Source organism: Oenanthe melanoleuca, chromosome 8 (assembly GCF_029582105.1).
Source record: "Oenanthe melanoleuca isolate GR-GAL-2019-014 chromosome 8, OMel1.0, whole genome shotgun sequence".
NCBI classification, from domain to species: domain Eukaryota; kingdom Metazoa; phylum Chordata; class Aves; order Passeriformes; family Muscicapidae; genus Oenanthe; species Oenanthe melanoleuca.
Window position 1 is genome coordinate 15,852,013 of NC_079342.1, and position 288,358 is coordinate 16,140,370.

Consider the following 288,358-nt stretch of genomic DNA (forward strand, 5'->3'; position numbering starts at 1 on the left):
CGGCAGAGCGCTGCCCCCGAGCCGCGCTCCCCGTGCCCTTCCCGGGACGGCAGCCCCGGAGCGTTCCCGCGCTGCCGGCGGCTCGGGCGGGGAGCGCAGCGGGGGCCGACCGTGCCGGTGCCTCAGGGCGCGCCGCCAGACACCTGCCCCGCCGCTGCGCCCCGGCCCGCGCCGCCGCCGCGCTCCGCCGGCAGGGGGAGCTGCAGGGAGCGGGTCCCGCCGCAGCGCGGGGGGGAGGGGAAGGAAGCGGAAGGAGCCGCCGCCGCGCTGAGGGGAGCAGGCGCTGTGCGGAGCCGCCGCCTGGTGCGGGCGGCACGGAGGCAGCGAGCGGCGCGCGGGGCTGCGCGGCCCGGCCGCGCCGAGGAGCGGGCGCCAGGTGAGGGCCCGGCCCGGCCGCGGGGGAAGGGGCTGGGGGGGGCTGCGGGCGGTGCCGAGTTCGGAACCCGCGCGGGGAGGGGGAAGGAGGAGGAGGGAGCGAGCGGGGGAAGCCCCCACGTGACCAGCGCGTGCGGGGAGGAGGTGGCGGCTCGCGCGCCCCGTTCGAATCAGCTGGCCCGCGGTGGCGCCTCCTGCGCGTGCGCGGCGGCCCCGCCTCCCCCCGGCGTTACGTGTGCGCGCGCCCGGTGCGGCGGCTCGGGGGCACGTGCCCGGCTCCGCGGCCGCCATGTTGTGTCTGAGCCGCGCGCGGGCACTGTGCGCGCGCGCGGGCCTGGCCGCGGAAGGCGGGGGCAGGGGGCGGGCGGGGAAGGAAGGCGGGAAGTCTCGCGAGGTCGCGCGGCTCCCGCGGGAGCGGGCCGGGTGCGGGATGGCGGCGGCGCTGGGCGCGCTGGGTAATGGTACCGGGCCGGGGGCGGGACCGGGACCCGCCGCCCCTCCCGCCGGGGAACGGGCGCTCGGGAGCGGGCGGGGCGCGCGCCCCGGGGAGCGCCACTGGCTCCGCGCCGCCGCCTCCTCCCCCCGCCCCGGCCCTGCCCCGCCTCACCTCACATCACCCCGTGCCTGCCCCGCGTTCCCCCCCCCTTCCCGCCTCGGGCTCTCCCCGTCCCGCCGCTTCCCCCGCGCCGCTCCGCCCCCGTCCGCGCACCGGGGCCCGCCAGCCGCGGGTGCCCCGCAGCGCCCCTTGGGTTGTCCCCGCTGTGCCGCCCCCGCACCGGGTGTCCCCGAGTTCCCCGCGCTGCCCCGGCCGAGCGGCGCTCGTGGCCGCCGGCCCGTGCTCACTCCCGGAGCTCCCGGGGCTCCCTCAGCGCCCCGGCCGTGTCCCGCCGGCTCGGCCTGCCCGGCGCCCCTGGCCCGGGCTGCTGCCCCTGCTCTCAGCCGGGTTTCTGCTGTGCAGCCCGAGCGGCGCCTGCCCCGCCGGGACACGGGCGCTGATGGTTGAGATGCAGGGGTCCGAAAGAGCTGTCTAACATCCCGAGTCTGCTCTCCATGGAGGTTGTGACATCTGTCCCGTTAGATCACAAACTTGTAACATACAGTTCTGTTTTCTCTTGTATTTAGAAAAATTATTCCAGTCGTATCCAAGTGTCCCAGCTCAGCAATATTCCCTTTGTCTCCTAATCCCGATCTCTTTTAAGGAGAGCATATGGTTCATCTTCTTCCTTATGGTGTTTTCTGTTCTGTCCTTGTTATTATCCAGTAACGTGGGCAGTTTTTGTAGTCCTGGAGTATTTTATTAATCTGGTTCTAGGTTAACACATAACAGATAGTAAATTTTTATAATATAATATGTTCTTGAGGCTTTGGCATTCTAAATTTTATTTTGTAAATATGTTTCCAGTTATTAAAAAAACTACAGTAGTTCTCCCATGGTTGTACATATATTTACATGTTTTCCATGGATATTGTCATTATGCTGTGCTAATCACTACGTAGTGATTGTTTACTGAGGCTTTTAAGTGAAGCTCTATGTGTACCCTGTATTTTACATTAAATACTGACTTGTGCAACCTTTTAAGAACATGCTTTTCGGGTGTATTTCCAACCTGTGGTTAGATACTTGATTTCTGTCCTAGCTGCTCCAAGGACTGGTCAACTAGTAGGGACTGGCAGGTTTGGGATTAAGAAGATGTGATTCTTTACATAAGCAAGTGTAACTTTTAAGAAAAGAATTTGACAAGGTACTGTTGTTCTTTGTTTTGTATCTTTCAATCTTACTGTATTGTCTTGTGGATTAATAGTAGTAATATTTGCTTAATCAGAGGTGGGAAAAAGGTGTAAGGGGGAAAAAAAACGTGATGTGTGTTAAACATCAGAGGAGAAAAATGCATCTCTTTAAAGATTATGTGGGAAAATGTCCAAAAAAGTAACTATCAGGTGAAAAATGCCATTCTACTCAAGAAACTTCCCATTGCCTTAGAAGGGCTTAGCAGTTAAGTCAGTTTGACATGTGACTTCTAACAAGTTATTAAGAACCTAAACAACTTTGGTTTCAGGCTTTTTCCAGGACTGTCATGTTTATTCCATAAAAAAATTCTATGCCTTGAATTTCCAGGCTTGATTTTAAAGGCTTTTTGTGAAGGAGTGTTATGCAGTGCAACTGTGTGTGTCAGTAAGGAGCAGCAGTGAATGACCTTACATTGAAATACTGCTGATAATTTATGTTTCTGGTTGTTTAGTCTATCATAATTGTTGCAATTCTCAGTTGTACCAGTGTTAAGTGAAATGATTTTTCCTTTGCATTGCATACTCCAAGTGTATAATTACTAAGTGAGAGGCTGTATTTAAATAGCTTAGTTATTGAGGTATTTAGTCTTGGAGCTCAATCATATCTCTTGTCTCATCATTTTTCACACTTCTGAAGAAAGAGAAATAGCAAATAGGATTCTTTGGCTCCGTGTTATTATGGATTTAATGTGCAAAAATAACTAGATCTTTATTTCACAGAATTTGGGAATGTGTCCTAATAAGGGCTTTTGTTCCACAGCTGAACATCATGTGACTGCTCTGATGTTTATCAGTGTTTCTAACATACTTGTGTAGTGAGATTACATAGTGAGATATGCTGTCCTTAGTCTCATACAGAATGAAGGCTTTACACTTCCCAGTATTTCCCAGGAGACTTAAAGTTCTTGTGGGGTTTGGTTGGTTGGTTGGGATTTTTTTGGTCCATTTGTCTATATCTGGTTCTTCCAGATCATTTTAGGTACTTAGGTTGACTTCAGGTCAGTAATAGTTGTGTGATTAATACAAAGTGGAAAGACTTGTACTCTGCTCTTCTACCATGAGGGAAATTACTGTGTTTCTTAATGTTCCTGAAAGTATTGGGGAAGCTGGAACAGAAGTCTGCAGTTTGCCCTGCTTCCAGTTGTGCTTTTTTTTCTTGTTTCCTTTTTTTCCTTCTTTTAAATTGCCTTCACATTTCCAAACCCCTCTTTAACATCTCTAGGGCTAATCTATTGAGGTTTGCTTTGTTTTGATTTTTCCAAAGTATTTGCATTGTGTGGGAACTGATGATACAGGTCTGTCTGGTCATAAGGAACCAGATTTGCAAGAGAATTTATTAATCAAGTATTTGGCACTTGCATCCATATATATATATATATATATAGATTGCACTCAAAGTTCTAAAAGTGCAGTACTGTAAGACCTATTGTTCCTTTTCTCTCAGGTTGATTTAAGATTACTTGGATTATTCCAGACAGATATTTGTAGACCTTGTCCTTAAAAACCTTGAAGAAGAAAGATTCTGCTACTTCTGTAGGCGGGAGTGAAGTTACAGAAATTGAGAAACTTTCTCACTTCTGTAGTGAGGGTTTTTTTTGGTTGTTTTTTTTTTTTTTTTTTTTTTTTTTTTTTTTTTTTTTGTTTTTTGGTTTTTTTTTGTTTTTTTTTGTTTCCAAATTAAATGTTCTTTGCTGGAAGTCAAGCTGATGCTGATAAGAATTTTTTCCTGGTAAACTTTACTCTAGCACTTAAGGGTATATTGTTCCAGTTTTAAAAACACTGTAAATGTGGTTTGTGATTGAAAAAACTGCTGTGGTTGTAGAAGAGCCATCATGGTAGTTTCAGTTTTCTGAAATCCTTCCTTAAATGACACTTCAGAAATGTAGATCTGAACTTTAAATGGTGTGTTCTTATTGGACATTGTGTTTCAAACAAAAAGACCTTTAAAAAGATTACCTTATGGAGTGCAGCTTTGTAATCAAAATACTTGGGGTTGATAATTTATAAATTTGAATATTAGTAAACAGTTTGCATCTAATTGCTTTCCCTTACACAGACAGTTTGATTGTATCTTCCCTCCAAAAGCTTAGAGCTTAACTTACAGCAACTGTTCTTTAAAGTTTTGATGCTTATAGTGAATTCAGTTAAACACAGAAATACATAAAGCTCAGTGAGTCCAATCCTCTGCCCTTTGGAAGCAAAGTGGGATCATTCCCTCTGAGGCAGAGTTCCTTGTTATGTTGCTCGTTTTCAGCAGCTCCATCACCCACCCCATGGTTAAAGTTTTACCTGATATTGAATGTCAGTATTTTTGCTTTGTATACAGCTGACTGCTTTGTGTCTTGTTCCTTCAGAAAATAGTTTATTCTCCTTGTAGCAGTGTTTTAGGTTGCTATTAGCTGCTCTCCAGTTTTTCTGGTCTTTTGAACCTCATCACAGGATATAGGAATGACAAGAGAGACAGTTTGATTTTAAAGATGTTTTTAGTAGTTCAGATTTAAATACAGTATTTAAACACAAATATTTATTTTGATTGGGGCTGCACATTTACTGACAAAGTATCAGTAAGAAGTGTAAATATATATATATATATTTACATATATATATATATATATATATTAGTAGTAGAGAAGTGGGATTTTAATAGTCTCTCATCATGAGAAGTAGCTGATTTTTTTGCCTAGAAAGGGTGATTCTAACCTTGTTTAAAACACTTCTGTTAGAAAATCTGAAAGTCAGAGAGGAAAGGACTGTTCATGAGCGTTTACCTGTTGGTACATGAATTATAACATCCTGCTTTTTCTTGCTGTTTTAGTTTTATTAGTATATGTATATGTACATGAGAGCTGAATTTTGCAGAGCTAGTGGTGTGGGGTTTTTTGTGTGAATTGAAGTGTCTTTGAGGTATCTCTAGTTTAGGAAAGAAAAACAGGGAGATAGCTCCTCCAATCTGCAATTTGGGCTATGCAACTGGGTTACTGTGCCACACAGAAATGAATTAAAGAGGGAGAGTGACAGAGCCTCCCTTGTATGTTTGTGTTTAAACATACTCTGCCCGTGCAGTAGTGATGAAGTTAGGAATGTTATCTCCACAGCCAAGGAATCTACAAACACCAAAGATAGGTGTCAGAGAAGTTTTGCCATTCTGCTTAATTACTTATTAAATAAATGCTTTAAGAGCATTCCAGATTGAAGGCATGTGTGTGTCTTGTGCAGTTGTGTTTTTCTGAATTTATTCCTGTTTATTTTTTTCGTTTTGTGGCCGGGATGATAGATCAAAACCTGTTTGCTAATTGCCTGGACAGGACTAATCTGCGAGGGAATACAAACATTAGTGTGAAATAATCTTGGAAAACTGGATGAATGACCTGAACTGTATGGGATGCAGTTCAGTAAAGAGGAAAACAAAACCGTACCGTTGGGTAGAAATAATAAATTTAAATATGAGAAACACTTGGCTGGGTAACAGTTCTGTAAATAAGCAGGTGTATCACAAAATGAACACAGTGGAATTGTGGCAATTCTGTGAAAACCCAGGAGTCTCACTGGGATTTATGAACAGGATTGTTGTTGCCTGTGAGAGGGAAGTTCCTCTGCAGTACTCAGTGTCAGGCCTCAGATGATGCATTGTCTCTGTTCTTGTAACTCTGCTTCAAACAGATTTGGACCAGCTCAAAATATTAAGAGAAGAGTTGCAATAATGACCTATAAGGAAGGACTGAAAGAATTGTACTTGTTTAGTCTTTAACAGACATGGGGAGACATAATAGTAGCTTCAAATATGGTAAAGTTTGCAACAGAGAATAATGTAATAAACTGTTCTCGCTATGTGGGATAAGAAATAATAGTCCTAAAGAACACAAAAAGAGATTTTAATCTCAGGAAAAACTTTCCAGTTCCAGGAAAGATTATCTATTGAGAATAGATAATCACAGGGGTAGATATGTCTGAGGGAAGTAACGGGATATCTGTTGCTGAAAGTGCTCTAGAAAAGGTTAAATAACCTCCTTGTAGAGGTGACTGAGGTGTAGTTTTCTGTCCTTGGCATAGCATTAGATCTCTGGTCATTTTAAGATTTTTGTAATATTACTGGCCATGATATAAAAAAGTAAAACAACAAAACAACATGCTGGAGAAAAAAATTAGTGATGTAACAGTTGTAAGATTTAGTAAAAAAACCTCTATCAAATGTGTTCATTAAAGGGTTTTTATAAAGTATTTATTAAAATGTAATCTGTAATGCAGTATTGAAGATAACTTTGGTAGAGCCTTCATTGCAGGTTTAATATCTTTGACTTGCCTTTAGTTGATTTTAGTGATCCAAAAGAAAGAAACTGAGCTAGAGTCAAAGTCTTTCGGAAGACTTCATTCAAGAGAAGCAAAGCTCAGAAGATAAATTCTCATGAGCCAGGGAGTCAGGTACATTCCAGGCTCTGAAATAGACCACACCATGCAACTTCACCCATCTGTAAAACTGAGATTACAGTTAATATCTGAGGCATGTATGTTGAGGGTTAATCACCACTGATATAGTCTTAAGGCTCCTGAAGGGTTTGCTATGTCAAAATTTTGTTACTTAAATCACTTTATGTTCCATGTATTAGGAATAGCTTTCAGTCTTTCATGGCCATTGCTATGTAATAGCAGTATAAATAAGCTTGAACAGAAATGTATTCAGTCTATTACATATGTTAGTTTTTTGCAAAATTTCTCCATTGGGACCCTTTTGGGTAATTTAAAAATATTTGATTAAACTGGAGGAGCTAACCTTGACACAAATGAGTTTAAGCTTTTTAGAGTTAAAAGTACTGAACAATTTGATAAAACTTTTTGAATTAAATTCTGTTTAATGCCCTATTCTGCATTTTTTTCTATTCAAAATCAACTGCTTACATCCCATGTGACATTGTTCAAGCATTTCTGATTTTTGAAATTTGACGAAGCTGCCTCAGGGTTAATGGCAGGTGAGGGATAGGCTTTGTGTCACATATGTCTGTGCTCTGGAATTAGGGAAAGGGTTAAGGATAAGGTGAAACAAATGTCACATTCCCAATAATTTTTTTAAAGTGTAGAGGATTTACATTGAACTATGCTTTCAAGCTATTATAGCCTAATTGTAACTGGATTTTTAGTACATTTTTTCGTCTCACCAGTTACATGGATTAAACTTTATGTACTTTCACTGCATAGTCTGTCAGCATTATCTTTGTTGTAATTGATGGGAAATTGTGACTAAACCACTGAGAAACAAGGTGTTGGTAAGTGACAGGGCACTGGGTTTAGATCCTGGTGTAGTGTTTGCTGGTACAAACCTGGAAATCAATAAAGGGAGAATGCAGACACTTCACCCTATTAGACTGATGTCAGAAAAGGCATTTGTTCCCTTTCTCAAGAAAGCCTTCCAGGGATTTTCCATCTCTGTATCACTGCAGCACAGAGGCTTTTTTGTAGCTTATTATAAAGGGATCATGGTATCTCATGTAGTAAGGGCACAAAGGCTTAAGTCTTAGGCAGATGCAGGTATTCCCTAAGCCCCACCTGAAGAGCTGGAACTGAGATGCAATTGTCAGACAGACCTGCCTGGAAAAGGCTGCTTCAACCTGGAGTTTGGAGCAGCAGTTCCTGCAGAGTTGACTGGAGCAGTGTATAGGGGTGACTGACTCAGGATTTGGAGTAGCAAGCTGTTAACATTTCAACAGATGCCATGGTTTGTTTGCTTCGGGTTATTTTCCTGTTTTCCATGTAAAAAAAAATTGGCAACTTCAAAAATTGTATCTTATGAATCATTGTAAAATCAGAATATATTAGTACATGTTTTCTTTCCTGTCCATTACCTTCTTTTCATTTACTTGTGCTTTCTGTGTACATCTCTCTGAAAGTCAGAGTTTAACTAGCAGCAAGTTTTACTGGTTAGGGATAAGGAATTGTATTTCTTTTGTTAGTAACTAGTCTGTCTAATTGTAACTTGAAAAGATTTGACAATATTTCTGTGCCTTGTTATGCTGCCAGCACTGTTCTTTGGGGATTTCCTTAAAAGCTAGACTTCAGGAAAAAGACAGCTAACTAGATATTCTCAGATCTTCTCAATCCTCACTTGTCAACATTTCTGGTTTTGTTTGGTTCAGGTCTATTTATTTATTTAATCTTGGGAAAATAGGCAAAATGAGAAGACAGTATGGCTCATGTGGGGTTTTATATATATATATAATAAATATATATATATATATATATTTTTTTTTTTTTTTTTTTTAACTAGAGTTTTATTTTTAGAAGAATCGTGATGTTTATTGCGTCCATTTTCTGGAAATTCAGCTATGTTCTGTGCATTCTAAAAAAGGCAGAAAGAATGAAAAAATCTTTATTCACAGTATTATTGTAGAGGCTGCTGTAGTGCAATTACTTTTCATATGTGTGTGGATAGTTTTAAATCCATCTGTGAGAAAGTGGTTTCTAACAGAATAAAGTGTAGTTACGTAATTTCTCTTAAGTGAGGTCAGGTGAGAATTTTTCTGGATCATGGGAATTCAGTGATCCTTTGTTAAGAGGATTCCTGAAATACTTCAGATGAAAAAGGTTCTTCACATATCTGCTATCTGACAGCCAGTACTGAAAAGGACAATGAGAAACATTCACTCCTTGTATGATGTCCTAGTGCAAATAAAGCTTCCCACACCTCCCCCATCCCAAAGTGAAATCTGTCTTTTTCAGATTTCTTGACATGTATTTTGGAAGTCTGAATTGTTGGACCAAAGTGAATTTTGCAAATCCTTGAGAATCCTCTGTTCTCATAAATGGATTGCTCTTTGGAGTACAGTTTGCTGTCAGGACCATTCAGATTATACAAGTGTACAGGAACAGATTTGTTTCTGTTAAGGTCTTGATAGGAAGTCTTTTGTTGTTCTGACTGCACCTAAAAAAATCCCAAAAAAACCAAACCCACACCAACAATACAGGTAATAACTTTCTTCTTAATATTGATGAATTTCAGTTACACTCTCATGACCTGAAAATATCTGAAATTCACTGATTATATGAAGGGTTGTTTTTTCCTTCAGTCAGAATTCTGAATATAGAGAGATAATGTTTTGCCTCCCTTTTGGGTTCTGGAGATAAAGGCAGGCCAGCTACTGTCATTTTATCCAGTGTGACTCATGTCTCATTGATTTTCCACTTGAGAGGTAACTCTGCTGATCAGACCTTTGTGTCCTGCTTTTAGGATGTATCTCATCATTGAAATAGTTGCAGTTAGATCAGCTACCCTATTAAAAAACTTTTCAGATTGTTGTATGTCTGTGTTTACTTGTCCAAATTCCCTCAAAGAAACCATCCCAAAAGGTCAGGAGACTCTGTGAGGAATAGGAGACCTCTGGAGAAGCTTACTGTGTAATATTCTTGGTACCATTTTCAGTTTTGGTTCATGTGTCACTGCAGCTTTGTTACATGACTTGTACCAAATAATCATGTGGACGTTTCTTCTCATCCTGTCTGTTCTGTCAGCAGGTCTGATTTGCAGACGTAGCATGAGCTCCAATTTAAGTTCTGTTTGCTTCTCTTCCTTTAAATGTGCCCTTCCTTTGTGTGGGCTGTAGCATGGCTTCCCTGGTTGATTTACTCCTGCAACTGCCTTGAAATGAAAGTTTGCTTTTCTAATATTTAGAAGTCAGCTTCTGTTAAAGTGTGGACAACTGTTGCTTTTTTGAGTTTCGCTGACCATATTTTCTGTGATGAGATACCAAAATGAGCCCAGGGATTTGACTCAGTAACAAATAAGAAGACAGAAAGTTTGCAGGGTTTTTTTCCCTTCAGATACCTCTTTGTGCCACAGATTCTGTTAGTGAAGACTTGCATCAACTGGATTTCATTTACGTTTTCAGTAGAATTTTAACGGATTTATATTAAAGTAAACAGTTAACCAGAAAATAGAGTAAAAAATGATAGAGTAAAACCTCTGCTGTGTGGAAACAGATGTGAAGAAAGTTTCCCCAGCATTCACAATTCCAGAATAATACAGGTTATAGCTGGGCAATACAGATAGATGGAAACAATAACCTGCTGGAATTACTTCCTGTGTGTCAGTTAGAAAATATTTTTATCCTCAGCATGGAAGTTTAGAGTTCCCAAGATAAGAGGAGTACCTGTGCTACTTAGGCTTACAAAGCATAAGGCAGAGTCTGAGAGAAGGGCTTCACATTACAGCAAACCTGATCCAAGGACTGTCTGTCACCAAAATGCAAAGTCGTGGGCCCTGTTTTCCACTGGCACCTGTGCCCATTTCACCATTACAGTGAGCCTGTCTAGGAACCTAAACTAGAAGAAAAATGACTCTTTTGTGTTTTCCAAATCAGCTCACTGTGAGATTGGATTGAATACAAAGCAAATACATGGGGAAAATAGGAATGATGTGCCTGAGAGTTACAGGGGAGTGGTATTGCTGCTTTTTGTAGATTAAATCACTTAACAGTAAATGAAACCTCACCTGGGCAGTCTTGTTGCAAAATTAAAGAGAGAATGATTGAAGGCTCACCACCAGCCTGTGAATGCACCCTTGTTGATAAAGGAGTGGGAATGTCGATGGGTGTGGTTTTGTTTGCTGTGATAGGAAGGTGGAGGGAAAGCGATGTCTTGGACAAAACAATAAAGAAGGAAATGCTCTTTTGGGAAGTATCTAAATGGATGTAATTGAGCAGGGGTAGAGAGAGGACCATTGCAGTAGTTCAGATGCAAAATGATGAGATCCTTAACAGAGTTACCCATTTGGAGTGACAGTGAAAACCTTTGGATGTCAAGCCAGCTGCTGAAAGAGGGTTCAGTCTCTAAAAAAGCTGTTTGCTGTCTTTGTAACCTTCATTGTCAGTGGATGGGTGACCTTTAACATAGACCTTGCCAACGTATTTTTAATTATGACTCTGTTATCTCACACATGGATTTACATTTTTATTTCCATGGTGGCTGTTTAAATACACATACATTGCAGAGTTGCTCCTTTCTTATCACTTAGAGCCAATAAAAAAACGTTTTAATGTTTTCTTAAACTGAGCAAGGATAATCCAAACTGTGTGCATGCAGAACTCAGAGAGGAAGCAGTTCCCACCTTAGCTGGCATGTAATTGAAGAGGGGCATTTTAAGTCAGAATAAGCAGATGTTTGGAAGATGATAATTTCAGTTTTGATAAATACCGATAGTGATATTTTAATAAAATTACTTAAGTGATTGCAGAAAAAAAAACCCTCCTCTAGTGTAGTGGTGATACAAATCTGATGACTTTTTATTTCACCACTGTCTTGAGTCAGAAGAATCTCACAAAACTGAGCAAATGGGTATTAAAATAGAAACTCATTGTTAGGAATGTGAAGTAATGCATAAGAATAAAAGAACTTTATGCAAAAAAGCCCAACTCTGACTTAAATTCAGCTATTAGTGCTCAGGAAAGTCTTCTGATAGACGTTTCTGTAAAGCCATCAACTCAGTTTTCACTAGGTGTCAAAAAAAGTAAATAGAGTTGAGTATTAATAGAAAGGGGTCATGACATAAAATATTAACTACTCTGTGGTAAAAATCCATGGCATACATAGACCATGCTTTGAATATGATTATCCCACACTGATCTGTCTGGTAGATTTAGTATAGAAAAGGGCAATAAAAATAATCAAAATTTGAGATTGATTCTTTATGCAGAACACCAAGGAGGTAAACCAGATAAAGTAACCATTAATTCTAGGAATTTGCAGCAAAGATATGTCCTCAGAAACTGTAAAACTTAGTTTTTAAAGGGATGAGAGTTTTATGTAGGGAGTTTTTTTGCTACTGTTATCAAGGAAGGAATGTGTTTAATTGCTTATTGCCCTAGGAGAGATAATATATCACTGAGTTATGAGGGCTTTGTGTGTTCAAGATACAGCAAAGGCTGCCTAGGAGATATATTCTTACTGTATTTATTTTTCTTCTTTTATGGCTACAGCATTGTGCTGTGAGTAATGCAGTTGTTCACAGCTGAATAATTTCATTTTTTTTTTTCAGAAATTTTAGATGTTCTCCAAGATAACTGGCAAGTGGGGCTGGGTTTTTTTTTTCTATAACATTTTTTAAAAGGTTAAGCAGTTTTATGGATGGTATGTAAACTACATTTATCAGTTTAATCCTTACGTAAGATTTCATGTCAGCTCTTCAGAGGTACTAAGTAAGGAATAAGCACAGCACTTGTTTTGCTATAGTGCTGTTAAATTCCTTAGAATACTTTGTAAAAACTGAGAAAAACTCGCTTCTTAGAAAGAGCCAGTAAGGCTTTTTTAGGACATCACTGGGCAAACTGTAAGTGATTTATTATTTAAAAGAACCATATATAGAGTATTCTGCTTGATATCTTTACTCCATAAATGTAAATGTGCAAAAGCAAACCATTATGACTTCAAACTTTGTAACTGCTTTTATTGATTATTTTCAAATTCATACCCTAAAGATTCCAAACTCTTATCTATGGCATATTCAGAAAGCTACTGGTCATACTGGTTTTGGTCTTGTAAGACATAAACATTTGGAGTAATCATATTTCTCTGTAGCTGAATGTTTTGGAGGGATAGAGTAGGGAAGAAGTAAATTTTACATTGTGTTTGTGTAAGTCAGTATCTAAGCCCATAGTAAATAATGTAGCCGTTTAGTCTAAGCTTTATCTAATTTCTGCAAATGAGAAGTTTCTAAATGTGTTGTCATTTGATACAGTATGTGAGCAATCCTGGTGTGCAGGTCAGAGACAAAGCAGGAATTTAACTGCGAGTGCAGGTTTTTTACTGCTGTGATGGGTTGGCCATTTAGGGAAGTGCCTGAACCCTGGCAATCTGCTCATGTTTGCTCAGGATAGGTATGGAAACTACATAATTCACACTCTCTGACCCACCTTCTGGCAGCTTCTTCCTGCTTCCTGAATCTGTGATAAAATGTGCTGGAGGTAGATGGTATCTCTTTTTTTTCTTTTTTCTTGTGCTTCAATAAATTCTCTAGTGGTTGAACCTGGAACTTGAATAGCCTTTTAATGTTTCTTCAGTCCTTTAACCTGATGTTACAGGATAATTGCAAGGAATGGTAAAATGAGTGTCGCTTTTTTATTTATGGAAATAGATACTATCGAGAATTCTAGGTACCATAACCAGACATGTATTTTATATAAAAGGTTAAATGTTCTAATTGCTATTCTACTAAAATGTGGCCAGAGTTTGTCCTGAATTATTGAATTAATAACTGATGAAGTGTAAAATCAATAAAATACTACCATAGTCATGAATCCTGTTGTCTTGAGACAAAAGAGGAAAGTCAGATCTGTGTAAAATTACTTCAGTTTCAGAAAACTAGGTGCTGTTTAAAGCCTTGAAGTTTTGTGTATTTTATAGGGTAGATACAACTGCAAACACACCTCTTTGTTACTAGAGCTGAGTGTATGTATTTGCAACATCTGTAGTTGCAAAGGCATGCTTTACCACCATTAGTAATACCATGAGGCTTTTTTTTTTTCATCCTTGAGAACGTGTTCTTAGGCAGAGTCAGAAAAACTGAAGTAGAAGGGGGAACTCTGAGTAAAACACAAAACATTTATTCTGCTAATAAGAAAAGACAAAGCAAAACAGGGAAAAGCCAATTGAAGTCAGAATGGAGAAAGAGTTAAAATTAAGTTGCTGTGAGGATTGTATTGGTATCTAACCTCGCCTTGTCTTTTTTTGCCAGGTCTTTACCTACTTGAAAAAATAAAAATACAGAATTCTCTTTTTGCAAAAATGTAATGGGATAGCCTGAATGCTAAAAATTTATGGAAGCTCAAGGGAAAATAAGGAAAATTAATGGAAGAGAAATCCACTGAAGTTTAGAAAATAGATAGAAATCACATAATGACTTAGGAGGACTCTGAGCTAAAAATATTTGGAAGCTATAATGGTATTATACACAGCAGCTCTTGCCTAAACCATCTGCTTATCACGGCTGTTGGAGACAAAGTACTGACTGCAGAGACGTGTGGCTTTACTCTGTGAGAAAAGAGGCTTGAAGTTAATAATGTTGAGCATAATTGATTTGCATTTAAATTTAATGAGGAAGAAGTTTTGAAAGTGAATAGTCAATTAATATGCAAAGGGAATCAAGTGTCTCTGTGCATAGGTGACATGTGCTCATGTGCTTAGGCAGTAATAAGTGCATCCTTTTTGCTCTGTAAATGTAGCACAACATCTCAATATCAAGTGAGATCTTTACAAAGTCCTTGATAAAGTATTCAGCTGCTGGGACAGGGTAATAGAATCAGAATGAATTTTTCACTTCATAGGCAGTCTTTCATTTTATACTTGAACAGTGAGCATAGTTTTGAAAGTAAATTGTCTCATGTAGTTGCAAGAAATCATAAACTGAGTGTTGCAAACCAAAACCTCGAAGAAAAAAAAATTCAAAACAGAATATCTGGGTATTCCTTATGTCACAAAGTTGAATAAAAGAAGCCAAAAGAAAAAAGCATGTGTAGGGTAAACTGTAATTGTATTTCAGCAGTGTGTTGACAGGTTAATGGTAGGTTTAGAGTAACAGTGTAAAGTCTTAAAAATGCTTTGAAATGCATTTTAAATCTATCAAATACGTATATTTAGCACGTTAATAAGATACCTGGAGAAGAAACAGCTGATGCATAGTGTACTGTATGAAACATTGTGCTCTACCAGCTTAGTCTTTCAAGGGAGTAAATTTATGACTTTGAAAGATCAAAAAAGTGTGAATCAGACTGTTCTGAATTTACTATGCAAGGACTGTAGGAACTGCTAAACCTATGAGTAAGCCTGCATCTAGATGAAAAATGAAAGTGGAGCAAGCCTAAAGGTTATTTGTCAGTGGTCGCTGGAAGAGCAAAAACCTGTAGGAAAAGAACTAACAACTCCATTCTTACAGGACAATTGCATTGGCAGTTAATTAAATTTAATGCCAAAGTGTTCAAATGAAAAAAATGTTCATACTTAGAAAATAAGACTAACTAAAAGGCTGAAATTTTAAATGTAAATGTAGGCTAGACAGAACTTCTTTTGTCTTTCCACTTGGTACTGTAAGCATAGGCCAGACAGAACACAGAAAGTGGGAAATCAAAAGCAGCATATTGTTTATCAGTAACTGTGCTGGCGTACAAAGACCTTCTGAGCACAGCAAGAGAGGAGAGCAGAATGACAATCAAGTAAAACAGAATTACATGTGATGTGGTCATAGTTCCATTTGAATAATTTATTAAAACTAAAAAAGTAAATTAGGCTACCAATGTACTGTTAAATCAAGGAAATTGTGGTCAGCTGTCCTATCTGAAGGTAGTTGGATATGAACAGTAGCAGCTACAAAGAGATAATGTACTAGTTAAACTGGGAGCAGTCTTACAATAAAGTCAGTGTCTTTTTAAATAAAGGCCTCTATTACCAGTATATGTGCTGTGATGAAAAAGAAGGGGTATGTAATAGTGTTCATATTGCAGATTTTGTTTCCTGTGCCTGAAGACAGGACAGCAGCAAAACAGAAAGCAGCTGCTGACTGCCCCTTCAAGAGTTTTTAAAAACTGCAGTTCCTAATGCACTTAAAACACCTTCAGTACTTGCCAGTGGAAATTCCCAAGCCAAGTCGACTGAAATATGCATAACAGTCTTATACAGAAAACCTAAATACAGCCTGAACATATGGTGAGAACTTCAGGCTGTAGAGCTGTATTGAAACCTCTCTGCTTAGCAAGCTCAGTGTCAGTCACAAAGCAGAATTTGGAAAACGTCTAAGATCAAGCATTTTCAAGTGCTGCAGTTTGTCAGGATGCCCAAGCATTGGGAGAAAATTTCGGTCTGCCTTTCAAGTACTTCTGGGGAGAAAGGTTCTTTCTTGGTGTAGATGATGCTGACACCCAGCTCACAGATCAGGAATGTGCTCTGAACTGCTTTGAAAGCCTGCAGCAGCAAAGCTGTCACCTGTGGCTAAATATGGCTGTAGCAGTTGTGCTGTGTATTAGACCAAACTGCAGCATGAGGCAATGAAAATAAACAACTTCCTATACAGAAGGCAGAATGAGGGATGGGTCTTTTAACTGCAGATCACTATTTAGAGAACTGCCACAATATTGAGGTTCTAGCATAAAGTACAGTACTGAAACATGTCAACAGCTGTAGCACCTCAGACAGTTTCCTTGGAAAATAGATGTTTCTGTGGCTGTTCACCAGAGAAATGACTTGATGCAATATGATTTTAATAAGATGTCAAAGTCAGTTGTAGTAAAGCCACATGAATATTTAAAAGAGCTGGGGCTCTTAAAAATAACTGCCAGTCAAAAAGTGGCATAAGGCAAGTCATTTACAATTGGACACAATTATCTTAAGAGTTTTTTCCAGCCTAAATGATTCTGTGATTCTATGGTAGCAAGCTACTACTGTGGTTAAATTCAAGTTGAAAGCATACTTGGCTTATTTGCTTGTCCATTACTTTGCCAAGCCCCATGCATGTGAGAACTCGTCTGTGTGGTATTGGTGACTGGTGCTGTGATTATACACACAGGATCAGCTGGTGTGCCAAGGGATGCCTGTAATTCTGGGAGCATGAAAATGCCCTGGGTGAGAAGACACACACAGCCACAGCACAGCTGTGACAAACTGCTTTTTTTTTTTTTCTTCATGGATTTTGGGATAGTTGCACATGCTCTCCCTGCCCCCAGTCTGTGCAGAATATATTTTAAGCATTTGCAGTGCGATTTAGATCAACTGTTAAGTGTCCCTCTATTTGTTTACTGTTGTCACTAAGGAATATTTGAATCCTTAGGCCAACTTAGCAACTCCCCTAAATTTAGCTGAGAGTAAACATCTCAGAACCATGGAGAGCTTGCAGCTTTCACAAAAGTTGTTGCCCACTTTTTAAGAGGGGTTTGAGCTCAGTAGTTACCTGCTGTACATGGTTTGCAAGCAGTCTAGTCAATGCTTGTATGGGTTGGAATTTGCCTCACCATCCTTGAGGTTTGGAGATGGCCAGAGGAACATGAAATTTTTCAGAACATTGGAGGTGTGCGATGGGATTTGTGGCAGAATGGTGCCACATTTAGGACTAAAAAGACAGCCCATTGCTGGTCTGCTTATAGAATAATGTGTATGCCCTAGACAGGGGAAAAAGCGTAGATTGAGGCAAAAGCATTATCAGATGGAAGATAAGTGGTTAAAACAGTTCTCATGAGTGTAGATAGCTGGAAAAACAGCCTTCTCACTTTTTGTTTCTTTGGGAAGTGAGGGCATATTTTAAATATTGAGGAAAAATTTAGAACAAAAATATTTTAATTCTGAAACAACATTGAAAATGGTTTACAGGAACCGTTTCATGCCTCACATGTCCCTTTTCCAAACTCTGGGTTTGTATTTGCCTTAGTATAATGCAGGAGTACCTCAAAGCACAGCCCATGCAGAGCACCTGGTGTTGTGTGTGCGGTGCTGCTCTGAGTTTTACATCAGCCTTGTGAGGCTTATGGCACTGATGCTCTAATTTTGCATATAAAAAGCTGTATTAATTGTTACATTTAAATTCATGCCCTTGACTGAAAATCATCTGGGATAAAAATATGTTCTGGACAGTATTTCATACAATATGCACTTTACAGTGTACTTCATAAGGTAGCAGATCTGTAGTCACTGCTCCAAAAGTAAATCAGACAGAGTAGTAATTTCCAGTGTATTATTCTACTGTAATGAGCAAACTGGCTTATCGTGGGGCTTTTAAGAAAAAGTAAAGGAGAATTGATTTTTCTCCATCAAATTCCTTTTCATCTGTAAACTGCTAGCAGAATTATTAAGTACTTGATGAACTCTTAAAATTGCAGCCTATGGGAAAAAACAATGTCTTTCTATGCTAGATATTTTTTGTATATCATAATAATAACTTCTTCAGGGAATAAATAATAGTTTTCCTATTTATATAAAACTGTGTTCTGTGTTTAAAAGATTAAATACGATTGGAGTCTTCTCCTGGAGTAACAGTTTGATAAGTGGTTACTGTAATTAAGTAAGTGTAATTAATTTTATAATGAGTTTTTAAAGAACCTATGTGATTTAATGAATCTCAAAGATGTTTGTCACGTGTTTTGGTAATCCTGCACAGGAGATACTCTTTGGAAAACAGGACAGCTAATTAGCAATTGAATCATTTCACATGAAAAAGGTATATTATAATTTAGAATGGGGCTTTCACCTAGGATGATAAAGTGGGTTGGATAGGAGTGGTGATAAGGATATAGAGATGGCTGATAAGTGAGACTAAGCATAATTTTTTTAACTGGGGCATGGAAGTTATTTACGTAGTCTGGTTTTAATTTTCTTGATAAGTTAATTGTATGAGACAGTAGTGACTTTATTGACTAAATATTAGTAAAGTAGGTTCAGTAAGAGTGTTTACTGAAAGTTACTGTCTTTATTCAGCACAAATACAAATTGTATTAAATGATCATTTTTTGCATTTTTCTGTTAAGATGATATGCTAAAGATGAACACACCAGGTGGTGTGTTGAAGTGTGGAATGTGGTTTCATGTTCCGAAAGGCTGTGGTTACCACCTTAGAAAGTTCACATATTCTTCTTTTCTGTGACCATGTGATGCCATGCTTGTGCTGCAGCACTTTGTCCTTTAATATGACCCACAGGAAAACTTGATTCATCTGGACTCATCTGAAAGGAAAAGAAGAAAGATGGTATTTTCAATTCTGAGTTGTTTGTAGATTTATTTCAGAATATAGTTCCACAATAGTTGTGTTGGCAGAATTGTCCCAAGATATTTGAGACAGATAATTGGGAAGAGTGCTGTGTGATGTGTGTAGGTGAGTTGGGACTAGGTAAAATCATGGATTCTGCCTGTTCCTTCCAGTTATTCCCAGTTCCAGTTTTCCATTTTACAGTTGTGATCTGTCTTCTAGCAGTTCTTCAGGATTTCTAGTCTGTCTCTCTCTCTCCAGTCAGCATCTACTCATTCTTCCAGTGTAGCTGCTCTCCTTACCTGTGCATTCACATTTCCCTCAGCCTGCCTCCATCACAGCTCCACCAGGATTTCTGTGCTCAGGCAAACCCTTCTCTATGCCAATTCCCAATTTCTTACTCCAAAAGATGGAGGAAGAAAACCTTCTTGAAGAAACAGTCAGATGCATCTTAAGCAGCAAGAAGAGTTTAAAATAATTTCCATATTTGTGCACAGAAATGAGTAATTATTTTGACTGAGAATTCAGGAGAGAGACAGCAGGGTGGGAATATCAGTCTGAGACAGATGCTTCAATGTAAAATTTCAGCACAAACTCTAATTTGGCCAAGATACAAGAAACTGAAAGCAGTTTAAGTGTTTCAGGCTTTAAAGACAAGTAATTTGATATAGTGTTTGCTTTTCTAGAGTTCTGCTGTAAAGTCACACTTGTATAATCATATTTAGTTCTATGTGAAGTAATTTTTCAATCTTATCCTGGAATGTCTGGCTGGAAGAGGGGTGATGCCTGTATCACACTCATCCTCCCAGTAAGTTTCCTCATATAGGAAGCCCAGGAGAGTGAGAAATACCAGTGCTGTCAGCAGTTTTGATAGCACTGCTGAGTGCAAGGGTGCAAAGGAAGGGATGTACATTGCTGGTCATTGTCATACAACTTTCTGGTGTGACCTTTTTTCATAGCTTTAGAGAAAGAATAAGACTGTTTTAGGAGGAGGTTGAGCTTTTGTTTGTTTTCATACATCCTGTTATTTTAGTACCAATTCATTTTCCCTGCCCATTACATATTTTTTTCTTCCAGAAAGAAGTAGAAATAGCTTTCTACAGGAAGATTCTTTCTAAAGATTTTTTTACTCTGTGTAAGAATAGGTTTGTCTAGCCTAGTGAACCTATCTCTTTTAAAGAAGAAAAATAGCCTATTGAACCACCCACTCTGGTTCTTTGCAGTTTTAGTTTTGACTAAACATTTCCTTTGCTAGTTTACTAGCTTTTGATATCTGTTGTCAATTTTTAGATATTATTCTATTTTTTGTTTTACTTTCTTTATTTTATCTTACTGGCCTTTTATATATAAGATTAACATAAATAGTCCCATTCTGGCAGACTATATTTTGACCATATGTAATGTAATCTTACTCCATCAGCCAAAATCTCAGAATAACTCCAGTAACATGTATTAATTTTTATTGCCTTTAAGCTTTTGTTATAGCTTTAAGCTGCTTATTGTTACATATTATTTCAAGTAAGATTTTCATGATGTCTTTTGGTGGAGGTTATTTCTATAATTTGAAAGTACTGCTTATTTTGATGTAATGTAGAATCAGAAGAATAAAATGCTGGTTCCAGAAAACTGATTTGCTAATGTAGTTCTGTGAAACTCAGTATGTGTGGGAAGAGATGCTGGCATACTCTAGATGTGATAGACTGCTGAATATAATTTGTTAAATGAAATTCATCCCTAATTTAGTAATACTACTTTGTTAGGAAGTGATGCGAAGATAATCCAAAATCTTGATAATCTGGTGTCTGTGCAGATTCTTATCTTTTCAGAGGTGCTAATTTTTTTGTCTTGGGCGAATACTTCTGTAAGGGATTGGATTCTGTTTGCATAAATAGCTGCTGCTTTCAATTTTTAAAAATGTTCTGCTGTAAGTAGCATTCCATAGTTCTGCAGAGAATTTAAGAACTTCTATTTTATACCACAGAGATCCATCAGTTTTATTTATTACTTTGGGCAATTATATATGTGTGTCACATTTACTGTTGTAAATGGTAACTTTGTAATAGCAGATATTGTCTCTGAAGTAATTTGGGGATTTACTGATGTATGGTTCTAGAGAGTGTTCCTGCTATCAGATACCCACAAATGCCATATCTGAACACTAGGAAACATCTGAATCTTTATCACTGCAGTATTATCACTGAGCATGCTGATTGTTAGATGAGATTCAGAAGGACAAGAAGAGAACAGATTATTTCTCTTCAATATGAAAATGATTCATTCTACTCAAGATCAGATGAACATACTCTTCTGTTTCCTAGGGTTAAGTGTTGTGGAAGACTTTAAATATTGCCCATTTTCATCAAACAACTATTGGAGACTTCTCTTGAAAGTCTTTTCTCCCCCACCCCCAGTACACAATTATTTTTTGATTTGTTTAATGTTATATGTAATGTTAATTTATTCATCTTAAGTTCCATATATATAATTCCACCACAGTTACAGTAGAGGTGTCTGTTGCTTTGCTGGTTTCAGGTCTGGTATACACCCAGAATGTTCAGGTATTGTCTGCTTCTTTTCACTGTCTCTTTTCTAACTTAGGGCCACATGGAGCATACTTGTAGCTGCATCCATAATTCTGAATTCCTTTAAACAGTTGGGCTCTTACTTGACTCTCAGATAGACAGTACCAAAATAAACCAGGAAAAAAAATTGGTTATTCTGCCTATTTAGGAAGGGTTTTCCTCATTCTGCTGTCTTTACTGTTGGTTTTCATCTCTATGTTAATTTGTTTCCTTTGTTGCTAGAAGTTTTCATGGACACAGTTCAGCATTCAGTAACTTTACTAAATAGGCTTGTGGTTTAGTTAAATAAAAATTCTGTTATAATGTGAATATGGTGTGTATTGGTAGAGTCTGTCTAAAGCTGAGTAAGTTTAAGGGTTATTAAATGCAAAAATTCATAGTCAGAAATTCATCCTATGTTGTCATGAAATTCTTGATTGTGTGTAAGATGTACAGACAATTTCTGCAAGCAGTTGAACTTCAGTCTCACTCTGAAGGTTGTCTGTACTGATTAATGTGTGACCATTTCCCATATGGTTTCAGCAGCCACATTTCCTCACTGGCTTCTTACACAGATCCTTCCCCACAAGGGACAAATTCAGAGTCCCTTACTTATTTCAGGGTTCTGTCTGCATTATACTCTATTTAAGCTGCAACTTCTTCATTTTTAGTGGGCTCTGCAGACCACAGTGTAATGTTTCTTAGCTGATTATCACTCTTCAAATTTTAGTCTTTATTGCAGTTTTGCAGTATTCTTTCTTAAATCTTGATGTGGTTCCCTGAAAAAAGGCTTTTAAACCTAAAAGCTTATTTTGTTTCCATTGCACTCCTTATTCCATCTCATAAATAGCTTCTATAATGAGTGGTGTCCAAAACATTAAATTACTCAATTGAATTTCTCTGCCACAGAAGGTGATGTTGTTCTAAGTGAAAAATGTCATTGTGATTGGTCATGCAATGTAAAGGAATAGTAGTTAATTTTGAAGACAGTTTTTCCAGGGAAATTTCTGGGGAAAATTATATAATTGCTCACTTGTTAAGCCCTTGTGGATGTTGTTTTCTAGGTTTTAAGCCTAATTAAGGTGCTGTCATTTCACTGTATCCTGATTAAAGTTTCCTGGTTTTTTTAAATTGTTATTCCCTCCTCCATCCCTGCAAACTGCTACCAGACAAAAAATTCTGACTAAGTAAAATTTCTTTACCCACATTGGTTTCTTCTTTTTGAAATTTACCAATCTTTTTACTGTGTCTAAACTGCTTCAGCTGTCCCCAAAGGCAAATAGACACAGCAGGGGTTGTGTCTTTCCTACTGTGAATAAAACAGAGCTGTTTTGGACAGAAGAAAGTTGGGAGAGATGAGGTGCACAAATCTGACAAAATACTGACATTACTATTCCAGCCAATCCTGAAACATTTTATTCATATGTTCCTTACTTAGGACTAGTAAAGTAATTAAAAATTATGAGATTGGGCCACCTTCTGATTGGCTCACTGTTATCTTTTGTTTAAATGGTTTTTTTGTTTAAATATATTTTGTATTTTCACCAAAGTTACTGAGCTAGTATTTTTATTGGATATGTTATTCTTTTGGAAAAATTGGTCAAACTCTGTTGTACTTTTGTTGTCTCCAGATGCATCAGTTAAAGGGATCTTTAGGAAAGGCAACAATACAGATTAAGAGTAACCTGCCTTTTCAAGTGCTTGTCTTTGCCTTCTTGTTCTTCCATTTTTTGTTTGTCTTATTATGATAGATCTCTGCTGTTTATTAAATTGAGAAATCCCACTGAATAAATGAAACCTGATTTGATTTAGTTATCTACATAATAGAATTTATACTTTATGTAGCATCACTGTAGAAACATCTTCTATTACTGAATTTCACTGCAATTAGACATAATTAATCTCTTCTCCTTATGCAGCTCAGTTTGTATTTTGAGTTAGCAACTTAATGGTGAATTAATTTTCTTTTCTTACCAGTTTGAAATCCTAACTATATTGAAAGTAAAGAAAATTTCCAGTAACCAAAATAAAACCTGTGTAGAATGAAGGAGGAACCTGTCAGCTTGTGATTCAGATCAGGAAGTTTTGAATTGTCAAGATGAAAGGAAGGTGACTTGTATGAAGTAAACAGAATATAAAGAAAGCTTCAATAACCACTGTTCTTTAGTGAATTATGTTGCCTTCATAGTACTAGATGTTCTTAAATTAAATGTGATTGCTGATGTGTTTTTTCAGGTAGTAACTTGGTCATTGGCACAGATGCCCAAATTGGAGACGACTGAAAGCACTGTGTGACTTTTGGATCTATAGATGTATTTTATCTTTCAATATCTAAATATTTCACTCTGCTGCAAACCAGGTGCTATACATTGTTTTCCTTGGATGAAGAATAGGTTTAATGTGAGCTGTAGAAAGCATTTTAGTCCCAATGCATAGATGAAGGTTATTCAGGGATTTGGAGCCAATGTAAATTTAGAGATCTGCTCAGTTAATTAAACAGCAGAGTTTTTCACTGCATATCTAATTATAAAATCCGTTTGACAGTGCATTTTGTAATTCATTAGTCGTAGTAATAGCTTTCACTACTTGTTTTCTTGTGTCTCTTCAAGTACCCTCTGAAATTTGAGCACTTTAACATGACTCCTGCCTAAATTCATTTGCTTGCACATTTAGTGTATGATACAGGGAATCACTTAGAAACTACCAAGAAAGACATTTTACATTTGAAACCTAAATTAGCAAGTCACATACTTAATTACTTCATAGCATATTGATCTTTCAGTTGGACACTTTTAAAATTTTTTTTTTAAATTTTTTTTTTTTTTCTTTAAAAAGCTGTTACTCTTTATATGCCCTATTGCATTCTTCTTCATTTTCAGTGGTAATTTAAATGTTTTACTAATATATTTGTCTTTTTCTCAACAGTTTTCAAAATCTGATTAATGTGATGGCATAAACTAGTAAAGCATTTGGATTACATGATGGATATCAGCAATGGTTATTGATATTATTTGAGTGGTACAGTAAGAGTCTACTGTATGAAATGCCAGAAGTTTACATTTCTTCTAGTTTTGCAATGGTAAGTTCTTTTTACATTTGTACTAAGGAAATAATAACTTTTTATCTTGTCGTGTAAGGTGTATTTCTTTAGAAAGTGTTGTATCAGCAAATCAGTAAAGATTTCTCTCTTACTTACGATTTCTAAAGTCTGTTGAGTTCAGCAATAATTACTAACCAAAGTATGCATTTTAATTTGGTTTAGGTTATTTTATTGGTATTGATTTGAAATGTCACTTACTCACCCCAAATGTGTGCTAGCTTTAATTAGAACAACCTAGGGAAATGGAATATGTAAATAAACCCTGTTTTTCATGTTTGGGTTCAGCCCCAAATGACATCACTCTCCAGATGGTATTGAGCTTGTGTGCAAAGAGGGAGAATATGCAGGCAAGTTTATCCATGTGGAAAATAGGTGTAAAAACCATTATAGAAAACACATAGTGTTTTGCCCTCTTCAGTCAGCTGCTGGTTTGACCATTTGCTGCTTGACATATTATTTGTATTTTTTCTTAAGGCAGAGTGTGTTGGGGAGCTCACCCTTACTTAATTTTAAGTGGACAGAGTGAAAGTTAGCGCTGCAGCATCTCTTTGGATGCATTTCAGGAATACAAAGAGTGCACCTTTCCAGGCCTTCATCATAGGCAGCAGGAATAGCTAACAAGCAGGAGAGTTCTAGCAGCACAAAAAAATTGCAGTTTTGAGAACATTTGAAATTTTCACTTTCATATTGTCTTTTTCTTTTTTGCACAAAATGATGTGCTGTCATACACAGTTGTGTATAGAGCTATATACCTCATACACAAAATTATGTGCTTTCTTCTACAGTTTTGTCCAGAACTACACCAGGCAATACTGTTAGGATACATTGCTTTCCTTAAGAAATACAGCTTGCATTGTGAATTCCTAAACACATAATACAGTAGCTACTGGTAACTGTTAAACAGTATTGTATTGGATGAGAGTGTACTTGTCTTGTCCCATTTTCTTTTCTGTTCTAGGACCATCTGAGACTTAAATAGTAGATTTGAGAGAATTTATGAATTTATGTTCTTAATTTTTTCCACTTTTTGCTCATATTGAAAAACCTCTTGAAACAATTTTCTCCATTTGTTATTTTCAGAACTTCTAAGTAATGTGTGAAATGTTTGATTCCATATTTAAAATTTGTAGTCTTCACATCATATGACAGTTGAACTGGTTTGTATAACCTGGAATTTGGGTAGGTGAAAAAGAGAAGGTGTGCCATTATGCACAAATGTGAATCTATTCATTAGCAAGGATATTCTGACAGATCTGTGGTGATTTGGAGTTTGACACATTAAACTTCTAAAGATTAAATGAATAGGAGGGAAAGACTGAACTGAGTTCTCTTAAAAATTATTTTGAGATACTGGGCAGGTCAAGTACTCCTGCATTTCACCCTGAAATGTGAAATGCAGACACTCTGAAATGGGATGTTTTAAGGTTATCATTGAGTCCGGACTCACTTCAATCTGATGTGAGTTATGATTCGTCTCACCAGCTGAGAGGGAAGCAGCTTTCCAGTACCTTGGAGGAGACTCCTGATAGAGCCAGGCTTTTGTTGTCGTAAGTAATAGAGAAGTAGGAGAGGCCCCACCTGGATATACGAAAAAGTATTTTTCCCTTAAGGACTTGAACAGGTTGCCCAGAGAAGTTGTGAAATATCTGTACTCAGTGTTTTATGAGACCCAGATGGATAATGTTCCGTGTAGCTAAATCTGAATTTAGGCCTCAAGTTCATTTGCATGAGAGGTTGGATAGGATTGCCTCTCAAAGGCCTTTCCAGCTGGAATGATTTTATGATTCTGATTAAGAAATTTTATTTCATTTTTAGTAATAATAACTGTAATTATTTTTTTAGTGGTGTGTCTTATTTTTTTTAATTCCCTGCTAAATTAGAATTGCAGTTCTCTTTTGTTATTTATGAGAGATTTGTTTTTTCTTTAAGCAACAACCAAGTAAGCAAATGCAATTTTAATGGTTTACTTCTTAGTCTGTGAAGCCATGTAACTGGAAAATGTGGAATATTAAGAATGCAATTTCATATCTTTTACTTGAACAGACAAATTTTAATAATAATACCGATACATTATAACATACGTACAATACATAAAATAGTGTATTTTAGTAAGTAGAGCCTAACTGGGACATTCCAGCCTTACATAAGGCATAAATGTAAGCCACGTTCACACAAGTACTAAAGCCAGAACAACCACAAATACCAAGTCAGCTACTTTGTAGCTGAGATGGAAAAATTTAATGCACTGAAGAACTACCACGGAAGGAAGCAGTATGAATACATTGAATGGGCTTATTCAGTTTTACATTGGTATGTTTGTGACAATACATTATTCAGATTGGCTGTGTCTCTAGTTGTTTTTTAAATATTTTTTCCTGACTGTTTTGTTTGCTTTTTTTTTTTTTGAAGGTTTCCCAGTGAGTGGATCACAATGAACATACTTTAGGGACTTGCCATAGTATGGCTGCTTCTCGATCTACTCGTGTTACAAGATCTACAGTGGGTTTAAATGGTTTGGATGAAAATTTTTGTGGTAGAACATTAAGGAACCGTAGCATTGCTCATCCAGAGGAAGTCTCGCCCCATCCTCAAATCCGATCCAGGTCACCAAAGAAAAGGCCAGAGTCTGTGCAAACTCAGAAGGGCAGCAATGGTGGCAGAACTACTGATTTGAAACAGCAGAGTGCTCGGGAGTCATGGGTGAGCCCTAGAAAGAGAGGGCTGTCCACTTCAGAGAAAGATAATGGTGATAAGCAAACTGTGGAAAATAGTGAAAAAAAACAAGCAGAATCTGTTTCACCAGTGTTGAAAAGAATTAAACGCTGTCTACGTTCAGAGGCACCCAACAGTTCTGAAGAGGACTTGCCCACTAAGGCAGAGAAGGAGTCATTGGAGCATAAGAGCTTAGTGTCGGACAATGATGCAGCCTCCACAGGGACTAAGCGAGCTTGTCGATGTCTTATATTGGATGATTGTGAGAAAAGGGAAGTTAAAAAGGTGAATGTCTGTGCAGAAGGGTTTAATAATTCTGCAGTAGTTGAAGAGGTTGCAGGTTATCAGACTGTCAATGGAGTTGGTGAGAGAGACTCAAATTCTCTTAACTGTGATGACTGTCAGCTTGATGGGAACACTAAGCAAAACAATGCTGGTTCCCGTACGCCCAAGGACAAAACAGTAGCAGAAAATGGAAACTCATTTGCCCATTCTTCGTTGTTGCTTAATAGCAGCAAAGAGGACAATGTTGTAGACCATTATGTGCCTTGCACAAACTCTCAAGAACAGGTAAAGTTAGAGGACCACAAAACAATAAATGACTGCCTGCCTGAGGAGCAAGCTGATCAGGCATTTGAGCCAGCTGCAGGGTCCTTTTCTGAAATCCAGTCATCTTTGCTAAGGGATTCGGAGGAGGAGGTGGATGTTGTAGGAGATAGCAGTGCCTCTAAGGAACAGTGTGCTGAAAACACCAATAGCAACCTGAATACTCACCATGACAGTGCATCAATCTCAGGTGAACCTGAACCACATTCTTCAGTGCTGAATTGTGTTTCAGCTCAGATGACAAATATGTTGGAACTTCAAGAACACAGATACACATTGAGAACTTCACCACGAAGGGCTGCCCCTGCCAGAAGTAGCCCTACTAAAAATAACTCTCCTTGTAGAGAAAACGGACAGGTTGAGGAAAATAATCTTAGTCCTACTGAAAAAAATGTACCTGTAGGTATTAATAATATCAATGGATCTCCCAAAAAATCTGAAGAAATCAAACAGAATGAAAAAGAGAGAAATAGTAATACAGGGGATCATGGGAGTGATGGACTAAGAAAGCCACTTTCTGAGTCTAGACTTGTTGCTGGATATGTACCATCTGCCAAAGAAAGTACCAACATCCACACTGCAGAGGAGGATGAGGAAGAGCCTGATGTGTATTACTTTGAATCAGATCATGTGGCATTGAAACACAACAAAGAGTATGTGTAACTATGGTAACCATGAATTCTGCTTTTGTTTCTTACCAAAAATATATTATTATTATAAAAATTATGAAGTATTTAACATAATTCCACAAAAATTTAAGGGCTTTAAAATTTTCATACTCTTCAGTCCTTTTTTTTTTTCTTGTTTCTACCTCAAACAAAATTAAACTCCATTTAATATGCAGTATGGTACAGCAATGTGGTTTATACATTTCTAGCAATCAGGATTCTTGAGCCAGAACTTGGTTTTTTTGAGTTTCTTTGGGGTTTTGTTTCTTTAAAAATGCATCTGTTATTTATTTTCTCTTAAAAACTAGCTGGAAGGAAAACCAAAGGAATTACAAGCTTTAATTAGATTTCAGTAATTTATCTGCATATCCAATGGACACTGCAGATACAGCTTATACAATTACCATTCTGCTGTACATAAAAGTTAAAGTTAGATACTTATTTCAGAGGGTCATAGGAAAGAACTCAGCATTACTGTGTTCAGGAAGATGAATTCATCAAATGCAGCAACTTTCTCCAAAGTACATTATGTCTACTTTGCTATTTCTGTTAATTACATGTAAATATAGGATGATGATGATGATTCTCATTATTCTCTGAGTTGTTTTTATGTCTTTCATGTGAATGTTTGTAAGTGGAACCGTGGTAACTGTACCTTGTGGTAAACATGCAAGAGATTATTGAAACAAAAGGGCAATTCACTGAAGAAAGTTTACATGGAGAAAATTTTTCTTCAAGTAGTAGATCAGAATTTTTTATTTCACAGTCTTTGTAATGCTGTTTTGACTTCTATGTTCTGCTGTTTAGTAGGTGTTCTGTATGTTGTTGTGAGTTTTAAAGGCCAAGTGCAGATGATCTTCAGTTTCCTTCATATGAAGGGTTGAAGCACTGGTTCAGTGTAAATGCAGTAAATGTTCACAGCAGGGTTACTGTCAATATGGGGCACAGAGCACAGGTGATTGTTTAATCCAGTATGACTTGATTTTTGATATTAGAGTTGCATTGTTTATATAGTGAAATTTTGTTCAGTATTGGATATGAAGAAATGATTGTAATAAGAAAATTTTAAATTCTAGCATGGGTTACACAAACTATGATTTCAAAATAATGATCAAATATTTGCAGCTTCAGCTGTCAGTCCAAAGTGAGCACTTTTCCCATTAGATAGAAAGAAAATTACGAATGGGGAAAATGGGCAGTTGTCTTTTGACCCTCTGGATGATTTTGGATCTGTATGTAATATGACTTCATTTGATGTCAGTACACAGATTCATTAGTAATGTGGTGGGATGTAGGGGGTTGTATTTATTATACAATACTGTAAAAATAACAGTAGTTTTTTCTATTCTTAAACACAAATCTGAATTGTTCTTGGAAATTTCAGGTGTGTACCCCAGTGATAGCTTGTGGACATACACAGTTCCAAAGAAATGGGTAGTAGTTGTTCAGATTGGCAGCCTGTTTGTGAGACCTTGTTGGGAAGCATTTGAAATTGCAAGAAGGACTTGGTATCTTGCTACTAACTTGTTGCCTGCATGCAGAATTCCAAAAGAAGTGATAATTTTTTTTATTCTGTCTTATATTTCTGTTTTCCGAAAGGGAAGCATGCTACTGGGGGGAGGGAGTGTTAGTTGTACCTTTTCTTCATTTTAAAAAATGTTGATAGAACTGGAAAATTACAGGCCATCCCTTTTTGTCATTTACATTTATAAGAGAATAAGTCTGGTATACTGATGGTGCTGCATAGTAATAGGATCCTTCTAAAGAACTTAAATCAATGTTTTGACACATGAGTGCAGTTGTAATTTATCCAGAATTTCATACTTCAAGAGTAAATCAAGTGCAGTGCACTATATCCTCTATCCAGTTTTAAAAATAGCAAAATTCATTAGAGGATACTCTAATTCATGTGTAAGAGTTTTTGAACAATGTCTTAATTATACCCTTGTTTAATCTCATTTGGTACTTTCTAAATTGTTAGACTTAAAAACCAAAACACTGCCACTTTATCTGAAATGTATTTCCTGATTGTCCCGATGCAAAGAATTCCTAGGGTTCCCATGCTATTAATGTAAGGTTTGTAATTGTGGTAGTTCTGGCTAAGCCAAGTGTTCTGGTGTTCTGCATATCACATCTTCAGATGATACAGTTTTGTTTTTCTGTCCTTCATCACTTTGGGATTATTATGGGTGATTTTTTTTCTCTGGTTTATGTATCTGTTCTCTTTTAAAAGCCAGTTCAGAGAGACATTAGCATCTTGGCTAGGTTGAGGAAGCAGACTTCTCCATAAAGGCATTATAATTCTTTGGATGTTCCACAACAGAAAAAAAATACATTCCTTTGTGTCATGGAAGCAGTTTTACATGGCTGTAAATTTATATTATTTCTTGTTACATTACATAGCTTGGTGACATACACATTCATACAGTTGAATCTTCACTCTCCAAGATATTACTGTGACATTGATAAAATATGAATATACCAAAACCTTTAAGAGCTGTTCATAAGACTTGCTATAAGGATAAAAAACCTAAATGTAAATTGTCATGTTTCTGTATTAATTACTGTTGCTTTTTGAATCTTAACATGTTTAAATGATACTAATCAATATTTCTGGGAAAAAATAACTATCACAGATTATGAAATATTATTATTCAGAGAGAAGGCTGAAATGATAGATGTTCCCACAACTTCTTTATTAAAATAGATCTGTCCTACAAAGACAGAGATGAGATCTCTAAGCAGAAATTTTATCACAACACAGACATTTTTGTAGATACTGACAGACTGATGTGGGGGTTGTATAGTTGTAAAGTGTTGTTAATGTTTTGTGTTGCTACACACGTAATTGGAATTTTTTTTGTATTGTAACTGCTCTCAGAAAAGTATGGTTTCGTTTATATTTAGAATTTTGCTTCTGTGTTATAGCTCAGGAATGTTTGCATTTTCTCCTGAGACACTTTCATCAAAATTGAACTTCCTGATTTAAAACTTTTTACACTGCTGAATTTTGTATGCTGTACTTAGTATTTTGCATATGTCTTTCCCCACGCACTTCTCAGATCTCTTTGCTGTGTCTTTTTAAGCTGTAATTCTATCACATACTGCAGCAACTTACTTTAATTTTCTGTCTGGTGGAGCATTTTATTCTCAATACTTTCTGCCTTTGCCCAGATTCATTTAGTGCCCTTTTTTGATTTTGGTTTTTTTCTTCTTTTTCTTCCTCTCTATTTCCTTTGGAGATTTGCAATGTTTGGCTTGTATTTGCTTGCATGAAGGGACAATCCTTGTTTGACTCTTAGTCCTGGGTTCTAGATGAAAATGTGATTGAGGAATTGATGTTTCTCATGCGTAGAATGTTACAGAATTCATTTTTAGGACTCTGTAAACTGCAGTTGGCTTTACAGGAACCACTTAGACCTGGAGGCAGGATCACTGCCTTATGCATGAGCAATTTCCTACAGGCATTTAATTCAATATGTTCAATAGATAGGTATTTTAGATATCTTTATTACTTGATAATATTTAAAATTATAACAGCTGCACTGTCATTTAAAGTGGAGACAGATCAAATGAGGATTTTAATACATCTCTTACAACTCAGTCTTGTGGATTCTTAACTACAATGGGCTGCATTGTTGCAGAGATCTTGAAAACCATGCAGGGTTATGCAATGATCAGATTTACATATACTTAACAACTGATGATAATACTGTTTATGTCTTTGGATCCACCTTTAATATTATATGAATGTGAGAAAGAAAAGAAGCAGTTTTAGCATTCCTGTGGCATAGGTTTTATGTTTTATTCAATCACAAATGTTCTGCCTAAAGAATCATATCAAAGTAGGTTTGTATCAAAGTTCATTTTACTGCATTTGAATTGTTAGAATAGGACTTGGTGCACCTTGCTATACCAGTTGAGAACTGCCTTAAACTGCCTCTTCTTAAAGTGTAACTGTAAGGTCATCGTTCTAAATTTCTTATTTTCTAAATCTATCTGCACCATGTTTTTAGCTTAACTGGAAAAGATTAAAATATCCATGTCTGCCTTTGAATATATTGGCTAATGATAATCCATTTTATAAGTAAAGCCTGTATATTCAGCTATGTGTCTCTGAATTAAAGTTAAAATAATCACACAGTAGGGATTTATTTCAGTGTACAGATAAGTCTTTAATATTCCTTTGTAATGATACCAGGTAGCCATCAGTAGCTAATAATTCATTTTCATGAGATGTCAGTTTTAATCTGTGGGAAACTTTATTTCTGACTTTGTTTCATCTTAAGGAATAAAGGGAATTGGTGTAAATCAAGTTACTTTTCGTAGTAGCAGTTATGTGACACAAAGTTTTTGCAGGACTAAAGATTAAGGTTTGGTTAAGAATATTGTAATCATAGAATCATATTTTATAATTACATAAATTACTGAGTAATGGCTAGAGCTCTTACTTTGCAAGAGATATTGCCTTGGGCATGTGCTGCATCAGCTTTTTGCTCCCTAGGAATGGGCACGCTCTGGGAGCCATTAAATGTCAGGTACATTTGTCACATTCGTTTTTCTTCCTAGAACAGAGGCATCTTGCTGCCAACCCAGCATCTTCCCAGTGAACAGCACTAGCAAACACAGCTAAATAGTGCATCCTCACTTAAATAGTGCATCCTGTGGAAAGTAAAGCTTGAATTCTTTCAGGTTTGTGTCCTTTACCTCTTGGATTCCTTCCTGATTTGTCTGCTTTTCTTCTGCCTACATCTGTGTTCTCACTTTCTAGAGTCCTCTGTTGGCAGCAATCCACTGCTGGAAGAGTGTGAACTCTGCAGTGCAGAGATGTTTCCCTGTTGGCTGGCTTGATGTGGCACCTCTGGATGTGTGGGCTGATGGATTGATGGAGGAATGTGACAAGTAACAGCTGAATTCTGCTTGCCTGTCTCTTGTTGTGACAGTAGTTATGGTCTCACCTCCTTTCCAAGCTGCCATTTCTTGGAGAGTACACAAAAATTTCAAATTTCTTTGGTCAACATGGACCAGAAATCGTGGAGGGGAAAAATACACAAATATTAAAAAAAAAAAAAAAATCCAACCACAAGCAACAGGAAACCTATTATTCTAATACAAAAAAAGTAGAAAATGGTTTTTCTGTATGTTCATTTGGAAGTGCTTACCATTTCTAAGATGCTTATTAGTAAATTCATCTAAACTGGAAAACTAAAGATCAATAAATAACAAAAATGGTTTTGAGGTATAGGAAGTACCAGTTGGAAACAAATACCAAATGCCATAGGAATTATGGTCCTGATTTAAAAAAAAAAAAAAAAAAAAAGACCCAGAAAGCCAAGAAAAGATGGGGCAGTAATGTATTAACCCAGCTGTGTGGAGAGTAAGGCTCTGGCTGTGGTTTTGGCTGCTGACACAAGGACACTTAAAAGCAGAAGCAGTAAATTGTGGTTATACCAGTTATGTCAGTGTAAAGTTCTGTGGTGGAACAGGGAATAAATTAATGTTACTGTACTTTGTAGGGATCACTAAAATATTAGTAAGCAGAATGATGCCACCGAAAAGACAAGAACAAAGTGACTGCCATTTGCTTTGAGAATGGATTATCTTTATTTGTCAGTTGGAACTAACCCAACTTGAAATTGCTTTGTTGGTAATTTTAAGTTTTTATTCTGATCTTTCATGAAGTTTTGACAGCATCTCCAGCATGAACTGCAGAACTGACCAGTAGAATCTTTTAAAAAGAAATTGCATGAGCAGTACATATGTACAAGCTTCCTTCAGTCAGCAATGAGTCCTGATCACTACAGTTGTTCCTTTGTACAACAATACATGCATTTGAGAGTTAGAAAGGTCCCACTTGTTGGTTTCCTTTAAACTTTGCTCTTGGTAGGAGTAGCTAGCTGTTGTTTCATTTTTTGTTATTGCACATCTTTATTTTGCTTTGGATAGCTCAAAGCTGCTGTTTAGAGCAATCTTTGAAAGTTTTATGCTTCCTAAGCCAAGTTTTCTGCTTCCAGCTGTGTTTGTCCATGGTTTATTATAGTGAGTACTAATAAAAATATATTTTACTAATTTTCTTCCTTATTTCTAACTTTTCTTCCACTTCTTTAGCCAAAAAATATTGATGAATAATGCTTTGTATTGCTATTAGAGCATTCAGCCACTCATGATTGTAGATCATAGTCTTGTAATTTAGTTCTAATATTTAGGTATCCCTGTAACAGATACTTGAGGGGAATATGTTAATTTGTTCCTATAGCAAGAATATACAACTGAATAATTGAATGTATGTGTGTGTTGTTTGGGTGAAAACCTGCAGAAACTAATTTAGAGTGAGTTGAAGGAGTTCAATAATCAGTGTTGTCAGCTTTCTCTGCTTTTTTTATCAGAGGATTTCTGTGCAGTTGGGTCAGTTTCAAGGGAGCATGGGTGGCTCTTACTTTGTCTCTGCAATAAAGCTCCTTCTGAATGGTTGCTTTCCCAGCATCTTTCTAGAGAATAATATCCAAGTGGGCATGCTGGAGGAATCTCTGTGGTATTTGCCCTCAGTAAAGGAATTGAGACCATTGTCATTAGAGATGATGAGAGGGAAGGAGAAAAAGTTTGGGATGTGCTGTCAGTCTGCCAATTCAGGCCTGGAAAATAGAGGAATGACAGGGAACTATATCTTTTTCCCTACTGAATGTCACTGTCCTGCAGGCAAATGGCAAATGGTTTAGAGTGCTGTCATATGAAAAGGCTGTATTAAACTGTGTTAACTGGGAGAGGACTGATGGGTGCTGTTTTGTTGACTGTAACAAGTTCTGTGCTTGTTTAGAGGCACAGAGACCTAGTTGCTACTAACAATTCTGAAAAGTTGCTGGAAATGTGGGTATTTGGTAAGGGTGCTTTTGTACAACTAATATTAAATCCTACTGGGTGTGTTGGACAGCTCTTGACAAGAATGAAGCCTCTAGAAATATATGAGTTCTATTTCTGAGGAGTAGTTAAGAATTTAAGAAAGAAGGGGACATCTCAAGTTGATAACCAATAAAATACTATTCAAATGGTTGCAACACAAAATGTGAAGCTGTGAAAGTGGAAAAAAAGGTAAAATTTGAGTGGAAATGGTTATTTTGCATCCAGGTAAATTGCTGCAGTAGGATTTGCTTTTTTGCCTTAGAATTTATTAGGTTTTTTAAATGTCCTTTAAAAATGCTTTTTGGGTTAGTTCTGTTTTGTTTTAAATAGGTGTGAGGCTGACATTCAGAAATAGTGTTTTGTTTTCTGTTCCTGGCACAGTAGACTTGAAGAAGCCATTTAATGTGTACTTTAGTTGTTTAATGTATAACACAGAGATGTAGTTTAATTATTTACTTACCTTTGAAATACTTTTAAGATGTCTGAAGCATGAATATTAAATATGCTCAGTGAAAGTACAGTAAATGACAGTATGTGTAAAGAGGTTAAGCCAGAGTAGAAAACAGTTTAATAAAGAGTTGCAGAAAAAGCTGTAAATAGAATACCTTATTCATAGTGTCTAAGCATTAGGTAGGTAAAAGCCCACTATATGCTGCTTCCTCCAGGCAGAGGTGCTTTTACAGGCCCTGACAGGGGTTCATATATGTGTGCTCTTATTGATTATACCCTTAAACTCATCTCTTTCTGAAGGGAGATCAAAGAAGGCCCATTCTGCATCAGTCTCTTGTGCTTTCTCATTACTGTCCTGTGCTCTACACATCCAGCATTGAATCCCAATCCATTGAATTATTCCGATGTGCAACTAAGATTTTAAAAAAATCTTTTAATTGAATTCCAGCATTAAATTCCTATACATTGAATTATTCTGATGTGCAACTCAGATTTTAAAAAATCTCTAAGTTGCACATCAGAATAATTTGCAAGAAACTCTGCAGTGTCAAAATTAGTGTATCGTCATCACTGTATTGTGACACTGGCAAAGATTTCAGGCCATGCTTAGGAGCTGGGAGCATTTTCTGTTATTTCTGAACTCAAACAAACAAAGCCCAAACAAAAAAGCACACTTCTTTGAAATGATAGGGTTTTGTTTAATCTAATTCACAGGTTTCTCCAGGGACGCAGTCTCTTTAACTACAGCTCCTTGAGTGACTTGGAAATTCAAAGTGCAATTAATGTTTCCCTTTTCATCCATAATTTAGAGTCTTTACATGTTTAATATCCAGTATTTTCTCATCTTAGCATCCAATAAGAACTGCTAATATTTTTATTTTTTTTTAATTGCTGTTAATAGACCAAGATCCAGGGTAATAAATGACCTGGGTATGGGAGAGCAGGTTGTAATCTGTACTTTGCTGGAATGCCAGCAGATGGCAATGAAACAAAGACTTGCTCAAATTCTCCTGGTGACTAATAACTGGTTTTGTGTCAGAGCTCTTTGAAATACAAAATAACAAGGTTTTTATATATATTTATAATTTAGCTGTGTTTTATTATGAGACGTGTGTATACCTGCGTGTAAAACAGTTCTTACCTGCACAAGAACTAATGAGTACTTCTAAATTATGGTACACATTTTTAGTGTCAAAGCCCCTCAGAATGATGGTACTGTATAATTTAACATATTGTGAACTGTATAACTGGAGAAGTGCAGCTAGTTTTGGGAGTGGAAATTGATGACCACCAGCTGCACAGCATTTTAGAAGTCAAGAGGATAAATAACTTCTTAATTGGGCATAAAAGTGTGTATCGTTTTAAGGTGAGTGATGTAAGACAAGTGTAACTGCCAAAGTAATTTCAAGTGACTTTGGATATTGATTTTGAGTTGATTTTTTTTTATTGTTGTGGATATTATCAACAGCCACTTTATTTCTCCCACTGATTTGATTTAGGTACCTAAAGGTTAAAATCTTTGTTTTGTACTATCAGTTACTCACATCACTCATTCAACTAAGGCTTAAAGTGCAGGATGTTCTCTTCAAGGGAGAGGAAACCTGCAGAAACCATGCAGTGACTCTGTGACTGACAGACTCTTAGATTAAAAATGGAATTATTTTTAAAAATACTGAATGATGACCCCTTTTATAGGTCAGTGCCAAGTCATTTAGTATAAAAATCAAGAATTAACCTAAGAAAGATGCAGTTGTTAAGGCAGATTGATTCCATATTCATATCGTGTTTTCTAAAGCTTGCTGTTAGGTGCTGACACAGAGAAACTGAAATCTGTGATGTGACTGGGTACTCTGAATTGGAAATGTAAATGCTATTGGAATGGAGGGGAGAAGTATTCTGAAAGTAGATCTCAGCAAAGTGGATCAGAATGGACATAGGTCTCATTAAGGCAATAGCTAGGCTATTCTCAAGTTTTGTCACAGGCAAGAGAGGAGGCTGCTGTGTCCCTAATCACCATTAGAACAAGATTCATAGGAATTGTGCAAGAACTAATTGCTTATGGCATGACTTCCAGAAATCTGGCTCTGCTCTGTGATAATTACTTCATGGAGCAGTCCAGAAGAGTGCAGTGCTTATCACTGCAAAAGAAAAACTGAACCAGCAGGAATTCCTGCTGATCAGTGTCAATCTGTAAGAAGTAGCTTTCCTTTTTTAAATTTCGGTCCCTCAAACCCTATGTTAATCAAGGTTTTTTCAGCAGAGATTCTGAAGCTGCTTTTGTGCTGAATGATTCAAGTGTTTATCCAGAAGATTCATGGCAATTAGTATGATCTAAGAACTTGCAAGAGTATTTCAATACTGGGATTTTGGAAACAGAATTACATTCTCTGGAGTGAAAGTTTTCCTACAAAGAAAATTGCTTGGGTTTTGTATGTTTATATTAAATACTAACAAGTTAATATTTAGCACTAAGGAAAGTGTAGTTTAAGTCATTGGAAGGGACCTGTCTATGGGTTTACTCAAGAGTGTGTTTGGTTTTGGCAAAGGATGTGGGATAATTTTCTTTGGTACTTCCTGACAGATCTTTCAGAGAAAATGATGCAACTGTACCTGGATGATGTAGAGGTGGTTGCTATTTGAGTGCCTTGTTGAAGGATGGAGCTGGTTTTGCAGCAGATTAATGAGCTTCCTTCTCTTTTATTAGACTTTTTCAATTTTGGAGGATTTTAATACAACTGCAGGAGGTAGTTTGGATCAGAATTGTTCTTACTTACGAAGTATCTGGAAAGATAGGGAGTAGAATTGTTAGCCATTTTTTAAATAGTCCTGGAAATCATTCACATGACCTCTTGCATAATGCAGCAGGAGCATTATGGTAGCATTTGAGAGTGAGGCCAGAATAGACAGAGACTTCAAGAAAGGGTTCAGTGTATGTGTGTTATTATGTAACTTGCTGCTTTTTCAGAGAAATACTTGACTTTTTTACTGTCATATAGTGCCAGAGAGCCTGTACAAACCTGTGGAAAAAATAGTTGTTCAAAACTTGAAATAACATTTGCAGACATACAGCTCAGTAAAAGGTCCTGTAGAAGTTGAAAGGGATTGCAGTGGTTTGGCGAGAATGCAGTTCTGCAGTAAGTACCAGAATATGGAGTATGCAGACTAAGTATTTCAGGACTAGAATTTTCAATTTTTTTTCCAGGCAGTGAAAGCTCCCAAAATCCATTTTTGTGTATTTTGGTACTTCTGATACTCACTTGATAAAACAGCAGTCTTATTCTTGGGCTTCAGAATATATTAATTTGTAATAACTGAATATAGAAGTTAAAATAAATAGCTCCAAGTTAATCCATATCTTAGTAGAGGTATGAAAAGTGCTGGGAAACCTTTTAGTCTGAACAGTTGGTTCAAAAACCCCTTCTCTCCAATTTTAATGCTACTCTGTAGCCACAGATCAGTATCATGTGACATGTTTTTTGAATGTTCCTGACATTCTTGTGTTTTCCCTTAATTCCACGAAGACCACTTCAGTGAGGTCACATGAATGTTTTAATGAGGGAAATAACTGAAGTTGAATATTCTTGGGTTTGTGTTATTTTTCTCCAAATGTAAATTCATCTCTTTCCATTCAGACTAAATTATTTAAGGCTACCTCATTAAGACGATTTTTTTCTTCCCTTTACACGTGAGAATCATCATTAAATTATGACTTCAGTTCAATCTCCAAAATTTGGTTGCTTTTTATTTCTGTGTATTTACATGTTTTAAATGAAATTACTACTTTTTTTCAATTTCATTTAGAAAATCATTTGCTTAAATAGAATTTGAATAAATGAAGTAAAATGGCTCAAGAAGAAAATGTTAAATAGGTGCCTTTTTCCTAGATGAAAATTTCTACATGCTGCTAAGTCTCTGTTACTGTGGCTCTGTTAACACAAGTTTGGTCACCTGCTGATGGAAACAGGCTTTTTGTTGTCAAGAATAAATCCTCTCCCCAGGTATCTTTAAGCTCTTCTGTGTTGTTACAGCTGCATCCTGCCTGTTTGATTTACCTGGAGCTTCCAGGGCTCCAAGGTGCTGCCAGCCCCTGAGCTCACACTGTGTGTGTAGGGTCTGAGTAAAGCTCTTCATCCACAGGAGCCAGTGACTCCTGTAAGCCTGGAACAACATGAGCTGTGCTGTTATTTCAGGCCAGTTCTGATTTGCTGTCACCACTTTTGTCAGCTGTTGCTGGAGTTGGTTTTTCACCTGCTGAAGAATAGCCACATTAATTCTATCTAATACCTCGTTTTATGCAGAGTTATGTTGATTAGAAGAAACTGGAGTACTTTCCTAGTGAAAATATTCAGTACTGTTCAATATTAATGGCCTATTGCAAGCATTTTAGTTCTTGGTTCCACGTAAACCTGAATATGTGCAGGCAAAAATACATACTAATAAATTCATAACAGAATCTTGTCCTATTGTTTTTAAACAAGCTCAGTATTTTAGTTTCAAGCTTCAGAAAGTATAGCTGTATTTTCTGTTTGTGAATGCTATATTTGAGTGGAAAAAAAATTACTTTTTCTCATGGAGAGGCAGAGTCTAATGTCCAGGTAGAAATTCAAATATTTGAAAGTACAATGCCTGTATTTTGCCGTAAGACTGTTTATTTCCCTCCACTTAAAGTCTTACCCAATTATTAGTGGAATCAATTGAAAACCTTTAATTACATCAGTAATTACATCTGTATCTTTTCTGCACTACATATGGATTTCATTGTGTCAAGCTTGTGTTTGTTTTAGCAATAAGGGAACAGAAAGAAAATTTCTGTAGTAGTGAACAGCTCTTACCTGATTTTAGTATATGTATTTTGTGCTGAACTAAATTACAGTTGTAATATTCAATGTCAGAAAACATTGTCATGAACAAAGTTAATACATAATAATTTGCAACAACAGGGGCCATGGGTAGCTACAGGATTTCAGAAACTGAAGTGGGCAGCTGTAACTTTAAAGCTAATAAAAGGTATTAAATGCAGTTCACTCTTTTTTAAAGGCTGTGTTAAAATGTCATATGACTTCCTGAGTCTAAGTGAGCTTTATGAAAAGCAGTTTGGAAAGCACACATTACTGGTACAGGCATGACAGTCCCACAGCTGACTGTTACACACAAATTGGCTGTGTGTCTGGGGAGGCACGTTTGAGGGAGCACTGACATTTTCATTTGGATTCTGTATTCTTAGGGGAATCTGGTTTGAATTTGTTTTGCAAATTACTTATTCCTTGGTTTGTTGATACATTTCAAAAAGGATTCTCATACTCTGCTCTAAGTTGGGACTTCTACAAAATGCTGTGTTTCTAAACCATTCATGTCCAGTAATTGAATGGTTGAGTGAAATGTTAAAATTCCGTGGTAGCCACTTGTATTGGGGTAGAAGGAAGCTGATGTTCAAGAGAAGAGAAATTAGTTCATTTTGTTTGTAGTATTTTTAACTTTGTAAACAAAGCCTGTTGGTTACAGCTATTGAGAATATGAATATAAGTTGTCCCTGATAGCATATTGTTTCAGATACTGTAGAATTTACATTTAAAGGAAACTACTGGAGAGTTAAATATATTTTCCCTTATGGGTTTATATAAATTCATATAGTCAAAAATTTAATATATTTTTACTATAATCCAGTAAAAATGTTTATGAAATGGTTCAGATAAGCTATGAAATCTAGTAGGTTCTTGTAGATAACCATGGCTAGTGTTTAGTTGGGGGGTGTCACTTTTAAAGGCAAATGCAGTGAGATGTTTTCCTTTGTCTCTGTAGTTATCAGAGACTGTTACAGACGATTGCTGTACTCGAGGCTCAACGTACTCAAGCAGTTCAAGACCTTGAAAGTTTAGGCAGACACCAGAGAGAAGCACTGAAAGATCCTATTGGATTTGTGGAAAGACTCCAGAAGAAGGTATTTCTATGGACTTTTTCTAAGTCTCACTTGGAATTTTTTTTAATGACTAGTAATTTAGCGTCTATAGAAATTGAAGAATAGATAAATATATATATATACTTGCTTAAAAATTATGAGCTTAAAATCTTTTGATTGCTGAGCAAAAATAGTTCTTTGCTTTCTTACTAGATCTGTAAGACATAGGTCTTCAGTGATTTTATCAGATATGCTTCCTTTCCTTTTTTTTGGTATGCAGAAATGTAATTGTTAAATTTCTAATTATACTGTAGGTATTTTAAGACAACTTGAAGTCTACAGGTGACTGGAAGTATCAGATCAAAAAATTGTAATCTTTCTCATATGAGAAATTAAATGTTGTGCTTTGAGGGAATTTAGTAGGGTATGTTTAAAGAGCAGGAAATGTAGTCTGTATTCCAAACCCAAAGTGAACACTAGAAAACATACCTGAGTTACAGGTAACAGAATAGAATGTTGTCTGATAGAGGGGAATCCATTTCTATAAGGAAACATTCTCTTTTCAAGCTTTAAAAAACCCTGTAGTAACAGGAGTACTAAAAAAATGTTTTCAGCTTGAATCCTGTATCGCTACAGCATCTACCACTGGCAAACACGATTACCTTCTAGTGTGATAGCAACATGTTTTCAGTGAAGAATGAAGTTATGGTTCTGTTTTCCTAGGTTTGTAGACACCCAGGTCACATGTAAGCCCCTTGGTTTCAGTAGTTGTCTTCCCTCTAGAGGAAAGGAGAGGAGGAGTTTAATCGCATGCATGATGTAAGAGTGTTGCATTTGATAGTCATTTTAAGAGGAAGTACTAATGACAGTTTGAAGTATTCTGGTGTGTTTTTCTCCAAAAAGGACCAAAGGAATGATAGTCTTGCAGGTGACCTTTAAATAAAGAGGTGAGCTTTGCAACAGTTGTGTTCTAGGCAGAAGACAGCAAAATCAGTGTACAATAGGCATAGATTTCTCTGATCAGAGCAGTTGAGGTATCAGGTGATAACATTCTGAATCTTTTGGTTTCCTGGGTTAAAAAAGGTACACATCCTGAGCTAATGGTATGTTTAATAAAGGACAGCTAGAAACAGATTATTGAAGTGTCAAACATCTGATTTCAGCTGTGAAATGCACACTTTATAGTTTTATGCTCAATAAGCCATCATTGACCGTGCCGCTGCATATTTTATATGCACTGTTGTGTATAATTCTTGAAAGATCTCACCTTCTCTTTAAAAACACTGTGCTGCATGGCACTTCAGAAATTCTTGTTTTCCATTCTTCTGTCAAATAAAAAGCAGCATTGAGTTTTGGAGCATTTCAGTATTTGCAGGTTTTGGTTTGGATATAAAGTGATTGCATTAAATATTGCTTTTTACTTTTCATTCTTATTTTTTCAGGTTGATATGGGTCTTCCATTTCCTCAGAGGGTTGTTCAGCTCCCTGAGATTGCCTGGGACCAATACACCACTAGCCTTGGAAACTTTGAGAGAGAATTCAAAAACCGAAAACGTAACAGTAGGAGAGTGAAGCTGATTTTTGACAAAGGTAAAAGAGAGTGGACATATGTTACAGGAAAGAAATTACCAGTGTGGTAGTTCAATAATTCTTCCTTTGTGTTGGTTACAGTAGGTATCCCTGCAAGACCAAAAAGTCCTTTGGATCCCAAGAAGGATGGAGAGTCTATTTCGTACTCTGTATTGCCTTTAAGTGATGGTCCAGAAGGTTCCACAAACAGTCGTCCACAGGTAGTTGTTCAAAAAGAAAGAAAAAAAAAATTACAAAATAGTAATTTTTAATTTTTTTCCACTTTTAAGTATGCAGTGTGAGTATCTTTACTGTTACTTCAGATGTTCATGTTGATGATGACATACCATTCCTGTACTCAAATTCTGGAACTAAACTTCAGTTTAGGCAAATTTTCTTCTGAATTCGCATGCTTTGGTTTGGTTTTGGTTAAGTAGGAAGAGGGTTCAAATCAATTATCCCAGCTATATTTTTCTAAACACATATTCCATTTTATGTCCTGTATTTGAGCAGATGATAAGAGGGCGACTTTGTGATGAGACCAAACCTGAAACTTTTAACCAGCTGTGGACTGTAGAGGAACAGGTAATAGGAAACTCTTTAATCTTGTAGCTGTGGCAATGTAAGCGTAAAAGCAAAGCAAATTGTGTAATAATGTTTATAGCAATTTGGACATCAGAGTTGCATGTGTTTAGATATTTTTACAATTTATACCTGTACTAGGAAAAATGTATTTATTACTTTTTGCTGTTGATTTAGAAAAAGCTCGAGCAATTGCTTTTGAAGTATCCGCCAGAGGAGGTGGAGTCCCGTCGGTGGCAGAAGATAGCAGATGAACTGGGAAATAGAACAGCAAAGCAGGTAACATGTAAAAGCCTTTGAGAAGTAATCCCTTATCTTCACTCTTTTCTTTTTAATATCAGTAAAGAAAATGCAGTGTATTCTCAGAAATCACTTTATCTTAATGTAACAAGCGGGGCCTGCATTTCACCAGTAATGTGATTCTTACACTGGATCTCAAATACAGAATGTTAACTGTGCCCCAATGCCCATGGCAAAGTTTCCAAATGTAATTGTTCATTAGATCTTGACAGCGTGAATTTAATTCTGTACAGCTAGTGCAGTGACACCAACATTGCTCATACTGAGATGTACTCTAGGGCCAAATTTCCTGCACCTCAGCAGTTGACCTTTAAATAAGCAATGTAGAATGGGCAGACATGTAAATATCACAAGCAGAAGAAGGACACAGATGAGGAGACACCAAGTACTTCTGCATCTCCATAAAATGACAGAATTTCTCCATTTTGACCAGAAGTAAAAAATGCTAATGTTCTGTGTTCACAGTATTTTAAGTTATTTTATTTAATTTGTATGCTTTCAGATAAAAATATAGGTAAATACTTCAGTATTCTGGATTACCTAATTTCTGATCATATCTATGTTTCTTCACATCTGAAAAAATAGACATGCCTACTTACTTCATAAATGGAGACCTTTCTGTGTGCTAACTATGGATGATGTAACCGGCATTGTTAAGGATGAGTTTAGCTGCAGCAGGAAGCAAACTACTAAAGTTCTTTTTATCACAATTTTTACAATATCTTCTGCTTATGTTTAAAGAAGGGTAATTTTTTTTTCTGAAAGCTGTCAAAGCAACTGGAAATAGTACAAATGCAGCACTGCAAGATAAGTACCAGTTAGAATAGTTGTCACAAAGTAGAGCCCAGAGGATTTCTTTTCCTGATACTCTGAATCAATGTAGCAATCCTGGCAAAACTTTGGAGTGAAGACCAGTTACATTTCATTTGACGCTGAGTTGTTGCATGTTGGTTTTTTCTAGGTTGCCAGTAGAGTGCAGAAATATTTTATTAAACTGACTAAAGCTGGTATTCCAGTTCCAGGAAGAACACCAAACTTATATTTATATTCCAAAAAGGTGAGACAATATTGCAGAATCCTCTCTTTCTGTTTGCATTTATGTGCAAGTTGAGCCGGAATCATTAATACTTTTCACAGATTAATAAAGTTACTTTAGGAAGTAATCGTTTTCTTTTGCCAGTAGTACTGTGGAATGAATTGGATGTTAATTCTGATTTCACATTAAATATAGGGGACTGCTTTTGGGGACATGAAGTTTTCAGATTGCAGGCTGAACTGGCAGGGTAGAATGATGGTCTTGGGGTAATTCTTCCTCATTTGTAAGTTTACTATAACTGATCAGGAAGTGATAATGAAAACCCAGTTGGAGGAAGATAAGGAACCCTATAACATATTGTACAGTAATCTTCTAATTAATAAAACCATAGAAAATTATGTATAACTGAGCACGCATTAGCTGAAGCATAGGCTTAAGACCATCATCCCTTGAAATGTCCATTGATATACAGAGCTTTTCTGACTTTGGAATGGATGAGAAAATATATGGCCCCAAAAGATCTTAATTTACAAAAGCAAAGACTAAATTTCTATGCAGATCAGTCATGTGTTTTGATTTAAGTAATCTTTATGGTGCTCTTGGGTACTGTCCATAGACAGTAAAACAGGACAGTCTCAGGTTTCATGGGGGTTTTATTTGTTGGGTTTGGAGTTTTGCTTGTTTGCTCAGTATTTACAAAACTTCTTCAAAACCCCTTACAGTGGCATTTTGTGGAGTACCATTGCTGGTTTGAATCCAGGTGTCCATGATGTTTTCTGATCAATAATAAACTTCCCATTGATTCTACAAAAAGGCGAACTTACAGATTCCTTTGAAAGCTTGGAAACAAAAGTTGCTGTCCATGGGTTGATACAAATATCTACCACAGTTCCTGTGTAATGATTTTAAGTGTTACACACCTTTAGTTGTCTCCTTGTATTCTCTGAAGTTACTGCCAGTAATAAGGGCTTGTATTGGAGCCTTTCCAGTTTGCCATCCATCATGGTAATACCATTTTACTTTCCCCAGGGTTTTAATCTGCTATTGTGCAGTATAGACAGAGGTAGGGAGGGTGCAGACATGACTGCCTGCCACCTTGTCTATTGGATAAGTGCTTTCTGGCAGAAGAACCGAAAAAACAGCTGGAAACAGTGACACCTTAAATGTGGAGATTAATCTGCCAGAATTACAAATTGCTTACACAGTTGGGGCTAATTTCTGTAGCACAGTAATACTGTGTGGCTGATTTCAACAGGTATTAAAAATGAAAGTTATAATTGTTTGAGTTCTTTATGTCCCTCTACCACTTACAATTACCCTGGTGACACCTTTTGTTCTTTCCTGTTGATTTTGTTTGGAAAGACCATCATTACAAACTGTATGTAATGTTGTCAGGCAGGAGATCACTGTGGGAATACTTAATCAGTCAATGTGGGACATTTTAATTGTATTTTTCACTAACTTTAACAGTGATCACACCCTGGACAAACCCAGTATAATCAAGAGTGAAACATATTTTCTATAAAATTCTTAACAATCTCATATTGCAAGAGTAATGGTCCCATGATACAGATTTTTCTTAGGCTTCTATCTAGACCATATCCAATACTTCCATCAGTTTTTGCAGTGTGACTCACATCCTTATTGCCAGGTCATAAGAGTTGGGTCGTTCTGCCCTGGTTTGTATTAAGCAGCATCCCTGTGTTATATTTGTATCCTGTGTAAGAAGTGATGAAAAAGTGAAACAAATAGCATATGTGGAGAAATGGAGCTCTCAGCCTGCTAATAGAGCTGTCTACTTAGAGCACAGATTGACAGAACCATACCAGGTTAGTTACTCCAGGTCTCCAGTGGAGATAAAATGTGGCAGAAAGGAAATGCAAGGTCTGTTGGAAATTAGGGTCATACCTGTCCTAATTTTGATACTGAGTAACTGTAGTGTATCTGCTTTATTGCCAGTAATAGAAGTATGAAAACTGAATGTTAATACTTTAAGCACATACCTATGGGAAAATGAGAAACATAGATATATTTAATGTAAAGATTTGTGTCAAAAGGGATGCTTCACAAGAAAATACTTGAATTTCTCCATGGGGATTGTTCAGGATGCTTTTTTAAAATGCTTACTGGAGAGGTTAGAAGCGTGTTCAGTTTTTGAACATCTTGTTGCAGTTACTTTGTATATCTACTCATAGGACATGTGTCTCTTCTAACTAATGATACATGAAATTAAGCAGGATGCATCAATTTATTTTCCTGTATAACCATTACCTACTGCTGGTGAAAATAAAACTGGATCAGAGATTTAGGACTCTAGTATTCAGTTCTTCAATTATGGCTTATCATTTTCAATTTAATCCTTATATAATATCATTAGTGCACCTGCTTTTAAGCTTAATCTGGAGATATATTTCCCACAGGGAAAATGATCTTTAATTGTTTGCTTTTAAGTAGTGTTTTAGTTCATTCTTCACCAAAGGAAGAGAATTCAAATCCTCAGTTCAATTTGTAGGTCACAGCACTGTTATGCGTGGCAGTGCTGCTGTATAAGCATAGGCACAGTTTTCCTTTCCTGGCTCCAGATCTGGTATTGAATGCAGATCTGTTTTCTGTTAACAGAAAATGTGAATCACGGTGTCAGCTAGGCTGAAATGCCATCTATACATGAACATATTTTAGAGAGGTTTGAAATCTTAAGGGAAACCATAAAAGCACCAGAGCACAGGTAGCTGGTGTTCATAAGGCAGAAAGTGGAAAAATTCAACTCAATAGTTATAGTACATTAGTCTTAGAAGAAATTTTTTTTCCTTTTTGCACTGTAGTAGCTCTGCAGATCAGAGGTATCACCTTCCAGCTGTTACTACAGACTCCATCTCTTCCATTAAGACCGAACAGAGCTAATCTCAATTCCTCCTGGTACTTCTGTTGCACAGGTGCATTCCATCTAAATCATTTGTGTCATCTGTGCCTTTACTTTTTGAACTGTGCACAACTGTAAAATAATGCTACATCCCTCCTTAGAGATCAAGGGTTATACTATAATGTGACAGGTTTGTAACTGAAATAGGAACCTTTTGGGATAAAAGATCTTGATAAAAAAGGAGAGAGTACTAACTATTGCAAGTATTCCTTTTGCTTTAGCTGTATGAGCAGCTAGGCACGGTATAAAACAATCCTCTCTTTTATGAATGTTAGAAAAAACACTTCTCATGCTTAGGTTTTTGATTCACACTGTAGGGTTTTTTAAGTTGAGGAATGTAAGTTTTGACATTAAATGTCAAAGTGCTGGTCTGGGAAGTAGCTAAGTAAGGGGTTGAGTCAGTTTCATTTGCCCCAAATTCCTCCTTTTGATATTTAATATTCTGTCACCAGGGAATAAGTAATAGGGGCTGAGTGCCTTTAAGTAACCTCTTTTAAAACTGGCATGCATTCTACATCTTCAGACATTAAAGCTGATAGTTTCTAGATGTGCACTAATGGAGTAATTTATTTCATCTAATGTTTTTTAGGTTCCTTTTTCGTGCAGTGGCAATAAAAACCCTCAGAGTCATTCTTTCTAACTCTTAGAATCCTCTGTTTAGTGCAATGAATTTCTTTCTCTCTCCTGCACCAGGACAATAGTTCTAGACTTTTTTTTTTTTTTTCCTAAGGCACAAATATAAGAAGTCGATTAATGTCAAGCATGGACCTTTTGAGTCTTGGACCTATACAAAATTACTTCCTTGCTTAGTCTCATCACTGTTGCAAGTTTTATAATATTTTTGCTCTCTGGTCCTCAGTCTTCAGAATTGTAATAGCCTTACTTTCTTTTTTATTGTTGCTTTCAGTCTCACCTGTTTAAATGATTGGGGTTTTATGGTAAGGGCTATTTCCTGCTGCATTTTTACCAAAGTATTGCACTGTTTGTTGGATTCCACCTGTTAGGGGAGAAGAACTCCAGCAGTGGGAGGCCATGATACAGAGATATAAGTAATTGGAAACATCATAGATAATTCAGTGCAGAAGAATGAATTCCAGGCAAAGTTTTTTCAATGAGGATTATTTAAATAAAAGCCAAGGAATGTTTTTAAAAATATACCATTTTTTCACTGTAGTCATCAAGTAGACGGCAACATCCTTTAAATAAACATCTTTTCAAACCTTCAACTTTCATGACATCTCATGAACCTCCAGTTTATATGGATGAAGATGATGACAGATGCAGTTTTCACAGCCATATGGATACTGCAGCAGAAGAGGAAGTATCGGTATGTCATTTAAATCAGTCAGAGAATGTCTTGCTTGCTGTCACTTTAACCTTGTTTAGTGTTAAGAGGATTAGGCATCTTCACCATTAGATACCATCAAGTATTAAATCATGATAAGAGTTATGAGCTAGTGTGCTGGATATGAATTAAATAAATCATTAATATAGCAGCCTCCAACAGCAAAGAATTTAGACCAAATCAGAAAGGAAGTCTGTAAGTGAAACAATTTTGTCCTGAAATACCTCAAAGAAGTTTTAGCTGCATATTTTTAGTAAGTGATCTGGCATGAGAGAGGTTTGAAAATTATGTAGATGATATAGTTGGGATTCTGGTTTAAGATGTGTTTTAGAAAGGTTACATAGAGCCCTGGTAAAATTCAAATGCTATTGGCATCACTGTTTCTTTTTAATCTTTTACTGTCTGAATTAATTATGAATTTTGTAAAATCCACTTCAAAGTGTGAACTAACAGAGTGAATTGTCAATCAACAAGCATATTTATGTATTCTTAGAGGCAAATTCTAGTAGACATCCTAACCCAGTGAATTGCTACATCACAAGTGTACTACTTTCCTAATTTATCCCATGCAATAATACAACAAGAATTTAGACATATGTTCCCATTTCCATACAGAATCATAGAGGGACTATATCTTACTGCTTGGGAGCTGGGCAAATTTCGCAGCTGGTGTGAATCACTGTGGTTTTCCTGTTTTCCTTAGACTGAAGAACCTGACTAGTTCATTCTATGGTTTTTTTTGTGAGCCTAGTGACATCTTGTGTGTGAAAACCTTGTTGCATAACACAAGTATTTAGGCCACCCACTATAAGTCCATTCATTTTCCTTAGTGACTTTTTTACCTGCATTGCACAGACTTCCTTAATTATTACATTTACTTATCTGTTTCCCAGTCTTAAAAGCCATCTTTGCTCATGTTCTGTATTCTCTCTGTGATGGTCTTTCAGCTCATCCACAGACATTCCTGATAACTTTGCATATTCCAATAAGAATCTTAAAAGGCATGGAAAGCAAAATGCATGTTAGAAGAGATGCAGTGCAACTGATTTTGAGCTAATATGCTTTTGTTCTGTATTGTTTTTAAATATATATTTTCTAATTGTTCTGAACAATTTTCTGAGACCTTTTGGTTTTGCCCTGGTGCTCTAACTACAATTAATGTGGGCACCATAAATGAATTGGGAGTTATTTTTATTAGGACAGAAGTTGCAGTTTCACATTTTTGTAGTGATAATAGTGGTATGTGCCACACATGCACACAGAGACTTTTTTTTTAATTTGACATAATCTTTTCTTCCTTCACTAGAGTAACATTTCCAGATTGTTTTCAGTGAGGTAGAAGGACACAGGGCAGCTCAGTTACCAGAAAGATCCTCACAGTCAGTGCAAAATAATAAGCAATTTGGAAGCAAAAAGGAATTGTAAACTATATTCAAAATGAATGTACAGGATTCTGTTTCTAGTGTTAAAAGCCAGATCTTAGTGACAGTTGCTGTCTTGGAGAAAAATACTTTGTGTCATTTAGAAGAAAAGCAGTGTAGCAGGAAAATCAGGTTTTCTTTGATTTCTCAGTAGAATTATCACATGCTTTTCCTGTGTAAAGACAAAAAAAAATTGCCTGATTATTACCAGTCATAACTATTCCTGAAAAATTATATTTTGGTATAAACGAGCTATTTTCAAGTGAAGACCCACTATTCCTAACAGAGTTCATTTTACTTTTCAGTTACAATTTCTTAATTTTGTGGGTAGTCTGATTATTCTAGGACACAGCTATTTACTATTCCAGAATGAATTCTTCACACAGGGATAATAAAGCATACTTTATTCAGTAGACAGTTATTTTGTGAAAAGCAGTTTTTCTCAGAAAAACTTTTGAGATCTGCATGGAAGGTGAATCCCTGTTTTATATTAAAGAGAATGTAGCTTATCACTACACAACTGAATTGTGTCGTTTAACCATAACTTTTCTGCTAGTTTGCACTCTAGTCCTTTATGTAGGTTCATAATTGCAATTAAATAATTGATAAGGCCTTTGAGAAATGTGGTAAAGCCTCTTTCTCTCATTTTCTTTAATAAACGTACTAAATAATACAGAATCTTCAGTCATCACAGATTCATAAAAAGAAATGGAAATTACACATTCAGGTTACATTAGAAGAATTTTAATCACTATCTTATAGTTGTTTTCCCTACCTGAAGGTTCCTGTCAGTGTAGGATGTGAAAACTGCTCTACATCAGTAAAGACTTTTCATTTTTGAAAACAGGTGACATCTACCAACTGCAGCTGCTTCAATGAAATCATTACCTTGAAATGAGCATCTGAACTAGAATTAGAACTTCTGTCCTTTCATAACAGATCCTCAACCTTTGCTGAAGGAAACTGCATGAGAAAAAATACAACTTGCACTTCCTCTCTTTGAAAGAGAGAGAACCATTTGTTGTACCTCTCTGGCAAAGATGTTTGCACTACCCTGTAGGGAGACAAACTGCTTAATAATTTATGAAAAAATAGCAGTCTGTTTTTCTAAGCTGTTAAGAGACAGTAAAGGGATAAAGGGAGTTGGATAACTCTGAAAGTTCTACTCTTTCAGTCGTTGCATGGTGCTTCTCCTTGCATTTTATTCTTACCAGTAAGGATGAGAAGTTAATATTGGGTATGACTGTTATGGTTTTAAAACTATTTTTCCAGTAGGCTAGAATAATACTTTCATTTTCTTAAACACTATTAATCATACATAGTGATTTATGGAACAAATACATATCTTGCTAGTTACTGTATTGCTAGAATAAAAATATTTTTCTGGGTTTTTGTACCTTGAACAGGATGAAGAAAGTATTCCAGTAACATATCGGGACTTACCCGAATACAAAGAACTGTTAGAGTTTAAAAAATTGAAGAAACAGAAACTCCAGCAGATGCATGCAGAAAGTGGATTTGTGCAGCACCTGGGATTTAAGGTGAGTGCAAGAGATGTTCTGTTGCTCAGTGGAATGTAGAAGTTTTCCAAGAGAATGTGGTTTGAATTTCATGAAAAGATTTTGTTTAATATAGCAAGTTTGGTTCCTCAATTCTTGTTCATGGAGTCTGTTTTCCCTCATTTTCTTTAAGAAAAACAGCCCACATAATTCACTTTCTAGCTCAGCTTTCACTGAATGCTAATGTTAAATGCAAATTAATAAACTTTCTGTCCTTTCTTACCACATTATGAAAATACAGCTTGTGTTAGAGCCTTGTTAAGTCATGATAGAATTCCATTTGACACTACATTCTGTTTTGACAGTGATTCATTAATTATCATTTTCTAATTATAAATTTGGGCAAAAATAGGGACAGAGATTTTGGATAAGAGCAATAGGTTAATAATTTTTTTGTTTCGTAGCAACTTCACAAGCTTATCAAGTGATAACTGACAGAAGTTGAGGCAAGGACATAAAACAATTTTTTTGTAAAAATAAGAAGATAAACATTAAGTTAAAGTCATGTGCTGTCCCAGTAACAACCATTAATAGGAAACATGAAAGAAAGGGAAATCTTTTCTGGTTTGCAAGGTATTTTGTGTCTAACTGGTTACTGTTTGGAACAGGTGGGGTTTTTTTAGTGTTACGGAGATAGATTTATTTTCTAATATCCATTTACATAAGAATGCAAGGATAGTTCAAGGTTCAATTCAAATTGACTGTAAAAATAAGACAGCCTCGTCAGTTGATACTGACAGATTTAATTTATTAGACCACCAAGGTGCTTCTTATTTTTGTTTGGTTTTAATTGGCATGGCATGTTTGGTGTTTCGTTTTGTGGAGATTTTTTTAAATCAGCATTTTATTCCCCCCAAAATTTGAAATGTTAATTAGACAGACCAGACTTTAACAACTGCTTTTTCTACATAAAATTATTCTGAGAAGTAAATTGGCATTACACAGTGTCAAGCATTTAAATTTTGAAAGTTTCTTTGCATTTGAGTTTGATTGTATTATGCATTATAGTAAGCTGTGAAATCAGGTGATTATGGACTGTTTTCCCTCAGGAAATTCAGTCTGTGGGTTGGATAGACCTCACCTAATAAGCAACCATTGAGAGCAGTTTGGGTTCTGCACAGCCTTTGGCCTCATTTACTACACATTATTCAACCTGTGCTTTGAATATTGAATTATTGAAGCCCTTGTGGGATTTTTATGGCTTTCACTGCTATAATATCCGAGCAATTTGCAAAAATTTCTCAAATTCAGATAACTGGAGCCAGATTTCAGTTCTAGCATTATTCTGAACTTGATATTTTCAAAGAACAGCTCTTGGTATGCTTAGTCCCTCGTTATCAGCCCTCACACTTGGAAAGCCATTTGTGGACAGAGAGTGCAGCTGTGGCAGAGCTGTGTGTAAGGTGTTTGTAACCCTGAGTGCCTTAGTGGTGGCAGGAGCAGCTGCTGTGCCAGTGGCTTTCACAGATGCTGAGACAGAACTTCACGTTCTGATGGATAGAGGATGAGGTATGGGAGCACAAGCTTGTTTCCCTCATTTCATTTTCCTTTCCAGCCCTGTCTCTGCAGCACTTTTCATAATTTAGGTTTTTGAAAAGCTCTCCTTGCCTGCAAGTCCCATTTTCTTGATTTCTTTTTTTTTTTTCTTTAATCAAATATTTTTGCATTCCTGCCCCTCTTCTATACCACTTTGAATTTTTCATCTAGTCATGTTTTGTTTTCACTTTGTTTTCTCTTCATGCCACACTCTTGCACTTGGGATTAGTTACTATCTTCTTGTTCAGTTTTAGTTCCAGACCTCTCTTTCCTTCTCTGAACACGTATATTCCCCTTCCTTCCTGGCCATCGGGGTTGTAGTCCAGCCCACCCATGATGTGTTACTGCATTTCCTGAGTTGGAAAGGGCATCAGAGTGCCCTGTTGAGCCCTGTTCCACAGCCCCTCAACAAGCTCTGCTGATCTGCTCTTGTCTTACTGCTTCCTTCTGCCATGGAAAGGCTGGCATTCCGTGAGGCTGGGCTTGTGTGAAACATCACATCCTTGTGACACAGCACTCCTCAGAGCCACCTGAGGATAAGAGTGTCTGCAGGCAGGGCTGGGCTGCTTTTCTCCAGCAGAGTAATGCCAAGGTGGAGCATCTGGGGAGTGGGAAGCAAGCAAAAGCTTGATGGATCCTCAGGGCTCTGGAGGGCCTCTCCTAGAGAATGAGAACTTCTCTATCCACGAATACATTGTGGTCTGTGGTGAGGAGAATGCAGCTGTGTGGGCTGGCAGTAGCACAGGGACACACAGAGGTTTAACGTGGTGAGCTGGGGTGCACTGTCAGCAAGGGAGGTGCCTCCAGCTGCTGCTCTCAGTGCTCTTGCATCTGCTCCACAGTGCGATAACTGCGGGATTGAACCTATCCAGGGTGTTCGGTGGCACTGCCAAGACTGCCCTCAAGAAATGTCCTTGGATTTCTGTGATTCGTGTTCTGACTGGTGAGCAGCCTGTGCTTCTACTTGTTTGTCTTTAGATTGAACCTCTCTGCTGCCTAATTGCTGTGTAGGGTGGAAATCTTTGTTCCAGCACAGGACGCGTATCCTGTGTTGTGAAGTGGAAGATAATTTAGCATCTCTTTGTGGGAAATACATTTTGTAAGCAGATTCCGGACATGTAATTTTTTTTAACACAGTGGACAGAGAGGTTTGGTACAAATAGAGGGGGGAATTAGACTTTATGAATGAATTACTATACAATTTGATATGAATATGTTCATATGATCACTGTTTCTGAAAGTTAAAGAAAATATTTGACTTTTAAACTGTTATCTTTTTCTTTCCCTTGCAGTCTGCATGAAACAGAGATTCATAAGGAAGATCACCAGTTAGAACCTATTTACAGAGCAGAGACATTTTTAGACAGAGACTACTGCATGTCCCAGGGCACCAGTTACAATTATCTTGACCCAAACTACTTTCCAGCAAATAGATGACATGGGAAGCAGATCTACCATCTTGGGTTTACTATCCTCTTTGAAAAATAACAATGGCACCATTGTTAATTCTGTGCACATTTTGGAAAGACTCTGCTTTCCCTGAAATGTCACTCACAGCATGACAGCTTCCTGGGGGTACTTGTCAAACTACAGCTTTGAGCTGTCATGGTTCTAGATCACTGAACAGCAGCTGAACATTCCTAGTGTGCAGAAGGTTTCACTGGGAGATTTTCTTTCACCACGTTAGTCACTTTTAGGTGGTGAATCTAAACAAAAGAAACACATACAAAAGGGTGAGCCAGAAATGAGAGCACACATTAAAGACAGAGTAAATTCCAAAGGCTTTGAAGAACTTGGTTATAATGAGATCCAGAGGAGATGAAGTATTTCTATAAAAACAGTTTAGTAGCTTGCAGTTTTGTTGTGAAATAGTTTTCAGCACAGTAACTGACTTCTTTAGGCAAGGTTTTAACCAATGACAGTGTTTGCTTCTAGGCTGTACTCTAAAAATACTCACTGTCTCGGCGATGGTTGGCTGCGGGCCTTTATTAAATCGGAGCTGCTTAATCATGTTGACCTTCAATTTTTAAAATTTTTTTTAAAACCACAATGAACTTTATTTACCAACAGTGAAGCACTACAGGGGGCAACTGTGGCATTGCTTCCTTAACCAGCTCATGTTGTGTGAATGTTATAAAATTGTCACTCAGATATATTTTTTAAATGTAATGTTATATAAGATGATCATGTGATGTGTACAAAATATGGTGAAAAGTGCCAGTGCTAGTAACTGTGTAAAGTCTCTAATACTCAACATTTACTCCTTTAAAATAAAATACACAGCCTTCTGCCTCTGTATTTGGAGTTGTTAGTGCAACTCATCAAAGAAAACTGCCTAATATAAATCATATATATGGTAATAATTTTTCCTCTTTTGTAGTCTGCACAAGATCCATGAAAGATTGTATTTTTATTACTATTTAAACAGTGATTAAATTTAGCCTGAGCAGTGAGCAAGGGTTCACATGCATTCTTTTATACTGCTGGATTTTGTTGTGCATCATTTAAAACATTTTGTATGTTTCTTCTTATCTGTGTATACAGTATGTTCTTAAATAATGTTCAATTGTCAGGAGAACTGTGAGAAATAAACTATGTGGATACAGTCTGTTTATATATAGAATGCTTGCTGTGACTTCCTTTCTGTGTAGTTCTGACTCTTTAATCAAGATGGAAAGTGTTTCCAGGCGTTCGGATGGGTCCCGCAGCCCTGGCTGTGCCCCGGCAGCTCTGGCCCTGGCAGGATTAGCATTCCAGTTCTCTCCTTCCTCACTCACAGACTTCTTTGTCAGATCACAGAAAATCCAGATTTTAGTAGTCTTGGTACAGTGTATACCATTGTCTGAGAAGCTTTGTAATTATTGTGACATATTTTACTTAATATATTTTTTATTGAAATGTATAGCTTGTGATTCAGAAACACTTGATTATTTTATAACTGTAATAGAATTCCAGTTGCTTTGAAACTAGAATACTCAGAGCAATTAGCTAGAAAACAAACAAATTTGACTTTAAAAGATGGCAATAGGAAGGATAATTGGCTGGCTGCACCTAGAAACTTTAATTATAAATTGGTCAGTATTTTTGCAGTAACTTTAGGTGTAGCTATTTTTTGCTTCAGAAAAAAGAATTTAGGCATTTAATCTATTTAGAAAGTAATACAGTACAGTTACTAAAACACTGAGAAAGTATCATATGTAAACATATCTCATGTATCTCATATACTTAGATAAATTTAATAAACCTTAAAAAAAACACAACACAAAACTCACATGATGTATTTTAGTTTTGATTGGAAACGATACTGCTCTGAGAGGCTTTCTAAGACCATAAAAATATGCTTTCCACATCATTCATGGTCTTTATAAGAAATTAGAGTTGGTAAAGGTGTATTATCAGGAAGAGGATCTGTGGTAACATTAATTTTCTGTTTATATCCTGAAAAAATCATGGGAATAAAATAAGTAAATTAGAGAAAATACTCAGTCATCAATTTAGGATTGCTTGGAAAGAAGAAAATATCTTGGTACCCTTGGAACAAGGTTGGAAACCAAGGGATAATTTCAAGTCTGAATCACCCAAGAAAGAAGTGTCTTGGATAAGTCCTATTTTATTGAATATGTATAAATATTGTTTCCCTATGCATGCATATACAGCTGTTTCTCCTGCATACATTATGAATGTATGCAAATAGGTATTTAATGCACATACACCAAACCAAGCATGGGATTTTGTTTTTTCCACAGAAAAGACAGAAGCAGAAAAAAAAATTAAACTGAAAGTGTATGGTAAATAATTTCTGTAATTTGACTTTAAAAACCCCAACAAAATAGCAGCTGCTTGTTGCCTTTGTTCCCATCCTGCACAAGTATGAGACTCCTCACTTTATAACTTCTACTGTAATTTAAATATCATAGAAAATACTCCAGAAAACCCACCCAGATGAATTTGCAACTTGATGGTAACTGCAGAGTATTGTACTTTTGAAAAGAAGCACCTCCAGCAGCAGCTGCTGGTGCGTGTGGCCAGAGCTGCCCTCTGGAGCTGGTGTGGTACTGCAGGCACTGCTGCTGCTGCTCAATGGCACTGGCTGGAGCTGGACAAGCACTTCCTAGAGCACCAGAGGTAAAATGTAGGCTATAGAAGGACCCAGGAAAGAAGGAACATCCAGGATATGAAGGATAAGAACATACGTAAAACAGACCCTATAAAATAATTGAATTAGCATCTACAGGGCAAATGCTAAGGAAGAAAAGGAAACAGAAGAATCTGCCCTGATTGGAAAAAGGACATACTCTGTAAGCATGCTGATTTGAGCTATATTTTCAAGTCATGTACTGTGCTTTGAAAAGGATTAAACCCACATATACTGTAACAGAATCATTACTCCTCATTTTTGTACGTTTTATTTGTATTATGTCTTCATTACAAGAAAGGTAACTTTAAAAATGCAAATCTGCTGCATAAAGTACACTTTTGACAGTACAAGCAATCATGCAACCCACTTTCACTGTGAATTCATCCAGAAGTTCCAGTAAGAGGATGCAGTTACTTTACAGGAATGTCAAACAAGCTTTTATTTAGCTGTCAGTGTTACCAAAAAAACTCCACAATATTTTAGTTAACCTAACAGAAATACAATAGCACTTTTACAGACTTTTTTTTTGCAGATTACAGATAAATGGCTTACTAAAGGTGCAAGCAACATGAATCAAACAATCCCTGATATTTTCTTTTTTTTTTGGTTTCCCACCCCACCACACCCTCCCAAGTTTTGGCAATGCCAGTACAAGACAACAGATGATGATCTGACTTGCACGTGAAACACTTGAAAGATGACATGAGATGTTCTGGCTCATAACCAACTTCACATATGGACTTCAATAGCTATAGCACAACTGCTGTTAATAATGGATCATTACTGGATTGCATTTAACTATACAATACAATAGTCATTCTCAGCTCACAAAACTGGGAAGTCAGTTATAAAATCATAACATTCCTAGCAGAAGATAAGACTGTCTCAAAAATGGTGTCTGCTCCCCAATAATGGATTGACAGACTTCCACAACATTCAACTGTATCTTCAATTAATTCCTCTCCTTGCAACAGTGTTTTGGGGATGTGTGAAAAGTTTTTTTAACTTGCAGCTTGACTAATTCCACCTCTCTTAGAGCTGCATGTTACAGAGAACAGGTTTCAGTCACTAAAGCCCAAGAACAAGCTAAGTGACACCACAAAAATTAATACTGTTAATAAAAGGAAAAGAATAATGTGAAACTTGTATGCAATAACCCTAATGTCAGTCTGCTGGACAGTGACTGGGGTGGGTGGAGAGCTCCCTGCTGGCCAGGCACTGTCCCATTTCCCATGGAATGTGTGACCAGAGCTGCTGCTCACCTTGCTGCTTTTAACCTGTTAAGAGCAAACACCCAAGAAAACAAAATACAGTTCTTAGAGTGGGGTTAGCATACAGACCACTTTCTGCTGAGTGTACTGTCAGAATAAAGATTTCATCTAGAGTAACACGCCACATGCACAGATTCCAGATACCTCTCAAGGGGGCAGCACTGCTTTGACCAGCAAATCATGGCTGTGGGGTGCACGTGGGCGAGGCTGTGTACACACCTTACACACCATTACTGCATTTCTGCTGAAAAAGAAAATGCTGCCTCTTCCTTTTTCAGGAAAGAGTCAATTGTCTTGCAGATTTCCAGGAAAACATCCTCCTGTGTTCCTTCTGCATCAACCTGTGAAACAGGGAAAAAATCAGTTTTGATTAAGTTACAAAGAATTACCTCAGAATCTAAACACTGGCACAAAAAAGTGGTCTATTATAAAATGAAAGTTGTTCTGCTTCATGGTAGAAGCATTCTAATGTAGAGGAACAGCTTCAATAAACCAGATTGCTCATTTTGTTTCCACAGATTTCTTTAAGAAGGTCCTGCAGGCTCGATTGTAGCAAAGTACGTTAGTCAAGTGAGGGAGCTTAAACTCTTAAGTACTCACTCATGTTTTAAAATAAAGTTCCACCTTTGATACAGAACAGTTGCCAAGGGCTCTTTGCCCATCACTCCAACCTGTCAAGGTCCTTCTGAAGGGCTGCACAGCAGTCTGGGCTTTGGCCACCCCACAGTAACTTAGCAAATCAATGAATTCCAGTGCATTTATATTTGGAAAATTGGTGAACTGGTTCTGGTTTTATGACATCCTTTGCCCTTTTTATAAGGGCGTGGCTTTGTGCTATAAGAACTCAACTTTCATTGGAGCATTTTTTTTCTTTAACACCCCAAAGATTCAGTTTTCTGACCAAGCCATTTTTCATTACTATACTTCACAAAAACAAGACCAAAGTATTTTCCTGTGCTGAAGATGAGAGAGCTGCATTCCAGCAGAGAGAAATGGCACTTGCAGCCAGTAATACTGTGTTCCCTGGAAAATGTGAGGCAGAAGTGAGCTGTTCTGAGCAATGAGTTTCATGTCCATCCCATGCTGTGTCACCTGAGGAAGGAGAGCTGTGCTTTGCCCTCACAGCAGTGACAGAAGCAGCTTTCACACTGGCTGTATAGTCCACATAGATGCTTCTGCTGATTTTTCCTTTCCTCAAATGCCTGCTGAGAGCTTTGGTCTTTACACAAAAGCAAGATTCTTCTCTGCTTCTCCATACTTAAGTCTTTCATGCATGCATGAAGATTGCACAAGATTAAATGGACCCATAACAACTTCATGAAAGGATCTTTTTCTGAACTCCTGCATTTTCATGTCCAAGTTGCTGACTAGAAAACCAGACTATTGTAGCGTTTGAAGGGGATATCCCTGCCTATAATACTTTCTGCCATCTCTTCAGTCTGCAGGAGAATTAAAGGAGTTTCATATTCAAGTAAATGTATTTTTAAATAGGCCAAGAAATTCTGTTCAGATATGATGTTGTCTTACAGCCAGCTCCTGTACAGCTGACTGCAGCCCATGTGCCTCTAAGTCCCTTGGTGCTGAGTCTTGTGTGGGAGTCAGCAGCTGCTCCTTGCAGGGATCCAGCAGGGACTCAGGCACTCTCCAGAGCTTGGTTTGCACTCTGGGTGGCATCCACAGATGCTGCGAGGTTCGGTGCCCGTTGCATCCTGTCGGAAGTGCTGGCACATCTCACCAGCCTGTTCCACACCCAGAGCTGCAGCACAGGATACCAGCCTGGCCAGCCTTTGGGAGCTGTGCCTGCCTGGGCCCCGTGCCCTGGGGCCCACTGCAAGGGTTTGTGACAGTGAGCTGAGCCCCCTGGCGCCCTGACCAGCTCCCAGTTCTCTTTCTGCCCCCACTGCCCTTCACAGTGGTGTTTGCTGCTGCTGCTGCTTTTTGTAGAGCTGAGCAGAGCAGGCATGTGCTGATGCCTTAGAAAGGGCAGATCTCCACAAGGGCTGCACAGCTCAAAAGTGTTCAGAAGTGGGGGGTACTTACTAGTAGCAAAGAGAAAACAGGAATTAGGAACCATTCTGAACCAAATGTTCTCCTTCTCCAGTTAAAACAAAACCAGCAACTCCCATCTCAGCTGCTGTAAAACACCTTGTTTGGCCTGTCTCAACTGCCAAGACAACTATTTCCATATGGCTGTCCCACAGGAAATATACTGCATGCAGGATGAAGGCCACAGCCATTTCAAAGCTCTCATCTTAATATGTATTTTTATTATCTCTCTACTTCATAAATACTTCTCCACTGTCTGACTGATCTAATCTTATCAGCACAGCTGATTGCCACTGACTTTTTGGTGACCTCTTCAGAACTGGGACTGATACTCAGGTCTAGATCTAGGGAGTTGTGATGAAGAATTAGTTCTGTGAGCATGGAAACCACTGTGCTTTGTGATGGGCTGGAATGCTGACTTCCTAACAGTAGCAATAAAATATGGATGGGCCTGACCAATGACAGCCCCAGTGCTTCCCATGCAGGCCTCCTAAATAACAAAGGCCCAATTCATAAAACTAACTTAACATCGTGGCACAAAACTTAATGTGCCAATAATTCACATCTAGTACTACAGTAATTCAACTACAGTCTCAGTAGCTCCAGAGAAAAACTGTATATTTCTCTTCCTCAGATTGTAACACACCTCATAAATTAGGCTGTTTTTCAAGGCTATTTAAGGCTGGCTTCTCATAAAACAGTTTTCCACAGTTTTGAAATGCAGTTATGGCTTTTGGTAACTTCAAACACAGAGAAATTTAATGAGCTCATATGAAAAATTACTGGAGTAACCATCCCTATAGTACAATGTTGCTCATTTTGCCATTAAAATAAACCAATTAAGTTTTCTGTCAACAAATCTCCATTTGTTATAGGTTGTGAAATTTAGAACTCTAAACATATACTGCCACTGAGAAGAACCTGAATGTAGAGAGGATGGATGAGGACAGACTCTGGAAGGAACTCAGTAGTTTGAAGCTTCTTACTGAAGGTCAGTCAAGTTCACCTGTGTTATCACTAACATTTATGTATTTGTCATTAGGGTGTGTTAGAAAATCTCTCTGAGACTGCAGCACCTGGTTCTCACAGCAATGGATCAAGCTGCCTAAATCCATTGAAAACACACACTGCCCCGAGACCTATTCATATTAGCATGCATTTTCTGCTCTGTTTTATCTATGCTCTCCTGCTAATGTTTCTGATGTATCTTTCTACATCCGTTTCTCATCTAATGGGCTACAAAGCTCCAAGGGGGGATTAGAGAATCACTTGTTCCTTTGTTCCCACATCCTTATCTATCAGGGTTAATAGTCTCTGAGAACCTTTCAAAAGATGGAAATAAAGCACATAACTGCTCTCACTATTACCACTGATTACCCCTTCTGGAAAGGGGGAAGTCTCTCCTCCCCACACACACTTATAATGGGATCAGTAAGGGAAGGCTCACAAGTGGGAGACTGGGAGAGGGTGGATGGTCACATGTTCTTTCATAATGGTTTTGGAAAATGTGACTGCAAGAGATTTGAGAAAGAAATTGTAGAACAACACTGTGGCAAAAAATAATAACAAGAAAGGAAGTAAGCACAGAAAAACGAACTGCTGTTGGACTTTGTAGGCTAACCTTTCATAGCATGTGATCTGAAATAATCAGTTTTTGGACACCCTTAATCCTCTGCTCTGGCCTGCTTTGCTTATTTGTTATACTCATGCCCTTTTCCTCAGACTTCTAACAGGAAACCTGTATGAAAGGCATGTACCAGGTGTCTTATGTTAGCTAGGTAGCATCAGGGCTGTCTTGCTTGACTACCAAGGCATTGCTCTTCTCTTTTACTTACTACCCTCCTACATGCTGTCACTTCAAAAAAGCTTTAAAGGATGAGTCAGATATTAAAAACAATCTTTTTTTTTCTCCCTTTCTTCTCAGTTGAGAGAAGGCCATATATTCAAGGTGATTTACATTTAGCCATGTCAAAACAAGTAGGTGTCTACTAAATTTCAGATTCACTTTTCTGTCCAGCTGCCTTGGAGCTCACTGAGAAATAAGATTTAAAAGCAACAGTATCTATCTGCTTACTACTACTATAATGCATTTTGTTTCATCCTATTTAATGTCATTTATCTGAAGCACCTGATTCCCACAGAACCAGACAGCTTGCAGGCAGTGTTTTTGAGGCAATGCTTTCAGCCCTTGCATTTCCAGTACAAGATCTTTACTGAAAAACAGCCACTTGCTGTCCTTAGCAGCAGGTGGGTGTTGTGTAACTGACTACAAAAAAAAATTATGACATATTAAAGTAAATCCCCAAAACATGATTTAAAAAAAAAAAAAAAAAAAAAAAAAAGAAAAATTTCTAACTTATTAGTCACAACTACTTTACTTTCCAGAACAAAATTTAGAAACTTAATGGCTCAGCAGAAAAGTGAGGACACTGTTGCCTTTGCCCTTCAATCTTCAGTCAGTCTTCCCTTGCAATTATGTACACAGTTCTTCATCTCAGCAGGGTGCTGGAAGGATTGCTGTTGTTTATTCCTGTCAGGTTCACAGTTGTTTCATCTGCACCCACAGCCTTCACCCTCTGTCCATGCCTCAAGCCTCCACTGCTGAGCAGAAACACGAAGAGGGAATCTTGGCCAAAGGCAAATTTCCAACACAGCCCTGAGCTTTTGTCAGCTTCACCAGGTCACTGTTCTTGCTCAGAGGTCAACAGAATGGAAAAAATGTTCCAGTTCCACATATCATATTAGTTAGTCATGAATGCACCTATGCACAATAACTCAAGGATGGGGAAAGTCGAAACATCCTCGAGGATTAAAGTGGGAATGCTGTTACAACCATACACCTTTGTCTCTTCTGTGCAAGTAAAGCAAGGAGAGAATTCCCAAAGAGTGCAGAGGAAGCCAGGTCAGAGCTGAGTTTTTCTGTCTGCACTATGTTTGTCAGGCTCCATCCAACCATGCCTTAACTCCTGTTCCAATGCACAGAGTAAGAAAGCTCCTTTGACACGGTACTGTCACCACACCTTGATGTGGTGTGACAGATCAGTTCCTCCTATGCTGAGTGTGCAGCCAACATCTAATTCCCACACCAGACCTTTTGCTGGCCTTCTGCCCGGGACAGCATTTTACATTTGCATATTTAATCAGCCTGTTTCAGGACTGAAAACCTTTGGAGTGGATAGGACAAGTTAAATACATTCCACTGTTGTCATGTGCTGTTCCCAGTCTGTGGAGAATTTTGTCCAACCCTAAATACACTTAACTGGTGAAATTAAATTACACCAGTATGCCAACCCCATTTTCTTGTTACTCAAGTCTATTTTTGACTTTCTTTTGTGTGGCAAGGTGGAGCTGGCTGCTACAGTCAAGCCCCATGAAAACTGATCACTTATACAATTAATAAGTAGAATTTAGTGGTCCTTAGTCACACTCTGCAGTAAACTGGCTAGAAAAGGTTCATGGAAGTTAGCAGGATTTAGACTCTAATATTCCTCTAGAATCTCAACACCCACTCCTCTGCATGCTTAAGAAAGTGCATTGCTGCAATCCCAAGGGATATAAAGCTATCATGGGCCTCTCACTGAAGAGATGCTTCTGTTGAAAAACCAAACCTAGGCAGGAATCAAAGATTCTTTTAGACTCCTCTTCCTCTCATAAATAGCTTCTCTTCAGATGCTTTGGCCATTGCTCATCCAGGATCTCCAAATATCACCCTCAGGAAGACTTTGCTTCCCTGAGGCTATTGCATCCCACCAGCTTTGCCTAAGAAAAAGAGTACATTAGCCTCTGATCTGCAGTTACATGAAGGTCCATGGGTGATTTAAAATAAATCCACTAATATAGATGAGAATTTATTTTAAGGGGTCAAATCAATACTGGTAAATTAATTTTGGTGGCTTTGTCTGAAGTGGATAGGAAACACATACAGTTCTTTCAGGAAACAGAGTTATAGAGGCAGCAGCACCTCCATGGGTGCATTAACATCTTCAGCAAGCACTGGTCAGTGTTGAAGAGTGATGAACCCACTCAGGAATGAACAAATCCCAAACACTGAAAATATGTGATGTTTAAAATGGGAAAGAAAAATATTAGACTGCCTCTAGGTAAAGTCTCAGTCTTCCATGTGTGTCTGTGATATTACAAATGAAAAAACCCGAAGACTATTTTAGCCTAGCCTGCACAAAAAAAAAAAAAAAAAAATTCCAGTCAGAAGTTATATTTGATCAGAAGTTATTATTGTCAGTTTTTCTGCTTTCCACCTGAATTTACTTTCACCATTCAGAGAACACCCAGTGGCTGCTAATGTCAATGCTTGGCTGTGTGTAAAATCTGTTGCTATAAATAAGAAACTAACCTCATGTCCTGGGAATTGCAAACTTCTCCTTCACTCTCTGCTTTCTTCAACACACATAGCTTAAACATATTCACCACTAAGATAGTTTTAAAATGTATTTTCCACAATAATGTTTACAAAACTGATTTTACAGATCTTTCATCCTGGAACATGGATATTTGGTAAACACCATATTCACCAGAAGCAAGTTCAGACAATCTACAGGCATTGCAGGAAAAGTAGTGTAGGCACTGTTCAAGCAAAGCACAGGTATTTTCTAACATGCAAACATATAATGTCAGCTTCCCCAAAACCAACGGCACAAGTACAAATCACATATCCAGCTCTGACCCACAGATTTGGCAAGTTCCTTAAGGAGCTAATGAGCTATCAGCTTTCAAGAAAAGACTGCATGTTTTGCCATTACTTAGGGGATGGAACAGGAGCTTGCAGCAGAAGCATTAAGGAAGGGCAAGGAAAGACCATGTCAAGTGAAATGAGGCAGACCACGACTGCAAAATCCATGTTAAAGTGTTAAGTGTGATTTCACTCTCTTTGGGGCTGACACTTCCCTGATGCTTCAAAAAGAGAAGCACTGTGGTAGGCACAGCTCCCTGGAATAGGGTATTGAGACAGTGAGCTCTGTTTTCCTTGGCATTGTGCTGTATTGGTGTATTGTGTATTGCACTGAATTCTTAGGCACATCCTTGCAATTTTGGCAAGATAGCTTCTCAGAGAAAAGAAATAAACCACATAATCATTTGTAAGCCTAAAGATGGAAAATAAGTAGGGACTTTTTTCTGCTACTTAGACTTTGTCTTATGTGCACTTATTGCAGGGGTTAGGAAAGGCCACAAATCAGGGCTCTTCCTTTGAGTATCTTTTTTCTCAGCATTGTGTCATTTACCCTGTTCTCAGGTTAGCTGCACATTGAACAAATTAGCTGCACATTTCTCTTTTTGGAACTTTGCAAAGGAGAAAAGTTTGGGGCAGGTGATTTGTATGTGTGCTACAGCCTCTAGAAAGAATAGATCCCATAGTATTTCCAGAAACTATTACTGGATTCTTCCTCTTTTAGGACAAGACAGAGCAGTAGGACTAGATCCTTCTGTAATTGAACTGACAGTTTTCCATGACAAAGCAGAGAAATAAAGAAAAAAAAAACAAAACCAAAATCCTATGTAAATGAGTCTACAAATGTGCCAGCTAAGTGCACTGATGGAATTTTTCTTGCTTCTCTGTATTGATTACAGAATAAAAAGAATGCTTTAAATATCACATCCTGAAGCAGGTGTAAACTGAGGTAATCCATGGAAATTAATATAACTATGTTATTTATTCCAGGAAAAAGAACTTTCTTGTATGCAGCTCTGTTTTATTTCAGGATATACACTGTCAGTTTTGAAGATTTTACTAAGGGGTTTGGATTAACATAATCTTTCATCCTAATTTTGAAAGATCTTATAGAGTAATCAATCCTAATTCTTAAATAAAAAGTTTCCAGAATTTATGTTTAATAAGAGATTCTATATAGATGAGTAACTGATTCAGGATATGTGCTCTGACTAAGGATAATCCTGTGGTTTTTTTTAAGTTTCCACAAGTTGCAAGCAAATCAGGGAATTGTAAAATGAGAAAAACTGGAAAGTGTGGGATCAGTTCATAAATGGTGTCATGTCAGTGTTTTCCAAATACTGCTCTTATAATTGAAGTAAAAAACAATAATTTAATTTAAAAGGTCAAGTAATTTACCTTGCATAACTGTGTCTTCCTTTCATAGTATGCAGTCAGAGGGTTTGATGCCTGGTAGTAGCTTTCAATTCTTTCCTCAGTGGTTTCAGTGTCCTCAGAGTTCTGACTGCTCTGATTCCTCATCAGAAGGCGACTGCTCATGGTTTCTGCAGAGCAGTCCAGGCAGAGCACAAGCTTTGGTTCCCCAATCTAGAGACGAAGGAAAACAACAAACATTCAAACTACTGGCCCAGTAAAACAGATTTTGTTTGGATAACACCAAAACAGTCACCAAGGAATTTATTAGCCAATAGTGTTTGTCTATGGAGAAATTATGCTTATTAACAAACATTGTTCATTGTAGCAGCACTAAGGGGTGCCAGCATTGAGAAGCAAGGCTGTGATTGCCTGACACACAGAGAGATAAAGAGACAGGATCTGACAAATTCTGGCTGCTTGGACTGAAGAGCTTCAGTTCATTATTTGCTAGATGCAAACAGTGCAGGACTTATGGAACACTTGACTCAGATATTTGTTGCCCTTTTGTGTTCAGTGTGTGAAAAGGGAGTGGTAAACTATAGTTCAGTATTTCAAGATGAAGTAGCAGGAAATATCCACATAAAAGTGTACTTGAGATGGAAATGAGTAACAACAGACAGGCTCAGGGACACCATCAAATATTCACCAGAATACATCCTGTGAATTACTTTATGTCACACAGTATTTTATGTCCTTGTTTGCAGTGTACCCACATTATTCCTACCCATGCTGTAAAGGAAGGATGTGATACATTTCTCTGCATTTTCAAATTGCCAAGTAATTCCAAATTCTATGGGAAGCTGGTCATTTAATGCCGTTTGGCTAGTGCCAAACTAGTCATGAGGAAGAGTCTGTCCTTTTCTCTAATAAAAATAAATACAGATTTATTTATTTTTATTCTTAGGCTAGCAAAGATCATAAATAATCATCTCTCTCTACATTTGATCATAGGTATTGCAGTACTTTATGGGAAATAAGAAATAGCAAGAAAGAGAAGAGCAAAATGTTCTTTATAGTATTTCAGGAGAGAGCCAGAAGTTCTAAACACAAATCCTCATAATTCTTTCCCTGAAACACTGAAAAATATGTATGTAATTTAGCATAACTCTTGGAATGCACTGTTATGCACCCTGCTCAGGCACAGTACTCTCTGACACAAGATTTTGTTTGAGCTGGGCTGAGTCCAGAGTGGTAAATTCCACTGTCTCAAGCAAAATACAGGTGTTATGGGATCAGTGGGGAAAAAACGTTAATTTTTCCATGCAGTTATGTATTTAATCCTTCAATGACACTCTCAGTCTTTCTCTCATTCCTTCCCTTCCCAGCAGAGATCTGGAAAACACTTTTTAGGAAAAAATGAGCAGACTTGTAAAAAGATGACTGCTCATCACACTAGTGGCCATTACAAAATCATATTTTTACCATGGCTACAGCAAAGAAAGTCTAAATGGAAATTCAGACTGTATGGAAATTATCATTGTTATCTTTGTTGATAGCCCTTAAAGGAAGAAATATTCTAAAGGTAAATATTTCACGTCAGGCCTTCTGCACTTGACTGAGGACGTCTGGATTGTGTTGACCTTTCTACCACCCCTAATGACTTTCTAAGAGAAGCTGAAGCCAAGGGATTAGGTCAGACAGTTCAATGACAGGCTTTTATCTACCCATTTCTACCACACAGAAAACAGTAATGCTATTAGCTGTAGCAGCACTGGGTTTGAGGATTAAAAAAGCCAACAAGGCAGTTTTAATACTGCATGAGACATAGAGAATTAAAAATATATGTGGGCTTAATCAATGACTTAAACAAACGTCCTTTTTGTATAACTGGATTAGGATGGTGAGAAGTTATTTCCTCCCAGTTTTACATGAGGAATTCCATGGTCTGTTTTAAATTATAATAGAATAAATGGGAAATAATTCCTTTTATCAGTTATACTCATCACCTTACAGTGAGAATATGATGTAGACTACTGACTAATAGGATCACATAATACTATCCTGCTTGATATACCCAGCCTGATTTGCTCTTGAAAAAAAATTACATGGTTTTCTTAAAAGTTTCAGTATTGCTATATGGAATTCAAACCATTACAGAAATATCTTTCTTCCAGACTAAAATCCACAAAAGTTGAAAGTAATGCCCTTATCAGGTATTTCAGCAATTTTTGCTTTTTTGTTTTTTTAAAATTACTATTGTCCTGACAAAATTTAGCTTAAATAATACATACCAAACAAGTCTAATGTTCTGGATCTTTACTCTGTCTCACTGGGTACTTCCCACTTGGTGCTGAGGAATATATAATTTAATAATGTTTGTTCACCTTGTAAAAAGGCTGAGGAGGAAGCAGAGTTTTGTGCTTCTCTAGAATTATGGCTGGGGAAAAGTAAAATTGTATCATAGAAGGGAATTGGGTAAAATTGGCCAGAGAATAAACTGGTTCTACATAGCTCATTCTGTTTATGAGTAAAGCTCTGAAATATAAGCATTATTCTTGATGTCTTCTAAATAGAACAGGTCTTTATTAACAATTATAAAGCTTTTTAGATATCATGTAGATATGTAGCATTATTCATCTGTACTTTGCTGCCATTAATTAGTAAGGCCTAATGTGCACCCCTTTCATTCAATTATAATTTAAGAACTTCTCATCACTCTTTGGAAAGAACAGCAAAGCATTATCTCAAAAACAACTCATTTTAAAAAACTTCACAGTCTTACTGAGCAGCTCACAGCTGGCCTGTGAAAAGTGGATACAAGGCACAACAGGGGTTACAACACATTCAAAACAGTCACTTGAGGTCCTGTCTTTTACTCCAAATGCCAAATGCAGTCCAGGACTACAGGATCTTTTGCTGCTTTCAGGGAGCTTCAAGGAGCTCTGCTTCATGATTGAATGCATTAAAATTTATTTGCCTGGCAATACCTCAGTGCAGGACACTCCAATCTCTAAATCCTGATGAGTGTCCACAGGACATGAACGTCTGCCTGACAGAGAAACAGCACTGCTGAAATAGCTCCTCCTCAAACGTGAAATCAAAGAAATCTCCAGCATCTTTTTACAATCTACAGCATTTTATTAAAGGGACTAATAAGTAGACATTACTGTGAATGGCTTCTATAGCAAATCCCATTGCTCATTATTTTGTCTGGCTTCTGATGCCTAAATCTTTCTAGGCTTTTATGGTAATCAACTAAATAAAGCAGCTAAAGGCTCAGTGAGAAAACAGGGGTTTCATTAAAGTTTTATTACCTTATAAACTTGTTTAGGACATTTTTGGAGTATATTATGATGTAATAAATACTAACTATTATCCCTAATTCACCACTTCTTTTCTCCCAAACCCTGGCAGATTCATTCATAGGCTCAGACAGAGTATTTTCTACAGACTGAGAAATGTACGGCTGAGACTTCTCACTAGGTCTTAGCACATCCTGAGGAAATCGATAACTCTCGGAACTGCCACGCAGGCACTTGCAGAATGCTCTTTTTATGGCTGTGCCACCTGTTACTCATCACAAAAATTAAATCTGTGTTTGGCTGTTTCAAGTGGCAGCAAGCTTTAGCAGAGCTGGCTTACTGGTAATAAATATTAACTGTGGAGATACATACTTCTATGAACTTGCATCAGATAGTGCTTGATCAGATTTTTATGAGAAGTACAGCATTATCAACTAAAAGCCAAAAACTGGTTCTAAAATTATGTTTTCTACATTGTTCCTGGTTTACATTAAATTTAGGTAAAATCAGCCTTTACTTCTCCTTCTAGAGTACTCTATAGTCTGTGTAGGCAAGGGCAACAGCTAGATTTACTATACTGATGGGGTGCCAAAATTTCAGTGATCAGCAGCCCAGTTCTGCTGGATTGGCTTTTTACATGTCCCTGCTGCAATCAGCTGAAGAGAGGGACTGAAGCAGCACCAGAGTCACAGGAGTTACAATAGCATTACAATTGTATGGTCACCTTGCTCTCAAACTCTTCTGCGTCTTTCAGCTCTTGGGGATAGCCATCGATCAGGAATCCTTTTGTGTCCCCTAGCTTGGAAACCATGGCTTCCTTCAGTAGCTCTAGGACAATACCCTGTATATGAAAGAGAGGGAATTAGTTGGTTAATTAATAAGAAAGATTGATACCTTTGTTTGTTGCACTGACTTCAGTCCTACACCCTTGAAAACAGCCCTGTTTGACTATAAGTAGGTCCTGTGAATGCAGGTGTTTTTCTTGTCCTGCAGGTAGCAGGGCACCCTGCTTTTTATTCTCTCAGGACCAGCTGTGCCACACAAATCTAATGTTGCAATCCATCTAAGATTTCCCAAAGTACCCTCCAGTTAGCTCAGAATATTTCATCGTTTCAAATTGAATGTTAATACCTGTGAAATGCTGGAGTATTGCTGCAGCATTTTCCAATCTGATTGCATTTTGCTATGTCACTGGTATAATTATATTACATGGAAAGTGACCCCATCTGACCAAACACACTGAAGAGCAAAGCAATCAAAATCAAGCCTGAGCACAGCTTTTAGTTTTCCCTGAACAGCATTTCCCAGTATCCTTCATTAACAAACACATCCTCTGACCTAGCTGCAGTTGTTGAAGACCCATCAAGAGTTGGGACTGTGGACCTGCCATGTAAAAGTCAGGTCCAGCTGAGAACAACACCCTCTGCCTTCACAGTCTCCATTAAGCTGCAGTCCAGCTAGTCTGGGATGTCAGCCAGCTCTGCAGGGAACTGCTGCAGGTACTGTAATTTAAAATAGCTGCCAGGAGATCCAGCTCTGAATCTGAAATGTAATGCTATAAAAAGGACATAAAGTTTCTGTTTCCTGTACTTACACTTATATTTTGCAATGCATCTGTCTCACTGTATTTCATGTCTAATTTATTGCCTATGTGAAACATAAAGAAATACTGGCACTGAAAAGGGAAACAAGTGCCACGGATTTGGCAACGAGGAAATGTCTCCCTGAGGTTACAGATTAGTTTTACTGAAATGGGAATCATCAGCTCCAGTATCTATTTCCACTGTTTTAGACAATATACCTACCAATGCCTTTCTTTAACCATTAGAACCCCAAATAAAACCATCACTCACGCCAGGCACAGGTTCACCACATTCCACGATGTCTTTGATCAATTTACTTCTCTCTGATAATGATGATAACTCATTTTGGAGAAGGTCACTAGTGGACAGGTGAGTAAATCCATATTTCTTGGCTAACTGTTCACACTGGCTACCCTTGCCAGAGCCAGGCCCACCTATGTGAGGGAAAAAATAACTAGAACTAGAAAAGAACAAAAATCTTCCAATTCTCAAACTATAGGTCACCAAGAAAATGGGAGGAAATTGATTGGGAGACATGGACTGTTTTGCAATTTTTTTTGTAGAGACACTATCTACAGTAGAACAAGTCATATACCTCCCTTCCAATACAACGACAGTGCTGACTCAAAAATGTGTTGAAGGAGTCACAACAGTGTGAAATCTCTCATAGAGGAGAACCTGTTCCTAAAATGCCATTAGCATGTTAAGGGAAAGCATGAAGCAGCATGTGGAGAAGGGTATTTGACTTGTGCATGTCCAGTTTGACAGCTGCAGCAAATGGCAGTGGTGTTCCCTGCACCACTGTGAGGGAAATAATGAGAACCTGCAGCTGGCCCCGTCCTGCCCACAGGGAGAGAGCGGCCAGGAGGGGAAGGCACTAACCAGGGGATGCTGTGGGTGTCCTCCTGGCAGGAATGGCACCTCCAGCCTCTGCTGCCTTCCCCGGGGAGCGGCTCCAGCTGGAGCCCAGAGCTCTGCCTGTGCATGGCCCAGCTCCGCCATGGAGGCGGCTCCTTCTGCCCCGCTCCAAGGCCCATGGCGTGGAAAGCCAAAGGCCTCTCTCTTCAGGCTGCAGCTGAGGCATTGCAGCCACCCCTGCTGGCTGGACACAAGGACAGCCATGGAGCCTGCTGGGAGCCCATGGAGCCTGCTGGGAGCCCATGGAGCCTGCTGGGAGCCCCTGTCGCTGTCCCAGTGCGGTGAGCTCACACTGCTGGCCCTGAGGCGCCATGGCGGCCCCAGGCCGTGAGGGGAGGGAAAGCAAATTGCTGCTGTGAAATCGTGGAGAAAACCTCCCTGCCTGTAGCAGCAATTTTGCAGCTTTTGATGGATCTATTCAGAAGATCTACTGCAGCAGGAGTAATTACAGCCTTGGAGGGAGACTATGCTCTTTTCAGTAAAGTTTTTTCAGCAGGTGACCTGTGCTATTTATCAACTGTGGGGACTTGCAGGTAGGGCTACACAGCTCTGCATCGTGCAGTTAAGATGCTAGAAAATATGTGGATTTTCTGTTTACTTATCTTTCCACAAAATAAAATATAGAAATAACATGTTCACAGTAGAGCAAACGTAGCATCATCTCTACCTCGCTTGAACTTTCTTCTAACTTTCGCATTCAATGTAAGAAATAATTGCTCTGAGCATATAATTTTCAGAGAAATTACAGTACTGTAGCTGAGACTAAAAATTGGGTCATGAAGGAGTAGCATCAAAGGAAGGGTTTGTCTTCTGTGAGTTGCAGTCTTTTACTTCAGCTTCACACAGAGAATGACCAGCCTATGCTGAGAGAATTACACCTGGGCTACAATTTTTCTAGAACTGTATTTGTTGCAGGCTTATCTTCTGGCCAATGTGTGTTGCATGTTGTTTTTCTATTGCTATAATATTAAGAACATTATTGTTTTGTAAAAACACTAGCAGAAAGAAAACAAGGAAAAAATAGGAGTGGCTGTAAAGAAACAGATGTAGCAAGATTACAGGCAAATTGCTAGTAATGAATCCCTTAAATATCTGAGTGGTAATTAATTGTATTTCTGGCCTGTTTTGAGTTTTTTTTAGATCTATAAGTTTGTTTATACATTTTGTCTCCTGGCCTTGAATATGCTAACAGAGCAGTAATTTAATCCTATTTCTTTGGTGTATATATATACAGTATTTTAAAAACCCAACTATAAAGATTGTTTCTCTTCTCAATGCAGAGCCCAATTAGAAATTTCATAATTTCTCCTCACATACAAAATAAATAAAAAAAAATAAATTTCAGAAATAACAATACAAGGACATTTTTGGTTTTTATTAGGTAAATATTCAGAAAATTTGATGTGCTTCTAATACCTTTGTGTGTTAGAATTTTAAAAGAGAACACTGTCAGAATGGCACAATATGCAGGGTATACACCATAATGAGTGTGCCTCCAAACATTAATTAAAATGACCATTTTTTTATAGAAGAGTTCAAACAAAGCAGAGATTAATATACTGAGCTCTTTAAAGAGTAAAAAAAAAATATTTGAGTAAGCTGTGTCCTAAAAATGGAGGGGTTTTATGGCCACTGGTATTAATTTACATTCATCTGATGAGAAGCAAAGCATCCTAGTGCTTGACAGATGTGTACAACCCTCTTTATCAAGTCTTGTCCCTTGTAATGAATGAGACCACAGTTCTTGCTTGGCATGATCTGAGAAGAGACAGAATTCCCCAGGAAATTCAGCACTGAGGGCTGAGCACAACTTGGCCTTTACACTAGTATGACTTTATGTGTCTGAAATTAAAATATTATCTTGTTTCCCTCTGAAGTTCCCTAATGTGACTGAAATAGAGCTATTCAGGTGGGAAAGGATGTGAAAGTGCATTTTCTTACTAACTTGGTGTTTCCTTCTTGCTCAGAGTATGTTCTTAAAAGACTGCTACATAAGCAGCTTTAACAGCAAATTAATCTTGCAGCCATGAAGTTCACAATCAATTTGTAGTGTTACAAAATTGTACCTGTTCTTTTAGTGGATATTTTTCTTAAGTCTATTCATTTTTCTAAAGAAAAAAAATACTCTGAAGAAAGTTTATCTGGAATAGCATACAAAACATGACAAAGGCTAGCAAAAAGATTTTTTCAGTTTAGAGTTCACTGTGACTCGTTACGGTGTTTTTCATAGGGAAAATACTCAGGGCATTGGAAAAGGTAACCAAGTGTTCCCTAAGGCTCAATTGTTAGTAGAAAAATATATCCCCACTTTTGTTGTGAAGGCATAAGATTCATTATGATCACTGTCATTTTTTCTGTATGCTGTCATCTTGTGATCTTCCTACATATACTTTGAAATCATGGTTCATGATAACTTGTTATTCAGATTAATCATGTTGTCTTCTGATTTCTATATATAAAGTGAAGAGAAAAAGCTAAAGCCTAGGAAATAGCTAGAGGAATTATTATTGTGATGTGACCTGTAGGACAATACAGAACTACCAGCAGTTCTTCAACATTAGCATGCTTTTGTATTTTCCTAGTATTGTTCAGTGCAGTACACCTTGCTTTAAAGCTCATTTGGAAACTTAATAAAAATCCCAAAACTGCACCTGAAGAAATTAAGAACATTGTATTAATCAGTAAGGTTATTCTTGGAAACAGAACTCTTTGAGTGTCCCTTTGTGCTTTTTGATACAAACAGTAAGCAAGAATGTGGAACCAGAGTACTAACACAGAAATTAAATGCAGTTCTCTATATTGCTTTTCTGCAGACAAGGCCAGATTAAAAGGTCTCTGCAATCCCTTAGTGCAGTATTCCCTTCCATTATGTTGATTCATCAGCCTGTGAGAGGGGATCTTCTGGTAAATAACTTTCTGGCAGCACTGCTGACTTAGGTGGCTACTTTTCCCAATTTATTGACTGCAGAAATGCTTCACAGAAAGTCCTTCAAGGGGAGCAAAAGAGTGGTCTCAGTGAGTGGGGCAAACAGCACTTCTGGGTGCTCAACTGCAGCCAGCCTGATCAGTCCAAGGTCTCAGCTCTCCTCCCTTCTGCCCGAATCTTCCCCAGACATGGAAGGCTGAGGAGCCTGGGCATGCCACTCAAATGAACCACTCTGACCTAGAGCACATCACCAGCAGATGAGTTAATGATGACAGAGGGAGCTGGGACTGCTGCTGTGACTGAGCAGGGCCAGGAACAAGCAATATGAGCAGTGCATGGACCAGCTTTGCTGTCAGAAATACTGGTAGAGCAAATGTGTCATGCAGACAGACTGAGATGCCTCTATTTTAAATCTTACAAGTTTATCATATACTAAAATATCATGAGCATTTATATAAAATGCCAGCAGTAGGATTTACAAGACAGTCCTACCATTTATTTTAAAGTGTTTCAATTTCTAGACCTTGTTATCATAATGAATATCATCCCTGTATCAGGGAGAAATGCCTGCAGAGGAAACCTAGTTGCACTAGGGAGCCTCAGAAGTCTGAATTGAAACCAAAATAAGCCCAGTCAATCTATCCCTAAATTCAAGAAAAAATTTTGGAGGACTTGATCAGTTTGGCAATTTTATCAATGCTACTTGGATTATATAGTCAAGTAAAAATAAGCCTTAACTTCAGAATATGGCATTTGAAGGCTTCTCAATAGCACCTATTCTGTTATTCACAAATTATTTTAGTCTACATGAAACCATACAGGACTTGTACTATTATTAAACAACAACAGCAACAACAGTCCTCAACACTTTCTTTGTATTTCTTTTTTTTTTGAGAAATTATTTTCATTAGAAAAAATGTGTTGTACATGTTGGCAGAGTGATGCAATATCCTGGGACATCACTGAGTTTTCATCCTTCTTATAGAAAATGTGAAGTTTATTTCATGGGAAGTCAGAGAAATCAGCCTTCCACATCATGTACAGTTAGCTTAGACTGTCTGGAGGTTTAATTATCAGTACTGCTCATTCTATGCTTTTCTGATTGCAGAAGGAGCTGCAGTACAGGTATCATAGCATAATTTAGGTTGGAAGGGACCTCATCTGATCAAACCTTACACTCAAAGCAGGCCTAAATTCATGATAAATTCAATTAGGTTATGTCATTCAAGGTCTGACATACCTGGGACAAATAAAGAGTTTGAGTTTTGTGATATATATACTTATTGAATTTTGGTGTGTAAGAAGCTCCTGTGTGCAGCTGATAATGTCTACTTCTAGGTGTAAATGGTGAGAATACCTTCAGTGTCACCTAAAAAGCTGATCTTTCTTACTGAGTTTAAGCAATTACCAGCTTTAGATCAGCAAGAATATAACAAAGATTCTGTAGAGGAAAGTGGTTATATTAGCTAAGCTTTAAGCACCTCATTTACATGTCAGCAGGGAGTTTGTTCCTGATCCAAATTGCAGAAAGATTCCTGAAACCTCCTGATTTACTTTTAGCCTCAACCGAAGCCAAATGTTTTCTGAAGCTCCTGCAGAGGCCAGGGAGGGGTAATGCTCCCAGAAACTGTGTTGTGTATGACAGTTTTGTGGATGCAATATGGAATATTACAGTAGTTAAGAATTAGAAGATTGTTCATCATTCACTGTCATTAAAATTGATGACATAGGGATTTTTTTGTTTTTGTTTTTGTTTTTGCTTTTTTTTGTCTTTTAATGACTGGCAATAATTACTTAAGTTTTGAATATTTATTAGAGCATCACCCAATTTTATCTTTGTGCCTCTTTATATATTTTTTTTCTTTTGAATTTTATTTTACTGGCCAAATTCATCTTTGTTTTGCTTCTCTTATTATCCTGCTGTTATCTCCTATGTTTTTATTTGCTGGTACTTTTTTTCTGCTTTACAATATGGATAAAACATTGGCATTGTTGTTTAATTAATCCAACTTGACTGTTATTCCAATTAATTCCTACATTAGCTCTAATGGAAACTTTTGCTAATTAGATTATTTCTTTTTCTTTCCCTTTTTGGAAAATTTTCAAGGGTAATTAGCGGGGGAGGGAACTGCCTGTTTCTTTCCCTTTGTCATAAACAGTATCTCTGTTTGTCAGGTATGGCAGATGGTGCATTTATTTTGATTCATTTGTAAACTTCTTCAAATGTACATCTTTAAAATTCTAGCTTTAAAACACCTTTATAAGCATCTTATAATTTCCTCATGAAATAATACACACCTATGTAATGAATCAACATCCTTAAAGACATCTGAGCCCAGGACAGATTTTCCCATTCCAGTATCCTTCAGCAGCCTGCTCTAACCCAACTTCTCTGCTGTCCCTCTTGTCAAGGTATCATGGGCTCAACATCTCTAGCACTGCTCACTGCAACAGAGCACTTAACCACTGGCATTTGGGACTTTTTTCCTTCTCTCCATCCACAAGTTTTGTTCTGCTCCTGTGAGATTTCTTCATATTTTTCTTCCACTCCTGTACCAATCACAATGATCAGATTTCAGCTCTTGACTGACAGCTGAGATGGCTTCCTGCCTGCACAAATGTGTGCCTTTGGGGAGTGTGTGCAATGCTAAAAGCTGGAGTGTTTGTGGGTCAGCAGGTGATCCCTGCAGATTTACCTGCCTGAAAAGGACACAAGGCAGAAGAGCTTGTGGCCACTCCAACTCAGCTGCTGCAAGAAATCTGTCTCTGGGAAGTATCATTTACTTCCACTGCCTAAGTGGAATAAAGTCAAGATTTTGCAGACAAATGAGTAACCATGGGGGTCTCATGTTGCTCAAAAAACCCCAGCAACCTCCCTAAAAATCCTCTCACTCCTCTCATAAGACTTCAAGAAACTTTTTCAGGGGTGCAATGATGGGGGGTGGAGATGGAAGTATTTTGGGAAAAAGTATAAATCATTCTAGATAATTTTCTGAAAATTAACCCATGTTTGGACTTAGTAAAACTTCTCATGATAGCCTTTTTAACAAAGAAAATGGAGTTTTGATTAAGGCACAATTTATCTCTCCTCCCAGGAAACATTTACTAGAAAATATGAGCAGGAATAACTAGGAAAAGGGTGTGATTTCAATTTTAAGCTGCAAGATGACTACTAGATGTTCTATAAAACTTATAAGTTAAAATTTAAAATCACTCCTTATAAAATAAAAATATTCCCAGAGGCAAATGAAAAATATGTTTTGCCATGGACAATTTCAGAGGCAAAATGCCTTGAATGTGTTCTCTTCTTTTTTTTTTCCCTTACAGATCTGACTGTACAAACCCAAATATTTTTTTTCAATAAGATATGCAAGACAGAGAGAATTCAAATTTTTCACTGCAGTGAACAGCAGGAAGGTATACTTCAGTAAGCATAGATTACAGTTTGCTTAAAGATTGAAAATAAGGTGTTATGCACTCTTTCCTTAAGCAAAGCCTCCAGTGAACTCTTCAGTAACCTCATTTTACTTTTTCAAATACATAGCAATAGAATTGCAATAAATGGAGTCAACTTGTATTTGGCATAAGAGAGCGTGAGATAAAACTGCAACATGAGAACGCTCTTTTAATAGAATCTTTTATCTTGCAAGGAATTTCTTGGAATTATTGAGTCAAACAACTATGTTACACCAGGATCAGCTACAGCAGGTTGATCTGAACTCTGTCAAACTGGGGTTTGAACATCTCTAAGGAGATACTACAGTTTCTGGGCAACTTGTTCCAGTGTTTGACTACCCTCATAGTAAAAAAGTGATTTTGTTGTTTAGGTGAAATTTAATGCCTTTTAAATCGTCCCCATTTTCTCTCATCCTGTCACTGGGCACTGCTGGGAAGATTGAGGCTCCCTCATCTTCATTCCCTCCCATCAGGCAATTATTTATACTTAATGGTAAAATCCTCTGGAGTCTTCCCTTCTCCAGGCTGAATAGTTCTCTCAGCCTCTCCTCAAATGAAGGATGCTCCTATTCCTCAAACATTTTTGTGGTTCTGCACCACAGTCACTCCAGTAAATCATCATCTTTCTTGTACTAGGAGCCCAGACTGGACACAGTACTCCAGATGCTTCCACAGCAGTGCTGAACAGGGAGGAAGGATCATCTCCCTCAACCTGCAGGTATTGGAATGTTTTGGATGCTTCCTGAATTCTAAATGAAACTTCCATTCACTTATTATTAATTTTGGAAGTCCCTTTTTTTTTTTTTTTTTTTTTTTTTTTTTTCCCAGGAAAAACAATGCACAAATTGATTTAGTTTTATATAAAATCCCCCATGTTCTGGTATCTATCCTTAGGTCCTTGGAAATGTATGTTTCTGTTCTGGATTGTAAAGCAGTTCTAAAAACTGCTCAATACAAAAGCAATTATTCTTTCCAAGTAATTACTACCAAGCTTTAAGATCAATCTTCTGGTTATAATTTGTTTTAAAAGACTGCTCTAAGCTTATGCTAATTATATTACTCACATTCATGTGATAAAGGGCATTAACATGGTGCTTTTACTTTATGGTTTTCCAAAAGCAGTATGAAGTAAACCCTGAATCTACAAAGCTTCAGTCTAAGGATCATGCCTAATGAGCAGCCTGTTGGCTTTTGACACGATGCTGAACACGTGCAGAATTGAAACCTGTATTTAACAGAAGTTGCTTCACAAATAAGGAAGGGAAGAGATCTGATATTTTTCAGCCAAATCTTAAACCTCTGACTTATAATTCAATTTAGTAAAATTTTAATTAATGCTGGTGAGGCAGCTTTGGTGTGGGAAGTCACACAACTCAACTGTTACTGCAAAGGAACTAAGGTTATTTTGAACATGTTCACAATCAAATGAGCTGCCTGCTCTGGGCTTTACACAACTGTTGATAGTATGGTTAGACCCAAGTTAATTACATGTTATTAGATCTTAACTCCCTTTCAAAAGACTAAACCAACACTGTAGAATAAATATTCTCAGCCAATCTATTTTACTAAATAAATAAATCACATCATCAAAGCTAAATAACATGGGACTATTCAAATGTAGCAGTCAAATTAGGAATCCTACTTACCAATAACAAAAATGATGTTTGATTTCCTGAGATCTTCTGAAAAGTCTAAAATGAAAATAAAAATTCTTTAATGGCAAGAGCTACTAATGTTAATGTCAGCTACTTACCACACCAAATTGTGTAACACTTGTGCAATGGGATCTGATTTTACTAGATTTACTTTCTGCTATAAAAGATATATATACTTCTCCATTCCAAAAGGTGCTATTATCCCCAAGCCTATTAATCTCTCAGTTTTGTAGTTGTCATCACAGATATGACAAAGACATTTTACCTGAAAATAGATCTTGCAATGCACACCAGTTCTTTAAAAAAAGAAAGGGAAAAAGAGAGAAGCGGATTCATCTTGATGTAATAATGTGATGTAATGCCTCCTCAACTGCTGCAATTTTACTGAGCATATTATTACATTATAATTGATATAGAATCTTGTCCATCTCCCATTTAGATTTTATACTCTCTGAAATGTAGTTCTAAATTCCTCTGAGCCTCAAATTCAGTCAAATAATAACCATCTTAGCTGAAATCCAGGCAATACACCCACCAAAACTACGGTATGTATTAAGCTTTGCCTTTAACTGAAAGTGTATCTTTTGAAAAAGCAATTCCTTCTGGTCTGAGTCCCAGTCATTGCACTAATTATACCAGTACAGAAGGTGATCTTGCACCATGTGAGCCTGCTGAAATTTTATTATGTCTTTATGAATTTTTATTTTATCTATACAAGATACCTCATACAATTCTGGGGTTTATTTTGTGGTGTCTCAATCTCTTATAACAAAAAATCATTAGCCATGAAAAGTTTTGCTTTATCCTTTCATTCCTTTAGGCTCTTAGCACCTTGTCCTTTCTAAGGAGACATTAATAACTGCCAATTTCTGAAAACAGCTATGAGATTCAATGCTGATTAACAGTAGTATTTTCTAATAATTTTGGATCCACTGCCCAAAAGAGTATAGAAACATCTTTTACAAACTTTAATTTGCATTCAAAGAGAATTCACATGATATAAATCCCTTGAGGCATAAAATTCACAATATAAATACCCTGAATTCACTTTACTTTCTAAGTAACTATTTAAATAACAGGAAATCAAAGGTTCAAAATTAAATGACAATTGACACTGAAAAAGAAACTCACCTCCTGTGCTCTCATAACCAGAAAAACTTGACTGATCCTCCTCCTGTTAATTAAGCAATTGACAAATTGAAATGAATATTCTGCATAGTTTGCATTCCTTCTTATATCTGTTTATCTGTAGATCTTAATATATATCTCTCTGAGCTCTCAGTTTTAATCTATGTTGAGATACAGTTTACAGTGTCACAGAAATGCTGTTAGTGCTAGAACACAAGCACAGAGAACCCAAGATACCTTGAGATGATTCGCTACCTCACATAATGAGTGGAGTTCCCAGGGTTGGGAATGGGGACTGGTGGTGTTTAACATCTTTGTTGGTGACATGGACAGAGGGGCCAAGTGCACCTTCAGCAAGTTTGCCAATGCTGTGCTCGAGGGAAGGGATGCCCTCCAGAGGGACCTGGACATGCTTGAGAGGTGGGGCCGTGTGATCCTAACAAAGTTCAGAGCCAAGTACAAGGTACTGCTCCTGCATCAGAGCAATCCCAAGCACAGTACACGCAGGGTGCAGAATGGATCCCAGGCAATCCTGGGGAAAAGGACCTGGGACTGCTGGTGGATGAGAAGCTCCACGAGATCCATCAGTGTGCATTTGCAGCCCAGAAACCATCCCTGTCCGGGGCTGCATCAGAGGCAGCGTGGGCAGCGCTCAGGGACTGGATTCTGCCTCTCTGCCCTGCCCTTGTGAGACCCCACCCGGAGCTGCCCCCGGCTCTGGGGCCAGCACAGGGACAGGGACCTGCCAGAGTGAGACCAGAGTGAGGAGTCCACAGAGATGCTCAGAGGGCTGCAACACCTCTCCTAGGAACACAGAGAGTTGGGGCTGCTCAGCCTGGAGAGTCTCTGCAGAGACCTCACAGCAGCCACCCAGGACATGAAAGGGGCCTTCAAGAGAGCTGGAGAGGGGCTATTTCTGAGGACACAGAGAGACAAGGGGGAATGGCTTTAAACTGATAAGACAGTAGGTTTAAATTAGATCTTGGGAAGAAAGAGAGGCACTGGAACATGTTTCCCAGAGAAGTTACAGCTGATCCACCCCTGGAAGTGTTCAAGGCCAGGTTGGATGGGGTTTGAGCAACCTGGTCTAGTGGAACAAATCCCTGCCTGCTGGGGGTTTGGAGCAAAATGATCTTTAAGGTCCATTCCAACCCAGGTCATACTTTGCTATAAAACTGGTTTTGTGAGGAACTGCACAATTCCTATATGATATATAAGCAACTAATGTGCATCCTGAATTTCTTCCAAAGTAACTTTGGTATGCTCAGCTTTTAATAGTGAGAAAGCAATATTGGGGAAACTTTTAAAAGTGAACTATAAAGACAGTATTGGTCTTTGATCTCAAATAACTTAAATGGGTTTACCTTCTGAATGCAACACAAGCTACAAAATTATTATAAAGGCTGTTGAACTACGAGGAGGGACTACACCAGGGAAATGGGGCATGTGACATGTTTTTTCTCCTGAGATTTAGCCACTTAAAATTATTTTGTCACTTACTATATACTACAAATAATGAGAAATTACAAATTCTGGCCAGCAAGACTGCCAGAATGGGAATTCTTTATTGTCCTGATAAGTGAGAATTATATATATGTTAGACATAGTCTAGGTTATTAGCTCTCAATATCCTCACAAATGCTTTAGCCTGGCCTGTAAAATATCAATAATAGCATTGACAGTAACACATCCTCACGTGATAGTATTAATTACATCGTCAGTGCATAACATCAACATGAAGCATGTTCTGTGAGTCATTTCAGTAGCATATGGCTATCAAGCCATAGCTTGTGACAGCACAGCTCTCAGAAATAGCCACCTTTAAATGTGTAGAGCTGCAGGAGTAGATGGAGTGACACGAACTGCAAGGTGATTGGAATGGGTAAACTGCTGCCCACTGTAATTTGCAGAGTTCATGCTCTACCCTTGCAGGTTTCTCCTTGTGTTCCCATCATCACTGAAACTGAAGTACTCTTCATTAGGCCGAAGTACCATTACACTGGTTACACAAATTATTTTCATTTCTTGATTCCCAGTAATTCTCAGCCTATTACACTGCAGCAGAAGAACTGCTATCTTAAAAAAAAAGCTGTCATTTTCAAATAAGAGATTATTCTTTCCTACATTTCAAGTGACAATATTAACCCCACATCCTTTATTTTTGGATGTAATAATACTATAATTGATCTTGCAAAGGATATATTGCATACAAAAGGCTTCATTTTAGATGCTACTTCTTATAATGCCTTTGAAAGTTTACAGATCAAAGTCATTTTAGGCACTAAGTATAGAGTAAAATTTCTTTAAAAATCAGGATCAGAATTCCAAGCTTACAATCAAATTAAAGAACTGAAAGCAGCATTACTTCTTTCAAGTTTTGCTTTTGTTCTCCCCTATGATTGCAGACTGAAACTGTCTCCAAGATGCTTTTGTGCTGATCTGGGTGAGAAGCTAGATGTGGTGTTTGGTTTGAGGTCCTTTGAAAGGGTGACAATCTGTCACTCTGTTTAACGCAGTCCCCTCATGTTTGCAGTTGAAAATACCCATTCCTGATTCAGTCTTTCTAGCAAGTAGGTCTCTAAACTGTGAATGGCTTGACCTGTATCAGGCTGAAAACACTGCTCTGCCTCCTTACCAGAGTGCTTTGGAAAATAACTGTGGGATTTAGCAAGTGATCACATAAGGCAAAGTCCCTCCAGTTAGACAGCAAATGGTATTTGACACCACATTGCCATCAGCAATACAGTGATTTAACAGCAGTCTCTGTATTCTCAGTATAGCTGTTTCCATGTACTTGAAAGCAAAGTGAGGAAGATTACATCTTATAATGAGCTCCAAAGAAAGATGGGTAGTCTGTAATTTCAAATGCCTTTACAGTTAAGTTATATCTCCAAATATTATCTGGAAACATATCCACTAGTGGAGCATAGCTGTCTGTGTAACTACTTAAACAATATCAACAGTACATTAAAATAATTGCTAAATAGAGAAGTTTGCTACCAATAAAGAATCACTTATTTGACATTTGTCTTTAGAGTTGGAAAACACAGGCTTTTGACAGACATTTTACTTGTTGCTTATGTTGTAATTAGTAAATACCTGACTGGTAGCAGATACTTCATTGGTTAATGACTTTTCAGTTTCTGTCATTGCTAAGTTGAAAGTCCACAGAATCACAGAATTATTTGGGTTGGAAGATTATCTAGTTTCAACCCACCTAATTTCTGTAATAACAAACTATGACAGTAAGTCTCAGCAAATAATAATGGAATGATACAGAATTCTTCAGAAGTTTCAATTTTGCTGCTAATGAATCAGTAATTCTAAGGTATATCAATAAAATAGATTTAATTTTTTTATCTAATGAAGGGACATTTTCTGAATTAGGACTTGTGACAGCTGTTTTGAATGTCAGTTACCTGATGAAATGAGAAAGCTTTCCTGTTACCCATTAATAACCTCTGCTCCAGTCCTTATGTATTTTAGTTAGGGTTTTGTTTTTTGTTTTACATGAAAAAGAAAAGAGTTCTCCCTTGTCACCTCATTGTCGTTTGAATGCTTCTAGAAAAAAATGGTGAAAAGTGCCTGATACATTTTATTCAGATTTCTAGCAGATTTAAAAGAAGTTTCTCCTTCAGATTTACCAAAGATGATAAATAATCACAGATAAAGGAGGAAAGAGGCAGTAGAATGAGACTGAATTTAAAATACAGCATGACTGCTGCTTAAAATTATGCTCAGTTTTCAAGTTTGAATTTGAGAATGTAAATATTCCAAGGAATGTTTCAGACACAAATTATTTAAACAAATAAAAATTACATGTTCCTTTGCTGGCTTTATGCAAGGGCAGTGCTCCCTGGGAATGGATTTTATGAGCCATACCATTAAATTTGATTTATACTTCAAATCAATTTTAGAGCCTGAGCAGCTTTCTGCAAGCTGAGTGTTAAAGTATGCCTCTGGAAAGCAGAGGTGGATGTGTTCTGACCTGCTCTGCACCAGAAATAATAAATAAGCTAAGACACAGTAGGAATACCTTCACCCTTCATGGCTTTTTTTCCACTGAAAGACAGATTTTCTTATATACTTCATACTGCTCAGCAGAGTGGAGTTTTTTGTGTCAAAAAGGACTAATAGAAATTAAAATAAGAGTCCAGTGCTAATGTTTTTCTCTGTGATTTTTGTTTGTTCAGAGTGCATACAACTGCAAAAACAGTGTTCATAATAGCATCTAAAACTTCTGGCAGATGAGATTGCTGTGATTCCTGTTTAATTCTGGGTTTCTAGTGAAGACAAAATTCTGTGCTGCTATCTCTTGTGAGGGCAGGCTGAGAAGGAACCTAATCAATATCTATCAGTAGGAGTAAGGGAGGTGTCAGAGGATGGACCAGGCTCTGCTCAGTGGTGCTGGGCAATGGACAAGAGGCAGCAGGCAGAAGATGATGCACAGAAGTTCCACCTGAACAGAAGGAAGAACTTCACAGTGCAGGTGACCAAGCACTGCACAGATTGCCCAGAGAGGTTTCAGAGTCTCCCTCACTGGAGGTATTCAAGGGCCATGAGATACAATCCTGTGCCATGGGTTGTGGGATGACCCTCCTTGAGCAGGGAGGTTGGACCAGATGACCCAGTGTGGTCTGTCATCCCACCTTACCCATTCTGTGATTCCATGATTATTCTTTCAAAACAAAACATATTATCAGGTCTAAAAATAATATTTAAAAATATTATACGTATTAGTTAGAGAGTAACCCATTTTTAACATTCAAAAGCAGGATCAAATTAGCTTTTAAATTTGGTTGGGTTTTTTTTTTTCAGATTTTGCATTCAAGTTCTTTAAGAACATCAAGAAGAATATCTGTAGGTAGTTCAGAGAGGCAAAAGCCACAATCTGTGTGCTATAGTTTTGGGGGGGTTGTTTTTTATTAACTTCTGTACAAATTTATAATGACAAAAATACATATGAATACTAAGCATGAAAATGAAAGCAAAATCTATTTAGTTTCATACTGATTTCCAGACACTGGAAAAAATTCAAAGAAATTACCTCTTAAGGGCAACAAGGTATGCAACCAGAATACCCCTCCCAGGAGAGTAGCAGCAATTTGCATCATCACAGCACTTTAAGAGTGTTCTGGCAAACCAAACACCTCATTTGCAATTTAATATTAATTAGATTTAAGAAGCTGAACTAGAGGGGTCAGCATTATATGTAACTTGAAGAACTGGAGCTTGATTTTTAAATATATTTGTGTTTTAAAGATATTAGAGACATTCAATAACTATATTATCTATACATAGTTTCTATCTAACACTGATTTTAAAATAGTTCTATCACATATAGTATTCAGTCTGCATTTATAGAAAGCACCCAGTGCTTACAAAGTTCTTTCTAGAAGTAAGTTATCACTACTTTTCCTTTAGTAATCTTGTTTTTTTTTTCTGTAAATCACCATCACTCTTTAAATTTTTCTTCTCTATGTGGAGTATTTATGCTGTTTGGTACAAATTCCCCTGGGAACATTTTTTTAAATTTTTTTTCATCAAGCCACTGCAGCAGAGAAGTGAGCAGGAGACCTCTCTGTGTACTTGAACTGCAAACTTGGTGCTGCTCAGCTCCTATTTTAGACAGCTGCTGGCAATCCTAATGAATGGATCCCTCACATCAGGCACCTCAGAACTATGTGCAGAACCTCTCTGCCCTGAGAGCTGCCTTCTGAGAGGTGAAATTCAGTGGTTTGGGTTTTTTGCTGCAAATGGTTTGGTTTGGGGTTTTTTTAATGTATGTGCATTTCGTGGGTTTTTGGGAGTTTTTTAGACTTTAGATAAAAAAGGCTTTTCTCCAGGCCTGTCTCAACTCAGTTCTCAAAAAGAAAAAGATCTTGGCATGGAGAAGGACAAGAATAGAATGTTGCAAAAAACCCCCCAAATCCAGCATGTGACCTCAAATCCTGTGATTTGCTGCTGTTCAGATAAAAATTGATAGTTGTGCTCAAATTTTGCCTCTCAAAGACCTTCCCTGCTTAGTATCTGACAAGTATATCCAAGCTCTACTAAAACATCTATTTATCTATTGTTAGGCAGTTTTATAACTTTCAACTTCTGCAGTATTTATAAAGGACTTCTGTGTTAAGAAGGAATTGAACTGTCTGAAGAAACAGTTCACTGATTTGAGATGCACTGCTGTGAAAGAGTTCTAAAACTAGGCCACTTTTCACTCTTTATGGCTGGTATTTAAGCCCAAAATGACTAACATTGACTGCACAATCCTGGGATACATAAGGAGTAAAAATAAACCAAATAGGAAGCATATGGCTTTCTGAAAATACATAGGGGATTTTTTTTCTGTTTTCCAGTGTACCCGGAGAAGCCACTCTTCTGCTTCAATACAATACAAATAAGGGATTTTAAGAGCAGCTTTTTATCCCATAGAGTAAAACAGCATCTTTGCAATCACTGTAGTTTTATATCTGTACATAAAAATACATAGGATGTACTTGACAGTGATTAAGAAATATAAAAGTAATAAAAAGGCATTTCCTTCTGCAGTGTTTTAAAATATAGGAATTGTTACTACAAATGTTTTCAATAACTGGTTTTGTTAGCTGTCTTTAAGGATGCTGGACTATGGGGACAGAACCAATCCACAGCCCTGAGTAAGGCCTCTAAATCTAGGAGGAAGTGCAGGTTTAAAATACACCTTTACATTTCTTTATGAACCAGAATAGGAAAAGTTCTGCTGTGGATCCTATTTGCATCAACTGTGTGGGATACCTGATATTCCCCAAGAATTATGCAAGTTCTCTGGACTGTAAAGGTAGAACTCACACATTTTGCTTGAAGTTATATTTTGTTCATGAAGGCATAAGCCTCAGTTTGCCAGTGGAGGGGCAAGCTGGTGTGAAGAAAGAAGGTACAGTATCCTGGTGAGATACTGTAAATTGTAATACTTTTACTACAGACACTTCTATAAGCCACAGAGGAAGACTTCATAATTTACTGCAAAATTATTCAGTGAGGCATAGATGCAGCATCTCTTGAAGAATAATGTTGTCCTTGCTGTTTAAATCTCCAGTAACTCACTTAAGCTCATCATTATTTTAAGTGAATCCTTGTGTCCAGTACTGCCCACCAGAGCTACAGGCAGCAGCTCTGGGATCAAAATTAGGAAATAATTGGAATGCAAAGACTTCAACTGACCTTAGTCTTCCCTAATATATGTATTGCCAGAAATTAAGTTCAAATAACATCTGTGAAAGAAGAAGTAAACAACTGCTTCTGGTATTTCACAGAAAAAAGCACAGGTTGACTCTTGGGTTATTTTTTGCCTGTTTTGCCATGGTTTGCATGGGGGAAAATATAGCAGGAGACTTTGTCACACATGCCTTTATTACAGTGTACAATGGTGATTTTGGCAGAGAAAAAATTCTTTGGATTTACAAAATTATTTTGAAGCACCAAAATACACATGTATTGAGCTTATTCAGGAAACATTTTGTAAGGCAAACTGTAGTACTTTGTTTCTAGAACTGTTTTTTTTTTTAAGCATTTAATAGGATAGTTTCCATGGCAACGTGAACTGAACAGATTGTTCACTGACTTCAGTACATTTCTATTAAACATCTTTTCTCTGTAGTTAGGCCTGTCTTTCCAGCTCTTTCATGTCTTTGGATGCTTATTCATTTTGCCTTTTTGCAGATATCCTTAAACTAGATTAGACTCCACCTTTAACAAAAACAAGTGTTGAGAGAACAGTTTCACAACTGCTGAGTATCCTCTCCTTTTCTATCCCATATTCCTGTTTTAATCAGTTTCCCTTTATAACCAGAATCTGTAATTCAAATTGACCACCACTGTCTATCAGCAAAAGTGAAATGGACACTGCAGAAATGATCAGCATTAAAAGCTCAAATGGCTTCTGGATCCTCTTGGTCATTTTACGAAGACCTGTAATGTTTAATGCTCCACAGCATATATGAATAAAACTGCTGTTACACCAGAAGTTCCTTATGTTCTCAAGGAAAAAGAAAGCACATGATTAATATATGACATTCTAATCCGACTCCTTGAAGAATTAATTAACATTCATCTAATTTTGAAAGGTATCTTTAGAAGTCTGAATGAAAATTTCTTCTGTTACTGGAAGCGTGCAGTTTGCTCTCTGTAGTATTGTAATACTAACCCCAAAGTATTGTGCCCAAAGGGTTAAATAATTACTTGGACTGAATCTTCAGAGTAGGGAAAAGGGAGTCAAAACAAAGTGACAACTGATAAGAAACACAGTAAATGGAGGAAAATGGTCTTTGGTTTAATCCAGAGAGCTTTAGTAAAATGAGGCTTTCATTTTGCTCTTTCCCATCAGTTTTATTAATATTCGTGTTCTGCGTCTGCATTGAAAAGACTCTCAGGAACTTTTCATTATGTCTTTTAAATATTTAAGTTTCAAGCTATGCTAATCATTCAGGCTGGAAATATTGTTATAGTCTTGGTAGCAATTGGAGTCTGTTTTGCATCAGTTCACTAAAAGCTCTCCTCCTGCTCTTCTAAAGCCTGTATTCCTCTGTGCTTTGGACAGGAGATTACACCAAGCTGTAAAACTAATTGTAACTACATGGTAAAAACTTTTTAAAAAGGGCCTATTTCCTCTTGTTAGAATGAGTAAGTATCTCTCAGGGCTTTTTTCCTCCACTTGATTTTGGTTTTGCTTGTGAATTTTTCAAGTGAGCTGTGACATTTCTAATTATAAAATATTCTGAGCTTGCAGCAAAGATTGGGTTATTCCATTTTTTTATTGAGTTGATTGCTTGTCACTGCTAAACAGAAAACTTTTTTTTTTTTTTTTTTTTTTTTTTACATCTACCTTTCTTAGGTTTGGGGGTGGGGGCACAAAAAAAAAAAGAAGGGCAATCTCTTCTTTGCACATACTATTGCATTTGTCTAATTGCATCAGTAAATGCAGTATGACACTGCAAAGGTATGGAAAGCTCTCAATTATGAACTGGTAACTCCCTTAAAAGCACAAAATCCATGTTTCCATGTTTTGGTGTGAGGGTGATAAGGCACTGGACAGGTTGTCCAGAGAAATTGTGGGTGTCTCATCTCTGGAAGCATTCAAGGCCAAGTTGAACCAGTCTCTGAGCAACCTGATCTAGTAGAAGGTGTTCCTGCCCACGGCAGGGAAGTTGGAACTAAATGATATTTAACATCCCTTTTAACCCAAATGATTCTACGAAATCTGTGACCTCCTCTCCAAATACTAGAAGAGGCTAAATATATTTCTGAGAATTTTATTTGAAGTTGACCTGACTTTCACATTTCCCAAATTGTAAAGTTCTGTAAGCACTGGCACAGGAGTGTATCCATTCTACAGTTGCCTGACAGTGTGTTTTAACTTTTTCTTTAATTACTCTAAATATTCCTCAAGCTAGCTAGGGTTGTCTTGAAAGGCTTGTTTTCATGAGAAAATAATTGGATGCTCTTTTCTTCTGGAACTCTTTGATAGGATTCACTGATGCCAATTCTTCAGTACTCTCTTTTGGCCTGAATGCACTTGAAATAAGCCAAATAGTGGGTTTCTAATTAAAAATCCAATTGTTAAACATAAAAATTTTCTGATCTCTAGAAACAAGTGACAGTCTCTCTGACAAAGCTGAAAAATTGAATGGCAAGTATAAATTAACACAGTGAGCATTAAAAGCCTTTACCACACTTGAGAACATTCCAGCAGCAAAGAACAACCCTTGTTAAATCAGGCACTAGTCATGACAGCAAGTTCCGCAAATTGAGAATACTCTAAACCTGTGGCACTCAAAAATGCCTGGCCCAAAATATATTCCTGAAGTCCTAATATGATTTAAAATATCTGAAACTAATCCCATTGCTTTGGTTTTATGTTATCCAACCAATTCATGAGTAGTGCAATCATTATTCCAGAAAAGGCTCTAGAGATTGCTAAGACACGAAACCTTGGCTGGTTCTTCTACAAGGCATTCTCAATGAGAGGTACTATCTGCTTCATTTATTTGTTTATTTCTCTTTTTCAGAATAACATATTTCTAAGTGATTTCAAAACCTTATATTATTCCTTTTGTAATACAGGATCTCACAGATCTGAGACAAAACCAGAAAAATAGTTATTAATGATTTGGAGAAAAGACTGGGAATTTTTTCCTTTTTTTGAAAAAAAGTGACTTTGTGATTACAAGTGTTCTAGTTCTTGAAGTATGCATGCATAGCCAGTAAAAAACAATCAGCTTACTTTTAATTTAGTTACATGAATTTAATTGACTATTATTTACAAAATGTACAAAATTCAAAGCTCAAGCTTTCTCTGAGTTGTTTTTAATTCAATTGTCCCTGCATACTCTTCCAGGAAAGCCAGATCTTAATTTGCACTAGTGCTGCTTTGCACTCTTTCAGCAATAGGTATCAGGTGTTTCTGGAAGCACTTGGAACTCCTATGTGAGTGAAGGACTACATCAGTAGTTGGAACCACACCACTCGATCTCCTTGCTCCTGCCTACCAGTAAGAGACATTATTCTGGTAGAAGTAATGTACATCTGAAGAACTCAGATGCATTTTTGGCTTAGTTTACACTGGAGATTTTCCTGGCTCATTCCATGAATGAGAAAATGCAAAAAGTATCTGTGTAAGTCCATTTCAGCTGCACCAAGACACCTATTGTCAGCTGTGGCTTTGTCTTCTGTGTGACTCCCAACTTCTCTTGTTCAGTGCCTACCAAGATGCTCCCCTAAAATTCAGCCATTTTTAGCAGCTCAGCTGTGTAAGGTTGCTTGGAAACAAGCCTTCTTATCCCCCACATTCTCATGACAGATTTCCTATGCAATAACATCACTGCATGACACATTTGTATCCAGACACACATTCTTTTTCCACTTGAGATTCTCTGAGTAAAGCTTGTTGATGCTTCACACAATTCGTAAACAGCATGTGGTAAATCACTGGAGTATTAAATCACTGCCACGGTCGAAATGAGCTCAAGTTTTGAATGTGAGCAGTTCCTCACTCCTGAATTTAGTTATTGATCTTTTCTTCCTGAGAGTAATTTATCATTTTGTTTCTCAGACCAGGCAGCTAAGTGGTATTATGACTTCATGGTAATCTCCACTCCCTTTTTTGCTTCTATATATAATACCTGCTTCCATAATTTCAAATTAGTTGCAATTGCTTTCTCCTTTATATTTTCTTTATATTTGTACAAGGCATCTCATAACCTGTGTATACATTTATTAGTAATATGAATATTTATATTTTTTAAAATGTTGCAAAAAAGTATCAAGATACTAACTTGCAGTTGAAGTGAGTGGTGTCAGCCACTTCATATTTATATAGCTGTCCTTGACTGATAGGGTTTTTAGCACTGTTTTTAGCTTCATTTCTCCTTCTTTGTTTGTTAACAGTATTGCACTCTTGCCAGAACAGCAATGTGTTAGTTTAGCAAAATAATGAGAAAAGCTAACTGCCACATCTGGCAGAAGGAATATTTGCTGTTGACAGAGGTCCCATCATAGTCTTCTTCTTCAACCTCATGTGAGAATCACATGCATTCAAAACTGCAGTGCTTTTAGGACGGTGTAATGTATCATCAATGAATTCTATAGTTTTAAATTATTACAATATCAGTAAAATTTTCATGTTTCTGTTAATTTTATTTTATTTTGTAACTATAAATTAAACATTATGAATCAAGAATATAATTTCTTTAGTGTCCAAAAGAACCAATTAAAATGTCATTAAAATGCAACATTAAAACATCAAAATAGCCAAACATAAGATAAATATAGATTCTGCTTTATAAGCCTAGCCCCCTAAATAATAAAGTACAGTACAGACAAAGATAATGAGAATTTTAGAAGTTTCCTGGGCAGAGAATGTTTTAAGAAAGGTTTGTGAAAGAATGGGATTTAAAATGGGATGTGGAGACAGAGGCAAGCTGCCTCCTTGAAAAACAGCCAAGCTGAAATAACCAAGCCAAATAGAACAGTAAAGGGATCTAAAAATTAAAATAAATGAATGGAGCTAGAATGTTGCAGGTGAGGATAAAGTGTTGCATTGAATACTGTGATAGAAAACCAACGAATGATCCAATCATAATGAAAATTCAGTTTTGTTGGCCCTCATTTTGTCACTAGCTTTAAAATGTCACAAGAAAAGATATCTTTTCAATGAGAAAAGAGGTGAGAACATTTGCAACTGCATTTTTTTGAATGACAACAGAAACACAAATTAACATTCTGTGCCAAACTGCTTACAAATCTAGAGAGATGTTTGTGGTATTCATGAAGAAAATAAAAGCAGAGTCATGCAAAAGTGGAAGACAGGAAGCAAAACATACAAAACCAACACCCTTAAGTATGGTGGTGTGACAGACAGATGGCTTTAATTTATTTTTTTTTATTCTAAGTCTTTTAGACTAAGCATTCTTTTAATGCTTATCCACAGCACAGTAACAAGCACACAACCCTTATCCTTAGTGCAGCATCCAAGCCACAGGAACCTGCCACGTTTCAGTTTGTGCCCATTGCCTCTTGTCCAGTCACCAGGCACCAGAAAACGCCTGGATCCATTTTCTCTGCATCCTCCCTTCAGATTTCTGTACACTTTGATGAGATGCCCCTGTGCCTTCTCTTTTCCAGACTGAACACTCAGGTCCCTCAGCCGTTCCTTGTAAGAGAGATGGTCCAGTCCCTTAATTATCTTAATGGTCCTTTGCTGGACTCTTTTAAGTATCTACATATGATGTATTACTAAATCCAGAACTGAACATTATTCCAGATATGACCTTACAGGTGTAGATATGAAAATTATAGGGGAAAGGTTTTCACAATCTTTTTTGCCCCTCTCTCCGACATTCTTCCTACAGACAATGAAAACTCTTATCAAAATTTAGATTTTAGATGTGGATTGAACAGGATCAGTAGAAAGGCTGGTTTCAACATACTGTAAGACTTTGGTTTTTTTTTATTATTAAAAAAAATTTCACAGGGAGAATGTTTGATTTGGCTGTAGCTATATTTCACACTTTTTATAATTTCATACTGCTCTTTCGAAAACTTTTACTTCTTAAATATACAGCAGACTTACAGTGCATTTTAGAAATTCTATTTGTCACATTTGCTAACATTATTAAATTTAGGAAGGAAATTCAGCAGTGCACAGTAATGGAAGATACAGGCTCTTAATACTACACTAATATTCATTCTTTTTTCCTAGCCTGAAAGCAACATCTGTGTATCATGAATTTACTTATGTTATACTTAAGAATCCATTTGCCCTATCCTTAAAGTTCCATCACCTTGTTCAGACAATTTTATAGCACACTATGTTCATGAACTAGAGAGAAGCTATATAAACAGAAAATTACCTGGTCTTCAAAGTCAAATTCTGTATAAACAGCATCTCCAGAATCCATAATCAGACTGCAATCAAGTTCATGTGGTCCTAAAATAGGAAAGAAAATTAGAATTCAGAATTGGATTGAAAACTTTCACTTTATGTGGCAGAACACTATAATATTTCCAATTGTCTGTATCTCTGCAAAACCTCTGAAGCAAGGAATGATTCAGGTTTGCTAGTGCCCAGCTGAATGGTATTTCATTAGCAGAGCCTTCAAAGCATCCATAAAAGCTACTGCACATCTTAGTAAGGAAGGGCTGTGATAAATGGTGAATTGTTTTAGCTAGATTGCATATTTATTGGGCAGGGTGCTCTGCATGCCATGACTTGCAATTGTAAAATTGCCACACTCAAGGGAGAATATAAACCAGTTTAAGAAAGAGAAAGAAAATACTAATTTCTGATTAGCAGATAAGGATCCTTGATAGGTGTTGATAGGAGACCAAAGCAGCATGCTTCCAGCAGCAATTGTCTCCATTTCCATCCTATTCTACCCCTTCCCAAGGAGACTGTGTGGCTCTGCCCCTTTTCCTTGTCATCTTCCTGTGGCAGGACCAGGAAGAATGCACTCTTGCACTTGGGATGACAAAATTCAATTGCTGAGAAGCCTTGACCTGGCTAAGCTTTTACAGTTGAGCTTCAGGTGAAATGCTGAAGGTGCAGGACAACAGAAAAGGAGCTTGATATTTCAAGAAGTCATGTAGGGGAGGAGTCACTGCTAAACCACAATGGGAGGATAAACTACCAGTAATGTTTCTGTATAAACACAGGAAGGCTATAACATGGCCATCATATTCTGGCACTGTCACCCCATTCAGATTATCTCAATCCTGGGCAATAAAGAAGGAAATGGTCTCCTGGGTCCTCCAGATGGTACAGCCCTAAACCAAATTCTGCACATATTCTAAACACATTAAAATGTCAATAGGCATGAGACTATAGAAATAATTTTCACAGCATTAGTAAAATGAGAATAATAAAAATATTTAATAATTCACAGAAACCTAAAAATTATAACCAGCTGGCCACAGATGAGTCCAACCACTCACTTCATGTGGGGAGAAACAGGTAACACTAGGGGAAGTATAAGCTGTGTTTTTGGCTCCTCATGTCATTAGTGAAATAAGATCACTAATGAAGAAAACAACCCCCTCCTTCCTGGGTTACAGGTGTCTCTACCTGGTATGATGTTCCTGCAAGCACTGGCACTGAGGGTACATAGTTTTAAAGCTATTGCCGGCCCACAGTTTGTTTTCTCACCATTAGAGTTGTTTTTATGGGTGGCTTGCTGTAACAAGCACTATCAATAACAGATTTTGCAGTTCAATTTGTGCCAGATGCATTTATTTATTTGTTATCTGGGTTTGTTTGCTTTTGAAGTTTATATAGTAATAACTTATGTAGGTGGTGAAATAAATATCCCTGACAGAGAGAACAGAGGAGAGGAGCTGGATGTCATGATGACCAAACACTATAACTGCATGGTACAGATGTTAATTCCAGGGTGTCTTAGTTTGCAATCCTTATCACAATTACTGCCAAATTAATCTTCAATTTAACTTTCTGGACTACATAAGAGACACCAGGGACACCTGCATCTACCATCTGATGGTGCTTTTGTTTTGGTTCCTCACTCCCCTGCCCCCACCCTCAATGCTCATGTATAGCTTTTCAGATTGCTATTAAAAAATTATGGAAAGGAATTATATTCCTGGTACTGCAGTGTCACATGTACACACACAGCATGTTGTCTGGCATGTACACTTAATGGTCTTTTGAAAATACCTTTCTCTAAAAGATATATGCAAGGAAATAGATTTCCAAGTGCTGAGAGAATCTTAATTTTCTGATTTATTTTGCACAGCTGACATCTCACTCTTAACACCGTGTCATTGTTGATAATATAATTTAACTAAGCCTCAGTTGTCACTGGCACTGGCCTACTCTGACACATCAATCACTCCTAAAGGCACTTGTTGGCACTTTATTAAAGGCACTTGATTAACTGTCACTTAACTACCAAGAGCAGTACATATTCTTAGCTAGAAACATTAGTATGAAATATGGCGCTGCAAACTTAAATGTAAAGGTCAGGCTGAAAATGAATACTCATGCATAATGTATCCTAAGCGATAAAAGCCACAATGGTTATACAATTTTAATATGGTCAAGCATCTTAAAGCCTTTTTTCCTTGAGCTAGAATACCACTGTCCTTGGAAAAGCATGGCTTCTTCCTAGGGTATATTCAAGAAAAATTGAAAATCAGTCTTTTCTTTCATGGTTTAATGAAAAACAAACAAACCCCATAACCATCTATCAATGAACAATGCTCAGACTTCTTTACCCTTCTCAAACTGCCTAAAGACAAATCCATCAGAAATGAATTGAAGCAAATGGCTACTCCCAAAACAAGATAAAGTAATTAAGGGACATATCAGAGTACTTGCAATATCCCTGGTGCAGCATGAGTAGTTTGCTATACTCCAGCTCAGATTGTTTTTGGAGGGAGCATATTTTGCTAAGGTTGGACTAAATCTTCCCAAAACAGGTCTTGCAGGGGAGAACAAAGAGCTGATTAACTATGGCTTGTAGGCACGGCAGCAGAGGCACACCAGGGAGCTCCTTGGCAAGGTCCTGGCAGTCAGGAATCCTGCTGTAGGCAGATCTCCAGACAAGGCTCAACCAAAAGGAGAGCCTTGCAAAGTGGATAATTCAAAACTCAGGTTTTCTACATGCAAGTTTGAATCAGCACATTTTACATAAAATCTGTGGCATTGTTTATCTATCAAAGGTGAAATGCACAGTGTTGTCTTAAGGAAAAGGGGAGGACTGGTTAAAGAGTGTGGAAGCAGACATGCCCTGCTACTTTCAATGAGACTGCAGGCTGTTGTCATGTCTGACAACAAAACAGTTGACAAAAATAAGTTTTATTGCATTTTCTGAGCAAGTTGCATTGTTTTTCTTATGCTAAGTTAGTACCATGAGGACTAGGCTATAAAAACAATTCATACTTGTCTGTTAGGAGTCTGATTTGTCTTAATTCTTTCATAAAGATGTCCCATCAAATAATCTCTTGGCTCAAATAAGCTCTTGGCTAACTTGGAGCCTTCCCATGCTTATATGAACCTTTAGGAAGTGATCTGAGTAACTGTATCAATTGAAAAAGGGAAACTCAAGTTACAAATATCATTGAAGGAAGCCCATTAAAGTTCTACCGCCATGGAGAAATAACTTGCAAGCACCTCATCTTTAAACCTCAGGGTTTAAAATATGCTTTCTTGATTTATTGAATAAAGTTAAGACGAGGGAAACCTGGACACTTTCATGTGCCCTGTGTTTTCCTTAGAGAAAAAAAGATTTTATTAGGTGCAGTACTGCACAATTAAGAAATAAAGCAGTTGAAAGTGTTTATTCAATCCCCATTAACTAAATAAACAGGCCTCTGGGGAGGAACATTTTTTGAAATACAAAACAGCAGAGAGCTAGAATGTATTCCCTTTTTTTGCTATGCATCTTTCATAAAAATGTTTCTTGTGAGGAATCCACGAGGATCCAGTGACACAGCATGGAGTGACAAGGTTAATTAAAGGTGGCTGCAGTGGTACAAGGATGTGCCAACAAGTGCCACCCCTGCCAAGTCTGACAGTCAGGGACAGTGACACCCCTGCACCAGAGGGTGCACAGCTGTGCTCAGTCCTTCCTTCACCATGAGGCTGTATTTTATATTTTATGCTGTATTTTACATCATGTTTGTTGCTCCTAAGCTGAATTGCACAAGACTGATAATGGAAAGCTGTGAGAGTGTGGCTGTGTAATTTCTACCACAGAGATGCACCCCAAAGCCCAGGGCATCATGGCTGCAAAGTCTCTGGTCCTAAAAAACATTTCAGTATTTTAAGCCTGAGTTCATAGCACTTTCTCTGAAAATGTGTTCATCCTTAAGTTGTCACAAATGCAAATGTCAAGCACTGCTTTTTCACAGTTCACTAAATTCATTTATACAATGAAAATAAACTGTACTGATCTGTCTAAATTTATCTGCAGTTGACTTCACTTCCCATCACAAGGTAGCTATGACCCATCATACAAATTAATTAAGTCTGCTCCTTGGACCATTTGTGTTTAGCAAATCAGCTAATGAATTTCCAATCCTTGCTTAAATGCATTACTTATTTTGAATCCTGCTAGCAATTCTATTCAATATGGTTCATTGGCTCAAATATGCATATACTTATGTTTTAACAATGATAGTATTCACACAGTTCAACACTGTCATAAAAGCAATCTAGGCCTATCCTGTGTAACACACTGCTTCTCTTAACAACATGTTTAAACTCAATAAAATAAAAATGTCTTTTTATGTTATGGAACATGCTCTGAAGCACTGACTAATAACTCATTAATACATGTTGCATTTAAGCATTGGGGCAAGACAAATACTTAGAAGATAAATTTCAAGTGGAATATTACAAAAATAATTTGTTGAAGCACTGATTAGCATTAGAATGATTACATTTTAATTTTCCTCTCAGTAAGATGCTTCTAATACAAATTTTATTGCAGCCTTACATTGTTGAATTTCATGACAGGTTGTTGCTCTTGGCAACAGTCTTAATACATTGTAGAAGGTAACAATGAGAAAACTGTATTTTCATTTATAAACATTTCAGTTGTTTTCTTTCAGTACATCTTGCTACAAAGTTGATTACAACTGGATTTTAAAGGTATAAGATGAATTAGATTGATGTGGATGCATGAAAATATTAGAAATACTATGTTTATGTTAGCTACAAGGAACTACAGTTTATTGCAATATCACTAATAAGATTAAAAGTCAAAAAGTGAGATCATGACATGGAATTGCAACCTCTAGAAATTAAACACCTGACCTCATAGAACTCCTTCTTCAAATCTCATTATTATCAGTGCTCAGAGTAGGCACTAATTAGATGATTGTGGCATGGCATATGCTCATGGCTATCCAATTATTTTGGTGAGGGATTTATTAAATAGCTCAGACTTTCGAGGAACTGAATGGAACTCATCCAGAATCACAAACAATTTGTGCAAATTGCTTAGCTCTTGTCAAGCTGTTTGTCAGAGCTTGCACCTTTATGATACTTCTTTCCCTTTCTTCCTGTGCAGAATTTAAATCACTTAGGGAATCCAGAGGCAATTATCAACAGAATGTTGTACAGTGGGAATGCCATTTTAGGTTTGGGATCAACCTTTTGACTCTATGAATAAGGCTAAGCACAAAAGAAATAAGTGTGCCACTTAACAGAAAGAGACATCTTTATTCTTGTGTACATCTTATCTCAAGGGTGACCAATAGAATCCTGTGGGCCTTTTCAGCTGATGCACTTCTTACAGTTCTCAACCTGCTCCCCAGCCCCAACCCCCCTTGCATTCTCTGCCCTCCCCCTCCTCAATTTGGTACTTCATCTTTATCTCATCTAGAACATTATCAAAATTTTCTTTTTGTGGCCTTGTTCAGAAGATATTTAAGACACCATCCACCTACGTAACAATAATAGTTGATTTGGAAAACAACCAGGGATGCCATTGTAAAAGGAAGAAATTGTGAAGTTACCAGGGAAAATTTCTCTGCTGTCCTCAAGCAAAATATTTCTGACAGACGTTATAAATTTTCAGTGCTTTGATTTTTAGCTTCAATTCTTTTGCAGTCCTTTGTCTCTCAAAGGCTTTGCTTTGAAGATATTCAAGCTTCAGTAAGCAAAAATAATAAATAGACAAATAAATAAAATCCCCAAACACTTGACTTATAGTCACACATAATTTCAGAATTAGTACCAATTATTAGGGAGGAAGTATGATCATTAATCTCTCAGGACTGATTTTCTGGTGAACACCAAGGTATCACTGGAACAGAAACAGCTGACAACTGGAATTGAAAACTTATATGGTTTTTGTATTAATAGTATAGCTTAGTAGACTTGCCATAGTATTTTAAGGTTAACTTATAGTTAAGCCCGTTGTTAGATAGGCTATATGAAGTTTCCAAATATAAGGAATTTTTTTGTCCCTGATTGTGCAAATGTTTGAAGTTGGTCAACTTTGCTACAGTACCTACACCCAAACATATTTTCAGAATATGAAAAAGGCATCCCAATGTCAAACAACGTCTTTAAATCTTACATTAACTCACCTGCTGCAGTCTCTTTGTTTGCAAATAGTTTATTGTCAACTGCTGAACTGATGTCAGAGAACACTTCTTCTTCATCTCTGTCTGCATCAAACTAAATAAAAAAAATAAAAAGGAAAAGAAAAAGTTAGCAGACACTGCTTACTACTTGAACATCAACATGTACTGTGACTTCTCACCCCAAGCCTTCCTGATAGGGAACCTTTCAGTTTTAAATGTGTGCAGTCCATTGCTTTAGGTATAAATAATTTAAATTTTGACTTTGATTTTTTAAACCATTTTGGCTATTTTTAATAGCCTGTCAGAAACAGAAACTAGCATAAAATAGACTTGTTCTCAGAGAATGAAGTTTCAAAGCAGAAGGTAAAACTAGAAATGCACATCACTTCTTCAATCATTGGATGGTTGAAAAAAATGTCAGCATAGAGACCAGAAATGGGATTACTTTGCTGTCACTTCTCTTTGGTGACTAGCATAATTAACTTTCTAAAGTTGCAAGTGAAAAACTTTCAGAAACTTCCGAATAGTCTGAAACAAATTTTTGTGACGTGTACAAGTTCTTCAAGTACTTGAGTAAAATTCTCAGAAAAGAATAAGTAATTTTGAAAATCCCCTAATTATAGAAAAGAGAGCTTTCCTCTCTCAGTATCAGAAAGTGCTATGACTTAGTGATAAATAAATCAGGAAACAAAAGCGTCTTTAAATGGCAAATGATTAATTTCTTGTGATTTTAACCTTCTTTTTCATTTATTCTATCTTTTGCCTGACTCAGATACTGATTTTCCCAAGCTTTTTCTAGGCTCTGTCTGACAGGTTTCTTTTTATGGCCAAGTGATTGTGGCAGGAGGAAGTTCTGTTACAGTGACATGCTTGACAGTGGGTTTGTGATTTTCCTTATTGCATTTATCAAGCTTTATTTATTTAGATGAGCACATATTCAGATAGATGAGCCTACTATAAATATCAATACATGGAGTTTTCTGACTGGTTCTTGAAATGGAGTTTGATGGTTTGACCCTGAAGACCACTCAGAAGTTCATCCTGCAGCAGACACCACCTCTCCGGGCAGATTTATCTAATGTCAAGAAACTCTTCTGCCATTTAGTGTTTGTCATAACTCAGATAATTTTTAAAAATTTTCTAAAGCAGAAATTTGTTTGTGTTTACCTATTAGAGGGATTACACTTGTGTCAAAACTGAGGCTTGTGGAAGAACAGGTCTTAAACAAAGCTGTTAATATAACAGCTGTTAAAACTTTTGGGCAATTTGTTTTCGATACACAAAGAGCAGCTTTGGAATGTCCTTGTTGACAGAAAAGAGTGCTCCTGATGTATGCAAGGGAAGACATGTATCATCTTTGTGGGCATGTGTATGCATAAAACCCAGTAATTTGTAATCAGGTTGTGTCTGATCATTATTGTGTAGGTCAAACCACAGTTGGAGAGATGACAGACTTGCTTTCTCATTAGCAGCATTCCTCTGAATAATCCAGTTCACCGTGAAAAAACCAAAAGATCAATCTCAAAATGTTCTGAAGGTTCCAAGAATTTGAAACACCAACTTTCCTATTCAAAGAACACCAGCTGTGCTTCAGCATTCTGAAGAGTCTGGGCTTTGTAATGAAAGCTTATATTGTCACCCAAAGAAAACCAATTATTTGAAGCTTGCACATGGATTCACTTTCCCCTCACAAAATGAGAATTGTAATACCCTGAGGGACAGGAAGGCAAGGTAGCTTCCATAGAAAAATTTATTTTTAAAAGAAACTAACCTTGTGAATTCTGTACTTCACTAAAATGCTAAATATTTTAAAATGAAATCCTTTGATAATTAGTGGAGGCTTGAATAAAAGATAAACGGTACTCAAACAGCCCTAGCCACAGAGAACAAACAGCAGTAAAACTTGTATTTTTAGCAGAACCTGTCTAAATCCATAGGTTGCTTTCCTTACTGAAAACAAATCCCTACTTGCTTCAATACATAGCTCTTTGCAATTAAGTCATCTAGAGGTATTTTTATGGATGTCTCTGTTTAATTATAGTTGAGGCTTATGTTTTATAGAAGTGTAACTTTATTAAACATTAACTGTATTGTTGTCTGCATTTATATATGCTTTACCAGAGATGCAGGAAGAAGAAAAGTGTTTCTTCCCTATGTGGCCAAAGAGGTTTGAGGTCTGACCTTACTTTGTGGCATTTCCCTCCATGAGGCACTAATGGTGTTTTTGTTCTACGCTGTCTCTGTTTTGTTGGGACAGGAAAAGATTAGGGAGGACCTCAGTGGCCAAGAGCATCACATTTCTTTAAGAAACCAATCTAAATCTCTGACAGGTTTTACAAACTTCCTAGAGTACATTTGGGAGTTTTACTTGTTTTAAATTTTTTTTAAAGTAAGTGATGATTGGCTTAATGATGAATTTTCTGGAAAGTTTATCTCATTTTCATACAAACATTGCTGAATTGCAGAATTTGTCACTGGCATGGTATTATATAAAAATGATGAAAAATACTTTCTAGATCTTCTGCATTGTAAATAATCCTCCTAGGGAATGCAGGTGATTGTTTCTGCTCGCAGAGAGAAAATAATTATTGTTTCTATATAAGCATCCAACAAATCCCAGCCAACAGAAGTAGCTCCACAAAAAAATTGCCTGAGTTATTGAAAATTGCAAATCTCACTGGTCCATGGTGATAAATGGAGGTTTGGTAATACCATGTATTGAGTTAATGAAAAGCATGTAGAATTTTTTCCTCACATCAGGGGACAAGCTTGTCAGGGGACAAGCATCAAATAAGATGCAGTTAATGAGAATTTTGGGTGAAGGTGTCATTCAGCCTTGCACTGCCCTTTACAGACTCTTTCACTTCCAATGAAACTGCTGGTTTTTGCAGGTGGTTTTCTAAAACATTCCCAAAATAGGGGAAGATCACATTAGCCTTTCAAACTGCAGTACAGGAAAGCTAGAAAGAAATCTGATTGCAGCAGACTTGAAGGGAATTCTTGTTTGTGTAGCTTGAAATAAAGTTAGAAATGGACAAAGCATAAAAAACCCCAAGCAAACTTGTAGTAAAATCACATTTACAACAGTAGATGAAAATGCTGTCTATTTTAGGACATGATGAAAAGGACAAAGGAAAGAAAATAAGCCATGTCCAAATTAAACGTAACACATAACATAACATAACATAACATAACATAACATAACATAACATAACATAACATAACATAACATAACATAACATAACATAACATAACATAACATAACATAACATAACAACATTGTGGTGTTTGGCACAGGAGTGAAAGCTCCTGGACACTAGATGCAGTGCCAGTATCTACAGCTGATAAACTGGAGGGACTTCCAGAGAGGTTATGACAATGATCTTTTTCCTGTACCTTTCCATGGGAAAGAGAAATTTTAGAAGTTATTATATCCAGAAGACACAATTGTAGGATGCAAGGATGAAGAGCATGTTAGACACATTCAAAATGGAAGCAAACAGCAAAATTTATTCTGACATCACTGTATTTACTGCTTAATTTATCACAATTTGCAATGGATTCCCCATTATATGAAAAATTTTGATTATTCCCAAAAAGAAAAATATTCATAAAATTAAAATAGGATCTAATTCAGGGAAGTTGGCAGTATTGCTCTACATAGCTGTCACTTCCAGTTACATAATCCATTAACCAGATTCATGGAAGTGGAACACAATCACTGTTTAAGAAGTGGACAAATTACCCATATATTATCACCTGCAGTGAGGAACAATTTCTTCTTAAATTAAAATAAAAAGGTTTATCCACAGGAAACAGATACCACAGCTTTCCCATGCTTTTAAGAGACACCTAGTTTAGAAGCCAGATTTCACCACTGTTCCTTAAGTGTTGGTATTTTTGGTTGAGAAGTTGACAATCCTAGTAAAATAAGGAGATTGATAAGATTGAGCAAGTTATAATGATTTTCAGGTGGCAGCAGCTAGAAATGCGACGAGAACACACTATTATTACTCATACTGATTTAAGCAGGGATTTGCTCCTGAAGCATTGAAAACAGATAAGAACTGGTTTTATTTTACCCTTGGTAATACTGAAAGGTGAAGTGAGACACACCAGTGAGGTATAGGTGCTGCTTTACCATTTTTGGACACCACACAGAAATCCCTTCATTATTGATGTTCCATCCCTAGTTTGCTTCTCTTAATAATTAAAATTGTCTTGTGCAGTTACTTCTAGAGAAAGTAGAAAAATTGAAATAAAAATACCAGCAAATGGGAAAACAGCAAAGAAATATGTGAGGAAAAATTTATAAGGTAGTATAATAACCATTGGGATGGCAGGCAAGAAAAATTAATTGAAGACTTGTACAGGAAAACCAATAAGCAGAGGCATTGAAATGAAGCTGGAATGTGCAGACTGGGAGTTCAAGGCACTATTACACTACTATAATAGCATGTTATAATGTATTATATTATAAATAGTATAATATATAATACTATTATAACGTATTTTTATTGATACACTTAAACTAAACCAAAAAAACCATTCAAAACACCACAAAATGGTGGGATGAGGATATCAGGGAGAGATATTTCTCTCTAATCCATTCTCTATTTCAAATATTTTGATTCTTTTCCATCAAATACTCTGAAACCTCAGATTAATTTTTATCTTATATTTTACCACATACAGAAAAAACATCCTACAACTGAAATTACACTAGAGCTCACCAAAGATTTTTTTTAAGATTATGGAATTAGCAGAGGTCACAAATTGGTATCCGACAGAAGTTTAGAACAAAACTGAACAGGAGATATTAAAACCACTATTACTATCCTAAGGAATACTCTGAATTATCTAAAATAAGCCTCTTAACACCTTATTTTTTTTTTTACTACAGGAGTTCCAAAGAGGATTCATAAATAATTGCAGAGTCCTCATACGTCTCTCATTAGCTTCTCAAGTTCCACTTGTATCTGAGGATCTATTGCTGTGAGTGCTACTCGTAAATGAGCATGGGGAGAATTTTTTCTATTTTTGATTTCTATTCACAAACCTCTTTCTTTTCATTTGGCAGTACATAAACAATGAAATTACTACAAAACACAGGCTTGGGGTGTGATTTTCTCTTATTTCATGCTAAACTCAACTACTTAGTGCCATGGTACACAAGTGAGGAGATGTGCCAGTTTCCCTCCTTCACAGTAAAACTGCTAAGCCAGCTCCCATACTTGGAATATTGAACAGCAATTGCAACAGCAAGGAAATGGTAACTCTCACCTGAAGAAACAACAGTAGCAGAAGTAATAGCCTGTCTTTGTACATTTATGTGGAGTAATAGCTTTTGATAGGTAGACAGAGGGAGACCTTCTGTATTTATGCTGTGATCATTGGAGCAACACCCTGACTTACACCAGTTTTCGGCTGATAATAATGAGCGCCTCAGGCAGTGTGGTGCCAAGAGATGATGGGAAAGACACTGTGCAATTACAGCAGACAAACTGAAGCAGAGCTGGATTTGATTGGGGGTGAGGGAAGAAATCCATAATTTGGTGGCATGGTAACAGAAAATTGACTTGAGAGGATGAAGCAATTGCTTGTTTAATGGGGAAGCTGATGGTGTCACAGAGCGGATTTGGAACATATACATTTTTCATAACACTGAGATGCAAAGCCTTTCTGCCTATGCATATATTAAAAAGCACTATTTGGTTAATTTTTTTCCCCAATAAGGATATTCATCTGGAAGGTTGGTGACTATTATGTAGAAAGCAAATGTATTGCCCTTTTATTAACACAATCATTTTTGCATCATGTTCTCCATTCCTTAGAGGGATTCTGAGCTTCCTCTACCATATTTGTATCTCTGACTCTGTTAACCTGAAATCAATTTAACATAGTCAATAATAAACAATTCAAAATGTTTCAGCCATTTCTGTATACTACTATGACCGCCACCATAAATGTTCTATTCATCCTGGAAATCATCATCAAGAATCAGAACTAGACAGCATATGCATTATTTCACATAGCATTTAAAAGGACGTGATTTGCATGTGTTTGTTCTGGAACTTTTCAAGCTGTAAATACAGCCAGCATCTCTGCATATAAACTCTGTGTGCATATTCACTTTGCAAATCCTTGAAAACTTGCACCCTGACATGTATTACATCTGTTCAGCAGCTTCTGTAGCAAAGCCAACTATATTAATTATTTTTGAATATTAATTGAAACAAAATAAATGCTTTAGTATATGAGAATATAGAGATATTTCTACCTTGGAAGAACACTTTTCCTTATTGTAAAACATATACATTCCACTGTTGGAGTTATTTTTATTATGTATTTACTTTTTAAAGGAAATTGCTTTTAAAGAGGCAAATGGTATTACAAAGAAACAGAACAGTAGTGTGGAGCATCCAGACAGATCACTTCTGAAGAGCTTGAATGGAAAACTTAATTATGGTCTGAGTTAGGAGATGCTCCATGAATTAATTTTTACTGTGTTCCTGTAGAACTCAGGAAAACATTCAGCCTGAGGGAGAAATCATCTTACCCTCTACCTCCACTGGGTCTAGAATAAATTGGTTGATTTTCACTTTAATGCACCTAACCCCAAAGGAAGAGGAAAGACATTACTGATTACAGAGAGCCAGGTATGACTCGAAGCTGTCCAAATCCTCACACAGCTTTAACAACACTCTGTGCCTTAGCTTGCCTTTCCTATTTACCAGATCTCAGTGATGCTGCAACAATGAAGCATTAATGTAAAATTCAGTATTTTGAAATGTAGACAAAGGGCAGAGAGGTACAAACAAGTGGCATGAAGCTCAGTCAATAAAAGCTGCAATTGTCACTTTGCTTTATACAGCTCGGGGACATTAGAGAAAGATCTAGAATTACCCAGCTCTTCCCCACATGCCTTTGGTTTTTCTTTCCACAATAATAATGCTTGTCTTCCAGTAGTTTTTCTTCCACCTTTATCTATGAAGACTTCTATGGGGTTTGGATGTCCCCTTGTTTTTCAGGTTGAACTCTTTAATAATAAACCAGTTAAGGATCAACTTCTACAGCACGATTCCCTTATTTCTTCCAGTACCCCATGAGATGAGTACTGAAATATTCACATTTCTAGAGCACCCAGTTCAGTGAAACAGCTGTGATCACCAGTATCTTCAAATAAATGCTTTCCTCAATATCCTTTTTTTCTGCTAATATTGACTGCAACAGCACTTCTCAGTCAGCACGAGCCCTATAACTAAATGACATTAACCAGTATATGTGCAGAGAGACTTTTCCTGATTAAAAGTTTTAAAAAATATCTGTTTCCCCTTGCCTATAGAGCTCCTGTGTCATTCTTCCTTTTGTTTAAAACAAAACAAAATAATTTTATAGCATCAGCTCCCACAGCATGTACAAATCACAGGCACCCTGAATAAAAACACAGTGACATTGGCTTCCCCAAAAGGTTCAATGAGCAAAAACTGTAATTCAAATAAGAAACCAAAAAATTTAGAAAAACTTAGAAATAAAAGACATTTCTTCATATAAATACTATTTTCTTCTATTGACAGTTTGCAATCTATTTCAAAGAAAAACACTGATGCTACTGCCAAATATAGCCAAGTATTTCCCTTTCAAGATCAATAGTATTTCTCCTGCTGGCTTTTGTGGAAGAGATTTTGAATGCAAAATACTAAAATATTGTTGTCTGGTCTTTTACTATTAGATGACTTCATAAAAATTACTACAAAAAATAATTTTTCCCTATGTATCATCACAATTTTTTAAGGAAGAATGCTACCATCTGAAAGCTAACAAAAAAAGGCCTGAGTTAATTTCAGCTGCACATTTAACCAGTTATTCAAGCACGAGGACTAATGACTCAGCTGCAAGAACAAGCATAGGGTAAACCATAGGCTTAAACACTGGAGGATGTGGGTGTTTCATATGCAAAATCTGCATTTAATTCAAGAAATAATGTGACATTTTTAGTCATCCAAGACCTTAGCAGCACAAATAATTTCATCTGCAATAGTTGTAGCTCTTTAAAATGGAATTTCACACTGTAAGAACTGGAACGTTTGAAAATTTTTGGCTTTTCTATTTTTCTTGGAAAACAAAAATAAATTTTAATTCCCAGTTACACAGTTCCTGTGTATTTAACTAAATTCTGACCCAGGACAAGAAGCATTTCCACTGGTGGTCTCTAAATTAATAAACTTCATAAATTGTATTGGAATCCTTGATAATAATCCCTCCCTTGCTTATCTCCAGCTAAAAAATACTAATTTTTCATGAAATAAATTATTTATCTCTAAGAGTAGGACTCATATCAACAGGATAATATTCAGCAGATGTCAGTCTGAGCTCAGGATGGGCTCATAGAGCCAACTTCAAATTGTGCTGCTGCAGGAAGGATATGAGTTTGTTTCCTGCAGCAAGAAGTAAGCCACTGCTATTTTAATTTCTGTACCAGTAAGTTCTGTTTTGATATCTAAATTATTGGAGCATGTTGTTTCAGAGCAAAAAGGAGACTACTTGATTTATAAATGAAAGCTGGCAAGCTAAGAAGATACTGACAGAAACTATTGCTTTAGTCATCATGGAATATGACATTCTTACATCTAGCATGTATTTTTTGGAAACAAATGTAGGACAAAATCCCACATGATCATGTAGGCTGAAAGCATTTTTAAAATATCATACAACACGTGGATGAAGTGGAATTGATTGACATAATTTATTTAACTTTTTTCAAGCTTTTGACAATATTTCTTTCTAGAGGTATTAAATACAGTTTTAGGGAAGCCCTAACTAATATAATTAATTTATTTTAAAAAGCATGATAAATGTCCAAGAAATGTCTTGGCACAGAAAATGACCAATGGATTGATCAGAAACCTGGAAAGAACGAATCAGAAAAATCACCCTCACTATGAAAACTAAATCTGAGAAGGGATAGTGATGTGGAAAAGAAATGCATGTAATGTGACAATAACGTGTGTTGCAGGAGAAAGATGAAAAAAAGACCAAGAAAGATCAAAATGAAGCCTCTGTAAGCTTTCTTTATTAGAATTTCATAACTTTCCCTCTGGCTGTTTGTTTGTTTGAGCTTTACAGAATGCCTGAAACTCCAACACTTTGGGGTCTAATACCACAGTTAGTATTAATACATTGTTAAAGTATAAATAATTCATTGCAAAAGCAACCTAAGCAACCTATATTGAGTATTCATATAACATTATATATAAAAACTGCTATAACTGACTTTTCCTTCAATTTATGCAGTAAATTAGAGCTTTTGATATTCTAAACCAGAATCCACCACATTTACTGAATAGCAATTATTTTATAATTGGGGGTTTTCTCTGTATTAAAATAGTTTTGGCTACTGCTCTCCACCACCACAGCTCCTTCACCACTGCTCTGTGTTTCTGCTGGATGAGAACATTGTGCTGTTCCTCACACTGTGGTTGTTTGGCTGTTTTCAATGTCACCTGCTAAAAGAAATATCTGTGAAGCTTCCACTTTTCCATTTGCTGCCTAGTGCTAGCATGGGTATTTCTGACACTTTCAACCTTTGATTGCTTTGGCAGAACAAGCTCAATCTTGCAGCTGCATAGTGATATTTATTTCTGCTGGGATCCCAGCAAAACATGGGCAACAACTGCAAAATTAGATGCATTCAAAGTGTTTGTCTTTGTAATATAAATCAGCTAAAAGTACACAGAAGGTCTGCCTCTCTGTCAACCTTCCCCAGTGTTCTAGTAATGACTGGACTCAAACAGTGACTAGAAATAGTGGCTATTTAGAAATTTTAGCAACTGTATATGGTTTTTTATTTACCTTAAGATAACGAATTCTTGATTTAGTTTGCCTTTATTATTAAAATTTTACTAATATTAAAAATATTACTAAAACCATTCATGTGATCCAAAGTGAATGGCATAGGCTCTGGACCCTGGCACTTACAGACCTTGGAAAACAGGAACTTAGAATTTGATGTTAATACATTCAGCAAATGTAAGATGTCCTAGAAGCAATTTGCAGGGATAGAAAAAGTTTATTACTAAGTTTTTTGACATTTAGTTTTGATTACTTTGATATGTTAACTTCATTTATGGAGGCTTAAACATATCTTCCACTGCACTTCCTTTCTGTTTACAATTCTTATTAAATAGAACACATTAAAGAAATTGAAGGTTTGTTTACTTTTGTAGTGAAACTACTTAAAGTGAAAAAAAACCTGCCTGAATACATCCCAGCTTTTTTGCATGTGAAAGAGATTGGGGGAATTTTATGTATCTACTTTCCCACGTGATTTAAGCTGTATTGAGATAGAAAACTAAATATTTTGAATGTTCCTTTCTCTTTCTAAAACATTTTTGCTTTAATTTAGAATAAAATTATTTGGATAATCTGACAGTAAACATATGTTTTAACAAAAAAATTTAAATGGGGTCCCACTGAAACTCTCCTAATTAATAATAATTAGTATAATTCCAATTCTCTCCTTTTGATTTTCTAAATCTTACAAGCTCTTGTAACTCTTACAGAGTATTATATCAAAGGTAAATTATTTTTTTCACCCTAAGGGTCACCATCTTCTCCAATAGGCATGACAAATGCTATGCAGGAAGTATCAATACTCATTCCATCTAAAAGTGGACTTTTGATAATTTATAGAACCAACAACAAGATTTGCAGAGTTTTCAAGGCAGTTCAGATATGCTAGTTCTTAAAATTAGTTTTCTAAAACTTTAGTTCAAACAATGACTACATTTCATACAGCCATTACTGCTACAAAATTTCCTTTAGTTTCTACCATAGTATTCTAGTTCCCAGAAACTTTCAGAAGTCATTGTCCAAACTTCCAGAAAACTGTAATCTCTTATTTGATTCTATAAGTTTTGAGAGTAGTCTCTACTAAAAAAGAAGAAAAGTAATTTGGAGGCAGATCCTAATTACTTGTAAAGCTTACTCTCTATTAAAATTATGCCAAGATGGGGACTAAAGACAAGTACTTCATAAAACAAAAGATCTTGTAGTCCCTTCTACATTTAACAGAATAGGCCCTGCTCCTTTAAAATCCCTTCAGTGGGTCTTAGAGGTTGCTGGCCTCCTCCTCCCTCCTGGGAATCAGGAGTCTGCAGAGAGCCCATTAGCTGCTGGCTCTGCAAGCACTTGCTGTTGCACACCAGCCAATTTAGCTCAACACTCTTCTGCCTTGTGTAATGAGACCCTTGGTACTTCCCTGTACTTCATTTACAGTAGGTTCCCTACATACCCTGCCCTCCGACCACTACAACCTCTGGAAATACAGAAATAGTCACTGGAGAAGTCACTGAAGATCTCTAAGTGCTTATTTTCATCTGTACTCCAGAGAAGAAATTCTTACAAGCTTCTATTCCTGCTTAAGACTTTTTTATTTGTCCTTTTTCATCCTCAAGCCAAATCATGTCCTCAAAAAAGATTAGATTTAGGCCTTGTTTCATATGTCAAATATCCGTTATCTTCTAGTAAATCTTTTTCCAAGGCACTTTAAAAAAAAAAATCGGCAAAGGTCCCCATGCTTGTACAATTCATGGGAGAAAAGGGAATCCTGCAGTTTTGTTTGAACTTTTCTCAATGTAAATAGAGCAACTGTAACCTTTAACCCTAAAGAACAATTAATATTTACAAGGTATGTTATCAGATTGGGGTTATAACAAACTGTTGTGCAGCCTTAACAAGAAGCTATGAAATAAACTCTTTCTAAAGTTCCCACTAAGATGAGTGGTTGTTAAGCTCAGGGTTTCAGCAGAGGCATCTTTCCAAGAAACACTGATATGGTTTCTGTTGCCAAGTGCTGACCTAACCTATGAGAGAATACTCAAATTTGTTTAATTTATTCTCTATTACGTTCACCCTACTTAATTTAGTTATTTTTCTGAGGAGTGGTCTCCTGGCTGTAGTTCAAGGATATAATGAATAGTCCTTAAAACCAAACTCAATTCAGAATTCACATGGCTCCTGACCCTCTTTCTAAAGATCGAGACATATGAAGGAACATGAAGTGCATAAATGAAGAAAAATCTTCTTTTCACAGTACTGGAACTGAGCTCATTTTTGTCTTGCAACCCATTAACAGGGTCAGAGAAAAAAGCTAAAGTATCCACAAAACCTTTAAGAGCCTTTAAGCAGATTGGGGTGACATAGAGAGCCTGACAGAGAGAAGAGAGAACGTTCTTGCAAAAGAAACAGAAATTACCTGCCTTGGGGTTATGTGAATCTGTATTATGTAGAACGGGTATGGTGAAATTCTTGCAGTAAGATGCAAATACAAAGAGGTTTGCTGAATATTTTTTGCTGAATATGTCTTAGGGACCAATAAATTTAATAAGCAACTTGACTAAGAGCTGTATTGCCCCTAATTTAGGTTCTTTTTTAGTAAGGACTCTGCATTTACAGACAAGTCTGTTCTTTTCAGTAAAGCAGACCAAAAAAAGCCCAGAAGGTAGGACATGGTAGGAAACTAGGAATATATATTTTCAAATTGCCTAATTGGCATCTTGCAGTGGTAAGAGAGGGAGATGACCTTGGCATTATAAAAACTATAGTGTTAGCAAAATACAATGGATGGTACAATACAATAAAAGACAAGACCTGGCATGCTATACAGAGCAGAGAATTTTGAAGTACTGGTATTGAAAACATGAATGTGGAGCTTCAATATGACATTCTGCTTAAAGACTGGAGGAGAAATTCACTGGAGTACATAACGAAAAAATGTTAAGACTTGCCTAAAAACAATGTAGTTTTAGCAATTTTATTTTTAACAAAACAGATCAAGGGGTAGCATATGTATGAACAATCCTTGATATAAATAACTGGTTGTAGCAAGTTACAGTGAAAAGATGCCACATTTTGTGCATTAAATTCTTTACTTCTTTTACTGCGACTGGTATGACTGACTGTTGGCACAAAAAGAGATGAACAGTTGAGAATGGAGAGAACAGTTCTTCCTTCACAGAAAATGACAATAATTTTGACTTCAGTGTTATAATTGTGTCTTGTGAGGCTTCTTTTCCTGTTTCATTATTTAAGTAGATCACTGAATTGCAGAATGTGATATGGTGAGACAACAAAGTAAACAGATAGTTGTATTCACTGGCCATTAATAAAACAAACTGCAGTACTATGTAAGATAGAAAGATACAAATGTTTGCCCAAGAAGTAGGAAAGATGCTAACTGAGCCAAAGGATACAGTAGCATATGTGGTTATAGCAAAGACAAACCACACAGGATTCACAAGAGAGTCTCTGCCAGGAATTTTAGGTCATGTCTACATGGTAAAAAGTGATGCTGTGAAAAGATGTTCGTGCTAACACTAAATAATGTACCAAGTTATAAGAAACACAAAATAGCCATATTAGTGGTTATCTGATGTGTAAGTATCAGTGAATGTAAGGAGCAAGGATATATTACTTCAGTGAAGTGCTGAGTTGACACAATACTGATGTTTTCCTAATTACTCTTTAGCTTCATTAGGAAAAATAAAAAGTCCTCCATATAGATATCAGAAGTGCTCAAAAGGATACTCTGCAATGGGGAAAATGCCCAAGGGGAAAAGCTGTAGTTCTCTAGTACAGTATGTACCCTGAGTCACGCAATGGATGAGTAACTTTTGAGCTTTCTCAGTTCTCCACTAACACTGTAGCTGCATCCAACCCTGTTAAGCTTAAATAAGACTCCAGAATACTGGAGAAAAATGCCAGAAGCCCATAATGATAAGATCATCAGACTCTGCTGACAGTTTTGACACTTAAATGGCTTCCATGATTACAATACTTGAGCATTCACAAATCTCAATAAATGTATCTTTATGATGCGTTAAAAAATAAGGAAGTGGAACATTTTAGGTCTCTACTCTCTTTCATGGTACATCTACAGAAAACAAGGAACAGGAGCAAATGCTCAAATAATCCCAGAAAGGTACTAGATTGGATTTCTAGAGGCCAGTTCACTCAGTCTCATTTTGCCCTTTGAATCAAAGCTGAGAATAATATAGCAGAAAAAACATTCAGTTGCCACTTGCATAAAGAAATAGAAAAAGCTAACAACAGCTAATGATAACAACTAAGATGCTATAAGCAATGACAGCTTCAGAAAATAAAGATGTTAAACACTGGGACTGTAGAGCACAAGCTAACAGATGTAATAACATTTTAACAGGACCATGAGTGTGAGAGCTGAAAGACCATCTTGATTCTACTGAAGTAGCAACTTTCATGAGTTAATATACACATTTTCTCCACCAAATGACAGCAAAGTGGTTTTGCCATAAAATCAGGAAGTCACCGACTATGAACTTTTCATTGGTGGGAAGATCCACTGGTGGCAATTAGAGCTGGAAATCACTAATGGAACTTTGGGTAAGAAATTGGTTTTTTATTGTTTACAGCAATGCAGGGCGGAAATGCAGCTTTGGTTCTTCAGCTGGATGTTCACAAAATCAGCTGTGGTTCAGGATGGGAAAAATTGCTTATGGATGATAAATATTCTTGATTCAATACAAAAAGTTCTTCCCAGAGAAGAGATATTTTTCCAATCTAGTTTCTTAATATATCTCATCTAAATAAGAAAAATTAATCTCCTTTAAGCATCACTTTAACTACAAGAATGATATTACAAGCTGCTATTCACCCAAAGGACATAGCTTAATTACCTTAAGATGAACTGTTTAAAATAACTTGAAGAATATTTAGGACATGTTATTTTAAACATCTCCTACAGTTCATTCCTCTGCATGATAACTTGGCTTAATTACTTATCTCAGTTTTACTTTCAGATCTGTAAAAAAACAGTCTGTTAATTTTAAACATGTATCAGCTTTCACAGTGCCAGAAATGGATAAAATCTGGGATACTATGGCTGTCAAAACCAGCATTCCCTCTCTCTTTCTGGAGTTCCTAAATCAGATTGGCCCATGCACTCATCACTGACGAATTCTATAGCCAGGCTGGTCAAAATTTCTTTCTTTTTTCTCAAAGGTGTCAGCTTCATTCAAGCCACTGGGTGTACAAAAGGCAGGGAAGCTTTCAAAAACTGGTATTTATTTAAATTATCATACTTCCAAAGTTAGAAAAGAGCATAGTGTTGCACTGATACTATTCACCTCAGCAAAGAATTTCTACCCTCAAGATTTCTCTGCATGCTTCTATGTACACAGATGGCAAGTTTCCATCCTTGGTCATTCTCTGGCAGACATGGGTATTTCTGATATACTTGTTGACATAAAGCATAAAATGGGAGGCTGAAAATATTTTGAAGCTTGGAAGTGTTTATGGTGCACATGCTTCTATATATGCACAAATTACTCATGTATCGTTCCCAAATAAAATGTGCATATATTTACAAACAGTTTGTTTACACTCATTTCCAGATAAAATTCATTTATGGGCTTTCTTTGTATGTTCTTCAAAATCTCACAAAACAGTAACACTTAAATAGTGTTGAGATGCAGTGTAAAACCTAGTAGTGATTAGAACATGCATAAACTTTCTCTAGTTCAGCAGTTTTACAGAAACCAGTTCCAGGTTCTTGCTCATAGCCCAATTTTTCTGCAAAAGGGCTATCAAACATAGGAGAGACACAGAAAACCTTGATTTTCAGTAACAGCTTTCTATGACTGCAAAGCTCTGGTTACTTGTTTCAGGCTTCGACTTACTTTTCACAGAAAATGAAAATGTGATTGTCATTATTTACAATCCCACCTCTAATTTTCCCTCTACAGAAATTTAAAATTATTATATTCCTATATACATTCATGGAGCTTGATAAAATTTATGATACAGTAAAACAGAGAAAGACTCTTGAGTCTCAAACAAAACCTCTGGTCTCAAGGTTCCCACAAACAGCTGCTGACATTCCCTGTTTGATTTGAAAAGGTCCTAAAACACTGAACCTTTGCTCCAGATGCTCCAGACTATCTGGGTTCCTCTTTGCTTGTCCACTTGGTCATGCCCAAGAAGCCAGAAGCACTCTGATGATCCTATGTAGTAGTCAGGTTAAAAACACATTGAAAATATAAGTGAAAGACTATGCTTATGGCTGCTGTATTTTTAAAACTACTGAGAGGCATCTGAAAATATTTTGGTGGCATTGGGCCAATTAATAGGAAATCTCAGCCCAGTACCCTCTAGAAAACAAAGCAGAGTCAAATCTCCATCTCTGACCTGTGGGGAGAAGGGCCATGCTCAGATACCAATGAGGCTACATTTGAGAGAAACCGTCTGTATCACTTTGCAGCCGAGGATGCAAGATCCAGGCATCAGATGGCACATAAATGAGATTCTGAGCCTGCAGCAGGGAGGTGAGAGCACGCGGGGGAGGTGGTGGCTAACAGCCCCTATTCCTAGCATCACGTCAGGGAAGGAGGAGTGGGATTTTTAAAATTTTCTTCTTAACGATTGTTTAATGCAAAAACTGCGTGGATGCGGGCAAATATTGGCACTGAGAAAACAAAGGCATCTACTGGCCCTCTGCTCTGCCAAACCAGATGCATGTTCCTCCACTCAGGAGAAGATTCCCCGAGCTGGATTCTGGTTTGGGAGGCATGCCAGGCAGTGGCTGCCATTAGGACCTGGAAAGCAGAGTGAGAGCTCATATGAAGCCTTTCATAATAGTTTGCTATCAGTGAGACTTGAATAGACCTTGGGAGCTGCTTAAAGGACTGCAGAAGCCACATTTCTCCAGGGACAGGCCCAAAATTAAAGAAAGAATGAGTAAGTGCTAGTATTTTAGAATCAGCATTCAGCAGCAAACAAATAAAAAGCCTAAACCAACACCTCAACACCTCAAGTTGGGCAGCAAAGAAACTTTAGAAACAAAATGTAACTGATATTTTCAACAGCATTTTGGTAAGTCACAGCCTTTAGATAAAGTTCATGTCAATGAGCAAGTTCTATAGCAAAACTCTTTTTTTAACCAAAACAAGAGGAAAAAATTATATAACACAGTTCCATGGGGAATTTTTCTGTGACAGTTGACAGCCATTAGGCTTGTTTGATGCTTATGAGGGCAGACAGCTACTTCCTTCACCCGCAACTGTTTAACTTCTAAATTTGTGCTCAAAAACCATTTCCAGCTTCAGCTACTTTTTCTGGGTTTTCTTTACTTCTCTGACTAATCTGAATGTCATTTTAATGTTTTCATAAGCATGGTAAATTCCCTAAAAGGACAAGTGGAACAATGAAGATATCAGAGAAATCCGCATTTCATGGATGCCACAGGATGCTGTCTTGTTCTAGCTTTTTAAATAAGGACCAGAGTCTTCTTTTAATGCTCAGTATTTTTGTCTCACTACAGCCAGTCTTTTATTTTTTTCCCCTTAAATGCACATAGGCTTATTAATGCAACAAGGTTGACACTGCAGCTCTAAGATTATGTAAAACCACGGTCAGTAAGGCAGACTGGACCAAGTCTTGCCTCCAGTAAGAGAAACTTCTGCTACAACTATGAGCTCTCTAAACTTTTTTCTGTCTAGACCAAGGGATATGTTCTACAAAGTACAGCTGAGCTCTCTGAGAGCGGCTTTAATAACTGTTGACCAAAACTGGGTTTGAAACCAAATGATCTTCTCTCCAAGAACTATACCATTATCTATAGAGGATTACAGTCCACATAAACTGGAGATTTGGAAATCTGTGTCCAGAACTGAAGCTCTCTGCTAAACATTAGAGTACTTGAGGTCACTCATGTACCAACATGTTCTCCCTTTTATAACTTAATCTAAATAATATCTCCCCACCACCACCAGATAGTTTGTGTGCAGCTATTGTCTAGGTAAACAATACATAATGTTTCAATATTTGTTAGGAGTTCCTGAAACAGTAAATGTCAGCATATGCATCTATTTACATAATGCCTGTCCAACATTGTGTTATTATAGTCTTGATACCTCCTGAATTTAAATTTGAGTTAAGTCAGGTTCTGATTTGTTAGACTACTGACAGATTGCTAAAAGGAATTTTAAACACAGACTGTATGTTCATGAAAATATCACATATTTAATTCTGTTAATTATAATGAACTTAACATATCATTATTCCAAAGAGGGAGTTTTTCAGAAAGAACAGAATTGTATTTCCCTGTTTCTTAGATGTACCATGGGTGGGGGCCTCACTTATTTCCTTAAAAACAGAAACCAGGATTAGACTGTGAGAGCAGGTACACCATGACTGAGAACTTAAGGCATACAGAGCACCAAACAAGTACAACCTGTGTACTGTAGTAAATTATCACAGATCATGTGAAAAAAAGATGAAGGGAAAGACTTACACCTAAGGAACCTAACCAATAAGAGATGAAATGAAGACTGTGGCTTTTAATTCTATTAACCAAAGTATGTTAAAAGCAGTATGGAATAACTGTTGGAGCATGAAAATTAATCTTCTTTGGGAATTTAGATTTTTATTTCTTATTCATAAAGTCTCTAACAGTAGATTATAATTATATATATATATAAATAAAATAAAATGCTTATTAATCATTCTTAGTTACATTTATAAGTGAATTTTTCTTTTCTCTTTTGGTCTGTTAGTGATGAAGAACAAGATATTTATTAAGTAGATGTATAAAATATGAGTTGTGATTCTAAAATTATAACACTCCATAAGACAAAATGATCCTGCTTCTCTCCCCTGACTAGAATCATGTTGCTAGCTGGAAGTGCCTGAGATTTAAAGCTTTGAATAACAGTGACAAGGAGCAGGTAGGGATTTAAGAAAAATATGAATCTTTTTATTCCCTTCTAGTCAATGTTGACCTTGTCTGACCTTGCCTCAAGGATTCACTCCTCTGGGAATTAGGCTACTGTAATTCTATTTTATGCTGTTCTAGTTCTTATACTGCTCTCATCTGCATAGTGTCTTCCAGGTTCAGCATTATTAGCAGCAGGATGAACGCTATTTTATTTCTTTCTTCCTCCTTCTCTAGGAAAATAGCATGAATAAGTGCAATATTTTCTGTATATATTATTTCCTTTGTGGTGTAGTAGAGTAATTTAATCTTCATATGCCTTGTTGTCACTTCCATACCCATCATAAACATCTGCTTTCTTCAAGAAGAAAAGAGGATATCTTAGGTGAACATTGCAATTTAAATTCTCTTCAGGACTCTCAAGAAACAGAGTTAAAAAGTAGAAGAAAACTCCATAAGAACAAAATCTTCTGTTGTACAGGTCCCATCACAGAAATGAAATTCTATCCAGATGCCCACTTGCTTTATGCACAAAGGCACATATTTCATGAAGAGCTAAATATGCATCCCATTGGAGCGCTTGTGAAGGCTACAGGAGCATCACAAAATACACACTCCCTCAAAAATAAAGAAAAACTTGTAAGATTCCTAATCCCCTCATCCTTGAAAACAGAGTTAATCAAAATCCTAAATGGGAACACACTCCCTGGAGAAGCTAATGTAATCATTTCCTGGGATTTTCATTTTGAAATTCAGGAAGACGCTGAATTTTATCATTAAGGCTACTAATATAAATTGATGACTTGCAATTAAGGATGCTTTAACCTATCATGAGTCTGAAAAGCACACAGAATCAGTCACACTTGCTGTGAGGAGCACATATCAATGTGAACTACTTAGGGTATGAAAAGAAAAGAAACAGGACATCTGTGCTCTCATACCATATGTGGTACCAAGTTCTGTGTGTTATTACAACCAGACACAGTCTGTAACTTAGAACATGCCAATAATTCAACTGTTGTCAACTGCTCAATAAATTCATTGTCTTCATTAAACACTTAAGTAGCCATGCAATTAACCTAAAACAGAATTAGACTCATCCAGTGTGTCTTAAAGCAAAAGGTACAAGAAGCCAAGTACAGCCACAGCAATTAAGGTTTCAGAGATATACACTGAAGGACTTACTGTGATAATCAGCCCTTTTTCCTGGAAATATTTAACCAGTGGGACTGCATTCTGCTTGAAATTCATTAGTCTTCTTTGGGTGGCTTTCAGGTTATCATCAGGTCTCCCTTGCTGCTCTGCACGCTTCAGTAACCTTTCTTTCAGCCTTTGACAGGAACATGCCAGAAATACCACCAAATCTGGGGTACAGATCTGTGGAAACAGCAATTCAAAAAGTCTGATTAAGTTGATTATCCAGCAGTACAGAACTCAGCAATTCCATTATTATGTGAGGCTCAGATACGTTACATTTGCATAAGTTGGAACTTGACATAGTCTTTTTTTTTTTTTTTAATGGGAAGTTTCTAGGCTTAAGGAGGGGTTTGTTGATCTTATTTGGAGGTTAGTCAACTTGTTTCACCTGATATGTAAGGAAAAAGTTTAATGACAAAAATTTTACTTCACAGCAAAAACCTTCTCTAGGCTATGTTCATCATTTGCATTACCAGAAGGCTCCCCTACCTAAAATTTTTTTTAAAAAAGCAAAATATAGATGTCTCATACTCTTCAGGAAAATGGTTGGATGGTTTCCATCTGGAAACTCTTTAAGTAAGGTGGTATTTAAAATCCAGCAGCCACTATGAAGCTAACTGATGGTTAGGACCAGGTGAAAACAGACCTATTTCAAGAGCCACGGTTTCTTACAGCACTTTCTCTATTTCTCTAAATCTCTAAAGCTTCAGTGCACTTTTCAGGAGGTTGGGTGGGCAGCTTAAAGTGTTTTGATTCCCCTGTCCTTTTTGGTCTGTGTGGTGAGCACTGGTATGTGTCACATGCATCCCTGCACTGTGGTTCAGGAAGTAAAGCCTTATAGCAATGAGATAAAGAAAAATTTTTGAACTCTAGCTCTTTCCCCATTAAATCTTCTGTATAAGATGCTATCAAACATTTAAAGAGGAGATATCTCTGGTGCTTGATGTGGGGAAAGCAGTGATAGAGCCACTTTCTTAAGAATATGGGTAAATGTTCACAGGCAATCTTTGGAGGACACTACTACTTAGTACCTATGGTGAAAAAAACAGACGCCATAGAATCTCCACACATCTGCTAAATACTTCCAGGGATGGTGACTCAACTCTTTCCCTGTTCCAATGCTTGACAATCTTTTCCATAAAGCATTTTTTCCTAATATTCAATCTAAGCCTCCCCTGGTGCAATCTGAGACTGTTTCCTCACACCCTAAAATCACTCAGACACCTGAATTTGCAGGATTTTTAAAATGTGGCTACAAATGTATATTACCCTTATTCATAACATCTGATTCTTTTTTTCCTCCATCTGCTTGCTGCAAAGAAATCTACCTCTCCTTAAGTTTTCACTAGCTCAGTGCTGTCTTTTAAAACATATTAGAATTCTCTGTAAGAAGCATTTAAGATGAAAACAAACAGTTCAAGTTTTTATCGGATTACAGATTAGAAAGGATTTATTTGTTCTCACATACAAGCACAAAGTCACTTCTGCTATCTTTACTTGCCCAAACAAAAGAGTTCCTACTTTAATTTTAATATTAATAAAAACAGTGGCTTCCTATTCTAGAAATGACATAATCTAGTTACAATGCAAATGATGCTGGATGCTCAAGAATGCTAAACAGACATTTTTCTCATTATGTTTTCTATCTACAGAATAATTTTGTATTTGTTCAGTTTGATGCAACATAAATTTGAAAGTCAAATTTGAGCTATACACAAGTATCACTAAAGCATTTACATGTATTCTAACTACTACAGTGTAAATAATAACTGATTTATATTTTTATGTTAATTATATAGTTATAATATATTGTTATAGAGGACCCGAACAAACCAATTAAGCTTCTGAATACTCTCTCTGTCTCTACCCAAGGATGCTGAATTGCATAAAGCCAAACATATTTCTAGACTGAATAGTCAAAACTTCCCAAGTGGACAACCTGGAAAATTAATAACTAAGTTAAAAAAAAAAAAAAAAAAAATCCCATCTAAGCTGGGTTTCTGCCATTTGAGAGAATACAACATGAAGTATAGTCTGGCCTTTTTAACTGTCAGTCTGAGTAAAAAAGGGTTCTTAGGAAGTCAAAAGAAACCAATGCATAACTTGAGGTGGTGGTCATTAGCCTTTACAAACAATGTCACTGACAGAGTAGGATATGGATATGAGGAAGCAGAAAGTGGTGAAAAAGCAGAGCCGTATTCAAACAGTAAATGACAGCCTGAAAAGCAGCACTAGCAAGAAAGATGGTGGCCTCTTCATCATTACAGAAAATTAAATAGGATTTAAAAGAAAATCAAATTACTTTTTACACACATTGTAGATGATTGGATACATGAGCACACAAACTACAAAGATAATAGGTCTGGTAATTATTTATGAGTATCTATTAGATTTTGAAGCAATTAACCTTATAACCTGTTTTTTTAAAATAACTTCCAGTGGGAGAGAAGCTCTCTCCTACCTCTGTCACATGTACCTCAACATCAACAAAACCAGAGTAACTTTCCTTTCCCTTTTCAGACTATTGTAAACAGACAGAGTTATTCTATCTGTTCACAGGATTAATTAATTATGAAAGTTAATTTTATTACCACATAATAGCTTTAAGGCACATAATTATTCAAATGAAACACTATGAAAGTAAGTTTCTGTATTAGACTTTCATGCAATATGGACATTATTAAAAGTAGCTCGGTGAAATTAAGGTTGCTTCACTAATAATAGAAGAATAATGAGGAATTCGGGAATTCAAAAAGCAGATTATGACACAGATAGATTCTGAAAGAAAATGCTACAGATTTCAAAGCCTGTTAGTCATGGAACACTGATGAAAGGGAATGGCTGATGTACCTTGCAGCAGACTGAGCATAGAGACATCTGAAGTCCCTGTGTGGATAACCAGCCAATTGAAGCTTCCTAACATACATTACACAGGGAGTCAGAAATTACAACTGGCAGTCAGGGATCTAGTAAATTGGAGGACAAAAGGAGTTTATACAAATGAGTAGTTTTATTTAGTACTTCCATTTCTGTGTATCCTAATAATAGTGGCAGAAAGATGAAGAAATCTTCAGATGTTCCAAGCCATAGCTGGCCTCACTTTCAATGCTCAGCACTTCAGGATGGCACCTAGTCATGTGAAGTCACATCAGACCTCCTCAAGTGCAGGGCTGGAGTTTTGTGCACCACAAGACTTCACATACACATCAAATCTTAGAGAGTACCTGGAATAAACAGACCACTTATGAAATTATCTGCCCTGAAGGAAGAGGGTCTCCTTCTCTCTCACACAAATATGAGAGTACAGCTTACCACAACCAGTCTCAGTTCTCTAAAGAAACTGTGGCTGGGTAAGTGCAGCCCCACAGGAAGGGAAGGATCCTAAAGCCACCAGGATTCCATCACATGTGCAAGTTCTCATCTGCTTTTAATTCCCACAAACTGCACTGGCTGCAGAAGTCACTTACTCTTTAAGAAAATGGGAAAACACACCCACACACCCTGGGCACCCTGGGCTGAAATTCTTTCTTTTTTTTTCTAATTGTAAAATGCAGATAATAAGGTATGGCATGGACAATTCATTAACTAGGTTTAATTATCTCATTTTACTTTTGAAAACTGAAAGTTGTCTACAAAATCTGAGTACTGTTGTTGCTCTCAATTTTTTTACAACATCAATACAAAAGACACTACCAGAATCACAGGTACTAAGACTACCTTTTTTCTGACACTGTGGGTTTTCTAATCTGAAATATATATCACTCATAGAAATAAAATGTCTTTGAAAACAATGTTTTGAAATTCTTGGTTCAAGAAACCTAGTTTCAAATGAGGTATTGTCTGAAAGATTTTTTGAAGTGTAAAAAAAAAAAGTAATTCAAGCATATTTGAGGTAGGAATTCAAAACAGAACCTGTTCATGTCTCCATGAATTCATCTTTTACCTGCAGAATATGCATCTTTATCATCAGAAAGATGTTGAAAACCATATAAGAAACACAAGGTGTAACAAAAGGGTAACATCTCTCCTGTATGCATAGGCATACAGACGTAATAGCACTTAATATTATTATTTCTCCTACATGCATTTACAACCTTCAGGATACACCCTTGAAATGCTATTGATATTTCACTCCTGTTTTCATGAACCACTTTGCTTCCACTTACCTCAACTGTAACTGCTTGCAAGACATGCTTATAAATGCTTTTAGCTGTAATGTAACAGGGTAGTGTGAATATATGGACATCCAGAATTACTTCTCTAGAAATATATCTATTCTCCTATGTAAATATGAGTATAAATTGATTTTTTTTCTAACAAAGGACAAGGGTTTTTATGACTCACTTGAAAAGAAACCCTTGTTTCAAACTCACAACTAAGTGTTGTTGAGTTTTATATCTAGGGAATAAGTTTTGTTCTGAGACTCAGCTCGTAGAAAAGTTGTACAGAGCCAACACAGACAGAAGAGCTGAATTCCTTCATGCTGATTTCCCCCAGTACACACATCCTGTGCTCAAGGCAGAGGGTTTTATTCATGTCCAGCAATGCATGTGAGGTAGGACTGTGGGGCTCAGGGAAGGGAATTTGACTACTTACTTACTGGAACTCAGCTGAAGGGAGAATCTTTGCCTATGGGAACAGACAAGTTTCTGGTTATTCCTTTTAAATGAGATGAAGAGCATATGGCATCAACTCAGAATAAAACTGGTGGGTACATTCTCTCATTTTTTAGAATAATATTTACTAGTAAGTAAATCCTACTCTCTTTGGGTCTGAATCTTCTTCCTAAACTGAAACCAAGAGTAAATTGAGAATAATTCTATGCAAGTTGATGGTGTTATTGACATTAAGCAGTGTAAGTGGAAAGATGCTCTCTTTCTCTGGGGATATTTTCTACATCTCCTCTTGTTAGTGAGAATAGTGTGGTTGTTTGCTAGAAATTAGATGATTACACTCTCTCTCATTTTTCCTCATTAGGCAAAAGATGAAAATGCTCTGTTTCTTAATTTTTGGTATGTTCTACCAGATACCCCATGAGAAAACTGACAGCTCATGAACAATTGCCATTAATTTAACAGTGCATTTTATTTCTGTTGGTAAAGGTTACTAGCAAGCTGGTTTACATCCTCTGTATGTGTGCTCTCTCTTGTAATGACTTATTTGCTTTTTATAGTTCCATCTTTGCTGGGTTATTAGACTGTTTGCGTAGTTTTTTCTTGGTTTAGAAATGCAAAATTGTAAATCATGTTGTCAAAGAATGAATCCTGCTGATAGAGTCTTTTTCTGGTAGATTCCTTTGAACCATATTCATGCTGCCCAGAAAATAAGTTTCCAGCAAATTGTCTAGAGTATATAATTAGGCAGACATTGGGAACAAGAGATTCAGCTTTTCACCTGTGTTGGGCAGCTAACTAATAAAGCCCCTATCTGTTAACACTAATGCCAGTGATAGGAAGAAAGGACTGAGCACACCTCTGCTTCAGAACTGCTCAGCAGGCACCTCCATCCACTCTGAATTCACAACATCAGGTCCTGTGTGAGGACCAGCAAAGAATATTCCAAACAAAGAATCAGATAAAATTTATTATTTAAATTAAGATTTTACTCAAATACAGTTTGTCATCCAGGCCATATAAGACAATTTTTTTTATAATTTCTACAAAAACTGTTTTCTTCTTTTATCAAGAAATTAAATCAATTCATTAATGAACGTCCATTGATTCTAATACTTGTTCTACATTTATTTCACTATTAAAAAAATTAAAGTTGCTTATTTTTTTAAGCAAACTACATCTGTACTTACTCTATTGATACTAACAAAGAAGGATGACTGAATGAATGACTGAAAGTGGTGGAATAAAACAAACCAAAGCAGTAATTGAAATTAACTGTAAAATACAGTTAATTGTTTCTCCCGGGAAGGATAAAAATCATGTGAGAGATTACACAGAAAGTCAAATGGCAATTTCTTCACAAGCCATTGCATTTCAATACAGCAGTCAGAGGCATTTTATTACAGCATTGCAGGAGGAAGATATTTAACATGCTTCAGCATGCTGGGACTGCAGGTGACTCGCTGAATTTCAAGATTGATGGTAAATAAACCATTTTCTCCTTGGCATTTTCAAATGTGTCCTTGAAACTTAAACACCTTTCTGCTATTTGCACTCAGCAGACATCACGGATACTTAAGAAATTTGTGATTTAGGATAGCTCTATGCCTAGGCTCAAACTGAAAGTCTAAATACATCAGTATAAGTCTGCACTGCTATGCAGAAGTTCAAACTGAGCAAAATATAAAAATTATCATATATTTAAAAGGAATATATAAACTGGAATTCCTGCATCATTTTAAGACATTAAAATTCATGTTTTATTTTTTTTCCCTACAACTATGGTTGGAATTCCATAGCTATATTAAAAGTACCCCTATCAAAACTATTGGCAGTATTGACTCTGCTCTCTGGAAATAAGAAATGAGAGGGTCAAGACTTGGCAACAATCCCAGACTTCCAATAAGAGAAATGTACTTATTAAACTTAGTTTTCAAAGAGAAAAATACAAGACTTACTTCAACTTGGTTAAAAAGTTCAAAGAAATCTGAGATAAACTCAAAGAATACTGCAGTGCTCGTGGCTGAGTTCTTCCAGGCTGCAGGAAGGCTGCAGTGAGTAGCTGAGCATTAAGAAATGAAGCTGGTGTAAGTGACTAGAATGGCCAATGTGGAGCTGGCTGGTAAGCACTGCTGAAACTCTGAAAACTGAGGCCATCTTAAAAACTTCTTTGCTGCTCAAAAGATATAGATGACAGGAACAGTGTCAACACAAAAGAAGGGAAGAAAAGCTTAAATTCAAATATAAAATTCCTGTGATGTGTAAAATGTTTCCTAATGCACTTTTTCCAGATTGACATTACTGCATGGAAGCAGTGTTTATTACTTATGGTTTCTAGATCTGAGGAGAAAGAGAAATACTGTGTGTGCTGCAAATGATACATTGCTTTATTTTAGGCACTTTAGTCACTGAGATGCAACGTGTTTTAATACAATTCTGCCTAGCAACATGTTGAGAACTTACTGTCCACATGAGAGTCTAGCAACATAATAAGGAAGAAATCATCATCTTTTAGTTATACCTATGTATGGGAATGTTAGCATAAGTTGGTTTGCTTTGACTAGTTTACTAAAAATAACATTTTTTTCCCAGAGAAGAGTTCAGCTTCTGGCTTAGCCAAAGGGATAAAAATGTGCTGGTAGTACCAAGGGCAATTACAAGTGAAGTTTAACCAGCAGTTGTTATCATGATGTATTTCTATAATAGAATGTTATGCAGGACAGGTCCTGTCAGCTCCGACATAAATGTATCCATCTGATTTTTTCACAAGATTAAGAGATTATGAAAGCCCAGTGTCAAGTTTTAGTAACAGCTCTGTAGCTCTGTGAGATTGAAGCAATTAATTTAGCATAAATTATTTGTTATATTAAAGATGACTGCAAACACAGCACAGTTAGATTTTACATGTGCTTTCAAGGGAAACCAGGCACCTCAGTGATCCTTTTCCTTTCCCACTATTCCCCACAATTCATTTTTGGTATTACTACCTATATTCTTGGAGTTTGTGTAAACAATGGTAAAGAATTTGTATGTGTCACATAAATTCTTCTGCTGTTTTCAGGTACATAAGCATGCAATGGTCTCAAAGGGACCATCTGTAGGAATAAGTATCTGCTCATGGCAAAGCTAGTGATAGCAATAAGAATTAATTCTTATTCAATTCTTATTCTTATTGAACTTATCAACAGATCTCAGTGATCTACAGGGAATGTCTTTGTAAGAATATGGCACGTGTACAATTAGCAGTTCGTGGGATTTCACCATTTTCTTCAAAGGATGTTCCTTTGATTAGTAGATCTAATTAAAATTGTTTTACTATTTAATCAAAACTTCCTTTGCTGAAATTTCAACTAATTATTTCTCACTTTTTCTCTTTTGGCTAATGAGAACAATTCAACTTCTTCTACACAGTGCTAAAAAGAAAGCTGTAACATTTCTCAGCTGTGGAAAACCCCCTACTATCTCTAATTGCAGACCTAGACAAATTATCACAACAGTTAATGACTGAATTCTCCACAACTCAATTGCACTTCCTATTGAGGAATCTCTGAGTGCCTGGAAAATGTTCCCATGCTTAATGTAAATAACCTGCCATGTCATGGGTGACTGTGAGCCTCAACCTGTGGAGGATGATCAGTACTATGACTGCTGATAGTCCCTTTTCCTTAACACAAAACCTTCCTACCAAGTTGTGCAGCATCACAGAATTTAAAAGAAACAACATGTGTATTTTATTTCTTTAAAATATAAATCCAAGATAAAGCCCTGAATATACCTCACTGGAGATGTTGATATATGATTGAATATTGAAATATGTATAGCTTTTGTACATTTATTTTCATGACCTTCATATTACAGGTCAACTGCAAAGAAGGACGAAGATGGGGGAGTCTGAACAGACAGTCCGTGCTCCTAAAAAAGGCTTGGGATTCCTTCTTTCCTGTACTTTTTCAGAACAGGTAAGATTGAAAGGTGTCCCTATATGACATGCTCCTGGAGTTTTTTAGAGATTTAGTGATCTATCTTTCCAGCAGAACCAGGCCTTGAGGACTATGATTTACAAATCCCAATTGACTGAGAATGAATGAACTCCCTGTGACTATAATCAAGTGTTATTTAACTTATTTTCTCTAGTAGATAGAGAATCTGAGCCTAGGATAACTTAATTTCTGTCACTTCCTTCAGTTTCATATCTTCCATTCTTTCATCAAAAACAAGATCAGCACAAAATTATGACCCCAGCAAAAATGCGCTTAAGTCACACTTTTACACTGGAAAAAAGATGGCACAAGGAAATGATTGTTAAGTCTACATTTCTGGTGTTTGACTTCTAAAATAGTCAATCTTCCCTTTTGTTAATTATAAGGAGATAGAGCTGGCAGTCACTGCTATTTCCTGTAATAACTATTTTGTCTGCTTCCTTTAATTTCCTCAATTCAGTTTTCTAAATTCTGCCCAGAATAATACCTTATAAAGCACATTAATGAAATGCCTCATTAGCTGCTTTGTTTTGTTACTTCTGCATTGAAAATTCTACTTAGAATTCAAAGTACAGAAACAGCAGTAGACCAGCAACTATGAAAGACTTTGAAACATTCTTCATGAAGGCACTCTAAGAACTCAGCTCTGAAACTGCAACCTCTGTTATAACTGTTATGTTAGCAGCACTTGACCAGAAAATGACATCAGCTGCTTGTTTTTCCACTGAATTGAAGTATTTTTAGATTAGTTTAAAATACACACGTGAATACAACATGTCAATAGTACTCAGGAATACAGTTTTAGCTGAGTAAACCTTAGAATTGTAGTTTAGAATAACCAAAATGACCTTATTTTCTAAAAAAACCACATGCTTTCTGGTTTACAGACACTTGCAAAGTCTGGGTAGTTTCAACCTTTTTTAAATTCATCTTTTCAATGCCCTGTAATAAACTTGACACTAAAAGCACTGTGAAGACATGCATTGCTGTAAGTATGTTTCTCTTAATGGAGATTATGTTGAACCAATAGATATGGAAATATAATACTTTTCCACTTTCTAAAGAAAGTGGAATATTCTCTAAAGAAAATATTCAGTTAGATTTCATGTGTTTTTCTTCTTCATCTTGAGACGAATTTCATTAAGAGACAAGAAACTTGGATTCTTGTTATATTATCACATTGTCTTTTTACAAAATAGTCTGTCTTCAGACAACAGGACATAATATAACATAAATCTTTTGTCAACCTGTAATTATGTGCTTGCAAAGATTTAAAGAGGAAGGCTTTTTCTTGGAATCTGACCAATTATTTCAACAAGCTTAACTGTTGAAGAGATGTGTAAGTTATTTTAAAAATAAAAACAATTTCTTACTTGGTCCTCAAAGGAGATTGCCTGGGCCACATCTCTGGGAAATCCATCAATCACTATCCCCTCTTCATCAGGGATCTGCATTAATCTCTGCTTTATCTCAGTTATGGTTGTTTCCTTTCACAGAGAAAATAAGTTAGTTATTTAATATCATAAAGGAAGTTTTCTTGATGGTGCACATTATTACAAAATGTATAAACCTTGGAAGTAAATATGAACATAGGAAACACTGTACCTGAGGGGCCAGTTCTCCAGTAGTGATTATTTTGGCAATTAGGCTCCATTTTCTATTGCTGCTTGTGCTGTGGATTTTCTTCCTCAACAATTCACCAACTGATATGTAGTTAAATCCGTAACGTTCTGCTATTTTCAAACTCTGTGTTCCTTTACCACTTCCTGGGCCACCTAGTGTGAATCATAAGCAAAAACATTAAATTAACCTTTCATGAGAAGTACCCAATCACAGGTGAAATCTTTGCTATTGACACCAATTTTCCAAGCATTATTAGAGTAAATCTCACAGTTGCATGACCTGTTACCAACCATGTGTCTCACTGACTGGATCATAAACATAACAGTTTGTAAAATGAAATTTAAAGAAAGAATACAAAATCCACTTGTGAAACAAAAATAAGTACTCTTTGAGGTTGACCTCACTCTAAGGCCATTCCTGGAATGGAGTTTTTCTTGATCCACAGTACAGAAGCAGACAAATGAACTATTCCCTTCCTAAACTCTATGAATCCAGAGATAGAGCCAGATAGTCTGAAATGTCAGAAAGAATCATACTTGGTTAAAGAAGCCAATTAAATCAAAAAACTAGTCATGAAATGGAACTAATAAAATCTGCTCCTAAATATGCTTGCAAGAGCTTCTGAGGTTTCCTGATTTTAAAATACAAAAAAAAAAAATTATTAAATAATCATCTGAGATGTTTCCATAGTGATTTGATATAAGGACTTTTATTGAACCATGCAATACCAGCTCTTGGTATTGATGCTAGAAGCATCTGACAGAGAAGAAATTAGGTTCAGCTTGCTAGACAACTTGAAGAATAAAGAGACCCTTCAATATATACAGCACAGGCTGAATGGGCATCAAAATCACAGAAAACAGCTATGTTATGTAGCAGGAAAAGCTGCAGGGAAGGTGAGCTGGACAGCAGCAGCAAGAATGCATGTAAAACAATCAGACCATGTCTGAACTAAAAGGACATGTTATGATGTGATGAGCAGAGAATCTGGAATCCAGTATGTAAAACCAAGGAATTGTTTTTATAAAAATAAATATTTATGTATAAAAAAATGTATGGTACTGAAGAGTATAACACAGCAAACCCAAACCAAATGTTTTGATAATAATTCTCAATCCTAAGTAGCTATAGTTTGGGGAATTCTTTGTGAGAACACTGAATTTTATTTGAACAGAAAAAGATTTAAGATTTATTAGAAATATACATTTTCTATGAAGTTAAAAAATACAGCGATGCAGTTAAAGTAAATCTGAATACACTGAGCTTATTGTTAGTAATCATGTAACTCTTTTTATATTATCTGTATTGTTCCCATAAATAGCTTTTAAGCATTTTTATAATCAATACAGTTCTGGATGCAGGATAAGCTTTACAGTATTTGCACATGTATGCTAAGGGCACTCTGTGTGTAACCAGGCTCCAACCTGCAGCCCAGTATCATTGTCACTGAGCTTTCAGTGTCACCAGCAGTCACTTGGAGCTCTCTGTGCCCTGATGCTGTGATGCTGATGCTGCACCTGCCCTTTGGAACTCAGACCAGGAGCCATTTCAAGGGAGTGCACAGAGAAATGTGCCTACTGTTATCGAGTTCCCACACCCTGCCCACAGTTTAGTTATGCCCCTGGGAGGGGGGGGTGGGGGGGAAAGAAGGTTTTATCATTATCCAATTAGTAAGTAATGTTTCTACAAGCATTTATCTGTAACATCCAACTAGACAACACAACTACAGATGTTCATAAAACACACGGGAAAAAATGAAAGAAAAACTGTATCTTATACAGTAAGATCACAACTGAAAAATCTTTTTCTCTCATTCAGTTCACCTGGTGTTTCTGTCATAAAAAGACAAAAGTTGCTCTCTTCTTTGAGCAGACTGTGTAAGGTTCTACAGCTATTCTTCCATTTCAGTAATTCCAGGTGATCTAGATGGGCTTAGTTTTTTCAGCTTGGACTCTTTCTTTCATAGTCAGCTTAGCTATCTATCCTCTTTGTTAGAATAAATGTTCCCCTTCTGCAGGTACACAAGCATCTGATACAGTAGAAATCATCTTCTCCACTGAAGTGGCTATAAAGCACTTCTGCTCCAGTTCCCCCTGCTCCCTTTCATGCTCAGCCTTCCCCATGACAAATGCATTTCACCAAACCTTACAGACTTTGTTGCACCCAGCAACAATAAAAATGCATATAGGTAATGTGCAGAAAATTAGAAAAATTGGAAACAAGGAAAATAGCACTCATGTTTCAACACACAAAAGATACAAGAGATACAAAAGAGATACAGAAGGTGCCAGAAAACCAGAACTGATACTTGACAAAATGTCAGTCTGTAAAAGCACAAAATAGCTGAAAAACATCTGTTTGAAACAGATAGACTTCACATTCCTGTTAGGGAGAGCTTTGCTTTGCCAGTAAAGAGAAAACAAAAAAACCAAAAACCAAACAAAATGAAGTGTAGCTCAGCACTTCTGTTCTTTCAATCTGAATTACAATCAGAAAATAGCTAATAAAGTATTTGGTTTAACATCCATAAACTTCCCACACGTTTGTTTTTTATCAATCCAAACACATCCCAAACACATAATCCAAATCCATCCAATTTATTATCTGTTATCCAATGTATTATCTGTTTACAGTCTGAGGGGAAACTTTCAGGTAACAAAATAAGGGAAAAGTAATAGGACAAAATTACTTCCCACAGCAGATCATAATTTATTGAACTATGTATCCATTCCTGACTCTTTGATAAATCACACTGACAAACTGTTCACAAGAAAGGAAAATCGAATCACTTTTGGTTTTTTTTTTCTTTCTAGTTATTCTGAAATAGATTACTCAAGGAAAGTATGATTATTTTATATATTTCTAGAAGATGTCTAGACTAGGGAACACTTGTTGCATCTAAAATTATGTTTGCTAACAAGTTTCAAGTAAAGATTTTTGTGCCCAAAAAGTGTTATTAAAGCAGTTGTTTCAATCTAATTTTGTTCATTTTCTCAATTTTGCATATATTGCTCTAAATTCATAATAAATTCATCTAAGAATAAAATCTCTGAAAATACTTCTGACTTTAAAATCTAACTAGATTTAACAAATGAATAGGCAGCTGCCTTCTGACAGCAGTATAGTTGATCTAGCCCTTACACTTTGATCTCAAAAGAGAAGTGTATTCTTTTAGTATTAAGTTATATATTTAAGAAAGTGCAGCATAAAAACATACTCAACTAAGGTGCTAATGACACCAGATGATTAATATCTTAAGATTTCTAAATTCAAGCTTTACTAACGGTAGAAATCTGTTTCTTAAAAGTATATTAGGAAACACATTTTTAAACACAATCTCATTTACTAGTTTTATAACGCCTTAGAAACTTAATTTTTCCAGTGATTCAGATGTGTGCTCTCCTGGCTGGTTCCATCTGATTTTTCTAAAATCCAGTCATATATATACTCACTATGTAGCTCTATAGCTTTATCTTTCACCAGAGGTTTCTTCTGCAAACCCAGAAAAAGAACAAAGCCCTCACCTTTATAAGTGAGTTCTCTTTAGCCCTGGAGCTGCCTGGTTCATTATAAGGATGATAGATTTCATAAAGCAAAGAAGTTGTAAAAACCTTTATGGAAGCATTAAAAAGATCTTGAGCTAATGCATTAATAAAGAAAAGTTCACCAAATAAGAGAAGCAGAAGACAGGTCTTTAATTTCATTTCAGTCCCTAGCAGTGCCTGTGACCAGCACCACCTGAGCAAGGCAGTTATCACTAATTAGACAGAAATACATTACTTAACGGACTTTTTTTGTTGGCATTTTATGCAAACTGAAAATATGCAACACATTTTTTTGTGGGCAATATCTCTTGGAATGAACAGTATGCTTTTATTATTTTTTTCTCTTTTATTCTGTTACTCTATCCAACATGTACTTTCTCAATAGAAAGTTGAATTTGGGAGAAATTGTCTTGGTACTATACAAAAATGGACAATAGCTGCTAAGCTACAGATAATATTGTGTTTCTATCAGATCACACTGTAATAGATTCAGAGAAACTCAGTGGGAATATAAACCTGAAATAGCCTTTGTGGAATGTTTACAACGTTCCCCATATAAATAGGAGAAAAGAAAAGCTCTGTAAAATCCACAGTCTGTTCTCTGCATGCTGGTGTTCAAGGATTTCACTTCAAATATACCCGCACTCAGCTCCAGAGGTGAAAGCCAAGCTCTCTTTATCTCACTTAAATCAAACCTTCATTCATCACTCTACTGCAATTGAGCTACATAGATTTTGATGCATTAAGAGCCTTCTGTGGTCACTGAAAGGGAGCCAGTTACTCTCCTTTATGAAAAGAAAGAGTAGCTAATTAATTACGACGAAAGAAAGGTACGTGCTATTTCTCCATCTAATTGCAATCTTCACATTTCAGCAATACATAGAGAGATCTGCACGTTGAAATCTGCAATCCTGAAACAAAAGATTAAGAAAATTCAGATGCCTTGAGCATATCACAAATACTTTTAAAAATGCCTTGTCTTCTGTTTTCAATCTATTCTGATATCTTGTGTCTGAGAGCTGCTAGATGCAGAGACCAGAGGACATGCTGTTCTTAGAGTTTCCATTCTGTAGTACAGAGAAGACATTTCAGTTCCCTTTTATTATGCTACATATATTCTCTGTTATGGAAGCAGTATCTCTCTTTAATATGAATAAAGCTTTATAGACTAAAAAAAAAAAATAATTCTCTATCACCTGGCACCTGTGATGTAACTCTTTAAGCCATCCAGAGAATCAGATAACTAGGTCTGGTGGTAAAATTACTCAAGACAACTATCTAGATGATAAGGAAACTTATGCAAAGAACTTAAATTCAAGAACAGAAAAAATACTGATTTACGCTTAACCTGCAGCTTTATTTTTAAATAACTCATGCTTGTCTGAGGCTGGAAAGTATGAGCTACTTAGAAAAAACACTAAACAGCTCACAAGAGAGAACTTTGGGAAAGAGCACAGTTAACTAATGTGAACTGAGTGCTCACTCTCTGTGAAGTTGGAACAGGATTCATTTGCCAAATGAACCTGGGGATTAATTTACCAATGCAATGAACTAGTGATCGTGTATTCTCACTCCAACTGGACATACCTGTCATTTGACAAGGGTCTAAGTATAGAGCACAACAGTTCCCTCTCACCTATTTGAGCTGACTTACACAACATTTTAAAATACCCCTTTTAGTGACCACCAAAAGTTAGTTGATTCACATGGTGCTGCTGCCTTGAAACGGATGAACCCGGTTTAGATAAGATGAAATCAAACTGGCAGATGTGCTCATAAGCAAATCACGAGCTCTCCAGCTGCTAAGAGGAATCCAGTCTACAGAACACAAGTGCAGGTGCTCGCTGCAACCCCTAAAATTCTTACAGTTGGGATGCCATCCCCAGCAATAACAATTTCACACTCTTAATTGGCCTGCACCACTTGCTATGGCAGATGGAAAAATTGTATTTAAATTCATATAAGCATTCAGTGTATTTGCAGTACAAATCAAAAGGCAAAGCAGTAGAGATAAAATCTCGTCAAAATGACTGCCTTCATACCTATGACAAGGATAATTTTTGGTCGAGGTCTTGCAGGGTCAAACACATCGTACTCCTCAATTAGCTCAGCAGTTTCAGAAAGGTCAGTGTCACTTTCTATGGAAAACTGCTGGATGGGAGGCAGTCGGTCGTAGCGTCGGTACGGGAAGTTAGAGTTATCAGGCATCACTGTAAAACAGTAAGATAAACTGGGAATCATGGAAATAGGAAATTCAAAATTTATTCTGTACACAGATTTACATAAGTATAATACAGGAAGTTTAAATATCACATAATTTTACGTTGTGTTTGCTGTTGCTATATTAAATATTTTTGGCCTCTATTTAACAGATTTATTAAATCACAGCCACCCAGAGTCAGTTTTCTCTGGTGTTTCTTTATAAGCACATCAGGTTTTCTGTGAACATCTGCCCATAGCACCCAGAGTTCAGCAGGGGCCTCTAAGAAGAAAAGCTTTATATTGTGCAGATAACCTCTACTATTAAGCAGGACTCTTTTAGTGATACATGTTGTACACAGAGATAGAGACAGTATTCTTGCTGATTATTTTAATGAAATGTTGGATGGCAAGGAAAAATAACTATGGCAACTGAAGGATGAGCTAATTACTCTTTGTTAACATTACAAATAAAATAATTACAGGTATTGGTATGACATCTGCTTAGATTTTATAAGATGCACTTTTTTCTAGGAGTTTATAATTTACATTTTATTTAGTAAATAAGCATACAGCTCCAGTGTGAACTAGAAAAACCATATAGTGTAACTGCACTGAAGTTGGGGTGTATGTCATCCATAAGGACCAACTGAAAACACAAGCTAAGGTCACTGTGTCAGATCTGCCCCTATCTTTGCAAATGTTTTAGGTAGGATACAAGAAATCTCTCCACTGACGTGGTAAACATTTACACAGCAAACATCCATCATTTGGCTGGAAACTGATCACAATTTCCTCTCCTGCCTAGCATCCATTACGGCAGGAGAAAAACAAATGCCAAAAAGCAAAGAAACAGAATCTTGACTCCTTTGCCTACAGATAAACAGAATGAGGCACAGAAGTATGTATAAAACAATTCAGTAGTGGATATAAAACTACACACAGTTGAAGGAATAGAATAATTTTAAAATTTAATACATTACCATTCCTGAAAAAAGACCTTCGGGATTGTCCTCCATTGAGTGGAGGCAGGGTCTTCTTTTCTGGGCTGACAAAAGTGTCCCATTTCACTTTTTCTGGCCCTCCAAGCTCTTTTACTTTCTGCAAACAGCTTTCCAAATATTCAATTGGGTCATCGGGTTTGTAACACATTAATCCATTCAACAGACTCTGAAATGTAAGATCAAAAATATAGGCTATAATGGCAGATGCAAAGGAAAAACAGGCACCTTTACTTTGTCTTTTACTCTGCACAGGGAAACACCACATTACTCGGTTTTCAGACTCTCTTCTGCAAGCCAGTGCGTAAAAGCGAGGCCTGCAAAAAATCAAATTATTTTGGTTTGCCAATGTCATAAAAATTACTTGGAAAGGAGGCTTATGGCTATGTCTTTATGCCTGTTTGCATTGAAATAAAACCCAAAAATAGCAAAAAAAAAAAAATCCTCTACATTTTTCTTAAAACTGTCACTGGCAAGTATACACAGAACACTGTGCAAGCTAGAGAGCCCCAAAATTTACATATTCTTTGTAGTCTTTGACATCACTAAAATGTATCTTTTCCTTAAAGACCAGTGCACCCACAAGTATCTCATCCATATTCTTGTCAACACTTACACAAGCAATGAAAAGAGGATTTTTAAAAATCATGAGAAATACTCAAATATCATCTTGATCAGTATTGGGAAGAAAAAACCCCACAACCTCAAAATTCATAGGTGCTTCCTGATTTAATTGATCACAGATTCCAAGCCATTAGAAACCCTGTCTCTACAGTATTAATTCTTCACTCATCGTCCTCAGGAGCATTGTGGGGGATGTGAAAGAAAGACTGCCAGGCCCTCTTCTGACACATTTCCTGACAAAGTGATACATAAGTCATCATCTCACCTCTCCACGAGACTGCTGCATCCAACCCTCCCTTAACAATACACGTCTTTCAGGATGATTTCTGTTCTTACTGCTTTTCCTAATTTTTGTGTGAATAAACTTCAGGGTCATAGTTGGTATTAATAGTAAACATAAATAGCTCCAAGTCAAGATTCGATCAGTTACTATCTTCGATTTATACAGTTAATTGGTATTTACACACATTTGAGCTTATAAAATAGGATATAATTTCTATGCATTTGTGCCCTTACTATAGTTCTTAACTGATGACAGCAATTAACAGTGTATTTCTACAGAAGATATGCACCAATTTTTAAAAATCACTAGTCAAGCTTTGAGCCTCAACAGAGAACCAGTTTTGTCTGCATCTCGTTAAACCATTCACATTCTAGCCATGTAATTAAAACATTAGCATGCTCAGTGTCCTGCAATTTTCAAATGTATAGAAAAACGTCTAGCTTCAGCACAGACAAGGGAAAATACACATGTGTGTGTTATATACAGACGAGAGGATGCCTGATCCTGGGTGGAAAAAAATCCACATTGCACAGAGAAGTAATTATCGACCATTAGCAGGTAACTTGCAGGAAGCTAAACAAAATCCCACTAAACAGTTGCGGCTTTTTTCTTCCCCCCGACCGATGCAAGACGCCCCTCGGCCGCATTCCCGGGCGCTCCTTTGCCCTGCGGACAGGCAAGTTCGCTGCCCGCCGGCCGCGCAGGGCGGCGGGGCGCGGCCGGGGGGCTCCGCAGGTGGGCGCGGGCAGCGCTGCCCCGGCCCCGGCCCCGGCCCAGCGCCCGCCCGGCCGCGCTCCGCCGCGCCGCTCCCGCACGGCTCCGCCAGCCGCAGCCTCCGCCTGCTCCGTCCTTCCAGCCACCTTCAGCCCTGCCCGCCGCGGGGTCCCAGCGCGGAGCATCCCCGACGGGGCGGAAAACGCCTACCTCGAAAAGCTGCGGGATCTCCCTGCGGGCCAGATACTCCTTGGCCTCGCCGGCGCTCATTCCGCCAGGCGGGGCCGGGGGCGCCGGCGGGGCGGGTGGGCAGCCCGAGCCCCGCGCTCGGCTCGGCGCGGCGGTGCAATGCGGGAGCCTCGGCGAGGCTTCCGCGGCAGGAGGGAGGCAGGAGGGAGCAGCCGCCGCCTCCCGTGCCCGCTGCACGGAGGGAGCGAGAGAGAGCACGTTTTCCCCCGGCGGGGAGCGAGAGCGTGCGCAGGCTGCCGGGGAAAGTTTCGGGGGGTGCCCGCGGTGAGGCGCCGAGCGGAGGCGGAGAGGGGCCGTGCCTGGCGCCGGGCCGCGGGCAGGCTGCCCCGGCGGCGAGCGGAGCGGCGGCGGGCGGGCTGCGCGCCGGGACAGCGCTCGGGGCTGCGAGCCTCCCCTGCACCGCGGTCTCTGCCCTCGGCACGGGCTTGGGCGTCTTCGGGAGCGAGACGTCGCGTACACTTCGGGCTGGCAAAGAGCCACGAACTACGATCAGTCATGAGCATTTGTGATCGGCGAGTCACAGGAAGAGATCTGAAATGGTCTCTGGTCTTGCCTTCTGCTCAAGGCAAGGGCAGCTCTTGAGGTCAGACCAGGTTGCCCAGGGCTTTATTCAGTCTCTCCTTGCAAAACCTTCCAAGAGTGGTGACTGCAGAGCTTCTCTGGGCAACCCATGCTTGTCTGGCTTCGACGTGGAGAAGGGTTTTCTCCTATTCAGTTATCACCTCCCATGTCTCAATTTGCTCCTTGCCCACCATTGTGAAGAGCCCGGCTCCATTTTCATGATGGTCTTCTGTCAAGCTTTGGAGAGCCGCTATTACGTACCTTCTAAGCCTGCCACAAGGCTGAACAAGCCCAGCTCCCTCTCTTTATCTTCAGGAACATGTGCTTTCCATCCCTTACCGTCTTTGTGGCTGTCCACTCAACTCAGAATCACAGAATATATTGACTTGTAAGGGAATGGCCCATACAGGGATCAAACTCACTCCAATTTGTTAACATCTCTCTTTTACAGGGAAGCCCAAAATCGGGTGCATTATTCTAGATGTACTCTGGGAAATGTTAATTGGGGGGCAGGTTCTGTGATGCTCTGTGGCACACTGGAAATCAGAATAGAGTATTTAGGTTGCTGAAGTGTCCTATATCAAGTCTGATTTTCCAATTAGTTTTTAACTTCATTATCTTTTCTAACAGAATATCCTTGTGGTTGAACTGAGGCACACCCTAACACAAATAGGTTACATAACTGCAAGCTTATAAACAACACTGAACAACTGCTTTCTGTATGTACATCTCTATTTTTCACACATAGATGGGAAAATGGATAGGTCTTCTCAGGTATCTTTTAAGAAGCTTCTCCCCTTGTATATGATTTGTGGATCAATATCAGTTTGACAAGCTGTTTTTCCCATGTTTTGCTGTTTCTGTAGTTGAACTGCCCTTGTTTTCCTCAGCCCAGACTCAGCTTTCTATGTAAACACTTTTGTTTCTCACAGAGAAGCTCCCAGTCCTTGTTCATTCCACTAACTGCTAAATGCTGCCCAGAAGGCACTCCCATGATCTCCTAATGACAAATTGGACTGGTTGGTTTTCCAAGTCATCCAAATATTCCCAGCAGCTACCACATAAAGGATAGCAGCTAACGTCACTTCACTGCAACGGTCTGATGGATGGCCCATAGAATCACAGAATGGTTTGGGTTGGAAGGGGTCCTAAATCATCTAGTGCTGCCCCCCTCCATGGACAGGGATGCCACTCAAAAGATCAGGTTGCTCAGGGCCCCATCCAACCTGGCCTTGGGCACTTCCAGGGCTGGGGCACACACAGCTCTCTGGGCAAACCTTTCAGTGCAAAGCTGCTGGAAAACCACAGCTGAAGTGTCTCTGCAGTTTGGCTTAGGAGCCTTTCCAGCTCCAGTTTCTATGAATCCAGTGGTGTCTACTTAGAGAAGCTGCAGTCACTGAATTGACGCTTCCCATATGTTCAAGGAAGACTTCGGTCTTCACTGAAGAGTTAATCAGCACTCTGCCGTTTTTCTCATCCTCCCATAAAATCCAATAAATGTGGCTTTAACCCTACTTTCTTCTGTTAAAATTTTAATCCATCCAAATGTAAATTAATTGAAAAGCACAGTGCCTTAATTTTGATTGAGTAAACTGAGTAGGCTCCAATGTCCTAATAAAAAGGGATGAGACATAATTGCATTAAAAGGACCTTAAATGAAGGTTGACAAAAGGAAGATGGAATTAAATTAAATAGATATTTTCTTAAAATAAGGTCTTAGCTGAGGAGGGCTAATAGAAGATGCCATTCTATTTAGGAACACAGAGCTATGGTTATGGAATTTTGTGGGTGCATTTTTTTATATTTTTTCTTGATACAAAAAAGATTTCATCTGTATTATCATTGTCTTGGATAAATTCCATCTATAGACTTCTGGAGTATATATTTTTATGTACTCAACATTTATGGGTAAACTAGTATCTCATCCAATGTCCTAGTTTGGCAAGAGAAAAATACTTCCTTTCACATGCTTTCCATGGCATCTTCCTCAGGAATGAGAAACATGTTTGTGTAAAGTCCTGTTCTACTTGGTTTTTTTTTACTGTAGGCTTCCAGGCATTTTGCTCGGTTAGATAATGGTAAGAGAAAATAAAATAACAGAAATAACTGTCCTGCTATAAAATTATGCATTATTATGATGCACATCTTCATTATTGTTCAAAATGTTGTTTTGTTGCACAAAATCAAATTCTGTGTTGCAGAAATTACCACCTCAGAAAAAACGCAGCCATTTAGGAAATCTATCAGACTGAATGTGTGAAATGTATCTGGAAAGGATATTTTTGGATCTAATAATAATACAGTACCTCCTTCTAGAATCAATTTTTTATGTGTTTGCTGTCAGAAGAATCCCCTTATTGATGCAGGGTCGCAGGTGGAAGCTTCTCAAAGGCTCTGAAGAGCATTGGCAGTGAAGGATTAAGCAGAGATGAGCCAAAGGGGCACAAAAAGCTGGGTTATTTGGTGTGCAGGTAACATAAAGGGAGCTGTTCGCAGGTGAGCTCATTGCTGTGTGTCTGATCAAGAGTGCAGGTGGGAGTGAAGTGGTCTTACTGCCTTAGAAAATAACACAGGATGTAAAAATGCTCAAAGGAACAGGAATTCATTTCAGCTCCAGGGCACTGCCCATTCCTGAAGGTGCAGGCAGCTCTTTAGGGTGAGGCAGAAGGATCACTTTGGTTATTTCCTGTCTTTTCTGGAGGGCAAGAAGATACAATAGAATGAACAAAATTTTGCTATCAAAATGATAACATTTCTGAAAATTCATGTAGGAAACTTCTTATGGATCCTATACTGTTGGGCAGATTCCAATCTCATTCTTCTTGTTTCCTCCAGGAGCTACATGAAGCTGCACTAAGATGAAACAGTATTTTCAGGGATATGGTGTTCTGGGCCTTCTATTCTTCTTGGTAAACCAATTACACTACACCCATAGCCTTCAGTCAAACCTTAATTAGGTTCTGTGTTTTCAGAAATCACTTCAGAATATCCCAGTATTTTATAAATGTTTTTTTGTTTTTTGTTTTTTGTTTTTTTTTTGTCTAGTGCCTGTTCAAGCACTAGTGGCTGGATTTTTCACACAAGTTGCTGCTCTGCTAGAAAATTTTATTAAATTAGAACCAATGTCCTTGGATTGATGTGCTTATACAGGCTGATATGCAGACAGTTTGAATTCCTAGATTCTGTAGGTAAACCAATTATAAGCAGCCTTTTTAATAGAATGTGCTGAATTATGTGCTTCTGATCTGGAAATGCTACACGTTTCAATGTAAATTTGGAACTTGCTTGCAGCCCCATATTGCACTCAGTGTCGTGTAAATTAATCCAAGATTACTAAAATGATCTTTTCATTTTTTATAAGAAGTCTCTTTCCAAAGTCTTTTGCTACAGCAATAACTGGTTTTTTTTTTAAAACCCTGATATTTCCCCCACCTTTCTTTTCCACTCTGATAGACCTTTTTTTCTTTTCTACTGGTACCTTGACATGTTACTTAAGTGAATTAAATCACTAATTGAAAAGTAGTGAAAAATCAACCAAGAAAAATCTGATTTCTGGATCTAGATTTCAGTAAGTCCCAGAATTAACATGTTGTGTACATTTTGAGGACACCAAGATGAATAGAACATGGGAGGCAAGAAAGAAGATCATGCCATTTAAAAGTTCGAGGATGCATATTTCAATCTGCTGAGGAAAAAAACATTTGAGAGAGATGCTATGATCAAGTCCCTCTTTGTTGTGATACACTTAATAGCTGTACTTTTTATTTTCCAATTACAGTATAATCATTCTTGTGACCTTTCCCTGAACTCTCCAATTAGAGTTCTCACCACTTGAGTGGCATGTAGAGGCATCAAACAGGACACACTGTTCTGCTCTTCCAGCCTGCCTGTGACACCCTCACTGCCCTCATTCTGTTGTTTTCCCACTGAATTTGTGCCCTGTGGTGTTGCAACAGGGCTCACCCTGAGCTGGGGAGCTGGCAGATTCCCAGCAGCTCTGCTTTCCACTGTTTTGTCTCACAGGTTCCTCCACTGGAGCATCAACACCTGCACTTTATTCTTTGATGTATGACTTCCTACATTTGCTTGCATCCAGTTTACCAAGAAATCAGCATGCTCAGTACCAGTGAGCTGTCCCCTCTGGGACTTCGTTACCTGCCACTGGTACCTGTGATTTTCTTTGGTTTTGGTAATCACTGCAAACATTATACAGCACATGGTCAAAACACAGTTTCTGTAGGATCAAAACAGAAACTCACCTAGTATTTCCCATTCACTTCACTTTTGAGGCCAGTCAATTAGTCATTAAGTATATATACACATTAATTTTTATTCACTCCGGTTTCTTAAAAAAAATATCTTGCAGCAGTAAGTAAATGGCATCAGATCAGCACTTTTCTTCATCAACCAGAAGGAACCTTCTTGAGCAAGTATTTGTGCATAGATCCGAGATGATATTTTTTCAGAAACTAGCATGGACAGGCATTAATTAAATTTCATATAAGCTATATTCCAGTATGTTCCTACCAGTGTTTTTACACTAAGTTCCATGTTAGATGGCCAGGGCTATAACTGCCTATTCCACCACCCTTAGAAAGTACTGGTCTAGCATATTCCCAGAATGTAAATATTTCAAGAGTTCTTAGAGTCCCTTTCCAGTTTTTCCCTTTCCTGTCCTTTCCAGTTTTAGAACTCTGATAAAACTTATCCAAATATGCAGATTTACTCCGTTATTTTTAGTGACTACTATTTATAAAACTTACTTGACTCCAGTTTTAATGGAGAATGTTTCATTATCATGCTATGATATAATTACATCATCCTATCATTTATATACAGAACAGAAATATTTAGTGAAGTCTTTCAATTGCTTTTGACAAATCTATGCAATCATATTGCACAAATGTTGTAAGGATCATTTTCTTTCTTCAGAAAAACGTATCTTTTAGATGCTGTAGCACCCCTCTGACCATTGGGGTTTATATAATTTTTTTTCCCTTCTCATGTTTTTAACAGTTCTTAAATCTCACATGTATTTCTTGCAGCTTCAAGAATTTGCAATAGATGTTTTTCTTATTCTTACATATCTTTATTTTCAAGGCAACTTGCTGCTTTTTTTTCTGTCTTGCTAATATTTCTTAAATAATTCCCAATTATAATGCATATTTTTGTATTTAAGTTTTTATCCTTGATTTGGCTTATAATAAATAATTAGATACTATGAGGATATTGTACAGCATTTTGTAACTTACTAAATTCAAGGTTATTACCTCAGAAAATCTCTGAGAGATGAAAAGCAGGAGGTCCTATAGAGGTTTTCCTTGTCCCAGTGGTTCAGTATGGTGAAAACAGATTGAGTGCTTACACAGACCTTCTATCTGACCCACTGCAGCTTCTTGATGTTTTTGCTTTTATTTTATGTCAGTTAAATTGAATCTCCCCCTCTCCCCACAGTGTTACAGAAATTGCTCTTCAGGAGAATTATTTTATATTCCTCAATTACCATTTTTCAGTAACCAATTAATAAATACTCCAAATCAGTGGATACTGAAATTTCTAAAACTTGCAAATGCTGTGTGGTTTTTTTCCAAAAAAGTCCTAAGGATCCAACCACAGATTTTAAGGTTCTAATCTATGTATTGTCCCCTGTTAATAATTTCTGTTCATCTAGTTTATTCTTTATGAGCTAAGGGAATTTGTGTAGCGGTATGAAAAAAACACCAAAACAAATGACAAAAAACTACAGCAAAATTCAGTCAATAAAACAGGCTTGGACTGAATAATGACTTTGTGGGTGGTGGTGGTGGGAATAGAAAAGAATTCAAGCACAGCTATAGACCTCATCTTGGGAACACTATGGAGCTGAAAACTGTTAGAAAGTACAGATTCCTGTTACTTGGCATTTGGGTTTTATTTCAGTGGTTAAATAGACCAGTGTCTTACGACATTATTTCTATAACTTGTTATTCAGTCATACAGTGAAAATCTTCCCTACTTGAAAATCATCTTTCATAATGTACAGCTCTTGAAAAGATAAGCATCTTGACTACTTTTTAAAAAGAAAGCTAAATGAATTGCAAGTAATACCAACTTCCTGTATGAAGGGCTAAGAAAAGTCACATAATGATTTCAAGGATTGCTCACACTGAGAAAACTTCAACATTTTTTGATGCTTATAGCTTTACAGTGGCTCAAAAGACTGTGATGTCAAGTCAAAGGGAAAAAAGTATTTCATTTGTTACAATTTGTTCTTACCTAGGGTAAAGAAGGATTCCTGGATGTGCTATTTTCTTGTATGAAAGGCATCTATAAATACAGATATTTTTTTACTAATCAAAAATGGGGACCATTAATTTTGGTCAGGAACATGGTTGATACACATATGCCGAAAAAATAAAAGAAATCTTAAGAAAAAAAAGTATTGTTTTATGACACGGCAATTTTTTATAATTAGGATTCACAGTGGAAGAATGTTGGCATGTTCTGTTTTCAAAAGTGGCCATAGTGATAACTGTAGTATTCTGGTAAAAAGGTAGAGTTTTCTATTTTCATATTCAGTGTGTATCCAGTACTCAGCACAGAGCAGTAGCTGTCAAAATGTTGGTCAGCTACTGGTGTTTACTTCTCCTTGTTAGTTTTCCTAGAGCTAAAGCTCTCTTTGTAGTTTATATTCCATAATAAAGTGGGGAATGATTGTCCAAACCCTCTTTTCTAGACCCAGAAAGGCTGTAACTTTGGCAGGTATTGGATCAGAACTCTGAATTCTACTGTAAGGAACACATTTGGGGCAGGGGGGAGGATTTTAATTTTGCCTAAGTTATCTTTTAATGATCTAATGTTCTTGAACTCATCCCTTTAACTTCTTGTTCCTGCATTGCAAGAATAAAATGCAGTATGTAGAGACTAAAATATGCACATTATGTAATAATTAGATACAAATCAGAACATAGAATGTAGGCAAGATAAAGAAATTGCACCTGAAGATACAATGGGGTAAATTGAGAGACGTGAGGGAAACTGGAAAATGATTTAACCATAGAAATGTTTTAATGTTAATTTGAAATTCATCCTGTCTTTCTGCTGACGTACGAGAACATCTCCTGAATTTAGTCACCAACTTCAGTGAATGTCTTCTTGACAGTATAACAAATGAGAATTGGATCAAACACCTGTTTTCAATAGAACCTGACACCCTCCCAGATGGCTTATTAGCAAAGGTAACTGTTGATGGAACTATCACATGAGGGTTGAACTTGAACTCAGGTTCAACATGGCATGGGTTGAAAACTTTTGGCTAAATGGAAGAAAAAATTTTGCTTAATGTTTGATAGAACCTAACACCATGTAGTTTATAACATTGGAAATTACTTCAGCACTTGTTGAATCACCAAGACATTTCTTTTGTCATGCTACCATGCTATAAAATGGAATAGTTGTTGAACTGCAGAACTGCACAGGACCTTTGGCTCTGCCTTAATACCTTGCAAGAGACTAGGCAATTGTGCTCTGGAAAGCAAATCCCCCTTGGCTGGATGTTGGAGTCATGACACAAGGCAGGGGTCAGGAGAAGTTAATTAAAGATCGCTGTTTTCAGGAGAACTTACAAAGTTCTGCTCCTATGTGAACTCCTCATCAGCAGAGGCAGGTTACTATAAAATGATACAGCTGTACAAGTGAGAAACTCACACAATAACTGTGTTGTTATTATGAAAAATTCTTCAAGATTTAAAAAAGAAACCCTATTTTAACTCTTGTGTATTTGACAAAGTGGTCATTGGCTTCCAGCTGTGTTGGTATTATTTGGACAAGACTTGAATATTCAAAAAACCCTTAAATTACTCCTTTCTTTATAATATACAGCTAAATCACCTCTAAATCAGTTTTGGAAGTAGTTTTTTGAATTACCCTGCAGGGTAGCTGACATTTTTCTATATACATTGATTGAAAATTACTGATTACTGGCTTTCTAATGGAACTTTATCAGCCTCTGGGCTTGGGAAAAAGGGAAACATGACCTGCAGAGGTAGAATGTACAGTTTCCCTAGCTGACTCCTTTCATTGAAATATGAGCAATTTCTGGAGAAAATATCCTGGTTTTGCCTCTCAATATTACCAATACATACACAGACATACTTCCTTTCCAAAACAAATTTTTGATTTCTGAATATATGAGGCCCTCCTATGAGTGAGAAAACACATTTTGTCTCTAGCATTCACAGGCGATACATAGCATAATGAATGAAGATTAATTTATTTCACACAAGGATTTGAAAACAAATATGGCTATTTTAGACCATCATAACTAGATACAGAATTACAGAAGGAAATTGAAAAGATAGTTCATACTCTTCTGGTTCCTAGATGAGGATATAAAGGAGGCAAAATATCTTCAGTCTCCTATGTGACAAAAATCGATCCATGGAAAAGAATCTGTATTAAAAATGCTTCTTACAACATGGTAATATACAGCAATTTAAAAAAATTAAACTATTTTCCTAATCTTGTGGAAATATGTCGACAAACAAAATCAGATGAAAGAAAAAAGAATACCAATTAGCAACACCCCAAATTTTTGAATAATGTTTGAAGTATCCAGGTTCAAGACAAGGTGAAATTAACACTTACTGACTTGAGATCTTTCTGTAAGAGGTGCTGTACAGCCAAAAAGCATTAATTATTTTTACATTTAACAATGTCAAATGATTACCATCTGTATTCTAATGCTAAGTTATGTTCTCTTGACCTCATATAATAATTTTCATGCCATTACTCTGAAAATAATAGTCTTAGTTTGTTCTGTTTGTGAAACTTAGATCTGGAACCCTTACATTTCTGTACCTGGTAAAGAGATGTATTATTATTATTATTTGAGATATATATTTAATATGCACATGCAGCTAAAATGCAAGGGTTTTTTTAGCATTTAAATAATATTATAATGAAAGAAATTTTGTTTAATTGATTATTTTAAACTGATTGACTGATTGGTGTCTTTTCTCTATGTAAAAATCATTCACCTTGAATGAACCTTAACATGTAAAAGATCATTAACTGCAGTAAATGTAGCTTTTAAATTTTCATGTAATATAGATATTTAGCAGCAAAAACAAATAGTTCAGGTCACAGGACAGATACATAGAAATGACAGGCACATATTCATGTATTGGTAATTCGAATTATTACTAGGTCTTTTCCTTGATGTTCTCTTTCATTTAGAGAAATCTCATCAGGATACACTCCTTAGCACAAAGATAAAAGACAGGTAAAAATGAGGGGCATGAATTCATTATTCATGAGTTGCAAAACAATATAGAAAAGCTATCATAGATTTCACAACAATTCATTCTTGTACGGGCAGTTTTCAGTCTGCACAGTTTCCTCATTAACTTAGGCCACAAGATTTGGCTTTTAAGAAAGGAAGTATTTGGTGGGTTGACAAGTCACTGATTTACTTTCTTGCTGAATATGTTTGGTTTTTTCCAGACTTTCTGCTTAGTAATAGCTCATTTAATTTTTAAAGTAAAATTCCACCTTGCTCTGAGTGCCAGCACTGTCACAGTGCAAAGGCATTTTACTGACCTGCAGAGAGAGAAATTTCAAAAATACTTCATTTTTATAAATCATAGCAAAATCTGGCTGCCAAGCACTAGATTTCAATTTATGAAGTCATTCTGGCATTTGTGCTTGGGAAGAGTTTCAGTAAATGAGCTCACAGAAACAGATACTTTTAATTTCCAAGAGCATAGAGCTAGAACTTGTAGTTTGTTGACGGATACTCCATGCTTAGTTCTGCATGAGCACTTTCCACCTGATCCACAGCAGCTTTTGCACAATCCTGATAAATGAAGCTAAAGAGAGAGCAAAATGATCTCTCTGCTTTACACAATTTGAGTAGACTGGGAAATCACTATGGTTTGCTGACTGGCTGTCAATCAGCTGCTCTAAAAAGTACAAGTAAGGTTTTATCTAAAAATTTGTTGGGCTGCTTCAATCTATTCTTCCCCAAACTTCTAGATAAACATTAATAACAACAACAACAACATGTATTTACATTTTAAAGTATCAAGTTATTCCTTTAATTGAGAATATTTCTTTAAATTCCTTAATGGCTTATTTTTGGATTTGTCTTAAATTTTATTTCTCAAGTCACTCTTCCACAAATCAGGCTTAATGACATTTCAGTCCCTATCACACATTGATCTGCATAACCTTTCCTGGCAATACACTTTAATGCAGCTTTAGTCACCGTACAAATATTTAACCTTAATCAATGTTATTTTACTCGGCGTATGAGTAACCTTTTATAAAGTTGACTCAGGGCTCACTGTAGATCTTATTTCTAATCACATTTTCACAATATTAACTTTTTCCAGGTAAGGCTGATGCACATTCAGCCTTTTTTTTCCAAATGTTTTGTTTGTTTTCTCATATAGCTGATGAGTAGTCCTCAATGGAATACAAAACCCCTTGCTTGCAAATTAAGACAATTACTTGAAGAACAAAAGGCTATATTTAGATTGCTGGCTGAAGAGTAGTTGGAGTACACACAATAGTTTTAAGTATTGGTTTGGGAGCTAAAATGAGTCTATCAGCAACACTGCCCTTTATATGAGTTAATTTAGCTGGAAGAGCTGAGTCCAGCTCAATCCCTACAGGGAGGACTTTCCTGAGACACTCAGTTACTCAGTGTGTTTAGGACACAGGAGAGATTTGTCATAGAGATGTCAGAACTGGCAGTGGAATAAAAGTGATGACTTCTTAACCATTCTAAACCACACAATGTTCTATCAACTGCTTGAAGTCAAAGGCAAAACTGGTTCTAAACTTAGCTTTATTTAGGGCAATTTAATTAAGATTGTTATCTTATTCCTAATTAAGAAGCCCATGAATTTTCTATTTGAGAATGAACCCTTTTGAAATACTAATGAAAAAATACAATGGAGAGGGTAGTTTTAAATGATGTTTTAAACAGATAATACATTGGGGGTGGGTTATGGCTGTCTTTCTCACAATTTTGCTCTTTTAATAATGATTTGGGCATATATTTTCAGCTTTTTCTATTGAGATAAATACTGATGCACAAAGACTAAATGAGATGCATCTAATAAACTATCTCAATAAGCTGCCACTGCTTTTCCATGCTTTGTTTTCTCATATTTTACATTTTTTTTTTTTTTTTTTTTTTTTTTTTTACCAGCAGAATAAACTGTTTTCATGTCTTCTGAAGATGAAATTCAGGTTTCTTAAACAAAATTCAACAGTATGGAAATTCAACACCTGATAATATTTACATCATTAATGACAGAACAGAACTGATGGCAAGGTAGATGGTTAATTCATTAAGAACAAATGTCAACTGTAAAACATTATGTCTATAATTCCACTTTGTAAATAGCAGTAACAAATACTGTCTAGTTTGATTCCAATGTGGAGTTAAGCCACTTGATGCTGTGGATGAACAGATGTGTATGGTCTGTTGTGTTTAGCCAGAGTACAAAAAAGAATCTATTGACAAACACCCTTGAGTATAACTGTTTCAGCTCAGTGAAATTAGAAACAAGACTTCTTTCAAACAATTTTCCTTTGGAAGTTCTGTATCTATTACTCTCACCATATTAATTTTGCCTATTTCTTATCAGTATTAATTTGCTATTGTAAATATTTTCAAAGTACAAACATTCTGTAGTCAAGCCAGTCTTCCATTAACAGAAGGGGAAAAAAAAGCAATTGAGATAAATCAATAACTTAATTACTGTTGCCATTTTATCAGCTGAGATACCAAACAACAGTAGACTTATTTTGGCATTTTTTAATCTATTGTATTGACAGTCAAAATGAAGAAAGCAATAAATCTGCATTTTTAAGTGGGATAGTAGAGTCGAGCTTTTCTTGGTGATTCCTTAAGAATTGATCTTGTTGACTCATGTCATTGCAAGGGCTTCTTTTAATTTTTCTTTTGGAAACATAATAAAAACAGACACAGTACACAGTGACAGTTATCTACACAGTAGACAGTTATCAGACAGTGCATGCAAGTCTAATATAAAGAGGAAACCAGACACAGAACAGTGATCAAGGGTATAGAAGAAGAAAGAGCTACACTATGATACAAATAGATAATACAATCAGGGTTAATAACAAAAAAAAATTGCAGATATTTAATTGGTATTTTTGGTATAGAAAAAACCAAGTTCATGATCAGAAAGTGTCAGGTGAACTCCAGTATCATAAATCCCTGTTTTAGGAGCTTATGGGATTACACTTGGGATTTCTGCTCCTCCTCAGTGGAAGGCAAGGCTTGTTGCTCCATGCTGGACAGGAGTAAACTGGCAGATGGTTCATAAAGGGCAACTTCTAGAGGGTATAGATTAGAGGATTAGGGCCTGAGCAACCTACTGGTTGGAGGAGGAAAGAATCTGGAAGGGCACCAAGATGTGCACCAATGTGAATACCAGTTGCAGTTACAGCAGCTTTTAAAACAGTTGTGTTAATTAAATCATTTTGGGATACACATTTGGTGTCCATTCTAATTAGTAACATGAAGTACAAGACACATTTTTACAAAGGTCAAGCTAAAGACACTCAGAGTATGAGAAGTACTGTTATTAGCATGGAAACAACGCAGAATGACGAAACAGAAGCAGACAGCATAGAGCTTTACTTCTAGACAAAAAAAAAATCCTGTACAGACATGGAAGCATGTACTGAGAGCTGCCTGAGGGAATAAAGATGAAAAAAGTGAGGACAAAGCTGTTGGTACTGTCTTACTGGAGAAAAAAAGAGAAGTGATACCACCTCCAGGAATAATGCCTGAAGCACTGGCACACTCATACATGTCTGATGAATACTAAAGCCTAGAAAGATTGAGCCTGTAAAGAAATAAAAGTCAGAAGTAGAAAGAGAAATAGATCCATTAGAAAATACACTCAAGCATGCTAAGGGAATTCAGAAGGTAAGCCAGAGACAGACCTACCTAAGAAGGTGATGCACTGTATTACACAGAACATAAATCAAAGAGAATAATGGCCATTCTTCTGGAATATTCCAAAGTGCTTGTGCAACTGAGTTTGCCTTCAGTCAGTGCTGCCTCTGCCCTGGGATGGAAAGGCAGGAATAGGACTGAACACCTACAATCAAAGAGAACCCCCTGCAGAGTGGCTGTAGCTGATCCAAACATTGCTCACACGCTGCAGATGACACCAAGGGGATACCAGAACTGGGAGTTTGCAGCTATGCCTTTACATCAGGAGCCAGCTGAACCTTCCTGGTGATTGCAAACCATGAGAAATACAAGTGATCTTTCATGTAAGGAAAATTTGCTATTGCTCTTAACCTGTGTTTATATCACTCCAATGCCATATGAGGGTTTTTTCCACTTTTCAATTTATTTTCTTAAGTAGGAAATAATACACAGTGACCTTTAAAGAATGCTATTAAAACTATAAAGTCTAGCATTCCAGATAATGAAAACATGACAGTCACCTCTGATACAAATTTCAGGAGAGTCAGGAGTTTGTAAGCAAGCAGGATGATTTTAAATTTTATTCACAGAAAAGACGTTCATTACTTCTTATGTCAGGAATGTTTCTTGGTAAGACAAAAGTCACCTTTTGGTCATATTTCACATAACTTTTCACGTGGTACAAACATCAGGACTCCTGTCTGGTTCAAAGATGCATCATCAGGATACAGCTGCTGGCATTATTTCTGTGTGAAAAGGTGCATGTTACCAAAGGATGAACATTTGTAATAAATGCAAAGAGCAAGGACATAAGCTTAACTGAAAGATGTTCAGTCACAGGCTGAGACCTTCTGTCTCATGTTTTCTGGCCAACTCCACATGGGATCAGAGAGGTAGTGAGGTGCTGAGTCGAGGCACATGAAATCAACTCATCAGTTTACCAAACTGCATGAAGACATGCTTGGAGAGATCCTTTAGTGTTATCCTTGCCTATCCTTAAGAATTACTGACACATTTTGACCACATCTGAGAATGATCAAGAGACCTAAGTGGAAGTATTTGAAAGGGTGAGAAAAAAAGCTTAAGTTTGGTCCTAAATTAATTTAGCTTTCTGGAAGAAGAAGATAAACAATGCAGCTTAAAAGCAGGCACCAAGAAACATTGACAAATACAGCACTTCTCAATAAGTTCACAACAGGCTCACACAGGAGACGGGTTCAGGCACAGCAGGAGTTGGTGGCTATGGCATTCCGAAGGGACTAAGTACCATCTAATAACAGGTGATTATTTTTGTCAAGGAAACCAGTGATGCTTTAAAACAGCAAACGTGATGCTATTGAAATGCCAGCATCAATACATGGAAATGTGCTCCTGTCTGAGAAAGTCATTACTGGTGACAAGTACATGGAGCAGGAAATAGCTTCCATGGTTCAGGACAGATTCCGCATCTTCACTAATGGAAGGCATCAGGCAATTGAACAAGGCAGTGACAAGATGAGATAGTGGAAAGAAAAAGAATAGTACCAAGTGGTTCAGTACAGTGAAATAAAAATTTGATGATGTGTCAGCTCTGACGGATTCATGCTCTACGGGCAAAGCTATAGAAAGGCTTAATGGGGAAAAAAAAAATAAAATCTACCTTTATATCCCACTCCCTCCCTTGCCAAAGGCCATCCCTCTCCCCTCCCCTGCACTCTCCAAGGCAGCCCTGTGGCCACCAAGACCTGGTAACACCCTCGGCTCACAGCTCGCCGTGCCATGCCCTGCCCTCTTAGTGACCCCAACGAGCCCAGGATTTCACGGAATTTTTGGAAGGCTGAGAGAGGCGGCTGCTGTTACAGCCGCAGGAGCCAACCAAGCCAAAGGCGAGATGCGCGGCCGGTGCTTTCTCGCACCAGCTCATGGCGGAGCCACGGTGAACTCGTGCGCCCGCGGCACTGCTGCCACTGCCGCCTGTGCCGTGCCAGACGGGCAGCAGCGGGCTCTGCGGAGCCGGCAGCCCGAGGAGCCCGGCGTGCCCAGAGAGCGGCCCCGCTCCGGCAGGCGGCAGGCGGCAGGCCCGCCCGGGCAGCGGAACTGCGCACAGGCCGCGCCCCCTTCCGGCAGCGGGGCGGCGGGGCCGCGCAGGAGGCGGGCTGACATGGCGGCTGCCGTGCCCGCCGCCCCCCGGGGCCGCGCCGCCGCCGCGCTGCTGCTGCTGCTGCTGCTGCTGCTGCTGGGCTGCTGGGGCGCGGCGCTGGCCGGCGGCCTCCAGGTACGGGGCTGGGGGAGCAGCGGCGGGGCCCGAGAGAGAGCGGGCGGGCGGCGCCTCGGGCTCAGCGCTGCCGGTGCCGGGCGCCTCTGCTGCCGCCCGTGCTGTGGCAGGCTGCTGAAAGTTACAAGCCCCTGACTTGTCATCCTCTTGCGGGTTTCTGACATTCAGCTTCTCCTTGACTTGCAGCGGGTGCGCGGTGCCCCGGGCGCTCCCGGGCTCCAGTCCCGCGGGTGCGAGGCGGGACACGGCAGGTGCCAGTGGGTTTGCCAGGTGGGAGTAATGCCGTGTTTCAGCAGATAGCTTAATGCACTGTGCCCACGCTACATCTGGAGCGTTGTTTGCTTTTAAATTTTGCGTTATTAAAAAGTTGTTCTGCTTGAAATTAATTACAGCTAGGACCAAACAACCCCCGCACCCCGAACAATAGAAATATTCCTGCAATCTCTGGATGACTAATGAAACAAGTTGTTTAAGCAAGTTGTTTGCTGCTTAAACTACAGCACTGTTTCTGTGATCGTGTGGTTTGTGTATGACCACGAGCATCATCCCAGAGCTCCTCAGAGTTAATAGAGTCTGATTTAAGAGTCAGCAGATTTGGATTGTTGTCCCGTTCCAGACTTACTCCCTTACCTCTGCGAAGTCTTAGCCCCTTTTTGTGTCCTGATTTATGCTCTCTGTTAAGCAGAAAGGGCCCTCTCATCTGCAAAGGAAAGTGGGAACTATGGGGAACACAGATTATACAAAAGGTTGCTGTTGTAGATCCTGATTCTGGAAGATAAATGTAACCACCTTGGACCTAAAGTGGGTTAAACCCTCAGATTCTCTTACCTGCTTTTGAAAATTGAATTGAATCCAAGTCTCTTTTCTCATTAAGGATGGAACTGTAGGTCAATAAATCTTATTATCTTGTTCTTGGAGTGTCCTTTGGAGTAGAGGTGTGTGGGCTCTTGGTTTTAACTAAGGAGCAAGTGACTAATAGTTCCTCTTTGTTCTGTAGCAAGTTTCAGGGAAAGATTTAGAGAGCATGAGATGTGAAATTCACACGAGATTCACATGAAATGGGCAAATGTTAAGAAAAATACCTCTCTTCTGGCTTTTCTAAGGTTTATTCAGTGTTGATGTGTCGTAAACATATGCATTGAACACTGTTGTGGAAATAACAGAACTATGAGTGGACGTTTCTTTCTTATTACTTAGGAATCTAACATTTTTGTCATCCTTTAGGATCAAGCAGAGCAGTTTTTAAGAAGTGGACATACAAATAACTGGGCAGTTTTGGTAAGCATGGTCCAGGTTGTTTTCTTCCAATAAGTTTGACAATTTTTGATCAGGAGTCATAATTGCAACAGTCATTCAAGAGTTGTGCTCATTTGAAAGAAATAGAAAAATTCATTTGGAAATTAATAAATTTGAAATTGTGCCTTCAAATTTATTATATTATAATGAAATTATATTTTCAATATGACAGAATTTCAAGGACTGAATGTGTCTAGCTACATGGCAGGAATTATAAAACAAAAGTCCTGAAAGCATTAAAATAGTTAAATTAGCATATTGCATATTGAAAAAAAGGTGTAATTCTGATACGAGGGAAGTCTGGTCTCTTTGACTAGAAAGGTAGAATTTATATCTCATTTTTGTTCTTATTCAATCTGTTAACTTGTGATAACAGTCTGGGAATAAAATCAATTCAGGCAACATAGTATTTAAATTAACTATTCTTACCCTCATTCTTTTTTTCTTTGGCATGTAACTTTTATTAGCTTTGAATCATGCTGCACAATTGGTTCTTAATCACAATTCAGGTCTTAATGACTAATTTGTTTCAGAACACTATTGTAATTACTCAGTAGCAGCTGTTTGTTTTCCAGATACTAAAACTGAGCAATATAAAAAGAAAGTTAACAGTAACTAATTGAAGGAATAATTTCTATATTCTACAATATACAAACTTGAAACTAATAAAACATTACATACTATTTTAATATTATTAACAAATAGGTGGATTTATTAGTACCATAAAACACACAAAGAAAGGTGGAAAATTATGTCCAAGGACTATACTTTCTGTGGTAAACAGATTTTCTGCTGGTTTTATTTTCTTGAGTGGTTCATTGTTAAGTTTTGCAACAATTACTACTAATGTTTTAAGCAGTAGAACAGGAACATTTGGAGTGCTGCCAGGCACTTCAAACCTGGGATCATACTGGAATCCCACCTCATCAGTACCTTGAATTAATGTGCTGCATGTGGATAACTGTATTTAAAGCTTAGACACTTTCCACTGTGTTGTAGGAGAGGTACTGGAGACAAAGAGCAGATGACAGTACCTTGAACTGTCCAGCTAAATTTGACACAGTTTGTTTTCAGAGCTTTAAATCTTACTGAAAGGCAATCAGGGACTGATTCTTGTGGGCTTTTTTCAGAATTCCTAATGATAGACACACAAGGGGATTCTTTCAGGTTGAATTTTATTATTACTTAAGCTACAACTCAGTTCTTTTTATGGAGAGAATAGAGAAAATGATGCTGTGTAGTGTAACTTACAGCTCTACATTTAGAGCTGGAAAATTAAATAACTATCTAAATGCTTTTCCTGCATAATTTTTTTTGTGGTTTTAAAGTCACCTCTTTTAGAAGCTTTTGAAATGTCTGAATCAGAACCTGATTTAGGGAATGTGTAACTAAAGGGAATGGCTGAGCCCTGACCCTTTGCCTGTTAGAACAGTAGAAATTGAGAATTTGTATTCAGATAAATTTGTATTTGTATTGGTTAGAGGTCACTTTGCTCTTACTTTGACTCCATAAATGCAAATATCCTCAGTGCATTTTCCCCTGTGTGTGTGGCTTCTACATGAATGAATTCACTTGTGCCTTTGTGGAAGAATGCTTCCAGAATGGGTTTGCTATTGAGATGAAAACTCCTCCTTTGATCTCTCTTCCATTTGATAAGGAGAAAGCAAATTAAAAAATTTAGCTTATCCACTTACTGTTGTGGAATTATTTCCTAGAGTGCCACTTTCTATACTTAGTAAGGGTTTATGACAATTTTTTCTTGAGTCAGTATGCTAGGAACTTTTTTTAAAAGCTTTTATTTTCAGAATTTTTTGCTTTGGTGCAACTAAGATTTACATCATTTACATAATGAGTTTCTTGGTGTTACTATATACTTTTTGAGTTGTTACTTTTTTAAAAGATATTCCTGTAGTCACTTTCTTCTGATGCAACGTGTCAGGCCAGGTTGTATCTTTACACTATTTAATATGCTTTTCTTTTTTTCATTTCAAGGTGTGTACGTCTCGATTCTGGTTTAATTATCGTCATGTGGCAAATACTCTTTCAGTGTACAGAAGTGTCAAGAGACTGGGCATTCCTGATAGGTGAGGGAATCTTGGTGAATCCAGTTCTTGCAAATGTGCTGCTAAAGTTCTCTTGCTGTCTGAAGCAGTATGGAAATACATTTTTCTTCCCAGTTTAACTGGATAAAAGTAAAAAGGAAGAATGCAAGCATATCAGTGTGGTGAAAAGTGCAGCAATGTTGTTCCAAAGGAAAAGCAACAAGTTGCATAATAAAATTTCCATTTGGAACAGGCTAATTAGATCTAGCCATTAAAATGTACCGCTCACCAAATTGGTGAAAGTGTAATTTGAAAATTGCTAAATGCACTCAGCAATGACAGTGCTACTGTGAGAGATGAGTCTTGCCCTACTTTAATTTCCTTTTAGTTTGGAGATGTTGGTAACTGTGACTGTACTAGGGTGATAGTAAATGGTAGTTTAGAGGACTGCTGATTTCTTCAGCATGTCTGCCAGAAGAAGTGTGGCCTGCTTTATCCAAGCAAAATGCATATTCTTATGGATTGAATTAGTATGGCATTTTTTTGTCCAAGTCAAAACTGCACAATTGGAGTCCCCAGTTAACTCCCACTCAACCATGAATGCACTGTCAGTATCATCCTTTCCCTTGTGTTTATTATATTAAAAAGAAAGGAAAAAAGAAAAAAAAAGAAAGAAAAAAAGAAAGAAGAAAGGAGTGGCTGTCTGATTTTTGAAAGAACAGATTTTGAAACTCAATTTTTAGATGCATTTTGGGGTTATAAATCTTAGGGAACGCAGTGTGGAAGTGCTGTGAGCTGAAAGGCACAGAAGGATATCTTTTGTTCTTGTGCATGTCATTCACAAGCAGCTGTCCTCTCTCCTGTGCAGCCTTTGAAGCACAGGTACCCTCAGCACTGCCTCAGAAATTCTGTCACTAGTTCTGCCCTTACCTGAGAACTTTCATCTCCTTTGTATACATCTGTCTTCACCATTAAAGTCAAAGTAGGTGTGAGTTTTAGAAATACTGCAAGAACTATGGTGTGACTGAGATTTGTGTTCAGTAGCAAGATCCGTTTCATATTCATATCCAAAGATCTGGAATTAATCTCAAAAAAACAGCAATGCTTTAGACTACAGCCAAGAATACTCTCCAAGACATGGAGAAGACCTAGAGAGAGAGAACAAGAGCCTCTTTATTTAGCATTTACAGCAATATTTGTGTGGATTTGGTTGTGGTTTTTCCTTAGACAAGCTTACTTTATCGGTTTTTCTTTGCTACAAGACTTCTTTCAAAATACTGTTAAGACAAAAAAAAAACCGCAAAAATTCCCAATAAACCTCAAAATCACATCTGAAAAATAATATTTATTTTAATTCTTAGATTCTTTAAAAATCTCTGAATTTTTTTGTTAAGAGCTCTGGCCCCTAGGTCCAGGCAAGCCTGTATACTAAAGTTGCTGATGTCAAACAGTCTCATGCTCATCTTTGGCCTGACTTAGTCCTGTAGATAAATGACAGCCAGCTGTATTTCTGTGTGTGATATCTTTGTGATACCGAGGATGCTCATAAGGAAATAGGGTGTAACTGTGAAGTTTCACTTGCAATTCCAGGAGTCTTTTTAATGATCCAAGCTATTGTTGCAATTGTTGAACAGTGTTCTAATTTCTCTTTGACTGTTACGTGAAAGTAGAATGTCTGAAATGTTTTTTTTCTTCTTTTCCACAGTCACATTGTCTTGATGCTGGCAGATGATATGGCATGTAATCCCAGGAACCCCAAACCTGCTACTGTGTTTAGTCATAAAAACATGGAGCTAAATGTCTATGGAGATGATGTGGAAGTGGATTACAGAAGCTATGAGGTAACTGTGCTTTAATAAAACAGAGTCTTTTTTTTTTTTTTTTCCCAGTGTTAGTTTGAAGATTTATGCAGCATCTGTGAAGTTTGAGCAAATCTTTCTTTTCATATTACTGGTTTTGGGCTGGGCTTTTATTATCAGCTGATGAGTCTAAAATACATACCCTACCCTCCTTGATATTTGAGTTTGTATTTGAAGTTCATTATACTTGAAACATGTTTAGTGTATCTATTTTGAATGATGGAATAGAATCACATTACTGAAATTTCTCTGGAAATGACTGTTCAGTGTCTTATCTTGTCAACACAAAAATTACTGTGAAAATTTTGGTATGCAAGTGAATTATTTATTAGGTAGATATACTTCAATTCCTAATCTTAAGCATATGCTCCTAAAATAAATCAAAAGCCATAACTTAATCATTACTGCAAAGCAATTACTGTATAAAAGTCTGTATTCTGTCACCTTTGTTTTCATATAGTGTTCCTTCATACCAGGCAGTGTTTTTACCAGTTGAGACAAAATTACACATCAGTTTCTTGGTTTAATAGTGCTGTGGAATTATTGCTAAAGGTTTATTGGATTGTATTTAAGTATGTAGTAGATCTTTTATTTCTCTGAAGGTCTATACAAAGAAGCGAAGACACAGAACTGGAATAGAGCTACATTATTTTTATCAAGTTTTTTCCTGGGTATGGATTTGTTACTGGCATTTGAGCTGTGCACGTGCAGTTAAAGAGGAAGTGGTGTTTTATAGGATGTCTTGCAGTCAGCACTCAGATGGATCTTATCTGATCACTCAGATTTATGTAATCAAATTGATCTTGTTTTTTCTTTCCTGAGTTGCAGAGGGAATTTAAACTTCTGTTTTTCCATGGTAACACACACTAATGTTGGAGCATTTTGTGAGTACAGGAGCAGCTTTGGCACAATGAAACTATATGCTGGCAGGTTTTTATATCAATGTAGATGTGATATATTTAAAAATTATAGTGGTGGTAGATTTCTTGATATAATTAAGCAGCAGGCTGATGTTAATGTAGTGAAGTAAAAAGCACCACATGATTCTTAACCTGAAGTAAAACCTTGCACAGAAAATTTTTATGCAGTTTATACTATGCCATACTATGTCTGGTTAGATATGCTGCATATTTTATTGTTCCATTATTTAATTTCTGTAACCCAGCCTATAGCTGATCAATATTTTTATCTTTAGAAAATTACTTTATGCTTCAATTCTTAGGTTACCGTGGAAAATTTCTTGCGTGTTTTAACGGGAAGAATCCCACCAAGCACACCACGGTCTAAACGTCTTCTTTCTGATGACAGAAGCAATATTCTAATATATATGACAGGTAATTGATGGTCTCTATATACAGTTTATTGATTTATTGATGCTTGCTCAGTTGGATGGGTTTGTTGAAAGCATCAGTGGTCCAAATCCACAAAAGGATCGACCAAAGGATTTTTTTCTGGTTTTAGCATGCCACTCTAATTAAGAAAATATGCCTGTAAAGCAGGACTAAGCCAGTATAATTTCCAGTTGAAGTGGTGTATGTGTATTTTTTTTACTGTAATAATGTTTTCTTTTGTTGAACTGTTTCTGAGAAACAATTGTGTTTAACTTGTTTTAGAAAAACAGTCAACTAGGCTGTATATCTTCCTTTAACCTACATCCTTGCCTAACTTCTGATTTTTCTGTCAGGTCATGGTGGAAATGGTTTCCTAAAATTTCAAGATTCCGAAGAAATCACAAATGTAGAGCTTGCTGATGCCTTTGAACAAATGTGGCAGAAAAGGAGGTAAGAAATAAGCATTATGTAGACATTGAATATCCTGAACATACTCTGAGGTGTGTCTTACTGGTAGGCTTCGCTTACCTGCAGAGATGGTGCTGTTGGTTGTCCATAAAATTGTGTAAGAGTTTGCATTCAGAAAGCAGAGTTATAGTTTTTGCTTTCAGCTTCCTGCAGTTACAGCTGCTCAAATGTATCGCTTTGGGCAAACTCACATGCTAAAATCAATGAGCTTCTGTTCCTTAGGTTCTGAGCAGCTGCCCTGGTAACTAAAAAGCAAAGTATGTATGTGGTATTTAAGAGTAAGGAGGCTGTTTTCTTTCTTTCAGGTACAATGAATTGTTGTTTATTATTGATACTTGTCAAGGAGCATCCATGTATGAACGATTTTATTCACCCAATATAATGGCCTTGGCTAGCAGCCAAGTAGGAGAAGATTCTTTATCAGTAAGTAGATTTATGTGCTCCTGAAGACAGTTTTCAGAATGCCTGAATTAAAAGCACAATTCCTGCTGACTTCTAACTGAAGATTTCCTTTATTCTAATTGATAAATGTATTTTGTGGGGGGTTGACAAAACTTGTAAGTGTACCATTCCTGCTTGTTTTTGTGTGCTGTCCCAAAGAACCACGCTAATGATGGATTTCTGTGCTTGCTGGCCAGTTTATGCATTGCCTAGGATAGCAAGGGATCTTATGGGAAGACTGCTGAGAGATATGTGTGAGGAATTCAATCTAGAATTTACTATACTTGATATAAAACAAAACAAGATGCTGATGTTTACCTGCTGTAATTATATCCCAGCTGGATTACAGAAGGAGCCATAGGAGAGATCCCAGCCAGACCAAAAGCAGCTGGTCAGGATTACCTGAACCCACACACTGCTGTAAGATACAGTGGCTCTCCCAGCCCTGTTTTCAAAGTCCACAGATCTGCACTGGACCATTAAGAAGGAGTTCCCTACTTTTTGGGAAATACAGATATTACCAGGATACAGTTTATAAATAAACTGCATTGTTCAGCTTATCAGCAGTAGGTTTCTTCACAGCTAGCCATTTTCTTTGCATAATTTGCCTAAGAACAAAAGAATTTATGCTTAACTTTTGCAACATTTATTACATTTTGTTCCCTCTCCTGAGTGCTGAGTTTTCTCCTGCAAATGCCCAATAACTGCTGTGTGTTGTTTTTAAAGCATCAGCCTGACCTGGGGATTGGCGTTCATCTCATGGACAGATACACATTCTATGTGTTAGAGTTCTTGGAAGAAATTCATCCAGCCAGTCAGACAAATATGAATGACCTAGTAAGTAGAATACTCAACATTCATGAATATGCTAATGACTGTAATAGTTCCAAAACTAATCTATTTTGTCTGTAGGGTTCTTCAAATGCTTTTTACGCTCCTGCTGTTTCTCTTGGAAGCAGCTTTGGAGGGAGGGCTTTTGCCATTGTTAAATGTAGTTGTGTAACACTTCAAGGATTGTCCTCATTTGAAAGTGCTTTGCTGGCTCCAGAAAAAAAAAAATCAAAATTTGCCAGATTTTGTATTTTTCGCTGAAAAAATAATAAATTATTCATTAAATATTCATATCAATAGAATGAAGCATTTGAATGTGAAATGTTTTAGCAGGAAGCTTCTAAAACCAGGATAGCAGACACTTTGCAGATGTGGGAAAGCAGGCATTGATGTTGTTTTGCCAAGGTGATTAAACAGTTAAAATTCTAACAGTGCACTCACAAATGCCTGCAGAGACTAATGTATCTGTATATCTGCTTAGATTCCAGAGCAAGATAGGTACAAATCCATCAGTGTTTGGACTTAATTATAGCTGAGGCAAACATTATTGTAGATTCAGGTATGAAGCAGAAGGAAAAGAATAAGCCAACGAGGTAACATATGCCAAAATTTATGAAAATGCTTCTTTAGCAGTGAGATGTATGCACTGATGAGATGACATAAAAAGTAACCATATTTTATTTACTTTATTAACCCTTTATACCTGTTCCAGTGCTATTTTCTTTCTAGTCATACTTTGGTATCTTGTAGCTGTAAATCCTGCTGTGCCACATCAGTAATCTAAGAGCCACCACTTACAGAACACATTGTCAGATTCATTTCTGTAAAAGGAGCAGCTGCTCAAAAGTTTTATGCCACCCTCTGTCTACAGAGGATGGTGTTAGCCTGACTGCTACATGTGTGCTAGAATTCTCTCTAAACAACCCACACTTGGCAGATTTTATATTGATACAGAATTGATTCAGTGGCTAAGACTCAAGGTTCTTTTACTTACTTCTATGGGAATGAAATTCTGTCCTATATTTTAATGCCTTCTAATTATGGGATACTTTAAAATAAATCTTGATAAAGAAAAATATGCAAGTTCTTTATTAAGTATTAATAAGACTAAGTGTCTTTGTCTAGCCTGTTCATTCAAATGTCACTGTAAACCAGAAGATTAATTTGTGTAAATAGTAAAAAAATCATAAAAAGGAACAGTGCTTTCTGCTGTGTAAGACACTCTCTGTAATGTGGTATAGATAGTCTGGCCAGCAGGATGTTAATCTGATTATTGTGAAAAGTGTAGAAATTTGTTAGCTGGCCAAGTAGTTTACTTTCTGAGTTCTTTAGAGAAGATACCTAACTGTGTTTTTGCTTATATGCCAAATATTCAGGAAGAGCTGAGGGAAGTTTTCCATACTTTTAAATTCATTACATCATGTAAGTCAACTTATCATACATTGATCTGCTGACTGATGCTCAGGGAATGCAAGAGAAGGGACACACATTTATTGTGATTTGTGGTAATTTGCTCAAGGCCAGGTTGGATGGGACTTGGTGGTCTTGCCTAGGGGGAGATGTCCCTGCCCTTGGCAGGAGAGTGGAACTCGATGATCTTTAATGTCTCTTCCAGCCCAGACCTTTGTGTGATCAGGTACTGAGTCATAATCTGCACACATTTCAGTAAATGCAACCACTTGACTTTGAGTCAGTGCTTTTCAAGGCTTCATCTAACAGTTCCAAAATGACATATGGTTAGTCCATGTAAGGATATAAACCTGTTATTTTTTTGCCAACAGTTGCAGGAGGTACTCTGGCATTGGAGGTACTCTATCCAGCTCTTACTTTTTTACTTTAAGTTAATGCTTTCCAAGATCAGGGTAACTTATGTTGCTCACTAGCTAGCTTTAAAATTAAATGATCTTTAGTTGTTTGAGCTTCTGATATGTCAAATGTCTTCTCTTTTTGAAGTACTGTGTATTTGTCAAACTGCTTCTATCCCGTTACCTCTTTACTTTTCTCTAACCACTCTTGAAACAGCTTCTCTTCACATCCACCTAAGATTTGGATATTGCATTCCTGCAAAGAATGATACATAATTTTTCATAATCCACTCCACCTACTCCCCACCTGCTCCATCTGTGTTGCTAAGGGATAGCTTAAAGCTGTGCAAATGACTGACTTTAGGTTTGATCACAATTCCCTGAAAATAAAGACTATGTTGAAATGTCACACATTTTAACTTTTAAAATAAGATTCAAATAGATTTCTAAATGAGGAGTCATTTGTCATAAAATAGCTAAATTGTTGTTATAAAAGTTAAGATGATAAAGTTGGGAGGGTTGTTTAAAAACATTTGGAAAAATTAATATAGGAAAAAATGTAATGATCTTAGCCAGCGTTTGCCTTTTCTTTTTTCTGTGATATAATGGTTTGCAGTCCTTTCTCACAGTGATAGTGAATGGGTAGGTTTTTAACACTGAAGTCTTCTCACTGCCACTTCATATTTTTGTTCAAATTCATATCAATATGTTGTGGTAATAAACTGTTGCAGGACGGGTTAGAATTAGTTGGGTGCAGTATCAGTTTTCCACTTTCAGTGCTGATGCAGTTTTTTTGGACATTTATACTCTTAAAACCTTGGCAAGAGTTTTACTTGTATAACTGCAGTATAAATTTATGCTTCAAATAGTAGGATTAAAACAAATGCTTTCTTTTTATAGTTCAGAGACTTAGTTTTTATGTTTGTGCACTTAATTGGAGCAAAAATGGAGAAAATTGATAGCATTTTGGTGAAAATGAAAACTTTGGAGGGTTTGTGTGTGCATTAACAAATGGCTTTTGTATGGGAAGCATGGTGCTGATGAGTCTTGCTGATTTTCACTGCAGGGAGGCTAACAAAGGTTTTATTTGCTCCATCTTTGCTTTAGCAGCTGTGTGATAGCAGCCAACAAGAGAGTTGGGAATGGTTAAAATAAGAGCTGAGTGTACATGTGTGCTTGTATGCTTCAGGTAAAGGTGAAAGTGAGCTGAGGTCTCTCTGGACATGCAGCCTAATGCCATATGCTTACAGGCTTAGCTAAAAAGGGATGAAAGAGAAACTGGAGTGGAGCAGAAGGGAGGAATGGGGTGATAGAGTCTGTCCTCTCTGAAGAAAAGCCAGATAGATTGTTTCCTCTCTGGGAAACTTTTTGTAATGTAAGTCTCTGTTGTCCAAAGAGAATGAGCAACACAAGCCTGTGCATTACTCTGCCTGAGCAGAGTATTTCTGCTGGGAAGTATGGCCTGAAGCTCACAGTTTTTTGTCAGTCATAATCTGGGATAATTCAAGTTGTATTTGCACTGAGCTGAGTAGGACCTGAGTTGACCCACAATGTAATTTAGGTATATGAGCTCTAGATCGTGTGGTTGATGGAGCTGTTTGTGAAAATCACTTGGAAAATTTAAGATTAAGGAAGATGAGTGCCCATATGGAGAGTGACATTCTTAGCCCTGTATGTTAAATCTCCTGTGTAAAATATTCTGTGTGGCTGGAATGTGAAGGACTCACATAACCTGCACTCTTACCAGGTGATGTGTGTTGTGGCAAGTGTGGTAGGACTTGTGCAAAATGGCTTTGTGTCCAACATGTGTTTGTGTTGCCCTGAGTGTCTGCTGGGTACGTAACAAACTTGTTACTTACTAGGCATCCTGTCTTGTCAGTTGTTCTAAATGCTGCAACAAATCTGTCACTGTTTCTTCTGCTTTTGTTAGTGCTGGTTTTATCTTTCAGGTGTTGCAGCACATGAGGGGTATAGGGAATCTGATATGTAGACAAAATGCATGGGTAAAATAAATAATGAGGTGCTAGCTAGTTTGTAGGTGTCACAGGATGTCTGTGAACTTAATGTAAATAAAGCACTTTTGATATTTGAAGATCCTATGCATTAATTTGTAGGCCATAAATTAGAAATTAGACTGATGGATTTTTTTTTTTTTAATCAAAATGTAAATTTTTGCTTCTTTATGAAGCCTTCAACATAGCTACTTATGAAAGCTTGTTTAATTGTGCATGCCTCCCTTTGGTAAATATGAAGAATTTATGCCCACTTGTGACTTCTGGAGGGTTATAGCAGCATTGCTGCATCTATATTCAGCAATATATTTATGCATTTATCAGTTAGATGTAATTGATTGCTGGCTTTCATTTTTAAACTCCAGTGGCATTGTTGTAAGGAAAAAGGTTTTCAGAAATGCTTAATCAAGATGTTAATGCATTTTTTCAACCATTTTTTTCAGCTGTTTTACTGAAATGAATGCAAGTTATATGTATAATTTATCTTTCTTTCTAATAGTGGTTTCATTTTGGAAGGTGTATGTAGACTGTTGAATGAGGGACAGGCTGTGATTGTCCATCTTGGTTTCCAGTTTCAGGTCTGTCCAAAAAGCTTGTGTGTTTCCACCCCCGGGCACCGCACCGACCTGTTCCAGCGAGACCCGCAGAATGTTCTGATCACAGATTTCTTCGGCAGCGTCAGGAAGGTGGAGATCACCACAGAGACACTCTCCTTGGACCGGGACGTGGCTGCAGTTGAAAGCAAGTAAGTAGTCATTATTTAGACCTGATCTCTACAGCTTTGTGCCATAGGAACAAAGTAGTTGTGTAACTGCCAAGGAGAAAGAACTCTGACTTGCTGTCGTTTCTTACAAGGAGTCTGGGAGTTAATAGGGACCTCCTACTGTGATGAAGTTGTCAGCTGAAAACTTTGTTTAAATGTGCCCACTCCTGCTGCCTAAGACCAAGGTGTGATGTCAACAACAACAGAAGTAGTTTAGAATTTTCTGTCTTAGCGTTTCTTCTTTAGTGCTCAAATATTTTGTTACTGCAATTCCTGCTTGTGGTAGTTTGTCCCCACCCGATAAGCTCTGAGTATAAGCCATCAGGTTAGGTGTTCAATAGCAATTTGCTTTTTGATAAATGCTTTGTTTCAGTTCTCTGAATTCTCTGGCCTTTGACATTATTCTGTCCTGAGAATTTCTGTTCCTGACATGCAGTGATTAATTTGATTAAAATTACTGGTGCAAGTTCATTGATTGAAGTTGTAACAGCGCTTCCGTTACTTTGTGGATGAAGAAAGAAGTATAAACCTCTTTGTATTTTTGGGATTCTGTTGCCACCTATTGGGAAGATGTAAAGGAAGATGTACTTGTTCTGTTGGCTTTATTTAGCATTGTGCTTCCATTTCTGTTGTGTCTTTTGTGCTTGATGATACTGCCCTATAGGACAGGGGAAAAAAGAATTGAAATATTTTGGTATATCAGGGACTAAATACTTTTTAACACATAAATTTATGTAAATTCTTATCTGCCTTGTTGTTTTCTGTTGCTGAAGCCAGTGGATAGCAGTTTTATTTATTTTAAAGATAACAGTAATTCTGGTCCTTGTCATTATAAATATCCTACACTATTTAGTATATTTCATATTTTACTTTCATACCTTATTTATATCTGGATCATATGCATTAGTACATACCATATAAATCTTAAACTAGTTTTGTAATTCCTTAGTATAGAACAGTACTTAGTGACACTAAATTTGTTTTTTCACTGAAGAATAGGAAAAGCTCTTGGCAAGGAACAGACATTTTGCTAGTCAAAAACCATGATGAAAACTAACCTGTGAGGGTTTCTAATTTGTGGACAATTTAAAAGAGAAATATATTTTGTGGGGCTTTACCATTCTGAAATAGGAAATGACTGGCTGGAATTTTCAGCTTTTTTGTGTATGTTAGTTTGGTGTCAGTAGTAGATTTTGGTGCCTGACACTACTGGGGTGCACACGTGGAAGCACATTGAGAAATGGGCACTCACACACAGAGAGGAATATTATCTTTGTGAAATGTTCTGATATTTAATGAAATCTGTATTACATTATCATGGCAATTCCACTTCAGTCTGTGAAACTGGAAGGGCTGGGGACATGACGGTTTAATGGCTGGTTTCATAGTTCTTCTTTATACAATTTTCTAAAAAAGTACTTAAGTTCTCTGTGTCTTGTTACCATTTGGAAACAGTTTATAGGCAATATGTTTTTAATGGAGGAGAAAGTATGGAATTTATTAAAAAAGTACTGAAAAGTTGTAGTATAGCTCTAAAAGACAGTGATGTGGAGTGCTTAATAAATGCCTTAAAGCAGAATTCTGAGGTCAGTACCTCTTGGTATGACAGCTCTGTTTAGGTACAACAAATTTAAGGATTACAGCTTGAAGTGAATTTATTAAATGAAAATGTTAATGATTTTTAAAAATGCACTTTTGGTGCATTTGATCTAAAGAACTAGTTACTCTGTTTTTTGGAAAGAATGGTATGAACATTACACACACCTATTTCTGGGGGTGTTGAGAAGGCAGAACACGAATTACATGATTTTTGAATAGGTGCTACAACTGATTGTCTCAAAATAATGTAAGAATGACTCCTGAATGAAAGAATATGAGTGCTTAGTCTTAACCCTCTCAGTGTCAGTTAAACCATTCTGTGCCTTTTGGGAATACAATGGCTTTTGTATTTTATGACACTCTCAGGTAAAACAGCTGGGGAAAGATGGGGCTATCACAGCCTTGTTTGTTCTTTTTTGTTTTACTGGGAGAGAACTAAACCAAGCTTATTAACAGTGAAATAATTCTTCCGAAATAGTTATGATTAATCTTGTTCATACCCACCATTGTTTTAAAAGCCCTGATGAAGCAGAAGAAAGTAATGGAGAATTGAACTTGGGCCCTTAAGAGTTTGTAGGCTTTATTGGCCAAAAGGTAGATCACAAGATATACTACTAGTACATCAAAATTTGTATTACATTGGTTACTGAGTGTGAAGATGTTATTAGTTTAGTATTTGATGAAGACTCGAGGCTTCATTCCTTTATGAATCGTGTCCTCTCTTTTATTCTTCCCTCAGTGTTGGCTTGATACCTTTTTTCTTCTTTTACATACTGGTGGCAGTAGAATGCTACAGAATATTTGTGTAAGAGAACATAACCAGAAAATGAAATCCAGGCCTCAACTCTGACCCAGTCTTTAGTAGTCTGGGTTAGATCTGATTTGTTTGTTTTAAAGCTGCAGGTGTCACACATGCAGGTAAGGACATTAAAAGCCAAATGAACAGAAGAGGTAAACCACTGATTACACAGATTATGGGTAAAGAAGATGCCATCATGTGAGGCATGAACATGCATCAGGATTGTACTGCTGGCAGACTGTTCAAGTTCTCATCTTGCCCACTGCTGTGATTTTGCCAAATCTTTTCAACAGAAGTTTGTTCTTTTGTTACACAATTGCTTAGCAATTACTTGGTTGTACAGATCCTCTCCCAAGCCCAGCGTGAGCCGTAGCTGTGCAGCCAGATCAGAACTGGCAGCTTCACGTGGAGCTCATGCCGTGACATTTGACGAGTGAGGCCTTTGAAGTTTCCTCTGGCTTGGGCTGAGACTCATCCAGAGAGCAACTACTAATTAACCAGGAGAAGATGCTTGCTTTCTGTCCACATAGTGGTAGGTGAATATTTGCGAGTAAAGGCTTTAAAAAATAAAGAGAAGGTTCCTCTGCTATTTCCTTTTTTCAGAGCTATTTCAGTCTAAGCTGTGTTCACTTCAAAGGGCTTGTTCTGCAGCTGCCTCAGTCCTGACAGGATCTGTAGCTGCCAATTTTAGCAGAAAATCTGACAGTCTGAGGGTTCTGAGGCTTCAGGTGGTTATGTTTTGTCTAAATCCCCATGCAAGTTCAGAAAGTCAGCATTAAGGAGTAGAAGAAATCTTGCTTCTTTGGGGTAGGAGCCTTGTGGGTTTTAGAACATCTAATAAATTAAGAGTGTGTTTTTTAAACTTGGATTGTAGCTCTACAGCCAGTTGGAACACTCTCTCCTTTTCAGTTCTTGTCATGAGGAAAAGACCTGTGTCAGCAGAAAGTGTTGGTAAATATTGGGATGAATATTTCCCTTGAGGGTAGTAAGAAGTGAATAAAGACAGCATCATATAAAACCTCATTAGGCTTTTGTATTTAATACTTCCGTTATGAAGTATTGTGATACTACTGGCAGTGACTGTTTTCCTAAAAATAAATAAATTGGTCACTTGTGTTAGGAGGGATACTTGTGTAACTGGCTAATTATGAGTAATTGGTTTGTTTGCAGAATATTACTAGCTAATATTCTCTCAGTCTATCTTGTGTGTGTGTTGGTGTCTCTTTCCTGTCCTTTCTTCTTTTCCACCAGCTGTTTTCAATTTCATGTGCTTAATAATTAAAGCTGCTGTTGTGTGATCCTGAAGCCTTTATGAACCAATAGGTAATTTGTTTATTCGACAAGTAGGTGCTGCTCAGCTCAGTGGGCTTTTGTTAAAATAAGGGTGTCTGGGTTTGTTCCGAGATCCCCGTTCGGTCTGTAGTTCTTTCACATTTCATGAGTTACTTTTAGGAGTGATTCTGCCGGCTCACGGTTCCCGGTTCCTGGCGGGCAGCGCCGGGCGGGCCCAAGGCCGGCAGGTGGCGCTGGCGCGCCGGAGCGGGAGCGCGGCGGGCGGGACCGGGACAGTGGGACCGGGACTGGGACAGTGGGACCGGGACCGGGACTGGGACAGTGGGACCGGGACAGGGACCGGGGATGGGACCGGGACCGGGACTGGGACAGGGACAGTGTGACCGGGGCTGGGACTGGGACTGGGACAGTGGGACCGGGACCGGGACCGGGGATGGGACTGGGACTGGGACAGTGGGACCGGGACCGGGACCGGGGATGGGACTGGGACTGGGACAGTGGGACCGGGACCGGGACCGGGACCGGGACCGGGGATGGGACTGGGACTGGGACAGTGGGACCGGGGATGGGACTGGGACCCGGGACCTGGGACTGGGACTGGGACTGGGACAGTGGGACCGGGACCGGGACCCGGGCTGGGGCTGAGACTGGGACAGTGGGACCGGGGCTGGGACCGAGACCGGGGATGGGACTGGGACTGGGACAGTGGGACCGGGACTGGGACTGGGACAGTGGGACCGAGACCCGGGCTGGGACTGGGACTGGGACAGTGTGACCGGGGCTGGGACTGAGACTGAGACTGGGACCGGGACCGGGGCTGGGACTGGGTTTGGGACTGGGATAGTGACTGGGACTGGAACTGGGACCGGGGCTGGGACAGGAACCGGGACTGGGACAGTGACCGGGACCGGGACTGGGACAGTGTAATTGGGACCGGGGCTGGGACAGTGACTGGGACTAGGATCGGGACCCCACTGTGACCGCCTCCCACCCCTCTCTGCGGGGTCCCTTGGGAACCAGGTCGATGTGGAAATGGGGAGTTCAACCTCGTCCTTGTTCGGTGGAAATTTGATGGATAAATGGGAGGTTTTTATTTTATTTTCCACTTTTCCTACTGGGCGACAACCTGGTAGAGATGTAACGTGTTTCAGTTTCAGAGTAATGTAAAAATAGAAAAAACCCCTCATAATTTAGCAGGTCTCTACTCATCAGAATTGAATTTCCAGTGGGATTAAGAAGCTGTTACTTCTAGGTCCACAAACATCCTCAGATGGGTTTCATAATTTTTCTCATGAAGAACACTAATCAGTTACACACATACTGTGTTTCCTCTAATGTCTTACAAATTTATTCTCTTTTAGTAGTAAGTTTGGATTTTGTAGTCCATGTGCTTTTTAATAGCCTACAAGTAATTAAAAAAGATGGGTGAACCAATACTTGCTGTTAAATATTATAGCTGGATTTCCTAAAGTATTTTGTAAATATATTTGGGGTTTCTTTGCTTGCATAAAGATAGGTTAATATATACATAGACATATACACAGTAAAAGAACTTTTCAAGTAATACAACTGAAATTAGTAGACTATAGAAACTATAGCAGACAATAGAAAGAAAAATTACATAGGAGGGCACAGTCTCACCAGTATAATGTTGGTATCAAATAAATAAGGATGACTGACAGTATTGAAAGGAACTGCAGCTATAAATTGTGTTGGGAAGACTTTAAATACACTAAAGTGCTATGCTTGGTAATTACAGTCCCTGTTTAGTAAGGCATTTTATAAAGCAGCTTTGAGCAATTTATTTTTGTTCCTTTGAAAGGATTTTGACCATGCATTTTGACAGATTTTGGGGTGTTTTTGATAGTAATAATAAAAAGAAGTTTTGTTTCAAAACTATAGCTCTTGACTCAGATTTTCTTTGATGATTTCCCCCCTCTCTTCCTCCAGATTTTTGTTTTGTGTTGCATCCTTCGTTTTTTCTATGAGAAACCTTCAACTGTTGGTACCAGGTTGTTCTTGTATCATTTCACGTTTTCAGTACAGCGCTGCTATATATAGTTAGTTATTTCTATGTATAATTTTAATAGACAAAGAAACCTCTTGGTTGGTAGAGGTACCATGAGCACATGCAAGTCAATGGCAGTATTTTATTGTATTCAGCTTTTGAATCACATTCAGTACCTTTACATTCTTCACAAGTGACTTAGATATGCCAGTTGACTTGGGCACATACAGTGTTAGGCAGTCTAAAATTTTTGCATGACAGATTTAGTGGGAGATCTTAAGTATATCTAGTAGATTTTAATAGCTTGAAAATATTTAGATATCACAGGGTATTTGATATAGGGTTTTTATTTTGTTTTCCTTTATCCTTTCCTTTTTATACCTTTCCTATGTAAAATTCTTACTTTGTTTCATTATTCCTTCTTCATCTCTCCTCCCTGTGTGATCTTTACCTGCTATTATTTTTGCAGTTGAGCAGGCTGCTTTATAATTGCAGGCTCCTGAAGAGCTTGTTATTCTTTCTAGTGCTATTTATATGGAGGTCCTGGCTTGATCTTCTTGCTTTGCTGCCCAGGTGCTAAATAAAAATTAATGTCTGTTCCTAGTGGTATTTCTGTAGCTGTGTGCTCTGTGTTGCTGCTGAAGGAGACCATGCAAACAGCTGTAGAATTTGGCATGAGTCTGACCAGGAAATATTTTCATGTAATTTTGGCATGTTTTCAGCCCAGTGAGAGGACATGGGAATTTCAGTAAAAATCTGTTACTATTATTTGCTTCCTGTCAGAAGTACCAGAACTGCCACTGATGTTTGTTAGAATACCCTGCTTGTGTGATTTCTAGGTGAGTGAAAAAACCAGGGGTGAAGAGAAGCAGGCATCTGGAAGCAGTGACTGTGGGACTCAGGTCTTTGGAATTTAGAGGCCAAGCTCACATTCCTTCTGCCCTAGAAATTAATCTGGGCACATAACTACTAAATTTCCAAGGTTCAAGCAGCATTACTGCTTTTTAAAAATATGGTATTAAGCCATATGCAAATGCTTTTAGTCTTTGCCTGCTTTCATATCGTGAAAAAGCTTGCACTTGATTTTTTAGAGCCTGAGGGATGACCTTCTGGATGGTCAGAAATTTCTGCTGCTGAAAATTCGTGTCTTGCCCAAAGCTGTGGAGGGAAAGGGGCAATCTGCCTTCACAACATATTTATATAACAATGGTTAAAAGACCATAGACTGATCTCAGTGTACATCTTCCAGCCCTCCCAGTAGGAGGACCTCTCTCAAGTCAGGTGTTTGCTGGACCAAAGCTCTCATCCTAGAGCTGTTACATTTTTTTGTAACCAGTACCAGTGTGAATTTCTGATATCAGGGGAGCAAGAAAGCCACAGTTGCATCAAAGGGTGGAAAGAAAACTAGAGGTGATTACAAAAGGTGATTTTGATCACATAAAGTACTGGATTTACAGATGGCTTGCTGAGCACTGTTTAATATTACTCTATAAAATGAGATTGTTTTATGTGTTTGGTCAGGAGTATCAGAAATCTATAGAAACAGATGCTGAATACATCTACCAAAGTACCCAAGCTCCTGTTAAGATTATTTTATAAAATTTGTAGAATGGCAAAATATTATCTCTGTGGTGAGATTGATCTTTCAGGAAAAGATAGTAATACTGCAAACAAGAATTTACTACAAAATGGGATTTATTCAGCATTTTTGCAGGCAGAAGACTGTTTGCATCAAGGGTTTGTTATTGGTAAGGGTTTGTTATTGGTAAATACCAGGAAAAACAAATAAGAAGTAATGAAACACAATAAAGTCTTTTGTATCCCCTAAAGTGGAACAAGAAAAAAAACAAAGATGAAAGCAGGATGCACAGGGAGCTGAAGGAATACCTGTTGTATCTTTTAAATCCTAGTAAACTTAATTCATTTTAAATCCTAGTAAATTTAATTCATTTGACTCCAGTTTACTATTTGGAGATTCCCGGGGTGGCAACTGTGGATGTTCATCTTTTACAGAATGGTGAGAGCCCACCTCTAGTCTGACAGTTAAATTGGGCACAAGTTTATGTGATATTGAAAAAGAACTGAAAAGATTGAACGCCCCCTAGTCATCTGCCTAGAGATCAGAGCTGATTTGGAAAATAAAGACAGGCAGTATTTCTCTTTCACAAAGTGAACTGGGAGTTGCTACTCTGTGTGTAAGTGTGAAGATGTGCCCATATTCTGTAATGTAGCCCCAGAATTTATTGCAAACTGAAATTACTATTTTTTTATGTAACCAAAATATATTTATGTTTTTTAAGGATACAGAAATGGTTCAAATCAGTGGGCTCCCAAAATACATAGATTGAAACCACAAGATTCTTTAGGGAATTCTCCTTTCACTTTGTATGTAGTACATTAAATTAGTGAGAGCACTGCATTACTTGAATAGCATTTTGGTGACAGGCAGGAATGAGAATTTAGAAGCAAGTTTGGAGAGTGAGAAGATGTCTTCTTCCCTCCCCAGCCAAGTGTTGAGACAAGAATAGTGCAGTCCAGTAGTTCCCAGGAGAAGGCAAGACCACAATGGAGACTTAGAATCTCCTTTCCTGTAGGGAAGGGAAGAATAATTGTTGAGCTTTGGTATTCACAATTGCTTTAGCATAAATTCCTTGAATTATATGATAGCCATTTTAAATATCTCTTCCTACTGGTTAAAAAAAGTTGCTGAAGTGTGGCTGATATACCAGTTTGCTCCTCTATTAAGGGAATGGTTTATCAGAAACTGAAACAATTAAAAATATTGCACCTTCCTCCTGCCTTCTGTTGCTGGATTTTTAATTTTGCACTGGTATTTTCTGTGTAATTCTCTGTGTAATTGCTATGTGAAAAACATATCAAAAAATCAATTCTGGAGAGACCAGATGCAGAGGAAGAGACTGAATAATACTGGTAATGGTATAATTTTAGACACTGATTGAAGGATAAGGAAAAGCTCTGCTAATCTTTCAGATTAATCTTCAACAGTTGATAATCTTTAAATTGATGTTATGTTTTCACTCTTTTTAATGTTTCATATCTCTGTTTAAAAATGTTAAAAATTAGATTGTTGGGCTTTCAGCAGTCAGTGATAAATGACAGACACTTGGATTCATACAGCTTCAGAATGTGTGGAAGGATGCTTTGTAGAAGTGGGTTACCACTTGTACTTTGAAAAACATTTGAATTCACAATTTAACATCAGGAATCTGAGTACCCTCATCAAGATAACCATTACTGGAAGTGGGTTTGCTGTCCTCCACGCTGAATGTTCCTAAGCCAGAGCTGGGTGCATTTTTCCTGCTTAGGAAAGCCAAGCTGGCTGTCACACCACTGAAATGCATCTCCAGGATTCCATGGCTGCACCAGAGCTGTTCCCCAGCACTCTGCTCACACTTGTGCTCTGCTGGCCTGGCTGGCAGGGCCGTTCCCTGCAGGGGCAGAGCAGGGGGTCTGTGTGCTGCCCACTGAGGGCTCTTGGCTCGGAGGGGCAGAGCTGGTCTGTGCCTGGGCTGTCCTGCTGAGCTCAGACCCCTCTGGGCTCTCAGGGGGACAGGAGGCTGGAGTGCTTGGTGCCAGTGTGTTCCTGGAACTGCAGTCTGGGGCCACTGCTCTGCTGCAGAAGCTTTCCAAACTGGGGCCAAATCTGGCTTGCCAATTGCCTATCTGAATTTTCTCCCAAGCAGCAAAGCACTCTGAAGGATAGGAATGGTTAGATCTTCTATGCAATCAGAAAAATTACCTAAGTGTAAACTGTGTGAAAAGAGTAGATAAGAGTGTGGTTTTCCTCTCTTTCCACAGTAGTTATTTAAAATTGACAGGTGGGGTAGTGCATATAATATTACAGTTGTATTAAATAATTTGAGTTACATAAAAATCAGAAAGTATTCCTAGATTATTCCTGGTCCTGTGTTATCTGCAAGTGAGAAATGTTACCATAGACATGCTCTAAAATTTCTGTAGTATTTTTGTGTTTGAAATAGTAGGACAAAAGTTACATGTCTGAAGAGTTAACAATTTATAACTCTTTTTAGTTTGGGAGAATATAGTGAACCCTGTAGTTACTCCTAGGTTTATCTCAATTTAACTGTAACATAATATTTAAGCTTCACAGTTCCCCACTGGCTAGGATTTTTTTTCTGTTGGTTACTTAAGAGTCTGAACCATGACTTCCTGCTAGAATAAAATAGAAATGAAGACTTCTTGCTGTAGGTCTAAATTTTAACTGGGGAATTGGAGCAGAACAGCCACTAAGTGAAACTGCTCTAAATCTCAGCCATAGAGGACGTAACCTCTGTTTCTTCCACAGCTGTCAGAGAGAGTGCCCTAGTTCCTTTGTCCTTTGTGTGTGGTTTCCCTCTGATATAGTTTTTACTAACATGTACTTTATTATAAGATATTCTGAGCTGACTTCTATCTTATTAGATGCTTAGGAGCTTTTACAAATGTCTCCATAAAAATATATGGCATATCTGTAAAATGGATAAATCTGCACTCTGCTGTAATGTTTTAAAACTGGAAACTGTGTGCACACAAAAAATGTGGTTAGATAGAAAATTGTCCTTAAATCAGAATATTTCTATGTGATTTGCAAATCTAATGACACTGCTGAAAAATATCAGGCTGTTTATTAATCTGTGAGTTTATAAAGTAATTTAGGAATGATAAGAGAAAATATTAGCTAACTGTGGCAGGAAGACTTCTCATGCCATAGATTCAAAGATGGTTTACATCAGTGTCACTCTAAATATTTTATAGTAATAATCATTGTATTGATGTGATGTGTCTGTTCAGTTACTAATGAGCAGCTGTGTCATGAACAGAGCTTCTCCAGTTGTCATTCTTGGAGATGCTTCCAGCAGCACTGGAAGCTGTGGAAAGGTCATGGATGAGGACACGTTTCCAGTTGGTGGTGGAGTGTGGGAGAAAAGAAATGTAGATTTTGTGTGTAGCTGTGTGTATTCTGCAAACAGAGGGATTCCATTCTGGTCACAAATTTTGTATTATATTGCACTATTGAGGTTTTGTGCAAACATAATTATTTCTTTAACACTATGGGAGAGTATGCATGAGCCAGTTCGTAATTCTGTACTATATTATGACTGTTGTTAGATTCAGATAATAGTAAATATAAAACATTTAAAATTACAGTGCAGTTCTTAAAAGATTATCATTATCACTGCATTGAATTTTGTGTACATTTATGTGAGTTTTCTGGATGAAAATAATAGATGCGAGAGATGTCTTAGAATAATAGTGATTAGTAGTTTGATGGGGTATTTATTTATGGTAGTACAGCCAGGAGGTACTTAGTAGTGTTTTCAGATAGCCTAGGTAATTGTTTCTAACTGGTTTCTAACTGTTTCTTTCTGCTTTCCCTGGATGTAAAATGAAGTCTTTTATGAGATACATTGAAACTGGAAAGAAAAGTGGGGGGAGGGAAAAACTCATTTTACATCTTGGTAATTATATCATAAAAAGCAGCTATGGAAGAGTCCTAATTGCTGTGTGACTGTTGCCTGTATCTTGCTGTGAGCATTAGAGAGAGCTGTAGAAATTATGGCTGATACAGATATCATTGGAAAGGAGATACCACCTACTGAGGAAATCCAACCATCTTTAATGTGCCAAATGAATATGCAACCTGCACATGGTAACAAACTGAAGTCTCAGTAAAACTAGGGTGATGTAAATTGAAATGGGGAATAATTAATGTATTAATGCATTTTATGCCTACTGTGCTCATCTAGTAATCAGATTATTTTGTTAAATGTAATTAGAATTGTAAAAAGAATAATTATATAATAAAGCTAACTTCACCAGAAATTTGAAAAGAAACAAAATTGCTGAAATAAAGCAAATTGTAGATTACTTATTTTCACCTGTCCTTGTAAAATAGAAGTGTAATTTTTAGGTATGCTACTTACAAACTGAATTGAAAAAAGTTAATAGGAGAGGAGGGAGTCAGGAAATCAATATAATCAGAAATAACAGCAATATGCATGTTAGTCATCTACTCAAATCAAAAAACATAATGTGCTTCTGATTACAAAACCTGAAATTAAGGCAAATTTCCATAACCATAGTAAAAGACAAAAAGATGAATTATTACTGTCAAGGCAAATGGGTATTGAATGCAACCCATCCCCAGAGAAAGTAATACAAAATCGTTTTTGAAGTTGAATTCTATGAAACAGTAATTCTTTTAGCTTGTAAAGCCTTTTTGTTTTTGCTCATGTTTTTGATACTGCTTAAGAAAATGACACCATTAAAGGTAATTAATTCTAGCAAGGATTATTTCAATAGCCCACTCTGCTGAGCTGGATCAAGCTGTCTCCAGCATGGCCCTGCCTGTAAATGTTACTAAGTCAGGGGCCAGGTTCAGATAATTATCTTGGAGTAAAACTTCAGTCCAGTAATGCTACTTTTGGATCTCATTTAGTGAGTGAAGTAGTTAATCTCTGTTGCCAGAATTTGGTGTGGATTTATTTTTTTGAATGTTCAGTCCTGTATTTTCATTTAATTTTGTGTCATTCAATCAGCTCAGTCTGATTGAATAGCTTTCTGTATTATTTTTGGTTAGTAAGGTGCTAAGTTCTCTTAAGAGGTTTCTTCCTGTCTGGAACAGAAAAAGATAACCTTGTCCTGTAGAAAATATCAAGAGTGCATCTCCTTTGAATTAATACAAGGAAAAGCAAACATTTAAGACCAAATCCACATTGAAAAATTTGGCCCTAAACTTATATATTCTTGGAAAAATAGATTTAAACCAGAATCTTAGGGAAGAGTGTTTGGAAATGGCTCAAACCTTTGCATAAATGTCATCTGTTTGTTTGCATATGCAGCTTGTTTCCTGTAGGTTATAGATTAACTTGGTAACAGACTGTGTGCTCTTCTCTCAAATACTCTGTTAAAGTGACCAGAAGTATTTTTTTGTGTGACAGGAAGATTTGGGCCAATGTTAATCCAGAGTGGAAATGCAGTAAATAACACAGTTCTCATTTAGTTTAGTGGTGACTCACTTAGTCTGTGTGAAACAGCAGTGATTACTTTTCTTTCAGAAAGTTTCCACACAAGATCTTCTGTTCCTCAAACACTGCTATTTTTAAAAACTAGTTTTATCTTTCACCTGCATAATATGCAGAATAAAGGAAGAAAGAAGTGTTCTCAGACATTTAACAACAAGCAAACCAATCCCCTAAAAACTCCCACTTTAATTGCTAGTTTTTGGAATTTAGCAAAACTTACCATTTATTCATTTGCTGTTGTGAAATACCAGGATTCTCATCTGGTACAGGATCCAGCACCTCAGTCAAAGAACTATTGTTATAGAGCAGATAAGATTAAAAAAAAAGTCATTGGGTTTGATGAAAACCTGCAAGAACATTGAGGGGAGAAAGCCAAAGTTACCATAGCAACCACCAGTGCTTTAGAAAATAGCTGAGTAAAAAGAGCAGAAATGTAACAGAAAATATGAGGGCCATTTCATAAAGCATTAAAAATAAAAATGAAATTTAAGGCAAATATGATTACTGCTCAGCTTTTATCTTAGAAATCCCTGATAAGCAGCAGCTTGTCTTTATTTAAAAACAGGACCACTGTTAATAAAGTTTTAGTGTTTAGACCCCATTAGACTCTATTAAGGAGATACTTTTATGAATTTAATTAAAAATGATTGAAAGTTTTGAGAGTTTTTGGGGGTTTTTTCTTACCTTTTTTTTCTTTTCTGCAAATGTTTTCTGAGCAACTGCAGTCTTAATCTATTCAGAAGAGTGGGCTCTAAAATATCCTTTATGGAATAAACATGACCAAAAGTCCTACTATAAATGTGGTCCCACAGTGGCACTGCTGTGAGTTCTTCATGGGGTCAGCTGATCACATAGCAGTGCCCTTCAGGGCAGGAGTGGCAAAGGCAGCTTTAGAATTCATGGACATAAACACTTCAGGGAACAGCTGCATTGGTAAGTTTAGGGTGTGAGCTGCCCATTCATAGCACCTTTACTTAAAACAGTGTGTACAGTCTGTTACCTGTGCCTTTGTATCTGAACCTATATACTGATATCAGGGATTAACTTAAAGGCTGAGCTTTCATACTTTTGTCTTTTTTGTCTTTTTGAATGGAGTCAACATTCTGCAGTGTGTTGGTATTGGGTAAGGAGTCTGGTGTTTTGCCTGTATATTCTTCATAGTTGAGCAGGATTAGATTTTATATGGGTGAGCATCAAATGTACATGGGATAAAATGGCAGGCATCTTTTCTTTCCTAATTCCTATTTAGCTGTTGTCTTAAATTTGATCTTAGTCCTCATAGAGCAAAATGGCCCATGTTGGAACCTTAATAAGAAAGCTAAGGAAAAAAATCACTATAGTATTCTGTTCTGAAAAACTGCTTCATATGAGGATTGAAACAATCTAAAAGTTTGAGTATGAAAAAGGAAACAATAAACACTTTATACTTTCTTTATTATACAGTCTGATTCAATTCTTGCCTTCTCTTCAGAGGGCTGTGTTGCTGTGTGCTTGGCTGCAGCACAGCTGTCCTCTCCCATTGCTAGGAGGTGATTCTGTGTGTAGTAGGAGATGGTTCTTAACTGCCCTAGACAGAGTTGTAGCCTGGGGCTTTGCGTGCATGTCAGAGCAGTTGTTACAGGCATCTGCTTCTTTTGGCAAAAAAAGGCATTGTTTCTGAGCAAACAGATTTTGATTATTTTATAAACCACTGCAAAATGAAAGTATCTTCCTCTCCTCTGGTCTCATATGGAAGTTTACAGAAGGGTAACAAGTCTTGCATCATTACCCAAAGTCTTCCTGTGCATCCAAATGAAACATTTGTGATGAGCTCCGTATTGTAAAGTGGCTACAGCATATTTTCTCCTCTGCTGTTGTCAGAGTTACAAATACATGTCTGTATGGAATTGAGAACTGGATCTGACTAAGCTGAAATCATGAAATAATGAATTTTGTAAGAAAGAGGGGGTGTGAATTTCTGTAAAAGCTGAAGTTCCCTTTCTGCAAACTTCATATGGAAGATTTAGAGGCACTGTGGCAATGATCTCTTGCTTAGTTGCCTCATAAAAAACATTCTGTAGTACCTCCATAGCACAACTTCTGCTCCTGATCAAATGCAACAGACTTTTTACTCCAGTATGTGAGCTCTTCTCTAGGAATAACTAGGAGAAGGATGTATTCTGGACAAGGTCAGTTTGGTGTTTCAATACAAGCCTTACGTGGCATATTTAATTTATTCTTATCTATTATCAGGTTGGGGTTTGAGCTGATAAACTTTTCCAGTGTGGCTGGACTTCATGTAGTAGTTCTGTGCTGGGGCAGTGGTTTATAGAGCTGCCAGGTAATGAGCACAAACTGTGGTGGAACAACCTGGAGCCAGGACAGAGGCAGTGGAGGTGCTTGTTCTGCTGCAGCTGGACTGTGTCACGAGTGCTTGCTGCTGCCTCTGAACCCTCATTCCTAAAGGCAGAACCCTTTGCACTGTGTGCCTGCCTCTGCCAGGGCTTTGATTCAAAAGTCCTGCAGAAATCTTCCAAATCTCAGTGTGTGGCCTTGTTACCACCCAACAATCTGTTCAGACTCTGGAGTTTATGTATGGTATGCTCTGACAAGGTATAGTTGACATATACTTTGAATTTGAAACTTTTGAAGCAAAATAGGTGTTGCTGTCCTGCATTTTTTGTGCTGTTTTTGTATAGATGTGTGGAAATGTAGCAGTGTAGTGCTATTAGTGGGTTGTGGAGGCTTGAAACATTATATTGTGAGAAAATGCTGTCTGTCACTAATGTCATGAGGTAGAAACACACTGACTATTTTGGTAGATGAAACTAAACCCCACTAGGTGGTGCAAGTTAATAAACCACCTTGCAAAATACTTTTCTCTAGATGAATAAACTTGGGGAAAGGGTGTCTTTCACCAGATTAAAATATATTGTTTGATTGTTTGTTTGGGTTTTTTTCATTTGTGGTTTTGTACAATAGTTACTAAAATTTAATATTTAATGCTGTCTTAGCCTGAACTTTTCCACATAACAGCTTTCCTACGAGCTGACTGAGGCTTTTCCAGACTTGGCATCTGCTTGGAGTATTCCCCCTCAGGATCTCTCTTGTTTCAGTTTATCCTCTGCAGTTTATTCTATGTTTCACTTTGGGTTTGCTTACCTTTATAGCTCTACTGTGTACCTACAGTTAAAACTATCTGTTTGTTCAAGGAAAATATTTCAACAATAAGTTACAGTAAGGTACTGTCATTTTACAGTGCAGTGAATAAGGTTCCAGTAGAAAGTAATTTTGGCATATCATGTATGTGGTTTGGTCTGTAAGGGTATATCAAAGAGATCAGTAGTTCTATTATGTTTTATTTAGAAATAAGCAAACAAACAAACAGAAAACCACAAAATGAACTCCTGAGGTGACTATAATATAATCTTACCAGTTTGTGTTGTGTTATGCCATTGTATTAAATTCAGTCTATATAACCTTTCAGTACCATTTGCTGTCCACTGGAAACCCCTTTTGTGCAGTGGTGGTTTTACTGAGGATGTAGTGGCCCATACATGGCCAACCTATTTTTACAGCCTGAAGATCAATAGCAAAAGTTTTTGAATAACAAGAAACTGCACATTCTTGAGGTAAGTGGAAGACCCCAGGAATTTCTACCTGTGGAGAGCCGCCAGCACTGTCATTTTCTTGTCAGTAATGCTATTTTAGCAGAGTTTGTATGGCCTCCCTGTGGGCTGCAGGCTGCAGCTCTTGTGGGAAGGCAGCGGCGCTGCCGGTGCCGAGCAGAGCCGTGCCTGTGCTAAAGGGCAGGGGCTGCAGTGAGTGCTGCTGGCTGCTCAGCAGTCAGCCCAGCAGAGCTGTGCTTCCCCTGCTGCTGCTGCTGCTTCCCTGCTTCCCCTCCTGCCTCCTGCCAGCCCTGGCTCCTCCGTCAGCACAGTGCATCAGTAAATACTGCATCATCACCTTGCAGCCCAGGACTCTTTAATAAGGCAGTAACTGCAGTCACTGAGCAGCTCTCTAGTGAAGGTTCAGTGTAGTACTGTGCAGTATATTTGCTGAAATGGAAATTTTTCATTTCAGAGTGACTTAGGTATTCATCAGTTGGGATGGGTGTGTTTGCAACATCTGAGTGTTGACAGAGTTTTGGGTTGGTGTTTGGATTGGTGGTGTTTGTGTGGTTTTTTTGCTGGGTTTCTTTTTCTAGGAAATAAGACATTAAAGTATAAAAAGCTTATGCCCATGAAATCTCAGTTGACCAGCAGCCATAAAGAATACATGCACTAACCACAAACAGTCAACACAAACTCTGAGTTTTGCAGTAAGATTCTGTTGTACTGTGTAGCCTCTACAGAGTACACATAGAAAAATGGCAACAGAGATATTAGCCTTAAAATGCAGAAAGAAATTATTTTTTCCTTAGTTTCCTTGGGCAGAGGACCAGCATACTCAATGGCCATCATGCCCTTTTGGCTATTACTAGCTCCAAAGCCAGAGTAGAACTATATGGTGATGCAAGTAGAAGGGCCACATAGTATGTCTATTAAAATACTTCAGTATTCCTGCTGTACAAAAATCCAGTGCCAATGGTTTTGGTTACTTATATTGTAATAGTGTGTGGGAGTTCCACTCATGAGTGAGGATCCACTGTAGCTGAACAATGAACATTTACAAGAAATACACACACCTTACACCATGGTGTTCCCATTCAATGTACTCAGTTTTGGTGACAGGTACATTGAACATTCATGAAAATATGAAAGAAAATGGATTATTTAAAAAGAAGGTTTGTTTTCCACAGAATATGTAAAACATGAAATTAAAAGTTACAAGACAGAATATAAACTCCTTATAGACTTCATATATTTGATAATGTAGCATGTAAAATTCTTTAGAATTAAATCTTTCAGCTTTTGCCTGCTTTGTGTTTCTCTTAATTTGGAGTTTTTTTCTTAAGCACATTACTGTATAATTGGAGTTGTTCCACTGTTTCTCTAACTGTTACTTATTCCATCTGAAGGTGTCAGAAGAGAAATCTGGCTTCATTATCTCTGCTAAATGAATTTTTAATTTTTGCCTTAGTTTCAAAGTTTCCTTTTATGCATATGTGTCTAATACACACAGCCACACATATCTGTGTTTGGGATTGTGAAATACTTTGCAAAAGCACTGGAGAGTTTGTTCTTTCACATAATGTGCACTGAGAGGCTGAAAATCTAAAAACTGAATGACAGATTGGCATTGTGATCTTTTCTGCTTTACACCACCTCTTGGTGCTGGTATTTACTGATCATTTACACTTAACATTCAGATTTACTGATGCAGTGTTCTGGAGATTATAAACATTTGCAGAAAATGGCTTCTAAATAATGGAAGAACCTACCATAAGAATGAGATAAAGGCTGAGATTAGGTTAAAAATCTTAGGCCTCCAATCTTAATTGAAGTTATAAATAATTTTTGTGTAAACCCATGCATTTGTTTAAAAAGAAATAACATGGAACAATCCTCTGACAAAAAGTGAACTTGCTATTTTTTCTGTTTTATTTTTGAAAGTAAAGCCAGGTGAACCCATTTGTTGTATATCGTAAGACAGTCTTAGAAAGTCAGGGTCAGCTTAAGTTTGGGCATGACTGAATATTAAAGGTTTAAAATTAAAAGTTTAAGTCCCATTTTCAAGAATAACTATTTAATATTTGTCTTCATTACATGTTTTTGTTAGTGTAATAATTCTACTAACATGTTTTTCCTGTCAGCTAGGTCCAACCCATATAGGTGTTGTTGAAAAATGTGCTAATTAATTTTTTAGGAACTTGCATTTCATGGAAGTAGCTTTTGCTTTATTGCATTATAAAGAAGGTCTTTGATGATTGCTTAAACATTGCTTGCCATTTACCATGCTGCAGAATTGATATGTAAATAAAGGCAAACTTTGTAAATAAGCTTTTCCCTATTGAAATGGTTTAATCTCTTTACTCTTGCAATAAGACAAATCTGTACAGAGAATTTGAGGTAACTGAGAAGAAAGAAAGGGGAGGGACATGCCTGTAGCTGTCAGAGCTGTTTGTGTTCCTGTCTAGCCTTGTCCCTGGGACTGCAGAGTGAAAGGGTGCTGATAGCCTGTGGCACGCTCTGAGCTACTGCACCTGTCCCTTCCCAGCAAGGAGGGCTGAGGTAATCAGAAACCTGGACTTGGCAGATTTTTGTGTCATTTTTTGGATTAGAAACCACCTGTGAATATTACAAGTTTGGTTTCTCCAGCCTATTGCTTGGCTTTGCAGCTAGGAATAACTTGCAAATCCAGATATATGTCTTGTGTAGGTATAGCTGACAGATACTGGAATTAGTACAGCACTGAACTGAACACAAGGACATAAAGTCCCTGTTTCTGTCCCTCAGGACTTAGACCTAGTGGCTTGCCTGAATAGGCAGGGGAGTTCCCAAATTTGTGTGCCTGTTAGGAGGCTGGCAAGTGACATGCCATGTGCTTGACCCAAGATAAGTGTGATTTGCTGCTTCTGCTTTTGTTCCTGGGACCACTTAAATTGTATGGGCTTAAAGGCTATGAAGTTTATAAAGTCACTGAACTTAATATAGAACACTCTGGTTAGTATACAGTAGTCTGTGGTGGGCAGGAGATAAGTCCTTTTCTAACCTTTCTGGTTCTAATACTATGAAATAAGTGAGGACAGAAAGGCAGACCATAAAATACTAATATGAAGAAAAAGGATGACTGCTTTAAGGGATCAAACATTAATAGATTCTTTGTTCAACATCAGCAGATTCAGTAACCTGCAGGACCTTGGCCTGCAGAATTTAATGTCTAAGTGTTTGTATTTGAACTGGAGGTTTCATCTGCCATTAACAAGAACAAACAAACCAGAATGCAGACAAAAGTACTGCACAAGTCATCCATAAATAAAAGAAAATCATGGTCCCAGAGGTAAGACTGATAAAAAGCTTAAGAGCTACATACATTCTATGCAGCTTTCTATGAAGCAAAGCCCTTCTAAAGTGGTTAGCAATATATTGTTACATAGATACATGCATTGACAGGAGAATAAAGCATTTACTGCTGGCTGACTGGAATGCTATTCAATTCTGTCTGCTGTGGCCACTCTTAGGACCCTTAGAGTTGGCTACAGGGAAGAACAGCACTGGTGAAAAAGGGGAAAACAGTTGATTAAATTTTGTAGTATCGTGTTCTGCAGTTCTTGGTGTATCTTGGTTATCTGCATTATGGAAATGTGTTACTGATCATGTTGTAGTAAAAAAGATCAAAAGCAACATCTAGTATTCAGGAGAGATTTGATTGCACAGTAAACCATTTCTCAAAAGCCCAGAACTGTAATTTTATGATAAATTTTCTGAGCACTTAGGGTATAGAAAATCTGGTACCAGTATATGCTCTTTTATACACTTGAAGATAGAAGTACATCTGGTGCCTTCCCTTGTGCAGTCCATAGGAGCTGGGATCTGGCAGGTGAATCAGCAGCCCTGTTGTAAGGGACCTGGAGGTGGTGATGGGCACCAGTGCCATCACCTTCAATGAGGCAGGCTGCCCTACTGAGCTGCATGAGGAGTCTGATCAGCAGATTGAGCAATAGTGTTATCATTTCTCTTTGCTGCTGAAGCCCCACCTGAAACACTGTCTGGCATTTGGCCTTCCCCTTCAATAAGGATTTTGAGAGGGGTTGCCAAGATGGTCAGGGCCGAGGGCACACATCCTGGGAGAGAGCTGGTTGAGAGATTTGGGCTTGCTTGTCCTTAAGAGGCAGTTTGGAATGCAGTCATAGAGGTGGTTAAGGTAAACTCTTCTTGTGTAGCAAGAGGCATTGGCTGTAGGTTGTGGCTTGGGAGGTGCAGGTTGTGCATGAGGAGAATTGTTTGCAAAGAAGGATGAGTTAGCACAGAGAGGTTGTGGAGGTTGTGAAGATTCAGCTGGGCAAAGCTGGAGCTGACCTGTGTTGGGAGGCTGAACCTGATGGTCTCTGAAAGTACCTTAGATACGAGATTTCTGTAATTCTGTGTGGTTACCTCCCTTGATGGACTGGAGTAAAGGGTAAAAAAGCAAAATAGGAAGCTCGAGATGAAGGGGGTAAGGTAAAAGATCTGAGGATGGTTTTGGGCAGAGAACAGGCAGAGAACACTGCTACTTTGACAGATTTGTGTACTGAACTAAGCAGTCTCACGAGGAATTATAGCTGGATAGTACATTATGTGACTCATGAACTGAAAAAATAGAAATGTATACTGTAGGTGTAGAAATATTGGGACTTAAAGTATGTATATTATAGGGTTTTTAGAAGGTGCTTGTTGAAAAGTGTAACAATACAAACCAATGAATTGTTTTGTTTGAATATATGCAAGAAGGAACAGCAGTAATAAATGCAAAATGAACTTTGCTGTAAAGACTAATTGTGGCCACTAAATAATGGAACTGCTATCGTGGCACATTCCCAGGTTAATTCTTTGCTTTAAAAACATCTTCCTACTGATTTTCCTGACTTGCAGTGCACTGGCAGGTGGTGTTGAATTGGTCTACTTAAAGATCAGGCACTGTGGATAAACCTTCAGTTGTGAAAAATGAAAAAGGTGCTTTATCCAGCTGCAAGTATAATTCCAAAATGTGCTGATAGCAGTATTTAAACTGGGTGTGTGATGTGATGGCATGGGAGGATTTGGACTTTCCTCTTTGAGATTCCTGTGAAATTCAGTCATGGGCTTCCAGACACAGAGTGATAATTAATAACCTGTGGTTTTTAACCACTCTTGTAAAGATTTCCCATGCAATTAGGAGGGAATGGATTCAAAGGGCAGATTTGCAACCTTGGTTCTTAAGGACAACACATACACACATCAAACTGGACCAAACGTTTGCTCAGTGGGGTGGGCAGTGTTCTCTTTTGGCTGGTTTGAAGCCTCAATAGAGGCTCCTCTGATATTGCTGGACTTGTCTTTATAAACATGCCCCAACTTTGGGAAAGTTAACACTTGTACTCTTTTTTTTTCCCCCCCACAAAACCTGCCTGTTGTGAGAATGAATTAGCATTAAGCAATGAGCACCTACTTTTAGCTGTGGACTCAAATGGTGATTTTCAGTGATAGAGGAGAGACTTAGTGGGTCTTTTTATCTCCAACTTTTGATTAGCATTTTGTGCTTTAGCAGCATCATCGTGTGGAAGTTTTAAATTAATTCAAAAGAGATTTTCTAATTTACCTAAAATGTGGAATAGTTGAGATAACAGAATGAAACCCTATAGGTCATGTGATTTCCAGTAGCAGGAAAGTCAGTTCTGCTTACTTAAGCTAATTTTCTTTTTAATTCCTTCCCTATGTCTTGCCTCAGAATAAAAATAGGGGAAGGCAGAACAGAGAATCCCTTCAGCAATATTTTTGACAGAAGTCATTGGCTAGAAAAGAGGAGAGAGACAATACTGGTCAGCCTGTGTTAAAACACACTGTAGATTTCTATTACCTTTTAGGATCTTAGGATGGCGAAGAATATGTGGCTTGACAAAGGTTAATCACCTGAAATTCTTCACATAAGAAATTGTGTGGATCTCAGAAAGACAGAGGAAACATTTGTTGCAGTCAATTTTTATTCAGTTTATGAACTCAGTGTGTCTAGCAGACCTTTTTGTGATTAGGTCCAAGAGAAAGTGCTGTGCATTCACAGACTTCAGATATTTTTTAAACTCCAGGAATAATAAGTCTGTGTAACTAGTTTGGGTCAAAATCTTTCACATTTATTTGAAAAGAAATGAGCAGATTAAAGAAAGTATTTTGCATTTCTGAACTGTAAGATGTTGTGCTGCTTCATTCCACGGGAATATCTCTCTGTAAAGGCCAGCAAGCTGAAGTAGTTAATTTTTCTTCACAATGCAAGTCAGTAGCTTCCTTCTTCAAAAAATTATAAAACTGATTGTGTCTAACACTAATTTAGTTTTTCATCACATCAAAGATATTTTTGCTGTCAATTATTTTTTTCCTTTATCTCCATATTCTATTGTTCATTTTTGTGTAATCTTCCTTTGAAGCTGTCTTTGATGGTCTGCCTTCTGCTGCAGTAGGTACTGCAAGCATTACTGAGTGGAAGTCACACCATTTGTGCATGAGAATCTTGGCTGTACCTGTGCAATGCCTGTACATTTCCACCACTACTCCCTCCTCTCCTTGTCTTTGGGTGTGCAGTAGTGGATTTCCCATCCAGAGGTGTTCAGCCTGCACAGCAGTGAAGGGCAAAGATGGGTGTAGTGTTGTGAGACAGCCCTGCAAGGTGCCCCAAGGTCAGCCCCCAGCTGCCCAGCCTCCCAAAGCCAGGACTAGGGCAGTGAAGGAAGCTGTTTGCATTTTAGGTCTTTAGAGGGAGACATCCACACTCACCTGAGCAAACATTGCAGTGGCAAAATGCACACTGAGTTTTGAGCCTTTAACTAAAGAAACTGTACCAGGTAGGAGAGGTTGTGAGGAAGTTCCCTGGAATGATGATGCTCTCAAGTATTTGCTTCTCTTCTTTGTGACTATTCATGTGGTAAACATTCATGTAGACAAATCTGACATTGTCTTGATGAGAAAAGTGTTGTTGAGCACACTTTTGAGAGAAGAATAGAGTTAAGCATGACCTCACCTTTTCAAGCTCTGATGATCTTCCATGTATCTTAGTGCTTCTGTTTAAACATACCCAATTCTTAAATATGTATGAAGTTAGGATTTAACAGATAGATCAAGTACCTGGCATCAATCCAAGGTCTAATTTTTAATCTTCTGTACTATGGATATGGTAGATAAATTTCTCAATGGCCAATTTTAAAAACTATTCACTCAAACCCGACATAGCCCATTTCAGCCTCTCTTTAATAGCAAAGCTAATAACTTTTTCTGATGTGGTGCATAAAGCTCTGGTATTTTGTTTTCTTTTTATTGCCAGATGCAAGTGGGTTCATGTATTTACAGTCAATAAAGCTATCAGTGCTACACACAGGTTTAGATTAATAATTTCAGCCTTTCAGTCTTGGGTATCAGGTGTAGGCACTGCTGTGTTATTTGCATCCCTTGGACTCGTGCTGAGTGTCCAAGCAGTTGCAATGTTTCTGCTCAGAGCTACTTCTACAAGTGGAACAGCCCATTTCAGCATTTTCATTCACATTATTCAGAAGTCATGTCTCAAACAAGTCAGGCAGCACTTGAGCAGTACAAATTGTTTGTGTCTACAGAAAAGAAAGGTGGTGATCCCCAAACCCTTACTTCTCATGCATCTTTGATAGTCTTTTGTACCCTGTTCATACTCTGACTTCCAGTTTGTGTAGCTTCCAAGAGAGTTGGTTCCTTAGTAGGACTTACCATGAAGGAACAAGAGTTTCAAAAGAGATGCAGTATTACCTGTATGTGGGTCATAAGTGTGAAATTCTGTGTGACCTGTCTGAGCCATCAAGTCTAGAGAATGTATAAGAAGGAAGAAATACTAGCCTTAGTCCTGTTGCCTGTTAAAATTAGTGAATGTTTATATTAACAGTTTTGTGCTACCTAGACTTTTCTGTCTCTTAAATGTTTTTACATTTCTGCCATGAGCAAACCAGTTTGTGATCACATGTTGTACTTTCATCCCCCTGTATTTTTGTAATACTTGCACAAGATAAAATACATCTCTGCCCTAAAGCCACTGCAGCTGTTCTGTGTAGAAGACCATGGGCTGGGTTAGCACTTGTAGGAGAATATGCCACCTCTTCATGCTTGGAATTTATTTTCCTTTACACACATTGACTTTCTCCCTTAAGAGTAAGCATGCAAATATAAATAACAAATAAGATATTTCTCCAAATATCTTGATATGTTTTACTGGATTTAGATTCACTTTTCACAGTTTCTGTTTCATGCTCACTTTCCTTCATCTAAGAGCAGTCGCAGTGGCAGTATAAAAATAGCTTTTAAATTGAATTTTTCGAGATCCTTCTCTTCTCCTATCTCTTACTGCTTCCCACTTCTCTTCTGATTTTACATTTCTTTCTAGTCTTCTCCCTGAAAATCAAGATCTCCTTATGCTTTGCATTACCAGCTGTCAGGCATGATGCTGTATATGCTGATATGCCACTGTGTTAGCTTGCTTTGCCACTGTTGGCAGCATTCTGCTGTCATGCTCAATTGAGACAGAAAGGACTGTTCCTTACTGGAAAATTAATTCATGAAAAACTACCTTTGTTTCTGTAATAGAATTGTTTTGAAAGAAATTAAACATACAAAGAAAACTGTATTACAGCAAATTAGCCCTTAATTTTATAAAGGTTTAAGTGTCAAATATGAATGAACTAAACACAATGAGGCCAACTAATTTAGAGAAATTACAGCCTCAAATTGCCATATGTGATTTGAGCACAAATTCCATCAGCTGAGATGGTTTTTGTATTTGGATTTTTTGTTTTGAGCAAAAGGGAATGTCTCCCCAGGCATCTGGAAATTATCTCTGGAAGGAGTAACCAATTTACTTGTGTCCCTCTGTGAAAGGGAGAGACAAGGTCAGAAAAATCGTATTGGAGATCATCTTTATCCTGACGTGTTCTCTTCCTCCACCTTGCAAAAGAGGAGGAAGTAGAACATCCTCTTCTGAGTTGATTTGTTTCTCCTCCCTAGACCTTTCTATGCCTTATGCTCTTTTGAAGAGAACTGCCTTTTACAGGTCATTCTGGGAGTGCTGGTGTGCTGCTATTCACAGGGCTAAAATGAAGGAGCAGTTTTGCAGCAGGTTTCTTTCTCCTGGGTACAAACTGGCCTGATGGGCTTTCTTTGATCCATGGCAAAACTGCCCAAGGTAACCAAGATAACTTCCTCAAAGGCAGGATGGGGCTGCAGCTGTGCTGGTGAGTCGGGCTGATGTCCTGTCCTGCAGTCACACTGTGTGTCACTGTCAGTGTGGCCCCTGTTTGCAGCAGCTCATCCCAGCTGAGAATGTCTGAGAGTGGTTCAAGGCTCAGCACCTGCCTGAGCAGCCAGTTTGGGATGCAGCCCCTGCTTTGGGGGAGAGAATTCAGCCATTTGTGAGCTGTATCATGGGGTTTGATCTTACTGGCCATGAGCTGTCTCTGTTCTTACAGAAATCACTGGTTAAAATACACCCTTTGTGCCCACTAGCAGGGGATTTTAGTCTTATCTGCAGGAGAGAGGAATCAAAAGTCTTCTGTAGACATGACAGTTAGTACATCACTAAATACATATACAAAAAGTTCATGGCATTACAGCAAAAATTTTGAGAAAACAATTCTGACCTTCTCTTCCAAAACACCTGTGTGTATGTGTGTATAAACATTTTATAGTGTGGGTATATAAATGTAGAAGTTTATTTCAATATACTAGAATGTCCACCTATCTAATCAATATCTTATAATTTATGTATATATAAAATGCATATATAAGTATATATTATACAAAATGTATATATAAAATGTAGTTCAAGTGACTTGGGGTTCTTTTTTCCAGAAAGTAAATTAGGAAAAAATAAGATGTCTTTCTTGATGTTGAAAGGCTCCTATCAGCATAATTTCAATTTAAATCTAATGACTTTAAAATGCATGTTTATACTACTTTCCCCTTCCTCTTTTTTTTTTTTAGTCAGGCTTCCTAAGGCTTAAAATTAACTTGATAATTTTTCTTTATCTTTTTTAATCCTTTGTCATTTGAAGGAAAGTCTTTTTTTCCTGCAGTTGACAAGGAGTGTGTTTGACAGTGCAAGGGAATGCTGATTCTGTCTAGACAGAAAAATTGCCAAATGTACAAGGTCCTTGACATAACAGACAGACAGGCTTTTTTTTTTTTTTTTCATTTCTGCTAATATTCAGTTAATAGTAATTTTAGCTGTTAACTTTCAGCTTCAAGTGCTTAATTTTGGGACCTGAGATATTCTTTTTTATATTCCTCCAGATTTGCAGTGTCCCTGTAAAAACTGTAGAGATAAGCATTCAAGATATTGATGAATATTGTGTTGTGTGTACAGTTGTTTCATATCTAGAACTATGGCTAAAAAATGGGTTTAGGTAGCTGGTATCCATAAATCAAGGTGTTGTATCAGCTAACAGGTTCCCAGCAGAACAGCAGTAATCTCCAGTTCACACTGACTGTGGTGTGTTTGCCAATCAGGACCAATGATAGAAAGTTGGGAGGAATTGAGTGGAAAGATTCCTTCTGTACACTGTGGTGGGGCTGCTGAGCCCCCTCTAAGCTCTGATAGCTATGCTGGACTACAGCAGGAGTATATTTCATGTTAAAAGTATGAATTCATCATTGTCATAATAATGCAAAAGCTCTAAAAGCCATATCAGTGAATGAGCTCTATCTGCAGACCAGCTTCAGTAGTTCAGTGCCTGTTTATTTAATTTTTCTTAAGCACATTTAACGGTTCTAGGCAGCCTGTCACTATGATCTTTGAAATATTGCTGTGATTCTTTTGTTCTCTGCTTCTAAATTTCTTATAAAGTAAGACTTTCATACTTTCATACTCTGTTCATTACAGATTTCTGGATATTCAGACTCTTATTTGAGCTTAAAGCCTTTCAAACCACAGCAGAAATTCAGCAGTGGAAAAGGGAGAGATGTGCACTTTGTCCTCTCTTTTTCCACAGCCTGTTGACTCCCAGTGCAGACTCCAAGCCTGTAGTTTCTAACTCTTACCTGGCAGCTGGTCTGCAGATCAATTAACCCAGGTGTGGATCCTTTTTGGCTAGAATAGGTATAAGGTTTGAGCCTGAAAATAATGTTTTGGCCACAGTTTTTGTCAGAAAATAATTCTGCATCAGCTTTAGAGAAGGGCCTTGTTTTTGTCAGGATCTTCCCCCCACCCCCTTTATTTCTTGTCATAGTGCTCAAATTCCTATATTCAGAACTCTTCAGAAAAATAGAGGAATGGCTGATGAAAAACTTGAGTGATACTTTGAAAATGTAACACATGCTGTGCAGTTCCACTAGATGAAAGCAGCATGGTTGAAGGGTTTAAAACATGCTTTCATATTAATTTACTATCATTTAAATATTTTTAAGAGACTGCTTATGGATTCTGATTTTTCAGCTGCAACCACAGTTTATTCAAAGTTTGAAGGGTTGTGATGTATATTCTTTGTAAAGTCTCGTTTTGTTCTTGTTTTTTTATTTTTTATTTTTCCACACTAGTGTTTTGGCTTTTTGGCAACCAGGAGTACATACTGATGTGCTGGCAAGGGCATGAGTATTTGTGGTGGTGAGCTTCTACCACATCTAAACACTGCTGTGCACTTGCAGCAAAACTGGGAAATGGTGAATAATCCCTCCTGCCTTTTGAGATGATCATATTTGAATTATGTTGGCATGATTAAGTGAAGAAGCTTGTATTGTTAACAGTGCTGAATCTGCTCTGTAAATGCATAAGACTTTTTTTCCATGGGGATTTCAATCCAGCTTTCACCAGTCCTTGTTCACCTAAAACGAAATTTAAAGATTTTCTTAGGTTTCTGCTTCTAAATTTGTGCTTTATGTCAGGGGAAAAGATGCACAATGTCATGCACATTTCTGTTTACTATAAATTTGTTCTTTCACTCAACTTTATAAGCGATAAACACATTCCATTACTGTAATAAAATACAGTTTTTCTTCATCTTAAGCAAAACAGTATCCTGAAACAGTTAATTTCATTAATTTAATTTGGTAAACATTGTACTGACTCTGACAAACGTGACCTTACTTTCTTCCCAGGTTTCCAGATGAGGAGTTGGCAACAGAGCCACTAAAATATGCTGAACAACTTCCTGTAGCTCAGATAATACACCAGGTAAGTCTTTCTGTTTTAAAAATTCCTTTGAAAATGAAGAACATCTATAATACTTAAAACTGCTTTTCTAGGTCACACAGAATTAATGTCCTCATGCTGGAAGTATGTATAAACAAGATACTCTTGTTCAGATGACAACTATTAAATTATAAAAGTCTCATTCTGAACATGGCAATGAAAAGATGTTTGCTGTATGACATGGTTAACACTTCAGAGCTACTTGTTAAAATTGTTGTGTGTCTGCTGATAGAAAAGAAAAAAAATTCCATTAATTCTCCATATTTGCATCTTGACCTAAATCATATTCCCCTTTCTGAAAAAGCAGCCAAAGTATGGAGTCATCATTGTGGAATAATTGTCATGATGAGTTGAGCAGGAAAAACAATCTCTTCTCCTAATACAATTCTGAATTAGCACCATTTTTATTTCTAACTATAGCAGTGTCATCAGGCTTTCTGCTTTGAACAGGGTTTTTTGTTACTTTTTTGTTTTGCACAATTTAAAAAATGGTTTATCTTTTTTCCTAGATTGTGCCTTCGATCTTTGTCTTTATTTAAATGCAATCCCATGCTATTGATTTAAATAAACAGATGAGGGGTAATATGGAATACAATGAAGAATTGAAGTTTTTATTGTAACATGTCTCTCAATTCATGGCAATGAGGAGGAAGAGATCTTTTCTGTGCAGAAGAAGGGAATCCTTCTTGCTCTTTTCTCAGAGTTCAAGGCCTGGTTTTCAATCCATACATAAAACTTGTGTCAAACATGACTGGGGAGCCTTAGCATCCTCCTTCTTGGGGATGTCTTAAAGGAAGCAAAATGACCTATGCTGTTGCAGTCATTTTAAATTTCTCAAAATAAAATAAATAATTGTTAAAATTTTTAGATGTGAGTCCTGCTTCAGGGGCAAGTACCTATAGTTTTCTTAAGTCAGGACCAAACAGGTCACGTTACTGTTTTCCTGATGGTATCCTGGCCATGTGGAATCTTTTAGGTAATCAAGTATGCTCTGAAAAATTGACCTGAAATTTGGGGAGGATAATGATAGTTCATGCTGGGAGACAAAATGGTGCAGTGCATTCAGTGCCTTGAGATAAGGAAAACTTTCAGACTGAAGATTGGGATGTGCCAGTGGCCAGAGTAGCACTAAGCTAGATAGGCAATGTTAGATAAAACTGTGGTCTCAGACTCAGCTGTTTTTAAATGCTTAAAGATCAACAGGAACAAATAAAAGTCAACTAAGTCCCTTAATAGAATTTTGTAAACAACTTTATGTGTATTAATTATTATCGTAGATCTTCCCAAATACCTTTGTCAATAACTGTTTTAAAGAATTGAGTCTCATGCTGCAGGCAGTGTGGTTTTACCTTAAGGGAAACATAAGCTTTATTTTAAAACTTTTAAGTCTACAAGCCTTTCCTGCAAGTTGTAAACACAAGGGATTTTAAAACTTTAGGCTGAAATCTGCACCTTTGGGAAGAATTTCTGATGTGTTCAGAACATGGAAGATTGGAAATCAGAACCAGTTTGTATGTCAGGAACTCCCTGGTGTTGTCAGAGCTTCAAATGACCCAACAGCCTGCAAATGTCACATTTAAAATTCTGTCTTCATGCCTGACTCTCAGCATAAATGAATTAAACAGCAGAGCAGGCAGCCAGTCAATATGTTCTTAACAGTGAGAGTGAGCAATGAAACAGTTTGGGGGTTGTTTGGAATCAGTAAATAGAAAGTGCATGGAATGGCTCACCTAGAGGAAAATCTCAAATAGGAAACAGAATTAACCTTTAAAATGGTCGAGCAGACAAAATGTCATAGCAATATTTTTACAGCATTAGGTGGGTAATAACCACAGAGTGTTCATTTGGCTACTGTGTGTTACACTGCAATAGAATATTGTGCTGTGGAAAGGCAAAAAGCTGGGTTTATGTGCTCTTCTCTGTTTGCTAAACTTGCCAGTAGTGCAGAGCTGGGGTCTGCACAAGGCAGCAGAACAGACCCTACAGAACTGCAAATGCCTTGGATGCAGAGAAGCCAAATGAAGGAACCATTGTTTAGCTGTGGTGCCAGGGAGTTTGGCACCGTGCCCTGGCTTTGTGTGAGGCTGCTGCCCTGTCTGAGCCTGTGAGCAGCTGAGCATCACTGCACCAGCATCGTGCTGAATTAGCTCTGCAGAGAGCCCCTTGCACCCTTTCTGAGGGACCTGCCACAGCTGGGACAAGTTGTGCAGGGGTCTTGTTTATATGAACAAGGTTTTTTGGGTTTTTTTGCTCTAAGGAAAAAAGAAGAAAATTATAAAAAACTAAAGAAGTGACAGGAGTAAAAACAGTGAATAGTATTTGTGGTGTTATGATGCTTTATCCAAATGGATACATACATACTGTAGATATACATAATAGCATCAGTGCTGTGTATTTATAGCGTAAATATACATTAAAATTTCACAGTGGTGGACAGGTATCCTAAATCAGTATAATGTATAAAGTACATTTTAATTATCCTTGTCAGCTGACAAAGCCACTAGTATTATCCAACTTTCACTGTAAATTTATTCTCCTGAACACTACTAAAATGCTTCTTGTGCTTTTAACTGAAATAAAAAGCCTCTAGTGCTTGGTAAAGGAATGCAGTCATTAATATAAACTTGTAAAAGTTGAGCTTTCAGAGTAATGCCCACATGAGACAACCTTTTTAATAAGATTCTCTCTGTACAGCCATGCATACAATGCTGCTACTTATAGTAAGTTTATGCTACTTAGAATAAGGCAAAAAAAACCCCTCCAAACCAAAACTCAAAGCAGAAAGAGGAGAAGAAGGAGAGGTTACTTTAATTCTGCACTTGTCTTTAGTCAAAACAGGTCTGGTGGAGTAACAGGGCAAACTGCATTTGAGAAGATTGTTTCCATTTATTATAAATGATATTCATTGCTGTCCTTGCAGTTCAGCAAGCCATTTCAATAGGAGTACCTAAGTTCACTGCCAGTGCTTGTGCTTGGAATGTCACTGTGTTTTAACATATTTGGCCTAACCAGGATTTAGGATATTGAAGAGTCTTAAATTGTTACAGGTGTCTTACTGATGGAAGAATGTTTTATTGATGAAAGGCACATTTCAGCAGATAAACACCAGATCTCCTGATGGTGTTATAATTGAAAACAAAATGAAACAGCAAATTCAGACCACAATCAACTTGCATACTTATTTTAGTCCATTTCAAACCATTAAGTAGATAAATGAACATGCTGATAAACCAGGATGGTGTTTCAGGAAAGTGATTTACAGCCTGTAGTGGAAATTGCACAATTTACTTGAAATCTGACATGGTTTACAGCTGCAGATTTACTTAAAAATAAGGAGTTCCATAGGTATTTTTTCATGGGGGGAATGTTTCTGTAATATCCAATGAACTTAGATTGAGTTTCCTTTTGGAGATATAAATTTGTTTGGTGTGTAGAAGTTTTAACCCGTGCTTTTCTGTTGCCTGTCTGTGAGAAGCCTCAGTGGCAGATACCTTCAGTAAATTCAGGAGATAGTGGGAAGCTGTTCTCAGCTGTTGAGGAAATGTCTCTGTTCCAGGGTCTGGTGGAGCACAGGGAGCTTGGCTCAGTTCAGCCTGGGGGAGCTGCTCCATCCAGTCTGCTCTGAGGGTGTTGGCTGCAGGCACCATAGGGAAATTAAATAGGAAATTTATGAAAGATGATGGGAGGGGATCTCCAGAGTTAAGAATGCACAGGCTGATGGCCATCAAATGATACTGCAGTAAGTCTTGCAGAAAGGCCTTTGTTTCCATCATTTCTGTGCTTCTGTAACAAGTTTGTAGCCATGACTCACCCCACCCTTCCCCCAGATAAAATCCTTTTGCTTTGAAGATCAATTTTTTTGTTCATTCTCAGGGCCTCATTTTCACATTGTAGAGGGCTGTTAGTTTATTGCATTTGTTGATGTTATTCTGGCTTCATGCTGATTTAATTGACAGAGGTTTTCTTTAGTGGCATTTGCCAGAAATTGTTGAAACAGTATTAAGAAAATATAACATACTATGTTGTATAGATTTTTTTCTGAAATATCTTTTTATTATCTATAACACAACAATTTTAGCTCTCAGACTTAAAATGTTTTCACAAACATTAAATTAAAGTGGTTTTATGTGGTTTACAATCTTTGTGAAATGTTCAATATGAAAAGTAACCCATGACATGCTGATACAGTGTTAAAAACATAACTTTAAAATTCAGGGATCGCACTGGTGCCTTGCCCATTGCCTTTGGCAGTTTATACAGTTCAGGATTTCCCCTCACTCCCAGTCTGCTTCTGTCCTGATGGTGGATTCTTGGTTCCTATAAATGTTCTACAAAGCCACTGGTGTTGAGAACTTTTGTTAAGTATGCAGGGTCTTTAATAGCACAACAGTAACCCAGATTTTTATTTGTATTTTTGATGCAGACAGTAGGTTTCGTTCATGAATATTAATTTATTAAAAATATTAAAGTACTTTGATAAGTGATACTTGCATTTTACTGTGTCTTTGCAGGCTAAGAGGTTCAAAAGCAACTTGTAGTACTTAGATGTCTCAGGTTCGTGTAAAGCTGTGTAAAGTTTTAGACACAGCTATTTATACACTCTTTGAAAATCCATTCATGTAGCTGTGTTTGAAAATAACTTTGAAGCATATCTTGCTTTTTAGAACTCTGGTCATGATATTCATCTGGATGATGTCAGAGATAAAATACAGCCTTTCACCAAAAGGTCCAGGTTCTGCTGCACCTGCTAGCACAGACACAGGTCTGCTCAGGCAGGGATGCTTTTCTTAGTCAAAAATGGATTTTGTCAGGATGATTGAAAATTGAATTTTTCATACCAAATATTAAAAAGTACACTGACTTCAGAGTCCAGTTTTATTTTAACAAAGTGCATCACTTGGCTTCCCACAAAAAAGCCTTGTGGCACGTCAGCCTGCCCTAGGACACCTGCCTGGTCAGGCTTTAGCACTGCAGTCCTGAGCCACGTGCTGAAGACAAGTGTTGTCCCCTTACCATGGCCACTTCTTGTGGCCCTTTTAGAGTGTCTGGAGAGCAGGAGCCTGTCCTGCCAGTGCTCACACGTCTGGTCCAGACTGCAAGTGAGAAAAGCTGTTTCTGATGCATGTCATGGAAATATGTTGCCATCTTCTTTCTCACCTGAAGTGGATGTTGGGGCTCAGGCATGCTGTGCAGAGCTAAACCCAGGTGTGCTGTACCCCTTATGCTGAGCCAACCTTTCTTCACCCAGAGCACTTGGGATGTATGGGAGTTAGAAATTAACATGCCTACTATGTTTGGGTTTCTTCAATTTCTTTTCTGTATTAAACATGTTTGTGAATTGTTTAACCTAGAGGTGATTTGGCTACATTTTATAACTGTAATGGAAGTGGTCTCAAGTGGAATCATGACTGAATGTCATCTTGGTTTTTCCTATGCTTTTTCCCTAAGTTGTAAATAGTATATGGACTTAATTTGTCTTACTTCTGCATAAGTTAGAGATTATTTAAATCTTTTGGGCTTTTTTTTAAATTGAATGCTACCTAGTAGAAAACTCGGTGCTCAAAAGGACCAAAAGGAAAAGAGCTATTATTGCATACTTTTGCCAACCAAACCAAATATGCCATAGAGCAGCAGAGGTATTCCTGCCAGCATCTTGTGCTACTTGGTGTATATAGGTGCTTTGAAGTTCACTCTCCAAGATTTCTTCTAATTTTAAGTTTGATTTTAAAAACTGAGTAGCAGAATCTTGCTGTGTGTGTGAGTCATGTAATGTATTAAAAATGGCACAGTCCCTTGTTTCTCTGACTCACTGTAAGAAATCACCAAACACAATCTTGACTTGGTTATAGATGGTACAGATCTTTTACTGGCAAACCATTAAACCAGTGATTTTTCAGGTTTGTTTTTTTTTCATCTAGTGAACTACTGCAGAGTCAGCAATGGTACTCAGTACCTTCAAATGTAATCCAATAGTTGACACAAACAGTAAGGTTGTCTTTCTTCCTTTCTTCTTCAGAAATTACATAGCTCATTAGCCACATGAAATTTCATAGAATTCCTGAAATACAGCATATCTTAGTGCAGCATAAAGCATTTTTGTAAAATAGAAAAAATATGATTTTTAAAATTTGCTGCTGTTTTTCTCATCATTTTTTTCCAGTCACAGAATACCGTGATATGGAGATAGCATAAATGGCTGATCATTTGTTTTTACTGACAAGGCATGGCTGCTTCTGTTTTGTTATGTTTTTCATCTGATCATGATCTTTCCTCTTGGAAGCAGAGATATAGTAAAGCAGTCTCTTCTCTTCCATCTTCCCATTAAAGGACTCTTGTGGGTGATCACTCTCTGCCTATCCAGGGCCATTATTTTACTGTTTCTCAACCACAGGGAAAGTTCTGCTGGTTTCTCTCTTTGTTGTTGAAATATTATATGGAATCTCTTCTTAGTCTTCAAGACAGAGTAAAGATAAGTATCTTAGAATTATTTTTCTTTCAAATGCTGCCCCCCAAATCTTAAAAATTTAGCAGCAATTATGGGGAACTTCATTTCTTTAGGGTTGGAGTGCCAAAGTATTATTAATGCACGAGGAGCACTTCCTTTGTCTGCACACAACACTGCTCAGCAGAGCCAGAAAAGAACCATGAGTGCTTTTTGTTGCTGACCAAGCATTACAGGAAACTGAATGTAGTATTAGATTTTTCCAATTATAGCTGAATACAATGGATTGAATAAGTAAATGCATTGAAAGGTATCTTGCATGAGGAACCTGAGAAGTCTTCAGTGCAGTTCTTGTTTTTAACTGCTTCATACTAGAAATACCACATTGAACATTTTCTGTAAGCCCAGAAGAGGAAATTTTACCTGTTCCAGCATCCCAGAGATGTTTGAGATGGTATTTGGTAGCTTCTTCTTGCCAGAGCTGTTGCATGCATGCTCCACCTTTTCTTCTCTATTTATGCATTAAAGCATGCAACTTTACCTTCCTTGCATTTTTAAAAAATGAAACCAAAGTATATTTTAAAACCAATAAAAGAAGGATCTGTTTTTCCTCTTACACACTATTAAGAACAGTTTATTGAGCACTTATCAAAATGTTCTGTTTGACGTGCATGTACATTATGAGCTCTGGGCATGAGTAGAATCCAGTTTCTGCTGTCACATCTTGGAGTGTGACTTTATCCCCTCCTCACAGAAATGGCTCCCAGCAAGGTGACAGTAACCCCCAGTCCGTGCTCTCCCTCCAAACCAGTCTCCTCTTCAGGGAGTTGCAGCTGCAGGCGTGGATGTAACTGATGCAGTGTTTTCAAAATGACTGTTTCAGGCTGTCCAGATCCTGCAGTTTGGACAAAAGTTTTAACTCTGATCTGTCAGTCTTTGAAGGTCATGTCTCTTCTTTCCCAACCTGTGAAACCCTGACATGTACAGATTGACATTTTATCTTTATTTTTCTTTGGCACAGGATGGGAGATGAGTTTGACAGACAGCTTGGAGCAATTTAAGGGGCTGCCCCTCAAGTGGCCACACTCCACTCTCACCAGTCCTGGTAGAGTCCTGTGCTCATTAAGCACAGCAGTGGTGCAAAATACTGCTTGAAGAAAGAAGGGCATTTTTCATCCTGGCTGAATGTGTGACTACAGAATTTCTAAAGCCAACTAGGATAAGTAGTGCCAGCTAAGAATGATAAAGTGTACATGTATTCCTGAAAGTTTTTGTTTATATTTCTCACTAGCAGATGAGAGTAAAAATATCTGTTACTGTGGAAAGTTAAAATGAAAATGAATTCGAGGCTTTTGTGCATATCATGGGAGTGCTCAGTTTGCCCTTGAGAATACTGCTAATATGAGGCTTTATATGTGACTGTAGACTCATCCATTTTGTGGATTATGAGACATCAGTTTCATACCCACCAGCATATAGGATTGTCAGATGCACTATTAAAAAATATATGAAAAGATACCCTGGCTCTATAGTAGCTATAATTGTTAGAGGTGCTGCACTGGATTTGCAGCTTCTTTAAGAGGTAATTCCTGTAACAGTTTCTTTTTAATAAGCACTATTTAAGATGTAAAATGAAGGAAGATGTTCAGGAAATGACTGTAACATGACAGGCTTTATGGAGTGCTGTAGATCTCTGTGGTTTACCCATGTGAACTTCAAATAACTGCATTTCAAGGGTTGGTAGTAACAGTATGGCCATGGACTGAAAAAATTATTATATTCCTTATACTCAAAAAATTGATTTGCTTCTTTTCAGCTGAAGCAGCCGTGTGTTTGAAGATCCTGTGTGCACAAACCTTTCAATATGCACTATTGATGTTTCTGTGTCTTTGTTTTGGCATGGGACTGATTGTGCCATGATCCCCTTTCATTGTTCTTCATGACCTGCTCACAACTTTGATTTCAAGGCAATGCTTACTGTTTCTGTTGTGCTTTATCTACGCTCAGAGCTTTACAGAAACAGACAGATTCAAAAATGCCTACAGCTTGAAGTAAACTTCACATAGCAGGTTGGCAAAAAGCAAACCAAGGTTAGCAGCAAGAGATTCTGATTTGCAGACTAAGGCTGTAAAGGACCATTATGTTAATCTCTTCTGACTTTCTGCACAAAGCACACAGATACTTTATTTATATTCTCTCTTCTTTGTGGCTGTATTGACATCGGGAAGGATAAGTAGAAAAAAGTTTTGAGCAGAGGCTGGGAGATGTTTATTCAAAACATCATAATTATGGAGGGAATAAAACTGAGGAGGACAATTAGGTCATGTTAGAACATTTTTGTAAGTATGGCAAATATTCACAGTATTGCAGCTGGTACTGAAGAGCCATCATGTATAGGTGCCATGGGTCTCAGTTACTGGCATCATGTGAATTGTTGCACCCTGCTATAGGTAAAATGTCAATAGGTCTCTCACTTTGATGATATTAGGACTGCTGCTGTCACTGCAAATGTAAGGAAGCTATTTTTAAGTGAGTTCTGTGCTTTGAGACTCTTTGCTCTCCTTTGTGGTCATAATAAGCTTGGCTAATGTCATCTTTTTTCCTAAAAATTATCTCTTCAGCCATTTTCACTCTCAAGATTTTTGTTCTCACTTAAGCATATAATTCACTTTTTCCATCATTCCTTGCTTCTGTTATATTTATATGTTATATATTGATCTGCATTTGTTCACGTTGTTATTTATAAGTTGAGATCCTTAGATATTCTGAGTCTTTTTGGATTTGTCTGCACTGGGTCCCATTTACTTGCTGTTCCTTCAGATACTGAAAAAATGAATGCTATTTAGGGCAGTGAGGTGAGCTGTCTCCAGTGGGGATAAATGAATAGGTTTTTCAGTACATAATGGTATGCAAATAATATACCTCTACCTCTCATGGGAATAGACTAAATATCTGCACAAGCTGTCTGTGACCTCAATAGGTTTGTAGGCATCAAAATAGACCCTGTGCTGCTGAAGCAAAGCATGTGATGTATAAATACTTCAGGTGTGTTTTAGGGCTAAACAGTGCTGTGGAAAAACAGTGAGTTTAGGATGTGGTGCACACAGCTTAGTGTGTATGGCAGTGTACCCCAGCAACACAATACAGCTGATGCACAAGCAGTAGGTTTTAATAATAGTCACCATTAATAAAACAGATGATGCTTAAAACGTGCTAATTCATTATCTTGCAAGAATGTCTTTGTGCACAATACAAGGTGAGGCTGCAAAACTCAGTAAAATGAGAAGTAAGCTGCTCCATTTGTCTGTTTTTATGTTTATGATGTTTTACATGTAAAAGTACGTTTTAAAAATTTTTCTTCTTTTTAGTTTATTTTTATTACAGGTTCTAGACCAATTCAGGAAACAGATGCTGCATTTAAAAAAGCTTTGATTTAGTGAGGCTTTCTGTGCAAGAGAATGCATCCTTCCTAAAACTTCATTTTACTTAAATTAACTTGTATTTCCACTGAGGATGGCTTATATTAAGCACAAAGGGAGGCTTAGCAGTTTAGACTTCCATCAAATAAACTGCATAACTAAAAAGAGAAGATGGCAAGCCTCACATACTTGTACTTGAAAGAATTGTGTTCTCTCTCGTGGGAACTTGAGATTAGAGAAATTATAAAGGCTTTGCATAAAAACAGGGAGTTAGAATTAATTTTTGCTTAAGCGGGGAAGTGTCAAAAGCCTATTATGGTAATTTTTCAATTTTGTCTTAACTGTTCACACATTTTAAAATAGTTGTACAACTGAGTGGAGGAATAATTGATGTGTTGTGGTTTCTTTTTCCTTTCCTTGGGCCATCATAAAACACAGCTTAGGTGCACTTAGGCATGGAAGGAGTAGGTGTGCTAATTAAGTAGATGAAAATTTTCATATCATAGTGAGAAAATTTACCTAATGGATTTGAATAGTACTCTAAGAATGGTTCCCCTATTCTTAATTACATCCAAGTACCAGATATCAATATTACATGAAGACAATTAAGCCACAAAAGCCTTAGTGAGAAAGCATAATTCCTAGCAGTAGAACTATGGGGTTGTAAAGACTATCATGTTTATTACTATTATTATTATTATTATTATTACTATTATGAACAGTAGCATTATAAGTCTGCATTTAAAATAAATTACTTTATTCATTGTCTTTTAATGTATAGTAAAAGCTGAAGATATCATGGAATGAAGAGCTACTGCTACTTTTTTTTTTTTTTAAATCATTCTTAAATTAAAAAAATATAAACCATGTCTATATTAGAACAACTGATAAACTGCTATGGTGTAGTAATTAATAATTTAGGGTTGACCTAGAATAAAATTTAGGACTTCCCTAGATAGTAGAAGACTGATTTATCAAATCCTTTTAATAGTAAATTAAATCTCTTTTTCTTTTGTTGAATACAGTATTAACAGCAGGAATACCATTCCAGAGTTACTTTCATTTTGGTGATCAATTTTACTGTTCCATAAGAGGAGTCTTTGGTGGACCAAGCTTTGCACTTAGAATGAGATTTACTGGCAAATGTAAAGTAAGCAATGCTTCTTAGTGGTCATTGATTAGTAAGAAAGACACTGATTTTTATGTGCAGAGAAAGGGCCCCTTTCCTGGCTTGCAGCTGATTTTTCTGCAGAAGCCTGGTTGGGCTATGAAAATGCTGCCTTTGGTATCCTCAAATTACTCTTGATTAATGCCCAACTTGTTGAGATTTTTTCTGGCTTTGTCTGCAATAGAAACTGGTGGAAGGACAGATATTTGCTGTACTGCAGGAGTGAGGCATGTTCTGCTTCAGCACTGCTGGTGCTGCTGGATGGCTTCTGTCAAACCCAGTTCCAGTGTCCCTTCACAGGAACCTTAGAGGCTCTCATTGTTCCACAGCCCTTCTCTCCCCAAAGCTCTGTTTGGGAATTTCCTGAATAAAAGTGAAGTGTAGGTCATGCAGTTTTGGTGAGATGAGGCCTGGAGAAGAGGGTCAGCAGCCACTGTGGCTCTTAAATGAGAGCTCTGGTTTCTGATGGGTTGTATTTGTGTCCCTGGAATAACAATGGCAGGAATCAGCCAAGTGTGAGCATGGGTCACCCTGTGTGTGTTGGGTAGAGGAAAGGAGAGCTTGCTCTAAGATCTTTAGGCAAAGGGAAATGTATTTCATAGTCTTTATTCTTATTTTATTGCTCAATGTTGCACAGTATTGATGTGTGTGTGAGCACATGTGTAATTTGAGTGTAAGACTGAATTTCTGACCCAGTTTGTGTTACCTGTCACTAAATACATGCAGGATTGGGAGCTTCCTGTATAAAGCAGATTACTGAAATATTTTATAGTATGTTGTCCAAGATGCAAGATTTAATTCCATTTTCTGGTGTCTGTTCAGTGTTGTGTAACATTTTCATTTCTCACATAACCTTGTACAGTGCTTATTAATCATGACTTTTTTATTGTTTACATATGAAAGCCTCCCTGATAGACAGTGTTTATTTAAATGGTATTCCAGTGAGTAGTAAAATTAGCAGTAGGAGTTTTGTTGGATTTTTTTCTTCTATCCACTGTATTTCTGCTTAGCTTATGCAGCATAAAAAGTAGCTGCTACCCATATCACATGGATAGGAAAAAGCATAAATGTTATCAATCTTGATGTATTTTGTAGTGCTGTGACAGCAAATACCTTTCTGAACACTTTTCCTCAGGGGAAGGTACTGTTAGCTCCAAATATATTTGCGCATTTATCCCACTTAACCATGTAATCCTAGGTGTTATTGGTGATTTTTTTGTGTTAAGTTAATTATGTTTTGTTTACTCTTCAGTAGCATGCTGTGAGGAGCACAGAAATGTAACTCAGGAGCTCTTGACAGGACTGATGAATGGCCACAGACAGAGATATTGGCAGGCTGCTCTCTAGTGCTCTGTCTAGAATTGTTTTCCTAAATAATTCAGAGGGCTGAAATTTGATGAAATCATTTCCATTTGAAGAATGAATGGAAGGGGTAAATGAATGAAGACTCTGGTAATGGAGCAGTTGTGTTCATGCTGTTGGACAGTCAAGCATCCTGCATCATTGTTCCTGTGCAAATTCTCTGCATGGGGTTGTGATTCAGCCTTGTGCAAGTGATTCCTCCTGTAATGATGGGCATTCCTGTGAGTTAGCCATGATTTTGTTCTTTTCAGGAGTGCTTAACATGCAAGCCCATCTACAAATACAGCAGGACAATAAAGCAGTAACCTGTGGTTAGTGTAGATGGAGGCAGGAAAGGTGCAACTGGTTTGCCCCTAGATAAAACCATGTGTGGTTTCATCTTTTAAAAGACCCTTTTGGAAGCTGTTGATTCTGTACATGTTACATGTGGTGGTCTGTGAGGGTGTGAGGAATGTTCTCATTCTTCCAGGAAGATGCTCTTTGTGAGCCCCACATAATATTTGACTGATGACCTGTGTCATGCAAATGTTACAAGGGAACAGTGATTATTTATGGTACCATAAATCTGCTATTCTTTTTTAATGCCTACAGAAACTCTGTGCAGGAATGGATCTGCTCTCTGGCACTCCTTGTTCTTTGACATACCCAGTGTCACAGAAATGGCTTTTTTGTGTAGGTGTAATTATGTGCAGCCACTAAATAAGTGCCTGTATGATTGCTGTGCCCATGTTTTATGATTTGTTTTCTATAGCTGCTAGGGTACCCAGAAGCATTGAGTTGATATTTCAGAATAGGTCTTTCTCCTTTTCCTCTTTTCCTGATCCCATAAGAGAGTGCATACAACATAAACTTGGGTAAGAATTTTTGTTTGGCTTATGAGTACAAAACCACTGAATACAGAATCACTTTAAAAGCTGGATGGTGGTGGGGAACAAACCAACCTGTCACTAGCTGTTATTCACTGATTTCTCACTGAAAATAAAAATGTATTGCAGTAAAAGTACAGCCATACTTGATCTTGCTCTTATAAGTGTGAAGGCATCTTTTGCCTCAGCCCTGCTTCCCCCTCCATTCATTTTGTCATGCCTGCCTCTTCAGTGTAATGCTGTTTCAAGTTGTGCAAGCTGGAGCTAGAAAATGTGGAGCTTTACTGCACATGCATATAATGCAGCCCAGAGCTTAGGGTAACAGAGAACATTTTAAATTATAGCTGTAGAGATTTGAGAAACGGACATTAAAAACTATGTGTGTAAGGAATACTTATTTGGATTTCAGATGTAGCTGTTGAAGTATTTGATTAGATCTCTTACTCAGTGTGGCATACTCGGTATGAGGACTAATGCAGTCTAACATCTGTTGTTAATACAGCCTGTCACCTGGAAGTAAATGAATAGATACTTACAGGATGTGCAGGAAAAAAAGTATGATTGGAACCATCACTACTATTTTGAAAGAAACAGCATAGTCCTTTATTAACATCATGGTTTATCTATATAAACAGAAAAAAAACTTTGCTTGAATTTGAATGATGAAAATTACACTTCATAGTGAAAGTTTTGAGCATACAATTGATTTCATAGGGTTAGGAATAAAACCTTCCTTAGAAAAAATGTTTTTAAAGCATTTGAGTGGACTCACTTTGTGGTTCAGAGAGATGCTAAGAGAAATCCAAGTCACAGTTCCTAGGAAGAAGTAGGAGTGCTGTGTTCCTCAGAAGGGCTGGGCTGGATGAGGCTGGTACTTGGAAAAATGATCCCATATGAAACAGGTGGGAGCCCATGAGTGCATGTGCCCCTGTGTGGAGCCTTGCTCTGCAGAACTGAGAGGTTGGCTCTGGTCTGATACCAGTGGCAGTGCAGTGTTGCATTTGTGTGAGCAAGACCTGATTTTCCCAGGGGAAGGTGAGCAGTGCATGCTCTGGGAAAAATAGTGTCCTGAGAATAGCTTGGCCCTATTTACACCAGTGTATTTCTGTGAATACAAAATACCCTTGTCCCTTGAGCAGCCTTCATCTCCTTTGTTATCTCCAGTCTCTGTCTGCTTAACCCAAAGTTTCAGTAGCAGCGAGTTCTTTTATCTCTGATGATTTTTAGAGGTTTCTCTCACCAGTGTATTTTTTTGTCATTTTCTGACTCCCTCCATTGTAAGGACCTCAAGGAGTTTTATCTTTCCATTTGTGGTGTGACACTGAGCACTAAATTCTTGCCTTTAGTCTTGTTTTTGCTAATAATCCTCCTCTTGTTTAAATTAATTAAATATAAAAATATTAAAAAAAAGAAGCATGCTTCTCTAAGTAGCAATGACTGAGTTTTGAATACCAAGTCTACTTAATTAAGCTGCTCATCTGGTATTTTTGCATGCTTCAGTTGGCATGAATCTTTGTGTTTGCAAATATAATTCATATATTTGCTGTCGACTTCGACATCCTTTTGTGGAAAATAATGATCATGGCTTCATATATAGGTATGAATTTGATTAAAATATAAAGAACAATTTGCTTAGCATACCTAAAATAGAGGCAGTTACATTCTTTTTTTTTCTAAATACAACCTAATCTGACTTTTCTCATGTCCTCTCTAAAACATTTGTGAATTCCAATATGTTGCTCATTGTCTGGCTTGTCTGGGAATTCAACTGCCCAGGTGTTGGCAAGGCTCCCTTTGATTAGAAGTTGTATATTATGTATTGTATCTCAGGTTGGAAGATTAGTGAATAATTGTTAAACCACTAAAAGCACTTTACTGTGAAATGCTAAGAGATAACTGTGAATGTAGGCAGTAATAAGTAGAAGCTAATTTTAAAAAAGTCTTTATAGATTATGAATTTTAGAAGGAAATGAAAAAGTAAAGCTATCATAACAGTATTGTTCCTATTACAATGATTATACAAAGTAAATATGAAAATGCAGTTGTTGTTATTGATGTTAATTTAGTTTAGCTGCTGTTTTTTCCTGTACCCTTTGTGAGTTTTTGTTGTTGATGAATGAACTTTCTTCATTATTTTATTAATACTGGAGATATCAGTAATCATGGCACTGTGGTTAATAAATACAAACCAGGAGATTAGACAAAAGTACTTGAAATTGTTTTGCAGATTAACAGGCACAGTTTGTGCTGGAATTCTCTTATGACTTTAATCTTGCTGTGGGCACAGAAAGGATTAAACTATTACTTGATGGCTGGAGTTATTTGATTTCCCCCACTCCCCTGTGAGGACCCCAAAATCCAAACTGTACCTGACAAATTAGAAGCATTGACTTCCACTGAAGCTTTGAGGACATACCTTATGCTGTGATTTGCTTGTGATACATATAAATTCATTCTGAAAATAAACTTTGTTATGTGCTTTGTCATAAGAATTGAAAGGATTACCCAGTTTGAAATTCTAAATTGCAAGTAAACCTGAGCTGTTGGAGTGCCTCTAGGAAATACATAGTGCTCTTGGCACAGTGCACTGTGTAGCAGAATTTAGCTTTTCCAAGGAATTTCCTTCAGTTTGAGATCAGTTGTCTGAGATGAGAAGCAGGTGGATTGTTCTAGTTTTGGATTTGAGGTTCACCTTGAATTTCAAAGACCTGTTTTAAGACATGTATCTTTTTTTCACATTTCTATACTGGTCTTTCCACCAGATCCTCACATACAATTTGGTACCTTGAGATACAAGTAGGGTATGCATTGGAAGAAAAAAGAAACATTCATTTATATGGAGAATGAACAAGAAGAAATGTGGAAATTTCTTTCTTCACCCCCCAAATATATGAAATTCGCTCCAGTGAGTTTCACTTCCCTGTGAGTACTTGCTGGTCCCCAGGACTGGGGGAGAATCCCACAAAGGATGTGCACAGCCTCTCTCCTGGCTGTAGCTGCTGCTGTCTTGCATGTTTTATACCATGTGTGCAGCAATAAATAGGCAAGAACTGGGTCTAGGACACTCAGCACTAAAACTGCAGAGAGAATTAAGCAGGGATTAATTTGAAATCCAATAGCTGCCACTTTAATGGACTTGCTGGCACACAGCATTTCTGATGTGTTATTTTTGTGCAGTTGCACAGGGATATTTTGCACTCCTGGTACAAACACACACCATCTGCCTCAGGTTGGGGAGAACATCCCCTGCAACAAGGATGATGTGCACATTTATTTCTAAGCTTTTGCACCCTTTCTTAAAACCCTCATCTCCTGGAGGAGATTGAAGAATTTGTGTATTCCTGTTTCATTTGGGAATTACTTAATTCCTGTCTGTTCATCTGGCTTTCTGTGCTGCCACTATTAAGATGTGAATTGTGAGTTTAACCCAAACCTTACTGTACCAATATTTTTGTGCTTATTGAGAACACTTAGGCAGAGTTCTGTTGGAAGTGTGTTGGATGTTATAATCTGACAGTCTTCTGGTGTGGAAAACACATATATCCCTATAGATAAGTTTCAGACAGTGTTGTCTACATGAAATGTTAATATGTGATGTTTAAAATCTTATTTCTGTTGTGATATAAAATTTTTAAATTAAACCATTTTTCCTCTAATTACCACTTCAGCTTTTTAAATTTTTTTTTTTCATAAAGCTCATTTTAATTGGAGTAACATGTATTGCATGTTTTATGAAACACCTTCACTGAAAGTCTTGGACACTTTCCATTCAGATCCCTATAGACCCATCCAATTTGAAAATACACTGTTTTATCCTCTGCTTAATTACAGTACTTGGAGCAACTCTCTGTTAACTGTTTTTAAGTTCCACAGGATAATGAGTCTACCAGAACTAGAGAACATACAGCAAAAAACTGTTCACAGGAGGCAGCTTGCTGTTGCTTAGCTACCTGTCTTTTTAATTTGGAATCTCCTGCAATTCCATAATGACTAGTCCTTAAGCTGCTAAATGTATTTGTTCATGACAGATTGTACCATTCTGAATGTGCATTTCACCTGTGTCACTACTGTTATTGTAGGAATAAAGAGTGTGTTTGTAGTGGCATTGTGTTGTGGTGTAAATCACAATACCTAAATATGCCAGTTACAGAAGTGGTTCTTGGGTGGGTACTACAATGAAATTCTGAATAACTTGGGCAAAAAGAGTGTTGCCTCTGCTCCTCCAGAGCAGTCCCAAATATGAACAAGTTTTGTGTAATTTGTAGATAGTGCTACTGGTCTGTAGTACACATTTTCACATCAATTTGGAACATAATAAGGATAGATTATAAATTGCAGATCAAAATAATGGTGACACTTAACATGGGTTTGGCCCATTTAGCATTTTCTTGCAAGTGAGAAAATGCCTGGCATGTAAAAATTGCCTGAATCTCACAGAAATTTGCTGAAATAAGATTCTGAGCTAGGCAATAGTCATAGGAGAACTACTGATTTTTTTTTTAATCTGTGAAAAACTTTACTTCCATTAATGCATTCTGATCAATCCTAAAATTGTTATAAAGAGATAGTTTATCTAGGCTTTTGGCCACAGAGCTGGTATAAGCACAGAAAGAAATTCTGGCTTTTCTAAACTTTTTTCCAATATGTGGATCTAAAATGAATTTTCATTTGCTATTGAAGTGAATTCTTTCTTACTATAATAGTGTTTCCCATTAGGAGAAATCTCTGTGACTCTTCTTCTTCTGTCTACACAAAATAGCCACAGCAGCTTCTGCAGCAGCATGGGTGAGGCACTGGTGTGGTTTTGGGAGGGATCCCATCCCTCCTTGGCTCAGACAGCTCTGGGGCTGCTGGGGGCTGGAATTGATGCTTTCTGCATTGTATTTTTAGGATTTTAGAAAGATGAACTTGTTAGTTTGACAACTAATTATATTTTTCATTTAGTGGTGAAACCTCTTGGGAATCTATAAGCAAGTTAATTTAAACAAAATTAGGTATTTCAGCTCTTACAGGTATACTTTGTTGGTTTAAATGTGAATCTGTGTAATCCCATTTTAGATATTCATAAGGTTTTGATATCCTCATGGAAAATACTGGCCTATTTCAGTATGATTTCATGCTCAATTAACCATTTAGAGATATTGACTTACAGATATTCAACAGAGTTGTATATTTTTGCCCTTTTATTGTGGTTTAATATTTACATGTAGATTTCAGTTTCTGGGTCTGTAAATCTTATTAGGATAATTTATTTTTAAGATTACTGAGTATGTAGCTCTTGTACAGCCTCATATAATTTTTGTCATGCCTTCATGTTTTTAATCCTTTACATTTTAACATTGCATCCCATGACTTTAAACTGACTATATATATGTCCTTGATTTCCCAGTGCAGAGCCACTGCTGCACTGGCCTCTCTTCCTTTGCACAATTCCATGGAGACTTCAGTACAAGACATGACAAAATGTAAAACCATACTCATAGATCACCTTATAAATATTTATTCATATAAATTCTTTAAAGAAATTAAATTACGTGTTCTATACAAAATAGGAAAGAGAGGCTTTTAGTGTCACTGGCTGCAAATTGAAGTCATTTGTCTTGAAGGGTCAGGTGCCACTTTGTGGTAAGATACTTGTCTGAGATCCAAGAAGGGAAAGATTGATAGTACAAAGAGATGGATGGAACAGGCACTGCAATATGCATACGAAGTTACGGGTTAATTAGGAGGATTTAAACAAGAAAGTCCCTTTGTGTGGAGAAGTGTCATGTGCTGTTACTCTCAGAAGCGAGGTGTGCTGGCAGCCTTTGAACAGGCAGAGTTGGTTTTCAGAGATGTTTATGTGGAGATGTGCAGTTGTGAGTATCAGCGAGGTGGCAGATCACCAGCAGCACTCGCTGCAGCTGACGAGCGCTGCTCAGGGAACTCAGTGCTTTGCATACAGAGACACCTGCTCTGCTCACATCTTTGGTTTTGTTGTGGTTGATGTAATTTATAATGCTGGTTTTGTGATTCCTGTATCAGAGCAAAATCATTAATATTTCAGACCACCAAGTTCTTTGGGTGTCTCAGGTGATGTGACTATTTGTTCTACTTTTTAATTGTCAGCACAGTACTTACAGAAAAATCCCAAAGCTAAGAGTGTGTGGTTTATAATGTGGGAGTTGAGCAATCAACAAACGTTGTTTTTTGTTGATGGGAAAGCTGTTTTGAAAGAACAGACACTGCAAACTGTTCCTTCTTGCATTAAAGTTCACCAGCCTCCCTGGTACATTTAGCAGAGAACAACAAGCTTCTCTGTGTGGATTGATGCTGAAATTAAAACAGCAACATCTTTTATAACAGTTATTCTCTTTGCAGAAAGAGAATTTTAAATTTGACTTAAATGCAACAAAACCAAAATGGTCTGTGCCCCTTGTGTCTCATTCTGCACAAGGACAAAATGGTGCAAATCTTTCAGCAAGGCAGGAATAAAAATCTCAGCAAGCGCTTCAGTATTTATTATCATAATAGTAAATCATCCCTGTCTAGCTAGAAGATCTGTAAAACCTACCTGCTGAGGGCAAGAGCAGGCACAGGCCTGAGGGACTGGGTTATACTTCTAAATACTATAATTCTGATATTTTTGTCGTGATAGTCTTAACTAAAATTTTGCATTCATATAGTCACCTTATTTTTTGCCCCAGAGACAGATCTTGGGGTCCATGGCAGCTCTTATCTTCTGCAATCCATTTCTCTATTCTCTGACTGTGGAGTATCTGAATTTTTGGCTTAATAAGGGGAGGAAGAAGACAGGCAAGTTTTATCTTGTCTAGCTGCTACGTGTGAGACAGAAAAGGCCTTCAATTGCAGTGTATGATGTTTTACTGAAGATGAAAAATTTGTTGAAGAGGGACAGAATTTTGAATTGCAGAGTGCATTTCTACATTAGGGAAAGGCAGTTAGACTCAATGAGGCCCCTGGGAAATGTGATTGACATTGAAAACAATCCTATTTTGTTTTATGATATTGCTGTAATGATGAGTCTTTGCTTGTTATGTGGTCAGATATACATTTATTCACATAATTCTGAGTACAAAAGCAGCTGTAGAAAACAGGTAGTGGAAAAACAACACTCACTTCTTTCACATTTTCACTTGTAGGAGCTGTTTTTCATGCTTGGAGAATTCTTCTCTTGTATTAATATGAGACCAAATATAAGAAAATCTGTCCAAACAAATGAGTTGGAACATCCCATGATACCAATTCACACAGGCAGAATGGTGCCTCAGGTGTCTCAGGCACAGTTCCAGAGGCCTTTTTTTGGTACTTTCCCTCCTTGCTTGAGTGGGAACTTGCCTCCCATTAGCTTCCCATCACATCACAAAGATGCTTCTACTTCATGAAGAAATACAGCTTATTGGTATTTTGTTCAAAAATAATCAAGGATTATTTTTTTGCACTTGAAAAAAACAATGCATTGTCTCTTGAGAGAATTAAGTACAATTTTTTTTTTCTCTTTTTTCTTTTTACAGAAACCAAAACAAAAGGATTGGCATCCTCCAGGAGGATTTATTTTAGGACTCTGGGCATTGATCATCATGGTTTTCTTCAAAACATATGGAATCAAGCACATGAAACATGTCTTCTGAACTGGAACAAACAAGATACTTGCATTGGCTGCTGCTTTGGGTTCTTGGGAATCACCTGTGTTCCCTGCATGTGGATTATGCTTGTGTTGAAACACTGTTTACATCTCCCTTCTAAAGGTTCTTTTGAAGCCATCTCTGTTGCCCCTTTTTCTGGGAAGATTCTAACAAACGGTTTTAATGTTACTGTTATTTCACTTTGTCTTGATTTAAACATATTTTAATGGTTTTCTGAGCGTTTTTTCCTTCTGGTTAAACTTTATAAAGGGCAGGACCTAAACCCAGTAACAGGATTTCTGTGATTGCTTCTGGATTGTAAATGAGCAAATTCTTTCCACTGTACTTTGAAGTACATCTTAGAAGAAGTCACCTATTACTAAAGAACTGGACATTGTGGAGGATGTCATTTAAAATGTCATTTTGTCAATAAAAACTTGACCCACTTTGCAGATTTTGGCATGGCATATTGGAAGCTTTCTTCACAAAAATAAAAATACTCTGGAATATATTGATTTCTTTTTTAGTATTCTTTTTTCTTCCCTGTCAAATGCAACCCTTAGATCAATCCTTTCACCTTAGGCAGTTTTGAGTCTAGAATTCTGTGAGTTGGTGAAAGTGAAAAGAAAATTATGACCTTGCTGAATCTACTTTAAAAGGCAGCCAGAAAAACATGAAAGGACTTCACCATGTCCATTAGAAACCCTTCATAGGTGTTGTATTTTCACTGCATACAATATGGGCTTGGATGCTTTCAGAATTTTCAGTGCACTGGATTTTTGCACTGAAGAAAATCAGCTCTGGCATAAGGATGTGAAACATTTTAAATTGTTCCATTGTATTCTGTAGTTTCTGAGCCCTTAGAAAATGTTTCATTTTGTTGCCTGTTTTTTATAAATTCTGGTTTGACATATTGATTTGTTCTTCCTGGACATTTACTGATGAATGTGTGCTAAAAGTGTTTTGTCTGTATAATATAGTGGTATTTGTAAAAAGAAGAGCAAATCTGTGCCTGTGTAGAAACACATCTGTCAGTGAGGAGAAGCTTTTGCCCTGTGCTTTTGGAACTTGTTCTCTACCTTAATCAAAACAAAGCTTACCTGATGCAGCCATGGTGTAAGTACTAGGCACATAGCTCTAGAAGTTATTAGGAATTATTTATAATCACACATAATATTAGAGTCGATGTATTTTTCTTAGAATATGGTTCTGAGCATTTCCTATTGCACATACAAATCAGAGTGCATAAACATTTTTGTTCTTTTTTCTTTTCTTCTCTTCCAGTGTGATTGTGGCATCCCAGCCTCAGGTGAGAGGAGGTGAGCTGTCAGAGCCTGGGAGGGCTGTGGAGGAGCCACTGAGGCTTCCACAGAACAGGGAAAACAGCTCAAGAACTAAAGCCTTGGGTTTTTATCTCCAAAAATTTACTAGGCCTGGAGATGTTGAAGGTACAAATTGATCCATTATGGGAAGGTAAACATTTGCCTACTCCAACTCTTCATGGCATGTCTTGGTGAAGAGCTGGAATTGTTTTCAGTAGCAGAGGCTTAAGGCCCAGGAGTAGGGATTAAAACTAAAGCATTCCTACTGTCCCTGTAACTCTGTAAACTGATATTGTGGGCTAGATAATACTGGGCATGTCTTCCCACTGTGCTGATCAGAAGCTTTTATGTAACCAGTGCACAGATCCTCCCTGCTAACAGCAATGCAATTTATGGGAAATAAGCACTCTGTGGGATGGGTCTGAGCAGCATTCCTGGTGCTGGATGTCTGAACCTATTCACAGTGTTTTGGGTTTGGGGGTTGTTTTTTTGGATAATGTCCTTCAAAAGCAATGACTTCATACCCAAGATCTGATATAATGGTGACTTTTCATAAAATCAGAAAACCCTTTTTGTCCCCCTGAGCAATTTCTAATACATAAGTAAAATCTGCTGTGCATAGACCATTTAGAAATGTATAGACCCAGTATAGAGATTAATCCTACAGAATTCCATAGAAGATTTGCTTAGCTTTCCTTTCCTAATCAACTATTTTTCAATTGTTCTAAATATTTTAATAAAATATTTATTTTATATGCAAGTTTTTCCACACTTTAAAAAGTGTATAAAGTGAAGTTGATAGAGCTTTGTGCCTTGCTTCAGTTGCAGTTACACTTATTTGGACTCCTCAGGCCTTATTCAATTTTTCTCTTTCCCTCTTTCAGCCACCTTTTGCAGGAAGCAGTAGAAACATCTACAGAGCTCAGCTGAATTTTGCCAGTAGCAGAAGATACCAAAGATTCTGTCTTTTTAAAAGCTTATCTGCTTAGGGAAAAGGAGGCAATTAGGTGGGTTATTAAAATGCAATTTATGAATAGAGGCACTATGCATGTGAAGGTGATTAAATTGAAGTGAGAACAACAGTTTGACTGGAAAGCAGCAAACTATGCTTCAGGCATTTTAACATTTTTGTATGCACAGAAGTGAGGAGTTGAAATGGATCATTCTCAGACACCATAAAGTTGTCTTATGCTACACCTATGAGACAGTATTTCCTATGCTGTGATAGCTTTTATTCCTTGAACACTTACAGTCTGAAAGCAAGTACAGGAATGTTACAGAATTGTCTGTAAATGTGTGATGTATATTTATTTTTTATTTAAGGTTAGTAATCTTTTCATTTTCCCAGGGAGGCCATCAAGTTCAGTTTGGAATGTGGGTTCTGGGAGCCAGCTATGCCATCCTCAGTCACAAACCATTTGTGTTCTGCAGGCCCAGTGTGCTTTGCAGTATAGATGCTTCCTCCAAGGTGCACAGATGATCTTTTTAATGGAATCCAGAAGACAAGCCAGATGGCAGTTTCTTGATGTTTCTTTGCATGGGAACTTTTTGAGCAGAATTGAATGTCACCATTTTGTGACTCTGCTTGGACAGGTCTGTGAAGCAAGTGTGCCCATGACTGAAAAACTCAGTGTATTCATGTCTGCACCCTGTACTGTGGAACTGCATTGACAGCTCCTGCAGTGGGGTTTTAAGATACTGTTCAGAACACTCATGGATGATAAAAATAGATGTTGGTCATTTCAGTTTTTCAACTCTCTTTCAGGATCACATCTTAAAATGCATTTTTATTATTGAATGAAAAAAAAGTAGGTCCCCAGTAGGGTTGTACTCACATCCAGGTGCTCTCCTGTCCCCTGGAGTGCCTGTGACCAGGCTCAAAGGATGACACAATGTGTGACTAAGCTGTGCTTCTGTCACAGACTGAAAAGTGAGGTTCCTACAAATAATGAGTGGAGAAAGAAACCTGAGCAGGGGGAGACAATCAGTGTTTCTTGGTTTATGCCAGCTGAGTGTTTTCATCTTTAATGACTGTTAAGATGAAATGCTGTTCTCTTGGCATAAGCAAATACCAGAGGCTGTTCACAGGTATCTGTACAAACATTATTAGTGATGGTGTGTCTCTTCTAGAGAGTGGAGGGTATTTCCTTTCAGTTGGTAAGCAGCTCCAGAAATATTTTATTAGTTTACTGTATGTGGCAGCACCACTGTGTGTTCTGCTGGATGGAGCCAAGTGTTAACTTTCTGAGGTCTTTAGTACTTTGGGTGCAAGGTTTCTCCACATAGATCATGGTTTTATTTTGTACCATGGTGCTGTCACCACTGAGCCAACAGAACACAAAGCAGCTGTGGTACTTTTCTGTTCTTAGTTGTGGAGATGTTTTCTTTATCATTCTCAATTTCAGTTGCACATATCACGGCATAAGAGCTACAGTTCTTCAAGATGAAAAATATCTCCTCTGACAAAGGCAAGTGTAAAAGCCTAAAGGTATGCAAGGAATTCAGAACTAAACTAACACAGATCTTGAAATTGCTGATGTCTGTAAACACTGTTTTGCAACAGCTTTTAATATGTGAAATGATGCACTGCAGATCATGAATTGATCAAATTATAGTGAAGAGTGTGAGATGACAGCATAAAGCAGAGAATGGCAGCACTGCCTAGTCTGTATTCCTTATCCCTAGGGCTGACAGCATTTTCTGTCATAAGTCTGTTTGGTTTATAACTAGGCCATAAAACCTTACATCAGGCTGAAATGCAGCAGGATTCTGTAGTTCAAAAATGGTGCATTTATAGAGAAATACATCAGTGATTTGTTAATTAAAATTGCAGTGCTTCAACAGTTATTTACATTTCTTTTGCACTCTTATAACTTGCTTTTTGGATTCAGTTTATGTTCCATGTGAATCTGTGTGATCTGTTTAAAACTTGCTGTCTCCTTGGCTTCATAAAATTCCTTTATATATATACAGGTGTGACTTAGAAAATACTCCTTCATACTTTTTGTAATTAGATGGGGGACCTTGCTGAAACTTCACAGGAGGTTGATGAGACTAAAGTGAGTTTGGGTTTGTTTTGTTTAAAATGTGTGTATGAGGGTAGTAAGAACACACAGTTATTAACAGAAACCGAGTAAGGAATGAGTTCCTTGGATGAACTTGGATGAACTACATGCTTGGCTTTGTTAAGAGATTTAGTGTTTATTCCATGTTTCTTCATATTCTTAATGCTTCCCCATATCTACTTGACACTGAGCAGTCTTGCAGACAGGGAACAAGCCTGTGGAACACAATGGGGTCTGGCAAGTCTCTGTTTTTATAGAATACTAGAAGTAGACCAGTGAACTCTATCTTTAAATGATCTGTTTTTAACAATAACATAGCTAAACATGTAGCATACACATCTTGCAGCCCTTGACTGATGGAAAAACTAAAGAGCTCTAGTTTAAAATGACAAGATCTTTTTATTATTGTATCAGTAATAAAACAGGGACGGTAGCATCAGAGAACCTACTGTGATCTGTACCATGTCTTGCAGTCACATTAGAAATTATCTGCAAATCAGTTTGACAGATTTCATCAACTGGAGCAATATTTGCTGGATACATACCCCAGTACACATGTTGAAAGGGATGTTCAAACTGCCATTAGTTCAAAATCCATTGTGGTTTTTATAGAATGCAGTGAAATCAAGTGGAAGGAATAAAACACCATCAGTGAAAGAAGGAGAGTTTAACACCAGCTGACAAGAGAAAGGTAACAAGCACTTGGCATTCAGTTTGTAGGCTGAGTGTACCAGGAAGAACACCAAAATAAAGCTTTTAAGGCAAAGTACATTAGAGATTCTTACTTTTTGATAGAGGGCAGGGCTGCAGCAGGACAGTGGCTCTTGGAGACTTCTCTTCAGGTCCAGGCAGTGTTACAGAGGTGACACCAGTTTGCCCCTGCCAGGACAGTTCACTTTGTCCCCAGAGAATCAGGGTATCTGTGGGGCAGCTGCAGCTATTGCTGTCCAGTTTTGGAAAGAGGAAGACTATGGGTTATAAGGGGGTTTAAGTTGGAGTGTTTGGTCCCAGTTCTGTGTCTCGCCTCTGAGGTTCATCTTGGATTTAGGTGTTTAAAGGTAGTATCTTTGTTCTAGCTTTTGCACTTGTCTAATGAGAGACACCTTTCATCACCTGAGGTATGTTTCATGCAATAGTTACTGATTACCTTGAAAAAAAATTCAGATTTGATATTTGTGAAGCAAAAGGAAAAGTAATACTGTAACTGAAATCTTCTTTATTCACAAGCCACATGTAACCCAGTAATTTCTACTGTGAGGTTCCATACACAGCATGAGCATTGTCCTTCCCCTTTGTCTTGCAGGGACTCACCATGCACATACAGGTACTTCATGGAAAAAAAAGCAGAGTTTAAGTTTGCTCCTTTCAGGAGGACAATTTTGTACTCATGGAAGGCTTTTTACATCCCAGCTTCAGTGTGATCCAGAATCTTTGAGATCAGTGATGATCTTGCTACAGTGGAAGGCAGAGACTTTTTGCAGGTGCAGTGCTGTGATCTTTCTGGCTACTATGACTGGTATTGTAGTAGTTTACCTTCTTCATTCCAGAAATTTGGTCTCATGGTGTTGAGCAGCTGTGGCCTGGTTTGTAGTCTGTTGCCTTGGGAGGGTTGCTGGCAGCCTCTTGTGGGAATACAAGAGGCAAAACAGAACACAAGCCCCCCAGCCTTAGCTTGCCTTCACTGAGAAGCTGCTGCCATGGCCAGTGGGGGGTTTGGCTTTTTTTGGATAGATTTTGTTTGCCCTCCTTCCTCCCACTCCTATTTAAAAAACAGCAGCTTGATAGCACGGCAGCAAATGCACATTAATATCAAACAGAATTTTCACTACCATTTTCATATTAACGTAGGATGTCAGGATGTAAAGTGAGCTGGATCTGCACATGGGACCACTCTTGCTGTTAAAGGCTTTAGGCTGGAACAGAGCCCAAATTTCTTAGAAGAAATCCAACATTTCCCGATCAAATATTAATTACATGCTATATAGAATTATATATTTCAAATAAGTTTTATAAATAAAAATCTAGGCCTTTCAAACCATCAGCAATATTAATTTTGGATTTAAAATATTATGAAAGATAAACAACCACGTAAGTGTGAATTAGAAAAATACTGGCCTAGGTTGCATAAAAACCTCCATTAAATAAATACAGAAAGTTTTTCACTATGAAAATTCAGTGGCATCGGACTTAGAAAAGCCATAATGAATTAACCATCCCTTAATGACACTCAGGCTGTGTTTCACGAATCACAAACACACACAGGAAGTCAGACGGCCCCAAAAGGCGACAGACAGACTGGGTTCATACAGTTTAACAGAAAGTTCTCTTGCTGTGTGCTGCTGCTCAGGCCACCTTCCTGCCCCTGCTGCCCTCTCAGGCTGCCGCCGGGTCCCCAGGCTGGCAGTGGCTCAGGCCAGCGGGCTCAGCGCGGGCTGGGTGACGGGCAGCGGCTCCGGCTTCCAGTCGGGCTGGAAGAAGCGGATGTCGAATGTCCGAGCCCAGCTCTCGAAGACGCGCTTCTCGGTGATGAAGCGGTGGTGGCTGCCCTTGCGGCCCCGCTCGTGGGAGAGGTACATGGTGCACTCGTCTGGCCCCAGAGGTTCGTAGTAGTGATAAGGTACTGAAAGATGATTAGGATCCCTGTGGAAAAAAGAAAATAGATGGAAGCCCAAGATGTTCTTTTTTGTTGATTGAAAAGATGCTATCTTTAATGAACTGATGGACTCAAATCTATTTTTTCTCCCAGTTAAACTATGTAGCTGTTTTTTTTCTTGCATATCTAATACATCAGAATGGGGCAAAGGTGTTTTCTTTGTTTTTTCTTTTGCTGTCCTTTAATCCTATTCCTCCCAGTTAAATGAAGGACAGCAGTAGCTCGGAAACAAGGGAGAGTGCTGCAGGGCTGTGTTACTGCTATGAAATTTGAAGTAAACTGCTTAAAAAGATTTAAATACAGATTGCAATTTGTACAAGGTCTTTCAGAGGTATTTACTGAACTGGGGAAGAAAGAGAAGATATAGGTGGAGGTGATTATCTGTGTCACATCAGCTCAGCTGAACGTTCCCATCACGCTGCGCGAGGTTCCGAGAGCACAACTTCAATGAGTGTCTGCACTCCAGGTCAGTGGTACAGGCTGCTGCTGCTGCTGGCTTTTTAATCAAATGTCTGATGCACAAATGAGTTCTTTATTTTACAACAGCAGCTTTCATGTATCTAAGCTAAAAATTGAAACAGTTCACCCATAGCATCCGTCTGACCTTGCAAACCTGTTCACATTTCCCAGCGGGAGAAGAGTGACTTGTGGTGACACATTGGATATGCCAAACACCAATTAGATACTCAGGATAAAATTCATTTTAGCAGTTCTGACCTGTGTTTCCATCTAACATTCTGTAAATGGTGCATTTGTATTATAATGAGCCAGAGCAATTCATTCTCCTTTTGTTTTAATCTCTACATTAACCTGTACCCACGATAGTTTTTCACTTTGGGCATGGGTGTTTTGGGCTGACAGGAACTCTCACAACTCTCTGTGTCATAAATATGAAAAGAATAAGCTGTCCCAGACAGAATAACCCAATTGTATCCACCTCTCCCTGGTTGCTACCAGCTATTTTGCTGTGGCAGAAAATTTCCCAATATCAGCATTTAGTGAAGCCTTGGAGCTGCTCTGTGTTAGAGCCTGAGCTGAACAGGACCCTAGCACAGAGCAAGAAATCTGATATAGATTCAGGGCTGTCAGCTCTAATATACAGTTGATTATTTTCATTTTGAAGAGCTAATATTTAAGGTCATTTTCAATTGAATGCATCCACAATCTGTCAGTAGTCTGTGCTGGTCATTATTTTTACTATGTAATTCTGTCACCTACGCAATTTTCTAATTTTTCTTATTTTGCCATTATCCATACTGTATATGCAGAGGTAATGTATGATATTGCTGCTGCTTTCCATTTGTGCCTTAGATTAACGTTTTAATTTGATCAATCTGGCTTCCTTGTAACACAACATGGTTATCAATCTTATAAGACCAGAACAACAATAAAATTACATTTCTAGAATGAGATGGATTCTAAACTTATTAAATATATTCTCACTGGAATATATAAGAGTGAAACAAAATCCTTCATCACCTCACCTACAGGAAATGTATTTGTAATCTAAATCTGCCCTTCATGTAGAAATTTATTATTTCTAAACTACAACTATTAGAACTCAGTCTTCAATTAATTTTTCATTTTTTGATACATTGGACCTCTTACTGTCCCTTAAATGAATAATTTATATGGTTACTCTAAATCTAATAGGATACATTTTCATGTGATGTGTTTTTGTTAAGAACTACTGAAAAAAGAGGCCTCTGCCTCTCATTCAGACTGCTCTTCCTTCTTGCACTAAAGTTGGATTTTACTCTTGGGTCCTCAATGGCACACCTATATTGCTTGGTATAAATTTACTGCTTTAAAGTTAGAATTAGTAAAGTTGAAATCATATGTCCAACAGACTTGGGAAAATTGCAGCCCCAGTTAACAGGGCAGAGTGAGCCTGTGAGGCTGCTGGTCCTGACACCTCCAGGCAAGGTGTTTTTGTGGGATTCCACATCCCTCTGAACTAACACCAGTGTACCCTAAGTGGATGTCCTTAGCTCCTGGCAGGCTGTGCCAGGTCACTGCATCCTGTGCACCATCCCACCAGAAAGAGCCCAGAAGCACCTGGTGCACAGAGCCTGGCAGGTGAGAGAGGCAGGAGCTCAGCCCAGGCAGCCTGTGGGGCTCAGGCCTTGGGTGCAGCTCTGCTGGCTGATCTGACTGAGGTTTTAAGGCTAAATTCCAAAAGCTGTCATTTAGATTGGGAATTCTGAAAGGTATTTACATATGGAGGACCTTCTCATTTTCTGGGAGTTCTGGATTCCCCCACATTGCTTGCTAGTAAGCTTTGGATTTGAACTCTGGCTTGAGAACACCATAACCCAAATTAACTGTGCTGCATTATCTTCTAACTCTGCAATTAGCTTGTGTCACCAGCAGATGAAATGCATGAGTAATTTCTATACGGAAATTGCTTGCCACCTCATTTATTAACATTAAAACAGATGCTGTTTTATCACTGACTGATACTGGACATTAATCAGTATTTTGTCAGACTCTGCATGCATATTAATATCACAGCTGGGAGGAATCTCAGGAAGTTCCTCTGTACAATATCCTGTACTTCCTGCCTGATCACCTGCCATGGCAGCACCCATGGAAGTGCTTGTACCCCTGTCAGTCAGCTGCTGTTTGCCACTTGAGTGCACTTTTCCCCACAGATGGTATCCACCTACAGCAAAAGCTGGAAGTACAGCACAAAAGAAACAAGGCAAGGAAACCAGGCCACCCCATACCCCATTCTGGTCAGCCTCTTTTCTTAGAAATGAAGAGCCATAATAAACCAGCCTTCTAAAACTATAGGTACTCGCACACTTTGTAAAATAATTCATATCTTGATGTGTAAGTAAAGTGTCATTTATATGTTGAGTGATGGGTAAGGTGCTGTGTCAGGACCATGAAGATTTCTAGATAATTTTTTTGCCTTCTATTCCCAGGATCTCCTTTCCCTGACCTCCATAATTAATCCTGTTTTCCAAACCATGTGTGCATTTTGTTATTAAGCTAATGAGGTGAGGCATATGGAAGAGCAGGACTAGCTCACATACAGCTTACAGTCTCTCATAAGGAAATGTAACCAGCAACAACTGCAGCTTTGCATTTGATTTAAAGGAACTGAAAATGGAGAGAGAGAGAAAGAGAGAGAGATAAAAAAACACTAAAGTATTTTAAATACCAATTTTCGGGTGAATTATCATGGAAAATGGCTTGGAAGTCAAATGAGGATTCTTATAGGAAAATTATCTGGTTCAATAACTGGAACAAAAATTATTCATATTAGTTAAAATAAGGCTCAGAATTGAGTTTTAAATTTCTGGGAGTTCCAGAAGGCCCATGAAAAGGAGAAGAGTTAAAGATGGTTCATCTCACTTGAGTTTTCCCTGTGTACAGGAGTATCCTGAGACCTACAGAAAGGGAACCAGCCTTTCTGTCCCTGATGCCTATAATGCCACAGACAGGGGCTGGAATTCCTACAGACTTATTAGGGCTTGTCTTGTCCTTCCTAGCCCTGCTGCTGAGCACCCACAAAGGGAAGCAGCAGCACTGCAATCCTTCAGGAACTGTCATGGTATCTGGGCACCACTGTCAGGCTGCTGGTGAAGGGAGGCAAGAGGAGAATCCTGCATGTCCCAGTGCAGGAGTGAGTCCTGTGCATGCACTGGGCTGCCAAAGGGAGTTCTGAGAGGGAAGAGCTTCCATCCAGGAAAGGCTTGGATTGGATCCCTGGGCACTGGAAAAAATACAGCAAGATGGCTTGTCTGTCTTGGGACAGAAGAGTGAGAGCTGTGCACACTACAAAAATGTTTGCAATGTGCATGGAAGCACTAGCTTTCATCTTATTACAGAATGTACAAGACAGCATGAAAGCAATATCAAGCCATCAACCCTTAATACAGCATAAATCTGTAGCAAGTAAAGGGGTTTGAAATTATTTATAGCTTTGCTGTAAAGTACCAGAAATTTATAATAATCAGGACACCAAATCCAGTTCAGCTATGAAACTCAGTGTCCAGTGAAAGTAAATGAATCTAACACACCTTGTTGCAAGTAATAGTGGCAAATCTTTTAGCCTGTGCTCCAGACTCCTTCACTGGACTATTTTTCCTGCATGCATGCAAAGCAATTTGGTTAATGACCTTAATCTAATAATTTGTAGCAGAATCAACAGCATGAGATTCATGGTACCTTTGAGGTGTCCTTCACGTTACAGATGTGACACTAATTTAGTTCCATGACAGTGATCACCACACTCATTACTTATTCCATAAATTAATACTTAAAAATGAATGGGTATCTATCTGCTGAAGTTATAAATTGGGTGATATTAATTCTGAACAGAAAGATTCTTTGGTTGTTTTTTTTTTTTTCCAATCCTAATGGTTCTTTAGTTGCTCAGGAAGTAGGATATGCACACCATATAACACACACACATTTTTGTTGTTTTGTTGGGACTTTTTTGTTTTGATTTGTTTTATTTTAATGGTAGATTCTTATTCTGCCTGACTGAAAACCAGGAAATATGGTTTACAATTACAGAATATTTCTTTCTTTCTGCTATTCTGTTCTGTTGTCTTATTTCTTTGAAAGGAAGCACTGTTTAACTTCTTAATGAATGGCTGAAGAGCCAGCTAAGAAGGTTAACTCTATTTATGGCAAGAAACTTTTCATAGATCTTCATGGACAGCTTCTTCCAGGCATGGTAACTACAGTTTTCCCCTTTATCACCTGGGGAATCCAGCTGAAGTAAAAACATTTCATATAACTTTGATTAAGAAATTACCTTTTCCCTTTTTACAACCAGGTGTGCATACCTTTATGTTACGACTTTTTTTAATGCAAGCTGTAAGAACAACTACATCTTTCACTGGTAGGATTGATCTACAGCCTTTCTTGTGTTATAATTTAAGCCCATGTGATTTAGGTGTATTGATTCTATGAAAGCCTTTCATATGTTCTCAGTGACATTTTTAGTCTCTCTCAGAACAGTTTGTTTTGGTTGAGTTGGGTTTTTCTAATAAGTATCTAAACGATTCTGACTGAAAAGTCTGAAAAGTCAGGATAACACATTGTTTTGCAGTGAAATGCTGTCTTATGTATTTTTAGATCATCATTTTAAGAATTACTTCCATGTGCCACTGGAATACAGCCACTTCTGGAGTAAGACAGACCAGCCACTGACAGAAACTGAAGTAGTATGTGTTGGCCAACTGAGATGACAGAGGAATGAGACGCTGTGCTGTCTGAGGTATTTGTGTTGTCTGGCATATCTGATCTAGTTTGCTATTTTCCTCGGAGAATTCATGATGAAGTCTGGCAGTACATCACAGCATTTATCATCAGTGTTTTGTTGTAATTTGTAGAAATTCTCACAAAGTGGAGTTTAGTGTTGACATTTTTATGCTGTGATTTCTACAGGGATTTCTACAACATACCCAAGACAAATGTAGATTCCTGATCCCTTTTAAATGCTCAGAGAAAAGTCAAACCAGTCCCATCCTTTGTGACTAACCCAGCCCTGCAGCCTTGCCCTCCTTACCCCTGAAAGGCATCTGGAAGAACCAGACTTGAGAGAGATCACTACATTTGCAATAGAAAATTTAAGCAAGTGATGAAACGTTGCACTGAGGCCTCGTTCCAGACTGGCTTCAGCTCTTCCCAGTCACCCAGCAGGACAAATGGCATCAGCACTGGCTGTAAGTGCTGGGCTGGTGCTGGGTGGGCAGGTGAGCCTTATGTCAGCATCAAGATTGCTGATGTAGTACAAATATTTCTGTATTCATACTGGTATTGTGGCTAGCCTAATTTTGGTCTAGCACTAGAAGTTCTGAAGACTTTCCCTGTCACTGATCCATAGTGGGAAAACCTTAACCAGGACCTGCATCCTGAAAACAGCTGGAGGCACAACCCAGCTGGAGAACGTGCACAAGCTGTTCCTTTACACAGCAGCCCCCACTGATACAACTTGTGCTGCTTCTGCCTCGAGTGACCCAACCCCTGCCACACCCAAAATGGGTGATTACAGGACTGATTCTCTGCTCCAGATTCACGGGGACGGGTTTCGTGGGGATTATTTAGGAAGCTGCGAGTTGGGCATTCATGTGACAGAGGTACAATAATGTTAATTTGAGTTGCACAGAAAGTTCAATTTAGAAACTAGTCACTGTTCCTCTATTAATTTGGGGGGAACTCGAAAAACAAATTAAAAGTAATGTTTTCCAGTACTTCGTTCTTCAGATTAATTTCATGCCAATTATTGCATTACTTTTAGCTGATAAATATTCAGAGACTAAAAGAAAGCAACAAGATGGATTAATTCTCCCACAGGACAAACAAAATTTTAAAATATTTTATATAACATAATTAAACGCTGTTTGTTGTTTTCCAAATGAGATCATGGGACGTCTTAACTAATTGTTTTAAGAGGATTGAAGACTTGTTGCAGAGGAAAAAGATTAAAAGATTCAGGTATTTATCTGTAACATTAACTTTGCTGGCTAATAATGGTTGCAAAATCAATCCTACCTGCAGAAATCCGGTGGCACCATGCCATAAACATTTATCCTGTCACAGAGCTCTAACGCGATAGTCATTGTGAACCAGCCCGTGCTGAGCCAAGTGTTGGATATCTTCCTGAAAGCAAAAACATAATTAAGTTTCTAAGCTGGCAAATAATTCCTGTGATTTATTTATTTATTCATTCATTCATTCTGAAGCAATTTCTTGGCATTTTCTTCATTCTTGTAAAAGGCTTTGAAAACTGGGCAACCAAGACTACTTTGCTTGTCCATCTTTTAATGATTTTTCTGGTGCCTCCTGTCAATGGAATAATCTGGGCAGAAACTTTCCTCACAGTAATTAATTTTAGACACAGCAGCATTAATATTTAGCTGATATTTTGATTTGGTTTCTAGAAGCTCCCAGCCCCTCACTGTGACTCCTGGTAGGAAACTCTTTAGTAGGTTGCAGCTATGACTGTCCCATAGCCAGCCTGGGAAATCTTCATCCTAGGAACCACCCCTGGTGCCATCCCTGCCTGAGGGGAGCCTTAGAATGGGAATGACAGCGCTGGCAGGGAGCCCTGCCTTCACTGCAGGCTGGGACATGGCTTTAAAAGAAGCTCAACTGATCCCAGTATTAATTATGAGATATAATTATGAGGAGATACTACCCTGTAACTGGTCACAGATGTAAGGGATTTACAAGTTGTGTTTAAATTCTGCTGTATCACAGGTTCTCATCTCCAAAGTGACAACAGTAATGGCTCCTGTTCCTCTCCTGTGCTTGGCAGTGCTGTTTAGTTTCTAAGAGCTGGGTTCTATGATGGTTATTGGATGCCTGGCACATGCACTGGAATTCCCAGTCCTTTTTTAAGTTTCTGCAGTGGCTCAGTTTTGTGGGAGAGCTGGCACTCTTGGAATGGGAGGATCAAGGAAATGCAAGGAAATGTCACAAGGGCATTTGTAGGGACTGGCACCCCTCTTAGACACGGAGGCACAGAAAGTCAGGTGTTTGCTCCAGAGAAAACAAGTTCACTCAAAGGTCTCCCTTCAAATGCTATTGAAGAAGACAGGAGTTCTCTCTAATGGCTCCTCACCCAGCTAGGAAAGTCCCACTGGAAGAAGTTGAAGCTTGTGTTACCTGCAGCCCAAAGAGTGCTCAGATTCCTGCTGACAGCCTGTCACAGGGACAGGCTCCCCCTTCATCTCCTACTGAAGCTGAGGCACCGAGGCAGCAAGTGCAGGCTCTGGGAGGGCCTGGGCACTCTACCAGAATGTATTAACATGGGAGCTACATTAATTCCATCCCCCCACACCTATATCTGACAGGTAACTGTGAAACTTTGTCACAGCCCCCAAAAAAAGCACAGCAGAAAACATGAGGTTCTCTCCAGGGAATCCCAGGTCCAAGTTCCAAGGCCATCTTTTACAGTTTACCCAGTGATGGCAGGATGTGAAACAGTCTTGGAAGCAGGGACCTGAGGCCACAAAAGGCACTGCAAGCAAATGCCAGCAATCACTAACATCTAATTCAGCTGACAGGAGCCACCACGCAGCTTCCCAAGCTAATGCTAAACAAGCTGGTTCCAAGTAGGTCACCTACAGGGCAGTAGGAGGAGACGTTCTGAGCACTGTCAGATTGAGGAATGCCTTGTACAAAGGTTTCCCATTTCCTCAGGGAATCAGACTACTACCAGGAAAAAAAAGAAAGGGGTGGTGTCTGTGCCAGCTGCTTTAAAGACACTTCTAAACATAAGGGAATTCTTTGACTAAATATGCCTGGAGGATGCTGGGGAGCCTAGGTAATTTGTCCTGTCCTTAGTGGATCACCTGGTAATGTACAAACTCCTGAAACACATTTTTACTGCTCCTGACACACAGGCTTTCAAGCTAAGCTAGCATTTGGAGAATGACATGTTATAAGCATCTCATTATTTCCAATTATGGGGCCTTATTTATTTTCTGACTGTGCACTGAAGCTTGGGGTGCAGTTTGTCACAATGTCACAGCTGGGTCATAAGCTCAATGGAGGCCTTCAGGCATAGCAACAATATAAAACAGTAAGTAAGAATTTTTGACTCAAAATTATTAGGAAAGAGAATAATAGGGAAAAGCCTAAAAAAATTGCTTCTCTGCTACCTGAGGGTTTCTGAGCTCTAAATCACTAGATAATTCAGGAACATGTTCAGGCTAAGAGTGCTCTGGAGCTTGCACAGGTCCTCTGTTCCAGGTGCCCAACACTTCCATTCCAAAACCAAGGGAGCAATTGCAGCCAGACCACGACCAAAGCTTTGCACAGGTCAGGACACCCAGCTAGGATCTCTGCTGGGTTAGCTTGCTTTCTGCTTACACACATTTAGGCTGTTATTTAGTGTTTCCAATAAACAGAACAACTGAATATAACTAAACTGTCTTAGAAGCTGAATAATCAAATAAAGATTCAAAAATTCATTCAAGTACTACTCTGCCCTCTTTAAATACCATGTCTGTAGTACACAGCACAGAAACAGGGTTACAGTGTCTTGCATTTCATAAAAGATCTGAGCAAGAGTCCAACAAAAGAATACTGTTTTTATACCTAATCAGCAGTAATGAAAGAATATGAAGAACTGTCATGTGCTTATTAGGGGAAATTATCAGATATTCTTTTATATGATGAACTAACACACTGTGCTGATAAGTCTGTAGTGCACACTAAATTACAATTAAAGGCCTTTCTGCTCCACCAAAATCTCATTTATAATCTCTATGGAAATACTCTTCCTGCAGTTATTTCATTTATGCTGCTTTTATCTAATTACTATAATATTGGTGTTCTGAATCATATTTTCTTAATGTACCCTTATTCAATTATAAAGTTATTTTCAAGTACAGTTACTTTATAATGCCAAGTATATTGCTCTGCAGCCTTTGTCTTTCACCATGCTATTTAACTGGCAATGTTTTCTGAAGGTTTTTTTTAATTTCAAAATATTTTTTTTCCAAAAAGCACAATACATCCAATTACCTTTTTTCTCATCATTTTCAAGACGGAAATGAATAGTCTGATTATTGCAACCTTGCAGTCATGCTTCTCTCTCCCTTCTTTGTTTTTGGTAGGCACTACTGTCAAGAGCTCAGCAGAAATCTCCCAGGGAACAGCAGCATTCTGGGCTATACGATGTTCTGCTCCTGCCCCCACAGGTACCCTAATAATTTTCTCCCTTACAAATTATTTCCTACCCATGTTTCTTTTCATCTTCCTTATTCATTTATTTTCATCTCCCGTTTTAATCTTCTTAGCCCTTCAAATATGCTGTCTGTGCCCTCTAAAGGAGTGGTTCATACACAGCAGAGCCTGCAGTTTATTACAATCAACAGAGCCTGTTCCTCAGGCTGAATTTTGTTGGCATCTGAGTGCCCTTGATTCACACTGGGGGTTCAGGGTGCCCATGACTGAGTTCACTAAAACTTGTTACAATGACTTTAATGGCTAAAATGCCTTGAGAATATTTCAGGAGCTGAGCCCCATGCCTGTGCAGAAAAAGAAATGCTTTCATCACTCTGACTACAGGCCTCTGGCTCTGGATGGGTGATGCAGAACCAGAAAGAGCAGCTTGCCTGAAATTGCACAGCATGTGTCAGAAAAAGAACAGGATCCTGGCAGTGTCAGGGAAGGAAAGGGACCCTGGCTGCCTGTGGCAGAACTGAAGTTCTGAGAGTGAAGCAGGGAGGGAAACTGTTTCTCAGAACTGGGACAGCACATGATCCTACCCTGGATCACCAAAAGTATAATCCAGGAAAGGAGGTGGCAGGGTGTATTCCTTGTGTCCAGGGCCTCCCCCTGGGGCTCATGGTGGCCAGGTTACAGTGCAATTACAGCGTTGTTGACTTTCATGCCTTTGAAAATACTTAACACACAGATAACCCTCTGCACATTTCTTGAAGGGCTCAAATGCTTAATTCACCTTCTCGCTGTGCTTTACTCTGAAAAAGACAAACACATCACAACTGGCAGGGTATCTCCCCTTGTTATCCTTCTTGTTCTGGCAGAGACCCAAATACACCAACTGGAAGATGAAGAGAAAAACCTTTAATGTTACAAAACTGACCAAGTTTCTCTATGATCTGGTTTGAGCCTGAGTCAGCCACGAACTCAGATCTACTATAACTGAACAGAGCTCTGCAAGCAAACCATGTGGGGTGTGACAAAGGCAGCAAATGCCAAGCAAACGTTGCCTTCAGCTAAGAGAATACAACAATTTCCTCTAACATTGGTTCTGCCTTTCTCATGTAGCCCAGAAAATGAAATCTGTGCTCAGGTCCACAAGAGAATCGATCCCTGCTCAAGCTTTAGTTTTGTATTTTGTATTTGTAAGGTAGCACATCTGACTGTGAGTTACTGCACAATAAACCTACCTCTTCATTTGTATCTAAATGGGGACCCTGTGCCATTTTTACAGCAGCATATTTAATAAGTAAAAAAATAGAACTTCATTAAAAATAAATGCCTTTCATGCTGGGAAGTCTTTGGTTTGAATGCCCATTTTCAAACATTACATGCGAAAATACTCAAGTACTGCAGTGGGTCACTTACTACAAATTTGATTTGAAGATCAGCCTACAAGTCTCATAAACAGTCTCATAAAGATGTAACTATCATAATAACTTTCCATTTTCCAGTTGCAAATGTAAGATGAACTGTTCTGAAGCACCTAATGTATGACTAATGTTTATTTGTTTTACAAGAAGCTTTACAGCTGCAATGTTCCAAGAATGCTTAAATTCAATAAACAGCTATTATAATTCACTGAATGGTGGCATTTCCTCTATAAGAAAACATAACCTATCCATTCTAATTTTTCAAAATCAGTGAAAAAACTTTAAGGTATATTACCCCAAAGTGAGATTTAAACAGCTCCTGCCTCCTCGACTCTATAAACTCTGGTATTCCAGGCTGATGAGGCAACACTCCATACAAATCATTTTGATGCGTATTTTTTACTTATGTTATCAGTGATGTTATTTGGCATGTCATGCCACATTAAAACTCATGAGGCAGAGGATTTAATGGGCAAGATTGTCCCTCTGAGCAGATCTGAAATTGGTGCATATAAACTGCATTATTTTACTACTCTGTGACATCCCCAGGTGTATCCATGTAAGTTCTCACCTGTCTTTTCCAGTCTCCCGTTTAAAAAGGTCATCAAATTGTAGCATCTTGTGTCGAGAAATCATGTACACTTTTAACTGAGGCAGAATCTGGTTCATCAGCTGCAGGTTGTTGTAGACCAAGCCTTTGCCATCTCTCCTCATGTAGCTGCTGGGGCCCCAGAAGATGAACACGGCGCCGTGGCTCATGTTTAAGAGTTCGTTGCGATTGCGTAGGATCCTCTGGATGCTGGAGTGCGCGATGACCCGCAGGCTGGTTTTGTTGCCAACGTCTCTTCCGTAGCCGCGCGTGGGCGCGTCGTTCATCCGTATCACGCACTCGCTCTGGTCGATCCTGTGCCCTTGTCTGCTCCCCAGCAGGTGTCCAGAGCTGGTGACCAGTGCACAGCTCCTGCAGTGCATCTTTAATGGCTGCAAAGACATGCACACCTCACAGTGAGCTGCAGACACCTTCCCTTCCACCACAGGTGTGTTTTACACATTCATGGCGTATTTCAGAGCAAAAACCTCAGAGCAAGGTACATAAATCTCTCCCAGCACTCTTCCCAAACAGCTGGGGACCCATTACCTTTATGTGTTTGGGGGGAATATGGTGTGGATGTACAGCCCTTAGAGTTCCTATGTAGAGCTAAGCCCATTGTGTAACTCCTCCTTTCCACTGTGCTTCATAAACAGAAATCACAACAGCTTCTCTGCTCTTCCCAACTGCTTAGGATTGTACTTCTTCCACTTGCTATAAGAGCTGTAATTACTTTTTATTCTTTTGCTTTTTTTTTTTTTTTTTTTTTTCAGGAAATAATAAATCCTAAGTCTTCATAAGTTCATGTATGAATAGCTTTTACACCCCTGGGGTCAGGACATCTGCTAAGGTAAGAGATTGATACCCTGGCCCAAGTTGTGCCACAACCACTGCAGTGCTCTGGTACCTCCTTTATGGTTCAACAGCCAGAGCTGGTCAGGAATGTCTGTGTATTTTACATGTCAGTGAGTTAGTGCACTGAACCTTTGCTATCTTGTCAGGTCATCTTTGAAAGTTACACAGTAAAATGGAATGGGAGGTGCCTGCTCAGTGAGTGCTGACCTAATGGAAGCAGAAGAGTAAAACAAGCTTTCATGAAAATGAAAATGCATGATAAATCATGTTACTGAAGTATGCCACCACCACAGGTATCAATTATAGAGGAGCGTGTCACTATCTATGGCTCAGCATGAGAACTAAAATGGGCAAGGGTTAACAGTATTCCCAAAGTGCTAGTTTCTAACAAGAATACAATAAACTGTGAGGTAAATAAAGACTGTTTGAGGGTGTGCCTTGGTAACCCTCCAGGAAATAGTATCTTGCACTTGTATCTTAGTGTCTGAAAAACAACAAACAACAACAACAAAGCAAACAAACAATGCCCACCTATACCGCCCCCCCCCAAAAAAAAAAAAAAAAAACAAAAAAAACAACAAACCAGCCCAACAAAAAAACCCATGAGAAAAGCCCCCAGCACAGAGACTGAACTGCATGTGCTTGATCATTCTGATCTACAGGTATACAAGAATCCAGTGTCTAAATCAGTCTGCAGTGAGGCACAGCTTAAAGCTCTAAAGCTGAAAAGGACACATGATGTAGGTTTGACACAATCTCAGGTTTTTGTTTGAAAATGCCTTGGCCCTGAGTACTTGATGGGAGTGTTTTATTGTAGTAACTTGGTTTTAATTTTGAAGGTACTAAGTGGTTACAATTACAGTCTAAGATTCTTTCTTCTGTGAGACTAGCTCATGAATGCTTCATGCTTTTTAATTAAAGAAAAAATAAGAAAAAGTACACAATCTGCACAGTGATTCAACCAGTAAGCCTTGTATCTCCATCTTCCCCAATAAACAAAGTCCCTTTCACATCTGTGGACTGTAATCCAGAGCTAATGGTATGGGTAAAAATGTTCATGCCTTTGTGAGCCAAGGTTCCTAATGCAGTATTTACATGCATTTTCCTTTAAGCTTTGCTCTGCCACTTTGATGAATGACCTAGTGAAAGGCTCTAAGGTGAACTAGCTGCTCCACCACCATGCTTGGGAAAGCAAGACGAGGTGCTAATGAGGTTAAAGGAAATGTAGTCAGCACCAATTGTAACTCACACAGGTTTGAATATCCACATAGCAAGGCATTTTCACCTAAACAATCTCTGCTGGTTTCTGGCCTACTGAGCTACAACTTCCTTGTTTCTTTTTCAGAAGTCTGCCACAGAATCCATCAATGGTAAGGAAACAAGGGCAGCCATGAGCAGAGCTGTGAAAACCTGGGGAGGGGTCTGAGGCTATGTAATGAACATTAACAGCCCCTCCTCCGCAGAACATCAGTCCCAGATCTTGTTTGAAACGTTCCTTCTGGGAAAAAGTCTTTAGTCTGAAACAGGCATTGCCTAGCCACTTCCTGAATGATGCATGGGGGCTGAGCCCTTGTAGCTGCTCTAGGCAAGCAATTTTCAGTCGCCTCACTCAGATTCTTTCAGCTGAAGTCTACAAAACTCACACCTAAAAATTGTCAGAGGAATTCACAGTGAACAGCCACAACATTCTCACACCAGCTGTTTATAATGCTTTGACAACAGTGAAAGCAAGGGGGAAAAAAAAGCCATTGGCTGTAATATCATCTCATTGGGAGGCAGCAGTAGCACCAGAAATGTCATCTACTTAAGCAATAATAATGGAGGCACAAGGCAGTTCTTTGGGATTGATGACCAGCTGGAAAAAGTTGATGGCCTGAGAATAACCAGGGGCCATTAAGCCAGAAGAACATTAACTCCACAGAAAACAGTAATTATTACAGTGATATTTTGAAAAAAAAAAAAAAAAAGCAAAATGGAAAAAAGCAAACCCCATGAAATATGAGTTATATTTCAGGAGCCTTGCTTCAAAAGGGATGGAGTGAGAGGTAGGCAAGTTTTATAGCATCTTTGTTAATTACTTTGAAGTGTAACATATCATGCATGTAAAAGCTGCTGACATTGAATGGTGCCCATTGTTAATAAGCAGCCATAGTTCATGTGTACCTGAACTCCATGGACAGCACCTCTGTGACAGGGCAGAGCACCTGGCTACTGCTACAACTCAGGGCAGGCACTTGGACTGCACATGAGCCAAGCACTGTGCCAAGAAATTGTCCAGACCACCTCTCCAAGACAGGCATGGAGAGAGGGAGAACAGGGCTTACAGTACAAGTTCACAGTTTAGAGCTCCAGAAGATGGCAAATCAGCTGGTGCTTTCAAGGATAGACGGGCTATCCCAAGGGAATGGAGGCAGCAGGGGACCTTTGTCATGGGGGAAGCACCTTTGTGCCCTTAAGTGCAGCTTTGCACAGCTACAAGCATTCTCACAGGCCAAACTGGCTCCTGGCAACTCCCAGAAATTAGCCCAGAAGTGCTGCTGCTCTATCACAAATGCCTGATTTGGTTAATGAAACAAAAAACAATGCCACGGTTGTTTCTGTATTTTCCAATTTGAGGTAATTTTCTCTGTTATTGACTTTAAAATCTATACTGTCCAATCATCGAAAAATGTTATTTTCAGACACTTTAGTGCTCAAGTGCTCGAGAAGAATAAATTGAAAAATGTTCCTGATACAAAATATGTTATTCTCAGATATAATTATTTTCTTTGTGATGAAATAAAATAATTTTTTTTTCTTATATAAATATTTTGATTTTAAAGCCTAGAATTAGAAAAGAAGACAGCTCTCTCCAGTAACATCATGAACACTGTAAAACACACTTTTCCTTATACTGAGTACTTAATGACCTACTTTCAAGACCCCTGGGTTCAGATCACTCCATTATCAGTAGCGTAAAAATTTCTGTTCTATAAATAAAAGCCAGAGTACTTTATCTTGGCAATGATGACCTGACCACAACAACAACAACAAAACCAAATCAAACCAAACAAGCAAACCCATCCCCAAAAAACTCCAAACCAAAACAACAGAAAAAGACCTGGAGTGAGAACAGCTCACTACTGAGTTCAGCAGGAAAAGACCACCATGAACACCAGCATTCCTCATGGGTACATCTGGAAATGTCACAGATGACTTCAAAGTGTATTGGGAGACAAGAGATACCATGAAAGGTTAAAGAACACCCAAATTCGTTTTGGATGGATGACCTTTAACTAAGCACTTGAGACAAGGTGAAAAATGTTTCTTTTGCACTGCAGCACCTCTACTGTTGGCCAACATTTGTCAGAGCTGGAATGAGAGACTACAGAGCTGTTCCTTTCTGTATCAACCACCTGAGTTGTCTTACTGAACCAACAGCCTCTCTGCAAGAGCTGCCAGACTGACTGCACAAGTAAAAGCAGTGGTACAAATAGGAAGAGTGATGTACAGGAAAGCAAATCTGTTCCTGTTTTCAACTGAATTAATTGAGTTGAATTCAATATGTTAATGGATGAAAAAGCACACATAAAACCTGTAAGAGCCAGTCTTACTGGATCAGGAGAAAGTGCCCTTATTCCAGAGCAGCCTTGCTTTCTCTTTTTGTTACAAGGCAGGTGATTTCTCTGGAAGGAGTTTCATGTCTCCCCTACCTGGTGGCCATTGTGCCTGGCCTAAGCACAACAGCTTGTGACACTCACTGTATGTTATCTCAGTATTTGCTTTTTATGTTCCTTGCCTTGTGCACAGAACTTAATCAACTTTTCCTACGTGATGCTAATGAACCCTGAGTTCACACCATGTTCAATGCAATTTATCACTTCTGGCTTGCTCTCAATTGCTGGGTCATCAGCCACCAGCAAAAACACTAAATAATTAAGGCTTTGCTAGTGATACAATATTTTGTCCTGGCAGCTTCAATTTTTTTCACTCTCTTGTAGTTTTGAGCAGCTCTGAGGTTTCTCACAAGCTGCTGGCTTGGAGCCACTGCTCCACCAGGCTGGCTGCTCCTTCCCAGTGCTCCTCTCCCAGAGGCTTGGAGGATAATCCCCTGTCACAACTATATCCCAAGCTCTGCAGGAGCTCCAGCCATGCCCAGCCCATTGCTGGCACATCACAAGCTGCTGAATGCTCCAGCTCTGGTGAGCCCCTGTCATTCAGCACTGCCCCAAGTGTACAGCTTCTCATGCCATTATGTCCCTTCCTCATGACAAGCTGCATTTATTGTTTCTATCAGTGTGCCTCCTTCCTTAGCATTTTCCCTAAAAGACTGAAAACTGTAAGGTAAAATCTGCTTTTCTTTGAGAGATTCTCAACAGCCACCTTAAAGAAGAATAGAAACCCTGAGGCTTCACATTTGCCAAGTAACTTGTGTTCTGTAAGCCAAGGCAGCAAGCTGTGGGGCTCGAGCTGTCTCGATAGTGAAGCACAGCTGTGCACTTCAGAAGTGATTTCCACAGTGCAAGGACTCTGGGAGACTATATATAAAATATATATATTAGAAGTCATTAACAGATGCATATTGGAATATTGTAGGTAACACTTCTGTGTATAAATACCTTCAGCACAAAACCCAAACTGAAACACCTAAAGCATGAGAAGAGTTTCAACTTGCTGAAGTAAATGCCCTTTTAAAGTCTCTGTGAGTTTTGATTTTGTGGTGCCAAGTTCAGATCTAAAAGATTATTTTACTTTGACCATGACATTTGTACATGTGTACTCATACAGGGAGTGTAGCTTGATTTCTACACCCTGCGTGCTAGCTCAGACTTCCCCCTCAAGTTTCATAATTTTTGATTCTTTAGCCCTTATGCTAGATAAAAGCACTTTATGCAGGTACAGTGGTGTCAAAGAGGGAAAAAAAATCCTCTGAGCAAATACATTTTTAATTATTGTTGAAGTACACTTTTGGAACATTAGAGAATTTACCATGAAAACAAACTGCATTATCCACTGAACTAAAAGCACTGATTGCCTTCAAAACTATATCCCAGTGCTGACACCACACAAGTAAACAGAAAAGGTTAGGAGATACCACTTGCCCAACATTGTTAATCCTTATGCAAATCCAAATAACAAGCATTTGCAGCAAAACTTTGCAATTCAAAAAAGGTCTGGCAAGTCTGCTCATAAAGATAAATGAATGTCTGTTTAAAAAGATAAAAGATAAAACAAATGAATTTCTTATTACTTCTCTTTGTTTCTTGTGCTGTGGAGCTTGAATATGCAAATATTGTGGAAACATTAGCATTGTCATTTCCCATTGATTCCTCTGAGTTAGTTATGTAACTGGACTCTGCCTTCAGATACTGGATAAGACAGTAAAACAGTCAAACTCCAACACATTCCTCACACCAGTGATCACAGCACCTTATGTTTTATTCTGCCAAGGAATCAAATATTTTTTTTGCCATGATACCCTACTGAGGGGCATCTGCAAAAGCTGTAGGAAAAATACAATAATCCTATTTTCAAAAGGTCCTTAGACAGATCTAATTAAATTTCAGATCATGAGGCTATATTATGAAGAGGGAAAAAACCCAACAAATGCACTCCACAAAGCTTTCACTGGAGCAATTTTCTTAGAAAAAGTCCCGTTAAGCATATTAGTCAATGAAGAGTCTTCTGCTTGTGTGAAGTGTTTTCCGGCACATTAACTCGTTTTCAGGGACTGCCTGCTAGTCAAAGCTTCCATTAGATTAATTAAAATATGGCTTCTCTCACTGGAAAGAAAAGGCATGAATTTGGTACAGGACATTGACCACCTCTAGAAACTGAGCCCTTTCCAGTTACATAAAATGCATGAGCAGGAGCAGCAGCAGGGAGATGAACCACAGGGTAACTTTTGGTATATGGGGCACATTTCTCTTCTTATTTTAGAAGCGTGATTACCAGGTGCTGATGTTTTCCCCTAAGCCACCTGAAGTGAATATAAGGTGCAACCTTGCAAATTGTCAGCACATATAAAGCTAAGATTTAGAGAGTAGTTTCCATCCTGAAACCTATAAATGTGTCCCATGTGGAAGATTAGTATCAATCATAGGCTTATTGGAGAGGGAGATAGGATACAATGATAACCTGAAGCTATCAACTAGAGTAATGGTCTCAGAAGAAAAAGCAATCAGAGAAAGAAAAGAATATCCTCAATGAAAGGCAGAACTGGAAAATCAGGCAGGAATGTATCATGTTGATGAACATGAACTGTTATACAAGAGAGAGTGTCATGCGAACAATATACAGGTTCTAAAGAAATGGTTATTGCCTAATGTTTATCTTAAAAGGAGTGCAAATAGACATCCATATTACATCAAACTGCTTACTTTTGTTCTGCAGCTAAAGTACTTGCACTAAAATGAAATAAAGCCACAGGCATGGTGTCTTAACTATGCAAATTGTTATCACTGAAGTGCCAGAAAATCAGAAATTATAACGATCTCCAGGAAAGGTATTGGACAATTTGGATTTTTTGCTACAGAATGTTTTCACATCAACTTCTCTGCTTTGCTTTGGTATGTTTTGGCAGTTCTTTCCAGTTTAAATACTTCATGTAAGTATGCCCTCATATGTTCTCTCTGCACCTGTCATGGCTATGCAGAATATTTTTTGAGCTTCAAGCTTCACAGGGTCCCTTTTTTATCTAACCCAGCTTTAGAGTCAAGCATCACTGATCTTTAAAGTTTGTGCCCAAGTTTTCCAATTCAAGCACTTTTTTCTTTCTGTGGCACTATCTGGTATATCCAAAAACTCCCATCTAAACTCCCACTACAACTATTATCAACACAAGGCAATAATGTGATGGGCATTGCAAGGACAAAACAAGCCTTTCCAATGATATCCAGTTTCAACAGAACTTAGCCCTAGAACAGGCCAGATGAAATGTAAGACCAAATCTCTAATTAGAAAGTTACTGACCCCACGGAGAATTTTTCTAAAATGTATTTTGTCTTATATTTCTCTACCTGGTTGAAGTAGGCTGAAGTAAAAAATAACATTCCTTATTCCTTTGAAAGCTCTTTGTTCAAAAATTTTGTTCAAATATCTTTCCTTCAAAATCTGTCAAAAATGTTCAGCCTCGTGGTCTTTTGATTCTCATGTGGTAGCTCCATGTAATCTTCATCAGCTTGTTTTATGTAAACTAGGCTGTTCTATATCCTCTTCTGTCCCTCTGACTCAACTGCACACCAGAAACTAGAGAATAAAATTAAACAAAGCAGATTTAAACCCTTTCCTCCCCCCGCCTCCCCCAGAAAATACTGCATCTGAATCTAAAATGTTTTCCTGAGGATGTATCAGATTCAATAATAGACAAAGTTGTACTACCTCCACAGCAGGATCCCAAAGCAGCCTCCATAATCACTGGCATACTGACACAAAGACAGATGCTGGAAACAGGTATTGGCAGCTGAAGTGGCCAAAACATCCATTTAACTTAGGAGTGACAGGTTGTAGAAACACACTGCAAATTTCTCCCATGCACATATGTAGAAAATTCTCTCTTGAGCGTTTTGTGCTGAAGTATTTGTATATTTACTTTTGGACAAAAACCAGATGCAAAGAAAACATCTTGAAGACAGACATAAACATCAGTATATCTGCAACTATGTGCCATACAATTTTAACTGATTTTGGACTACAACTACATTTGAAAAATAAATGTTTTAATTCAGAGGTCAGCTCTTTCAGTTTTGGGGGTTTTGTTAAAAGGTCTCTCTCATATTCAAAATATGTCTCTCCAGTTGTTCACTATTACCACAGTCCTGATCAGGAGACAAAAATAAACACATTTATCCAATCAGGATGTTTGTATTGAGTCTATTTGTCTGCATGCAGGTTAATATGGAATTAAACACTTTGTACAAGGAACCATTTAGCACTGAAATGAACCTGCCAGTGAGGGTTAATTAGAAAATCAAGTACAAGAGCTGCCACTCTGTCTGCCAATGTGGCATTGCCTCTCCAAAGAGGTGCTCTTCAGTTTACAGCAGAATGTCAAAGCTATGCTCTGTGTGGGTGAAAAGGATGAGGTTGACTGGAATCTCTGGAGGAACCACTGACAAAGGCTGCTGGAGAGAAAGGAAGGTCTCTCTCAGAGGAAGATACCCTGAGCTGCAGGGCACATGAGAATGGGGAGCCCTTAAGAAACTGAGCCAAGGAAGAGCTGATAGCAAATCAGCTAATTACAAGAGATGGGGCTGACCTTGCTAGGAGTAAAGTCTATTTCCAGATCTGTGTATTTCACAGATGTTTAGGGCAGCAGCTTGTGGCTGTGGCACACAAATGCTTTTATTTATGCTTTACCATCAATTAATTTGAGTGAAGCATGATTTCCAAGCACTTAGTTAACACTCTTCAGTAATACTCCTTGTTTAAAGATGTAACTGACCTGAACCAGTGAAATGATGCAATTTAAAATCACAGCTACATAATGCATTTGGTCAAAGAAAATTGAAGTGTAGGAAAGTGAGAATGCAAGAGGTAGGTTTAAAACACAAATCAAGAAAAAAGGAATTACCTCTTAGTGAGCAGCAGCAGAAACAAAACCTTCCCACAAAGAGGTGAAATGTGGAGTCCCAGAGTCACAGGGGATTTCTGAGTGCTTTATACACTTTATCTGCTTTTTATCTTACATTATTAGTCCTAAATTGTACTCCTTGGATGTGAGGTGTGTGTCGTTTAAGTACACTTTACCTGGCAGTGGCAATGAACAATTTCTGCTCACTTTTTCCTGGGTTGGGGGGTGGAGAGTATTTCACTGGATCACACCCTGGATCCATTTCACACTCAGAACAGGATGCAAACAGAAGTCAAAAGAAGGCAGGAACAAAACAAACCACAGGTGGATGCACAGCACTGCTGTCTTTAGTGACACTGAATGCACACGAAGTTCAGCCCAAATTGCTGTGATAAGATGGGTGGCAGTGGTGGTGGTGATGGAAGAATGAAAAGGAGAACAAGGCACCACAACCAAGAAATTCTGTGTTGCAGATACTTTTTTGAAATACCTCTCAGTCTTTCATTGTTTAAAAATCACTATTACAGAATGCCTTGACATCTAACTGATAACCTGTCAGCAGGAAGTTTTAAATTAATCAATGTTTGCTTTTCAGGGCTCTGTACCACCCCTGGCTGCAGCCCAGGTTTCTTCTTTATGTGAATGAACTTCTGCCAGTTTCTTCAGAGCAATAGGCATTTTCTAAAGCAGTTTTTCTGCACTGGACATGTAAGTTCATGTTTCCAGCTCTACTACCCCAAAAAAAGGCTCACCCATCTGACTCAGACCTTCTCTAGAGCCACAGTTTCAATTGTCACGACAGAGGGCAGGATATTGTCTTCTTGTAAGGGAGAAACACTGGAGTGACAACAGTTTTTTGTATGGGAATCTGCTGCTCACATGCCCACAGCCCTGGTGCTTCCCACTCCCAGCACACCCCTTGAGCCCTGAGTTGTGCCCCCCTTGCTGTGCATGCCCTGTGCAGGGGGAACCTCTGAGCCCCCAGGCTGGAGCAGCCTCAGCAGGTGCAGTGTCCTGGGCAGCATCCCTGTGCCTGTGCCAGGGACCCCTCGGAGCCCCTGGAGGGCACCTGCAGCCCCCCTGTGACACTGATCCCGCTGGGATGGCACTCAGTGACAAACAGGGCTGGCACTCAGTGACAAACACAGGACAGGGCACACCGGGGACAGCCTGCCAGGAGATGGCACGAGAGCATAATCCTGGCTCAGTGACAGGCACAGGGAGAGCAGCAGAGTCCAAGGTGCTCACAAGGGACAGCACTGAGGACAGCTGGAGCCTGACATCCTGAAAACCAGTGCGGACAAAGTGGGAATTTCACCTTGGGCAGGGCAGTGTCTGCACTGGCTCAGCCCTGCTTGTTTCCCAGATTTGCACATCCCGAGCAGAAAAGCAGGAGACTGCTCCCAGGAGAAAGCCCAGCTCGTGTCAGCACAGCACAGCAGAGCCAGGAGGAGCCTCTGTCCTGGAAACCCACATCTGAGGAAATGCAGCCAAACTCCACTGATGTGTCAGCACTTAATTACAGCTGGAGTTTAGCTCAAAATCCTTCCCTTTCTGTCGTGTGTTCTGCTTCCAGAAACACAGACTCAGAAAAAAAAAAAAAAAAAAAAAAAGCAACAGTGCAAGATTTCTACCCCTCAAAAAATAATAATCACGGTACAGCCCTACTATTATAATTAAGCAGAAATTAATTACATTTTAGAGAAGGGGACAGGTTCCGAAGGCTTAGCTGGTTTCCTTTTTAATTACTGTGTAATATTCTGAACACAGCAAAAAATCTTCTTTTTAACATGCTAAATGTGCTGGGGGTTATGTTTGTTTTAACAGACTGCAAAGGATGCTACATTTGCATTTAATTAAGAATAAGTTATTAAAATAGCTTATTTTGGTTCAATGTATATTTACTTAGAATGTGGATGGTTTCATATCAGAAATAAGATTTTTTTTCAATTAGTATTGACCAATAGACATCTGGGAGAGCAAATAAAAGCAATGTATTTTCAAAAGAAAGCTTGTTAATGCAGAAACATTTCTCCTGTCACAACTAGATTATTTTTGAACATTCACCTCTCCAAAAAGGAGTCAATCTCTATCCCAAAAGCTAAACAGTATGTTACCTTTCTGACAGGAACAAAATAACACAACCCCAGAAACTGGAACACATGCAGAATCCCACACCAAGAAACAGCTCCTGTGGGTAGATGGCATCGTCCCTTCCAGCTGTGGAAGGGCATCGATGGCTGTGGGAATGCAGGCTGGCTCTGCCAAACCTGGCAGAGCATTTGGGAGAAAAATATTCCAATTTTCAGCTCCTGAGCAGCCTTATACAGGATGCAGGCAAAGATTTTGGCAGATGCAGAAAAACAAATGTAGGCATCAGTTCACTTGAAATTCAAATGAGGAAACAGCAAAGCTCATTTATGTACTTCAGGGTTAGTCAGCAGCTAAGCAAAGATTTTTTTAAACTGAAACTTTACATTTAGCTTTAGGAGTAGAGCTTTAACTGGGTTAAGTCCTGCTTTACACACAAAAGCTCTTCATGGGATCTATCTCTGGGTTTCTGTATTAATAAAAGACTTAGGGAACCACTTCTTTGTAGCCACATATCTGATTCATCACTCCTTGGAAGGTTACAATAAATGTGTCATGGAACCCTACTAATTACCAGTAAATCACCAAAGTTGGAAGTGTTAGAAGCATATCCTAAAAGAGTTAAAGTGAAAAGCCAAATATTCAAAGAGCTCTGGAGTGAAATTGTGTCACTTTACAGATGAACCTGTAATCTATGTGAAAATAAATGATGTATAATGATTACAAAATTTGAAACCAAATCTTCACATGGGGACAATTCAATAAGGTTAGGTGATTATAGGACTATGCAGCAGCATCAATTATGGAACCAGAAATAGTCTCATGTCCCTCAGAGGCTACAAAAACTCTGCATTGCTTTATTCACCAACATCAGAAGGCATTCACTTCCATCAAATAGTCTGGGGGGGTCTTGTCTGGAGGGGAAAAAATAAATAATGGAAGGCATGAGCCCAAGAAATGACTGGCAATGATCCTAACTTATCATCCAAGCTACCATTTGCTCTGTCAATTGATGGGAAATGAAGTGTGATCAATTCTAGTCCACTGTACATCGTTCCCACTGACTGACCTGCCAACTCTTTGATTGAATAATTAGCTAAGATATCAATAGCTGCCATTTTGCACAGTGCTCACAAAACAAAACCCCAAAGTAGTCAGAAAATGGACAATCACCATTTTATCTGTAGCTTTACATTTTCTTTCACATGTAAGCCTTGATATTGCCAAAATATAGAATAAAAACATAACAGTACATAAGAAGCATTAAAATCCAGGAGCATGAAATCTAGAGGTCAGTGCAACCCCTGAAGTAATACAACATACATTTTTAATCTTACAGATGAATAATAAGCCATATCAAAAAGGATTAGATCTGTGCTCCTCATTTACAATAGTTCACTGTAAGTAGCAACCTATTTTCCATTTTGACTGCCAGGGGAAGCAGTGCTAACTCAGGTGCTGGGTGGTGACTGACAGCAACGCTGACATTTTAATAGCAGCTACTGTTTAAGAGCACTATCACCATCTTGTGCTTCTTAAATAAAGATTTAATCTACTTTTGATGCAGAGAGCTCTGCAGACCTGGCAATCTGCTGTTAGGGCACATGGCAAGGTGGGGGTTTCTTTACTCCCATCACCCAGTCCCACACCGGGTGTGTAACAAGCTGTTCCAAAGCCATAAATTAGGCTCAGCAAGGCACTGCCTGACATTATACTTTACATTACAGTCCCAAGCCTGAAGTGCTAGCAAACAGGGACACTGCACTTACTGTTCTATTTCAGACATAAATGGTGTTAACTGCAAAGACAAATCAGTTATTCAGTGCAAAAATGATACATGACTTGTAAACTGTACCCTTTATAAGTATTTTGGCATTTCTAACTTTAGTTCACACACATGGATATAATTCCCAAATATCCAGATGTCATAGCCATATCTAAAGACACCACTTTGTCCCCAAATCATTCTGTTGTGGCTCTGAGTGTGCTCACCACTTTTTCCCCTAATTCTCGTGTCTACTTCCCTCCTATATACAAATGAAGTGCAAAACCAGAAAGGGACTTGTACAAACTGAAATTGCAAATGCATCACCTAAAATGAAGGAAAGGGCTAGTGGCTTACAAGGCAGGAATGGAGAAACCATGTGAAAGGGAAAATCACAGAATAACAGAATCAATTAGGTTGGAAAAGACCTATCCTACTCCACCTCATGGATAACTAATTTCTTTCCATGCTATGTTGTAACAAATCTTAGCCTTTGCTACTTAAGAATAGCAAAGTCCTAATAAAGACATGTGCTGCTTAGTGCTCACTTTAATGTGCAGAAACAGAAGACATTTCTGGTTTGACAGGTAATGGCATCTCAACCCAAAGAAAGCAGATTCATCTTTCCTTCTAGGCTGACAGCAGGTTAAGAGCATAATGCCATAACTTGGTATCAACAAAAGGCTTCCTCTGCAGCCTGTCCTAGGTCTTGTTTTTCAGTTGGCAGAAAATCTCACACCAGTGCCATTCCAGTGCTGGCAGTTTGACTGATCACCACCCTGAATTCTTCAACAGTGTCCACCTATGAAGTACAGGCTATGCAAGTGCTGTGCAGGCATCTCTTACTGTGGAAATGTGAATTACAGATGTATTTACTATTTGCTGATTCATTTAGTCTGAGGCAACCTGGCTCTGTGCATTTCACATGTCAAAACATCTCCCTTGCATGTTCTGAACGATGGCTTTTAATTCTTTTTGAAGACCCATTATCCAACATTATCTCACAATATTTTGCAACTTGTTCACCCCTCCTGAATAAAAGACTGGAATGACCAACTCCAAGCCCACAGGCAGACAAAATGTTAACAGACAGTATTGATCAGAAGTAACTGCATCCTTCCTGTATTACTTATGGCAGCAACATCCAAGAACAAAACAAAATCTACCACAAAAAAACTCACCCAAAAAAACTCAATAAAAAAAAAAAACAGGGTTTTTTTACAGGGCTTAGCTCTGGTGAGTATTAATTAAGCACTGTCAGTATCACAGCAAAACAATGCTTTCTTTCTCCCCATCAGCAAGACTAGCAGCAGGTGGGGTACAAAATATAAAATATTCTACTCTTTCCAAATTAGCCTAAAGCACAAACTAGTACCAGTATTCTCTTTGTTCTTCTCACCCAGAGCAAATCCTACATGAAGTTCGAGAAAGACAGATGCAACTTGAGCAAACTGGCTCCAGGAACCAAACAACTTATCTGAGAAGAGGTAGAATATCTAGACTTTCACATTGGTGGAATTGGTTAGTAGGCATCAGTGATAATGACAACATGATGGACTGACAAGACTTCATTTTCCTCCAAGACTGGAAAATTCTGATTTCTTGGCAATAAACATAAATTATTTACAGAGTAAAGATGTGGTAGATAGCATGCACATGGGTGTGTGTAATCCTTTACACCATAATGTATACATGCATAATTTACATGCATAATTGTGCACTATACCTGCATGGATAAAATGAACAGAACTGCAAGCAGAACACTTCTGTCTTGAAAAGTATTTCCCATATTAACTGTTCTTCTAAATACCATGCCTCTTCTTATCTGATTGTTTTATTGAGTATTGGCAGGGCTTTTTATTCAGCTAAAGCTCACTGAATGAAGGAAAATTTGCAGTTGTTTAGCAGGTCAGGTCAAAGTAGATAAAGAAGCCTCAGGACTGCCTAACATGGCAACACACCCTACAAAATAACATTTACTAAACAGATTTTCACAAGCAGCAATTTCTGTTTAGTAAAGGGGTAAATGCCATCTTGCAATATCTGAAAGAATTAAACGTTCTCTTGAAAATTAGCCATACAGGAGCATCACAGGAGGTTCCCCTTTATCCTGAATCAGTTAAATTTTGCTGTCTTCTAGGAAGGAGATTAAATTTCCCCCTTACAACCCTGTTTCCAACTGTCTCATGCACTCTGGCAAGCTTTCAAAGGCAGGCTGGCACCAGTGAGTTCTCCTTCCAATCCAGGCCACTTCCTTTGCACCAAGCTTCTCTACTCACTATTTTTTCCTTTCTTTCATGGTTGCTCACTCCCCAGTTCATCATCTTTTCCTAGGCTAAATCTCTACACCATGCATATGCCATTGCAGTGATACAACTATAAATGAAGTAAATTTGTGGTAAATTAAGATGATAAATTAAGAACAGGTTTCAAACACCCTGAAATTAATTTTGAAACATGAAGGAAGCAAATCAAAAACTAATAACATGAATGTGAATTTTAAGATGTAATAGAAATCATCTGGGGTTTCTGTAAGGCTTAATTTTTTTTTCTATTTCTTTTGCATTTGCTATATGACTTAAACCTAGAAATTACAGCACTTTAGTAGACAGCCTTCCTTTTAGCAGCTACATAAGGCTTTTCTTGACTCAGGCATCACCAACTGAGAATTAATTGCTGCATATCGTAGTCTAGATGATTTTTGTAGCATCTTTGATGATTGATGATCTGTTTACTCTTCTTACCATACTGCCAATTACACAATTTTAAAATATATTTCATAATATTGTGTGTTTTTCTTAAATCTCCAGCACATGGGGTGACAGAATTAGAGAAGAACAAGTTTCTCAGAAAGACAGAGATATGATATCGAGGGAATGTGTGAAGAATGGTCACATATGCCTGCCTCAGGCTTCTCTAGTCATCACAACTAAGATATTTCTGTTTAAACTGTATCTACTCTTTCTCCAGGAGTTTTTAAGTAGTCCTAGCTGTGAAATGTGCCATATTCTCCTTGTTAACCCTCTTAGTGTGAGGATTCCTGCCAGGGTTTTGGAGAACAGTGCTCTGCCACCAATTAAGCCCAGCATTTTCCCTGCCTCAGTTTAATACATCCTTCTCCCCAGAATCACATCTGCAGCAAAACCTGAGACTATCCTGTACACACAAAGCTTCTGCAGGGTAACATGACTTCAGCCTCACAGCAAATCCTCTCTGCTTGCCCACCCTGCTGCTGGCTCCATCTCTGAACTCCAGGACATGCCACCTCTGTTTTGGGAAATCTATTCCTACTCCATCCCTCTCAAACAGATGCATAGGAGCCTCTATTTGCTTTACTCTTCCCACTTTGGCAAAATATTATTGTGCTGCTTCCCCTTCTGGAGAACTGGCCACTGAGTCACCTGGCACATGTCCTGGTGACAACAGTATGGTCACTTGGACCATTTTTGTCCTCTCTGCTCTTGCCTTCCTCCTCAGGAAAACCCAGCAATTCTTCAATTCATTCTTGCAGGCAAAATTTCTTCTCACCCCGGGAGAGAAAATGAATCTGTTTCAGTCTCTTAGTCCAGCTCTTGGCACTCATGTGCAACTCTGAGTGACAATGTGAACAGAAAATTTTTTAAGACAAATTTTGAGTGAGATTGTAACTGTCTGATTGAAACACTTGCCAAAATTCTTTATGCCAAATGAGAGACAGGCTGCCTTAAAAATTGATGGGGAATGAATGAGCTACCTTCTTAGAGCTGGCAGCACTGATTTCCATCACAAAGCCACCACTGCCTTCTGGCATCTCCAAGGTATTGTCAGGGAAAAAGCCAAGGACTGGACAGGTAGGGATGCAGATGAGTCACTCACTCCTAGGCTTCAGCTGCAGATACACCCAAACTATTGCTCCCTGCCACTTTCTCACCCCCAGAGAAAAGCCTGTGACCTGTCCCATGGATGCTTTCAGCTGATGTTAACACAGTGAGCAGAGTGCAGCACAGAGGCACCTCCAGACCTTCCTCCAGCACTGCACAGTCCCTCTAGGATGAGATCCTGGAGCCCTCCAGCTCAAATCCTAAACTATGATGAGCCATCATCAAGAGCTGCTGGAGCAAGGATATGCCATGGGCAGACACCATGGATTTCATCCATGTAACTTCACTTTGGCATTAAAAAAAAAAAGCATCTTCTAAAAAGCTCTTCCCTGGTGAGCAGAAAATATGTAATATTTTAATTTATCACCAAGCCCATTATTACATTGAAACTGACTCCATTTAAAGAACTTTCAACTCCTAAAGTGTTTCAAGCAATTCCCAGTAAATTTCCATGTCTAGATAAGTCATTAAATTCAGTCTCTTGAGCAGCAAGAACAAACCACCATGGGAATTACACTGCATTTACCAAATGTATGCACATAAATTTGACCTACAAAAATATCTGTTTAAATACAAAGAGTCAGATACTATTTGTATTTATCATTAGTAAGCATAATTTCATCCATTTTCTTTGTTTTGTATCAGAAAAACTGCAAAAGGGTGATTCTATCACAGCCACTAATCCTGCTGAGCTTCACCTTTTACCCTGGTTTCTCCATGAAATTCGTTCCAGCTGCTGACTGTGACAGGTATGCAGCAATATATGCTTGGTGATGAGCACTTGTGACAGCATTTAGGCTGACCCAGTTTTCAAGGCAGTTCATATATCTTAGTGGAAAAAAAAATCTATATCAATGAAAAGGACAGGAATGCTATTATCACATTGTCTCTACTGACCCCTCCCAAAGAGAAAGAGAGAACTTTCCTCTGTAGAACTTTCCCATTCTCAGGCAATTTTTGTTCTAGAGACATGTCATTGCTTTTTCCCAACATATTATATTTGTTTTGCTATAACAATCTTAGCAGAGATTCAGCTATATGGCAAAGAAAGTGGTTTTTACTCGGCAAGTTGCATCACTCCCTCAATCATGCCAAATTCTGCCAGACTTCCATTAAAAATCCATCTACATTACTGTATCCTCTAAAACAACTGTGCCTGGCTGTGATCACATATTTTCTCCTCTCTCAGAGTCTACGTGGCTCCTTAGCACAGGTCTGGAGCCCAGTGTCCTCCCATCACCATCAACAGTGGCACACTAGAAGTTATTCCCATTATTCACATCCTACAGAAGGCAACAACCTCCTCTGCCATTTGAACTCAAAAGTTCTAGAATTTCCTACTGCTTTAGTCTTTCTTTGTGACAAACAAACAATTACAACCAGACCTTCCACGGACTAGCTACAAACTCAGGCTGACCAATAATGCATTGAAAGTTTCCTATATCCACTTCTCTGCTCAGCTGTCACATGAGAACAGCCTTGCTTGATTACTGCTAAATAGCAACTTCACCTTACTGTTTCAAGTTCTGCTTAAGTGATTTTTACAAGAATAATGGGAGTTTATTGCTTTGGAGCCAAGTAATTCTCTGGTCAAAACCAGAACAGGAAATTTAAAAATCCCTCCTCCTGCTCTCTTCCACATCAGATTTGTTTAATAAAATGGTTTGTCTCTTACAGCTTAGTTTTCTTCCCGTATCTCTTAGAGCCTGGCTCAATATTTGGATGTCAGGTGCTTTCTCTCTTACATTGTAGAGCCTAATTAGGATTTGAAACTCCCTGCCAGTTGGCCACTTGGTTGATGATGAGTAAGGCAGAAAATGAATTTTAAGTTCAATACTCCTTTCCATTACATAATGCAGAAATAAGCCAAAGAGTGAACAAGGAGAAGAGATGGTGAACAGATATTGCACAACATGCCTGTCTGACAATTCAAGAAGCTCCTCAGTGCCCCAAGGGCTTTCACCAGCTCTCTGTAAAATGGGCATTGGATAAGATGCAGGCAGAGCAGTGGCTGAACCCAGCTCTTCCCAGCACTCAGCTCTCACTGCCCCCTGCTCGGATCTCTGTGCCTACAGGCACAGCTTCAACCACAACTACAAAGCAGTCTGACCCCTGCACGAATTTGTAGTTTAAAGATTAGGGTTGCATCCTTGAGAAAGAATTGTAAATCATTTCTGAAATCACCAAGGAAGAACAAAGGCTTTGCTCCTGCACTGTAGATAAGCACATTAACCACCAGGCTACTCTCCATGGCAAAGCAGGAGCTCCTTGTTTAACTGGAGGATTTAACCTTGTTCAACTTTGAACTTCTGCAAAGTTTACCTTGATCACTGATTTTGGAAAAAAGGGCAGAGAACCTTATTTCAGGAGCAGCATTAGGACAGTGAAGTGAAGGAAGGTATTTCATCAGAGCTACGAGTAAGCATATAGATAGATATTTAAGACACCTCCTCTCTCATTGTTTTCTATTATCTCTTGGTTTGTAATTAAATTTTTTGGGTTTTTTCTCCCCAGATAACTATACTCTGTCTTATACCTATGCTAATGTATAAATATTTACTGAATACTCCATAAACTAAGCAGGCTTGACATTTTAATGTCCAAATACAGTTACACCTCTATGGCTTAAACAGTATCAATTTAAGTATTTCAAGTATATTACTGTTTTACCTACTTTCACAGAGCTTCCTGGATGTTTGAAGAGGAGATGTTATTTCCTGCCATACAAGTCCAATGCAAAGCATGACTCTATTTATGTAACATGCTTTTGTCTTCCTTTCATGCATCTTTAGTTCCATTATTAATTTTGCACCATCAAGTAAATTCTAATGTTTATTCCCTATAAAAATATGAAACACAGTATTCCCTTCACAATAATAGGGAGGCATAAATACTGTACCTTTCTTTCTGAAGATATGTATTCTTGACAGAGAAGTGCCCACCTTATTGATACAAATAACATCTGAGAGCATCAGAATTGCAGCAATAGTTAGGCTGCTAACACGAATCACAAACCCTTTTTCAGCACATGTGAACTGGGATCTTACTGCCCCAAACACTGATACATAAATACAGTTATCTGACATAATGCAATTTCAGAGCAAAATCACATCAGTGCATTGATTTAATACCAGGTTCTGTATGACAGTCTCATATTCTTGGCTGATTACTCAGAAAATTCAGCCTAAACCACCCTATGCAAGTAAAAAATATCTAACCTATAGAAAATAAGATTAATAACTTTATTGGACAGATGCACTCTGAAATTTTAATTCTGCCTCAATTCCTGTTTAGCAGAAGTTCATTAAATTCCTACATCATGAGTCTGACCTAGAAAAGTAAATAAGTACTCTGTTATTCCCTTTAGAGCCCTGAGTTACTAATAAGGAATTATAAATCTCCAGTCACTTTGTCAAGCAGCCAAATGCATCCCAAGTGAAACACAACTGCAAAGTTCATAAAAATGAGACCAACTGAAATGCAAGACTAAAAATGTGATTTTGTTTTATAGACCATGAACTAATACTACATTGTTTCTGCTTTTGTGAACTACAAATATTAACAAGTAGGAATGCATAAATGCAACTAACTTCACCCACCTAAGCCAAGTCTGCACTGGGCCTTGTTTGGCTCCTCCTTGAGCATCAAGTTACTGCACTTACACAGGACTGTTCATCATAAATGTTTAATCTTTTGTGAAGATAGATTGGTAGTTTAGATTTGAAGAGACTAAGGAGCAAATAATCATAAAATATTCCACGCTCCTCAGCCAAAGTCACCATGCAAGCCAGTAATGGGTCTGTAATGGAATCACATTCCCTGGATCAGCTTCCAGCCCTAAACCCCACAGAGTATCATGGGCATTGCTCCAGCAAAATGATAAGCAGCTACATTACTAGAAATTTATGAATAATCACATTGAAGCAAAGCCACAGCCTTTCTATGCTAAGGGTGAAACCTGGGCTCTGCTGGAAAACCTGGCTCACTGATAAAAGTCATCTTGGCTTCAGTGGGTCTAGGACTTCCCCTTTTTTCCTTAATGTTTCCTGAAAATCTGCTTTGGATTTGTTGATTCATCTGATGGATGACTTCAGTTATACTATCCAGGCTATGTTAAATATAGTAGCTTGAATTGTCATTACCTACAGCAATTAAGCCTATAATTAAATCCCCTTCAATGTCTTCTTGACTTGCAAATGCATCTCTCTGACCTTCCTGATGCTGTTTTACATTTGACCCTGGAGTTCCTTTGGTTGCTTTCCTAATACAATAGCTCCAAAGTTGACTTTGAACTATCTGGCTAAAAAGGGGAGCCCTGGATTTAACAGTACAGTGAGAATTATTTCTAATCACATTTCTTCTCTCTAACTAAAAAAGACCTAAGGTTCATTTACAAATCATCCTACTGCTGTTTATCCCACTGCTTTTGCAGCTGTCCACCAGCCCAAAGCTTTGCAGAACATTCTGTATGCTGCTGAAACTTCAAAATTTGCAACTGTACACATAAACACGGGATTTGGTAAGAATTTGGCTACACTGGTAAGACTGGTAAGCTCAACCTTTCACCTTGCAAGGCTCACTCCATTTGCAATGGGGAAACCCTCCCAACAAGACCATAAAATCCCTGAAGGCCTGTCTGCTCCCAGAGATGAGGATGGTACATCTGGTTCACAAGAGTCATGTTCTGGCCATAACTAAACCTTCCCAAGTCAAATTCTGCACATTTGGCTGCTGCCTTCTGAGGGCAGGATGGCCTGTACAATGTACATTCTGTAAAACAGTTTGGTACTCTGTGGTATGAAAATAACTTGAGATAAGTTACAACATAGCTTCACAATTTGAATTATACCTGATGTAGTTGTCATGCTGATTTTTAATTCTCTATCCACCTCTAAAGCTGAGATGGCACCAATAATTACATAGCTGGAACACTGTACCTGTATAAAAATGTGAATGAAATTGCTAAATTAAGATTGCCTCCAAGAAACTGTTGCTTAGACTCATTAGCAATATAATAGTGCAGTAATTGAAATGCATGCAAGAAGCTGTTTATTCAACTGGCCAAGAAACCTGGCAGTTACTAAAGGCAATCTTAATCTACACAAAGACAGGGTTAATTAAAAATATGCAAATAATTCATGTTTTTGTGTTTCAAACTAGGAAGTACCTAGTGTTCTATTCAAATAGGTAATGAAAAGACAATGGATCCTCTGGAAGATCACAATGAGATGTGAAATACATTGTACAAAAGGCGTTAAAAAATCATGTGTTGAAATACAAAGTACCAGGAAAATGGAAATTAAAATCTTGTGCACTTAGTCCAATCTGCATGTCTTTTAGCATCCCACAGAGAAAATAAACACATTTTGTAACCACTGACACGTTCACATCAAGTTCAGAGACCAAGTTACTGAGGGGGGTTTTCTAACCTCACACAGTGCTTCAAAGACAGCACGTCACAGGTTTCCAGCTCTGACAGGAAAAGACAGATATGGCTTTGGGCTGTGACAATGTTTGACTGTTATGTGGCTAAAACCAGCTAAAATTCCACCAATTATTCAGTACACAGAAGAGTAGTGCTAGAAACTGGACAGTCTGTGACTCTACTTCAGGCAATTTAGTATCTCCTATCTTTTATTTTCCTTCTCTCTCTATTCCATAAAATGCCAATAAATCCTCTTCTTCTTTAATCTAAGCTTAATTGGGTTTTTGGCTGTTATCTGGGGAAATTACTTTTTCATATTCCTGAGGGAAACAGAACAGTGTCCTCAGGAGAGCTGAACACAACAGTCAGCCTGGTGGTCAAGGTCAGGGAAAAACTGTTATCTTCTTTCAGGGAATTGCCTCCAAGGGGTCAGTCATGTCATTATGAACAAGAAAGGGCTAAATGACTTGAGGATACAATGCACCATCAGGGACCTGGGTACACATAATAGACTACTGAGACTGAGGGGTAGGATTACACACAAACATGTTAGGAATAAGATGGGTATCTTAAAAATACACTTCAAAAGCAATGTGTTCAATGAAATACAGTGCATGTGCAGAAGTCATATCATTTAATTATAAAAGTGTAATTAAAGTGGCACAATTGTCTTAGTGTGGATGGAGACTTAGAGGTACAAAGGTGTTTGTTCCATGATAAGCAACTCTTAGAAAGCAAGAATAAAGGACATCTCTGGGATAAGGTATCTTGACACTCTACATCTATGCCCATGACAGAAGACAGCTATTTCCATTAGGGATGTGAATATAAAGGAATAAAAAGTGCACATAGACCAGTCCCAACAAAAGAGAGCACGTTTTGACAGAAAAGGGCAAAATGGGGCTCTTGATTAAAAAAGCATTTGAAAAAAGCAGTTGTCTTTTGTTTGTACATCAAAGGCATGCCATCATGAACACAAAGGGAACTCTGCATCTCAGTGATGTCCTCCTCAGGGTTTGCACAAACATGCTTTCCATTAATAGTTCTCCACATTGTGTAATTATAGCAAACAGAAATACACCCACCACCACAAGGTGCTTTCAATGGAGTTATCATTTTGCAACACTGAGCCGAGTTTTTTCATTATTTTTGCTGCATTGTATCACTGTGCTGCTTTGAATATTTATTCAAAGCATTTGTGTTCCAAATATTTCCATTTTCAGAATACAATTTAATGTATAGACAGAGCAGCAGACTGCTTCCTGACAGGGCTGATAAGAACCAAAATGTTTACAAGGCAAACCTGTCTGAGAAGCAAAGCAAGAGACCTCTGCAGGACAGCTGCTCAGACAGGAGTGTCTCCTGGTAAAACTGAAATGACTCACAGTGCCAGAACATCCTACCTGCTAACCACACATTCCTCTGAAATACCAGCACCACTCATGAGTACAACCAAAGCTGGTTTTATTGTGAAAGTACTGTACCTTCACCTGCTGGGGGTAGATGTAGATACAGTCCAGACACATTCCAGGCTCCAACCTACTTGAAACATTTTGCTCTGGCACCAACAACTCCATCGCATGAGGTTTTTCTCCTCTTAGCTGTGATGTGCTGGGATGAACACACAATGTCTTACTTTGCCTGGATCTCTTCACCAGCTCTGCAGGGCATGGAAACCCATGTCAGTGTTTGTGTTGTTTGTCCCTGGCATTGAGCACTGTTATCTCCAGCTGTATTCTTTGGCAATGCCTCCTGCAATCCTAACTTGAACCCACAATCTACTAAATCCCTGTCCAGGATCAAGCTGCTCCCGTGGGACAACTGTACAAGTGATTCAAAAAATACCTCAATATTCATAATTCTACTGTGGCTACTTTGTGAGGAGGCTTAGAAGGGAATAAACAGCCCTGAAACAAACTGCTTTATGAATTATTCTGATGCAAATTCATACTTTAAAGCATTCCTCTTGTGCTGGAAGAAATGAATATAAACAACTGAGAATATATTTTTATTTTTGGATTTACAGGGGTCATTATAAAAAAGTGATTAACTCCAACAGACCTCCACATGAATACTGATATAGAGAGGCAGGTGAGAAGCACAGTAGTGATGGACAGCACCTAGCACAGAGTACAGTCAAAATATGCTAAATTCCATTATTCCTATTTCATGATGAGGATTTTTAAATATTTTCACCTAGATCTTTTAAACAGATAGACATTGAAATCTGTTTGAAATAAATGCGAATTTTTATCAAACTGCTTTTGCAGAATGGACTCTCTGGATTTCTCAGGGTATTATCATCACAGCTAATGCATTCACACAGGAAAGAAATTGGCTTTGTCACACAATCTACCAGCTGAGATTTGCTGCACCCTCCTCAGTGAAGAAAATAATCTCATATTAGAATTTTGAGCATTTTCAAACTGTTTCAAGGATTAATATTGTTCTGTGCAGCTTGATCCCTCCCCATGGTGATGGCTAATAGACTGATATCACTGTAAAATCAGGGTCCTAAACCCATGAAATACTGAATTATATTAAAACTAGCAGGTGCTGATCCTACCATGCTATCACAGCACCTGTGTGATCTTTCCCCCATATGTATAATTTTGATGAGTTTCACAAAATGCCAAATTATAAACCTAGTGTAATAATTTTATAAGAAATGAGATCTTTCCAGTTAGGAGCCTTAAATGTGAGATACTGAGCTCAACACACAAAGTACCCCACTAATAGCAATTTATGGCAGCCTGTATCTGTCAACAAACATAGATTTAATTGCCAGTAACCCTCCTTTACTTCTAAAAACAACTTGAGACCAGTCTTTCAAAAAAGTCACTATGTAATTCACTTTGGAGGATTTTTTTTTCATCTCTTCCTAATGCAGCTTTGAATTTACATGTTCAATAACCCAAGCAACAGTCTAGCCCTAAGAGTCAGAACCAGTCTTGACCCTCATTTTATCTTAGCTGGAGATAATTATTTGATCCTAATGTAGACTGCTAAAGACATTCTGGAATGTCACTGAACTATTACTAGAGGGATTGTTGACCAAGTCACTCACTGCAACACTATTATACATCAGTTTATTTTGTAGTATATCCTGCTTACTTGCAGATGTAAGCCACAAACCTTGACTGTACTTTCAAATAAACCCACAGACTTCAGAACCAATCCCATAATCTGAAATATGTGAGTTATCACATCAATTGGTTGGTACAAATGCTTCTCCAATAGAAGGTTTCCCTGAACCACGTTGAGTGCATTTATTACAGACCAAATGCACAGAACAGCATATTCCACACAGGGTATTGTGTGTGTCATGCATCAGGTAAGCAGCCACTGCTTTTTGTGCAGGTATCACATGTCAGGCTGTGCCAAGCAACACCTTGAAATTCAGCTCTATCTCCGTGGATGACTGGTTAATTTTACAGAGTCTAGACAGAAGTTTGAAAATTAACATGCATAAATTTGAATCAATCATCCCTCTGCATTTAACAATCACTGCACTACTGATATCTATGGAAAAATGACCAGAGCTGTCTGGAATATCAATAAAAAACTCCCCAGCCTGTCAGCAAACACGAAAGTATCTCCAGAATCACAATTCCAATGTTTGCAAGGCTCTCTAATGAGGCGACCATGCCCTTGGCAGCCATTAGCATTAAGTGATGGTCAGGCACGGTGCAAAATCTCCATGGTCAGCCTCAGTACATAGAGCACAGTGCTATGTGTCACATGAGCAAAGACAGCTAGATTTTCACTAATCAGTTCTGAGAGAGCCAAAGGCTCACTGATTGTTTCATCAACCCAGGTTTATTCCAAGTATAGCTCATCAGATTACAGGTCTGACACATGCTGAAGTGCCTCACAGTGTCACACAGCTGATGAGCAGTGCCACAGCAGCAAACACAAATGAGGCTGGATCTTTCTCCCAAAACTTATTCCAAATATTAAGCTTGCTCCTTGAGAACATACTTCAAGAATTAAATGCATCATGCCAAAATTCTTTAATATTCATATGCCACTGAAATGCATACTCCAAAAACTCCTTCTCTCACTGTGTGCCTGAAGTGATATCTCTACAGATGCTGAAGTAGCATCAAAAACATGGACTTTTGTACTCTTACTGGATCACAACCAAACACAAGGACATGGCTGATCTGAGAAAGCAACAGGCATACAGACATCAACTAAACTGATAGATGAGGTAATCCCCACAGCAGATGTTTCACATGCATCATACATGATGTTTTGATATCAGTGCTCTAAAGGAGGATTTCCACCTTCCTTTGCAGCCTAGTAAACAGTTAACAACCTCATCTAGTATATTTTTATACACTGTAGAACATTTTATCCTATCTGCCACACCCAGCCTAACCAGGAGGGACACACAGGCAGGTCTCCTCACACCCACACTGAGAACCTCTGTTCTGCTAACAACACAAATCATTTGGGTTACAGGAGCCCAGAACCTTCGGCACGTTGTGCAATACTGAAGGAACCTTTCACTGCAGAGGCACATATAACCAGCACAGACATTTGTAGGTAGGGCAGTTACTTATTTTACCTTCTGATCCTTTAACTTTCTTTTTCACTCCCCGGCACCACCGTGTTTGATACAGTTATATCATTTAATTGCTGTGAAACTGTATCAACATGAGATAATCAGTATCTACAGCACTTTCATCACTTACAAAAACTTCTCAGCGTTCAGACACAAGTATACTGTAACAATCACCTGTTACTTTATGATTTACCTTGCCACTTTGCTGACTTAGCCCTCAAATTCTTCAGGTCTGGCAATTAATCCATTCATTACACGTTTATAGACTTCCCAGCACATTGAGGCTTGGTTCCCCATTGTGCCTTAAAATAAAAGCCCAGTAACAGAGAAGGTTCCCTGCTAGGGACCCTACCCACCCACACCCCAGGGCTCATTTCTTTCCAGCTCTCTGGCCAAAGTAAGGCTAATTTGTTCCACTCCCAGCAATCTGCTACAACTACAGAGAGGGTAGTTCAGCCCAGCTTGACCCATATGACCAAATGTAAGAAGCAGATTTTAACCATCCTTACAAAAAAAAAAAAAAAAAAAAAAAAAAAAAAAAAAAAAAAAAATCATCACTCTATAATCTATACTTTGAAGGATTCGTAGAGTTGATGCTGATTTACACAGAGTATCAATTGATTTCTGTTCCAAAAGATACTGTCCTTTATCCTGATCCTTCTCAAAAAGACTTTCCCCATAAATGAACAAAAATTAATGCATTTTCATATCTTAAGGTACTACATGAAACTGAAAATAGGGGTGGGGTTCAACTTTAGTATGAACCATTCACTCAAGAGTTGAACTTGATGATCCTTTTGGGTCCCTTCCAACTCAAAAGGGACCCAAAAGGGACTCACAATCCTGTGATCTGGAAATAAAGATTAAATATTTGACTAAACATTCCCCCCCTGCCCCCCCCATCAAAGGGTCAGAAAGTCAAAGTCAGTTAGGTATTAAATAGGCATTAAATCAATTCTGAAGTCCTTTTTCCTAAAGTAATCCATACTGAACAACAACAACAAAAAAATGAATAAAATCTTCACCCTAGTAAATAATTCATGATAAACACAATCTTTGGAATTTGAACACATAATTAAATGCTGTCATCATTAAACATTTATCAAGTTGAAAATATGGTACACTTGAAAACACCCAATTTGTTAGTACAGAGAAATGTGACTTGCCCTGATTATTCACTGAACCCCTGACATACTGTAACACTGGAACTTGAATTACTGCATCAGATGCCTGCTCACAACTGAACATTACAGACTACAAAATAAGTTTTGGGTTTTCAGGAGTTTGTTTTCATTTGAGAATCTGAAATTCTACAGTGAAGGCACTAGGAGTCAAGGAGAACTGGTGAGTCTTGGCCCAAAATACTTACAGATGTAGGTAAATATTCAGTTACATATATTTAACAGTCAAACCTAAAATATTGTAACAGGACTGTGAAAGGCAATGAATGATTTGCACAATGAATACAGTTCTTAATGGCATATCTTTACCTCTCAAACTAATACCCCACCATGTCATTACTAACCAATTCCTCTTGAAGAAAAGAAAAATACTGATGATGGTCACAATTTGAACACATATTCTCTTCACAGGAAATACTTCAAAATACTTCAAGAACTTCTGTTTTGAATATTGTTAATTTAGATCAACAAGCAAAACCTAAGCTTCCTGGAAACTGCTTTTCCTCTCAATATCAGAGCAACTTGGTTTTCCTAAAATGCTTTTTTAAAAATAAAAATTACATATATTAAAAATATGCACTATGAAATATAAAAATCCAGTTTTGAAATATCTACAATTACAGAAAACAAACAAAAACAAAGCAACAAAAAACTAAAAACTTCAAATATTTTTAAATGTGATCTGCTTTCTGGTAGGTTGTCCCTACAAGAAGTGAGATATACTGATATCAAAGTGAGTTTTAAGGCTGGTCCCTTTATATACTGATTGGTATGGGAGAATTATGAAAGAAACCAATTCTCTCACCATTATTATAACATGGTTCACTGGTAAACACAATTTGTATGAACTATATGCAACACATTCAGATCAATTGAATTCACTAAAAAAAACTGAAGAACTACTCTTGCCATGCAAGTTATTTGACATGAAATCAATAATTAAAATAAATTCAATTTCACTTGGGATTCCACTTTATCTTAGAGCAAAATAAGTAAACAGATCCTATTTGTTTTCATGTTTATGCTTTCTTTGATCTTCAAAACACAGGGAAATCTACTGCATATTAAAGTAATTTTGTATACTCAATATCATTAATTTCTGCACAAACTAGAGCCACCAAACCTCAGCCTCATTTTAGGACAACACACAGCAATGCTAAAGGGATTACATCCCTCCCATAAGTTATTTATGACTGTCCATTAAAAAATGGCAAAAGTGCAGGCTATTAATTTATCCATTAAATAGCAAAATAGCATTTGTTATATTCTGGACTACTCCTGACACAACTTCATTAGGATTTTAGAAGGCACGTTTTATTCTTTAAGCAATTATCTAGAAAGAAAATACAAATGTTTATAGTTGTCAAAACATATCTACAACTGCAGTCAAACCAGCTAATAACAAAGAATATTTACAGCTGCAAATAACTGACTGTATAGGAGAGCTTAATTTAGTAATTAATATGAAAATTTGGGCACATGGTATCAAATTTAACTTTATCTGTATTAGTGTAGTTTGTAATTAACCATAGATTTGTTCAATGCTTAAATGTAAACCCCTCCTTTTTTAGGATTAAGACTTTCTACAACAAAATAAACACACCTGCAGAAACATCATTTAAAGATAGACCTGTGCAACTAAATAGGATTGAGAAATTCTGCCCAGCTCCAGGCTGGATGCCTGACTAGATTTACTCCAGGGAGATCTGGCTCTTTTGAGCTCAGAGTTTCAGGTAATTTGACCATGGTCACAGAGGAGCTACAGCTCTCCAAATCTCCATCTGTTCCTGAACAGCAAAGCTGTCCTCAGTAGCTGGAATACAGATGTGACGTCTCACATTAGCAGGGTTATGGGGCTCAAACCTAATTCCTGTTTAAAGACATGGAAGTCTTAGCTGGAATCAAGCTGAGGTATTGATCCTTATTATATGTAATAGGCAAAACAAGCATCATAAGCCCTGATTAGTGCCATAAGCCTCCAAGGTGTACTTAGCACAAAGATACAGCTGAAGTCTGGGAAAACTGAAAGGCAGAAGTAAAACAAAACATGAAACAGGATTACCTAAGCAAGCAGGAACTAGAAAGTAGAAGGCAAAAAAAAGACAGGGCTAAAGGCAAGAAAATGTTAAATTTCATGAAGAGCAGTGTTTATGGAGTAGACTAAATCCAGAAGTCTCAAAGAGAATAGTAGAAAATATAATGGATACTGACACGAGATAATTTTTAAAGAGAATTTCTTCAGTAAGTGGGAACACAATTCATGGTCCTTCAAACACACCTCCTCAGAGAGGACCAGAAAAAAAAAAGCATTCATCAGCTTTCTTCCTGACATCAAAACCTGGTTTAAAAAGGACAGTGATCAAAAGCTCATTGCACCTACAAAACACCCAAACCAGGTAACACAGCACGAGGTGCTTACAGGAGAGAAACTGCCCCAGGGAGGCAGCTGGGGCAGGAACCCCACTGAGGACAAACCCCACAGAGGATGAGCCCCAAGCAGCACAAACCCCATACAGCACAAACCCCACAGAGGATGAGCCCCAAGCAGCACAAACCCCACAGAGGATGAGCCCCAAGCAGCACAAACCCCACACAGGATGAGCCCCATGCAGCACAAACCCCACACAGGATGAGCCCCAAGCAGCACAAACCCCACAGAGGATGAGCCCCAAGCAGCACAAACCCCACAGAGGATGAGCCCCAAGCAGCACAAACCCCACACAGGATGAGCCCCAAGCAGCACAAACCCCACAGAGGATGAGCCCCAAGCAGCACAAACCCCACAGAGGATGAGCCCCAAGCAGCACAAACCCCACAGAGGATGAGCCCCAAGCAGCACAAACCCCACACAGGATGAGCCCCAAGCAGCACAAACCCCACACAGGATGAGCCCCAAGCAGCACAAACCCCAGAGGGTGACTGCAGGGTGAACTGCAGACACAGCACCCAGCAGGATGAAAAGCACAGAGGCTGTGGCTGCTGCCACTGCTGCTGCTCTGACTTTCAAACCACTGCTTCAGGGAGGAAGATTTCAATCACAGTCTTCTACAACACAAAACCAGCAGTAGGTAAATTAAATATTAGAAGTAATGAAACTTTACTTGTTGATTAAAAAGTGCTCAAATTATACTTTGCTCCCCAAATCTGTGCAAAAAACAGACCCTGTATCACACTTCTATCTTAAAATATCAAGAATTATATTAATACAAAGGGACACCAACTCTTCAGACACACTTGCAAAACACCAATGAAATCCTATAGAGAACACAAAAGAACATGGAAAAGGACTTTTCTTAGACCCAAAGTGAAAGACCTGACTTACAGTGGGAAGCACATGAACTGTGTTAGCTCCAGCCTCAAGCAGGCAGTAGGAATTGTTTGACCAATATTGCAGAAGTGTTCAAAGACTGAATGACTACATTGTGTTCAGAGCAGTCGAACTGGAATCTTAAAAGTAATTTTTAAAAAACCCATAGAATTTTACTCCAGAAAGAAGGAAAGCCACAAAGCTCAAAACACTTTTTTATGATTTCAAAAAGCTAGAGTTTGTGCTAATGAATATAGAGGATGGGAGACAGGTGTTTAATCAGTTCAGCTTAAAAGCTGCAAGTAGATAGTGTCTGAACAAGTCAAGCTTCTAATCCAAGTGTGACACAAGTCCCTCTGTATTTCAGCTTTTCTCATATTCCAGGAGCCAAAATAGTTTCCAGTGTGCACATTACAATAACCTATTATATGATCTCATTAAATACACACACACACACATATATATATATATATGCATATATATATATATACACACATATGGACTTGGCAGTGCTGGGTTAACAGTGGGGTTTGATGATCTTAGATGACTAAATTATTCTAGGATTCCATCACCCTGCACTCTATAAATGCATTCTCCCATAGGTATCAGTCCATTACAGCTCAATCTGGAGCAACTGAGTCCTTTAGCATCCTTTGGTTTTAGGACTGCAGATGTACAGTACAACCTCTCGTGTCTGCCACATACATTACTAAACAAAACTCTGATACAACTACAACTATTACAACAGCCAATATGCTAGCAGGACTATGGCTTTCAACTCAACAGAACTGGAAGTTCTTGGGAAACAAAGCAAAAGCAAAAGTCTCTCCCAGATTGCTTGACACAAGAGACTGTATGTGCCAAAGGAAAGAATCTTTTCCCCCCTCAATAACAGTAAAACCACAGAATATATTTCAGTATTTATTACTTAAGATACCCCACAGAAGTCAGTGATGAATTTAGTACTGACTTCAGGACATCAGAATCTAATTCAAGACATTTTCATTTAATAAATTCTAATCAAGTACAAGATCAAAGTTCTGTCTACACACTTGGAATTCCTAATGTCGAGTTCACCACATCAGGCTACCTGACATTCAGGATGAAAACCAAGATAACCCTAAGGAAGCACTAGACATTAACATTCCAAAAGCCAGAGCCAAAGGATGCACTACTGAAGGATGTGTTTGAGTAGATAGTTTGAAAAAGAACTGATTTTCAAAAAATCATCCCAGGAGGTGGAGAAAAAGGCCAGAATATTGACAATTAACACTTAGCACCTCTAAATAACCAAAACATTATAGTCAGTGAGCACAGTGAATAGTCACATATCTATTTCTCACTGATTTCAATGGGATTCAGTGTATATCTGATAAATTATACTGCATAGCTAATAAAAATGCATACAAAAATCACATTAATATTTATGTTCATTTCTTTTTTAACTCATAATACTATAAATAATACTTTATACTTTATATTGATTTTATAGCACTTATATCATGTCCCATTAGAATCAATGAGGAGTGAAAATACAATCACTGAAAATAATTTGCATTAAGATAAATATGATTGACCTTTTAGCATTTTTACATTTAAGAATAGCACAAAGGAATAAGAGACTTGTGAAGCATAGGATGAACACAGAAACAAGCAGAAAATTACTCAGGTGAATGACAAATACATGGAGAGTTCATCTGATGACTATTTTCTCACCACTTGCTTCTTGTCTGTCCCCTATCAGCTTAATTTTTTATCTAAATCATACACTGAAATCATCAGCAATTTTCTTACAAAAAAAAATGGAATTTAGATTCTACAGCATGCACTTAATCTTCCAACATAAACCCAGACAATTATACCAAAATATCAAATAAATGAACTTTGGTCAAATTTAAAGGCTTGAATAAAATAATAATGCTACTTACTAAAAATTCTATGAAGAGTTGATAGATTCTGTAATTGCCAAGAATAATGAAACACACCTGAGAACAATAATAAACAAAGCCAAAGTTGCTAGCTCCTCTTATTCAGAGTGATAAGATAAACAAGAAAAAGAATATTGACAGAAAGGTAAATTATAAATAGTAAAAGATACCAGCTTGCTATTTTGTAGTTCAGTCACAAAAATACTAATGTAAATACTAAGTTTTTCCACGCAGGACGTGAGCATATTAACTTCAGAATCAAAGACTCTCCCTCTTGTCTTCCAAAACATTAATACTAAACTAATATAAGTGTACTTTTGCTGCAAAAGAAACATTTTCCTTACAATTCTTAAAAACTTAATCATGTCTCTTCTACCTCCTGCTTTTTTAAAGCACACAAGGGCTATGGAGTGTTTTTTATAAACTAATGAGATTAGAGACTTACGTTATCACTATCTACTAGTAAAAGAGAAAATGTGTCTCACTGGACTTCAGAGCAGAGGCTTTCAGGTATTATACATCTTAACAGTGTATTTCATTTGAATGCACAGTAACAGACTGCACTGAGGTGAGAAAATAACATACAGGAAAAAGAACTTAAAAAAAAAAAATTACACTGAGATGATATATGAAGTACAACTGGAATTTTTGAAAGTTCTGCTCTCCAACACAGGATTTAACCTTTACCAAAAGAAGACAAAGGAGCAAGTTTCTCTGACTTTACAACAAATGTTACACTATGTTCCCCTTTAGCACTGGTGTCTGAAAATTAATTTGAGGTAAACACAGCTACAATGTAACTAAGAATTGATTTATATTGTCATTACTGGGCTTCAAAGTACAAACCATTCCTTTTGTTAAACCAAAGCCACCATATATCACAATTTCACTACAGGTGAATTACAAATCCCATCTGTATCCCACCCCATCCAGATACTCACTTTCACTGCAAACAAGAACATGGACCATTCTGAAAGACAAATCTGGACTGGCACAACTGATGAATCTTTCCATGAGCTTTATCTATGAGAGAATATTGAATCTGGTGTTTCCTTGCTCATATCTTCAAAAGTGGAGTTGAATCCTTCCCACAGGCTGTAGTTCTTCACAAGCTGTTCCAGTGTGGGTCCCTTCCATGGGGTGCAGTCCTTCAGGAACAGCACCAGTCAGCAAAGATCATCAAGAAGAAAGGTCACTGGTTTATGAAAGAAGTCCTGGCCTTTCAGGGAACTGCTGGGACTTGAGCTCAGTGCTAGTTTCAAGAAGGAGAAGACAAAGATTCAGTGTCCCTCATCACAGAACCAAAGAATTATTAAGGCTGGAAAAGGCTAGTAAGAGTCCAACCATTAACCCAGCACTGCCATCCTCAACACTGAACCGTGTCCTGAGCACCACATTCACACCTGCTTTGAACACTTCCAGGGATGGTGACTCTACCCCCTCCCCAGGCAGCTTGTTCCAATGCTTGACCATCCTTTCAGTGGAGAAATTTATTACCTGGAAGAAGAGACCAACTCCTTCTACAACCTCCTTTCAGAAGCAAGTGTCCATCAAGCCTCCTTTTCTCCAGACTAAACAGCTCAGCTCCCTCAGCTGCCCTAGACTGCAGCCTCACAATCTTTTCCCTAACCTGTACAAACCTGATAGAGTTGGCCTGACCCTTCCCCCTTGCTGTCTTCAAATTTTATTGATCTACAGGCTTCAACAGTTCACAGCAGAATCAGAAATTATCTATGTACCAACGTGGGAGAGGTGATCAGCAGCTGGTGCTTAACATCTTGCAGTCTGTACCAGCAGCACTGGCAGCCTCTGCTAATAACAACTGATTGGGCTGCAGACCTGGGCACTAATCCTGCTTCCACTGATTTCCAGGGCAGAATTCCACAGAGTTTCAGCAGAAGCAAGGCTGGGTTCTCTGAATAATATTTCATTCATAGCATTTCCTGACCTTGTGTGTCTCTCACCAGCTCTGCAAAGAGCATGTGGGAATGGCCCCAGCCACCCAGAGCTATGCTCTTGTTCTCCCAAGAAATACAAAGGGGAAAAAAGTTACAATAATGTCTGTCAATATAGGAGTGTTAGGAGAGAAACAACAAGAAATGATGGATTATAATAAAGAAAAAAACGTTATTTGAGTCTGCTTTGCCTGACAGTCTCCACATCACTTGATGGATGATTTGCCAGGGTTCACCATTTGTGAGTCATGTATCCACCTTAAGCTACAAGACTGTGGGTGTGTGTATCTCAGTGTCTCATCAGAATGGCCTGGTCTGAACACCCTCACTCTGAAAAGGGTGCACAGCAGCTTTTATTGCAGTTTTGTTATCCATGATAACATGATTCACTACTTGCAGTTCTCTTCTCAAACTTTCCTACTTTAAATGAGAAGAATAGAACTATCTTATCTTCATTTTTACCCTTTGGAAGGGAAGAGAAAAATATTTATTCCTAATCCATAGAAAGCAAAGAAAACTGAGGTCATTTAATCTTTAGCTGCATAATGTTAAGCCTGAAAGAAGACCTCAATTTTTTTCAAAGGTCATACTTCATAAATCCTGTATTTCTGTTGCTCATATCTCACTATTGATACACATAAAATAATTGAAACCTTTTGTATCTGCACTCTTGTATTTATAATTTCCATACTTGTTCTTTAGACTTTGCAAATTTTTGGCAAGGAAAACTGAGGACTATCTAAAGACCAAGGATACAGTGGATGCCTTTACTCCACAGAATTTAGAGACACACTGTTTTAATCTACTAGATCAGACACAGTCACAACCCAAGTGATTTTGCCACAACTCAGTGTCCAAGGAAACTCTGGATCAGCACTCCTAGAGTGGTTAAGGACTCAGTTGGAAGCCTAAACACCCCTTCTATCTTTGTGCTTAAAGAAAGTCTTAACAGGTATATGGCTAGATTCTTTCCTCCTCTTCCCAAACTACTCGTTTCATAGGACTGTGTGATAGACTTCATACTTCAAAACTATCAGCCACTTACTGGCTACATTTATATTCAAATATCTTTTAAATCATCCTATTTGTTGGTTATCTTCTGGAACCAGGAAGATTTTTGCTTTAAAGTACAATAAGATGGAACTATTTGAATATGCAAAAAAGAAATCTGAAATGTGTTATCATGATTCTTTTCCCCATCAATGAAATTCACATATTTTATTTTTAAACACAATATATTTTTTATAAAACGTCATAAAATAAATACCAAATGTATGACACAGTACCATGTAAAATATACACCAAGCATCTCAAGGCATAATAAATTAATGTAAAATAACTAGTTGGTGCCAGTATGATGAATAGACTGTTTCCCTAAGGACCTGAGGGTGCCTATTTAATGCAGCTCAGTGCCTGTGTGTGCACACCCCATTGAAGTTTATCAGAGCCCAAAACACTGTGATGTGCAGCCCTGCTGTGCACATCAACTCTAATGCCCAAAGAGTTAACCTGCCCTAAGCCACCAGAGCTGCTGCAAAGTGTATGTGGCTCAATATGCTCTAAAAAAATCAAGGCATTAATTCAAGTGCCTGTGCACTAATTTAGAATGGGACCTCAGTGTCTCAGGCATAGCTGATGACACTTTGACAGAACCTGAAAGCCAGAACCTGAAAGTGTGGGCTACAAAAGCCTTGTTTAGCCACCACCCCAATCTGCATTTAAGGAACTGCTCTTTCTGTGTGTCTGACAGGAAATCTGGCAACCCTGCAGACATCCAACACTGTCACCCATGATGAAATTGGAGGAGTTACACAGCTCCCTAAAACAGATCAGAAAGTTCTTTGGAAAGCTCCAAAGAGTTGTGAGCTCCAACTCAAAAATGTGCTTTAACAGCTCCTGGAGAAGGAACTCAAATGCTCTACACACATTTCCAAGATCTGCAACTGAAACTCACACTTTGTGTCTCTTTTGTTACCTCTTCCCTGGGCTAAACCATCCCACCATGGCCCTGCACAAGCAGAAGGGTTGGACTGAAAGCACACTCCTGGTTTTTCTGCTGGGCAGCTCTGCACAGCAGAGCAGGAATCTCAAATCCATTTCAGGTCCATCACTCTCCCAATCCACTGTACACAGCTTCAGTGCTACACAGAATGAGGTTTAAATTTAACTTCCAAGCCATGCATGAAAGTCAGGTATCTCTAAGTGATTGCTTGTGTGCCTGTCCCAAGGCTGAGTCCCCTCAGTTTTCAACACTCCAGAGCTTTCCAAACTCCTACATTAAATCCCTCTCCAGATACTCAAGATCAAAACTATGGTTTGAACTTTTTTTGTTCCACTATCCTCCTATGTCATAAGGAATTAACACTCCTGTGCTTCATGGCAGGAGTCTCCAGGTAATGGTTCTATGGCATTTGGAGATCCTCAGAAGCAAGGTGATACATAAGCAGAAAGCATTATTATTTAATGATTTGAGGGAAAGAATCTCGTTTCAGAAAAATGGGAAGTTTATATGTGCATAAAATGCAAAACCAGCCACATGAAACTATATTTGAAGGAGTATGTAAAAAAAAAATTGTATTTGTTGAGGGCTTCTTTTCCTATAACTAAAAAAAATGTACAGTCTGAGTAGAAAAGTACAATTCAGGCACCTATCACACCCAAAAGCTTCTTTGTAGTATATTTTACCTACTGCTTCACCATACAACCTGTATCACTTAACTGATGAATATTTGCACAAATTGCACAGCTTGGCTATTATCGGATAATTATTTTAAAATTCCTCTTCACAAATTTAGCAAGAATAATATTAATTAAATGGTACAGACATTCACAGGAAAACACAAATCTTTGATGCCTATAGCACAGTGATATGGTTCCTTACAATCAGTTTATACCCTTTTAGGGCTAAAATGTTAACTTTTACCTTTCACAATGAATTTAACTTTGTCTCCCAGCATCACCTTCTTTTTCATACAATTTTGTTTCTGGTGTTGTCATGTCTAAATATGCTGCCATTATAGCACATTTCTTTTGTGAATTAATGCTGCAACTTGAAAGAAAAATGTAAGAATATTTACTGATGTAACAATAAAACATGGACATACTGTAGATGGATTTTTAACTAGGAAATATAGGTTCACAAAATTATCCTCTGTCCTCCTTTCAATGAGCTGTCACCCTGAGCATATCTTTCATGAATTTCACATTTTGAACACTGCCAACTTTGTCTTCATATTTCACAACCATAAACATAAAGCAAATATGATGCTGCTAAATAAGAGCTTGAAATACAATCTTCTTATAGAAATATGTATGTCTAAACCAGCTTCTCATTTTATTGATTGCTCTGTGCAAAAACATGAAAGCATAAATACCAGGAGTTGATTTGTTTTAATTTCTTTGCACTTAGCCATGGCCTCAGCCTAAAGAAGGATCTAAGCAGAGTCTGACAGTTAAAGATTAACAGTCCTGCCAGACCAACAGGCTTGACAAAGGAGCTTAACTTAATCCTTAAGGCAGTGTGAGATGTCTTATGTGTATTACTGCATAGGAGCACAACTTTAATAAACACACTGTAATGTAATTTTCAGTAGTTTTACTGATGTCAAGTATGGGATATGAAGCAAAAAATAATTTGACAGATCTATTTGTTTTCCAAGGGAAACTATTTTTTAGAGATTACTTCTGTTTTGGATTTCAATCTCAGTGCTTTGCAAGGACTGGTATACAAAAAAGCAATTAAAAAAAAAGGAGACAAGCAGATGCAGCCTCATCATTCAGAATCATGAGGGACTCAATTTTAGCTAAACTGGCTTACACACTGCCCTGTTATAGCTGTTTTTACCTCTGATCTCAGTCACAAGGTTTTCATTCACTTGCTGTGAACAATGCACTCAATTTTAAGAAGTTTTGAGAACTTAAATAACTGTTAAGTCCTTGGACTTAGTATGACATAGATGAGATCACCTCTTGCACCTTCAAAAAGAAATAATCTTCTTTTTTTATTTGCTTTAGACTGTGAAAATTCAACAGCATACCTGAAAGTTCAAATGTTAGGACATTAATTTTCATGTTGAAACGATTTTTTTCACATTATGCACTACAAACATGATATGTCTTCATAACATGCTGAAAAATATACCTAGAAAGTGGCATAATTAAAAAAATATCATTTCTGAGAAAGTTTTAATAAAGTTGATGCATCATTTCATCAATCAGTTTATTCTCCATGTGTCTGTCTGAGAGCACTGATAGGAGCACAGTGGCTCAGTCTCTTTTCAGCATAAACTCTGTTCAAGGTGCTCCCAGAGCAGCCTCAGCCTCACTGAGCTCCTCAGCAACAAGAAACCTCAAAGACAGGTCTGTGAGGTGTCTCAAATCCCAATTTGATCTGAAGATACATGCTATTACAGCTCATATGGATGTCAGTGTGTGGAATATATTGCTCTTCCATCCTGACAGCACTGAGAGCTCTGACAGTAAGACTGAGAGCCACCCAAAGCTCCTCCTGAAGCCCAGGATGCTGCACATCCAGTGCACATCCCACACTTACTGGTGGCTAGCAAGCTGTGCCACTTTCAAATCAGCACAGCTGGGAGTGAAAGGTGATTCCAAAGCCTCATTTCACTTTCCATCAAAAAATGTCCACAGGCATAATTAAAGATACCCTGAAAGCTGTTTTGTATTACACAAACTGCTACAGATCAAAAGGGTTCACTGTGCTGGAAGAAATCACTCACATTAATACCAGAGATACCCTCCTGGCCCTGATATCCCTCCTCCACATGTACCAGCTGCACAAAGTACCTCAATTATGCCCTTAAACCATCAGGGACACATCAACACCACCCCTGAGAAAGAATATTCAGCATATCTGTAACTAGGTTCATTGCTTCTTTGCACTGCTACTGAGACATAAAGCAGATACAGCAAAAGTGAAAATGCAGCTCTAGTTTTGATTCTACTTGTAAAAACCAGAGCTTTTGGCTATTCATAGGAATTAAGTCAAAATTAATGCAAAATTAAATCCATTAATATGAAAATTACATATGGAAAGAGTAACACTGAGGCTCACAGGCAAACCACCCTCTTGTTAGTGAAGACATTACTAAATATCCTATCAGCAACAATTCTTCACTGATCAAAATTAAGATACAGTTGTTAATATTTCAAAAGCAATATATACATGGTAAGAATATCAGAAAAGACAAATGGAAGCACAAACATTACAAATCAAATAACCTGTGCATACAGAAATAGCCATGTTACAAGCAAAAAAACCACACAGCTTCATGCTCAAACATGATTTTGTAAAGCAAAGAAATTAGTCTTCAGCATCTACCCAGTGAAAACAGCAGATTTTGTTGTAAGTGGTGATTCAGATAACTAAATCATGCTCTGTGAACCAAATTTAGTGTCTCATTTCAAACTTTGAAAATGTGATCCACATCATCATCTATCATATTAGGCCACAGTACAAGAAAGAAATTATGAAAAATATTCTTTTTTGTTAAGTGTACTAAACATGTGGCAAACTAATGATGAAAATTCAAGTGACAAGAATACTCTGTATATTCTCCAGTCATTAAAGGCAAAAAGTTAGTGGCAGTGTGGCAGAAAATCTCCACTGGAGCAGAGTTAGGAAGCCATTAGGACCCTGACCAGCAGATTTGTTCCCTGACTATGCTCCATAGAGCCAGCCCCACGCCAGCACTGCCCAGGAGCCGACTGCAGGACTCACAGGAGCTCCATGTGAAAGCCACTGAACCACAACATGTATGTTGAGCCCAGCACAATAAACCTGCCTTTCAGTCAAGCTTATTAGTTCTGGCTTAGCAACAGGCAAACTGCAGTGGCTCTGCTGCCAGAGCAGAGCCTGTGCATCTCCAACCAGCTCAAAGGGAGGGCAGAGCCTGCTCCTGTCTGCTGGCAAAATCCCATCCTGACATATGCTCAGACATCATGTCAGCTGGCACTGGGAAAACCCTCACTGAAGGGCTGGGTATTATGTACAGTCCCATTCATGGCTGAGGTAGCTCTCATGGATAATGTGAGCAATATTATAACAAACTGTCTCAGTCTTTGTAAGGCTCATGAATCACTATTAAAAACAGAAAGAAATCTGGAGTGGTGCTACAAAGAGAATACGTAAGTAGGTGAACAAAGGGAAATAGTAGTGACTTTGTTATAGGTATTTTATTTGTAAAATTTATTTTAGGTAGCTATCAATAATATCAACAATGACCATTTTATGGAATATAAACTCTAAGAAATAAACTACCTAAATAAAATGTTTTGTCATATCTTGCTTTTTAAAAACAGGAGTTCACCTGCAATTATCCAGGCACAGGCAGATGAGCTGAGCAAGGACAGGCAGTGCTAACTCTGCATTGCTTCAGCAGCTGCATTCAGACCACTGGCTGTATTTTGAGGTTTTATGTTTCTATTTTAGAGTCAACCAATATGCTGAGATGTGTAAAACCAACTTTTTTACAGTAGCATTAGGACTAAAATGGACAGCAACCAAATTTAGGAGCACACGTGACATTATTTTAATCTCCATGGATGAAATTAAGCCAAGTGTCAGAAGGACTGACCCAAAGATGCCAGGCTGACAGCTGGAGGAGGGCAGGGAAGGGATAGCACAGGGTGTACAACAGCACATACTCCTGTGAGCCTCTGAGCTCTGCACTCAGACTGAGGATAAAGCTGGGAAAGCACTGCTTCCACGTATTTGGCCACAAGCTTTCTCATAAGGACCATGGACAAGTCTTGGAAACCATGTTTTCTAAACATGTCTTTGCTGTGGCCAAAGGTTCAGTCTCTTCAAATACAAGGTGTACATCATTTGGATGGCTAAAGCTAAAGAACAGCTAGAGTACCAAATGCAACTTCAGTCCTTGGCACTGCACTTGAGAACTGTCCAGATGTGCTGTTGGTGAGTCTTTAGCACTACTCTCCAGGCACTCCATGCAGTAATGCAGGCAAGAAAGTTTAGAAGGGAATGAGCCTGGCTGTAACTCATGTCACTGCCTGCAAAACACAGCCTGGTATCTCAAACTGGGAGAAAAGGTTTTATCCTCATGCAGGCAAACTGGTAAGCAGCCCACACATGGTGATGAATGTGGTCTCTACAACTCTGTTTCTCAGCCAGACATTTCTTAAACATAACAAGTTCCTTTAACTTTCCTGTGCACAAGGCTTGGTACAGATATATACATTGGCACAGATTTGCATTGTGGAATTTTTTTTCTTTAGAGCTAGCTCTTAGACTGATGCTCTGCTGAGTGTTATTGCATCTACTTTTATGACCTGCTATAGCTGTGGGCAAGATATATTTTAACAGTACAAAATTTACAGAGTATTTTGTTTCTGCAATATTAACATCATGCCAATACCTGAGGATGCTAATAACATACTAAATTCAAAATATATTATTTGCTAAACAAAAATGCATATTCCAAATATACTGAATGTTTATTGAGAAACATTTTCCTCTTCCAGGTTATTTCTAACTAAGCCATCCATTCCATAATAGAATTTTTTCTACAGCTGCAATGAATTCGTAACTTGCTGTATTTAACAACAAGACACACATTTATATATTCTTGTTCTGTGTGACTTACAACAGTTCATATTATTAAATCTGAATTAAGAAAACCTGATCTATGCTGCTTGCATACCATATAAACCCATTACTGTTCCCTTATCTTGGACAATGAACACTTTGTACTACCCCGTCATTGTGAAAGAATACTCTGCTAATATATTACATTTATCGGTTTTCTCTCTCTGTGCTTTAAAATAACCCAATCTTACTGTGAAGTTTGCTCACAAAGTTTCAGTAAGGATTCTGTATTCATTATTGCATGCAATAAACACTGTGTTTCTCTTCCTTCCTTCAAAGTGTGACCAGTTTTGCCTAGCCCCAGTTCAAATGTGCTGGATTCTGTATAGCAATGTGTACATGTTCCTCAGTGCCCAGCTCTGTCTTTCATACAGACTATCAAGGGACACCTCAGAGCTCCATTTCTCCATCTGTATTTTGCACTTCTGTTCCAAACTGATGCTTTGAAGGCAGAAAGTTCCAGCCTTGACTTGTTCCCTCACTGCCTATATGACTCCTATTTTTAACTGCACTTGGCTATTTTCAGAATGACAATAGAGAAAAATTAATAGCAGTTTTTGATGGGAAAATACTTGCTTTTCCAGCTGACAGCAAACTTTACTAGTTAACCTGGTCTTAGCACTTCAGGTTTTAACTATTAGAGAAAGAGTGATGACTAATGGAGATGGCACAGGGATGAGATGAAACAGAGTGAGGTTAAATACCATGATGCTTCACCTCACCTTCAAAGTAGCTTTTGTGCTGTCACATCTGCTTATATCAGCACCAAACGACTGCTGATTTGATCATAATTGCCCTAATTAGAAGTTCAATTAATGCACTGAGTTCTTGGTATCAATGCCACCTCAGCATCAAGGATGTGCACATGGAGCATTACTGAGCAATACAGGTTAAACCCCTCAGGAAGGTCACTGGCAAAAGGAAACTTCCTGCAACCTACTGTTTTGAGGATATCACATAGTTAGGATGATATTCCATATCCACTTATGCCCCAGGACAAGCAGAAAGGGAGAATTTAAGGAACTCTATTGAGAGATATCCATCAGCTGTGAGCAAAAATTACATTTCATGTCATTGAAAATCTCATTTAGTTCAGACTTGCTTCCACCAAGGATTAAAAACCTTCAAAAGAACACTTTGTCTTCACAGAAAGATGAAAATAGCCTAAATGCTCACAGTGAAAGATCGTGTGAAAAAGAAGTGCACCATATAGCAACTTGAAATGGTTATCAAATATAATATACTTCAACACATACTAAAAATACAAATTTGGTCATTGAAATTAATGCTGAAAGTGAAGAGAAAAAAAATTAAGGGGCTTTGCATGAGAGATGAACAAATCTCACCAGCAGACCAAATGTCACCAATTCCCTGCCTGAAAGTATTTTGCAAATCCATTGAATTAAGAATTTTGTGCATTCACAAAAGAAGACAAGTAAGGAGATGAGGGAAACAGATTGCACCCCCATATTAAAATATTATGTGTATGATATCCATAAAACGGAAAAGAGCATATTTACTCATTTTTCACCTTTCCCAAACCAGGATAATTTGCAAAAAAAGTCATATAATCCAGAATCAGTAAAATAAAAAGAAGTGCAAAAATGAACATCTTCATGCTTCTGCAGTTTTTCTTCTACAAACAAAAAAACCAAAAAACAACAACAAACAAAACAAAAACCCAAAAACCACTTTGTCTTGGTCAGTTGCAAAAATAAGATATTGTATCATTACCAATACAAGGTATCAGATATTCTGGTGAGATGTAACTTTTTTTAAATGTGAGAAAATTAAAACACAATTCTGTTTCAACTGTCAACCTCACTACCTACTATTTATGTTTGTACTGAAATAAATCATCAATATCTTGTGATACAATCTCTGAAATAATCTTTTTGCTTCAGTTCCTATGAAAGAACAAGGCTATATAACATAATGTCATAAATTACTTAGGGCAAGACCTTCATCTAGTATAAACTCCGAAATTTTCTCTTATTTTCAGTATTAGAACAATGATTGTCTCTCCTTTATCTTCCCAATCACCAGGAAATGATCAGAACACGGCTAGTTTGTGGTTGGGTAGGTTTTTATCCATCACACTACATTAATGAACATTTACAACATCATGCACTAGATGCATACCAAGCATCTTTCAGTTTTCAGAGACATTTCAATATTTAATAGTATCTCTGCCCTTTTGAGATGTTTTTTTTTAAGCAACAGATCCTGACCTCTGCCCGGACTCACTACCCCTGCTAGTCAGATTTCATCTTTAACAGAACTTGTTTTAGAAAGAATTAGGCAATACTGTTAATTGTAAAATACAACTTTTTCTTATGATCCTAGCTAACATTTCTCCCTCAAACTCACACTGGAGTCAGTATCCTACAAAAATGTGTCCAACTACAGAACACAGCCTTTTTCATAAAATAAATGTATAAACTGCACAGCACCTGATACCTACATGCAAATATTTAAAAATACTTCAAGACATCCTAAGCAGAAGCAGTGCCATGCTAGAACTACTGGTTCCTTGCAGAGATGCCAAGCAAACTGGAAAACAGGAAAATGTACCACAATTTGCTGTGATTGCTGTGGGCTCTGTACTGCCCTGTGAGCAGTGAGCAGCTAGTGCACACAGAAACTGCTGAAAATTTTAGACAAGGATCATCAAAATGAATGTTAGCCTGAAAAAGCACACTACTGCAGTAGCTCAAAAGTAAGAAATTGCCAAGCACAGGGCAGTCATTATTCAAAAGCTGGGTAAATCTGGAAAAACAATTGTCTCTGCTCTCTGTGTGTGGATAGTCAGTTACATTCCATACACTTTTTTAGGATGCCAACTTTATAAGGATTTAAATAAGCCTACAGCTTATCAGTGGTAGGTAACTATGGTACCTAAAAATACAAAAAGCCAGGAAGCCAAGAGAGCACTGAGCAAAGGGCATTTTGGACTCCCACCCTGCCTAGGTCTCTGACAGATGAAGTGTCCCCAACAAGGTTATTCTAGAATAAAGTCTCCCCCTTGTGGATCTCTCACATAATAAAAACTCCATCAAATCTTTAATTGCATAATAAAGTTTGTGTTCCTTTCTTTGCAGGTAAGAATTTCAGGGGCAAATAGGAACATGCAATGAAATCCTGGTACAAGGTTTACTTAACTCTGTGGGCTTGATCCCACCTCAGGCAAGACAAACTGTTTTGCTGTAAGATACATTATGGTTCAGCAAAAAATTCATTTAAAAACACTAAAACTGTCAACATAATTCAATTTCTTCTCATCTTTATGTTGGCTGGTTTAGTGAAACCCCCCAAAAATATCCAGCCCCAAACTGCTAATAATTTAATGAGGTAAAAATTCAAATTCCAAACTCATTTGACTTAATAATTACAAAAAATAATATAAAACATGGCAAGATTCCCACCAGACTTCACGTGCACAAAGTTTACTACCCCCGAAAAAATAGTTTCACCCAAGAGCAAATTTTGCAACTCAGTGATTAAGGAGCTATAGCAGCAGTATTTGTAGAATGACTCTTCCTCAAAACACTTCATTAACTACAATAGTATCTGATCTGCATTAATTTAGAGGGATCACCACAATTTCTTTGCATATGATAATTCACATTATCATAAATTAAGAAATCGCTGTGATCACTTAAATTATCATGTTGATCTCAATTCGCTCTTAAGGTACTTAAAAGTGTTTCTAATAAATCATACATTTTGACTGCAGGATTGATTTTAACTTTTTTTATTTTCTAAGAAAAAAAAAATCCTTGATGGCTTGAAATATTATTCAATTACATACGTGACAAACTCGTATTTTATTTGCAGCACCAACTGTTGAGTCAATACTGGGTAAAAAGCCTTTTAACTATCCAGAGACATGTTCTCACATTCATTTCAGAATCGTAATATAATGGTTAAATATTTATTTCTTGCAAGTTCTGGAACAGTGCTAGGTTTCCTACTTTCATTAACTTTCTCTTATTTGTATGCAGTAATTGCTTTAAAAATATCAGCATTGTAATTTCTTGCTGGCACTGTGATAAATCAAGAGAAAGGCTTATCCCCAGGCCTCCCCACAGAAGAGCATAATTCAGCTTCCCTCAATGCCAGTGATAAAACCTCTTTAATTTCAGGACAACACTCAAAGAAGTCATGAAAGATGTCACTTTGGCAGTGCAGGACTCTTGTTATTTCTAACTGCAGAGCAGATGCAGTGGCTAAGCAGTGCTACACTCAAAGTGCCTCTGTAGGAAGCAACAGCTCCTTGAAGTAGAAGCTGCCACTTCTTCACTTTCTTTCAGTCCTTGACCTCTCAACAACTATCAGCAAACCATATTTTCTGTTCAAAATGTGAGATTTTTTTTTTAGGATACAACATCTGGCTATTGGGAACAAAAAGACATACTATCTGTTCATTTCAAATATCCATCAACAATGTCTGTCAACTGCTGTTACTCTGGGACATACAGGGGTGAAATGACAAGAATCTACCTGCATCTCTGAATCCACAGCATTTCTGATTTTTTTTTTGTTCCAATAATTCAGCTCAACAAAAATTATGTACACACTGCTAAACTGTGAAAGGCTACTAAAGCTAAGTACAGGAATTCTGATCTCTGATGCTTGACTCATGGAAAAATGGGCTTGCAGAAACAATAAAAACAAAGACTAGAAGCTCCTGCAAAAAATCTCTTCAACCCAGAATAAAAAAAAAAGACATATTCTACTGTATTCTCAGAGACTGCCTGCTTATCTTGACAGTATGGATGAGGAACTGCTATTCCTACTGAATATAAAATAAAAGGAGAAAAATAATTGGTAATTACAATATTGCAGGCTATATTTCAAAATCACTGTTACTTAGTACTAAGTGCCTAAATTTTCTGGCAAATAGTCTCCATACATGATCATCTGCCATTACTAAATGAGCTGTATTACTAGGAGTGACAGACATTTCTAATACATGATATTTCATAATGAGGACAACTGTTAAATTTTATCCCTGAAGAGAAACATCTTTACTGCCACATACTTACACAGCTCATGTGTCAATACTCACATTGTGATTATGGATCAAAAACTTCAGTATCTGTCCTACAGCTTCTACATACATGTGCATACTTACTCTCACTAAATGCACCAGAATGGGTACAACACCACAAACATGAAAGGAGATCTTCCCGTTAAAGCAAATTATGGGATCCAGAAACAAGCACAAGAATGATCCAGACATTCAGTCTCTTGCTAGCTGTCTTTCATGCATGAACACATAACCAAGGATGAATTTTGTATAATGGTCATTCAGCTTCAGGTCATTCAACTTGACAGATAATTCCAAGATTCTATATGGGAAATTAAGGAAGCCATACTGTGAAAAATCTACCATTCATTGTCATTTCACACCATCACCTCTGTGCTACCAAAATAACATGCACCATTGCTGAACTCATTCCTGCCTTAGATTTGCAAGCCTGTTGCCCTCAAACAACAGATACTTCTCATCTCCTTTCAGACCTCCCCGCCTCTTCAAACATCATGTCCTTTTCACAGCTACAGAATTTTGCCTTGCTCTCCTCTTGCAGCTCTCTTCACGGTCCTTAAAACTTTCCCAATTCCCTCATTTTGCTTTCTATTCAAGCTGTCTTCTTTGCAGTTTCCAATGTCCCACCCAAACCACATGTTCTCTAAACATGTCTCACCATTCCTCAGTTCTTGCTATCTCTCTCCCCAAATTAAATTACAGAAACAAATACATTATTAAGAGACAAAGCCCCTTTTTCCCCAGTCTCCTTATGGTAATACAGTGTCCACACTGCTCTGTAGACCACAGTGGCACAGCTCTCTGCATGATCTCATGTGCATTAAAATAAGACAATGCAAGCTGGGAACACAGCAGGGATAGGACAACATTCATTTTGACCCACAGAAGTTAGGTGGAAAAGTTATTAAACCTTCAGCAAATTATTACTGTGAGGCATGAGCTGTGTGAAATGAAATTCAGAAATGGAGTACCTGAGGAGTTTGGGCCATATTACAATATATTAGAAAGCCAAAGGATCATCTTTCTCCAAAACACAGGGAAATGTTACAATTATCCTGGAAAATAACAGAAGAGTGATTTTAAGTATGGCCTGTTAACGAGGGGTGCTTGTGAGTCTGGAGAAACCAGGGTGAGATGTTATCAGAATTAGAAGGCTACTCACACATGCATGCCAAAAAACCCACAGATATCTTTTCAATTACTGCTGGATATAAAAGCCATGTGCACATATATCTACACCTATCACTACATGTCCAAGAAGAAAAAAATAATTACAAGAGTGCACGTCAGACAGTAGGAAGCCCATGGCCAAACTTGCTTTTTCTATAGACATTACATTTAAGAAATTCCAGGAGAACCATGTAAGAAAGCAAATAAAGCCTACAAGGCACCATCATGTGCTATTTTTCTGTGCTAAGAGCCCTACAGATAACTCTTGCATAGAAAGTTATGCCAGAAGGAACAATAAAAATCTCTGTATATCAAAGTCACTAGTCTTCACACAGTACCTCTAAACTGAGCCCAGTAACTTGTCTGACAGCATATCCTTCAGAAGGTTGTCAGTCTGGATGTGAAAACAAAAAAGTTGTGAATCCACATTTCTCTTGCTTACTTTTTGAAGTAAATTTTTACTGCAAGATGTGTGTGCACTAAACAATATCTGGGGTTTTGGGAGAGGAAGACCTTGGAATTTCCAGGTGAAAGCAACAAACCAAACACCAAACAAAAAGCAGAGGAATCTGCCTTCTGATGCTTGAGTATCTCTTTGGCATGGATGTGCCACCTTGCTCACTTTATGTCACTACATCTGTCCTGAGAGCTATCAGAGCTTACTCTGCCTATCTCTGGTAAACAAGTATTAGTCTGACAATACAGCCTGGTAATTCTTCTGTCAAGGGGAGGAACATAATTTTGCTCACCATTAAAGAAGTGCCCCCAATTTCTAGAATGGAAAGTATGGGTGACAACCGCTTCCCAGAAGGGGGATGAAAAGGTCATTTCTGCAGGAGACTTTTTTTCCTTCCCTATGACAAAATGAGCTAAGAATAAACATGTACCTATTGACTTTGCCCTCCAGTAAATAAACCTCATTCTTTAACCCTCGCGAATATCATCATAAACATACATTTGTATTGTATCCAGAGCATACATCATTAGAAACGAAACACTCCATCCTCCCCCCCCCGCTTCTGCTGTGCAAGGGAGAAGAGAAGCAGCACAAACACCCGGCCGCGGGCTGGAGCCCGGCTCCTGACCCCGGTAATTCCTGCCCTCGGGCCAGGCTCGACGGCACCCGGAGGCTGCTTAAGCCAAGGCCGGCAGCGAGGCAGGCGGGGCACACCGACCCCGCGGGGAGCCGGGCAGCTCCCGGGCGGGAGGCAGAGCTCGGATCGGCGCCCCGAGGGAGCGGGGGCAGCGCGGGGTCCGGCTGCCCCGGGGCCGGGAGGGGGTCCCGCGGCCGCTCACCTTGTGCTCCAGGACGCTGATGTAGCCCTCCAGGAGGCCGGCCCCGACGGGCAGAGCCGGGGGGCGCTGGCCGCGCTCCGGCGGGCGGCTGGGCACCGCCGCCACCTGCTGCTGCTGCCGCCGCGGCTCCGGGCGGCCCCCGCCGA

At 38.1% G+C, this 288,358-nt stretch overlaps 4 protein-coding genes across 11 annotated transcripts in view; 2 read left to right on the forward strand and 2 right to left on the reverse strand.

Annotated features, from left to right (window-relative positions):
* The first annotated feature begins 225 nt into the window (after window positions 1-225).
* On the forward strand, window positions 226-59,321 carry ZZZ3 (zinc finger ZZ-type containing 3). Of its 6 annotated transcripts, none has more exons than XM_056497272.1 (13): window positions 226-376; window positions 24,349-24,502; window positions 26,933-28,494; window positions 41,656-41,794; window positions 43,195-43,342; window positions 43,424-43,542; window positions 43,835-43,906; window positions 44,081-44,182; window positions 45,165-45,260; window positions 49,334-49,486; window positions 52,332-52,466; window positions 54,863-54,963; window positions 55,313-59,321. In XM_056497272.1, the coding sequence occupies exons 3-13, from the start codon at window positions 26,984-26,986 to the stop codon at window positions 55,455-55,457; spliced, it is 2,721 nt and encodes a 906-aa protein (XP_056353247.1). In that variant the 5' UTR covers window positions 226-376; window positions 24,349-24,502; window positions 26,933-26,983; the 3' UTR covers window positions 55,458-59,321. The 6 variants fall into 6 exon arrangements, with proteins under 6 accessions (XP_056353247.1, XP_056353249.1, XP_056353252.1 ...); XM_056497274.1 differs by having other exon boundaries at window positions 43,427-43,542; XM_056497277.1 differs by having other exon boundaries at window positions 232-376; window positions 26,933-27,520; window positions 43,427-43,542.
* AK5 (adenylate kinase 5) lies at window positions 58,402-141,250 on the reverse strand. Of its 3 annotated transcripts, XM_056497279.1 has the most exons (15): window positions 140,805-141,222; window positions 138,956-139,142; window positions 137,816-137,983; window positions 132,211-132,380; window positions 131,979-132,092; window positions 122,001-122,192; window positions 102,071-102,161; window positions 95,869-95,945; window positions 82,487-82,529; window positions 81,347-81,391; window positions 72,671-72,834; window positions 71,542-71,658; window positions 67,558-67,746; window positions 59,649-59,770; window positions 58,406-59,435 (listed from the first exon to the last, which is right to left on the reverse strand). In XM_056497279.1, exons 1-14 carry the CDS (start codon window positions 140,862-140,864, stop codon window positions 59,660-59,662), a joined length of 1,728 nt encoding a protein of 575 aa, XP_056353254.1. In that variant the 5' UTR covers window positions 140,865-141,222; the 3' UTR covers window positions 58,406-59,435; window positions 59,649-59,659. The 3 variants fall into 3 exon arrangements, with proteins under 3 accessions (XP_056353253.1, XP_056353254.1, XP_056353255.1); XM_056497278.1 differs by having other exon boundaries at window positions 58,402-59,770; window positions 140,805-141,250; XM_056497280.1 differs by lacking the exon at window positions 140,805-141,222 and adding an exon at window positions 139,590-139,820 and having other exon boundaries at window positions 58,406-59,770.
* A 15,220-nt stretch (window positions 141,251-156,470) lies between these two features.
* On the forward strand, window positions 156,471-219,388 carry PIGK (phosphatidylinositol glycan anchor biosynthesis class K). The gene is made up of 11 exons (XM_056497294.1): window positions 156,471-156,619; window positions 157,844-157,897; window positions 159,908-159,999; window positions 161,663-161,798; window positions 163,039-163,150; window positions 163,501-163,597; window positions 163,921-164,038; window positions 164,783-164,893; window positions 169,277-169,449; window positions 197,902-197,977; window positions 218,767-219,388. The coding sequence occupies exons 1-11, from the start codon at window positions 156,506-156,508 to the stop codon at window positions 218,881-218,883; spliced, it is 1,200 nt and encodes a 399-aa protein (XP_056353269.1). The 5' UTR covers window positions 156,471-156,505; the 3' UTR covers window positions 218,884-219,388.
* Window positions 219,389-219,781: 393 nt separating this feature from the next.
* ST6GALNAC5 (ST6 N-acetylgalactosaminide alpha-2,6-sialyltransferase 5) overlaps window positions 219,782-288,358 on the reverse strand; it is a 69,447-nt gene continuing 870 nt past the window's right edge. Inside the window, exons 2-5 of the mRNA XM_056497295.1 lie at window positions 288,213-288,358; window positions 237,561-237,970; window positions 232,434-232,541; window positions 219,782-225,904 (exon numbers count right to left, since the gene is read on the reverse strand). The exon at window positions 288,213-288,358 is cut by the window's right edge and continues 76 nt beyond it. Of these exons, the coding sequence (XP_056353270.1) occupies window positions 225,673-225,904; window positions 232,434-232,541; window positions 237,561-237,970; window positions 288,213-288,358 (896 nt within the window). The 3' untranslated portion in view covers window positions 219,782-225,672. The remainder of the gene's footprint in view (window positions 225,905-232,433; window positions 232,542-237,560; window positions 237,971-288,212) is intronic.

Coding starts and splice junctions, on each gene's coding strand:
- PIGK (XM_056497294.1), top strand. CDS start 156,506: ATGGCGGCTGCCGTGCCCGCCGCCCCCCGGGGCCGCGCCGCCGCCGCG. Junction 156,620..157,843: donor CGCTGGCCGGCGGCCTCCAG/GTACGGGGCTGG, acceptor GTCATCCTTTAG/GATCAAGCAGAGCAGTTTTT. Junction 197,978..218,766: donor TAGCTCAGATAATACACCAG/GTAAGTCTTTCT, acceptor TTCTTTTTACAG/AAACCAAAACAAAAGGATTG.
- ZZZ3 (XM_056497272.1), top strand. CDS start 26,984: ATGGCTGCTTCTCGATCTACTCGTGTTACAAGATCTACAGTGGGTTTA. Junction 28,495..41,655: donor GCATTGAAACACAACAAAGA/GTATGTGTAACT, acceptor TTGTCTCTGTAG/TTATCAGAGACTGTTACAGA. Junction 49,487..52,331: donor CAGCAGAAGAGGAAGTATCG/GTATGTCATTTA, acceptor TACCTTGAACAG/GATGAAGAAAGTATTCCAGT.
- AK5 (XM_056497278.1), bottom strand. CDS start 140,864: ATGAGCGCCGGCGAGGCCAAGGAGTATCTGGCCCGCAGGGAGATCCCG. Junction 132,381..137,815: donor AAAAATTATCCTTGTCATAG/GTATGAAGGCAG, acceptor GATTCACACTAG/GTGGCCCAGGAAGTGGTAAA. Junction 132,093..132,210: donor CTGGAGAACTGGCCCCTCAG/GTACAGTGTTTC, acceptor TCTCTGTGAAAG/GAAACAACCATAACTGAGAT.